Raw genomic sequence first — 204,082 nt, forward strand, 5'->3', positions numbered from 1 at the left:
CCCTCCTCCCCATTATAATCTCTATCCACCACTTCCAAGATAGGGCTTTCGTTGGGCCACACTGCGTCATACTTGACCTGCGACGATCTGTTGTTCCCGAAGAGGTCAGCTTCATGGCCTTGTTGACCCCTCAGGGAGTTGCCGGACGATCCTGAGTCTCAGGTCACTCTGATCTGCTTTTTTATCTCCCACATGGGGGGTGCCAGCTTGGCACGGGTGTAATGTATCCAAGGTTTAACTTCCTTCACTTTAATGGCAGTAGGGGTTGATATCAGCACAGTATAGGGCCCTCTCCACTTAGGTCCTAGTAGGTCAATCTTCCACTCTTTCACAAGCACCTCGTCACCTGGCGAGAAACAATGCAAAGGTGTGGTAGGATAGGGTGGATTTAACTCTGAAGTATATTGTGCAATTTGTTTTATCTATCCAGCCAGGGCTTGCACTTGTTGAATGGTTTGTTTATCTCCAATCACATGTTGGTCTCCCCCTTTGTCCAGTATCGACCTCAAATTTAATGGTGGTCTGCCATATAGTCTCTCATAGGGGGTCAGACCTGTTCTTTTGTGAGGGGTACACCTTACTCTCAATAGTACCATGGGCAGTATTACAGTCCAACCCAGCCCTGTCTCTTGACAAATTTTTGACATAGCAGTCTTTAGAGTCCGATTCATTCTCTCAACTTTTGCTGAGGACTGGGGCCTATAAGCGCAATGCAATTTCCATTTTGTGCCCAATATTTGACACAGTCCTTGAATCACCTTGTGTACATAAGCTGGACCGTTGTCAGACCCTATTTCTAATGGTATTCCAAATCTGGGGATTATGTCCTTCAAAAGTGCTCTTGAAACTTCTACTGCCTTTTCAGTTCGGGTTGGGTATGCCTCTACCCACCCGGTGTAGGTGTCCACAAAAACAAGCAAATATTTGTAGCCCTTTTGCGGGGGCATCTCAGTAAAATCAGTCAAAATTGCCTCGAATGGGACGTTGCCTATGTGTTGAATTTCTGGTGGCTTTAAGGGTCCTTCTCGAGGATTATTTTTGGCGCATGTCCAGCATCTGTGTGCTGCTGCTGCTGTCAGGCTATGGAGTCCATCAATGTACATTTGCCGTTCTAGCAGCTTAGCTAAGGCTGTCTTACCCAGGTGTGTGTTGGAGTGCATATGTCGGACTATGTGCCACGCCATATCCTTAGGGACATAAACGCGGTTATCTGGCATCACAATGACCTCTCCCTTCCATTCTCCTTTTTCCCCCAAAGCCCAATTCTCCTCTTCTTTTGTGTATGTAAACTTTTCTAACGGGGGATCTCTTATTACCGTCACAGCCAACAGGTGCTGCTTATTGTGGGGGTGCTTAGCTGCCTCTCTTGCGGCCAAATCAGCTAGTCTATTACCCTGTATCACTGGGTCTTCTCCCCTTTGGTGTCCTTTGCAATGCATTACAGCCACTTTGTCCGGGTCCCATACCGCCTCCAGGAGGGCCACAATCTCAGCTGCATTTTTAACGCCCTTTCCAGCCGACGTAAGGAGTCCCCGCTCCTTGTACAAAGCTCCATGGGCATGGAGCGTAGTAAAGGCGTACTTTGAGTCCGTGTAGACATTGACCCGTTTTCCCTTTGCCAACTGCAGTGCTCTGGTGAGGGCTATCAATTTAGCCCGTTGAGCGGAGGTTCCCGGGGGGAGCGACTCTGCTTCCAGAATCTCTCCCCCCCCCTGTACCACCGCATATCCTGCACGCCTCTCACCGTTCTCCATGAAGCTACTGCCATCCGTGAACAGGGTCATGTCTGCCTTGGACATTGGTACGTCCTTTAAGTCAGGTCGGCTGGAATATACCTGTTCCATCACCTGAATGCACTGGTGGACTGTTTCCTCTCCTGGGGCAGGCAACAAGGTGGCCGGATTTAAGGTGGCACAAGTTTCTAGGGTCACCATCGGGTTATCACACAACACCCCCTCATATTTTGTCAATCTCTCATTTGTGAGCCAGCGCGGTCCCTTGGTGTCTAACAGCGCCTTTACATGGTGTGGTACTTTGACGGCCAGTGGCTGTCCTATAGTCAATTTACTTGCTTCTTTTATCAAATCTACTGCTGCTGCCACTGCACGAAGACAGGGCGGCATTCCCTGTGCTACCGTGTCTAACTGTTTTGACAGATAAGCCACTGGTCTCTGCCATGATCCTAATGTCTGGGTAAGCACCCCTATAGCCACTCCTTCTTTTTCAGACACGAACAAGTCGAACGGTTTCTCCAAGTCTGGGAGCCCGATCCTCCATTCCTCTTCCATGGGTATTGTCAATTCTATTTGGCCATTGTCTAAAATTGGATTTGTGCTCTTAATTTTGACAAAATGTCTCTTCCTAATAATGACACTGGGCAATCAGGGTGATATAATAATTTATGACTCACATTATGGCCTGCCAGATTACATGTCCGTTCCTGTAGAAAAGGGCATTTCTGAATTTTTCCTGACAGCCCCACCACTTTGGTGACTTCTGCGCTGGTAGGACTAATAAGTTTGTTCACCACTGATCGTTCTGCCCCAGTGTCCACTAAAAAGTCAACTTGCTGGTCCCCTACTTCTATAGTGACCATCGGCTCCCCGGGGTCCAGCAAAACGAGAGCCTGGTCGGTTCATTCTTCTTCCTCCGCATCCTCCCATTCTTCTTCTGCTATTGCAGCCACTACCGCTTCCCTCTTCTGGTACGGGGTGTAGCCTCCACTGCCTCTTCCACATCCTCTATCTCTTTCTCTGCCTCTGTCTTGACCTCGTCCTTCGCCTCCTTCTTCTCCTGACACCTTCTCTGTACGTTCTCTCTTTTAGTGCCCATAGCCACTGTTAGCGGGGGCGCATTGGGAATTGCATCTCGCTGCCCCCGGTAACTATGTTCTTCCGCCGGCTCTTCTTCCTGGGCAAGGACCTTAACCTTGACTTTCCTTTCTTTCTTCCTTATCATCATACACTGCACTTTTTACACTTCCGGACCCAATCAGGATTTTGGGTCACCACGTTGTCCCAGGCATCAATATAAGTATATTGATCCAGATGATGGTTAGCACAAAATTTTTCTACCTGCCTAATCTTCTTTAGGTCCCACGACCCCTCTGCAGGCCACCCAAAAGGAAAGGTGGGCCATTCTCCTGTGCACAGATTCCTTAATCTGTGGTCCTTAAAATCCCCTGGATCTCCCTGACTCGATGCAGCTACAAACTTGTCAAAGTTGTCTAGCATACACTGAAGCGGAGACACTGTCTTTGAGTTCCTCCCACCCATGGCCTCTAGTGGGGAGCAAACCTTGACCTAGACGCCCGGACACTCGACGGCACGTTTTAGGAACTGCAAGGTTTGCCCCGTCCTCCCACTACCCCACGGGATACTTAGTGGTCCCCCTTCCCCCAGCGCTGGTGTGTGTTACCTAGTGTCTTACTTGACCACTTATACTTGCCGGGTCTCTGTAGACGTTGGAACAACCTTCGTCCCCCGGACTTTCCTCCTTTTGGATCCTTCTTATCACTCCTCCACTCCCAGTTGATTTCTTGAGAACCCGAAGAGTTGCGATTTACCTTGATCAGCAGCACCGACAGAAGAGGGGAGTGTCGCAGCCGGCTATTAGTAGTCGGGGGCCCCCTTTGTCTCGGCTAACGGCAATCGCCTCTCGCGCCCCTGATGCTGATCAAAAATCGTCTTGCCAACAAGATCCGTCTCCCCCGACTCCGGCCCGTCTGAATCAAATCTCGGTGGAACCTCCAAAAATGAAGCAGGCTTTTTCTTTCCCTGAGCAATTGCTCAAAGGCTCAGCCAAAATGCTCCGTTTCAGTTCAAATTGCGGGCGCAGATGAGTCAGGAAAGACGGCCAACAGGGTTCAACAAGAATATCAAAGTTTATTTATAGCAGCTGCTAGTGGCTTTTTGACACAACATGGCGTCTCTGGAAAAGCCCCCGAGCATCAAAGGTAGTGTTCCTTTTATACATCAAAAGGGGTTCGGCTTTAAGAGCCGCCCCGAAGATTAAATCATTGGTTAAAAAAAGCTGTCAATATTATAATTAATATTAAGCAATTAGCTCATATATTTTTAAGTTTCGCTTCGCAATAAGCAAGCCCCTTCTTGGAAACATCTCAAGATGCCGACATGCAAAATACAGCTGAAAACATCTGCTGATCTTGGCAAGTTCTAACTTTAGCCTTGGCTATTTCCTTTTTGCAAAGTTGGCAAGTCTCATGACCGATTTTTCACCCTTTCACAAAAAAAACTCATCTTTAGTCTGTCTTTGTCTCCCATATATGGTCAAGTCCATCCGTTCTCTTTCTACATGCAAACCCCGACAGCTTTAGTAAAACTACAGCTGTGCTTTTTACCTTTTCTATAGCTGTACCTTTCTGCCTTAACATGACCTTGGAGGTGTCTATGGACAACACCGACTCTTTGGCTTAGAAATGGAAATGAGCAACACCCCCAGAGTTGGACATGACTAGACTCAATGTCAAGGAAAAATCTTTACCTTTACCTTTAAAGTAAAGGTAAAGGTATACTTCCATTGGCATGTATGAGTTCATAGATCCTAGAATATTTCACAGATGAAAATCAGGACATATTGGCCAAGCAACATCAGAATATGGTCAAGATGTTAAACATTATTGATAAGGAAGAAGAGAAAAGCGCTTTCCTTTTCCTTGAGCCTACTAAGATGGACAAGACTGTGTTTTGTCCACTCCCTTCTGCTAAATAAACTGAGTGTAAACCATTCTTGCGTTTGAAATGAGCTGGAAGCAACAGAAGTTAGCTGAAGACAAAGGGGGAAGTAGAGAAGAAAGGAGGGAAACTGGGAAGTTTCAAAAGTAGCATGACAAAAGATTAATTGGGACTGTTCATTTCAAACTGGGACAGTTGGAGGGTGTGGCTTCAAAGCGCCACTACTGCAAAATACCAGTATTATTAGCATTCTTGCATTTTTCCCCCTCCCTTGAGGAATGTTAACCTTGAATGTTAGGTTAAATTTTGCTCCCATTTCACAGATGAGAACTGTAGCTAAGGCTGTATACTCCAATATAATGCAGTTCTTCTCACCTTCCCCCTTTGTCTTCGGCTAACTTCAGTTGCTTCCAGTTCAGTTCAAACACAAAAACGGTTTACACTCAGTTTGAACTGCATTATATTGTCAGTGTAGAGAAGACCTCATATAATGCAGTTCAAAGTGCATTATATGGTAGTGTAGTCCCAGCCTAAGTTACTTGCATTCAAGCGGACCTTGTGTGTGCTTCTCCAGACTTTGCTTCCTTTGCTTTCGCTTTAGCAATGAGAGGTGAGCCAGGAAGTCCCGAAAGGGTTGGAGATGTTCCATGTGAGGACTCTGCGTGCTGTGGTTTTGTCTGCAGAAGCAGTGGTAGTTTTGTTTACTTTACTTTGGTCTCAAGCCATGGCTTCCTATCTGGCTCTATGTATTTGTGTGTGAGTGTGTGCACGAGCATGCATGAGTGGGTGGGTGCGAGACATCCCATGACTAGCCATTTGTGTGAAGGGGATTGCTAAACATCTTGCTCTCCTTTCTACTCCCAGCCTGCACCCAGGGCTTAATGTAAGCCAGGGCTGCTTGCCAAAGCTTATCCCCTCAGCCAGAGAATGTTTTCATGAACTCTGGCAAGGACAAAACTTGGAAAGTTACCTTAAAGAAGTCATCAGTTGCAGTAAGCTTGTTCTTGGTGCTGTTGATGAAGAAGTCCAGAAATGCAGAACTTTATTTTTTCTTATTTTTCATATATATATTCTTTTTTCTTACACAGAACTTTGTTTTTTCTGATTTGTTTGATATATATATATATATATATATATATATATATATATATATATATATTCTTTTTTGTTATGCATTTATCTTTTTCTTTCTCCTTTATCTTTCTCTCTGTATTTTAAATATGCTTCCTATCTTTCTCTTTCTATTTTATTTGAAATATGCAAAACTTCAATAAACTCTATTTTAAAAATATCTTCACGTTTTTGAGAGTTTTTTTTTTAAAAAAATAGTGATCTTGGACACCGCCCTGAAATCACTGATTATAGGAAAAGGAAACAAACAAATGTTATTGCTATTGTTACCATCTTTTAAAGTTACTCAAACCCTTTTAGTTAATTTTTTTTCAACATTTGGCATGCCATAAACCCTATGCAGTTTTACAAAATAAGTGAATCTGTGGAAATCAAATCTGTGGATTAGGGGGCCATATTGTATCTCTGAATACAAGAATAAGGGCATTCGTCAGAATGGAGATCCTATACAAGATATTTTGGATTGCTATTAAAATGGGTAATTTTACTATTACCAGCATAACAGCATAATAAAAGTTGATGATATTGCTGCAATTTTCCCTTTCACTGCTTGCACACATACATGCACCTGTCTGGATTTATATGTGTCGTGCTATGTATCTCTCAAAAGCACCTTGGCTCTGCTTCTTAGCTGGGTCTGCTGCTATCCTCCTTTCACATCCTCTTAAATCCAGCTTCAACATTTCTGATCTTTGGAGTCTTATTCCACTAGATACTTTTGTGCCAAGAGTCCAGCATTTGTTACGGGAAACCCAACCCTTTGTCAATTGTGAACTAACAAGAGTCTGAATGTGATTCAGTCCCTGGTGTGAGATCATTGGAGGCCACGGGTGAGTCATTCAGAGTGAGTATCAAGTGTGCTATAATTATAGTTATGAACATATGTTGTAGAGGCTATTTTTAGATTCCTGCATCTCCCTGTGGCCATGTTGGCTAGGGGATTCTGTGAGCTGCAATTCAAAATGGTAAGATTTCCCACCACTGCTGATAAAGGTGCAATGTTAATAAATTAAAATTCTTTTTGGTCATGTAAATTACTAGATCTACACTGCCATACAATGCAGTGTAGATCCAGCCTAAGATGAACTGGACTCTCCACCAGCAAACTAACTACTTGTAGCCTCTACTCCTGATAGAGAAGGATCATAGGAAGGTACAGTAGAGTCTTGCTTATCCAACATAAACAGGCCGGTAGAACTTTGAATAAGCGAAAATGTTGGATAATAAAGAGGAATAAAGGAAATGCCTATTAAATGTCAAATTATGTTATGATTTTACAAGTTAAGCACCAAAACATCATGTTCTACAACAGATCAGCAGAAAAAGTAGTTCAATACATGATAACGTTATGTAGCCATTATTGTATTTACAAATTAGCATCAAAACATTGCAATGTATTGAAACAGCTGTGGATCCAGGTGGGAGGCAAACTGTGCTGGATAACACAGAACGTTGAATGAATGAAGGTTGGATAAGTGAGACTCTACTGTAGAAGGTATGGGCAGGGTGACACAGGGCCCTTCCATACAGCCCTATATCCCAGAATATCAAGGGCGAAAATCCCACGATATATGCCTTGGACTGGGTTATCTGAGTCCACACTCAGATAATGTGTTATTTTCTGCCTTGATATTCTAGGATATAGGCCTGTGTGGAAGGGCCCACAGACTCCAACCTGGTCTTTGCCACCTTGCCATCAAGGCCATGGGGATATGGATATGGTATGCTGACCCAACAAGGAAGCAAGTCTCTAATGCTCTGGTGATGGAGATGTGAACCCTAATATGATGCAAAGAAAATGCCTGGTGAGATGGGGGAAGCACACAGAGCATGCATGGGCTTTGAAATTCCAATTGTCTACCACAATGATCTCCCAAGACATATTTCCATGTGCTTCAGCCAATAGGCAGTTGAGATATTATTGAAACTTTACTGAAGTAGTACATAAGAAGCTACTTTATTCCAGGTCAGAATATTTGCCTGTCTACTATCTCTAGCCTAGAGCTTTTGAATACTAATTTCTAAGGCAAACTAATATCACAACATTGCTGCTGGATCATAAACTTTCTCTGTATATAAAGGTTGACAAGACTTTGATCCAAAAATATGGAGAAAGTAGGAACAATCAAGAATGCTTAAAAGTGGAAAGTGTTCCATCTAGTACAATCCCCACCAATGTAATTTTAAGTTAGAAATCTTGATTTTATGCAGATGTGCAATTTTGCAGATTTAATGAATTGAAAAAAAGTATTGTTTAATTAAGATTTCTTGAATTACCACCCAAAATTAATGATAAGAGTTTTATTACATACATAATGATTGCTTCCAACTGATGCATTTCACAATTAAAGAATGGGAGAAATAGTAATTAAGAAGCCACACCCACAAGGAACAGGAACCAACATCTTAAAGTGGAATTAAAGGAAAATATTAATAATTCATCAGTTTGTCCCAAGGCCATGCTGAACAGGAAGCAATTAGAGCCAGAAATATCCAATTAAAGCTACAGGGCTTGTTGCTGAATGGGATTTACTTCTGAACAAACCTGGTACAAGGATCGTCCCAGGGGAAGGGAAGGACTACAGCTCAGGACAAAGCTTATGCTTTGCATGCGGAAAACCCTGGGTTCAACCCTTGGCATCTCTAGGTAGGGCAAGGAAATAATCCTTTCCTGAACTCTGCAAAGTGATGCCAATCAATGTCAACAGTACCATAGATGGACCGATGGTTTAACTTGGTGTAAGGGTGTGTCTACACTATAGAATTAATGCAGTTTGGCACCATGGTTCAATTTTATGGAATCTTGGGAACTGTAACTTGGTGAGAGAAGGCTACAGCTCCCATGATTCCATAGCATTGAGCCATGCCAATTAAAATGGTGTCACAATGCATTAATTTGGCAGAGTAGTTGCACACTGAGACAGCTTCTTAGGTTCCCACTGGAGTGCTTTATCAAGTGGCCTAAGGAACAGTTATTTTGATGTTGATTTCAGATGTTTTTAGAGAAGTGGTACAGTGGTTTGATCACTGGACTATGTCTATGGGGAACAGGGTTTGATTCCTAGATCAGGCACTGGCTGACTTTGGGTAAGTCACATTGCCTAGAAAACCCCATGATAGGGTAGTCTTAATGTCAACATAGGTCAGCAACAACTTGAAGTCACACAATGAGAACAACAGAGCTCCAGCATGAAGGCAACCTATATTAACAGTGGCATTAGGGTAGATTAGGTAAGGGCCCCAAGAATAAAGCATTGCCAACCAACTAACAGAATAGGAATATCTCTCTGGCTCACTCCTGTGTTTTCAGTAGCAGGAAACAGATGAACAGAATTTAGAAGGTGACACACAGCAGAACATTGTCACCTGCTAATGGCTGCAGATAAAAAAGTGTCAGTGCAAAAGGTGGGACATTGACAAAACAGGGATGTGATGGGCAGATTAGAGGTTGAGAAGGAAGTTGCAAAAGTAAAAAGATCACACCGGAGAATTCAGGGAAGGTGAATAACAGGCTCATGTCCTAACAGACCAGAGTATATATGTGTGTGTGTGTGTGTATATATATATCTACCCTAGCTATAGATAAACAGCTCATATAAGACACACAGTAAATATGTATAGACATGTGGATATGGGGCGCTCTTGTTTTGACTACAAACATGTTTATGTTGTACCCCTTGGCTGGTCAGACGGTTGAGCGTATTCACTTGTTGGGCACATTACAGCTGGAGAAAGTTTAATCAAGTGTGCAAAGACCAAGGTGTGAGACAAAGGGGGGCGGCGGGGAGAGATGGTATCCATTTGACTAAAGCAACTTGTAAGACACACCAGGAAGCTTATAATATTTGTGCTATTACTGTGTTTTACTTCAGCTACAAACTGTGGCCTTCCTTCCTTCCAGCATTTCCTCAATATTCCTGCAAACATCGGGCCTTTTCATTCTACAAAGCTAGAGAATCATGATTCCACTTTAACTGTCATAGCAGCTCCTTATGGAAGTTTGTAGTTTTGGAATTACATCAGCTGTCTGGATTTTTTTTTCATGTCAAGAGTGACTTGAGAAACTTCAAGTCGTTTCTAGCGTGAGAGAATTGGCCGTCTACAAGGATGTTGCCCAGGGGATGCGGGGATGTTTTGATGTTTTACCATTCTTGTGGGAGGCTGCTTTTATGTCCCTGCATGGGGAGTTGGAACTGACAGAGGGAGCTCATCTGCACTCTCCCTGGATTTGAACTTCTGACCTGTCGATCTTCAATCCTGCCGGCACAAGGGTTTTAACCCATTGTACCACTAGAGGCCCCTAACTGTCTGGTCGAAAAGTGTAAAGTCTGCACATCCCATGATTCCATAAGGTGGAACCATGGCAATTAAAGTAGAATCATAGTGTTGTAACTAGGTAGTGTGACAGGAATCCTGCAAAACATTAAACATTTGTAGCAATTTGACACCAGTTTAAAACTGCCTCTACCCTATCTTTTGGAATCCTGGGATTTGTAGTTTCACAAGGACTTTGAGCACTTTGCTGTTGGATGAGGACTAGAGGTTGTAATCTTAATACATTATCAAATTACAGATCTTGGTATTGCATAGGATCTTGTAGTAGTTAAAGCAGTAACACTGTTATAAATGTGCAGTATCTATGTGTCCCTGGCTCTATTAATATTGGATGCCAATTGATATCATTGGATATTGATCTCAAAGATTTTACTCCTTGATACAAAATAGTATCAAGGGGTTAACAAAAGATCTATAGAGTCTCTCTGATATTCCCAAATAACAGCAACAAAATTATAGTTAACTAGATTCCTTTAACCAATCTGCAGACTGTCTGGCACATGAAATGGATGGCCTTAAAGTAATGTTAAACAGCAATCTGATCCCCCCCCCCCACCCACCCAGTGGAATAGGGGACCTTGTGAGTTTAGATGTGAGTAGATCAATAGGTACTACTTCAGTGGGAAGGTAATAAAGGTGCCCATACAACCATGGCGGCAACACAACTAGGAGATGTCTATGGACAACAGGCTCTTTAGCTTGGAAATGGAACAAGAGCACCTCTTCATGGCCAGAGTGAGCACTGCCTCCAGAAAGCTGGAGATGAAAAGGGAAGCCTTTACCTTTGCTCTGTGTATTTGTGTGCCATTGTTATTCCACTGTATTAAAGGCATTGAATGTTTGCCTGTCTGTGTATGTTGTAATTGACTTTGAGTCCTCTCGGGGAGATAGAGCAGAATATAAAGAAAGTGTTGTTGTTGTTGTTGTTTGTTGTTGTTGTTACAGTAGAGTTTTGCTTATCCAACCTTCGCTCATCCAAAGTTCTGTATTATCCAACGCAGTCTGCCCGGATCCAGAGCTGTTTCAATACATTGTGATGTTTTGGTGCTAAATTAATAAATACAGTAATTACTACATAACGTTACCGTGTATTGGACTGCTTTTTCTGTTGATTTGTTGTAAAACATGATGTTTTGGTGCTTAACGTAAAATCATAATGTAATTTGACGTTTAATAGGCTTTTCCTTAATCTTACTTATTATCCAACATTTCCATTTATCCAATGTTCTGCCAGCCCAATGATGTTGGATAAGTGAGACTCTACTGTATTATTGTTATATTATGTTCCTAGTCTTCAACTGACAACAGTCTTAAGCATCACAGCCAGTGGTAAGGAATGATGGAAGCGACAGTCCAACAACATACACAGATCTACACCTTTCTCTTTCTTACTATTCAAGGTGTCCTTGAGGAAGTCAGGTGCAGGCTTCTTTTCAGTGAGGCTTATTTGGCACAGCAAAGCTTGAAATATGTTTATTACAACATTTGATCTTTCAATGAGTAGGGTTATATTTATTTTGAAGTAGAAGGAACTGAAACATATTCAGCAATAACGATTATAAGGATCAGTGATTGTGGGAGAATGAAAGGGAAGCTGGTACCCTCCCTGGGGCACATCTCCAGACAACAACAATTTTTGCCCCTTTCTGCTACCCAGCTGGCAAAACAAAGCTTCCAAGTAGAAGTCGTGGTTCATAGCGACCTTCAGAGCATATCCTATAAAGCAGAAATAGCATATTTTATGTCAAAACCTTTAGGAGCATGCCTGCTATGTGGTTGCCCATTTCCCCCAATGGTCTTTGTAGCCTGTACCTTTAAAGTACTTGAAGAACAAACATTAGCAGGTGTTGTTTATCTCTTTGCTGTGAAAAGTCTCACCAGCTGGTTTGTGCCCATCAAGTTTCAGTTAAAAATGCAGCTAGAGCATCAGGATGGCATTCTACGGTCTTGCAGAGTTGTCTGCATGGAAACAACAACGAAAGCAATGAAGTCCTGCCCTCATTCTAGAAAAAAGATTAAGGTGTAACATGCCCTGGGCCAGGCATTTTAAAAAAATAATTTTTATTAAGGACACAAATGTATCTTTTATGTATTTTCCATATATAAAAGATAAAAGGAGAAGAAAGGGGGAGCAGAAAAAAAGCAAAAAATAACAGTAAATATAGTAGCAAAAAAAGAAAAGAGAAGAGATTGATAGAATACAAAAAGGTTACATTGGAATCAAACTACTTCCTTTTTGGGGATGTTAGAAATAGAAAAAGAATATATGTGTGTGTGTGTGTGTGTGTGTTTAATTTTATGGTTAGGGTGGTGAAGATAGTTTATGCCAGACATTGGAGAAGTAAGGAATTACAGGCGATTGATCAATGGATATTGAAAATAATGGAAATTATGAACATGGACAGGCTGACATATTTGTCATCAACAAATCAAGGAAGAGTAAAAATTCAAACAGATTGGCAGCTATTTAAAGACTATCTTTTTTTAAAAAGGAAAAGATGAAAATGCTAATCTAAAGTAGAAAGAAAGAAAACATAAGAAAAAACAGCCATACTTTAAGTACAACTAGAAAAAGAAAGGGGATGCAGGTGGAGACAAAGTCAGAACTGTTAGAATATTGTAAGCGACACCACGAAAAGTATGAAAGTCAATATGTATATAGTTTTGTGATTGGGCCAGGCATTTTTTCAAGGAATGGTTGTGGGTCCAAATGGACACCCAGTCTTCACTTGGGGTGCATCTGTACTGTAGTTGTACTGCAGTGACACAGTGGGTTAAACCGCAGAGCTGCTGAGCTTGTTGACCAAAAGGTTGCAGGTTCGAATCCAGGGAGCAGCGTGAGCTTCTGCTGTCGGCCCCAGCTTCTGCCAACCTAGAAGTTTGAAAACATGCAGCAGGAAGGTAACGGTGCTCCATGCAGTCATGCCAGCCACATTACCTTGGAGGTGTCTACAGACAACGCTGGCTCTTTGGCTTAGAAATGGAGATGAGCACCAACCCCCAGAGTCGGACACAACTGGACTTAATGTCAGGGGACAACCTTTATCTTAGTAGTAGTAGCAGTAGCAGTATTAGTAGCAGCAGTAGTAATAATAATAATAAAAAAACTTTGGTTGTATTCCGCCCTATCTTCCTGAGGTGACTCAGGGCGGATTCCAACACAAAAGTAGCAAACATTCAATGCTTACATAAAACACACGATTCTGACATAAAATCCCAGAAAAACCCTCACATATAAAAGTAGCATTAAAACCTAACATCAAATAAAAAACCTAGCCTCAGTAAATTAAACTTGACATCCATAAATTAAACTACACATACTCAATGCAGTTTGACACCATATGAACTGCCTTCACCCAATGCTATGGAATCCTGGGGTTTGTATTTGGATGAGACATCAGCACTTTTGGCCAGAGAAGATTAAAGATCTGCTACAACTACAACTTCCATGAATCTACCACCCTTGAGCTATGGCAGTTCAATTGCCGTCAAATGGCATTAATTCTACAATGTAGATGCAACCTCTCTTGTTGTAAATAATGGACATATACAATTTAATCGATGGTTTCAGAATACAGATTCAGAATGGAAGCTACACTGACAAATGTAGCGGTGTGTATATGTATTTGCAACTTTGTTATTTACTCCCTGACTGTTGTATTAAAACAACACATACACCTCAATTCCGATATTAGAATTCTATGTCACAGCGAAGCTTCCAGTTCATGAACTATTTGAATAGGAAAACTGACTCCCATTTCTTTTAGAATGATATGGTAATTTGGTCAGAAAACCAAATTCCCAGTCAGAGCTGCATAACTGCACTCCAATATAATTCTGTAGTTGTGTTGACTACGTACATGAAAGAAGATCTACTGGATCTAAATATATTGAAAATGGAAGATACAGAGCTCTTCATTTCTCAATGTACATTCACCTAGCTACAGTACTGTATTCCCACTCTCCTCTCCATTACTTTCTATGGCATAGAATCCATGCCACATGGCTAAGAATCATGTAGTTCTCTGACAGCCCTAGCTTGTAGTAAAAGTCGGTGGGAATTCAAGTCCGACAACATTTGGATGGCTGTATGCTTTCCATTTAAAACTACAATTTCCTCACATTAGTTATGCTCAATAGGGCTGCTTGAAGAGCTGCAATTTCCTTAGGAGTGCAGTAATTGTGTATTCCTGCATGATAGGGGTTAGACTAGATGGCCCTTGTGTTTCCTCCCAGTGTTAAGATTCTATGAAAACAACAGTCACATTCTTCAAGTCAGCTTTTTCTCACTAGGGCCTCTCCTACACAGCTGTATAAAATCCACATTGAACTGGATTATATAGCAGTGTGGACTCAGATAATCCCATTCAAAGCAAATATTATGGATGATCTGCCTTGATATTCTGCTTTATATGGCTGTGTGGAAGGGCCCTAAGAAAGCAGAGAAAAATAGTCAGGTTCTTGATTCATCCTTAACATGGTCAGGATTGCCTCACTATTATGACAAATGGAAGGTATCTAGATGCAAACAGTTTAACTAGTATGTTATTTTTGAGCAAAATTCTTTCCAGGAGAAGAAAGAGATAGACAAGGTCTGTCACCTTTAATGAGTCAAATGCCCTTTTTACTACTTCCTAGGGCATTTCCACACAACCATATAACCCAGAATATCAGGGCAGAAAATTCCACATAATCTGCTTTGAAATGGAATATATGGCAGTGTGGGCTCTGATAACCCAGTTCAAAGCAGATATTGTGGAATTTTCTGCCCTGATATTCTGGGTTATATGGTTGTGTGGAAAAGCCCTAAGGAATTCTCCTGACAAAATTTGCCCTTGCCTTGTCCTGAGGCTGAGGGCGCTTCCACATAGCCTTATATCCCAGAATATCAAGTCAGAAAATTCCATAATATATTTGAACAGGGTTCTCTGAGTCCACATTGCCATATAATCCAGTTCAAAGCAGAAAATGTGGAATTCTCTGAGTGTAACATACATAATAATTCAATCTATAAAAATAAGTGCGACTAACAACCATTTTCTAAAAACAATAGGTACAAACCTAACCCAACCAGTAATTGAAGACACAGAAAAAAATCTAACTAAGACACAGAAAAAATCTAACTAACCCAGGTTGTGATGTAGCTTTTAAAGGTAGACACAGTCACAATTCAATGAAGGATGGCAAACTTAAGTGTTTATAGGGTTATGATGCCATTTTTTCAAGTTACTTCTTTTTTATTTCTAAATGCTCATATTTATCAAAAAGAACAATAATAAAATTCTATACACATGTTTTGCTATTCATTCATTCATTCAGTAGCTTCCAACTCTTCGTGACCTCATGGACCAGCCCACTCTATAGCTCCCTGTCGGCCGTCACAACCCCCAGCTCCTTCAGAGCCAAGCCAGTCACTTCAAGGATACCATCCATCCATCTTGCCCTTGTTGGCCCCTCTTCCTTTTTCCTTCCATTTTCCCCAGCATAATTGTCTTCTCAAAGCTTTCCTGTTTTCTCATGATGTGGCCAAAGTACTTCATCTTTGCCTTTAATATCCTTCCTTCCAATGAGCAGTTGGGCTTTATTTTCAGTATTATGGACTGGTTTGATCTTCTTCTGGTCCAAATTTTCCTCCAGAGCCACAGTTCAAAAGTGTCTATCTTTCTTCACTCAGCCTTCCTTATGGTCCAAGTCTCCCATCAATAGGTTACTATGGAGAATACCATTGCTTTTACTATGCGGATCTTCATTGCCAGTGTGATGTCTCTACTCTTAACTATTTTATCGAGATTGGTCATTGCTCTCCTCCCAAGAAGTAAACATCTTCTGATTTCCTAGCTGCAGTCTGCATCTGCAGTAATCTTCGTGCCTAGAAATACAGTCTGTCACTGTCTGCACGTTTTCTCTCTTTATTTGCCAGTCATCAATCAGTCTGCTTGCCACTATCTTGGTTTTTTTTTAATGTTTAACCGCAACCCAGCTCTTGCACTTTCCTCTTTCACCTTAGACAGAATGCTCCTCAGCTCCTCCTCGCTTTTGGCCATCAAAGTGGTATCATCTGCATACCTAAGGTTGTTAATGTTTCTTCCAGGAATTTTAATTCCAGCCTTGGATTTGTCAGCCTCCACACATCACATGATGTGTTCTGCATATAGGTTGAATAAGTAGGGTGAGAATATACAGCCCTGCCATACTCCTTTCCCAATCTTGAACCAGTAAGTTGTTCTGTGGTTTGTTCTTCCTGTTGCTACTTGGTCGTTATACAGATTCCTCAGGAGAGAGACAAGGTGACTTGGTATCCCCATACTACCAAGAACTTGCCACAGTTTATTATGATCCACACAGTCAAAGGCTTTACATACCATATGTGTGTGTGTCTCTCTCTCTCTGTGTGTGTATCATGTATATTATTATTATTATTATTATTATTATTATTATTTTACTTCTTACCCACCTCTCCTCGTGGTTTGAGACATGATACAGCATAGTGAAAAATGCATAATCATCACATTCTATAAAATACACATATTAAAATTTCTACAAAATACATATCAAAAATACAGAACACAATACACAAATTTAACATTCATGATTAAAAATGACTAGGTAGGTCTCCTGGACGAGATAGGTCTTCAGATGTGTATTCAATTCCCAACAGCTCGTTTAGCTGTCGGATCTCTTCCAGCAGGTCATTTCACAGTCTCTGGTCCAATGCAATATTTCCTTCCATCTCGTATATCGTGATTGAACCTGACTGTGCCGTTCCCCCTTCCCACCCTTTGGATTAGAGACAGTTATGTACAGTTCTGTTCTTCCTTCCTAGTTCTTCCTTCCTATTACAATATTTTTCCCATTCTTCCTTCTCACAAGATAGTTATTATTATTTATCGATTCCATACAAAGATTCTGATACATTTGTGATGTCTATTTTGAATCTGTCTACTCTAAGAAAAGGATGCAAAACCTGTAAGACAATTGTGGAAGAAAATAAATAAATAAATAAATAAGAGCAGAGAGAAGGAAAAGCAAAGACAGATAATGTAGAAAATACTATTAAGTTCAAGTGTTTTTGTTGCCTCTCTAGTGCCATCTTATGGAAATTCGTTTTATTATTCTTTATGGACAAGTTAACCTGGTCAACTAAACTGTCCCCTCCAGTTTTTTTTAAGTTGTTAAAGATCTGTTTCCTTAATGTATGCTAAAACAAAGGGTAGGCATTATAAGATTTCCATTTCAGGCTTTGACAAATAATAACGAGTTGTCGAAGGCTTTCATGGCCGGAATCACTGGGTTGCTGTGAGTTTTCTGGGCTATATGGCCATGCTCCAGAAGCATTTTCTCCTGATGTTTCACCCATATCTGTAGCAGGTATCCTCTGAGGTTGTGGGGTCTGTTGGAAACTAGGCAAGTGAGAATGTGGAATGTCCAGAGTGTGAGAAAGAACTCTTGTCTGCTTGAGGCAAGTGTGAGTGTTGCAATTGGCCACATTCATTAGCATTGAATGGCCTAGCAGCTTCAAAGCCTGGCTGTTTACTGCCTAGAGGCATCCTTTGTTGGGAGGTGTTAGCTGCCCCTGATTGTTTCCTGTCTGGAAAATCACCTCCTTGCCTAAAAAAAACCCTATGAAATTAATGAGGTCACTATAATTTAATAAGCCGCTTGAAGGCAGAAACATGGAATTCTTCTTTGGATGTATGAGGAATTTTTTCATAGAAAGAAATGGCAAATTATCATTGATATGGATTGTTTATTCATTCATTCATCTGGTCTGGGAATTTATATGGTCAAGGATGCAATCATTCTTAACCGCAGTGGCAACTGGAAAGCTAAGTTTGTCTTTATTAAATTTACAGTTCTTGTTTATGCTTACAAGGGGTGGAAAAACTATTTTTTTAGACAAGACATCCACAAATTATCCAAGCAACATGGCATTGGCCTTCCTGGCTGAGGATTCTGAATACTGTACTCTCATTCCTCCAGTAACGTTCCCCAATCTCTGCTTCTTCCTGAATTTGGCCCCATCTACACTGCCATATAAAATCCAGATTATCTGCTTTGAACTGGATTATATCAGACTACACAGCCATATAATCCAGTTCAAAGCAGGTAATCTGGATTGTATATGGCAGTGTTGATGGGGCCTTCGAAAGCTGAAAGGAGTCTTATTCTGGGATTTTTTTTTTTTTATCAGGAGCACCTTGAGAAATTGCAAGTCACTTCTGGTGTGAGAGAATTGACCATCTGCAAGGATGTTGCCCAGGAGATGCATGGATAATTTACCATCCTGTGGGAGACTTCTCTCATGTCCCTGCATGGGAAGCTAGAGCCGATGGGAGCTCACCCCGCTCCCCAGATTTGAACCGTAGACCTTTCGGTGAGCAGTCCTGCCAGCACAAAGGTTTAACCCATTGCACCACCAGGGACTCCATTCTGGGAATGCTTGTATAGATTTGTCTGCACATGCAACCCAAAAGCCTGCCGGCACAAGGGGTGTAATCCATTGTGCCACTGGGGGCTCCATTTTGGGAATGTTTGTATAGGTACAATTGTTGTAGGTGTTGTTTTGTTATTATTTTCATTTATACCCTATGTTTCTCTCAATAATGGGACTCAAGGTGGGTTACAATATATTAAAAATAATACCCAATGGTAGGAGCAACTTCTGCAAGGAAAGCACTACATTGCACATAACACATTTATTTGCTTTTTTTGCTCTATCAATATTGTCGTTTTGTAATTCAAGGCATACCTGATGAATATGGCAAGGAATGAGAAATATGCCATTGCCAGGGATGCAAACAGAAAGCGACGGCAAATTCTTGCTCTCTGATTCATCATTATGGTGTGATTTTGCTACACTCATACTTTACCATAACATTTACAAATAAATGGGAACATCTGACAAGACAAAGATCCAAATGAGCCCGGTCAGGCTTTTGAATGAAGCTGATGATCAGCCTTGGAAATATCTACAGGAGGACAGAGCAAGAAGCTAGGCAGAAACTGTATGGCCTCTCCTCAATAAAATAACAAGAAGTTTTAAACTCTGTCTAATGACTGCCCCCTCGTGACTAGCAATATAACAACATACCATCTATTCTAAGCACCACAGAATTATAGCACTTTGATCCCACTAGTGCAGGCATGGGCAAACTTGGACCCAATTTTGCCCATGCCTGCACTAGTGTCATAGATCCATCCTATGGAATCCTTGGTTTAGCAGTTTAGGGAATGGTCTTTAATAGAGAGAGACTACTTGTCCTAGCAAAACACAAACCTCAGGATTCAGCCATGGCAGTTACAGTGGAATCTCAATGCTATAGTTGTGCAGTGTGAAAGTGCCTTACAATTATTGGAGGTAAAGCCAAGTTCTTTCAGACAGGAGTTCAGATTGAACATCACTCTCTAAAAATATCACCACAAAGAGAAAAACAATCAGCTGTATTAACAAAGAGAGAGCCCGAATCCTTGTCCCTTTAAACCAGTTGTTCCCTACCTTTGGCCCTCCTGGTATTTTAGACTTTAACTCCCAGAAATCCCAGCCAGTTTAGCAGTTGTTAGGAATTGTGGGAACTGAAGTCCAAAGCACCTGGAGGACCAAAGTTTGGGGACTACTGATTTAAATAATGATAAAACCAGAATGTTCAACTCAAATGCCCACATTTGATATTGATGGGAAATTCACTGATAAGAGGGTATCACCCTCTATAATCCACTATGGAGGTTAAGATCTTCTGGAGATGCCCTACTCTCAGTCCCACCTTCTTCGCAGGCTTGACTGCTGGGAACAAGAGACAGGGTCTTCTCAGTGGTGGCCCCTCATCTGTGGACTTCCCTCCTCAGCAAAATCAGAGCAGCTCCCTCCCTTTTGTCCTCCAGGAAAAAAGTAAAAATCAGGTTATGGGATCAAACCTTTGGCTAGCAAATTAGTGCAATATGAGTATATGGAATTGTGAAATGACTATGGAATGGCCTTGGATTTGACTCTGGATGACATGATTTTAATTATTGTTTTAATATTGCTGTCGGTTTTTGGTTTTAATGTATATGCTTATTTTTATTGTATGGCATCAAATTGCTGCCTTTTTGTAAGGCCGCTCTGAAACCTCCTTTTAGGGTGAGAAGGGCGGTATATAAATGTAGTAAATAAATAAATAAATAAATAAATAAATGGCAAAACCTACAGAGATTTTTGGCAGTAGGTGGTTGTCAAGATCTGATAGTATAGGTTGAGCACTCCTTGTTTGAAATGCTTGGAACCAGGACAGGAGTGTTTCGGGTTTATTTTTCCCCCCAGATTTTACAATTTTTGCATTGGTTTACATAATGGAATATCTTGAAGATGGAACCCAAGACTGAACATGAAATTCATCTATGTTTCATTTATGTTTTATACACTTAGCCTGAAGTTTGTGCAATCATTTAAATAATTGTTTTGCTTGAAACAAAGTTTTTGCACAGTGAACCATCAGATAGCAAAGGTGTCACTATCTCAATGATTCATGGGGACAATTTTGGATTTTGGAATATTTCAGATTTCTATGTAAGTGATGGTTAACCTGTATTAATGTGCATGCATGAGATTTTTTTAATTGTATAGGTTGTAAGGTATTTTCTGAACCCAGTGAGAATTTTAATGTCTTGAAAATGAGAATTGACCAACTCATCAGATGGGGTGATTTTAAAATACTAGGACTCTTTCACTCCATTTGGGGGATGAAGGCCAATGCCGGACATCACATGACACAATGAACTTCCATCATAGGCCATGCCCTCAACCAGGGTGAAAGCATCTCTGGACACTTTCCCTGGCAACACGAGAGGCTTTCCATGTTGTACTGGCTCCAATGGGGCCTCTGCATAATGGTAACGCTTTCCCCATTTGATGGAGAAAGTGTTGCCCAGAGTGAATTGCATATGGGGTGACAGATTCACCCTGCTGCTCCCTCTTTCCTCCCCAGAAGCCCGGCATAGTGAAGCATCAACGTTTTATGATGAGATTGTGAGTGAGCATTGTGGTTAGGGCTACAGTTTAACATACACTGTTAATACTGTCTGAACCCACTGCCAGTGTCCCTCCAAATGGGCCCAAACTACAGAAAATCAGAGTAAGCCATATCTTCTTCTTGATATCATTGTTCTTTGAGACATGTATGTGACATTTTTTGTCCAATGAGTTACACTTTCTAGTACAAAAAAGGCGAATGGCAAAAATAAAATAAAGCAACAGTTTTCCTCCTAGTCATATTTTGATGATTTGGCACTAACACTTTCCTTTTAGTAATGAAACTCTCATTTTAACTGCTATTGGTAGCCATTGCCTGCTGAAAAATGCATGGTTCCAGATGCCATGGTTTTCAACAATCATGAAATTAACCGAATGTAATGTTCTGGCCATGTTTGAAAGAACCTATTCCAAAAGGTAATGCAGTGTGTTTTGGCTTTGACTGCACCATAAAGTCCATAATCTACATAGCTGCCCATGCGATACCATTTACATCCTGGATATTCACTTTTTATGTCTTCACTGATGAGAATGTTATCAAAACATTCTTTTTTGGGGGTTTATTCATTTGTCATGTGTTTGGCACTCATGATAACGAAAGACATCTGTAAAGATAAAAGAAATAGGCTGCTATCCAGTGCTTGCACATTTTAGTTCTGTAAAACACTCTGGAAATTGTATTGCTCTTTGTTTTCCGGGCTGTATGGCCATGTTCCAGAAGCATTCTCTTCTGACGTTTCACATGGATCTATGGCAGGCATCCTCAGAGGCTGTGAGAGCTGCTGGAAACTAGGACAATGTGGAAATAATATTCAAATATATAGACATGTTAGTCTGAATAATCCTTTATCACTTTTGAGATTAACCGAGATGAAGTAGTTTGTAGCATAACCTTTCATAGACTTGGTCTACTGCCTCAGTTGGGGAAGATCCATAGGAGGTCATTCTTAATCAATATCTATATGGTAATTTTTGGCAGCACAATCTGAATTGATTGACATGTTTAAGAAAAACCCCATGGATTCTACAGCTTGATCAGTTCTTAGAAAAGAACTTGAATGTGAACAAACAGAGAAGAGGAACAAATCCACAGAGAAATCCATCTGTAATCTTAATGAGAAATGTAGAACGTGCAATTCAAATTAAATTACAGAATACATAGGGGAATCCCATGGTTTATATCATAATGGCAATATATTGGAGGCTGAATTACTGTGAATGGATGCTTTAATTCTGATAACATTAATTCATTATATGAATATAAGCACAATTTAAAAAACTGGGAAAGCAAACCCATTTTGAATAAGCCTGGCAGTGTTTTTCAGCCATTTTCTATAGTTAGCACAACAGAAAATCTTGCTGACCGGAAGGTTGGCAGTTCAAGCCACGGGTGAGGTGAGCTCTCGCCATCAGCCCTAGCTTCTCCTTTTCTAGCAGCTCAAAAAAAGCAATGTGAGTAGATAAATAGATACCACTGTGGCTGGGAAGTAAAAGACACCCTTGAAGACATGCCAGCAATTCAATCAGGAAGGCGTCCATGGACAACAGGCTCCTGAATTTGGAAAAATGGGACAACAGCCTCTAGATGCCAGAAATGAAAAAGAAGGATGCCTTGCCTCTGTCTATGTATTGCCTGTCTTTGTTAATTGTATGACGGCATTGAATGTTTACCATATATGTATTCTGTAATCCACTCTGAGTCCTCTCAGGGAGATAAAGCAGAATATAAATAAAGTATATTATACAAAAATAAAGTATATTAAGAAATTAACAAAGTATATGAAGAAAAAAAACCCTTTGATAGGTTCACCTTAGAGTTGCCATATATTGAAAACAACTTGAAAGTGCACAACAAAAACTGTATCAAATTGTTTGTTTTGTTTGAAGAAATTTCCACCAGTCTCTGCATTCCATGTGATATGTATTCCTTCAAAGAAGAAGCTGGCCATGTGAATGCAGCTGGTCACAGGCAATAGAGAAGATGAGCCAGTTGAGGGGGAAATAGAGAAGCTGATCATCTGTCAGATGTGCAGAGAGCTCTCCTGTGTTTGTTCCAACATGAATTTGAGTTTCCTGTCATTTTGCTGGCCGATCATGGGCAATGTCCTCCTCTACTGCTTTTCATATGGGGATGACAGAGGCAGAGATGTTGTGAGCAGATTGTAAAAAGCTCACTATATCAGAAGGCTATGGGATGGATATTATCCCTGCATGATGTTGATGCAGGCTTATCTGTGGCATGCAGGGGTAGTACTGCTAGGCAGTGTGTGTGTGTAAATTTTCTGGCTCCTGTGCAATATCACATTGTAATGCTGGAGCCCTTTCACAATACATAGTTACAGCACTATGATTCCAGTTTAATTGCCATGACTGCTTCCAATGAAATTCTGCAATCTTGTCATTTGGTGAATCATAGGAGCTTCCCTGACTGAGGATACTAAATACCCCTCTTTACTCTGGGCAGTATATGAGAGGAACCTTGGAGCTTGACCTTCCCTGATTTGCCTTCTAGGTTTTGGAAATGGGGCGCTTTGGACACACAGCTAGCTTTTTGTAACCCTTATGTTGCTTTTTGGATAGTCAGGGTCAAGTCTACGATGTGTAAAATGCACCCAGACACAGTTACTTTAGAAGATGGCCACAACATTTATGGATTACAGTTTTAATGTATGGATATGGCATTATATACCATTCTCTACCAGTCTGAGCAAAGTGCAACCTGTGTAAGGGCCAATCATAGAGTTGGAAGAGACCACATGAGCCATCTAGTCCATCCCCTTTCCATGCAGGAAAAGCATAATCAAAGCACCCCCCAGCAGATGGCTATCCTTACTCTGTTTAGAAGCCCCTAAAGAAGGAGCTTCCACCACACTTTGAGGCAGAGAATTCTACTGTTGAGCAGCTCTTACGGTCTGGAAGATAGAATCTCCTTTCCTGTAATTTGAACCCATTCCTCTGAGTCCTAGTTTCCAAGGCAGCAGAAAACAAGCCTACTCCCTCTTCCTTATGACATCCTTTCATATATTTAAACATGGCTATCATGTCTCCTTTCAACCTTCTCTTCTGCAGCTAAACATACACAGCTCTTTAAGCCAACCCTCATAGGCCATGCTTTTCAGATTTTAGATCATGTTAGTCACTTTTCTCTGGACACATTCCAGCTTGCCAATAACTCTCTGAATTGTGGTTTTCAGAGAGGCTTCACAGCCAAAGGGCCTAGCCCAGGTTTAAGCCTGTTTAAAACCTTAATGTCTCCTCCCAAGGCCTGGTGTCAGCTGAATGGGCTTCTGTGTGGAAGGAGCTAGTGATCTACCATACAGGCTGGATAGTCTCTGCTATGCTACCCATCCTAAATCACAAAGACGCTGTCATGGTAATCATATTGTCATGACTGTATTGATATCAATCTTGATATAGGCCAGCATTCCCCATTCGATTGGCTTAGTTGGCTTGGGCTAATGGAAGTTCCATTCTAACAACATCTGGAAACAATGTTTGTGAAACTACTCCAAGTCACCCCATATAAACACTCCAATGTGTAAAGCGTGTGGTTTGTATATACAGAAAGCCAGGGAAATGTATATAAGCCTAAAGAAGTGATCAAAAACCATTCTTATCTTCCCCTAGTTTTCATACCAACCAATTGGTAGAAGTGCAATACACATGCACCCTCTAGCCCTAGTAGACAATCAAATCTCCTTTCCAATAGTAGTCTTGTCCTCCCCTCTGTTTCTGTGTGAAAGCATCCACCTTCCAAACAGAATAAGGTTCTACATATAGCAGGAGAAGGAAAATAAATAAATCAGGAGACATTTTAATATTTCACTGAAGGTGTGCAGACAGATTGATGAGGAGAAAGTGGTGTGACCTTGCTAGAAAGCACATCTTTACTGCCACATTTATGGCTGATAGCCCATCAATGAGATCTTCTGAGAGCGCCACCACATGATACAAGAGATCACTGCTAAGGGGAGCTGGGAATCAGTACAGTCTCCATCGCCATTATGTTTATGCCACATGAGATGTGCTTGGGCCATATGATAATGTCCTCATTAATAATGGGAAGGCATAGCTACCACAACCTGCCCTGGTGTTGTGGTTCATAGCATTGAACATTTTTTAATAAAAATCTGAGATAACACCTAGAAACCTCTAGGTCAGTGATTCTCAACCTCCCTAATGCCGCTTAATACCCCTTAATATGGTTCTTCATGTTGTGGTGACCCTCAAAAACTATTTTCGTTGCTACTTCATAATTGTAATTTTGCTGCTGTTATGAATCGTAATGTAAATATCTGATATGCAGGGTGGATTTTAACTGGACCAAGTTGGGCACAAATACCCAATATGTCCAAATTTGAATACTGGTGGGGTTGGGGGGGGGGCTTGACTTTGTCATCTGGGAGTTGTAGTTGCTGGGATTTATAGTTCACCTACAATCAACGAGCATTCTGAATTCCACCAACAATTTAATTGAACCAAGCTTGGTACACAGAACTCCCATGAACAACAGAAAATACTGGAATGGTTTGGTAGGCATTGAACTTGAGTTTTTGAGTTGTAGTTCATCTACCTCCAGAGAGCACTGCGGATTCAAGCAATAATGGATCTGGACCAAACTTGGCACAAATACTCAATATGCCCAAATGTGAACACTGGTGGAGTTTAGTGAAAATAGACCATGACATTTGAGAGTTGTAGTTGCTGGGATTTGTAGTTTACCTACAATCAAAGAGCGTTCTGAACCCCACCAACAATAGAATTTGGCCAAACTTCCCACACACAACCTCCATGACCAACAGAAAATATTGTGTTTTCTGATGGTCTTTGTTGACCCATCTGACACCCCCTCATGACCCCACAAGGGGTCCCAACCCCCAGGTTGAGAAACACTGCTCTAGGTCCTCCAGCATGATTCTATTGTCAACTTCTGCCAAGGAACAATGAAATTGTAGGGCAGGTGTGTGGAAAAGATGCTAAAATAGAAAGAGAAAACCCAAAACTATTAAACACTTTTTTGCCTCGCTTTCCTCCCATGCAAGTACGCACTAGGCACAATTTTGCTCAGCTTTCAAAATCAGATGAGCAGGATTTGATCTGGTTATATTTGGATGAAAAATCACCAGAGAATAACAGGGAATGGGAGAAAATTGTACCTGAAATCAAAAGAGCTATTGCTGTTCAGACTGAAACTATTAAGCTAGATGAACCTATGATCTTTTTTTTTTGGGGGGGGGGGGGTAGATTTTAAACCGTTTTTAAAATTGTTGTAATTAGTTATTTTCAAGCTCTTTATCATTAAGTACAACTTTGTAATAATCCATTGGTGCCATCACATTCCCCCACCATCTGCTGTTTGATTTTTACAAGAACAAGCCCTGCAAATTTGGAAAGAGCATTTGAGGTTTTGGCCAGGGCCATTGCAAATGGAAAGAATCAAACTCTACTCCTCACCCTGCAGGATTAGCCGGTTGCTCAGGCTTCCCTGAGACTATGAACAAATAAAGAAAAGAACAAATGCAGGTTAATTACATGCATGCAATTAATGTGTCTTGTCTACTTTGCCTATGAAGTTGATGTGAAAAGTTCTGTCTCCTGTAAGTGCTGCATCATCAAAAGAGAGCGAGCGAGCGAGCGAGAGAGAGAGAGAGAGAGAGAGAGAGAGGAAGAAGACATACATTGCTGTTATATTTGCATGGATTTGATAGTTTTCTTAGGCAAGGGATACTCAAATGCAAATGTGAGTAGATCATTAGGTACTGCTCTGACTGGACTTAATGTCAGGGGACAACTTTTACCTTTACCTAAATTATGGCAGTTAAAGTGGTATCAAATTGTATTAATTCTACAGTGTGGGTGTATTCTAAGAAGCTCCAACCTACAGCATTTAGCATTCTTTAACAGCCTCTCATGCAATTACTAAGCAGGTCCTGACGTTTCTTAGTTTCTGAGATCTAGTGCCTTCAGGATATTTATAAGACCTTAATTTATATAAAGAGATGGAAAACCTGGTAATTATTAAGATAATTTAAATATAAGTTTACTTTATTTACACTTTTAAAAAGTTAACTAAAGTTCTGAACCTATTTGAAGGATAGGGATTATGACTTTGGAGGTCCTTACTTGGCCATGGAAACCCACTGGTCACATTCTCTCAGCCTGAGACAAAACAATTCTGCCAAGGATACCTGTGACAGGTTCACATTAAGTCAGAAATTTCCTGAAAGCACATGACAAAGATCACAACACATCAGGGACAGATATAGTGCAACGTTTGGGCAGCTGTCCTCCTTCCTTTTCAGCTCCGTGTTTCTTTTTAATGACATTGCAGTTCACCACTGATGTTGGATAAAGCCCACTAACATAGAAATATGTCTTTCCTGTTCTATGTTCCCTCTGAATTTTCTTCTTCTGCTGCTATTACTTAGAAAGGAAGCTGCCCTGCTTGTTTTAAAAGTGAGTCACTCTTAAAATGCAGATGTGAAATCGTTAGTCCTAACATGCTCTTGTGGCAAGATCCCACCCCCACCCCCTTTTTTTTAACCCAGCATCTGAACTAAAGGGTGGAGAACACTGAGTAGCACTCAGCCAGAAGAAGAAGCAAGCGCTAGTTTTAGTACAATTAAATACTTGGGTGTGGTGAGACAGTGTGGTGAGATGGAAACACTAAGTAGAAATGGGTGTGACCAGAAAGCATGCTTATAGTAAAGACACATTCAGCAAAATGTTCTCAGGTAGATCATCTGTGGACATTTCAGGAGATAGTCAGGGCTCAAATATGATAGTGTCTTAGACTCCATTCTAGTAAAGAGCAACACAGTGACCATTTTGTAAGTGCATAACAGTGTAGATGCTGTCCAGAAAGGTGAATCCATTGTGTACATTATGAAGACACCAGTTTCCAAGAGCCATTCCTTAAAATGGGCTAGTCAGAAGCACCACTGTGAAAACGGGCAATTGCTGGTGATAGTATGTATAGCCCAACATATCTGGGCACTAACTTGGATGTTGCAACTGCAGCATCATTTGCAATACACAACATTATAATTCTCCATGATGATGTACTAATCTTTTCAATGTTAACAACTATATATGTGTATGTGCATGTTTACACACACACACACACACACACACTTTCATTTGTCATCAAACCATTTGGCTAGCTATTTCCCATTTCCTTTATTACAAGGCCATGGAATATCAAGTTAGTGCTGCTGCTTTGGTGGATGTACAGCTGGTGGGAAGAACTGAGTATTTGTATGAATGTGCATGTACATGTGTGCATACATATAGTTATACACACACTCCAAAACATGTCCTTTTAACATATAATTTTGCTGCCATAGATGTGGAATGGAACATTTTCTTATGTTATACATGGTTTGAGCATTGGATTATGAGTCGAGAAACCTCTCAGCTATGGGGAACTTGAGCAGATCACCCTCTCTTTGCCCATGAAAGCTCTGTGAAGATTTGCCTTAGGATCACCTTAAGTGAGATACAATTTGAAGGCACACAATAACAATATTTCTTCATGGAAAAATCTCCTCCTCTCTTTTCTCTTTTCATCTCTCTCTGATGTGGGATATAAGTATCCTATTATCCTTAGTTGCATGGGCTGTTGTACTATAGTGTTCTTAGATGCAGTAACGTAGGAGATGAAGTTCTATATATTCTCCTAAGAAGATAAGCATATGTTCAGAGAACTAGACTAACAAATGAATGCACTGCTTTTTTTTCTGTCGCTTCTGGGGTGAGAGAATTGGCCATCTACAAGGATGTTGCCGAGTAATGCCCAGATGTTTTACCATCCTGTGGGAGGCTTCTCTCATGTCCACACATGAGAGGCTGGAGCTAACAGATGGGAGCTCATCCCAATCCCCAGATTCGAACCACTGACCTTTCGGTCAGTAGTCCTGCCAGCACAAGTGTTTAACTCAGTGGTTCCCAACCTTTGGGCCTCCAAGTGATTTGGACTTCAGCTTCTACAGTTCCTAACAGCTGACAAGATGGCTGGGATTTCTGGGAGTTGAAATCCAAAACACCTATAGGGCCAAAGGTTGGGAACCACTGGTTTAACCCATTGTGCCACCAGGTGCTCCTAATGCACTGCTAAGTTTGTTTCTGTTTATTAAATATATCTATCTATCTTGTTTCTGGATCAATCACAAGTACAAGAAGTCAATGCAAAATGTGATGTCACCTGTGCCCATTGACTTGCAGCCATTTTGGAGTGAAATAAAATATTTTGTTAATGGCACTGAATCAGAATTAAGGAACAGAACAAAAACAACAACAGCTAAAAGTTCTACAACTAAAACACAGCAAAAGAAAGCAAAAGAAATTGTGTGTTGATATAAGATGTATCATGTAAAGCTGTCTTTCTCCTAGCATCCTTTCAGCTAGGAGCCCGCAGTGGTGCAATGGGTTAAACCCTTGTGCTGGCAGGACTGAAGACCAAAAGGTTGGAGGTTCGAATCCAGAGAGAGCGCTGACCACCTGGCTTTTAATGTTAAAATCTCTTCTATGGTTGCAATTTTGAAGTAAGAGGATATATCAAATATAATCTGCGTATTGTTTAAATTATTTAAAAGGAACCTATGACTCTTAATTTCCTAAGAGTCAACACAAAGAAGCCTGGATATATGCTGAGGTTGCAGAGAAGAACAAAATGTTAATTTGTTTCAAGATTGTAACATTCAGTGCTGCAACTGAATATACCTACCTATACTGAATAAATGTGCTATTTATAAATAGATACATTAGTATAAATCATTAGAAAACAATTGTGCAACAATGTTAAGGCAAAAAAAAGGACAGACAGATAGACAATGGCAAGGAGTTGGAACATCCCATTTGTCAATTAAGGTTGATACAAAGATTCATCTACTGTTGCTTCTCAATGCAGAAACTTGACTTAGGTTACATCTGCAGAATCACATGAATAACATAGGAACGTACTGGTCTTTTATTTTCAGGAGCAACTTAAGAAACTGCAAGTCGCTTCTGGTGCAAGAGAATTGGCCATCTGCAAGGATATTACCCAGGGGACGCCCAGATATTTTACCATCCTGTGGAAGACTTCTCTCATGGGAAGCTGGAGCTAACAGACGGGAGCTCATCCCGCTCCTGGATTCAAATTGCTAACCTTTCGGGTGACATTTCAGGTTTAAACCATTGTGCCACTGGGGCCGCCAAAGTATCTGTGATTCCTTTGGTCCTCTAGTATCTTGCAGTACCTGTCGTGCAATACCTCACCAGATGGGAGTGATGGGCAAAAGTATTGGGACATTTGGGGTGGAGGGGCATTTACTCCCGATCCCAGCTCTATATGTGACAGTTTCATAACACCATAGATGTTGGTCTGGAACTCTGCAAAGTTAAAAGCCAAACTTCGCAGCTCTTCCTCTCACCTTCTTTGTCTTCTTCTTAGTATCCTATTTCTTAGCACTGCTGCTTCCGAAGCCCAGCCTGGCAGCAGCTGTTGGCCCTCTTTGAAAACAGCATGTCACAAAGAAGGCAGCTCCACTTTTGGTAAGGCGTGTGGGGGCAGCTCCTTAGGTGGGTTGTGCATGAGTCGGAGTGTGCCAACAAGTCATGCTATTTTCATTCTGATGCCATAAATAGCTCCAGCAGTCTTGCTTCCATAGCTTCTGGAAATGCTGGACATCCTCCAGGTCTAGTGACCAATAGAATAAACATATTTGGCAGAAACATGGTGGTTAAAAACTCATTGAATTTTTTATTAGCTCTAAAAATGGCTCCTTGGAGCTTGTGCCCACTTCTACTGTCCCAACTCATGTGATGCATTGAGTAATCAATTCCATTCTGTAAAAAAGGGTAATTGGGAACTAAAATAGAGTGGCAGTGTAATATGTGGTTTGAACTTGCTGGGAGACCAGGGTTCAAAGTTCCACTTGGCCATGGAAATGCACTTGGGCAAGTCACACACTCTTTGTCTCAGAGGAAAGCAAGAGCAAACCCCTTTGGAATAAATTATGCCAAGAAAACCCTGGGGTTCACTTTAGGAAGGAACTACCCAGCTGTCTTTCTCTACCTTTGGGGGGTATAGCAACTACCCAAGCCTTATTTTGGTCCTCCCTCTCCCACAGCTAGGGCTTCATCTCTTCCAAGAAGCAACTGTATTATGTCCAATGTATTATTTTGAGGGAGGTAATGGGAACATAATCTTGTTGGAAACATCAACCTTCCAAGCCTCCTTTAACTGTTTGTAAATGTGTATAATTGTTAATCTATATTGTATGTACATTTTGGGTTTGCCAGTTTGACTGTATCTCTGGTGTGGGAGGGGCTTCAGACACAAGACTTTGCTTTTAGACCTCAATGGAGGTGGATACAGTTTGTCTCCTTTCAGACTTATACAGTTTGGACTATATCTATATGCTTAAAGACATTGGACTATGGACTAGCATGCTAAATATGTACAAGAAGTTTGTTAGTAAAGGTGAGATGTTATTTTTAAAGAAGACTACTTTGTTTTCTCTCTTGAGTGCATGTTGTAAACAAGAGGTTTTTAAGGGATAGTAGATGGGCAACTTCAACTTCAAAGAAACAACCATCCTCTGCTAATTCAACATATTTTTGTAGTGGCACGTCTTTATCTTTGGCAGTTTAAAGACATGTTACTTCAGTTGAACAGCTGAGTTACCTGTGTGCCATTACATGAATGCTTATTAATATTACCTGTTCAAAGGGTTGGCTTGTAACAAGGTCATGTTTTTCTTGACTAGTGGTTTTCAAGAGATGGTCTCCAGATGTCCATGGAGATTCACATTTGCCAATCAGATGTGACATCATTTTTACCTTTTCAATAAGGTTATGGTTCAGTTATTTCCAATAAGTGATCGAATTTCCAATAATCTAACCCTAATCTGAAAGTCATGGGATTTCCATAAGTCAACAGGCAACCTGAAGGCATGCATACATGCACACAACTTCAGAGGGAGCATAACAACCTCAGAATGAAATACTTTTCAAAACTTTGAAGTTGTGCTGTTTCACCTCCAACCTAAAAAAAGGAATTGTGTGACAAATAAATAATCTCAGGCGCGAAGGATGAAATATCCATAATATGTTATTTTTATATTTTAAAATGTGCTTTAATGCTCTCAGTGAGTCATCCTAATGTTGAAATTTCACAGAAATGCTGACCTACAGTAATGATCCATGCAGAAAATGTAGAGGTGAACAGCTCGATGTTTCCAGGGATTTTCAGTTCCTGAATTTTCTTATAACTTGTTTTCAACATTGTTATTCTTGCTCTTGAAGTTGTCTTATAATGAACCATGCTGCAAGTCCATTCAAATTGCCTTTCTTCCAAGTAGCAATAATTTTTTGTGGTTTCAAACCAGGGGCTTTCCTTGCTGCCAGGCATTGAACCTGGGACAATGATCAGCTGCCACTTCTTAACTATTTTCATGTACCCATGTCTTTTAAACACATAACATGTGCTGCCCACCTTATGAGTGATATACTAAAAGATGTCGAGCCTGAAGGGAACCTTCCACTGAAACAACATCAGCTGAGTCAACTTTTGCCTTTGGGAAGGGAAAGGGCAATTATGTTACAAAAACAAGCAGGAGTCTTTCATGGTGAGTGTAAACACTGAGAACTATCATGAACATAAAAATGCAGGTCTATGAAAATATTGAACATTTTCCGTAAGAATTGAGAAATCATTGGTTTCTTCTGAATACAAGTAACTTAAACCTTGGTTGTGTTCACAGCATAGAGAACACTTGGCTATATCTGTCCTGCCATTCATGGATTAAAGACAAGGAACCTCTCAGAAAACAACAACAGCACCAGATGGCAACCCCAATTCAGCATTTATGTGATGATTCAAAATACTGAAATATTTTTTTCTCTTGCCACTACTTGTTGTGTTTGTTGCCACACGTAATAAATTCTTTTGTAATAGATTGACCCTCTCTATTGCGTATAACCAAAACAATGGACAATGGGTAGTGAGCAATTCCAACTCATTTGATCTTTGCCTTCTGCTTGATCAACTGCCAAAGTGTTGCACTGGCTGCAGTATTTATCTCCCAGCTTTCAAATGGCTTAATAGAGTGTAGGAAGAACAGAGGAGGGTCACAAGCTGAGATTGAACAGATCCTTATTGTTGCCTAAATGGAAATCGCTTACGTACACCACCGGGGACTACATACACCAGACCTTACGAAGTTGTCACTCCAAGGATGATTTATTATTATTATTATTATTATTATTATTATTATTATTATTAGAGACTATGGCATAACCATCCTTGGATTCCCTTGCTCCATCAAATTTACTGAAATCCATAGGGAATCTGGAGGGGAAATGGATTTCAACAGGATCATAGAATCATAGAGTTGGAAGAGATCTCATGGGCCATCCAGTCCAGCCCCTTGCCAAGAAGCAGGAAAATTGCATTCAAAGTACACCTGATAGATGGCCATCCAGCCTCTGTTTAAAAGCTTCCAAAGAAGGAGCCTCTACCAAACTCTGGGGCAGAGAGTTCCACTGCTGAACAGCTCTCACAGGCAGGAAGCTCTTCCTAATGTTCAGATGGAATCTCCTTTCTTGTAGTTTGAAGCCATTGTTCCATGTCCTAGTCTCCAGGGCAGCAGAAAACAAGCTTGCTCCCTCCTCCCTATGACTTCCCTTCACATATTTATACATGGCTATCATGTCTCCTCTCAGCCTTCTCTTCTGCAGGCTAAACATGCCCAGCTCTTTAAGCCGCTCCTCATAGGGCTTGTTCTCCAGACCCTTGATCATTTTAGTCACCTTCCTCTGGATACATTCCAGCTTGTCAACATCTCCCTTCAATTGCAGTGCCCAGAATTGGACACAATATTCCAGGTGTGGTCTAACCAAGGCAGAATAGAGGGGTAGCATGACTTCCCTGGATCTAGACACTATATTCCTATTTATACAGGCCAAAATCCCGTTGGCTTTTTTTTTTGCTGCTGCATCACATTGTTGGCTCGTGTTTAACTTGTTGTCTATGAGGACTCCAATATCTTTTTCACACATACTGCTCTCGAGCCACGTGTCCCCCATTCTGTATCTTTGCATTTCATTTTTTCTGCCTAAGTGGAGTAGCATATTGTTGTAATCCAAAGTGTTTGGGGGTGATTTGGGGTGCATTCTACAACTAAGCAGTTTGGCATCACTTTAACAGCCATGGTGCATGCTATAAGTCATGGGATTTGTAGTTTAATGAGGTACCAGCACTCTTTGACAGACTGCAACTCTTATTTTAGCAGGAATCTTGGTGGATGCGATTTTCCTGCTTGGTGGAACCCACTTCTTCAGTTGCACTACATCTTTTGGAGGATATGTATCTTCCTATATTTGAAAAGCTGTCCAGTTCAAATCTAGTTTAAAGATAAAGAACTATTAGATGGCAGAGCAAAGGCTGTGAGCATCTGAATAACAAACTCAACAGATCACAGTATCTCACTGTGGAAGAGATATTATATTCTGTTTAAATTAAAGAGAGGTTTCCAGCCCAGAAATTGTACTAGATAGCGTCAGTATCAGATCCATTTGTTTTCTAAGCAGAGCCCTCTCATTCTGGGAGAAAGGTTTCACAAGTACCTACAAGTGTGTATCTTTGAAAGAACAACATGATAGTTTACTCAGAGTTAGGTGTCCTCGTGGTTTAAACATTGAGTTGGAGTAGATCTTAAAACCCTGCTGTGTTGAAGAAGGGTTGTTATGATGAAGATTTCCTTGATGCACATTGACAATATTGGGATTACATAATACTTGGCCTTCTATCAGTTGCCAGGCATATGATTTGGGGACATTCTTTTTAGAAACTTGCAAGCTGATTTTAACATTTTTAAAAGTGTTATTTGGTACCTGTACAAGTCTATTTTGATTAATATGTATTTTTAAGATTGAGACAATTTCAGCAATTTGATACTCTCTCTATATCTATGTATGTATGTATTGTTGATAATCGGGTTGGTATAGTAGTTTGAGAGTTCAAGTAGGGCTCTGGCAACCAGGGTTTGAGTCCTTTCTTGTCAATGGAAACCCAGGGCAATCTCACACAAGGCTCATAATGCAAGTTGCAGCCTCCCAAATTACAATCTGTAACATAGATCAAGGATATCTGGGGCAGGGGGGAACAAAGAATCCCACTGCTGTCACCACTGTGAAATAATTAGCAGCTGACCATGGATTAAATATATCAATGACCGATGTTTTTGGTAGATATGACTGCCACCACCTCAGTTTTTATTGGTGTGAGGAACCAAAGGTGTGAATGTGTTGTAAGTAAGGTGTGTTTGCCCTTGGTTCTTCTATTGCTTCTTCACTGGCTGACTGGACTTTAAAGAGGTTTCTATTATTGACTTGACTTGGTTCTGAGGAGATTGACAGACTGAGGCATTCACCAGTTAAAAGTGAACTAGAAAAGGTTTATTAAACTTTAAACAAATATCTACTCATAGAATGAGTGGTACAGAAGCGTGATTCAGTTGTAGAGACTTAGTTGGGTTAAACAAATAGTTCTACAGACAATAAAGCTTTTAAAGCTGTGAGTTTCCTTAAACACACTGTTCTATTCTTAGAAACAGTATCTACTGGAGAACAGACCCCTATCTGTCTCACACCCAGGGCAATAAGCTCTCTTATACTTTCCCTTAGTATAAGAAGACAAGACTTTATTTTACTGGCCCTCTCAACACAGTAAAGCCCTAGCCCTTGTCTCAACCTTATTCCCTATCCTTAAGGCTCACTTTAAAGCTTTCTTTCCCTGTCAGAACTCTATCTAGCTTCCTCTCCTAAAAATCCCTTCCTTCTGTGTCTGATGTCAAGACACTCCTCTCCCTGTCAAAAGCTGACAGCCTCTTTCCCTCTCTCAACCGACTCCTCCCCTAATTGCTCTGACCAATCAGGAGTCGGCTTGACTCCTCCTCCTGCTTCTGCCTGTCTTTCAAGATGACAGCCACAGTTCTTCAGGCTTCGGCCTGGTCGGCTTAAAGGTAGATTTCACTACACAATCATTCACTACTTCACAACATTGTCATAGATGCATTCCAAACCAGTGTTTAATTCATCTGTAACTAATGTATGTGTGTGTGTGTGTGTGCGTGCGTGCGTGCGTGTAGCAGCTCTTGTTATTTGGACACCTGAAAGTGCTTTGAAGCTACATTAAAAATGTTTTCAGCTGTACAATAAATCCAAAAGTGCTTCAGCAATGCATTTAGGGGCTGTGACAGTGTCATTGTGGGGAACTAATTTTGAACTGCTTCACTTCCCCATGGCCGTAGTGTCATGCAACATGTTCCGCAGTTGGTGGTGGTTGGTGATAGCAGGCCTAGCAGTTGGTGATGGAAGGGGTTAATGTAAGTCTTAGTTCTAAAGGTAATCTGTAAGTAAGAGTTTAGAAGTAAAAGCAATTAAGGGTGGAGGCACATAAGAGATAGATTACAGTTGGATTTTACTGGATATAAGGAGCTAGCCTGGAGACTGATCTTCGGGGGGGGGGGGAGTATTTGTTGTGTTTTCATTGTGGATACTGCTGGTCCCCCCCTCCCCCCGCCAGGTTTGTGGATTTTCTGTATCCTGGCCTGTCCCTTGAACCCTAGAACCTTGAATCTCTGGACTGGCTATTGACTACAGTATAGACTCTGGATCCTTGGACTTTACTCATTGAACTCTTGGCATTTGACTACTGGACTGGACCTTTTTGACTATTGTGTTCTCTCGAACCTGCATCAGTGTTTGCTATCAGTCTTTGTTTTATATTCTGTGGCTAAGTGCTATATTTATGTTTTATATTTTGACCATGAAAACAGCCAGACAGTAAGTGCTGCTTTAATTAAACAGTATGACACAAGCTAGTTTTAGTTTTGGTTCAACTCTGCCTGCATACCAGCAGAGCCCTGGTAATGTGACACAAAATGCCAATCATTTTACTTACACCCATAAGAATGAGAGGAGGCCTGAATACAAAGCCAATCCACCCTCACTATCCTGTGACTACTCAGTAGGCCCAGATCTCATCTAAAGTTTCAGGATCAGTTTCAATTTTTTTTTCAAACTATTGGAAAAAAATGTTTTCCTGGTATAGATGATTACATAGGAAATCCTGGAACCGGTTTGAGGCCTGGATAATGGACCCTTCTACACTGACCATACGATTCACTTTGAAGCCGATGTAAATCCATGGTGAACACAAAATGCATGTTGGCAATGTGCTCTCCAGCAGGCATCTGAGGGCATACAATGCATTTTTAAAAGGCTTGAGAAAGTCCGAGTTCCCCCCAAAAATGCACTGCAGTGAATGCCAGTGTATTCCAGATCTAGGGGAAAATTGGCTTTGCAAATGCCGAGAACATTGCAGACATCTACCGCTACAGAAGCGGAGTAAATAATCCCAAACAGCAATTGCCAAAAATGCCCCAAGGGCATGTCTGGGCATCAGGGAGCTAACTGACCCTCTGGGAGGGGTAATTGATTACCTCCACACTTAATTATCACTTTCCCCTTTTTATCCTGTATGTCTCTGTAACACCAGCGTACATGCACTGGTTTTGAATCCCTTGGGAGTTTATATCTGAGATAATCTAGTTTCTTGCTGTGAAGGTTAGCTGAATATCACTTGGTTCAGAAATCCGATTGATCAACCTGCCTGGTGGGAAAAGTGTACAATTACCTTTTGACTAAGGCAGAGCTTCAATGATGTATTGGGGAGATTGCTCCAGGAGCAAAGGATCACATCATTACACTTAAAGGGGTTGAAAGTTCATCACCGGCAGAAATTTCTCAGGTTCCTGCCTGACCTACAAGCTTTGGCAATAGATTTTCTCTCAAGGGATGCAGCGGGAAAGGGGTTGCATTTAGTTGTAGGCTTGCAAAAAACTTCATTTGGAATACAGTGTGACTCTGTCAGCAAGAATCATTCAGGAAGTTTTGCACTGTCAACAGCCTACTCAGTTACCCTTGCACAAAACGATTTATGTTGAGAGAGACTAAACTGATAAACAATTAAAGCCTGCAGAATCAACAAACTCTTTCATTTTATATCATGGGCATTTTCTTTCCTGACAGAATCTTATTTTATTATGTTTAGTTAATCTTATGAGACTTTTCATTGCTTGTACCAAGAAAAAAGGTATGGTCCTCAGTCTTGATGTTTCTAAAAGCGGAGGGAGGGTAGTTCTCCTGGAGCAATCGGTCTGAATTCTGTCTCAACGATGGGGACTTGGGGTGGCTTACATGAGGCCAAGCCCGGACAACAATTACAATAAAGAAAAACCGAAAATGCAATCTGAAACGCTACTTGCTTATCTATTTTGTGTTGACTTTTCAAATACAAGTAGTTTTAATTACTGGAAAAAATGATTGTGGGGTTTTCTTCTTCATGCTAGCCAGTTATGTGTATAACTTCAGCACATCCATAATGTATATAGTGCTGCGCATGGAGATCAGGATGAAATATCACATGTACTCATGTATGAATTGGCTCTTTGAGTGACGAACACAAGCTGCAGAATGTCTGATATTTCCTGTTTCCTCTGCTTTTCCAATATTCTCTGTGCCACTTTCCAAATGCCAAGTCTTTGTTCTGAAGGCTGGAATTATAGCAAATTAGCCATAATTCAGGAATAATTTGTATAAGCACAACATGTTGAGAGTTTGGACTACACTGTAACACCGTACATATTTGCACCTAAGATTAACTAATTATGTGCTTACTCATCTCCTGTGCAAAGTCAACAGTTTTGCTGTCATAATGCAGGACATGCCACAAAGCAAACACACAAGTGACCACTTCAGAAAATCCACACCTGTATATCAGAAATGGCCAGTGTTGTTAGATCATGGAAGGAATCAGTGTGTGTCAACTATAAAACAGGATGCATGAAATTCATCGTTGGGCAATGCCCGGGGAGCAGGCTGAGCCTGGGACTTTTGGACACTGTTACTTTTTTTCAGGCTTGAGCTATGCAAGTGCTCAGAGAGAAGAGAGAAGCAGAGAGAGAGAGAGAGTTTGGAGTGTGCTCTTGCTTCATGAACTGCTGAAGGAGTTTATTTCCACATGGACAAATGAAAGATCATTTATATCTCTCATAAAAGGACATTATGTGAGTTGGTGCAACTGATCACATTGTGCATAGGATATTCTGGATTTATGAAGAGTAAACTACTTGTACTTTATTGATCATCTGTGTGGCATATTTTCTTTCCCTGGCAAGGTAGTGTGTGGGCTAATCAAATGTGAACTATACATGGCTTGTTTTACATTATGCTACAAATGTTTGACCTTTCAGAGATGGTAGGACTGCCCATCCAATAGCCTTAGCCAATGTAGGCTGTATTCACATTGCAGAATTATAGCAGTTTGGCACCATATTAACTGCTGTGACTCAATGTTATGGAATTCTGGGATTTATAGTTTTATTAGATATTTACCCTTCTTTGTTAGAGAGCTCCAGTGCCCCAACAATCTTCCAAAATATGATGTCATGGCAGTTAAAGTGGTGTCAGGCTACTATAATTCTGCAGTGTGGATGGTCTCATGGTCAAAGGATGGCAATACTTTGCCGGGAAACTAATTGTCAGCTAGTTGAGTGACTTTAGGATAGGTGTGATATATTCATGTTCCCGTAACCAATCTGGCTGCTGTATTTTGAACCAGCTGGAGTTTCCAAACTTGGAAAGGTAGCCCAATACAGAATATGTTACAGAAGTCCAACCTTGAGGTTACCAGTGCATGCACAGCCATTTTAAGATCCTCCAAATCTAGGAAGGGGCACAGTTGGCATATCAGATGAAGCTGATAGTAAGCACTCCTAACCAGCGTATCTATCTGAGAGACAGATCCAGAGGCACTCCCAAGCTGCAAACACAGTCTTTCGGGGGAAGGGGGGGTGTAATCCCATCCAGAACTGATTGTTTCCCCCTTTCTTAAGAAATATCTCACATTTGTTGTTTTACTTCATCTCAAATGTCAGCAATATAAAATGTCCAGACCACCTTCCAAATCCTAAGGTTTGTTATTAAATATACTGTATATAGAATCAGTGTTGAACTAAACTTGGCATTTTATTTAAAAAGCTGCCTCTTGCTTCCAGGCTCCTATCACTCAATTGCTATATTATTTGAAAAGTCATTTGAATTGCAAGGTTTGAGAAATAAAGCTGTATTTGCAGCTTTCAGGTTATATAATCGACTTGGGACATTACGCAGATTGTTTCATAAGGGAAGTTTATTCTTTCAGTAAGTCTTTACATCCCACACAAAACAGTGTCTCTTAATTTTTATTTTTTTCCAACAGTAGTCTTCTGGTTAATAGTATTTGCTCATCATAGTTGATATGAAGTGTTTCCAACAGTTCGACACTGTTGGCAATATGAACGTGAAAAAAATCCATTTTTATTTTGCATATTCAAATATGATGTAAAATATCCTACATGCAAAAAAGGTATCCATTTTAATTGTGACTGTGTATGGAAAGACCACACAAAACAAATCTACAGCTTTCCTGGAGTATTTGGTTCACCACTGAAATCATTTTCTGAAGACGTGTATGATCTAAAACCAGCTGTTTGTCTCCAATAAAGTAGACATTTTGTATCAAAGGAATTTACATAATTACAGGCAGTTATGAATATATATTATGTAGTTTGTTCTTAAGTTGAATACATATGTAAATCAGAATATATATCTATATCTCTTTGGATAGCATAGGGTAGGGTTACCACCCCTATGGTGTTTGTTTTGCTGTCTGTGCCCCTGTTCAGAAGAATTCACCTCACTTTCAGTCCCTGTGAGAATTAGATTTTGCAAATTTTGGCTTGTTGTGGAAACAAGGGCTGTTGAGAAAGCTTCTGCTGAGACACCTTCTGGAGTGAATTTCCCTTCCGAGGGGTAGATTTCTCTCACCCCCATTCTTATCTATGAGTCATTTGTAAGTCAGATGTTTGTAACTTGGGGACTACCTGCAATTACTTCTGATTTAGTTATTAATTCATTGAATCTGCTTCAGTTGAGACTAGCAATTGGATTTTAGCCTTTAATTATCACTGCATTTTCATACTGTATGTATAGACGATGTATGTCTATTGTTGTGCCTCAAGTTGCTTGTTGAATGCTCAGAGATGCTTTGCCAATTCCTTCCTCTGAAATATAGGTTGCATCACCCAGGATTTATTGGTGCTCTCCCATCCAATTACTAACCAGAGCAGCCTGCTTAGCTTCCAAGATCATATGGAAGCTGGTCCCTTTGGCATAGTTAGACCAGGACATTTTATTTATAGATGTGTCTAAAAACATTTTGAAACATCTATTACCTATTATCTATTCTCTATGGAGAATTATCTAATCTTGATTACCATTATTGTTTTCTTTGTCACTGCCATTGTTTTTATGGCACTAGCCATTAAAAAAATTAAATAAAGTTTTCAAAGTGGCCCCACATTACAATATTTCATTGTACATAATATTTCCCCCTGTTAAGTTATTTCCCCATATTCCATTATTACAACACATTGTGGGTTTTAAGAGAATAAATGGAAATAGCTCAAAATTCAATATTACACATATTGATTTCTTTCATGCTTGCCATGAGCCTAATTCCTTTGTTGAGCGGTTTTAAAACAGTCATTTAAAACTATTGCTTTTTGCTTCCAGGAACACAGATGGTTCTTTGCCCAATTTTTCCTGGTCATTAAAATTATAAGTATCTACATTCAATACAAGTAGGTTGTTTTTATTCTTTTCACTTCTCTCTAAATGTTTTATGTTACACATCTTCAAACTGCAAGACTGAGTCTCTGTGGGCAACAACAACAACAACAACAACAACAACAATACATTTATTTCTTATCCACCTCTGCTTTTGGCTCAAGGCAGGGCACAACATAGTCAAATACATCTACAAAATCATATATTGAAACATTGATAAAAAGCAACCATAAAGGCATGGTGGCAAGAGAACAACTGAATTATACATTTCTTTACTTTATTCCCCAATTTTTCAGATTATTTTTCTTTCTACAGATACAGGGGTATATTCCTGAATGTACTTGCAAAAAAGAAAACTGTGGATACTGACAAACCATATTGAAATAAACACCTTATGCCAAAAGTTATTTGTAGATCTACGTTGGAGGACCTAGAAAATTCCTAGAGAGGGATTTTCTCTAGGAATGTGCTAGGTCCTTCAATGCGACTTTGTTCATACCATAGAATTGCCTGGAGGTCCTAGAAAATTCTTTAAAAGGCCCCCGTATTTTATCAGATACAAGAGGAACCCCCAGTGGTGCTGTGGGTTAAACCCCTGTGCTGAGGACCGACAGGTCGCAGGTTCAAATCTGAGGAGAGCGCAGATGAGCTCCCTCTATCAGCTCCAGTTCCTCATGTGGGACATAAGAGAAGCCTCCCACAAGGATGATAAAACATCAAAACATCTGGATGTCCCCTGGACAACATCCTTGCAGACGGCCAATTCTCTCACACCAGAAGCGACTTGCAGTTTCTCAAGTTGCTCCTGACATGACCAAAAAAACTCCCCAAAAACAGATACAAGTTGGTAAACATGACTACTGGTCCCACGAGTGTAAGGGCCATACACCAATAATTATTTAAAATATATTGATTAGACAGGATATCTTAATCACTTCTACCTTCACCATCACAAGCTATGTTCCTGTTATTCCTTTGTTCTCCTTCCCATAGTTTTCAGAAGCTTTTGTTTCTTTCACTGAAATTTTTTTCTCCCTGAAACTTATGGTTATAAATAACCCCTATATGGATATGCTAGGGAGGTTGATTTATCCCATGATGAGAATGAAACAAAAGTCTAATTGTTAGCACATTCCATGCCAAAATGGACCAAATCCACCAATGTTCTTCTCATAATAATAATAATCACCGTCATCCCCACACCCAACACTAGTGCTTGCTAATTAACTCTGAACTTGTCCAGGAATGTTCAGTTGTCAACTGATGTCTCAATATCAAGTTTAGTCCAAATAGGTTCATGTGCATTTTTGAAGAAAATAAATACAGAAATCTCAAGTCCTTGTTCAGGAAGTACTTGAAGTATCAAAACTTTACTATGATCTTTATTTTGGCCCCATTATATAACATATCAAGTTTGGTGACCCAATGATCAAAAGTGTTCATTGGCATAGCAGACTGTCAAGATCCCTTATTTATAGTCTTGTTGATAACTGTCAGTCAACTTTGACCTATGGTGACCCCATGAATGAGAGTCATCCTGTCATCAATAGCCCTGTACAGGTCTTTCAAGCTCTGACTTCCCTGACTGAATCTATCCAACTGGAATATAGTCTTTCTATTTTTTTACCTTCTATCTTCCCAAGCACCCCGTCTTTTTTAGTGAGGCATGTCTTTTTGTTATGTGTTCAAATTACAACAGTCTCAGTTTATTCATCTTGGCTTCTAGGGTGAGTTCAGGCTTGCTTCGCTCCAGAATCTATTTATTTGTCTTTTTAGGAGTCCGTGGTGTGTGCTGAACTCTTATCCAGCAACCACATTTCTAACGGGTTAATTTTCTTCTTATCAGATGTCTCCACTGTCCAGGTTTTACTGCCATAAATCAAACTGGAAAATATGATAATATGGACAATCCTAACTTTATTATTCTATTATATATGTTGAGACTTCAGGATCTTGTCTAGTTCCTTCATAGCTGTTTTTCTAAGTCCTAGGACCTATCTACATGGGCCACAAACTCCAAATCGGGCCAGAAGTTGCTCCTGGGTGTCCAGACAACATCTAATCAAGGAGTAAACTTGGTTGAATGGATTTTACCCCATGTTAATAGAAGTCAGGGAATGCACCAGAGCTTCTAAATGGAATCAACCCAGCTATTCGCAGGGCTAGTGCCGCCATTCTGTTTCCCAAACACTCTGGTACTACCTCTTGTTTCATTAGAATTTTTGTGGAAAAACAAATTCAAAAAGCGTTCACTATGCCTCTTTCTTCACGGTATTAACAAATTTATGCTATGATGATCCTCCGCCAGTGTCACGCTTCAGTATTGCTGCTGTCCACTCCAGCAAATGTTTGGTCCATTTAGTCTGGCTCTTCAGCAAAAGTCCAATTGACATGGGAGACCCTACTTACAGCCCTGCTGCCATCAGCATACTCTCTTGCCTCACAAGAGCACACTATCCTACTAACTCAGAAACATAAGTGCTATTCATGGGCTTTGTAGTGTTGCTATTGGCAATTCAACAAATGTATTGTCGAAGGCTTTCATGGCTGGAATCACTGGGTTGTTGTACGTTTTTCATGCTGTATGGCCATGTTCTAGAAGCATCCTTTCCTGACATTTTGCCTGCATCTGTGGCAAGCATCATCAGATGTTGTGAGATCTATTAGAAACTAGGAAAATGTATATAAAAACCCAATTTTCCTAGTTTCCAACAGACCTCACAACCTCTGAGGATGCCTGCCATAGATGCAGGTGAAACGTCAGGAGAGAATGCCTCTAGAACATGGTCATACAGGCCGGAAAACCTACAGCAACTCAATTCAAGAAATGCTTTATGCATCTAATAAAGTGGGTTCGCAAAAGGCTCTGTCACAATATGTACATTGCCATTCCAGCTCAGAGCTATGCTGGGTGTAAGAACTGAGGCATAATCAGAAGCCTCTTCTACTGGCTGAACCACCCTTCTGCTGTTTGAACTGCATTTATGCTGACATGGCCGCTCTCTGCCATTTGATCTCAGGGATCAGCTAAGAGAAGGATATGTCAGCAAAGCTGCTCTGCTGCCTGTGATCACCACAAGAGTCCCAAAAGAGGGGAGGAAGAACAAAACTATGCCAGATCGAAATCATCTCAGTTCGGGGACATAGTCATAATGCTGGCAAAAAGATAAGCCCGGGTCAGAGTTGTCTATGTTTCAAGGCCAGGACTTCTTAAACTTTTTACACTTGTGCCCCCTTTCCATGCTTTTACTTGGCCCTACCATTGTTGTTCATTTGTTCAGTCGTTTCCAACTCTTTGCGACTTCACCATACAGGTATATAAAACAGGTATACAAATCAAACTGAGAAAAAAAACCCAGCATTTGCTAGGCTTGCTAAAAAGGCTGGTTTTCATTTTTTGTGGAATTTAGCTGAAGCATTTTTTCTGCAAGGTCCACTGCAAACACTGCATGTTGTTGCTAAAAGGTCTGCGTAAGTGGGTGACGTTCAGAAACCTTTGACTGTTCACAATTTCTTTGTGACCCCAACGCTGAGCTAAGGAACCCCAATTGGGATCAGAACCCACCGTTTAAGAAGCAGTGCTTTAGGCTAGGAAGGGTAAGAATTCAGCACAGTGTGAACCAACACAGAGATAAAAGAGCAGCACCATTCACAATTTAAGGGAGACGGGTTAGACATTGTAGCATTTTTAGTTCTGGCCTTTCACCAGTATCTGCACTCACCAACACTTGGGCTGATAGCATACTTTTCAAGGTTTTACAAATGGAAACCAGGCCAAGCAACATTAGAGTGCAGTTAATCTGGGAAATGCTACTAATGAGGGTGAAGACATAATGAGGAGAGGCTGTAGCACAGTGGTTCTCAACCTGTGGGTCCCCAGATGTTTTGGCTTTCAACTCCCAGAAATCCTAACAGCTAGTAAAGTGGCTGGGATTTCTGGGAGTTGTAGGCCAAAACACCTGGGGACCCACAGGTTGAGAACCACTGCGTAGCACTTTGCTTTTGCCTGATCCTGCTGGAAAGGACACAATTCCACTGCTTCTACTTCGTTGAATTTAAACTATTTTTGCACTTTGAATTCAGTTCCATTCACCAGTAGAAGGAAGCCTACGTAAAATGGAAAAGTAGGAGGCAAAGAGAGTAAGTGGGACCTTTTATAAGCAGATGACAAAGAATTAATTATGGCAGTTGTGAGCATGTGGCTGTTTATCTAATAGCAGATCAATTTTGCATCTTAATAAATTGGGTAAATCAGGAAGCAGGTTTCTGAGAAAGAGAAGGAATATGATCCGAGAGTAAAATGGATAGAAAAGCTACAGAGTTGAATCCAATATTCAGATCACTACACCAGCCTGGCTAGGAAAACTTCTACTTCATTAAGTGAGATATATCACTGTATATTAAATATTTCTTAAATTAAGGACTGCCACTGGAAGTAACGACTTGTAATTATCTACCTTTTACAACAATCAAGGCATAGCTAAGTTACATTGCAGTTTTAGCTGAACATTACATTACAATTATAATTGTTATCATCCTTCTCTATGTGATTTCTGTGCAAAACAATGTGCAATAACCAGGGTTTATGGTTATGAATAAGAAAACTGTAGCTGTGAAACCTAAACTATGCATTGGTCCACCCCAAATGTTCCCTTGGCCGCATCAGTGGAATATCCCTTATAACCATATCTTAGAGTTGAGTCTTATCCACCGCTTAGCAGGCGTCTGTTAATTGTAGCAACTTCACAAAAATCTGCACATGTGAACTGAAATGTCTCTTTTACTTATTCCTCAGACTATATGGTCAAACTTGTTCTTTTTCACATTTCATCATAATAATCCATTTCTTTGTCAAACAGACAATCAACATCTTCTGTAGTTAAAGTCGTAGGGTGCCTACGCTATAAAATTAATCCAGATTACTACCACATCACTACCATTGCTCAATGCTATGGAATTGAAAGAGTTGTACTTTTACAAAGTCTTCAGCCTTCTGTGTCAAAGAGTGCTGGTCTCTCATCTAACTATGAATTCCAGGGTTCCATTACATTGAGTTATTGCAGTTAAATTGCATTCGTTTTAGATGTATCCCACTAGTTACTGTAAAGTTGGGGTGTCTGTGTGGGCTAATGGATCACGCAATGCTTGAGCTGCTTGTACATTCTCCATCCTACATATTGGGTACTCGGCCCCACATCTGACGTTCAGCCTGGAGCCACTGCTGACAGAACTTGGTGCTTTGAACAGGATGGGAGCCAGGGAGGTTAAATCCTGACTTGGATTCCAGCTGTTTTCTTAAGGGGACAAGATCACTCTTTCCTCCAGCATCATTCTCTGTATTCCATACCTAAACTCTAGGAATTCTATAAACTGTTTCCTTAAGGGACAGAAGAAGGTGAATCAAGGTAAATGATCATTCAGAACAGTGTTTGATAAGCAAATAGAATCAGCCTTGGTAAGGGGTTGCATCTGCATTAAGGAAAGCAGGATCAAGAGACAATGAATCCATGTGCAAGATATCAAGCATAGTCTGAATGCTTACCTCAGCGACAAGAGGTTTTGCTTCAGGTATGGTCTCTTGGGATCGACCAGAAAACCCATTGTATGTTTCTATATTATGCCTATACTATGGCGATACTATGAAATTAAGGCAGAACCTAAGGATAGACTGCAACTTATCAAGGAAGATACATGATGTATGAGTGTCAGGATGAAGACTTATAGCTACTTGGATTTGAAAAGATTTGTAGGCAGGTACAAATGGTCCTTCAATGGTCCTGACAAATTGGGTTTATTGTATCTTCTTGGTCTGGAGGTATTTTGTTCCTCAACAAAATGTTTTGTGGACTGAACCTTGTATAAAATATATATGAGATGTGTTATTTTTGATGGAGAAGGACCACAAGATGGATGTAAATTGGCACTTGTCGAAGCCATAACACTTTGCCCATTATATTCCTTTTGTATACTGGGAATACATTATGCTTTCAATGTACAGTATTTGTAGCTATTAATAAATCTATCATATCTGATTTATGCCTTGTGTTCTACGTATTTCATGCTGGACTGAGCACTGGCTGGTATTTTGTGGATGTTGTATACTCAAATAGACAATTTTGTCAGTGTTGCTTAATCTTTGCTTATTTTACTTAAATTGTAGATTATCAAGGAGACAGGATGTAAAGTCTCTATTTAGATTTTCCCATGAATGTGGTCAGTTTTTCCCTCACTGTATCACTATAATTTCAATGTCATTTTAATGCACTCTTATGTTTTCTCTTATCTACTTGCCAGAAACAAATTTGATTTCATTTGGCCTTTCTGTATAACATATAATCAAAACAAACCAGTGCAAATGCTTGTAATTATAGCCAGCACTGTTTAACACAATCCACTTCCATCTGAAACAAGAGTGGGCAAAGTGTGACCTGGGACCTGCATGCAGCCCCCAGAGCATTTTTTAATCTCTAGGGTACCCACTGGGTCAAATATTTTGTATTTTCACCTCCAAATACACTCTCAGTATTTGATATGTGGAAGACAAACAGTGTCATTTTGGATGTCAGTTGGCCACCAAGAGATCAAAACCATTTTTTTAAAAAAACATAGATTTGAACTGAATTGCCCCCAAATGGCTTCTGGGGTGGCGTGGCACATTTCTATCACACTGTGTGCCCCACCTCTAGCAAACAGAGGACAAGGAGAAAATTTATTTTAAATGTATAAGAAGTAAATAGGCAATTACTTCTGCACACTTTCTGTTCTGAAGAATGGTTCTCGAGGACCTAAAATGCCTGAAAAAGGTCCCATAACATGGTGAAAGTGAACCCCCCCCCCCCGAGATGTGTTGTTCTCCAAGTTTTCCTAGTGAGCAAATGCATCTCCCTCACTTTCCATATTTTCTTGCCCTTGAGCTAAAAAGTTAAAACATGTATTGTATTCTAGCATCTGTGGCTCTCTTTGTTTAATACTTCAATTAATGAAAAAGCAAATAAGATACTATTTTTCAAAAGTATCCACAGCAAGGACAGTTTGCATTGATGCACATTACAGTCGGCTCTTGGCATTTGTGGGTTTGACTTTTGAGGATTTGACTAGTTAGATTTTATCTACCGTATATTCTGGTGTATAAGACTACTTTTTAACCCAAGAAAATCTTCTCAAAAGTCAGGGGTTGTCTTATACGTGGGAATCGTCTTATACTCAGGACTAGTCTTATACACGGGAGCCGTCTTATAGAGTGGGTGCTGAAACTTCCAATCTGGATTGGACAATCTATGGTTGCTGCATATTGTGGGGGGGGGGGGGCGCTCAAAAAAGGCAGTGGCTGCGTCCCTGCTGTATGCAGCGACTGTATGAAAGCACTAAGGGCAATGCTGTACAAGTATGGTAGAAGAAAATCCATTTATCAGGATTCGTGGACTTAATGCAATCTCGATGGTGAGGTAAAGGGGCGCCTCACCGGGAAGGTGTAAGTGAAGGGCGGAGCAAGCTGCAGGCGTCCGTGGCAAAAGAAAGAGAGAGAGTGGCTCTGGGCCCAGAAAAACACAACTCTTTTACCTGTCTGGCCTGCCCTTGTATCCTATTATCATACCTCCTCCTCTGCCTCTCAGATCTCGCTCCTGAAGATGGCAGTGAAGTGGTGCAGGTGCGCATGTGTGAGATCTGAGAGGCAGAGGAGGAGGTACAGTAATAGGAAATTACCATATTGAAATCAAATCTGATGCTTTTAAAAAATTTATTTGGTGTGTATTGAAGAGGGGTAGTCTTATACAGCAAGTATATCCATCATCATCATCATCATCATCATCATCTTTAATTATTTATTGATCGCCCTCCATCAAAGATGCTTCAGGCGATTTACAATGCAGAAATTATACAGAATAAAACACATACATACAAATATTAAAATTAACATGGGTCAAATGCTCTAGTAAAAAGCCAGGTCTTAAGTGCTAGGATAAAATGCCCTAAGTCATGCATGGCTCTCAAATAGGGAGGCAAGGAATTCCATAAGGCAGGGGCAGAAACAGAGAAGGCCCTGCATCTGGTGCTCTCCAAGTGCACTTCCCTAGGACCCGGCATATAGAGCAAATCGGGTTGGGATGGTCGTGGCGACCTCCAATGATGGTAGAAGGAGAGACGGTCTCTAAGATACAATGGACCCTGGCCAAATAAAGTTTTAAAGGTCAGGACCAGCATCTTATACAAACCACGATACTCAATTGGGAGCCAGTTTAGATGCCGCAGCACTGATGTTATATGGCATTTCATGGGCGTTTTTGTGAGTAACCTGGCTGCAGCATTCTGGACAATACAGAGCTTTCGGGTCGTAGAAATAGGAAGGCCAACATACAAGGCATTACAATAGTCCAGCCTAGATGTGACCGCGGCATGGATGACTGTTGCCAGAGCCTCATCCAACAGGTAAGGTGCCAGTTGCCTCACTTGTCGTAGATGGAAAAAGGCCTGTTTGCTGGCAGCAGCGACCTGAGCCTCCATCGTCAGCTGCGAATCCAAAACGACATCTAGGCTCTTAACGGTAGGCAATGGAGATAGAGCAGCGCCATCAAAGGTAGGTAATGGATGGGTCGGACCTATCGGGCGGCCATGCCACAGGATCTCAGTATTCCAAACTCTATATTTTAACTGGAAAAGTTGGGGGTCGTCTTATACGCCCAGTTGTCTTATATGCTGGAATATACGGTAAATGTTCCCTCTAGAAATCCCTAAGTCCTCCGTTGGGATTCTGTGGTCAATATCAGTTGAACATTGACCACAGAGTCATGCTGGAGGACCTAAATTTTCTCTCAGGTTAAAAATGTGTCCTTTTGACTCATGGTTTTTCACTTTCATTGGGGTCCTGTGCCACTAAACCCAGAAAATGTGGAGGGCTGACTCTAAATAAAAAATAAAGGTATTTGTCTAAACTAGAATAGCCAGATTTAAATAAATGGGAGCTTGGTAATTTCACACTAAAAGAAGTTCAATTGACTCCATGGGTCTGCTGTTTGGACTGGCAACGGAATTTAGTCCATAGACTTGATGCTTGAGAAATGTATGGAGGAATTGTGGCATCTGTTGGCTAGGCTGGATGGATGTGATGAGAGTTGTAGTCCAGGACACCTGAGGGGCTCTTGGTTTTTTTTTTTTGGTTTTTTTTTGAGGAAGGCTAAGCTCCAGGAATGCGGGAAGAAGGCCAGAGGAATCTAGATTTTTACAATGTGACTGTGTGGCCAAAGGGAACAGACATCAGACAAAGCCGAGAACCATGCATTTCCTGCCTTAATGAGCATCCTGTCCCCAGTTCCTTTCCTAACATTAGATTGAGATAAGTGCTTTTGACAGCCATTTTTCAGGAGAATCATGTGGCACCAAATGATCAGAACTAGCAGATTAACTCTCTAACTGGAACAGTCATGATACACACATCTTCTCCTGACACTTGGGTACTTACCATTCCCAGTTATCTATTGCACATGAAATCTTATAAAAGGGGAACAGTATTTAATCTGAAGCTCATACTGTAGACTAGAAACATTGTTTAATTTGGGTTATTGTAGGTTTTTCGGGCTGTATGGCCATGTTCTAGAAGCATTCTCTCCTGACATTTCACCTGCTTCTATGGCAGGCATCCTCAGAGGTTGTGAGGTCAATTTGCAGGACACAATAACCTCTGCTGGTAGTTGACCATAGAATCAGATAGATGGAAGGACCTAAAGATTCATAAATCAATGTTCTCTCTAGGGATGCATCTATATTGCAGACTTAAATGTACTTTGAGACCATTTTATCTGCCATGACTCAATGCTATGGAATTATGACAGGTGTAGTTCAAGACCCTTTGCTTTCTCTACCTCTGGTGCCTCACCAAACTACAAATCCCGATTCCATAGTATTGAGCCTTGGAAGTTGAGAGGGTGTCTGTATTCATTCTACAGTGTAGACACATCCTCCAGCATGACTATTTCAAGCAGAGATTGCCCTGAATGAGCTAGAGGTTGCTAGGGAGAATATATTAACTAAATCTCCAGCAATAAAATCCATGAATCTGGAGGGCTGCCTATAATTCCAGGTTACTTAATACAGAGCCCAAGTTTAATTGTATGATAATATATACTGAAACAAGGTAGAAGAGATTATGTTACTTTATTGCTTTCTAGTGCATCGCATGTTGAAGAATGAGAAAGGTATGGTTTAATTGAAATTCTATTAATATTGCTGTTTGTTGTGTGTTTTCAAGTCATGCCTAGGTTTTCTCAGCACAATTTGCTCAGGTTTTTTTTTTTACCTTTGCCTCCCTTTAAGTGAGTTTTCATGACTGAGCAGGGATGTCAACTTTGGTTTCCAGTCATAATTCAATGCTCAGACCATTAGATCAAGCTGAATCTTAGCAAAGAGCAAGATAGGAGCTTAATTAAGTGATCAGAAAAGCGGGCACTTTTACAGCTGTTGAAAAAGTATACCCAGGAATTTTGCACTATCCATATTACAGGTGTGTTGTGTGTAGACCAATTAAAAAACAAAAGCTGTCACTTTGAATTTTCACTTGATTTTTATTGCTGTTCTTAAAGAGCCTCCTTACTATTGATTGTTGAAGGAAATGCACAGTGCGTTAAATTGCTGACCTGCTAAACTTGTTGACCAGAAGGTCACAAGTTTGAATCCGGGGAGCGGCGTGAACTTGCGGTCAGCCCCAGCTTCTGCCAACCTAGCAGTTCAAAAATATGCAAATGTGAGAAGATCAATAGTTACCACTCTGGTGGGAAGGTAATGGTGCGCCATGCAATCATGTTGGCCACAGGACCTTGGAGGTGTGTATGGACAACGCCGGCTCTTCGGCTTAGAAATGGAGATGAGCACCAACCCCAGAGTCAGACAGACTGGACTAAATGTCAGGGGAAAACCTTTACCTTTATCTTAGCTTAAGCAAGAAGTATCAATGCTGGGAGTTTTAGTTGGGTGAGGCCCCAGCACTCTTGGGCAAGTAAGGCAAAGGACCTTGTAAAGTGGAGTCAAACTAGATTAATTCTATGGTGTAGGTGCACCCTCCAAAATGCGAAAGAGGTTATAGATCAGGCATGGGCAAACTTGGGCCCTCAGGTGTTTTGGACTTCAGCTCCCACAATTCCCAAGTGGCAGTTAAAATGGCGTGAAACTAGATTAATTCTATGGTGTAGCTGCACCCTCTAAGTTATGAAAGAGGTATGGGAAAATCTAGGCCATCCAGATCCTGAGGCTGTTAGGAATTGTGGGAGTTCAAGTCCAAAACACCTGGAGGGTCCAAGTTTGCCCATGCCTGGTATACCATACAAATGTACATATCATGTCAATTTGTCTTAAAAGATCTTGCCTCCAATAGATGCTTTGGCCTTGTGGGCTGGCTGAGAACAATAGCCCTTTGAGATATTATCTGAGTTCTATAACGACGCTCCTTGCAGTCATACTGGCCACATGACCTTGGAGGTGTCTATGGACAACGCCGACTCTTCACCTTAGAAATTGAGATGAGCACCAAACCCCAGAGTCGGACACGACTGGACTTAATGTGAGGGGAAAACCTTTACTCACAATTGTTGCTTCCAAGAATAAGAAATGTGCATAATAAAATATTATATGCATATAAAAATTATGACAGATCAAATTATTTAGACCAAAAAGCCTGGAAGAAGAATGACATTTTCTTCATGATGTTGAAATTATACCAAGTAGGGGCCCTTCCACACAGCCCAGAAGATCAAGGCAGAAAATCCCACAATATCTGCTTTGAACTGGGTTATCTGAGTCCACACTTACATATTCTGGGATATAGGGTTATGTGGAAAGGCCCTCTGTCCACACTCAGATAATGTGGGATGTCCTGCCTTGATATTCTAGGATATAGGGCTTTGTGGAAGGGCCCAAAGTTAATATTATCTGCGGGAGAAACGTCCTCTCTGCTTCCTGCCCAAAATAATAACAGCAAGCAGCAGCAGCGACCTCTTTTGTACCAGAAGCCCTCCCATTGGAAGGTCGCCCTCCCATGCCTCTCCCTGCTTGTTTCCTTGGGGCCGCGGTGCCTGCTGGGAATTGTAGTCGGGAGCGGGAGTACCCTCCTGGCAAGGAGACTCGGCGTCGGCCAGGCCCGGCCTCTGCTTCCCGTGATGCCCCGCGCGGCGCGGCGGTTTCCCGGATGTGGCCGGGGCCGGAAGAGAAGCGCGACTTTCTCGGGGGGCCGGCCATCTTGTGCGGGCAGCGAGGGTGGGCCGGGGCCTGGGCAGCATCCGAGGAGGATCCCGCCGAGAGGGGCCCATCATGCCCGGACACCTGCAGGAAGGCTTCGGGTGCGTCGTCACCAACCGCTTTGACCAGCTCTTGGACGACGAATCCGACCCCTTCGAGGTGATCCAGGCGGCCGAAAGCCGCAAGAAAGAGAGCGGAGGAGGAGGCGGAGGAGGCGGAGGCGGGGGGCACCAAGGAGGCCGAGGAGGAGGAGGAGGAGGCCAAGCGGCCCAAGGCAACGTTTCCTCAGGCGGAGGAGGAGGAGGAGGCCAAGCGGTCCAGTCTGGCGGCGGAGGGGGCAGCGGCAGCGCGGCCAAGCAGCTGCGCAGGGAGTCGCAGAAGGAGCGCAAGAACCCGCTGCCGCCCTTCGGCTCTTCCTCGTCGGGGCCTGGAGGTGCCTTGGAGCGGAGGGAGGACGGAGGAGGAGGAGGCGGAGGCGGGCAGCCAGGCTCGGCGCCCCTCAGGAAGGAAGGTAGGCCTCAAGCAGGGCCTCGCGCCTTTCCCCAGCTCCAGTATCAGGGAGGGGAAGGCAGGCCTGGGTTGGCGGGAAAAGAAGGGGCGCCCCGCGAGCAGGGCTTGTGAGGGGAGGAAGAAGACGCCTGCGCCTGAAAGAAGAGGGAAGAGTCTCCTTCAGTGCAAGCCTGGGCATTTGTTTGTGTCTTGTGTCCAGAACAACGCTACATAAGCCGCTTTACTTCGTTGCGTTTGCACTTGGAGGGGCCTGCTCATTGTATGTGTGTGTGTGTGTGTTGTGTCAGAATAGAACACTAAAGTAGGCGGCTTTGCTTCGTGACATTTTGACTTGGAGGGGCCTGGTAATGTGTGTTGTGTCAGAATAATACAAAACACACCTCTCTATCGCCTTTGGACTTGGAGAAACCTGGGAATCGTGCATCAGAATAACACAAAATGGGCTGCTTTATCTCATCGCCTGGATATTTGTGTGTGCATGTGTGTGTGTTGTGTTAGAATGTAACACAAAGTAGGTTGCTGTTCTCCATGGTCTTAGGACTTGAACAATTCTAGAAATTGTGTGTGTGTTTTGTGTCAGGCCATATTACTCCATTGCCTTTGGACTTGGTGAATCCTTGAAATTGTGTGGGTTGTGTCAGAATATACCACAAAATAGACCATTTTACTCCATTGCCTTTGGACTTGGAGAATCCCAGAAATTGTGTGTGTATGTATGTGTGTTATGTCAGAATATAACACAAAACAGACCATTTTACTCCACTGCCTTTGGTCTTGGAGAATCCTTGAAATTGTGTGTGTGTTGTGTCAGAACATAACACAAAATAGACAGCATTACATTTTGACTTGGATGGGCATGGTAATTGTGTGTGTGTGTGTGTGTGTTGTGTCAAAATAACACGAAATGGGCTGCCTTATCCCATCACCTTTGGGCTTGGAGGGGCCTGGATATTTGCGTGTGTGTTGTTTCAGAATGTAACACAAAATAGACTGCTGTTCTCCATGGTATTTGGATTCTGAGAATCCTATGAATAGTGTGTTTTGTCAGACTATAACACGGAATAGGCTGCTTTTCTCAATTGCCTTTGGACTTGGAGAAACCTAGAAATTGTGTGTGTGTGTTGTGTCAGAGTATAACACAAAATAGGAGCCTTGACTTCATTACATTTCGACTTGGAGGGGCCTGGTAATTGTGTGTGTGTTGTGTCAGAATGTAACACAAAATAGGAGCCTTGACTTCATTACATTTCGACTTGGAGGGGCCTGGTAATTGTGTGTGTGTTGTGTCAGAATGTAACACAAAATAGGAGCCTTGACTTCATTACATTTTGACTTGGAGGGGCCTGGTAATTGTGTGTGTGTGTGTTGTGTCAGAATATAACACAAAATAAGGTGACTTACTTCATTATATTTTGACTTAGAGGGGCCTGGGAATTGTGTGTGTTGGTTGTCAGTCCTGATCTGGTTCTTGCAGGGGAAGGCGGGAAAGAAGGGGCGTCCCCAAAGGCAGCGTTCATGGAGAGGATTGTGTGTTAAAAATAGAAGTGAAATTAAAAAATAGCTCCTTTCGTCCATTGGGCTTAGAGAGGCCTGCAAAACAGTGTGTTTGTGAAGAGGTTGTCAGTCATGAAATGGCTCTTAGAGGGATAAAAAGACCACTGAAGAGATGGAAGCTCCCACTCCTTTTAGTCCTCTAAGGTAAAAAGAGAGAGAAAACTATAGTCTTTGACCAACAGATGCATGCCATGGGTTTGATCATATGCCAAGATAACATAAAACAGGCTGTTTTACTCCATTGCTTATGGACTTGGACAGACCTGGAAATTGTTTGTGTCTGTTTGTTAGGTTTGACTGTGTGTCAGAATAACACAAAATAGACTGCTGTACTCCATTGCCTTTGAACTTAAAGAAGTCTGCAAAATAATGCATGTTGGTTTTTGTCCTTAGATGGTTCTTGCAGGGAGACAGAGCCCTTCGGAGAGGTGATTTGGGAGATTTCAGTCCTGTAGAAAAAGAGGCAAAATCCTTTGGCCACCAGATTCAGGCAGAGTGGGCACGTGGTGGTGTTAATGAAGTTTAGGCAATATGTACGCTGCTGCAGGCCACGTGCTTTTGTCCGCATGTTGCTTGACTCCTCCTGTCGCTCTTGCGAGAGCTGAGACAGAACACAAAATGGAGTTCTCGATGATTTGGATGAGCCTTTGCTTTCAGAAAGGAGTCTTCCCTGGAGTTTAAAGTTACAGGTGGACACGGTTCCCTTTGCACGCTTACTAGGAAACTGCATTTTATTGTTTTGTCTTAAATGATTGTAAATATGATGTGGGTTTATCTTAGTGCAATATTTGTGTTGCCTTTTTTACTTCAGTTTCAGATTAATTTTGCTTATTCAGGAGTGAAAGGGAATGAACAGTCCACCAAGGTTTGAACAGTTCCACCCCTCACCTTGCAATTACAGTCTAAGTTGAGTGTTCTGAAATGTTTGGACGAGAAGTGTTCTGTGTTTTCTATTTATTCTGATTTTGGAATACTTGCATATAAATAATGAGATCTTGAGTTGGGACCCAGGTCTAAACAGGATATTAATTTGTTTCATATACACCTTATACACATAACCTGGAGGTAATTTTACACACAGTGTTTTAAATAATTTTGTGCATGAGACAAAGCTTGAACCACCAGAACACAAAGGTGTCAGCCACTCACGCAATTTTGGAAAAGGGGCATTTCAGAATTCCAGATTAGCGAAACTCAATCTGTAATATGCAGAGATAAAACAAATGTACAAGAAAATGGGCTTTCTTGTCATTCTGAATTGCCTCATATTTGGAAAAAAATTGAGTTTTGAATCATTTGATTAATTTTACTCAGATAAGTGACACGTGGATTATTGTTTCTAAGCCAGCAAAAAAAACAAAAAAACAAACCAGTTAAATATTTTCATAATAGCATTGTTCCTAAATAGAGAGTGAGTATGGTTTGAGTGTTGGTTTGAGACACTGGGAAATGAGGGCTTGAATTCCCACTCAGCCATGGAAACCCATTGGGTGACCTTAAGCAAGTCATACTCCACCTCAGAGGGAGGTAAGGGCAAACTCTGAATGAATTCTGGCAAGAAAACCCAAGATAGGTTTGCAGAAGTCAGAAATGACCTGAAGGCACTCAACAAGTGTTCCCAGGTGCCTTTGGCATATATCTTGATGATGGATTTAAACACTACTAAACAAAAAGATATATATAATGTGTATACAATGTCTTTAAATATGTAAAGTGTTCTATCAAGTAAAAAAAGCAATTTCCGGAGCAATTAACAATAATGATACTTTTTATACTCCTAAGAAAGTAAGCCATAAGGCACAAAACAAAATTTAACATTTATACAGAATATATTATGGAGAGAGGAGAACAAAGAAATGTAAAAATCAAATTTAATATGCAAAACCTATTATGTTTGTACCACGACGGATAAACCTGGAAGTACCAAACCCCCTCCCCTCGTTGTCCCCCTTCCACTACCCCCAGCCCTGTCCCCCCACCCGAGAGCACTACCCACCCCTCCCTTACCCCCCCCTTCTCCCCACTGCATACTCCTTTTGTAAACTCCCTTTATACCCATTACCTGTTTTTAACAATGTATATGTACATGAAAATCAATAAAAACATATTAAAAAAAAAGCAATTTCCTTATTCAGTTTTTCACTTTTACAGGGGTCCTGTGTCCCTGATCCTAGGGAATGTGGAGTCAGTATTATTAGATAACAATCATGCTTAAGCTACTGCTTTTTAAAAATCACAAATAATTGTGGTTTTTTATACATACATACTTTATATATATAAAGAAAAAGCACTGGTGTGCCATTAAAATGCATTGGCTGGCATTCTGCTTACTTCAAATTAGAATAGACTCATTAAATTAATTGTGCAGTCAACACATATGTAAATATTGCTTTAATGGGGTTACTTTCTTTGTTAGTTATAGTAGGATTGAAGATGGTGTAATCCCCAGTTACTGAAATTCTAAGTAGTATCTTATTGCAGATATTAATTGCTAGAGCTGTTGTGTCATAATTGTTCAGATATTTTGAGTAGTTAAATTAAAGTTTACATTTTATATTGCCAGTCAAGCATTTCTTTTCTCAACTGCTAGCTTGTGTCATGTATGTAATTTTATTTTTGCTGGCATAGTAAAGAAAGCCCCCTCTATTGCTGCTTTTGTGTCCTTGTATTAGCTTAATTTTTTTAGAAAGTAGTGAAAAACTATGCAATTCTTTATTTTATAAATATTCTGCCTTTCTGCTGATATGGGACTCAAGATGATCATATAGTCTTTTACAGCTACATATATATGGGGGAAGGGGGGGCAGCTCTGAATATGGGAGCTTGGAGTCTACATAGGGTCATCCCTGCTTAATAATTTTCATAGGAGATGGCCTACAGGTGTTGTAGGCTATATTTTGGAGGAAGGAACTGACAAAACCTCCTCTGTGTATTCATTCCCTAAGAAAATCCTATGAAACTCATGGTGTTGTCATAATTCATCAGATGTCTTTGATAGCACATGCATTTATTAAATACCTCCCATGTTATGACTAGGAGCAATTTTAAAAGATACTCTTTCCACAAGAAACTGCAAACAGGTTCAGTTTCATTAGGCTATTTTAGCAGTAGAAGAAATAGGTTATTTAGGTTTACTCGTTTGTTGGGCTTCTGTTATTGCAGTGGTTCCCAGCCTTGTTTAGACTCTCTAACATTAGTACCAAAAGGGTTACAAATAATTTGGGGGGCAATATTAGATGCGGTTTGGTTATTTGGGGTGCTGGTTCAGAAAATTGCAATTAATAGACCACATCAGCTCTAGTTTCTGATACAGAACATTTGTTATCCAGTAGTTGCCATCTGCTCGCCCACAAAAAACATATTTAATAAGCCTCGGCACTATAAGAGAGTTTTGTGAGACTTAAGTTGCTCTTGTTGCAACAGTGTAGTTACAGTGAGGCCACAGACTATATTATAGTTCTTGCAGACCACTGGTGATCCATGGACAACAGATTTTTCAGAATTTTTCAGAATTTTCCAAAATGAAAGTATGTAATTAGAGTAGTACGGAATACCTGTGGATTTAATAAAACAGAAGGGTAGAAAATCATATTTGAATATGTTTCAACATTGGTTACTTCTTGTGTCTTAGTTTTTTGCTTTTCCACAAAAGAGTTAAAATAGTATAATAGCTGCAAAGCTTGTTTGGTCAGAAACAGGGGGGAAATGCCAAAATCATGGTGTGGCGAAGGCAGATTGATGATATACTTTGCTAGTCTTGGAAATATCTACAACCTCTCTATGGAGTCTGTTCTATGTCCTAAAGAATAGGAGTTTTGTGGAAATAGATAAATAGCTTACTCATGTGGATTGCCTTCTATTTTAGGAATAAGGCGAATTGGCAGAAGGCCCGATCAGCAGCAGCCTCAGGGTGAAGGCAAGCCTATTGAGAGGAGGCAGGAGAGGCGGCCTCCTCGTGAGCGACGATTTGACAAACCTGCTGAAGAAAAGGGTGAAGGAGGAGAATTTTCTGTTGATAAGTAAGAACTGCATGTTTTAACTTTTAAGGGAGGAGAACACAGTGTGTTTGGTGTGGTGTGATTATCCTGTTAATGGATTTAATGCTATGCACTTAGGCAGAACAGAATTTTTTGTCTTACCATAATCAGGGGAAGCTGAGTTGACCATACGGCGAAATACAGTAAAATCCATAAAAGAACAACACCTTTATTGGCTAACCAAAATGTAGGTAATGCAATCAGGCAAAAAAAAGTTAATTAGGCAAATAGTGATACATTTATGAGCTCAGCAAAATTCAGAAAATGCAAGCAAGCAACAATGTTAAAAATACAGGAGGAAAAAAAAAGATGAAGTTGTTAAAGAGTCACAGACCTGCATTCTGTCTCGGTTGTTACTCTGCTGTCGTATTGAGAGATTTCATTTTAAGTAGAGGCAATTTGGAGACTGTAGAGAAAGGCTAATAAAAGACAGGTAATAATTTCAACTCTTATTAGCAACACATTCGACTAAAGCTGCTCCTTTCTTAGGCAGGGAACATTGAATTTCTCAAGAAGTCTGTATTGTTACTGGAATTTTTTGTTGATGTGGTATGACGGGTGGATTTGAAGGTACACAGAGGTAACATTTGGCAACTGCAGTCCAATGAAAGAATGTAAACTTTGTTGGATATAAAACCCTAAAAGAATCAAGTCCTGGTCTATAATTCCCTTCGTTAAAGTTCCCCCTGTTGCACCAAAATTTGGTGTATCTTAATGTTGGCATACAGCAAAATCCAAAAAAATCCGTAAAGGAGCAATACCTTTATTGGCTTACCAAAATGCAGGAAATACAACAAACAAGTTTTCAAAGCATTATAGGTCTCTTCTTCAGGCAAAATGTCAAAAGTTTTACAGGGGAAAAAAGTGAAGATTTTAGGCTACCTTCTGTATTTTACGCTTGTCAGTTAAGAGAATATTGAGGGATTTCAATGAAAACAATATAGTTTTCACAGTATTTTTTTTTTGTTCATCAGTGTTAATCAACATATGAATATTTGCTTTGTGGGTAATAGTTTTAAAGAATGTTGGTAGCTCTAAAATAGTTGTGTAATTATTCAGTGTTTAATATTCTAGGGGGAAAAAACCTTTTCTAATGTTGGTAGGTTAAAATAATTGTGCTTAAGTGATAACACATCTCCAGATAATAAGTTCCAATTTTCATGTTGGGAGGCCTAATGTACTTGCAAATATAACACTGGCCAATACACATTTTGGTGCCTCAAATGTTACACTGTTCCTGAGTATATTTGGCCTGCTGATTCAAAAAAATGGCAGTAGTTTTCCCCAATCAGCTCTAGTTTTTGGGATATAGAAGGTATGCCGTATACCATCTGCTCGCTCATAAAAGAACGTGATAACCATACCTAAGAAACTAGAGCTGATGCAGTCTATCCAGTGGAATTTTCTGCATCAGGACCCCAAATAACCCAAGGAACAGGTCTGAAAACCAAGGCATCAAGACAACATTTTTTTTTTGTTGGGTTGTGTAATTCATAATTTCACTTCTTTTACAAAAGGCCAATTATTGATCGTCCTATGCGTGGCCGTGGTGGCCCAGGTGGAAGGGGCGGCCGCGGTGGCCGAGGGCGTGGAATGGGTAGAGGAGATGGCTTTGACTCCCGAGGCAAACGTGAATTTGATAGACATAGTGGAAGTGACAGATCGTAAGTATTAAACCAAGTCTCTGCACTTTTAAGATGTATTTATTCTCAATAGTATAAATATTTCAAAATATACCTTTGAATTTCTATATCCCAACACTATTATGTTAACTCAGTTTTGTTAGTTCTCTTTCACATTTCAGTGGTCTGAAGCATGAGGATAAGCGCGGTGGAAGTGGATCGCATAACTGGGGAACGGTCAAAGATGAGCTAACGTTAGTACCTTGTTTTGTTTTGAAATATATCTTAGAGTTAATTTATAAGCAGAGCTACATATTACAGTGTTTTCAATTACATTTAAAGTGCAATTATATTTAAGAGTAAGCATAAATGCAAAGCTGCATGATACAGTGTTACAAAAATGCAGAAATGCCTGTATTGGACATAACATTCAACATGTTCAGTGTCACAGAAGGCACATACAAGGAATGTGATTTTGTAACATAACAGCATAGAAAATTGCAACTAGGTTTTTAAAAAAATGGTGTCTTAATTTTAGTTTCTGACTACATCTACGTTAAATCTCAACTGCCATATGAGACCATCCATACACCTCAATTTTTAGCAGTCTTAAGGAAATACTATAAAGTTCCTTTATAATTAAGAAGTTAAGTTTGTGTTAAGAGAAACTGAAAATCTTATTTAATTATCCCATACGTTTTCACATAATTATTTTGTCAGTTTTGGAAGATGTATAACATGTACTTTTTTATGCACTGACATGTGATAATTTTCAATTAATCATTAAAATAAAACTTAATTTCAGTGACTTGGATCAATCTAACGCAACAGAGGAAACCCCAGAAGGAGAGGAACATCCACCTGCTGACTCAGAGAATAAGTAAGTGTTGAGTTGCCAGGAAATTACTTTGATTACTTATATAAAAAAAAGACAAACCTTTTATTTAAAAAGCTTATCCATAGCAGAAAGTATTATTTTGCAAGGTTAAAGACAGGAATGTGTGTGTTACCTTTGCTGTACAACAAACTGATTTAAGATTGGAATTTCAAATCAAAGTCAAGAGGGCTTGACTAGATGGCCCACGTGGTCTCTTCCAACTTTATTATTCTATGATTCTATAATACAACATTTAAATTTTGCATATATATGAGAAACTACATTTGAATGGTAGTTGATGAATCTTTGAAAAACAGTATTTGTACTGCACATAAAGGAGAGTGACATTGGATGTCAAAGATTTGTGTTTTAGATTTGATCTGATTAATGGGATGAAGTATTTGTTCATAACAGACATAGAATTAATTAATTGATTCACACAACATGACAAGCTGCTGGAACCCTGGCACTAACAGTATGGTCCTTCTTTTAGCAATTCATTACAATGCCCACAAAGCTTCACTTCATGGTTTACTAACTGTGAGCATGATTCTTATTTACAACAAACCATGATTCCTGTAAATTCCTGATTTTCATTTAAGCACACCCATTGTGTTGATACAAATCTCTGACAAGCATGTATCTTCTAGACATAGTGCTTGCAGACTTGCTGTGATGTATGTTAGTTCACAGCACTGTGTGCCATACTTAGATGTTACATGTATTAATTCGTGCATGTATTTTGGGTTGATTTTTTTCTTTTAAAACTTGTTGAAACCCATCTTAAAATAAGTAATACCAATTATTTAACTTGAATTGGAGGCTTGTGGTCCTACAGATGCTATTGGACTATTCCAATTAGCCCTCACCAATATAGTCAGTAATAATGGCTAATTGGATTGGCAGTCCAACAACATAGAATAATCTTGTTGTTTAGGGTGTTTTAGATCTGGTGTACATACAGTCTATGGAATTTTGATATTTTTTTTCTTGTGGTGACTGCCTATTTGTGTAGGTTGTCTAACATGCAGCAGTGTAGGGAGAAAGGATTGCAGTATCTGAAGAGAATTGTTAATGGAAATGCAATGCAGCTCACAGGAATGAAAGCAGTCAAAGGATTGGGAATAAAAAATGATATTTCACCACTGTTTTTTCTGTTAAGGATATACTGTTGCAACTTTATGACTTTCAGTCCTCTGCAGATTAAATAGTCAGATACAGTAATACATTGGATTGTAAAATAGATGATAATAAAGAATGTGTTCAGATTATTTCCACAATACCATTATTTTATTTTGACTGAATTAGAAATGCTTTGACATAAGTAGTTTTGTGTAAAGAGTAAATTCCACCAGTGTTCATTCTATTTAGGTGGTATTCCTATTTGCTTGTAGCATTTCTGGGTTCAGACTTCATGATTCTGAATGTGTAACATTCTCCAGAATGTGTGAAATGAGTACCATCACTGTAAACCTATTGCAGAGAGAACGAAGTAGAAGAAGTGAAGGAGGAAGGGCCCAAGGAAATGACTCTGGATGAATGGAAAGCTATTCAAAACAAGGATCGCGCAAAAGTTGAATTCAACATCCGCAAACCAAATGAAGGTGCTGATGGACAATGGAAAAAAGGTTTTGTTCTCCATAAGTCAAAGAGTGAGGAGGTAGGCTATTTCTGGGTTGTCTTGTCTTCATTATTTATAAAGTTATACTAATGGTGTTTATATTGTCTGCATCAGAATTTACAATGTAGGTACAGTAACTGATATACACTGCACATCCTCTAAAACTGTCAGCATTGATTTTGAAACACAATATCTGGGTCTTACACAATATTTGGGTCTTAAGAAACATTTGGACACACATGTGGCAAAGTCTCAGATAGGAATTCTAGGAATTGTGAAATTCAGGGTGTAGATTGGATTGGGTTGTTGTAGATTGGGTTGATTAACATGTGCTCCCTTGTCTTACAGTTATTGTTTGAATGAAACATTATATATTAATAATATAAAAATAATAAAAAACTTTATTTATATACCGCTCTATCTCCCCAAAGGGGCTCAGGGTGGTTTCCAAGTAACATCACCAAAGCATATAGAGTAAACACCATAAACATAAAATTAACAACAACATTAGCATAAAAACTATCACAATAACATATATATATTAAAAATAATCCTGCCTATTCAAAGCAATTAAACATTGTAGTCAGGCAAGCATTATTCTCCTTAAAATCAGAGTGCGAGGCACCCATGTGCTCAATTTTGGGGTTTGTTTTTTTTAATTAAAGTAAATTTCTAGGGAGTGAAAATTGCCCCCCCCCCCCCCAAAAAAAAAATATCCCAGAAATATCTTCCTCTGGGTGTTTAAGCTCAGCATAACATTTGCCAGTGTCTGTGTGTGAATTGCACTCATAACTCATTGAAAGCCTGAATCCTAAAGCAAGTTCAGATCTGTAGAAATAATGTGCCCTGTAGTAGTAGAGTTTTGTTTTGGGTACATAATTTAAATAAATACTGTTTCATTGAATTTGCAAAACGAGTTTACTTTTCTCTCTCAGATAGAAATGTTTAGGTAGATAGATTTGGGAAATAGATATGTGGGGATACTGAAATAGTTTGTGGGCTTAGGGGTAATCATTTTGCTTCAGTGTTCTGTGTTTTTGTGGTTTGCTTGCTTTTTGTACCTCTTAAGTGTTTTTTTTTTTTTTTGCCTGTTCTGCATTTTATGTTAAAATAGACCCCTCCCCAAATGATTGTGGACCTCATCAGAAAGGCCAGGCAAAGTGCCTCCCTTCTTCTGGCTTCAGGACAAATGTGTCACCCTGCGTGCAGCTCCCTCTCGGTGATGCTTTCACCCCCATTGGAGCCAGCATAACACGGGAAGCCTCCTTTTTGGGGTGAAAGCATTTGACAACGCTTTGACCCTGGTTTGGGGGGGGCAAGACCTTCACCGGTAGTCACATGACGTCGTGGACATCTGTCCTCCAGAATGGAGGAAAGCGTCTTAGGATGCTGAATTCACCCCGTCTTGTGTCCACTGCTGATGTTCTGCTAGTGGAATTTCATTGGGACAGTCCCCCTCCCATGCACCCTCAATACTTGTTCTGGAGAACTGGGAAACTTCTCTAGTGCTCTTTTCTAAATAAAGCCATGAGCATAAAGGACAAGAAGAGAAAAGCTTTGCTATAGTGTTTGCTCATTGTCTTGCATTGCATCAGAATTTGTTTGTATTTACCCATAAATACACCCTGTTGCTGGGTTTGGTTTATTCCTGGCTGTAAATGTGCTTCAGGTGAGAATGTAAATATATATTTCAGAATTCTGAACCTAATTACTAGGGCAGAAAATCCCACATTACCTGTATGTGAACTCAGATAACCCAGTTCAAAGCAGATATTGTGGGATTTTCTGCCTTGATATTCTGGGATATAGGGTTGTGTGGAAGGGCCCTATGATTGCACATTAATGGAAGTTAAGATTCTGATACAATCTTAGTCCTGTTTTTATTTGTGAAGGTAATCTTTCTCAACCTTCTTATTTGCCATTACTGTCAAACTAACATGAGCCTAAAAACCTTCAATCTGTATTGCATATTAATGTTTTATGCTCTTTGTTCGTGACTTTGTTCTTGATCTGTCCATCATCCTGGTTCATTTGGCTAGTCATAGAGCATCTTATTTCTGTAGTATAGAGTCTCATTTTCTTCTGTTTGTTTTTATCCCTTGCGTGTCAACACAACTTGAATCAGACAAAGGGGATGACAGAGATGCAAGGGAGTCAGCTGGAATCCAATGAGGTACTTACAGTTTATATATATTCATTGGGTAAGGAAAAAGATATGTTTGAAGTGAAATTTAAGGGATTTTAAGAAACTCATTGGTATATACTCCTGGTAGTGTAGTCATTCATTTTAACCAATATTGTTACTTTTCAGACAAATAAGTTTTGTCTGTCTTGATCTATCTGTGTTTGTTGTTTCACTTGGCCATATGCCTCTCTTATTAAGAATACACCATATGTAGTGAATAAATTAATTTAGTCACATGGTTGTCCTAATACAATTACTGTTTATACATACGTAAGAATAATTATTACTGTACTACTTAATTTTGTTTTATTGCAGCAACATGTTTGTGAATCTGGTCATGATATTCATACTTCTATATAGTTACAGCACCCAGCGCCTGAATTTTTCTTAAAAGAAGTGCTTCATAAATGGGAGAGTGAGGTCCCTTCCACAAAGCTGTATAAAATTCCACATTATCTGCTTTGAATTAGGTTATATGGCAGTGTGGACTCATAACCCGGTTCAAAGCAGATATTATAGATTATTTGCCTTGATATTCTGGGTTATATGGCTGTGTGGAAGGGTCTCAAGTCTTCCCTCTACTTTGCAAATCAGACTTTGGGCAACTGATTATGTGGCTTCAGCAGTGGTGTGCATACAAATAATGGAGATATGGACAGACTTTGGGGAATTATGGGATTTAAAGAAGAAAATCTTGGAGCACCCAGTGCCTCCTCTCAAGTTGCAGCATGACTATTAACCTAATAAAATGAATGTATTTCAGGTCCCTTTGTTTTTGAAGTCAGTTGTCCCACGTGACTTAGTTATGCATTTATGATTTCTAGGTGCTCACTTGAAATAAAACTGGAAAGTTCCAAAATTAGAATCATATTTATGTAAACTCCAGGGGTGTGATATGAAATAGGATTTCTTGGTGATAGCAGCTTCAGGAAAGTGTCCTGATTTCTTCTGAATCCCATAAACCCAGAAGCCAAGTCTGTGTGTTTGGCTTGATTTGTGTAAAAGATGATACTGCTCTTAGGATCAAGAATTACATAGAAGAAGTAGGCAGAATGCATTTATAGCTACAGGTTTTCTGCACATCTCAGCTACATTCATATAGCAATGTGATTTCTTAAAGTAGATTTATAGATGAGAGGGTGTCTACTAAATACTGTATAGTAATGTACTTTCAGTGTTCATTTAAATGAACAGTCTGCTTATAGTTGCATTATAATTGCTTGTGAATGTTCTGCATTTATTTTATCTTGCCTCAGTTTCAAAGCACCCTGGGTTGCTTGAGGGACAAAGTGTGGGCAAACATGCTCTTAGTTACGTTTTTATCCTACCTGTTGTATTTGCTGCAGTTAATAGGGCTGGGGTCAGTCATAGCAGATGTTGATTATTAAATAGCCTGTATTTGTGGTTGACTAGCACAGCGATCTTCCTGAATTCCTGAGATGATTTGATATACAGTAAAAATACATTTAAATTATGGTTTTTTATGTTGAATAAATGTCTTTAATTGTAGACTCATGCTGAAGATTCTGTAATGGATCATCATTTCCGTAAGCCGGCAAATGACATCACATCCCAGCTGGAGATCAATTTTGGGGATCTTGGCCGTCCTGGGCGTGGGGGCCGAGGCGGAAGAGGAGGCCGCGGGCGTGGGGGAAGGGCTAACCGTGGAAGCAGAACTGATAAGGTAAATAGTTGATTTGCTTCAAATTAAACACTGTCTATGCGTATTTACTGATTGAAGTACTGTATATATACTCAAATGTAAGCCAACCCGAATATAAGCCGAGTTACCTAATTTTACCACACAAAAAACTGGGAAAATGTATTGATTTGAATAATAGCCAAGGGTGGGAAATGCAGCAGCTACTGGTAAATTTCAAAATAAAAATAGATACCAATAAAATTACATTAATTGAGGCATCAGTAGTTTAAATGTTTTTGAATATTTACATAAAATTGTAATTTAAGATAAAACTGTTCAACTCTGATTAAACCATTATTCTAACTTTCTTCAATGTAAATGTGCTTATGTATTCATCCAATAATTATAAAGTAAAATAAATGTAATAAAATAATAGAGTAAAATAATGGAAATGTAATAATAACAGTAATAAGAGTAAAATAATAAATGTAATTGTAACAGAGTAAAATAATAAATGTAAATAACAATAATTAGTAGAGTAAAATAATAAATAACTTTGACTCAAGTATAAGCCAAGGGGGGCTTTTTCAGCCTAAAAAGGGGCTGTAAAACTCATCTTATACTCAAGTATATATGTTAAATCCACATCACACAAGACCTCTGGGGAAGTTGGCCGCTTGAAGCCATTGCATACATTCAAGGGTTTCCCCTTAGACCACCTTTCACACTTAATGCCCTACATACATCACCTTGCTGCCACAAGCTTGAAAATTTTTCCAAGTGGCTTGCCCCCAAATGTCTGTACCTGGAGTGAAACAGAAAGTACCTTTTCAATTAATTAAAACAATTGTGGATTTTTAAATACAAAAGATAAACATGCTGCTCAGTATTTGCATATACTTGTATCACAAGTTAGGTATGATTGAATCATACCTAACTTTTAAACAGATAGTTTCTAGTTCACGATGGCAGTTTATTTTTGTGCTTTTCCCGATTTCAGTTTGTAAATATAATCTGATATTCCAATCAGTTCTGTAGCCATTTGAATGGTGAATAGGGAATGTTAATCTACATTTTTGAATGGCAAACTCCAAGGAGTGATTCTGCTAATAGATATTTTCCTCAAATTGAACTGAGGGAGGCCCTTCTCAGCATTAATCTAGAAGGCTGTGAAGTCCTCCTGGTTTTTCCTGGATGTACAGAAATGCAGGAGAAGATGGGGAAAAGTCCCAGTGTACTTGCACTTGAGCACAGTGTAGCATCAGTTTGTGAGATTGCTTTCTGTAAGAATTCTCATAACTGAAACTGCTTCTCAAAGCATTTGTTGTCATAACCTGCTTCTTTTGTTTTTCCTTATTACAAATTCAGTACACTGATATTTGTGTTTCATTGTATTTCATTCCAGTTGGTTAAGGAGTTTGATGTCATCCACACACCTAGCCAGGTTAGTGATTTTATACAGTTTTTATTTCCTGGTTTGTGGAAGCTTTTAGATTTCTTCGTTGCATTCTTTCTGAACATATGTACAAAGATTTTTGAGTTAATATATGACTACCTTGGTTCTAATTATGCCTTTATCAGTAACAAAAGTTGGCATGCTACAATTTTTTTGGATTGTTGTGTAGCATTCTTCTCCACAGATAAGTCGTTCTGATACTGTTTGTTTCAAGATTTCTGTCTGTGTATTGATAATTTTCCAGTATCTGCGTGTTCTTGGTGACAAAGAGAGTGCTTAAAAAAATGGAAGCTATGTAGGGAGATATGTTTTCCAAATAGTCTGGACCCAATCTGCAAACCTGCGATTTCAGGGGGCAATTAACCCACCCAATACTTTTTAATTGACCAGGAGCACCTTCTGTGGATTATGTTTTAATTTGTTTGCCCTCATCAAATTACCTACTTGCAGACATTGGTTTAAAACAGAGACAGCTTTCTTGGAATTGAGTGAAAAAGAGAAACGAGTTGGGGGGCATGTAGGTATTAAATTACATGGGGGATAAAACTAAATTATGAGACATGGCATAGGCTGTAGGATTGAATAAGAATCCAGCACCGCCTTCTGTGTTTGCTCATCCAAGAAAGACTGTCACTCCTGCAGGACCGTGCACCCATTTTCCCACAAGAAGGAATTACGATTGGTGGGTCACCATCCAACATGGAAAATCTGGTTGGAGATGACTTGACAGGCTAATTACAATTATGGGATTGAATAAGGATTTGCAGTACAGGCAGTCCAGAAATTAGATATAAGATAGGTTCTATCGGTTTGTTCTTAAGTTGAATTGGAATGTAATTTGGAACAGGCCTGAGGCACACTTGGCTGGTGAATGAGTGGAGCAGCACAGCGGCAAAAAGTGCACTCTTTCTAATTTGGCCAAAAAGGTGCACATTGTAGTTACTGCATGTTTAGAAACAAGTTCTTGAACACCAAATCTTCCATTAATAGAAAGGAAAACCAGTTAAATAGTTTACCCTTCCCTCAGGAGGAGCAGCTTAAAGAGCTGGGCATGTTTAGCCTGCAGAAGAGAAGGCTGAGAGGAGACATGATAGCCATGTATAAATATGTGAGGGGAAGACAGGGAGGCGAGAGCGAGCTTGTTTTCTGCTGCCCCGGAGACTAGGACATGGAACCGTGGCTTCAAACTACATAGTGTGGTGGAGATTCCTTTGGAGACTTTTAAACAGAGGCTGGATGGTCATCTGTTGGGGGTCCTTTAAATGCGATCATCTTGCTTCTCAGCAAGGGTTTGTACTGGATGGCCCACGAGCTGCTCCTGTTTATCCCACCTCAGCTTCCTTGGGCTGCATTTATGCTGTAGAATGATTGGAGCTTGTCATTACCTTAACTGTCCTGGCTTAACTGTCCTGGGGGCTTTACAATATCATTAGCATTTTCTGTCAAAGAACACTGCTGTCTACAGGATTGTATAGCATTGAGCCACGGCAATTAAAGTGGTGTCATACATGGAGCAAATAAAGAGGTGGAGGAGATTCAGGAACTCTGGTTTAGTACTAAGATTTCATGGGAGGAAGGGGAGAGACCCATTCATATTTCCAAGTTGTACATTAGTCAGATGTTTGTAACTTGCGGGCTACCTGTATTGCCATTTGAGCTCACTCTTCCAGGAAGGAAAATATACGCTGTAATTTGTATTTCGATGCAGGACTGTTACCTTGGACAAGTCACATTCTCTTAGCCTCAGAGGGAGGTAAAGACAAACCTTCCTCTGGACAAATGTTGCCAAGAAAACCTTGTAATAAGTTTGCTTTAGGGTTGCCATAAAGCAGAAGCAGCTTTAATACAGATGGTCAATTGCCATATAGTAATGCTGCAAATAAAACGAACAGACATGATGACCTTTTGGCATAATATGTGCTTCCTGTTTCTCTTTCAGTCCAGTGCTTCTGCTCCTGACGTTGATGATCCGGAAGCTTTCCCAGCTCTGTCCTAAACTGGATGCCCTAAGCCAACCCTGCCCCTTGTTGGGCCCTTCTTTTCAAGGCTTGCATGCTTAAGGATCCTAAAAACAACTTAAGAAATTTAAAAGGGGACTCTCATTCATACCATTCACACCTGAAGACTGAATTTTACCTGTTTTGAAAATGAACTTCTCTTGCTACACAGAAGCAACAATATGGTAGTCAGTTTTGTATTTAGAAATGTAATGGTAGCAGGGATGTTTTCATAATTTTTTTTCCGGAAATTATGCATTCTTCATGGATACTTTTTTGTATTGCTGCTTGAAAATATGCGTTTCCAAACTTGAAATATAGGTGTGAACAGTGTGTACCAGTTAAAGCTTTCACTTCATTTGTTTTTATTTTTTAAGTTAGGATTTTAGATGTGTTTTCCCTAAATTACAGACAATTTTAATTCCTGCACACTATTTTTTCTTTTAATACTGCTTAGCAGGTTATTTTCAGTCCACGGTCAGCTGGGATATGTACAAAAACTGTTAGTACTGTGTGGAATACTAACATCTGGAATATTTTGAGTTTTTAATACTTAAATTCAAACTTGGAAAAGTCCATTTTCTTCTATCTTTGGTAGTTTGTGTATTCGAAAATCTTTATACAAAATTGATATCAGATACTTGAAAAAATACTCAAAGCACATTGGTTTATACTCTCAATACCTGCTTATGAATCTAGCAGCTCTGTTTGGATAATTGGTCTAAGTCGGGTTTTTTTTAAAAGATTGTGTTACGCCTCCCATATCCACCCTTTTAATCTTCCCCTCTTTTTCTTCCAAAAAAAAAAAAAAAGCTAGTTGTCTGTTGGTAAAACTTCATTTAACCTTGTTAATATTGTTGCTACCAAAAATATTCTGTAGACTGGAGCAACTTTTTTTTCAAGACATGGGAGGTTGAGAAGAGAGTGACATCTTATGTCTTAATACAGTTGGTTTAAAGTACATTTGATATTTGTCTGGCAGTGCGGTATATATACATATAAATGCACTTACATTGCGTGCATTCCAACACTGTTGTAATATCCTGCAACCATGATCCTAAAGAAGAAACCAAAGGGCACTGTGTACTGTTTGGGATGAGGAGGAGGAGGATCTGACTCATTCAAGGCAGATCCATCAAAGTCCATCAAAATGGGACAGCTGTGGTCTCCGTGGGACATAAACCAAAACCTCACCACTTAATTGAAATGTGGATTTTGCTGTGATGCTTCAGCTTCTGGTCTCTTCTGGATGACAAATGAATGTTTCGTTTTCAGAGGGTGATTGTAAAGCGTTCTCCTTTCCACTGTAGGATAGTTTAACTTAATCCTGTGAACAGGAATGTTACCACTTTCAAAACACAGAAGGACTTGGGAAGAGCAAACAATAAAAAGGACTACTTAGGGGATTTTTGTTTGTTTGCAACATTTGTTAGGAGGCTAGAACAGAAATATCCATGTATTTGAGGTGTTTACACATTGAGCAGCTTGTAGCATTTGTAGGTTTCTCAGTGGGGTATAAAACTAATGATGATACCCCCCTTTTTAAAGAGATGTACTGGGTGAACAAAAGTATTAGACAACTGAACAGTAACTGCTTGTTTGCGGTGCTTACCTGGATCATATTGTCAGAATTATATCTAATGAACATTTGTTTACATAAGCAAAGGTTATTGTATTGGATCGGACTCTTGAGGCATTAAGCTTTTCAGCATTGTAGTCAAGAGAAAAGAAGTAAATTTTAAGTGTATCATAGCTTTTGCCCTGGGGGTAGTTTAAAAGATGCTAAGCACTCTTTTTCAAAGTTTCTTGGTGCTTAGCCTTGAGGTCTCAACTTTTAAAGGTAATTTCCATAGGGCAACAGGTACATATATTCTCAGTAATACTTGGGTTCCTGCTCCTACACAACCAATGCCACAGGGATATGTTGGAAGAGAATTTGTTATCTGTACATAATATTTCACTTACAACAGCTGTGCAAAATACTCCAGTTCCCAAAGGCATACTAAATAGGGTTTTTAAAAAATCGTTCTTTGTATCTTTTCCTTACATGTCCCTTTCCTAGCTAATAATGGCTGTTTCTCCCCAAAACTAGCCCTTTCATGAAAGCCAAGCATCCCATGCCAATTTGATACTTGACACATTTCCCATCATCTTACAGCATTTGTGTAACGTAGAAAAGTTTAGGGTGGCCATTTAAAGAGGGCCCACTTGTTGTTCTTTTCTTACCTGTGTACATTGTGTCAAGCTGTGAAAAAAACTCTCAAATCTTGGCGTGTGTTAACAAAATAAAGGTTTATTTTCATGCTCTTTTATTTTAAAATGTCATTAAAAGTTGACATTATAAAAGTAAGTAAAGTCAGACATCTACTTTCTGGCTGACAAGCTCCTTAAAAATCCTTTTCCAGAGTGGTCTTGCTTTGGTTTGATAGTGGTGGACATAATTTTGGCAAAATTTCTATTTGCATAGTTAGCGTTAAGCTATTACATGAATCTGATTTTGTATCCCATTTTCTCTTGCTTATCCCTTTGTACCAGTGCATTCTAGGAGTGCAACTTCTCTTAGAATGGACCAATATTGAACATGAATTGGTTGACTTAATGAAATGTCTTGAGCATGAAAGTTCATCTTGTGTCAACTAACCCATAGAGATGTTACCAAATGAGTAAAAGAAAACAGCAGAAATCCCTTCTTAGTTTACCACAAGGGTCAAAACTGTCTATTGTGCATATAGGTCATCTTTCTGTTGGATGAATACTGAATCTAGTGGTTGATTAAGTCTTACCCTTTGAGATTCACTTGCATATCATACCTGTTGACTTAATAAAAGCAGGACTGATTCTTTGGCTGTCTTAAAGGTTAGATATTTATTTTCCTTAAGATGTTAGTATTATGTTGGCTAGTGTCCATTTACTGAATTGGGCACTTGCTGAAATGACTTAACAAGGCAACAACTAATCCACTGTGGTGCCTTATTGTAGCATGCACAGATCATAATTCTATAGCTTTTCTTGTTTTAACAAACAAACACGTACTGTAATCTACAGATGATTTAAAAGTGGGCTGAAGAGAATTGCAGATGTACCTGTTTGGTATAGCGTTTTTCTTTTACCATAATCCAAGTAAGGCATTAAAAAGGGGTGAGGAAGCTCAGGACCAATCCTGGCCCTTTCATTGGGGGATCCTAGATTTTTCAAACAAGGTACTCAAATGTTCTATTGGCAGCAAGAGCCTTTTGCCCCATCTAGTGAAATGCAGGAACTGATGAATTCTGGAATTGGCCTTCAAGATGACAGGCCTCACTCTGGCTTTCAAAAATCACTAGGGTGTGATGGTGACAATTTTGATGGCAAGAGAAAGGGAAGGCGGAGAACATTCTGAGAAAAGGTGGGTGTTCTACTTTGTTCTACTTTTCTCGCAAAGTCCTGTGTTTGCCAATGTTCTTTTTCCATCGGTTCAAGCTTACAGTTTCACTTGCTAACCCTTGGATCTGAATTTTAGCAACAAGGTAAGGTAGTAAAGCAGCAAGTATTAAGGACTGCAGTTGACTTCAGGGCTGTTTTCACAAACAACCCCTCCCAGTGTGTGTCACAAATGATTTCAGTTGAAATGTATGTATCATAAATTAGAGCTGATGTGGTCTATCCAATGCAGTTTTCTGAATCGGCGCCCCAAATAACCAAACCATATCTAAAGTTGACCAAAAACTGATTCGTAATCCCTTTGGTACTAATGTTGGAGAGTGGTCCCTGGTCAAGTAGTCCCTGACCAAAATAAGGTTGGAAACCACTGCATTGGAGTAATGATAGTGGAGTCTACCTGTTGGATTCCACAACATGGGATATGCTGTGATTTGGTGAGAAGAAAGATCAAATGCTGTATTTACTGGAGTATAAGGTGCCATCTAATATAATACGTCAATGGATTTGCCCTTGAATGTAGTGCGCCCAACAGTAGAGCTACAGCTTGTCAGTCAAGGCAGGCAGCATGAACGAGGTCATGTGGGAAGCCATGCCCCAAAGCTGGTAAACTCACCAGCTTTGTACGACTGGCTCATTCACAAGGCCTTCAGAACTCAGGGAAGTTTTGAAGGCTTCCTGAATGAGGCCAGTAGGGAACTGCATTGTACTGGGTAGGGGTGGGGGTGGAGAAGACCACCCAGGAGGCAGGATCCATGGCGAAGCAGCAGGAATGACTTGGTCCTCCTGAGGCTGCCGCCACCATCAGAACCCACTTCTGTCTCCCTGTCTGGCCTCTGGGGTTTCAGGCTCCTCTGGGCCTTTTCAAGCAGGTGGGTTCATGTGTGCGATTCTAACATGCCATCAAATCTAATATGCACCTCAATTTAGGCAATTTAATTTAGGCAAAAAAAAAAAGACTCCTAGGGATTTTGATCATGGATTTCAAATTAATAATACATTTTTTTCTTACCAGTGTATTAAGTGGGGATCTATCCCAATTTTAATTACTGTCAAATGTGAAGACAGTCTCCAAGCCCACAACCATGCCTTCCTTGATAAATCTTCTCGATAACAACCAATTAGGATTAATGTCCTACTGCCTTCCACTCAGCCAAGAATGATCTTTTTTATATCAGTTGTTTCATTGATTTTTTTTTCTTGTTCTGGAAGTTCAGACTTGATTTGTACTAGGACCCATTGATTTGGTCCATGGAATCTTATCAAATTCTTTGGCACCACATTGCAAGTGAGTTGATTTGTCAGCATTCTTTTACAACCAAACCTACTCTTCGGCAAAGTTTTCTACCCTAACGAAAGCATATTTCGCTTTTTGGAAAGAGGAAGTTAAAAAAAATTTTGAGTGCAGAAACGCACTGCATTTGGGGATTTGCAGGCTGAATCTAATTTTACTGCATTTGTTGCAATGGGGTGTTAACGCTTACAATGCAACATGATCAGTCCTTATGGGAGGAGCCAGCTGAGGAGGTTTGTAATGATTTAAAAGAACCTTTCATAGTAAAGGAACTAAATGCATATTTTAAAGCGTAGTTTCCTTAATTTGGATATTTGTGTGTGTGTGTGTGCACGTGCCTGTTGATTTATAGCAGCCCATGAATGCCATAAAGTTTTCTTAAGTAAGGAATACTCAGGAGGTGGTTTTGCTAGTTACTTCCTCTGGAATGCAGCCTAAAGCACCTGGTATTAGCTGATGATTGCCCATCCAGATACTAACCAGGTATGATCTTAATTAACTTCTGATATAAAATGGGGTCTGTTGCCTATAAAGTTGGAAGAGGCCACATCCTGTCCCAAGTCTCTGCCATGCATGAATACATAAAGCATTTTATTTTGTATAGTTCTTAGTACTTACTTCGTTAAGTCTGAACTTATCTCCCAATACTCTTATAACAAAGAAGTGTACTGAAACCTGTCAAGTATATGGGTTTGTGTACATACAGAAGAGGATATGCACATTGTAATCCACAGTTCCCAGTTTGTATCTGTCAGATAGGAGGTAATGATCTTTTGCACTTGTGGGTTAATCTGAAACTTGTAGCTACATGAATATTAATTTGCTTGTGTTTGGCATGAACCTCATTTTTCTGGAAGCTGTAACCATCCAATCCATTGTGATCTAGCAATTGAATTGCAATCTCCACCTGGAAAGCAGACATATGTAACTATCTGAAGATTTATCATATTAGCAGGCAGCTGGCAGGGGGTTGTTTTTGGAAGAATGGCATTTTTTCTAGATATATGAGTTATTTTAGTCCATCAGGCCAGAGCCTTCTTGGTTGTGGTTTCCCAACTGTGGTATACTTTCTCTAAGTTAGGTGTTCATAGCTCCAGCATTGCAATGAAAACTCCTCACCTGCCCACATTTTAATTAATTAAATCATGTATGCTTTCTCAAACCCAGGGTTTTCCTAATTTGGATTTTTATTACAGACACAAGAATGAAGCATCATTCAAACATGTTTTAATAAATATTAAATTCATCCTTTGTGCAAAACATGTGGAAATAAATCATGCTTTGCCTTTCCTAACTGGAGGTATTTGCATGAAGGAGCCCTTTAATAAATGTGTATAGAATTTTAAAATAACAACTACAATACAAACCCCATATTGGCAGGTGATATCGTCTTGGACTTACCATGGAAATGTGAAACCATTGATAATAGTGAATCCTACTGAAATGCATACCATGGAATCATGCTAGAGGGCTTAGGAAATGTCTAGAGAAAACACCTCCCTAGCATTTCTAGGTCCTCTAGTGGAACTCTAGGATCAACTTCTGGTAGAAGCATACCCAAACTTTTAATTGATATATAAACAATCAGAGGTCTAAACAAACTCATTTTCAGCACTGCAAAGGAACATGCAGATCAAAAATAGGTTTCTACAGTCGCCGACAGACCCACCGCCAAGACCCTACACTTGGAAGGCAATCATACTCAGCCATGTGAAATAGCCTATGATGATGATGAACTGAAAAGGGAAGTTATACAGAACATATTGCCGTGGATAAATCATATTCTTGCTACGCTACAAATCAAAAGGTATTTATGTATTTTAGTGTCTGAAACGGCTTTTGGTCTGCATGAGATGGGAAGTATATTATAGCAGTTTTAAAATACTAAAGGTAGTTGGGAGGCAATTATGTACGTTCCCCATTTAAGTGTTAATGGCCAGAGCTAGAATATCAGAGATGTGTTACTATATTGAGTTGTTGATTTTTTGGGCTATATGGCCATGTTCTAGAAGCATTCTCTCCTCACGTTTCACCTGCATCCATGGCAGGCATCCTCAGAGATCCTCATAACCTCAGAGGATGCTTGCCATAGATGCAGGCGAAACGCCAGGAGAGAATGCTTCTAGAACATGGCCATATAGCCTGAAAACCTACAACAACACAGTGATTCCAGCAATGAAAGCCTTCGACAATACATTGTTACTATATTATTAAGAACAGCTGGATGCAACAAGCTTTGGGTTTCTCTTTGCCTCTTTTAAGATGGGTTAGAAAGGCTTTACCTCTGCCCTTCCAACAGTGTAATCTCAAGGGAAAGGGAAGGGTTGCTTAAGATTTCTCATTCCTTGGGCAGATATCCTTGGCTGACCTGGCATTACCATATGGCCCTCGGGAATCAGAAAAGTTGCTTCTTCCTAGCTAACAGCATAATTCTAAACGCCTCCTTTGAGGTAAGTCCCGCAGTGAAACATCTTACTTCCAGATCAATTGGAATAAGATTGCAACCTTAGTCTGTGTAAGAATTACAGTCCATTCTTATAGCATCTAGAGTGAGCTTTCCACCGAGGGAAAATGACTGGGATAGAAACGTTCTCGGGAATACAGAAAATGAATTGAGTTCAAAATCAAAGCTGTCTTCATCATTGTTCGTATCATTGGCTGTAACAGTTGGCAAGTAGTCTACTGTGATATCCTCAAGTGGATTGCTAAGATAGTCAGAAAATATCGGGCCTTGATTTGGTTCTTTGGGTGCAACTTTTCTATACAAAGGTAGCAGCGGATGCTTGTTGGTGACACCTGGTGTATCAAGGATCAAAGGAGCGTAGTTCACATTTTTTACAGTGGGATCCTCTTCCTCCAAACTGACTGTCTTCTGACATTTTTGGCTTTCTCCTTTCTCACTGTTTTTGAAGTGGGATCGATCCCGAAAGGGTGGGCATTGCACTTTCATGAAGACTTCCTCTATTGGTAAAACTTCAGGGTCTTCAAAGCTACTTTGATTTTTCTGGAACTGTGTGAAATGTAAGCTTGATTCATCCTTAATTAGAAGAAGTGAAGAAACATCAGTTTAAATACAAAATCAATTGTACAGTAGACTCAAATCAAAGAAAAGCTTGATGAGGACCACCACTTCTCTTAATGTTTCCCCAGCAACAGGAAGAGTATCCCTTTGGGCAGCTAAACCAGGAAATCCCAAATGGATGGCCCCCACGAGGGTCTGCCTTCAGGGGCAAACCAAGAATGGGTGACTTGGAAGTCCCTGAACAGACTCAGAATTGGAGTGGGCAGATCAAAAGACAACCTGGCAAAATGGCACTACCTAGAAGAACCCACCACCTTGTGTGACTGTGGAGCCGAACAAACAACTCCACATCTATATGCTTGGCCACAATGCCCTGCCTCATGCACAGGAGAAGAATGTGGTTGCTGTTGCCCATTTTTGGTCAAAATAATTTAGTGTCCTTTTTATTTTTTATCAGTTTTATACTTATTTATGAAATGTTTTTGACATGCAATAAAGCAATTAATACTATTTCATAAAAGCATGTGAATAAGCGTCCGAGTTTTGTGACCGTTCTGTAAGACCTTACAAAGGTTTCCCCTCCCACAAAGCAAAAAAGTGCCCAATTAATAGAACTTCTAGAAAAAGTGAAAACAATCAATATTAATGAGAAGGTATGAAAAAATATATACAAAACCACTGTGAAGCAAATCTTCCAGAACAGAACACAAAAACCTTTTCAGCAAGAATTCCATAAATTATTTTCATCTAAAACAATGAGTGCAATGTATGCCTTATCTGAAATGCATGGGACCAGAAACATTCAGTATTTTGGGAAGTGGAATATTTGCTTGTGTGTGTGCGTGCACACATACACACATGAGACCTATTGGGAGATGGGGCCCTGCTCTGACAATATACACTTTGTACACATAAAAGGTAAAGGTTTCCCCTTGACATTAAGTCTAGTTGAGTCCAACCCTGAGGGCTGGTGATCATCTCAATTTCTAAGCCACAGAGCCGGTGTTGTCCGTAGATGCCTCCAAGGTCATGTGGCTGGCATGACTGCCTAGAGCATCATTACCTTCCTATTGGAGCAGTACCTATTGATCTACTTATATGTGCACGGTTTTGCACTGCTAGGTTGGCAGAAGCTGAGTTCACCCTGCTCCCCGGATTCAAACCACCAACCTTTTGGTCAGCAAGTTCAGCAGCTCAATGGTTTAACTCACTGCACCACCGGGGGCTCTTTGTACACAGAGCATATCTATATTATTTCTAAGAATTTTGTACATGAATAGTGTGCAAGCAAATATGTCATGATCGTAGGCACCCATATCAACAATTTTGATCTATTTTTTATTTCTGGATAAAGGATACTCAACCTGTACAGAATGCAAAACTAATAGAAGGTAGCTGGAAAGATCCTATTGTCTTTTGTATATAACTCCTAACTAATTATCTGATAAATCACCCTGAACTTCTTAGCCAGAAGAGCATTCCAACATAAACCTTATTGTTCACCAGGTAAAAATTATAAAACGTACCTATTTCCAAATGGAAGAAAAGTGATAGAGCTACTTTTCGAGTCCCAATTCACCTGCAACCCCAATTTGGCATTGAAATCATATGTTTCAGAAAGCTGGTTCTTCCCCAAAAGAGCAAAGTAAACTGGATGTTTTTTAAACAGTCCAAAAGCCACAAGACATCAAAAATATTCTCACTTATGAACAAAAGAATTGTGTTTTCCAAGAAGATTGGGAATGAGGTATGGATGCATGATTTGCCTATCGAGATTTGGGGATATTCAGAATGAATACTGATTCCTAATAGATATAAGCTTACCTGCAAAGATGTGAATTCTTTAATGCAAGAGGAGTTTGCTGGATCTGGAACAGCTTTACCATTACACTCAGAGAGCAAAATAGAAAGGCACGAGAAAAGCCTAGTAGGAAATAATAAAAAATAACATATTCTCAAACTTCAAAATTTAATATTTGTAAAGAATAATCCAATTACTCAATTTGCAAATACAATCTAAATGCAATGCTATAGTGAGGCTGTTAAAGGCTCCTCCCTAAACTACAAACCCCAGAATTCTGCAGGAGGCAGAAACCGGATTTTAGGTGGATTTTTTCTCTACTGTGATGAGGCCTCAATCAATCACACTCGCCTGAGTGAGGATTAGCAAGTTGTTTCAATCGGTCTACTGCAGCTAGGACTCTCCAGATCTTGCTAAACTACAGTTGTCAATATTGCTTCACTTTGGCTATGTTGTCGGGGGCTGTTGGAAATTATGGCTCAACATTGCCACCTGCATAATTCTGACCTCTGCTTTAGCCCATCATCTGTTTTTTGCTCACTGGTATAACTACAAAGAAAACCAGCATGCCCTAAGGTGGCAGATTTTGCAATGCCTTTGGAAAGCAAAACACTGTTTATTATAATTACCACCATGAAACTACCATCAGAATTTTTTAGCTTGGGTTCCAAAAATGAGGAAGAGAGGAAACTGGACTTATTTAGGTCATGTCTTTAGGGTCAGTGACTCTTCCTTAGGGGCCTTTTTGGGAAAGAAAGCATTCTTCTCTTGCATCTCCTTCTGCTTTGTTTCTGCATCAGCTTTCTCTCTCTTTTTCTTCCCTGTCTTCTGGACAGTGGCTGCATCTCTAGAGGACAGGATGGGGATCTCCTGGCTCACCGGATGTTGCTGAACTGCAACTGCCAGCAGGCACAGAAAGCATAGTCAATGATGAGGGATGATGGGAGTTGCAGTTGGACAACATCCACAGGATCACAGAAACCCTGCCTCTAATGTAGAGGCAACACTATACATTTATGAACTGAAGCATCCATATTTATTTTGCCAAAAGTAAAGAAGTTTATAAGGCACTGCACTGGTTTTCCAACAACACAAATGTAACATTTGTGGTATTTCACAAGCAAGGACTGATGTGTACTTCTGAAATGTATCTCTGTATGTTAATGGATGTGCAAAATGATTCATACTCAGCTTCCATAACTTGTGTGAAAATTATATTGAGTCAATGAAAGCTAGCACAATTAGGACCTGTGAAAACTTCGAAAGCTATACTAAAACAAATTCCTACTGTATGTCTATTAGGGAGGATCTGGGTGTTTTTTTTTATAGTATTTGACAAAAACTTTAGAAAGCCATGGTTTGAATTCCCATTCAGTGGATGACCTTGAGCAAGTCACACTCTCTCGCCATTAGAGGAAGGGAACAGCAAATCTTCTGTGATCAATTCTTGCCAATAAAACCTAATGATAGGGTAAGCCTGAGGATCTCCATAAGTTGAAAATGGCTTGAAGACTCCCATTGTACTCACAATGAATGGATCAATAGCTGTCCTCATGACACACTGTGTCATGACACTGTCCTCATGACACACAGTGGCTTCTTAGGGGATGATTTACACCTGGCTAACTGCCTGGTGTAGATGAGCCCTTCGCCTACTTCCTTAGATGAATGAAATGCTGAAGGATGTACAGTATCTTTATAGGCAGACTATATACAGTATATGAATACCTATAGCAATATGAAATGTGCAATTATTTTGATGAGATGACAAGTTCCATTTTAACTTTGGTTGCTTGGAGTCAAAGAAAGGAGAGAGGAAATTACTGGAATGTCGTTCTCTAGTTTCACATTAGATTTCACTTGCATGGTTTACACATCCAAAATCCACACAAAAAAGTAATTTGCTTACTTTTGTCTAGCAGGCGGCACACAGCAGGTGCAGGCAAAAAGACTGACAAGGCAGAGCGCTAGAACAGGAGCCCACTCAGGTACATCTTTTTGCGCATTTGAATCTGTCATGGCAACAAGACATGTTTTAAATGGATATGGTGACCATTATGATCAAAGAGTTCAGAAGGTCAATGTATTGTTTAAAGTCACACATACTTGCTTCTGATGCCCTTAACACAGAGGAATATCCCATTCTAGACTACAGAACTCTTTCTTTTTAAAGGTATAATATGACCCCGCATCTGTGGGGGATACATTCTACGACTTTGTGTAGATACACAATACTGGGTAATAGCTAAATTTGTTGAATGAATGACTTCCACCAGAAGCATGCTATGCAGCTGCACTGGAGGAAATGCCCAGAGAGGACACCTCTATAGGCATAGATAGATAGAGAACCATAGAACTGCCTGAAGAACCCAGAAAATGCCTAGGAAGGGGATATTTTGCCAGTTATGGGCAAACAAAACAGTGGTCTCATGAATATGGGGGCAATACTTTATGAATTTTCCACACTAGTAATTTTTCTGCAGCTAGTGGTTAAACTGCTAGCTGCAGAAAAACTTTCTGACGGAAGGTTGGCAGTTTGAAGCTGTGGGTTGGGGTGAGCTCCCACTGTTAGCCCTAGCTTCTGTCAACCTAGCATTTTGAAAACATGCAAAATACATATTTGTTGTATGTATTTTATTTTGATTTGTTGTAATTGTTGGGCTTAGCTTGGCCTCATGTCAGCTGCCCTGAGTCCCCGTTGGGGAGATGGTGGTGAGGTATAAATAACCTATTATTATTATTATTACTAATGTGAGTAAATCAATGATTTCTGCCTTACGATAAATATGGCTGTTCTGGGAAAGTAAGGTCATCACTTGCACCAAGGCCCTCTGGGTACAATTCAAACTAACCCGTGTCTGTTCATCCCCTTCGGCCCTGATAGGGATATACAGTTTTCTATACTATATTTACTGACTTGTTCCAGAGTTTTAACAGATTACCTAAGATTTGTCATCACTAAGTACTAAAATATATGGAATTTGCATTTGTGTAGGAAGCAGGAAAGTAAATGGAGCCCATGCAGCCATGCCAGCAACATGACCAGGATGGGTCTGCGGACAACAGGCTCCTTGGCATGGAAAATGGAACAAGAGCACCTTCCAATGGCAAAAGTTGAGCATTGCCTCCAGATGTCGGAGACAGAAGAAAACCAAGACCAAGAATTCTAACAATGTGAGATATTGTACAAAGTCTTGCAAAAGTTTTTAAATGCTACACTGCTTTCAGAAATAATGTAGGATAAATATAATTTAAACTTTGTCTGAAAACCATGGCAATTTAAATGGTATGGATATAATTGCACAATATTGTTCATGTGCTGTACTCTTGCTCCTTTATTTGCTTCTGATGCCATCTTTTACAGTTCCTTGCCTCTTAACCGAGTATTTATATAATGATTTACAAACTAATGTATTATTTATTTCATTTATATATTGTCTTTCTCCCAGGGGCAAGACCCAAGCCATGTCACAGAAATAGTTAATTAAACGGCATATTAAAAGCTTGCTTAAACAAAAAGGTGTTTTTGGGAGGGGGGGGGGGGGTCTGTTAGTGAAAGGAGAGAAGAGGACCAGCCTAGCCTCCCATGGAAGTGTGTTCCAGAGGATGGGATCAGACCCTAAAAAGGCCCGCTCTTGCATCCTCAACAAGTGAACCTGGTATGATCAAGAGAAATCCTTTCCCTGTGAATCTTACAACTCTGGGAGGTTCATATAGGCACATACGATCTTTCAGATCATCTAAACCAGTGGTTCTCAACCTGTAGGTCCCCAGATGTTTTGGCCTTCAACTCCCAGAAATCCTAACAGTTGGTAAACTGGCTGGGATTTCTGGGAGTTGTAGGCCAAAACACCTGGGGACCCACAGTTTGAGAACCACTGGTCTAGATCAATGGTTCCCGAATTCTGGTCCTCCAGGTGTTTTGGACTTCAGCTCCCATAATTTTTAACAGCTGGTAAACTGGCTGGGATTTCTGGGAGTTGAAGTTGAAAACAACTAGAGGATCAAAGGTTGGAAACCACTAGTCTAGAGCTAAGCTGTATTAGCTTTGTAGGTCATGACCAGCACTATGAATTGTGCCTGGAAATGAAATGGTTGCCAATGAAGCTGTTTGAACAAAGGAGTTAAATGCTCTCTGTAACCGACCCTGGTCAGCATTCAGGCTGCAGCATTTAAGACCTGTTCAAGTCTTCAAATGTGTTACAGGTGGTGGAAACAGGATGCAATCAAAGTCTGTGCCACCCACCATAGCCAGATCTGGCATTTCAAGGGATTGTGTGCAGCTGATGAACTAGTTGTAGCTGTGCCATTGCAGTCCTGCCCATTGCTGATACTTGGGCATCCAGGCTCAGAATTGAGGTCGGGTTAACAACTGAGCTGTCAGCCTGAGATCCCAAGGGCAGTGTAACCTACCCATCACTTCCCTGTTAGATTAGCCAGGACTTTGATAGGATCACCTGCTAAAATGACAGAAATCTTCCCAAGGCCAATTAGGAATCCATCTGGATCCACAAGTCTTCTGGGTTGGACCATCTTAATCACACCCCACCCCACCAAATAATGATCAGTGCCTGACATAAATTCCTCCAGATCCAGATCACTATCATCCTGCACAGAATAGAAAATCAGGTTCAAATTATGTCCTGCAGTATGATGGTATTAAATACTGCTTGGGACAGATCCATGGTTGTCATGGCAGATATGAAATCTTGAGCTGTTCCTGACAGTGTGGTCTCCCCATGGATGCTTAAGTCCTTCAGTACAAGAAGCCAAAGGGAGCCAATACTAAAACTGAGGCCATCTCAGTGCCCTCAAAATAGCCAAGGTAATACAACTATATCGTGAAGTCAGAAGAGGAGGAGGAAGAGGAGGAGGAGGAGGAAGAGGAAGACGAAGAGGAAGACGAAGAAGAAGAAGAAAAAGAAGAAGCAGCTTATATCAAATTAAAATGTTTGAGGTACCATACGTTTTTTGCTTGGGTTATGTTAGAGCAAGCGAAAGAATGAATATATGCATGAGCACCATTCAGTCCAATTAACTGGGTCATAGCCAGGATTAGTCGAGCAGGATTAAACCTTCCTGTGGTTCCTCTTTATCCAACTGGAAATCTGAAGCGGATGGGACTGTGGATGCTCACTAAGGAGATAATGTGGACCCCCTGAACCCGTTCTTCCCCTTTATAATTATTTGCGGTCTTAACTAAAATTGAAAACAGTATTCCTGATACACAGCACTTTCAGGCAATATCCTGTCAATTCTTCACACTTCAGCTTTTGAAGCAGATGATCATAATTACTTTTTATGTAAATGATTTCTTCATTCCCTTTAGGGCTCTCTCCAGCTTCAGTGGAGGCTGTCATCCATACAGCATGCGCAGCACCGACTTGCACGTTGCTTATCAGAAATGGCTGCGGGGTGGATTTAGAGATCTCTGAGGGTGGGAAATAGGAAAGATACAAAGAGGTTCTTGAGTCTTGCTGAATAAGGCAAATAGGGGCATGAACAGTATCACATCACAGATACATTTAATGATATTTTTTTTTAAAAAAAAGAAAACCAAGCATCTTTGATTCCTTAATTCATTCTAACACTCAGATGCTATCGTCTGCAACAAGTGCTCTTGAATTTTATTATCTTCCCTTGTTGACCACTTAAACTTAGTATTAAAGGGACAATTTATTTCTCTTAAAATGGCTTTCAACATGATTTTCAAAAGAGTCTCAAACAAAGAACAACATGGTGAAAACAGCCCCCCCCCCCCCCCACCTAGAACTGAGCACAATCGTGTTCTGCAGACACTAGTCCATCTGTTTGGCCAGTGAGGCAATGCAGTTTTCATTACAGGAAGATATGAAAGTATGTCTCTTCATGTTGCCATGGCAATAAAGCCATTTTCTCTTTTTTCCCTTTGCACTGTAAGTCGGCAGGCAACCTGAAAGCACATCCTTTACTTAGATAGGGGGTTATGCATCCATCCCCTAAAACAGGAAGACAGGGGATTTCCATCAGTTTCCATGGGCAAAAAGAACATGTTCCCTTTCCTTACACAATGGGCAAATATTTTTTGTGTTCTTTATGCTTTTCCAAAAATAGTGATGGTAGAGAGGGAAGTCTTTTTACCACAAAGGGCATGAAAAAGAAGACTCTGTTCCCAAAGCCGTGTCTCTATTTTTTCAATGCCAGGACTGATGTGCTGACATTTAGTTTTGGAAAATGGAAATCTCCATTACCTTTTGGAGATTTTACGATCTTTGGAAAGGCATGACCTTCTTAGAAGTCATAACCTTTAGAAAAATGATGCCATAACTTCATAGTAAACGCATGACCTGTTCAAGCAGTAGTTCTCAACTTGTGGGTCCCCAGATGTTTTGGCCTTCAACTTCCATAAATCCTAACAGCTGGTAAACTGGCTGGGATTTCTGGGAGTTGTAGGCCAAAACACCTGGGGACCCACAGGTTGAGAACCACTGTGTTGGAGTCGTAACCTTTTTGGAGAAATGGCATTTACCAGCATTCATGCAAGGCAATTAAGTTTCTCAGCTGTTAAACTGATATCCTAAATATCTCTTTGAACTGTCAAGGACAAAGATATGCCAATACACACACACACACATATTCAGCAGAGTTTCAGAAGTGTTCCTTTAGTTGTCCAAAAACATCTACTGTCCTTAAAATATATTTGCCTTTATATCATCCTCCCAAGAGACAAAAATAAGCAGATTTCTTTAAAAGTAACATAGTTGGTTTACTCACAAACTTCTTGTATTCAGCATACAGGTACTTTGCTTATCAATCTAGTTACAAGGATATTTAAAGTAGTTTATCTGTGTAAGTAACCCAGGGCATCTTTCTTAGAAAGTTGAATGCCTTCTGTATAGCATTCTGTTCCTACTGAAGTCTAAACTGAACTGTTTCTAAAATGGAGTCTGAGCCCTGAACAAGCCCAGTTCTGATCACATGGTCTGCAGCCTTTCCCACAACAAAAACTGCATACTAATACACACATAACATAATAATAATAATAATAATAATAATAATAATAATAATAATAACACTTTATTTGTATCCCGCTACCATCTCCCCAAGGGACTTGGTGCGGCTTACATGAGGCCAAGCCCACAACACATCAATAAACAAAGGCAAAACAAATAATCAATACAAACAGTTAACATAAAACTCAAAAACAAAAAATACACAATAAGCAATAAACAATAACAATAACATACACCATTTAAAAAACCTATGGCCGGGCCAAATGTAATAATTAAAATTTAAAATGCTAGGGCATGAACAAGGTAGGGTAAACTAGGATAGCGTTATCAAAGAAAGAAGAGGGCGCGCAGGCAATCCTAATCAATATTAAAGTGCATTTGAGGTGTATTACAGAAAACAAACTAAATTATATACATAATAAATAAATAATGGAGACTTGAGAAGGTTGCAGTTTTCCAACATTTAAAAGGTACCTACCATAGACCTTAGAGGTGTAGTTGGAGGGTCGTTTCTGCACATATATCCTGTAGTTAACAATGCAGCCCATCTGTTGATGGAATGGAATTTCCTCCCAAAAGACCAAAATTCTCCCTTCTTCTTTGGTTGCATTAATGTGAGGTCCTCTTAATGGGGCTGCAAAACACAGGATCTTTCTCTCTCTCTCTCTCTCTCTTTTAAAAAATGCTGTAGCTTATTATTTCAGATCTTGAACTGCACAAGGGTCATCACACTTACCTTTTGCTGACACATTCTCTGTAGTGGAAGCTGCTTTTCCTGCTTGGCTCTCATAGAGTGCAAACACATTGATGTGATAGCACACGTTAGGCTTTAGGTTCTCTAGGAGAGAGGAAGTGACAGAAACATGACTTAAATATTTCAATATTTCAATACTATGAGACCAGGCTTGTTCAAAAGGAGCCATATGACAGTTATATTTCATTTTCAAAGGTGGGAAATGGACAAACCATGACATTTAGGTAACCTAAAGATGGGGCATATGTGGCCCTCCAGGTGTTCATGGGTTATGCCCATCATATGCCAATGCCTATGCTGGCAACTGTTTATGGGAGCTGCTTTCTAACAACATCCAGAGGGGCTCATTTTTCATGCTGGTTCTGGCATAAATTGATTCTCCTTTTCCCCTTCCTATCAACCATCTCTCTCCCCCCCCCCCCCCCAATATTTTTTCTGGACCCAGTCCACAGATCAAACAGAAATATAAGGTTATGATTTAGTATTCTATATTAAAAAGTACTGAAAACCTGGAAGATACTCGGTTTTAAGACATTATTCCTATTTTAGCTGTATGTTAAATAAAAGAACATTGTAACACAAATGGTGTGTAGACAAGAAGGTGTAGGAGACTGAGAAATGGCCATGTTTTAACTTCCTGACATGTAGGGATCCTGACTTTTCCAAGATAATCATGAAGATGAATAAAATATACACTTTATTTATAATACCGAAGGCCAAGTGGGTGCTAATGATTGCTCAATATTCTGTTTACAAGCCATGAACACATGTCTTCCATTTATGTTTACAGTTATCCTTTACCTAGGAAAAGTCCCCTACATCCTAATTCTCACATGATTATGACATTATACAGAAGATCCAAAATATGTTTGGATTTCCCCTGCCATTTTTTTAAAAAACTAGTTTTCTGCATTAAGTTGGCTGTATCACAATGTGATATCAAAATGCACAGAGGAAGTATTATAGCAATTATGACATTATTTTCACTAGGTTACAGAATATCATTTCCACCTTATGATGGCTTCATCATGATAGTACAAACTGGCTTACATGACTTGACCTGGTGCCAATTTTTGACATTGTGTTGAAAAATTGAAAGAACTTTGACAAAAATGGCAGCCGGCACAGACTTTGGAAGCAATACAATGTTGGATAGGTTACTCCACGCATGGGCAAACTTCAGTCCTCCATGTGTTTTGGACTTCAACTCCCATGATTCCTAACAGCCCCGGGCCCCTTTCTTTCCCCCCTCAACAGCTTAAGTGGCTGAGGGGGGAAAGGAAGGGGCCCGAGGCTGTTAGGAATTATGGGAGTTGAAGTCCAAAACACCTGAATGGTCCACGTTTGCCCATGCCTGGGTTGCCCTGTTCAAGCCATTTGAAAAGAGAGAACATAGACCCAAGTGATTCAGTGATTTTGATGAGCTGCAGCTTAATACAGATAATTGAAGCCATCTGGAAAGAACCAGAAGACAGGATGAGCTATTGTGTGCAGTGCAGAATTGAAGCTTAATGTGTGGGCAAAAGCAAATGTCTATCCCATAAGAGCTGTAATTGCTCGTCTTTGGCCAGGAGCATAGTGCCAATATTTCACCGAATGAAGCAGTATGGGTTCCCTTCCTATGCTATGCACCTACCTATTTTGACTGTAAAGTTGGATGCAGGTACTTTCAGCCAGTTTGGGGTGCTTTTCAAGGGTTCGTCCTGATGGAACTCTGTCCACTGAATTACATATCCATTGATCAAAGGTGAAGGCACAAACGGGGCTTCCCATGTCACAACGATGCTCTCATTCGCCTCTGATGCAGCCAAGAGATGTCTAGGCAGTGGCAAGTCTTGGAAGAAACAAGAAGCAGTAGGAAATATATCAGCTCCTTCACTTGAAAACAAGAGTGTATAAGAAATGAAAAGATGTCCTCCAAGAGAAAAAGAAGACAAAAAGGCAGGTTAGCCATTCTTAATGGGATAACATCTGGAACTGGATAGTGAAACAACTAAGATATCTGTGCAGCAGTGGTAACTGAAACAACAACTATCACAGACTCGATCCATTCATGGAATAGGAGCCAGAAGACTTTTTGGCAATTTTCTTTCCCAACCAGTAGCATTCTGCACTAATTTGTCTTCTGTTCTTGAAGTCACAGGATGGCAGTGAGAAGGAGAGTGAGTTAAAACCATCTAAAAATGACCTCTCTCTTCCTCTTTCCAGCAGGAAACATCTGAAAACAAAACTCTGGTTCCTAGAAGTTTGCATCTTCACCAACCTCTATGAAGCACCTGGGTATCACAAACTTGAATTAAGTACAATTGTATTCTCAACAAGTTATGCACCAGCAGAAAAAAATCACACACAACCTTAGGGATATTCTTACAATCCTCAATCCAAAATGAAAGAACATGCAGATCTCAGAAAACATTGGAAGATGCTATCAGCTATAACTCAGCAAAGAGTTAAGATTAAACTGCTGAGAATTTTATGAAGTTGATTTGCTACTGAATGTGTTATAGTAAAACCCCCAAATCCATGCAAGATATGCTTCTGAATGTAACTGTGGAAACAGGAAACTGTGGATAATAGTAAATCCTATTGAAACAAGTAGTTCCTAGCAGAAGTCATTGCAGAACCACTGGCAATAATCTTTGAGAATTCTTAGAGAACAGGAGAAGTCCCAGCAGACTGGAGGAGGGCAAATGTTGTCTTTATCTTCAAGAAGGGGAAAAAGAGGACCCAAACAATTACCATCCAGTCAGCCTGACATCAGTACCAGGAAAGATCCTGGAGCAGATCATTAAGGAGGCAATCTGCAATCACTTACAAAGGAATGCTGTGAGTACTAAAAGTCAATATGGATTTCTCAAAAGTAAGTGTAGAGAAATGTTTATTATAAAGTGTTTATTATAATGTGTTTATATCTGTATTTGTGTTTTACATTGGTGTATAGCCTAGCTGTGAGAGATAGGTTGCCATGGAGACAAGGCAGAGGAGGAGGTGGGAGGAGCCTAGAGAGAAAAAGGTTTGAAAGTTAAGTTTCAGTTAAGTTTCAGTCAGGAGGAAGAGACCCTGAGAAGAGGAGCAGAGTCAGATAGGACTCTGGGAAAGTAGCAGAGTCAGATAGGGACTCTGAGAAGTGAAGCAGTGTAAAGTCAGTTAGTTTTTAGTGTTTGTGAATATTTCTTCAGCAAGGAAGCTGAAGGGAAAACCTCGTTAGATTACTTTGAGTGAAAAGAATCTAACAGAGAGGGGTTTTAGGATCGCCAGTAGTGGAAGACTAGAGATCAGGGGTTTGATCCGATATAGGTCAAACAGTGAGAATATTCACAACAGGGAACACTGAAATAATAAAGCGCTTCACTGTAGAAGGAGTTTATAAGATTGTAACATCAAAAGCCTGAATTGTATCTCAATCAAGCCATATTGTAACCATCAAGCATATGCCAAGCTCAACATCTTCATATTGCAACAATACGCTTTGTTTAACAATAAACTTGTTCTCTTTGTTATTTTAAAACTGCCTCATCTCCATTGATTTTACGTTCGGTGCATTCCACTCTACCAAAGTTACCTCACAACGCAAACAGAGACTAAACAGAGACTTTAAGACCAGCGTCTCTATACATATTGGTGGCAGGTTTAATTTAGCATTCTAGGAACTTCCTTACAATTATTGGTGGCATTAATACTTCTTCGCAGTAAGTCATATCAAGCTAATCTTTTTTCAATAGAGTTACAAGCTGGGTAGATGCAGGGAATGCTGTGGATGTAGCATATCTTGACATTTCACCTGCATTTGTGGAGGTATCCTCAGAGGTTGTGAAATGTGATAGTTCACATTCTGGTGTTCATAAAGTGAAATGTTCAGAAGTGCAGATAGGAAAACCTTACCTGTAATTCCTTGTTTAGTTATGATGTGGACAGGTGGAGACATTCCCCGCAAGTTGTAGGAATAAACTTTTATGTTATAGTCTGCCTTAGGCACAGTTTGTGAGAAAACTGTGTGTACTGTGAAATTTGTCTCTGCTCTTCTGTGAGGCTTCTGGCCGAGGGCCTGAAATGTTATTCTGTAATGATGGCTTCTTCTTTCTGATGCATCCATTGCCTAGGAAGAAATAGTATGTCATTTTCCCACCCTTGTTGTATCAATGCTCATTCCCATAAAAAAAAGATCTGGTCAGTTTTAAAAACCTAGCATGGAATAGCCCTGGATCCAAAAGTCATGAAGATAATTGAAATTTGTTGGGATGATGGCTTTTCCACCATCTTAACCTAACCTTCCCCACTTGGACAGTGGAAAGATTCATATATGACATTATAACAAACTTGGAGAAACACACAGGAGGGAATAAAAATCCAACAATAAAATATCCTTAAAAGATTGCCCAGTGCAAGCCATAACATTAAAATGGTTTCATAATTGTTGTGTTGTTTATTTTAACAAGTCTCTAAGAGGAGACTGGATGGAAGGTTGTGGTATGGCTGAAACCAGCTTGTTAACATTGTTGTCTGAGTAAAGATATGAACCTGGCCTCCCATGGCTAAACCATTCACTACTCCTCCATGTTGGCCCAGAATTTAAAATGCTGGCTTCATTCAATTTCCCTTATAGTGACCTTCTAATGTCATTCCAGCCTGACAGATGGAGAAAGAGAATGGATTTGGCTGCTGCACTGGACAGTCAGTCTTTTCTCAAATTCCCCTCATTAAATATATCAATTCAACCAGATGCTAACTTGAGGGAAGTGGCCAAATGTCTGGGTGGGATAAGAAAAGCCCCAACTTCTACAATGAATGGGATTTCAATGTTTTTATTAGGTGTTTTTAATGTTTATGTTTCATGTTTAAATGTCCTCTTATCTTATGGTGAACTGTCCTATTGAATTTACGCTTAGTTGTACATTGCTTGACTTATGATTTGGTTTATGTATGTAAGGAACTGAATTTTGACATTTTTTTTTGTAAACCACTTTGAGTCATCTCCTCCCCCCGGGATAAGAAAAGCAATATATAAATACAGTAAATAGATAAATAAATAAATAATGCTAAAGGAGTGGGGAGCTCTTGAGTGATCTAGTTGAGCTCACTAAACACCCCTGATTTGATGGTTTAGCACATAGTGTTTTCATTTGATGTGAGAAACTAGACAACAGTGCACCAAATGCAAATCCTCTCCATGCATTCTTTTCCACTTTATTGTACAAATTGAATTAAAATTAACTAGTCTGAAGTTGTGGAACACTCAGCATGAATACAGGGTATATCCTTCTAACATTCAGCAATTGTCAGTCTTGAGGATGGGGGAACCTGTTGTCATCAGATATCAGTGATCGTGGTGATGGGAGTCAATTCAGACCATGAAATTGAAGCTGGTCTCAACTCAGAGGTGAAGAAATGAAAGTGCCCTCTCAAATGGAGTGTACCTACTTTTTCCTTCCCTAGGAATCCAAAGCAGTGGTGACTTGTGCCCTTAATGTGCAGTTATATATGTGTAAGCCACTACTAGGACACCGGCCAATATTTGTATTTACTAAATTTTTCTATGAAGACAGACTGGGGTGGCAGCAGGGAGGAGTAATCCCTTGATGCATTGAATGACACATCTACAAAGTAGAATTGATGCAGTCTGACACCACTTTGACTGCCATGGCTCAATGCTATAGAACAGTGGTTCCCAACCTGTGGTCTGTGGACCAGTGGTCCGCAAGAATGAAAATATGGTCTGCGGCCTCACCATTACTCCACCATTGCCTCGAAACCATGCGGAAACAGGAGCAACTGGTCTCATGAAACCTCTTATGGTGCCGAGGCAACAGGGATGTCGGCAGGGGAGGGGCTGACTAGCCAGGAAAGATTAATACTACATCAGCTCTAGATTATTAAATATGGCTTTCTGTGGGTGAGCAGATGGCGACTAATGGATGGCACATGTTGTGTATCAAAAACTAGAGCTGATGTCTGTCCAATGCAAGTTTCTGAATCAGCACCCCAAGTAACCAAACCAAATCTAAAGTTGACCAAAAACCAATTTGTAACCTTTTTGGTACTAATGTTGGAGAGTGGTCCCTGTTCAAGTGGTCCCTGGTCAAAGTGGTTCCTGGTAAAATGGTCCCTGGTCAAGAAAAGGTTGGGAACCACTGCTATAGAATCATGGAAGTCGTAGTTTTACAAGGTAGTTTTAGCCTTCTCTGCCTACAAAAAAACTGCCCAAACCCCCTTGAGCCATAGCAGTTAAAATACTCAAAAGATTTGCCCTTTTAGTTCTAACTAACTACTTCATTTCTATACTACACACCGAAGATACAGGCAATGGTGCCTGAAGAGGATTTTTCAAAAATGTGGTTAAGGGTGCATCTTCTCTCTGCCGTCTATCTCTTCTAGTTAGGGTAAAGAAGTACCACACAGAATGTTTTTCATCCAGACACCAGTGTCTCCACATCTGATCAAGTGAACAGAATGTTTTACCTTCCAGAAAAGAGTTATGTTCTGCATTTGGGAAGACACGGCCTTCTTTAAATACCAGACATCACTGGGTTCAAATGGCACTGGGGAAAAATGAGAAAAGTTCTATAATGTAACAGGTATATCAGTAGGAGATTGGGTCTGCAAACTATTCAGACAGGAAACAAATGCAAACAGTTGAATTTGTCCACCTCCATTTTGGGAATGACACAGATGGCAAATCAGAACCCTCTTATCATCTTGGCAAGTCACTAAAGTCCTCTCTGCTCCACTCATGAAAACATTTAATCAGAACCTTCGCTAGAAATGTAAGAGTGGAGCCCTTAATAGATGTATTCTATGATTATGCTAACAAGATAATTGGTACCAGAGGTAGCAAATACAAAGAAGGACTAGGTATATGTTTCCACCCAATAAAAAAAGAGCAATTAACACACATCAGCAAACTTTTTGCTTAAAGGTAAAAATATACTCAGGAGGAATGAAAGAAGCAGCTTATTTATATAAGTAAATAAAATATTCTGACTCTCAAAACTGCTCAAAAGTATCCAAAATGCAACCTGGGATATAATTTTATTACCTGCTTCCGTTTGAAATGAAGCACTCCAGTTACTCCATAAGCCTTTGTTGGGCCGGAAACGACCAGAAACCTGGAATATGTATTCAGTATCTGGCTTTAAGCCATGTAGTTCATATCTTCTTGTTTGTATGTTTTCAACCTTGAAAGAGAAGAAATGAAAGCACCCTGGAGCAAAATAACAAGTGCTGGTATTCATGATTTGTATGTGAAAAGGAGGGTATTTGTTTTCTTTTTGTTTCGGTGGCTGAAGCTCAGAAGAACAAGGCAGTCGTCCTGTAAATATTTCTGTAGTTTCAATTCCTACAAATCTCCAACTAGTATGGCCATGACCATGCGAGTGGGAGGATCTTCCAGGCGTCAGGACTGAGTGATCTATGATATTGTAGCTAGGCCTACATAGAAGGGTAGTAGTGTGAGACTCTTGTGTTCTGAACAATAAAGAAGTATGATATCTACGGCCTATGTGCGTCTTGGCATGTTTTTTTCCAAGAGAAGACTAATCCACAGCAGTACAGTGGGAGCTGAGAAACCTTACATAGGTCAAGCAATTATGCTTTCCAAAGAGAAGGGCACTGGAAGCAACAGACGGATGGTACAAAAGTATCTCATCTTTTTCTCTCTTAATAGATATTCCACACAAAGAAGGGGAAAAAGTCCCTAGAGGGCAATCTGTCTTGAGAAAATACTCTTTGCATTCCCTCACTTGCCATCTATTAGAGACCACCTTTTGGCAGCAGGTTAAGCCATAGCCCAAAGTAGACATGTCACTTTTTTTCTCCTCTCTCCTCCGTCCACCCACTTCTCTTTTCTTCTCTGTTGCATATCCGCCTGTTCAGCCTGTGATTGTGTTTGATGTTCATGTTGATATTCATGATGAGAATGGTGATGATGTTCATGTTGATGTTCATGAAGGGAATGGGGATGTTGATCCGGTTCCTGGGCCAGGGTCTGTTGGATTTGGGGATGAGGGGTTACTTGGGCCTGAATTGAGTTTAAAAGAGAGGCCTGAGTTGCTGCAAGAGGATTCTCAAGGTCCCAGACTTGGGAAAGGCTTTTCGCCATGGTTCCCTGAGCAGTTTTCCGAGAATGAAGCTGGTTTTGGTGTACCAGGTGCAGGAGTTAATGATGAGAGTGAGACCTTGAACAGGAAGTTTTAGTAAACAGAGGCAGTTTGGGCAGCAATTAAGATGCTCAGCTCAGATTCAACAGAAATTAAGATAGAATGTGTTCCTAGTAGTTTTGGAGCCAGGGAAGAGTTTATAATGATTTGTGGAACATAATTGCTTCAGTTGAGGCAACGTTGGGATAATGACAAGTTTCATGTACCAAGATCTGCCTAGCTCGTGTTATTGCCTATGGGAGATGCTTTCTGTATTACTCATGGATACAAGTGCCTAGTTGCATGGATTTCCTTTGACTCTTTGTTCCTATCTTCCTTTGTATCTGATGAAATAAATTGGATTACTTTTACTGTGGATTACTTTTTACTGCTTTGGCTACATATATTCCTAAATAAACTGCTTGCTGATTTTACCCAGCTGGTGTGGTGTTTAAAGGAAGAGGTGATTCTGCACTGTAGTCCGACACACTCCCTCATCTTATTATAGATGAAGAATGGTACATTTAGAAAATATTACCATGGTCCAGGAAGTACTGTGAACGGGCTGGTATCTTAATCTAAAATGTGGTGTGTCTTCTTGATCTTGCCACAGAATTGTGCACTTTGTTGCATCGGAGCCATCAAATTTCACTGAGAGGTTCACTGGAGAATAAGGCTTCACTGGTCAATGGTGAACAAAAAAACAATTTCAACAGAAAGGAGGAAACTATGAAAATGAATAAAATCCAGCTACCAGTATTAAAAAAACTCTAAAATCAGGACAACAAATAAAGGGCAACAGTCAAAAAACAGAGGAATTCCAAACATGAAACAATCAGGGCCAGCTAATCACCTCCCAACAAAGGATTCACCCAGGCAGGAATCAGCCAGGCCTTGAAGCTGCAAGGCTTTGCAATGCTAATCAAGATGATTAATTGCAACATTCACATTTGCCTCTAACAGACAGGAGTTCTTCCTCCCACCCTGAACATTCCACAGACATATAAACCTAACTTGCCTAGTATCCAACAGACCTCACAACCACTGCCATAGATGTGGGTGAAACGTCAGGAGAGAATGCAAAGATACAGAATGGGGGATGCTTGGCTCAACAGCAGTGCGTATGAAAAAATTATTGGAGACTTCGTGGGCAACAAATTAAACATGAGCCAACAATGTCAAGCGGTGGCAAAAAAAGCTAATTGGATTTTGGCCTGCATAAATAGAAGTATACTGTCTAGTTCCAGGGAAGTCATGCTATCCCTCTGTTCTGCCATGGTCAGACCACATCTGGAACACTGTGTCCAATTCTGGGCACTGCAATTGAAGAGAGATGTTGACAATCTGGGATGTGTCCAGAGGAGGGTGACCAAAATGATCAAGGGTCTGGAGAACAGGCCCAATGAGGAACGGTTTAAAGAGCTGGGCATGTTTAGCCTGCAGAAGAGAAGGCTGAGGGGAGACATGGTGAGAGCCATGTATAAATATGTGAGGGGAAGTCATAGGGAGGAGGGAGCAAGTTTGTTTTCTGCTGCCCTGGAGACTAGGACGTAGAACAATGGCTTCAAACTACAGGAAAGGAGATTCCACCTAAACATTAGGAAGAACTTCCTGACTGTGGGAGCTGCTCAGCAGTTGGAACTCTTTGTGGTGGAGGCTCCTTCTTTTGAGGCTTTTAAGCAGGGACTGAATGGCCACCTGTCGGGGGTGCTTTGAATGCAACTTCCTGTTTCTTGGCAGGGGGCTGGATGGCCCACGAGGTTTCTTCCAACTCTATGATTCAATGCTTCTATGATGATGAATGCTTCTGGAACATGGCCATATAGCCCAGAAAACTCACAGCAACCCAGTGATTCCGGCCATGAAAGCCTTCGACAACACAAAAGTTAGTACTTGGAAAACGCCAGCAGAAATATACAGAAAATTCTATATTAGTATCAATGTAAGAGTTCTATAGATAGAACCATAATTAGTAGACAGCTTTCTTCGTGCCAAGTCCCTTGTGATGCCGCCTACAATGCAAATATCCCCTCCTCACATTGCACTTTCCAATGAACTTTTCCCAACCTAATGGCAAATAACAACAACAATAAACTTTATTTATTCCCCGCCCTGTCTCCCCGAAGGAACTTGAGGCAGCTTATGTTTACCTATGTCTGATTGAATTGGCTGAGAAGACACATTCCCCAGTAAGTTTGTGGCAGTAACCACCACTGTGTAAGTAGATCTGAAGTCCAGGGTTATGCTGAGCTCCACTTTGTTGTCTTTAGAATGAATCTCTTCCACAAATGTTCCATTGCTTAGCCTGCAATAGAAAGACAAATGTGGATGAAAATGCTGATAACCTCTTTTCTGCTAGGCAAAATGCTGTTGCTGAATTAAGGTAAGCCTACATCTGTTTGACCAAGTGCAACAGAACAGTGTTACAATTCTAGTATTGTATTTAATTATTCTAAGCTAAGTTGTGCATCAGATAGGGTTCTATTACCACTGCATCCACATGTATAAAGTGTGAGGGTCCTAGGCAAGTCAATGTCAGAAAACAGATCCTTTATTTTTGTTATTTCAGAATACTTCTTGATATTTCTCATCTCCTCCTGATGGCTAGATGGACAGAGGTCTATAGTCAACTGCATATATTCTTAACTGGATTAAACGCAGATGCTTCCTCCACAGAGAGACAGCAGAAGAAAGTAGTGCATGGCGGATGAGGTCCCTTAAGTAAACATGTTTTGGGAAGGTATCAACTGAAACTACACAAAAGGCTTTTCACAAGGTACCGGTGGGTGTAGAAAGAAAAAAGAAACAAAAAGCTGTGAATTTCCTTCTCTTCACTTGCCTCCGGATTCAAGCTGTCCTATGATAGGATCCCAACTGACATAAAATATGCTGAGCTAACAGTTGATGGGAAAAAGTGAGATGTCTATGCTACGCTCTTTGTAACGGATTTGCCTGCCTTGTGGGTAAAAGGCAGTACACACGTCTGGCTTGCAAAAGCTAAGGAGTAGGGGGTGGCGTGATCAGGCAGCCTCATAGCCAGAAGTGCAGTCTGATTGGCTGATGAAATTGGAGGGAAACGCTTAGCAACTGGAGATGGGCGGATATAGAGGGGAAAAGAAGGAGCTAAGGCAGTCATTTTATGTTCATTTGGGAGTTTGGAGTTGGAAGGGCTGGTTATTGAAGGGAACTGTTGTTAAAAGGTACCTCTTTGAGGAAAATAGTTAGGCCTCTATAGTGATTAGAGTGCTGAAGGATGGTTCAAAAGGTTCAAAAGATCCTGTTTGGATTCCTGTGTGTGGAACTTTGTTTAAGAAACTCAAGTTATAAGACTATTTCTCTTTCAAAAAGTAAAGCCTGTTAATCTATTGAAACTGCTAAACTTATTTACTGTTCCAGAACAAAATAAACAACATATTCCTGTTTCATTTCAACTGAAGAGTTGTGTGGCTTTTAAAACTTTCTAGTGAAGGAGGTGGTCTATGAAATAATAAATTGGTGGCAGCAAAAGAAACCCCAATAAATATTTGGTGGTATCAAAGGAATATTTAATACACAGTGGTAGCTTCCCACTGTCTGATCTTGCGTGTGTGAGGGTGTGTGTGTGCTCCGATCCCCTCACAACCTCGTCTTGGGTTAGACCTTGTCATTTGTTCTTCAGTCCTCCATCTTGGTTGTTTCACTCGTTAATAGAAAAGCCATTTTTATTGCTGTCCATCCAAGGTAGGACAGCAGGTATGAAGACATGGAAAAGCAGGATTTCTGAAGTCAAGTAAAGAGGAACTCAAACAGCAGAACTTGAGTGAGAGTGTATAGAAGTACAGAAAAAAGCTGAGATACAAGGAAAACTTACTTTACTGTGTAGTAATGAGAACAATAAGTATGACGTCCTTCATCCCAAGAGCAAGTGGGAGACCCGTTCTTTCCATACTGACGGCAGATAATATTTTTTGGCTGGTCCGGAGGAACTTCAAAAAGAAAGAACTAGTTAGGAGCTAAGCCAAGAGGTGGTTAATATAAATTACTTTTTATACAAGAGTTTAGGAGCAAATTAAGTCTAATTTGCAGGTTGCTTTTTTCCTAAGGTTTGATGCAGACAGTATTATAAAAAATGGCTTCCTTTTGCAAGAGTTTCCTTTACACAGGAATGAACAGAGAATGCTAAATGCCTGCATACTGCAGCAGGTAATACAGCATATAAGTACTAGAAATGTTTCCCTCTCCAAAGAATAACCTTCAACGTACCTAAGCATAATAGCAAAATCCATAACTTTGCCCCCCAAACCTGCCCTCAAATTATACATAAAGTTGAGTTATGTATATATGATAAATCTCTAAATGTAACTAAATAACTAAAAACAGCAATTATTATTGCTTGATTTTTCTTGGATGATGCTCAGGGATTTCATGGATGAATCTACTAAACTGAATACAAGGAGATATACCAAAATACAGGAGAACAGTTAACAGAAGATTCTTCCTGTAATAAACATTCAATTCCTTGGAATGGCTACTTTTGGGAATTCCAGCTCCTGAATTTTGTGAAAATAACCTTCCTAAACTTGGAGTTTTGTAGAAGCACACCCAGGTTGTCAATTTGTTGGTTAGTCCCAACTTGAATAGAGCCATTCTGCCAATTGCTGAGTCAACGTAGCACAATGATAAATCTCAGATTTGATGAGTCTTGTCAGGGCTCCATCTGACCACATAAGTAAACACGTACAAAGAAAAATTTCTTACGTCCAGTGGTAATCCTGATTTCACATATGAGCTTCGGTCTTTTCCCGGGTGAACACTCGCATTTAAATGTCTGCATTCCAAATCTGTTCAGGAAAACAAGGGCGCTGACTGAAGGACCTCCACTGCTGCTCACTTCACTGCCGTTTTCCAGAATTGAGACCTTCTTGAAGCCCTTAGGGAAAACAGTCCTGTTTGGCAAGCAGTACAGAGTCACCGCTGTTCCATGTGGCCGACAACTGCCAATTCCAGTAGCATTCATGTATCCCCTATAATAAAGAAAAACAGCATTATGCACGCTGCAACAACTTCATATATTGGAAAATCTTCTGGCTTTGGATGACACAAATCCCCCCTCTATTCCCAATTACAATAATGGTCAAAGCAGGAAATGGCTAGGAGTGAGGTAGTCCACCACCTCTGAAGGTTCTGTACTGGCTTCTTGGCTGCCTTGGTTGGTTGAAGATTTCCCATGTTGTGTACCTGCTTCTTGTCTGGCCTGAAGCTAATGCCATTTCCCTCTTTTCTGGTGTTCAGATATGTCTTTTGCTTTATTTATTTTTGTAGTCATTTTCAATGTGCAAAGGCATGGAAACCCCATCACCAGATTACCACAGGACTGTTTCACCTCCATGTTCAAATCATTCCCATGTGGCGTGCTTTGTGAAGGACCTTGTTTGTAGTATCACTCAGCCAGGTAGTATCACTCAGCCAGGAATGTGTGGCCCTCCAGGGGCTATTGCTCTATAACACCCATAGTTCCACAACACTGGCTGTGCAGGTTAAAAAAATATTTTCTTGATTTACCATTTTTCAGTTTTAAGGGGTTCTGTGTCCCTAACACCAGCAAATATGGAGGGCTGACTGTACAATTCAGCTGAGTTGCAAGGCTATGACTACCGTGAACCCCAGGACCGAAATGAGTGGTGACACAAAATGGAGCGGCAACAACTGTAAGGCCACATTTTCCCCATAAGACAATTAAACCAGGAACCTTACATATTTTTAAATATTCATTATTAAAGTATTAATATTTTATATCAATAATTGGAAAAAATGATCTGAAAGCAGCAATACTCAACTGAGGTTTATTGCACTCCTCCGGTCTCCCAAAATGTACCCCTAGAATTAAAAAAAGGAGTGCTTTCTGATAAGCAATTCAAAGATAAAAGAAGTCTTCCAACAAGCAACAACCCCAGGTAAGGTAAAGGTTTTTCCCTGACATTAAGTCCAGTCATGTCTGACTCTGAAGGTTGGTGCTCATCTCCATTTCTAAGCCGAAGAGCCGGCATTGTCCACAGACATCTCCAAGTTCATGTGGCCAGCATGACTGCATGGAGCACTGTTACCTTCCCATCTGAGTGGTAACTATTGATCTACTCACATTTGCATGTTTTTGAACCACTAGGTTGGCAGAAGCTGGGGCTAACAGCGGGAGCTCATGCTGCTCCCCGGATTCAAACCTGCGACCTTTTGGTTGGCAAGTTTAGCAGCTCAGCGGTTTAACCCACTGTGCCATCGGGGGCTCCACCCCAGATACATCAAAGTAAAACCAAACATGATTGCGAAAAGTGAATCAATATGCAATTTGAAATAGGCTGTACTCCCTAAACTACACATAGGCAAGATATGGCAAAGATTAACATATTTCACAAGATATCAGTGCCAGGAATCTCCTACGTCCCCCTGAGTAACAAAGGAAAGTCAACCATACTTCTGGAATATGGCCATACAGCCTGGAAAACTCACAGCAACCTAGACAGCCATACTATTAGCACTCCTAGGACACTATATTTAATTGTTCTTTCTTGCCATTACAACATCTGAGATGTTAGGATAAAAGGTGCATCTACACTATAGAATTAAGGCAGTTTGACACCATTTTCTGTCACGGCTCAATGTCATGGAATCATGTGAGGCTCCAGCACTCTTTGGCAGAAGAGTCTAAAGATCTTGTAAAATTGTAGTCCATGATTCTATTCCATTGAAACACGACAACCAAAGTGGTGTCAAACTGCATTAATTCTACAGTGTAGATGCACCCAGAAAGAAAGAATGTCTCTAAAACTTTGCCAGAACACAGAAGGAATACTACGGTGCCTGTTGGAACAATAGTCTCACATGGCGCAAAATATGTTGATACGGCACCAACTTTTTGCGCTCAAGGCTAGAAAGAGAATTCTCCATCTGCACTTGCTCCATATCCCCTTTGCAACTGAGGAATCCCCACAAGAACTGACACCTGGAAAGAGATACTCACGTAATCCCATGTGTACTAAAAGCACAAGTGTTAAAAACAAACTCCATTGGAAGGACATCTTGATAAAAGTTACAGTGGTTTGCCCTGTTTAGAAAAATAAAAGAAATATTCAGTGTTTGGGAGGAGAAGGAGGAGGAGTAGAATTATTTCAAGGCAGCATTGGTGCTTTCACCTTTCTGGGAAGCCACCCTCAAAAGCAAGCATGGGCAAACTCTGTCCCTCCAGGTGTTTTGGGCTTCAACTCCCACAATTCCTGGCCTCAGGCTCCTTCCTTTCCCCCCTCAGCCGCTTAAGCCTGAGGCCTGAGGCCAGGAATTGTGGGAGTTGAAGCCCAAAACACCTGGAGGGACAAAGTTTGCCCATGCCTGCTCAAAAGCCATAATTTTGGCCCCAAATCCTGCTCTTGATTTATACTTGAGGTTGACTTATACACAAGTTTATATGGTCGAAGTAAACCTTGGCCTGCACTTAAACACAATCGGCGCTGATAAAATTACCGTCTGCCAGCTGCAAAAGGCCACTTTACTGGGATTTGCACACATTTTTTGCCGATACATCACACAGTCCTAGACATTTGGGAAGTGTCTGATGTGTGATCCAATACCACAGCTAGCAGAGTGATCTTGTTTGTTGTGTACTAATCTTGTTGTGTTTCAAATAATAATAATAATAATAATAATAATAATAATAATAATAAAGTAAAATAATAAATAACCTTGACTCAAGTATGAGCCTAGGGGGACTTTTTCAGCCTAAAAAAGGGCAGAAAATTAGGCTTATACTTGAGTATATACAGTACTTTGGACTGGGATATATGGCAGTGTAGACTCAGATATTCCATTTCAAAGCAGATATTGTGGGTTATTCTGCCTTGATATTCTGGGCTATATGGCTGTGTGGAAGGGCCCAAAGAAACCTAGAGTTCCTCCTAGACTCAGGATATAACACTGAGACACTAATTGTGTCATTCAAAGGCTCCCCTTCTTTTCATATTCTCACCTTGCATGAGCAATGAGCCTCTGGTTTCTTTTCTGGTTCATGAGCAATATGTGTTAGTTTATTTTCCGATTCATGAGATATATTTCTGTAGTTTCATTTCTGGATGCATCAGTACTAAAACATAAAACAATGAACAAAATGAATCCAATGGTCCAGTTGGCTTCTTGTGGCATTTTAATCTTTTTTGGCTATAGTTTGCTGTTGTCACAATGAATGGTGGCAGAGTAAACTTCAAGGAATTGTGATGAGATGGAACAAATGGGGTTTATGCTACTTTGTGAACTCTCATGCAACAGCTAGCAGACGGTGCATCGCAAAAAAGCTCAGAAAGAGCGTGGGTATATATCTACTGTAGAATTAATGCAATCTGACACCACTTTAACTGCCCTGACTCAACGCTATGGAATCAAGGGAGTTGTCATTTTATCAAGTCTTTAACTTTCTTTTTGCTATCCCTAACAAAGACAGTCAACTACACTCCCACCCTGGACTTTCCACAGATATATAAACCCAATTTTCCTAGTTTCCAACAGACCTCACAACATCTGAGGATGCATTCCATAAATGCAGGCAAAACGTCAGGAGAGAATGCTTCTAGAACATGGCCATACATCCCAAAAAATCTACAACAACCCAGTGATTCCGGCCATGAAAGCCTTTGATAATACAGTCAACCACACTGTTTTTATCCCTAGATTCCTACATTTAATTCTTCTCTCCTTCCAATTACAACATCTGAGATGATGAGGCAGTGTGTACCTACACTATAAAATTAATGCAGTTTGACACCACTTTAACTGCCCTGATTCAATGCTATGGAATCAATGGAGTTGTCATTTTACCAAGTCTTTAACCTTCTCTTCGCCATCCCTAACAAAAGATAGTCAACACCACACTATTTGCATCCCTAGATTCCTACATTTAATTACAACATTTGAGATGATGAGACAAAGTGTGTATCTACACTATACAATTGATGCAGTTTGACATCACTTTAACCGCCATGGCTCACTGCTACGGAATCATAGGAGTTGTAGTTTTCAAGATCTTTAGCCTTCTCTGCCAAAGAGCAAAGGTGTCTCCAAACTACAAACTCCAAGATCCCACAAGATTGCTGTTGTCACAATGAATGGTGGCAGAGTAAACTTCAAGGAATTGTGATGAGATGGAACAAATGGGTTTTATGCTGCTTTGTGAACTCTCATGCAACAGCTAGCGGATGGTGCATTGAGCCATGGCAGTTATAGTACCATCAAACTGCATTAATTCTATGGTACAGATGCACCCTAAGTTGTACAACACAGCTATAGTGTATGGATCTAATGCATTTGGGTTCTCCAGCACCAAAATCTAAGTACCCTCCAAAACTAGAAATTCCCAGCTTCCATATGATGGAAGCATGGCAGTTACTGTGATATTAAATGTGCAATGCAGATACAATTGTATCTGAAGATCAAGTATCTATCAGGAACAATACAATTAGGACAACATTTCCTATCATACAAGTTGCACACTGTAAAGAAAGCTATATTTATTGAGTTGTGTATTACAGGGCAGTTACTTTCTCTCTTTTCCTCTTCTTGCTTCCCTGCTTTTGTTGCACTGGAATGTAACTAAGATTATTTCTGAATGTAAATACATTTTTTTTTAAAAATGTAAGATATGGTGGTTGGAGGCCAGACATCCATTCACTACAGCTGATATGCAGCAGGACTGCGGCTTTTGGAATAAACTGGAATATGTTTGCCTGGATAAATACTCTTTAATGACAATGCTCAGCCTTACCAGCTTCACTTCTGAAACATGACAACAGTTTTCCTAAATTTGAAATATTTAATGAATATTTAATCTCAAAATGTACAGGTCTGTATTCATTATGGAATAAATGTAACTTGACTGTAATGTGAGCTGAAATTGAACTAATTTATTTTGCATGCCTCTATATCAGTGGTTCCCAACCTGTGGTCCATGGACCACCAGTGGTCTACAAGAATTAAAATATGGTCCGCGGCATCACCATTACTACACTGTCACCTCTAAACCACATGGCAACGAGAGCAATTGGTTTCGTGAAACCCTCTTATAGTGCCAAGGCAACGGGGATGTCAGGGGGGAGAGGCTGACTATCCACAAAAGATTACTACTACCACATCAGCTATAGATTATTAAATATGGTTTTCTGTGGGCGAGCAGATGGCGACTACTGGGTTGCATATGTTCTGCATGAGCAACTAGAGCTGATGTGGTCTATCCAATGCAATTTTCTGAATCAGCGCCCCAAATAACCAAACTGAATCTAAAGTTGACCAAAAACTTATTTGTAACCATTTTGGTACTAATGTTGTAGAGTGGTCCCTGGTCAAAGTGGTTGCTGGTCGTGGTCTCTGGTCAAAGAAAGGTTGGGAATCACTGCTCTATATCCATCTAACCAGAGAAATAAAGGTTTTTGAACGTATTCTTTATTTCTCTGGTTACATGGTTATTGAGGAATGAAAAAGAAATTGGTTTAATTCCAGCTCACTTTTGTTTATTATTCTGCCCCAACTGGGTATCTTCCAGATGTGTTGTCTTACCAGTCTTATCATCCTCAGACAGAACTGGCATTGGCTGTGCTGGTTAAGAATGATGGGTGATGTAAAGTAAGACATCTAGAGAGAAGGCTGCCATATCCTTTGAAAAAAAGAAGTTAAGACATATCTGAAATCTTTCTAAAGGGCAAATTAGGTACAAAATATTAATAGCAACTTACCAGAAAGGAGGAACTGTCTTCGGAAAATGAACATAGGTATGTTCAGGTCCTTTGCCATCAACAATAACATAAAATTCAGTTTCGTGGAATGTTTCCAGTATGATATTATTTGTCACTGAGTGAAGAAGATTCAAATGTATGGAAATATTTGCCTCCTTCCTTTAGCTCAGGATTGAGAATCGACCAGAAAAAGTTGTAAGGCTGCAAGTAACAGCATATATGGCAGCCCAATGCTGAATAATGCTAGAAATTGTCTGAAGAGCCATTCTCACTCCTGCTTTTGTGCCTTTCTCATGGTATGTTTGTGGTTTCTGCAGTGGTGGAGATAAATGTATCCATTACACATTTTCCTGACATTCTTTTGAGGTCTCACACACACACACACACACAAACAATAAAATGTATTTTTCCAGGTTGGTCTGTCAGGTATGATGAAGCATTCTACACAAACTGCTTTTCTTTTCAGTTTCTTTATCTGTCAAAGGCACAAACTGGATGAGTGATCCATCCTGGCCATTTACAAGAAAGACGTCTGGTCCCATTTTACTAGAATTGTTTTCAAGATAGACGAAAAGTTCATCAAAAGGAATGGAAGGAAGAAAAGACACAGCATGGATTTATGTCACAAGATTTCAAGCACCTTTTCCACCCAACACTTTCTGGAATACTTTCTGATGAAGATGAAACTCATCAAATTCTGACTTTGGGGGGAAATAGGTTACTTGGCCAGAAGACCAAACATCCAGTTCCTTTATGTACCATATTATCTCCTGCACTAACCTTCAAATATACAAGCAACACTGTCCTTAAATATTCTCTAGGTGCATTATCATATGCATATGAAAAACATACCTGCAATAAAAGGAGTCATAATAAAATTGGGATTACAGAAGAAAGAATAGACAAACACAAAGAGTTTTTAAATCAGGAATGCCTTAGGGAACTGGAATGCTTAGAGAAGACTGAGAGATGATAGCCATAGAGGTATCATGATGAAGATGGAGCAAGTTTATTTTAGGCTGCTCTGGAAATTAGAAGACGAACCAATGGGTTCCAACTGCAAAAAAAAAATGCTGTTTAAACATTAGGAAGAACTGCCTGACAGTGAGAGATGTTCCAGAGTTGAACAGACTGCCTCAGAGGATGATGGAGTCTCCTTCTTTACAGGGCTTTAGAGAGAGATTGGGTGGCTATGGGTGCATCTACACTGTAGATTTAATGTAGTTTGATACTACTTTAACTGCTATGGCTCAATGCCATCAAATCATGGGAGCTGGAGTTTGCTATGGCACAGAACCAGTAATAAATGGATACAGATGAGACTCAAAGTTATATGCATTTAAGGGGAAGTTATGGCCCAAAATGACTGCATCTGGAAGACTGCAAGATTGTTGATGCTTAAAACATTTTAAACCAGTTTCCATTGTCATCTGTGACTACAGTACTTAGGCTCAAGTGACTTTGCATACCTGTGTATATAGTTGTTTGAACCTAGATGGTTCAATGCAATCATATGGACCTACTAGCCATCCTTTGCCACGCGTTGCTGTGGCCCAGTTTGTGTATATGTGTTTTGTGTGTATATATGTGTGTGTGTGCATATGTGTATATATGTGGTTTTGCACATGAATTGTATTTTTTTTTGGGCTTTTTAATTCTCTTCTGCTGTGTTTTTCAGCGTTTTTATGAGTTATGGTTATTTGTTGCCCTGGTAGGTGTTTTGTGTCCAAATTTGGTGTTAAATCGCCCAGTGGTTTTTGAGTTATATTAATCCCACAAACAAATATTACATTTTTATTTATATAAATTGAAGTTTAAGAGCCTCTCTTTCTTCCTTGCATCTTGGCTCCTGCCTAAGTTGTTCTACAGAGTATTTTGCCCAAGTGTTTCATCTTGTTGTTTGGAAAGATTACAAGAGTGTGTACCCTAGAATCCGATGATGGCTCTGGAAGACTGAAAATTTCAACGTCATCAGAAAAAGTAAACACAACAAAACCCTCATAGATTGTGATCTTCAAAGGTTCAGAAATCAGAGTTTTGCAGTCATGTGCAACTTTGTTTCATATTGGGATTTTGTTTTGTTCTGCAATGCTCTTTCATTCCTCCGTCCATGGGGTATGATTGAGTTATTCCATAAATACAATGCTTCCGTCCCTTGAGAAACTCCCATTTCTTTTCTTGTGCAAGTATCAAATCCAGTCCTCTTAGGCTCCTTCTATACCATCCTATAATCCAGATTATCAAAGCAGATAATCTGGATTTTATATGGCAGTGTAGAAGGGGCTTTACTCTTCTGCTTCACAAATTTCACATTATAGATTCATTTGGAGGCCCCCGGTGGTGAGCTGGTTAAACCGCTGAGTTGCTGACCGAAAGGTCACAGGTTTGAATCTGGGAAGTGGCATGAGCTCCCGTTGTTAGCCCCAGTTTCTGGCCAATCACAGTGGAGGAGGGGTTTCGGTTGGAGGATTTACCGTCTCAAGAATTACAACAGTAAAACAACAGAGAGGAAACAAACAGGCACATCAAATCACTCTTAACAAAAGATTCCCCCCAGGCACTTCCAAGCCATTGAATGCTAATCAATGTGATCAGCTGAAACATTCATATCTAGCCCCAGCAGACAAAAGTCCTTTGTCTCACCCTGGTCATTCCACAGATATATAAACCCATTTTTCCTACTTCCAACAGACCTCACTACCTCTGAGGATGCTTGTCATAGATGCAGGTGAAACGTCAGGAGAAAAATTGCCTCCAGAACATGGCCATATAGCCCGGAAAAACCTACAACAACCCAACGATTTACCGTCTGTTTCCAAAAAGGAAGAGAAGGAAAGACAGAGAGATCCTCAGCTTTCTCTGCCAAAGGGTTCTTAAGACCATCAGAAATATATGCATCCACTCACTTAATATCACTTCAACTGCCGTGGCTCAATGCTATGGAATCTCAGGAGTTGAAGCTGCAAGGCCATTAAATGCTAATCAAGGTGGCCCATCGCAACATTCACACTTGCCTCCCACAGACAAGAGTTCCTTCTCCCACCTTGGATGTTCCACTGATATATACCTCTCGCTTGCCTAGTTTCCAACAGACTTCACAACCTCTGAGGATGCCTGCCATAGATGTGGGTGAAACGTCAGGAGAGAATGCTTCTGGAACATAGCTATACAGCTCAGAAAACTCACAGCAACCCGGAATGAAGAGTGTTTAGATAGGGACTGTGCTATAATAATAATAATCATAATAACAATAACAATAATGATGATGATGTATTTGATAATGGGGTTCCCTTTTACATTGAGCTTTCTCATGTCCCACAGCATCTATTAACTCACTGCAAGTTTTGTTTAAGAACAAGGAGTGGTTTGACACCCACCCTCACTTTTGTCAAATGACAGACCACAAAATCTACACTTCTCAAGCGAGTGTCCTGTCAAAGGCGTGGTCTTTCAATTTTTTTAAAAGTTCTTCAAAAGCTGTTCTTTACAACGTATGCAGATTTTAAATCCATCTATTTTTGTAAGCTATGTACGTAATTACATTATTAATTCCTCCCAACAATACCTTTTCCATCTCCTCCTCCAGTTTCTTCTTAAGATGCTTGCAGAAGAGGCTTTTACTACGAAATCTCAACGCAGTAGTCTTACATTTTTAAGGACAGTCTAGATGAGAATGTGGTTTTCCGTCAACAGCCCTTCTGGATTTTCCCACCAGCGACTCAGTGTTTAATAATAATAATAATAATAATTTTATTACATTTATTATTTGAATCTTATTATTATTATTATTATTATTATTATATTTACATTATTTTACCCTATTATTATTACATTTATTATTTTACCCTATTACTATATGTATTATTTTACTCTATTTATTATTGTTACTATTGCATATCCATTATTTTACTCTATTTATTATTATTACATGTATGATTTTACTCTATCATTACTGTTATTACATTTCCATTATTTTACTCTATTATTATTTTGATTACATTTATTATTTTACTCTCTTTATTATTATTACATGTATGATTTTACTCTATTATTACTATTATTTTTACATTTCCATTATATTACTCTATTATTATTTTGATCACATTTATTATTTTACTCTCTTTATTATTATTGGAGGGATGCATAAGCACATTTACACTGAAGGTTAGAATAATGGTTTAATCAGAGTTGGACAGGCTTATTGTAAATGGCAGTTTTATGTAAATATTGAAAAACATTTAACCTACAGATGCCTCAATTAATATAATTTTATTGGTATCTATTTCTATTTTGGAATTTACCAGTAGCTGCTTCATTGCCCACTTTCCGCTTACACTCAAGTCAATACATTTTCCCAATTTTTGTGAAAATTAGGTGCCTCAGCTTATATTCAGGTCAGCTACTTGAATAAATAATGTAATTTAGGAAGGGACATTTGGCACTCTCAGCCATATAGGTCCCCAGACTACAAATCTCAGCATAACACTGTCTAACGAGGGCTGACCCTCCATGGCATCTGAGATCAAACACAATCTGGAGCCTTTAGAGTTAGACGAGACCACTCCTCTCCATTCCTCCCTCGTTTCCTGATAGCTTTTGGAGTGTCAAGGGTACACTCCTTGAACTGTATCACATGCCCAGGTTTCAAATCCTTGCTGCCCACTGCGGGCCCTTCCACACAGTCCTGTATCTCAGAATATCAAGGCAGAAAACCCCACAATATCTGCTTTGAACTGAGTTATAGAATCATAGAATCAAAGAATCAAAGAGTTGGAAGAGACCTCATGGGCCATCCAGTCCAACCCCCTGCCAAGAAGCAGGAATATTGCATTCAAATCACCCCTGACAGATGGCCATCCAGCCTCTGTTTAAAAGCTTCTAAAGAAGGAGCCTCCACCACACTCCGGGGCAGTGAGTTCCACTGCTGAACAGCTCTCACAGTCAGGAAGTTCTTCTTCGTGTTCAGATGGAATCTCCTCTCTTGTAGTTTGAAGCCATTGTTCCGCGTCCTAGTCTCCAAGGAAGCAGAAAACAAGCTTGCTCCCTCCTCCCTGTGGCTTCCTCTCACATATTTATAAATGGCTATCATATCTCCTCTCAGCCTTCTCTTCTCCCACACACAGATAATGTAGGATTTTCTGCCTTGATATTCTGGGTTATAGGTCTGTGTGGAAGGGCCCTGGGAAAGTCACACTTTCTCAGCCTCAAAAGAAGCCTCTCCAAAGAAAGGTTACTAAGAAAACTGCATGACAGATAGGTTTGGGTTGTCTGCCATATGCTTTCAAGTTGCCTGTCGACTGAAGGCAACTTCATAGGATTTTCTTCGGGCCCTTTTACACAGTCATATAACCCGGAATACCATGGCAGAAAATACCACAATATCTGCTTTGAACTGGGTTATCAGGAGCCCCCGGTGGTGCAGTGGGTTAAACCCCTGTGCTGGCAGGGCTGAAGACCAACCGGTCGCAGGTTCGAATCTGGGGAGAGTGCGGATGAGCTCCTTTTGTCAGCTCCCCATGCGGGGACATGAGAGAAGCTTCCCACAAAGATGGCAAAAACATCAAAACATCCAGGGATCTCTTGGACAATGTCCTTGCAGACTGCCAATTCTCTTACGCCAGAAGCAACTTGCAGTTTCCCAAGTCGCTCCTGACACGACAAAAAAAAAAAACCTGGGTTATCTGAGTCCACACTGCCACATATTCCAGTTCAAAGTAGATAATGTGGGCTTTTATTCAGATGTGTGAAAGTGGCCTAAGGGACCCCTTCTACACTATTTATTTATTTACTGTATTTATATACTGCTTTTCTCACCCCTGGGGGCACTAAAGCGGTTTACAACAAATATTGGCAAATTTCAATACCTTACATACATAAAACCAAACTATATATCTAAACAACATAGAACTACCATACAATCCAGATGATCAGAGTAGTCAATCCGCATTATCTGCTTTGAACTGGATTAAATGAGTCTATACTGCCATATAACCCAGTTCAAACAGATAATCTGGATTTTATATAGAAGTGTGGATGGGGTCTCATTCTGCCAGAAATCTCTAGTTTTGCCAGTTCCTTCTGAAATAGAGCCCACAGCACCTGGTGGTCTCCCATCCAGGGACCTGCCAGGACAGCATCCAAGAACAGACAGATATTTCCTCCATAGGGTCTCTATATCAGGCGTGGGAAAACTTCACACACCCACAAGTGTTTTGGACTTCAATTTCCACAATCCCTAACAGCCTACCGGTTGGGTTGCTGTGACTTTTCCGGGCTGTATGGCGATGTTCCAGACGCATTCTCTCCTGACGTTTTACCCACATCTATGAGAGGCATCCTCAGAGGTTGTGAGGTCTGTTGGAAACTACGCAAGTGGGGTTTATATATATGTGGAATAATGTCCAGGGTGGGAGAAAGAAGTCTTGTCTGTTTGAGGCAAGGGTGAATGTTGCAATTGGCCACCTTGATTAGCATTCAATGGTTTTGCAGCTTCAAAGCCTGGCTGGTTGCTGCCTGGGGGGGGGGGGAAGGCTTGTTGGAAGTCCAAAACACACGGAGGGGCCAAGTTTTCCATGCTTGCTCTATACACATGGGAAACTTGAAGGCATTCAACTCTTATAGGCAATCCTTCGTCTCCAATAGAAGCCACTTTGAAAAGCAGAGGAAAATACAGCCGGGCTTCCCCCGCCTCCAAGAAAAGACGAGTTTCCAAGCCAATGGACTCCCTTTCTTCCTTTCCCTCCCTGAAATAACTCACCCAGGCTTCGTTCAGCTCCCGGCTCTTCTTCTCTCCATGGGGACTTGGAGCCAGAAGGAGGGCCAAAGGGAAGGCAGGGCGAGCGCGTGTCAGGCAGGGCGTGCAGACGGGGAATCGTCCCGCCTCTGATGCGGAAAGCACGCACAGCTCTCTCGCTCTCTTTCTCCGCCCACCCACTTGCCACGGCTCAGTCTCTTCTTTGCCATGGAATCCCCGGGCATGTGGTTTAGAAGATCCTTTGCCTTTTTTATGTCCAACGCACAAAGGCTCAAGTATATCTATAACTCTCAGGATTGCACAGCATTGAGCCATGGAAGCTCCAAGTGAGCTCCAACTGCTTTAGGGCAACAATGGAGATGCTCTCCAAGCTCTCAAGCCAGCCTTCCCCATCCTTTCTCCTCTACCTAGAACAGGCCTGGGCAAACTTGGACGTCTGTAGACAGTCCACCTTTCACAGGCGTACAGCAAGGCTGGGAGGACAATGGCTTTACAAACAAGCACCTTGGTCTCCCTATGGATGTTCCTCAAACACTCTCTGCTTCATTCGGAAAAATGCTGCACTCGCAGAGCTTAGTCGGTGTTGTATTTCAGTGTCAATGTTGACTTTTGTGGAGAGGTGGCTGCCAAAGTTGCGGGAATGGTCAACATTTTCTTTTCTTTTTTTATAATATTTTGATTATTGTTATTTTCAAACACAGTGTTTTAACATAAACTCAATAGGGATGAGGGGTGGGTAAAAAAGAAAATAAAAAAATGTTACACCATTAAGTTGTATTTCTGGCATTGGAGAGGGATTAGCTGATGACTGTTGGAAGAGCACTTTGGTTTTCTTGATGTTCAATGAGAGCCTCATCATCAACCAAAGGACAGAAGTTTAGGATTCATAGTTAAAAACCGTCTGGGTAGGCCTGCCGGAAGAGACATGTCTTTAGGTGGTTTTTTAATTCTGACAGCTGATCTAGCTGATCTAGAGCTCTACCGGCAGGTCATTCCAAAGTTTTGGGGTGGCCAATAAAAAAGCCCTCTGGATGATGGTTGCCAGTTGGGTTCTGGGAGGCTGGAGCAGACACTCCCAGAGGACCACAGTGTTTGGGGAGGATTGTATGGGAGAAGACGATCCTGAAGGTAACTTGGGGAAGGGGGTTAAAGGTCAAAACCAACACCCTGTACTTTGACTGGAAACTAATTGGCAGCTAGTGGAGTGACGTTAGAATCACAGAATTATAGGATCATAGAGTTGGGGCCCATCCAGTCCAACTCCCTGGCAAGAAGCAGAAAAATCACATTCAAAGCTCCAAAGCTTTTTGTTCCTGTAGGATAGGCATAATGTGCTAGATGCTTCTGTAAGCAATCTAGCAGCCATATTTTGAACCACTTGCAGTTTCTGAACTTGATACAAAGGTATTCCAATGTAAAGCTCATTGCAGAAGTCCAGCCTTGAGGTTACCAGCACATGCACTACCATCTTTAGGTCTTCCAAATCTAGGAAGGGGCGTAACTGGTGTATCAGCCAAAGCTGGTAAGAAGCACTCCTGACCGTCACATCTACCTGGGCTGACATTTGAAGGGATGGATCTAGGAGCACTCCCAAGCTGCGAACACAGTCATTCAGTGGGAGTGTAACCCCATCCAGAACTGGTTGATACACCTCCACCCCCAGATTAGGATCCTTGATAGCAAGCACCTCTGTTTTGTCTGGATTCAGTTTCATTTTGTTTTTCCTCATGGCCATACAGCCCAGAAAACTCACAACAACCCAGTGATTCCGGCCATGAAAGCCTTCGACAATACTCTGGGGTCATATTTGTATTTGGTCCTTTTATTTTGTTTTCTGTTTTTGTATCTACAGTTTTTCCTCCCGTTTTTGGATATCAGGTACATTTTCTAAACTCTAATAAAATGCATTATTATTGCTACCACTGCAAGGGTTCCATGTTGGCTGGAAACTCTAATTTCACCCCAAAATCCCAAGATTTGGGAAAGGTTCAAGTCAGCTTGAGGGAAAGGCTTGAAACCCTTCCACTGCTGGAAGCACATAGGGAGAGAAAGAAATACGTGTAACACAGACATCTTGATCTTCCTGTGGAATCAAAAGAAGCAATTGGACTCCTTCCAGGTCAAGCATGGGCAAACTTGGGCCCTCCAGATGTCTGTTTTGTGTATTTTAATATGTGTTTTATAGAAATGCAGTTTTTATGTGGATCTTCTATAGAAATATGTATATTTGTTGATTTTTTTTTGCAATGGTAATGTTTTTTAATTGTGTTGTAACCTTCCTCGAGTTGCAGGGAGAGGTGGTTAAGAAATAATAATAATAATAATAATAATAATAATAATAATAATAATTTGAAACACAACAAGATGAGTCCACAGCAAATGAGATCACTTTGATGACTGTTGTATTGGATTACACATCATTATTATTATTATTATTATTATTATTATTATTATTATTATTATTATATAGTGGTAGTAGTAGTGGTAGTAGTAGAAAGTAGAAAGAACATTTTAACCAAATCCATGAATAACCAAATCCACAAATGTTAAAACTGCAGATATGGAGAGACAACTGTAGTGTATTTTCTAAGAGAGAAACACAAACAGAAAGAAAGAAAGAAAAGATGAAAAGAAGTAAACAAAGTTGGAAGTTGCTGTTTTATACTTAGATAGGCTGCCATTTTGGCATTCCGGGAAGAACATTTAAACTGACTTCACAAAAATGCAAGGTGATCCTCCCTGATCACACAGGAACTCATCAAGGGACGTTGGCAGATTGTTTCCTGCTCTGTGGTTTGCAATCGGGGGCCCATTCGCACTACAGAATTACACCTCTGTTATTCCTCTTGAGCCAACACGTTCCCGGCCTATGGACTCTTGGGATTAGCAGGTTTGGAAGGGACACTTAGTATTCTCAACCAGAGGACTCTAGGGGATCCCCAATCTACAATCTACAAGTCCCAAGATGCCATAGGATGGAACTTGCAGCTGCAGTGGAACAAGATTGCCTTTTGTAATCTTCATTGATGCTTTCTCTGTCCTGAAAGACAAGCCCTCCAGTTTCTCTTTGGCAGCCAATTAAAAATCATGCCTACATAATTGTTTTTCAGGTATCCTGGTTTTGGGAGGCTTTTATAGATATACCGATATTTACTTCTGTCTAATGCACCAACCAATCTAATGCATGCCTCAATTTCCAAACTCCGGAAACCTGAAAAAGTATTTGTTGCTGAATGTAATGTGCAGCAGCAAAAATCGACTTTTTGTCATTTAACCAATAAAAGTGTGCATTACAGTGGCTGCCTGCTTAGAATTCCTTCTTTAGAAAGAATTGTATTAGAACATCAACATTTCCAGCAATGAAGAAGAAAACCTTGGGGTGCATCTATGCTGGAATGAATGCACTTTAACTGTCCTGGCTCTGTGGTAGGAAACAAGGTCTTGAGTTTTCTCTGTCAAAGGATGCTGGTGCCTCACCAAGTTACAAATCCCAGGATGGCATAGCATTGAGCCATGGCCATTAAATTAGAGATTAAGTCCCTCAAATAGGAGCTCCTGGCACTCCTGAAGCAGCTTCCCCTTTGCCTTGGGCTCAGCACTAAGATTACAGTATTCCACAAACCTAATGCACATCCAATTTTGGCAAGGCCATTTAGCCAAAATAAGATTTGAGTAAATATGGTACTTTGTTTGGAATTGTACTATTCAAGGAGGTGGTCCAGAAACCAGAGCTTGTCTGCAACTATCAGTCACCAGTCCCTAGTGAGTTTGCAGGGGGGGGGGGGGGGGGGGAGAAACAGTTGTCACCAACAGGAACAAAATTTGGTGCAGGCATACTGGGGAAAATATTGCTGGCTCCTCACATCTGTTGTTTTGTTGTTGTTGTGTGATTTCAAGTTGTTTTTTACTTTCCTCAGTCTTAGGATGATCCTTTCATAGGTTTTCTGGGGCAAGTAGTGTGTGACTCACCCACGACCACCCAGTGGGGTCCCATAGCTAAGCACGGAATTGAATCCTGTTCTCCAGAGGCACACTCCAACATTCAAGCCATTACACCATACTGGCTTTTACATCATTTGGAAAGAACAGCTTTGTAAAATAATATAGTATTTATAGCATGTTAAAATCTGGTCTTTGCTGTTTTTAAAACAAGTCTTTATGAGAAGGTCAAGAAAGGTCCCCTGGTGGCGCAGCAGGTTAAATCACTGAGCTGCTGAACTTGCTGACTGAAAGGTTGGTGGTTCAAATCTGGGGAGCAGGATGAGCTCCCTCTGTTAGCCCCAGTTTCTGCCAACCCAGCAGTTTGAAGACATGCAAATGTGAGTAGATTAATAGGCACTGCTTCAACGGGAAGGTAATGCCACTCCATGCAGTCATGCTGGCCACATGACCTTGGAGATGTCTACGGACAATGCTGACTCTTTGGTTTAGAAATGGAGATGAGCACCATCCCCCAGAGTTGGACATGACTTGACATAATGTCAGGGGAATCTTTACCTTTACCTTATGAAAAGGTCATTTGAATTTTATGTTCATTCTAGATAAATTTACCTGCATAAATGAATTCAGAGAAAGAAACCACTGAGCACATTTTTGGCGGAATGAAAAACTCTGACCTTAATTTTAGTTAATTCCAGTTGTAACCACTGCTGTTGTGGAAAGTACAGGACAAGATAACATAAGAATTGCTTTACTGAAGCAAACCCACAAATCCATCTATCAAAGCCCTGGAAAGTCTTGAACATTGACGCCTAGACCCCGCAACCATTGTGGTCAGTGTCTTTTTCTCAGTTACCCATCACCTTGCACTTGCCCTCAACATATCAGATCATTACTTCAAGACCTTCCTCACAAAGGAAAAACTGTTTATAACAACCATCTTCTCAGACTTTCTCTCTGAAGACAGACACAGCTAGAAACTTCTCAGCTGAAATACAGAAAATAAAGCATTTCTGATAATGAAGAGGCAAGAGCTTCTCTGCCCCCGATGTATTTTGCCTCTAGGAAATGTTGGTTTGGAAAGAGCTGTGTATCCTGTGGAAAATAAAACTGTGAAAGAGTGTGTGATGTGCTGAAAACATTGCTTCTAAGAAGCTGCAAGAGAAAGGATGAACACATTTTTATTAGGAACACATTCACAATCTGGGGTGTCGGGGGATTTTTTTTCTTTTAAAGGCATTATTAAAACCAAGAGCGAAAAGCTTGTCTTTAACAAATGATACTCCTTACACAACCAGGAGGGTAATGTTTGCCCCTCTGTATTGTTTGCTATGGACAAAGAACTATTGTCTGAATATCAACTTATTGGCTCCTGCTGGTTATCTGCCCAAGGTTAAAGCAGTGCCAAACATTTTCAGTCTATGCTGGCAAAACGGATTGTGGGAATCTGATACTGCAACGATTTACAAGTTTCACTTTCTTTCTTTCTCACATCCCACCTCCAATTTCACACTTTTTTTGTTCACCAGTTTTCTGGCTAACTTTGCTTTGCAGTTTCATTTATCCGAGAACAGGGCTGTAGCCAGAAAAAAAAATGGGGTGGGTTGAAACTTTTTTTAGCAAATCATGAAGAGTAGTTCGATAACACAACAACATTTTTAATACAGTCCAAAGACCCTTATTGCTCTGTAAAAGGTATAAGATACAAGGTATGCAAGGTTAGTAAGGCCAAAAATAGCCAAAACTGACTAAAACACACATTGTGGGTGGAATTAACAGCAGATAAAACTGATAAAACAAGGATTAAAACTTATAACCAGCATTTAAGAGAGCAATGACCTAGGTAAAAGACTACAAAGGGTAACAGGCATGTTTCATCGTGCCATAACATAAAATACCGTATATTCCGGCATATAAGACGACTGGGCGTATAAGACGACCCCCAACTTTTCCAGTTAAAATATAGAGTTAAGATGACTCCCATGCATAAGACTACACCCGCATATAAGACGACCCCCGACTTTTGAGAAGATTTTCTTGGGTTAAAAAGTAGTCTTATACGCCAGAATATACTGTACTTTAAATTATATGATTACAAGTATATTTTATATAGATTTCATTAAATCAAATTTATATTTTAGTTAAAGCTTCAAGTCTTAAAATAACTGAAAATGATTGCTAATTGATAATTTATAGTTACAAAAGGATACCACAGCATTTGTTAGAAACACTTGAAAATTGTGTCACTACACTTTGACAGAAATCAGGCTCTATTGATAAACTTCGATAGACATTCAAGAGTGCAAGTCCAGTCCGTCTTCCTTGCCTCATTGTGCTTCTTGTGTATGTTTTCAAACGTTTAAGGGTTGAAAACAACCTTTCATTTGTAGCTGTTGACACTGGCAATGTTGCAGAAATCTGAACAAGTTTCTTCACATTTGGAAAAAAACTGTCCATCACAGTTTTTTCCAGTGCATTTAAAGTGAAATCACTTTAAAATCATCCAAATAAACCACTATATATTTTATGAATTTAACATGTGGCTTTTTATATACTACAGCATTTTATTAACAGCTGCATGTCATGACCCTTTTTGAAGTGGACTGTGGCATGACATTCTGCAATACTTGCTGAATTGAACACTATTTGTGTCTTAATATTTGCACTAAAGTGTGCGATGCAAGGCCAGAAAGTTATTTTTGTTCTTTACAATATGTTCTGTCTACTTGATCTTTATGAAACAAATTGCATTTCCAGTACTTCCAGTGCATTTGATGGTTTTTCTGCAGGTGCAATCTCATAGACTTAGCATGGGGATTTGGTTAACCAGTTAAAATTCATGAGTAAACCAGGTTTTTTTTAACCTGAAAAATTTTGGGTGGGGGGGGGGGGGGTTGAACCCCCAACCTCCCCCCCCCCCCCCCAGCTACAGGCCTGTCCGAGAACATGTCCTAACAGATCGACATCATGTCATTGTCCAGGTTCTTTATGCCATGCTTATCATTTACCATTTGTTTAGAACAGGAACCGAACCCTGGGGTTCACTAGGGTTTCTGCAAGATATCATTATTAGGATGTAGATATAATCATTTTATACAGGGGTCCCCTAAAAATTATTTCAGGAGTCTGGGAAAATGGTTAGGAAAAAAATTGAGAATACAGGCAGTCCCCAAGTTATGAACGAGATTGGTTCTGTAGGTTTGTTCTACTAGCTTTGGCTATCATAGCATACCGTATATATAGCTTTGGATAGGATAGGGAAGGCTTAACACCCTTGTAGAGTTTGTTTTACTGTCTGTGCCCCTGTTCAGAAGATTTCGCCTCACTTTCCTGCCCCTGTGATAATTGGATTTTTGTAAAATTGGCTTGTTCTGGAAACAAGGATTGGTGAGAAAGCTTCAGTGGAGTCCCTTTTTTCCCCATGAGAACTCTCGCAGGAGTGAATTTCCCTTCCTAGGGGTCTTCCCTCTTCATCTTGTTTCATTCTCATTCTTAACTATGAGTTGTTTCCAAGTCAGATGTTTGTAACTCGGGGTACACTCCTCTTAGGGTGAAAATGGGAACTCCTAATAACATTTTCTTTTGGACTTTCTTTGTGGAAAATTTATTGATTTTTAATTGAATTCCCACCTCAAAAATATTTAGTAATATGAGCTGTGCAACATTTTCCCTGAATATGAACTGTTAGTACAAGCAGGTTAAGTTGGATCCAGGTCTAACTCCAGTCATTAGTTCCAACTAAGACAAGTCCAGTGGATCAATAGGAAAGTGGTAAATCGACATCTACACAGCTGCCATTGATTCTTTATATTTAGCTTAGTTTGAACTAACACAATTAAGCCATAGAGTGTAGCTATGCTGCACAGCTTTAATTGTCACTTTTGTAGAAAATCTTTGGGTTTGAAGTCTGTTGATATAATTCTCTACAAGAGAGTTCTAATAGTGCTGCATGGTAGACTAATACAGCTTTCTCATATATATTTTTTCAGAACTGCAGATTTGAGGATTCCACAGGATTGTGTCCAGAGGAGGGCGATTAAAATGATCAAGGGTCTGGAGAACAAGCCCTATGAGGAGCGGCTTAAAGAGCTGGGCATGTTTAGCCTGAAGAAGGGAAGGCTGAGAGGAGACATGATAATCATAGGGAGGAGGGAGCAAGCTTATTTTCCGCTGCTCTGGAGATTAGGACGCGGAACAAAGGCTTCAAACTACAAGAAAGGAGATTCTATCTGAACATTAGGAAGAATTTTCTGACTGTGAGAGCTGTTCAGCTGTGGAACTCTCTGCCCCAGAGTGTGGTGGAGGTTTCTTCTTTGGAAGCTTTTAAACAAAGACTGGATGACCACCTGTCGAGGGGTCTTCAATGCAATTTTCCTGCTTCTTGGCAGGGGATTGGACTGGATGGCCCATGAGGTCTCTTCCAACTCTATAATTCTAGGAAATGGCCATAAAGATAAAGGAGTGATACATTTGACCCTCTATGCAACATCTCCTTAAAGTAGCATACATAAGGAGATAGGCCAACAAGCTAAGATGCCGAGAAGGCAGCCAGAGAGTTCTCCAATCCGTGAGAAGCATGGGATAGCTGTGTGAAGTGGCTTTAGAGCTGTACAGAACATTTGGGCAGGTATATGGCTCAGTGGAGAATAGATATGTATATTTATTGAATCATATTCTACTGAGCTCCCAAATTGAGAGTCAGCATGGCTCACACAAAACAAGTCCACACATTAATACATGTGTGGACTTGTAGCCCACTAAGCTCACCAACATAAAAGAAGCCATCAGTGCATTTACATTCAGAGCACAAGTGTATTATTCTTCTTTGAAGATTGGGATATCACCAATTGGCCCATTCACCATGTCACAATGCAGGTTATCTAGAAGTCTGTACAACTGAGAAAATTGCAGAAAAGCAGTTATGACCATCTCTTACAGTACTGCCATCATTTAGTTCAAGTGAATGAAACCGAACTGTCTAGCAAGGAATTCTAAGTTCCTCAAACTACAAATTCAGGATTCCATACAATGGAATTACGGCAGTTAAAGTGGCCTCAAATCACCATGTCTTGGCAGTGATACTCATGAAAACAAGTCTGTGAACCTAATGCATTTCATTAATTAATTTATAAATAACCTTGCATATATTGTATTCAGTGTTGCCAGGTTGAAAACTGCAGAGCACTCCTATAATTTTCATACATACTTTAAAAGTATATATAAAAATATAGAATTAAAGGAATACAGATTTTCTTGGCAATATTTGTTCAGAAGATCTTTGCCTTTGCCTTCTTCTGAAGTAAAGGGCATTATTGCTGTTAACAATTTCAACAGAAAGGAGGAAACCATGAAAATGAACAAAATCTGGTTAACAGTATTAAAAAAACACCAGAACCAAGATGGTAAATAAAGAACATAATTCAGAAGCAGGAGAATTCCAGACAGCAAACAATCGAGTGCCAGTTAACACCCCTCAAAGGATGCCCCCAGGCAGCAACAGCCAGGCTTTCAGCTACAAGGCGACTCAATACTAATCAAGCTGGCTAATTGCAACTTTCACACTTGCTTCAAACAGACAAGAGTTCTTTCTCCCATGCTGGACACTCCACAGATATATATACACCCCACTTGCCTCATCACCAACAAACCTTTGAACAAACCTCTGAGGATGCTTGCCATAAATGCAGGTGAAACATCAGGAGGGAATGCTACTGGAGCATAGCCATACAGCCTGAAAAACTCACAGCAACTCAGTGATTCTGGCCATGAAATCCTTCAATAACACAAAGAGCATGTAATTTATCCCAAGTCAACAGTTGTTTTCCATAGCTGAGTAAAGGAGTCAAGCCCTAACCCAACATTCAAACTATGCTGTTTTGTCAACTAAATTACCCCCACTCAATGATGAAGATTTGGAAAGTCAGCACTTAGGTCAGTTTCATTGATTCAATCTGCTTAATTTAGCTGATATAGATTTAGCCCTTGGATTGAAGTGAGAATTGAGTGGATCTTTAGATATTGTAGGGCTGCAGCTTCTAGCATTCTTCAGCGCTGGTTAGGACTGCTAGGACTTCCAGTCTGATATCCAGGAGGCAGCACAATTCCAGCTCCTGAATTAGGTTCTGAGAGTCAAAACACTGCCTTTTATTTCATTGTCACAACAGGCATATAGACTTTTTTCTGGTCCAAAGGATGGATGAATGTCCCCTTGTACAACTCCTAAATTGAATTGGCATTTGCAATACATGACTATGAAATTTGCAAGAACAGGAACAGAAACATTTCCAGTTTACAATAAAACTGTATGTGTTCCTAGTTCATGCAACAATGGCCCTTTATTGCTTTCCATATTGTGCTTTTTAAGTTGTCATGTGTGTGGCTTTTCTCTTACTACTTCCTTCCTGCAACAGCAGAAACCACTAATTTTAGCTCAGCTTGCGTTCTAGAAATGTATGTTCAGTGATACTTTTCTGTTTCTTGGAAGTCATTCATCTTTTTGACAGCCTTCAGACGCAACACTTTCTGAAGGTAGGTATATCCCCCTCACTGAAGCTGTAGTAGGCACATTTTGCTACTTCTTGAAAACAACTGCTTGAGAGACATATGATGGGCTTCTCTTGAATGGGACCATGCTAAGAACAGGAGGCCTGACTCCTGCGTTATTTCCACACCATGGTTGCCACCAGGAACACAAGAAGAATCCAGATGGATTGGCCCAAACAGCTACCCAGCCTAGCAGCTTGGTTTTCACCATGACCATGCTGGTCTGGGAATTTCTGAGACTTGTCACCCCAAAACTGCATGTCACCTCTTCCAGGAAGCATATAGAATTAATCAATTGTCCAAGTTGGTATCCTTCACCACACTTTGTGGAAGCCAATTCCACAGCTCAGGCATGTCCTTTTTCCTATCCTGAATCTGAGAACTGGTGTTTCATGCCCCTGTTCCATCATATTTCTGTCCTTCTTTCTTACAGCTCAGACAATCATTTTGCCATGCTTTGAGGAAAATAAGATATTACAGTTGTAGAATTGTTATCCGCTGTTTTTAAGCAAGTGAGCAGTTCATCGGGTATGAAAGTCTGTCCTTGAATATTGTCATCTGAAAGCAGGAAAGTCCACTGCATTGCTGTTGGTGTATTTGGTTCTTCATCTGCTGGGATGAACACGTTGCTTTGCCCACTTCTACCACTGTTCAAAACTGGGCTGATTTTCTGCAATAAAAGTGTATTTTCATCAGGCCATATGGTGGCCATAGGATTTACATAATCTTTGACAGGACTATTCATGGGCAAAGATGGAGAGTTCAAATTTGACCCTGGGTTTTGAGAATGTATTGCATTAGTATTGGTGAATATATTTCCAGACAGTTCCTTGCTGGAAACCTGAGGCTTGTACCCATTGGCTTCTATCACATCTGAATTGATCACAAATAAGGTCTCTCCGGGAACATCAGCTTTCTGAGGAATGGCTTCCTTGCTTTCCTTTCTGTCGTCCTGTGTCTTATATTCCTTTTGAACCAATATCTCCTCCACTTTAGTTATCACAGCATCCTCATAATCCGAGAACAGCTCTGCAGAAATGTGCGTTACTGAACCATTTTTCTTCTGAAAAACAATTAGGAAGATTTTATAAAGATTGCAGTTTTATAACCCAGCCAAACCAGGAAAAAAACCAACAATTTTCTTGGTTTCTTGTTTTAAAGCCTATTTTGGGGTTCTTTGGGGGCACTGATTCAGAAAATTGCATTGGATAGGCCACATCAGCTGTAGTTTCTTAAATATGTTTTTCATGGTTTTCTATGGGTGAGCAGATGGCAACTGGTAGATGTCATATATTTTGTATCTCAAAAACTAGAGATGATAGGGGAAAACTGGTGTATTTTTGGAATCAATGGGTCAAATATACACAGAAACAAGACTAACATTTCAGACACCAACATGTATGCTGGCCAGTGTAATAAATAAATGTGGGAATGGGAAGTCTCAGTCTCCAGTCTAGAACAACTGCATGTCACTTCATAACATGTGGGAATATAAAGGACTTAGGATGCATCTACAATGTAGAATTAATGAAGTTTGATACCACTGTTAACTGCCATGGCTCTATGCTATGGAATCCTGGGATTTGCAGACTCCAACGTTCTTTGGCTGAGAAGGCAAAACAACTTGTAAAATGACAAGGAGGCATACCTATACATAAATTACTGAGATGTTACTCAGCATCTCTGATGGGCATTGACTTTAATATTACTTAGATGGTGAACCAGCTTGAAGGTTTTACTCCAAACATCAAATGAACAGTTCAAAGGATTGTATATTACACTCATAATAGGTTCAGGACCTTGGATAGTTTCTGTAAAGCAGGGGTCAGGAACCTTCGGCCCTCCAGGTGTGGTGGACTTCAACTCCCACAATTCCTTGGGCCAATGTAAGCCTTTGGGGCAAATGCCGAGCCTCAAGGAATTGTGGGAGTTGAAGTCCACCACACCTGGAGGGCCGAAGGTTCCCCATGCCTGCTGTAAAGTTTGCTTCCCAACCTGTGGTCCATGGACCACCAGTGGTCCTCAAGAACTAAAATATGGTCCACGGACTCACCGTTACTACACAGTTGCAATGAGAGTGACTGGTCTCACGAAATCCACTTATAGTGCTGAGACAATGGGGATGTCGAGAGGGAAGGCTGACTACCCACAAAAGGTGCGACAACAAGCCTCCTGACTGGTACTTTTCCTCCTCCTCCATCCCCTTGAGCAGAGTTATTCCATATGGCACCTGCAAGCGCTTTGGTGTCTTCATTCTTAGGTCTGTTCCCGGGGTTATTTGGGGTGCTGATTCAGAAAATTGCATTGGATACAAGCCCGTAGCCAGGACTTTGATTCGGGTGGGAGGGGGGGGGGCTGAGTTTGATTGGGGGGGGGCTCAGGATCTATTCTAGCAAACTTTTTGTATCATTATCCCAATACCCCCATGCATATGGGATATACTGAGCATGGTGATCAGATCATGATATAAATAAACATAACAGTTTAAATAATGTACCAGTAAGGCCTTCTCGCGGACCACCCTGAGAATTTCGGGGGGGGGGGGTGAAGCCCCTCAAGCCCCCCTTGGCTAGGAGCCTGATTGGATAGATTACATCAGAACTAGATTATTAAATATGGTTTTCTAAGGGTGAGCAGATGGTGACTACTGGACGGCATATGTTCTGAATCAGAAACTAGAGCTGATGTGGTCTATCCAATTCAGTTTTCTGAAATCAGCATCCCAAATAACCAAACCAAATCTAAAGTTGACCAAAACTTATTCATAACCCTAAATGTTGGAGCGTGGGGCTTGGTCAAAGTGGTCCCTGGACAGAAAAGGGCTGGGAATCACTGCTTTAAAAACTGGAACTGATCTAGGAGCTACCAGCTGTCGCTACTGATGATTTAAATCTTGGTTTTTAAACCAGATCTCATTAGTGTTTCCAGGTTCTTAAAATAGCAATAAGACACAGTTGAAATTTGTGACATTCATGGCTGACAATCAGGAAACAGCTATTAAAAGGCTGAGTTCTACCTGAATATCAAATCAAATCAAAGTATTGATTTCAATCAATGTAGTACTGCACCATGTCGTTATGGCTGCTTCCCAGGGAAGGTTTATATGGCTGTTCAATGACCTTGGAACACTCTGTTTTACTCTCAGCACAGAGTTAAGACTGCTATTTTCTCCTTCTCCCTTCCCATGAAATCTCTGCACTGCTTTTCTTCCCTCGCTCTGTGATATTTTAAAGTTCTTACACATGCAATTAACAGAGTTGTATTTTTAATCACTGAAAGGTTTAATTTATGCACAGATGAAAATGAAGCAAGTGAGAATTCGTGCCTCGAAGGATTACCTTCTGTGAAATAAAATGTGGGTTGGACTCAGAGCTTCTTTGTCCTCATATAGTTTGGCTCCTACAGGCTTCCTCAGAGCAAAACAAGAGGTTTGCTTGGTGGCCAGCATGTAGCTCTGAATCACGTTTTCCTGTCATAAACTGTAGACTGGACTGAGGAGGTGTTACTTATAATGCAGCATATAGGGAGATCTTTCACTTCCCTCTCCTTGCACCTTTTCCTTGCATAAGTCAATGAAGAATCTCTATTTAGTGGTGACGCAATGCGTTAAACCCTTGTGCTGGCAGGACTGCTGACTCGCGGGTCAGTGGTTCAGGTTGAGCTCCCTCTGTTAGCTCCAGCTCCCCATGCAGGAACATGAGAGAAGCCTCCTACAAGGATGGTAAAACATCAAACATCCAGGCATCCCCTGGGCAATGTCCTTGCAGATGGCCAATTCTCTCACACCAGAAGTGACTTGCTGTTTCTCAAGTCACTCCTGACACAAAAAGATTTTCTAGAATTGTAGATGGTAGCTATGGGTGGCTCTCTCATTTGACACTGACTTTGCGGATATTGCAAGGGGAGGGTAAGTGAATTTGGAGTATTCTGTTTCAGAAGTTACATTGTATATGTGATGAAAAGGGAAGAGGAGGGGAAGATAATGAAGAAATGGAAAATCCCAATGTTACTATGCAAAGAGATGGAGTGCAGAAACAAACACAACTCCTTTGCTTGTGTTTGACCTCAGCACTTCTCTATTTTGCTGTTGGTTGTATTTGTGTTGATAGTATAGTGTCTATATTTATTTTTATCTTCCTTTTATATTGTGTAGTCTCCTGTTACTGGTCCAATATATGCACACACACACACACACAAATTATTATACACTGTTATTCTGCTCATTGATGGCCACATGCTCCAACAGAATAATCAATGGACCCAAAACTTTACTTAATTGTATCTCAGTGTGTATCTATATTATAGAAATAATTCATTTTGGCATCACTTTAACTGCCATGGTTCAATGTTATGGCATCCTGGGAGTTGGAGTTTAGTGAGGCACCACCATACTTTGGCAGAGAAGGCTAAAGACCTTATAAAACTACAACTCCTATGAATCCATAGCATTGAGCCATGAAGTTGTATCAAACTGCATTAATCTAAAGTAATGTATTATTGTTTTCATGTTGATGTATTTTATTTTATATATTATGTATTTTATGTATGGCATCTTTGTGTGCTATTTTGTATGCTGCCCCAAATCCCTATAGGAGATGGTGGCGGGGATAAATAAAGTTTTATTTCACTTTTTAAAATCTACAGTATCAATGCATCAATACAAAACATGGGCATCTATGCTCAGTTTTGAAACATAGCGAGACACAATTTAACATACACAAAGAGGCAAAGTAATTCCTTTCTCTTCTTTACAGTCATATAACACAAGGGAAAAGTAGAAAATTCACTTGGGAAATTACCTGAAGAGACTTTATTGCACTGCTGTTCTGTAGTTTAGGATAATCTTCAAAAAGCCATTTTGGTGTTATTGAACTCAACATCGTGGTAACCCTTTAAAAGAAAAATCAAAACAGGTCAATTGCATTTCTGAAAGATCATATTGTTAGGATTTGAAAAAGGACGCCATGATATGGTGGGTTAACTAGAGAGAGATGTGTCAGCAGCCAATTAGGTTCTGATTGGCTGCTGCCTCTGGCTGGCTGCTGAGACCAACGGTTCTAACTGTCATTCTGCCATTGTTCTCACTTTGGACAGTGAAGAGAAAGTGCTGGCTACCAACTATCTTAAGGACTGATCATTTTATGGCATGAGGCATATTTCAAAGACTATTTAAAATGGCTATTTTATTCCTCTGTTCCCTGCCTGAATTCAAAGAGACCAATGTATATATCGTTACCATGTTTAAACCTTTGAACTAAAGTAAAGATACTGTTATTTTATTTCACAAGCCTGAGTGACATTTTATTATACAGCAGGATATACCTTGGTTTAAATACCATGGTAAAGCTTCTACTTATTCTGCTTATTCACATTTACCAACTCTCACACATATTCCTATTTATTCTTGGAGAAAACTGCTTTCCAGATAAAGGTAGAGCAATTTTTTTCAAAGGCATATTACTACCAAACAGATGTGAAGCAGGTTTGAATCAACTGTAGGCAGTGGCCGTTCTGTCATTGGGGCAGTGATTCTGCTCTGGGTTCTTGTCAATTCTAAAGGAGTTATCCAAAGTGCTGCATCCATTTTGAAAGTAGTCTCAGCACTCTGGATAGCTTCTTTATATTGTAGACAGAAGCCTGATATTGATTCCCCCACTCCAGTGAAGAAAAATCGCTGGAGGTTATTCCCAAATGAGGCTTCTACTGTGAAACTACATTTCCAAAAGTTTGTGAAGATATATTTGGCATCATCTCCCCTTGGTGACCCTCCTGTGTGTCCAATTGCTTTTTCATAAAGTGTATACCACGGAGAGAAAAATGGAATAGCTGCCTAATGTCATTTGACTGGTATTTGAAAGGGCAGGCACTGGGATGAAGGGAAAAAGTGATGAGGGAGGAATAGTTCAGCATCACTCCTTTTTGTACAAAGTCATGTCACATTCTACTTGCTTGGCCTTTGGTGGTAACTGACACAAATTCTGAATTTCGACATCAGTTGCAACTTTAGCACTGAGATACTGTAGTTATGAATCAGTCTTTTGACAGGGCGAAATGTTACCGGTGAACCACATCCTATCAAAATCAAACTCATTTTTACTGCACAAATAGAGGGAAATTGTCTATACAGGTATTATTTGGAGACAAATCACTTCTCCTCTGCTTATTGACACACATTGTGCATGCATTACTCTGGGATGAAAATTTAGTTGACACTTTCTGAGATTCTGTGGCCCACATCACCTGTTTTAGATGAAATCAGGAGATCATTATTAGTTTAGAAAAAATATAGTCAGCCATCCACACCCCTGGATTGTGCAACCACAGATTCAACCATCCATATTTTGAAAATATCCCCGCCCCTTTAAAAAATTGTAAAGCAAAACTTGATTTTGCCATTGCATATAACGTCACTTGAGAATGCATAGATTTTGGTATACATAGGAACTCCTAGATCCAAACCCCAGCAGATACCAAGGGCCCAATGTACATTTTTTTAGATTGAACATCGTCATAGGTATATATCAGCGGTTCCCAACCTGTGATCCATGGACCATCAGTGGTCTGCAGGAACTAAAATATGGTATATGGCCTCACCATTACTACACCATTGCAATGAGAGCGACTGAGCTCATGAAACCCTCTTATAGTGCTGTGGCTTATTAAATATGGTTTTCTGTGGGTGAGCAGATGGCAACTACTGGATGGTATATGTTCTGTATCAGAAGCTAGAGGTGATGTGGCCTATCCAATGCAATTTTCTGAATCAGTACCCCAAATAACCAAACTGAATCTAAAGTTGACCAAAAACTGATTCGGAATCCTTTTGGTACTATTGTTAGAGAGTAGTCCCTGGTCAAAGTGGTCCCTGGTCAAAAAAAGGTTGGGAATCCCTGGTATATATCATGATCCCCCTTTAAAAAACCCATTAATTTCCAGTGAAGAAGTATGCCAACAGAAAAGTTTCTGGAGTGCTGATAATCAGGATGTTGTCAAATGACATATGTAGTTACGGGATTCACTGAGAAGAGACAGCTGAAGATACTCTCCTCCCAGTGTCCTGCTTCAAGTGTATCTCTCAGTGTTGTGCACAATTGATTGGGAGAGCACTGGAGTAGTCATTTCCTAGTACCCTGATATACAATAACTTGGAAACCTTTTGGTTGGAGGGCTGCCAGTCTGAAAATATTGGGTTTTGGAGTCATGTTCTGCTGCCAATTAAACTGGAAGCCTCAAAGTTATGGGATCACAATGTTGTATCTGCTGAACAAAATTCCAGCTGTTATTTTTTATGTGAACTTTAGGAAAAAAAGTTAAGGATATAGTAAGGGGTAGAACAGTCTGCACCTTGCTTTAGAGGAGACTGGTACTCTCCTGGAAGTGCAATTCTTTCATGGAGTGAGAGATTTTAAAAAGTGAAAAGCTTCAGGGAGGAGATTTTAGAAGATGCAAAACTGAAGTGGTAATGTGAAGTCTGCCATATGATCCCACACCTGGTCTGAAACATATGGAAGGAAATCCGAATAAAAACAATCCCAGCCATACCTTTTCCTATAGGATTTCTTAGCAATCAAAACCAAAATAAAGATGGATAGGAGTGCAGCTCCAAAGACAGTTCCCACCATAACTCCAACATCATAATCGTTTCCATCTGGAAAGTGTCAATGAGTGGAAGAAACCATGATTAGCATTTTGATTTTACACCATGTCCCCACATTCTATATTTCTGAATACATTTTTCAGAATTTATTCTGAATAACTGAATAATTCAATAGTATTATTTTTCCCAGTCACAATTGTACTCTAGAGGTTGCACTTGAAGTTAATTATGTAGCATAGCACAATTTCTTCATTTTTTAAAAAATATGAAGTTATATTGGAATCATTCATGTGTTACCAGGATGGAGGACCAAGCACTCACCAACCATTCTTCATCGTCATAGTTTCAGCCATTGAATGAGCAAACTGAGGCACTGAGAGATGGCTTTTCCAAATTAACAAATTATGTGGGATTGATATTCTCAAGGAAATCAAAATTATAATTGTTTACTGTTATGAAGAGAGACTCTATGCTCTTTGTATATAGGGGGTGCAGTAGCACAGCAGGTTAAACCGCTAACTGCAGGAAAGCTGCTGACTGGAAGGCTGACAGTTTGAAGCCGCAAGTTGGAGTGAGCTCCTGACTGACAGCCCCATTTTGCGCCTACCTACCAGTTTGAAAGCATGTAATGGATGTAGATGAATAGGTACTGCCTCAGGGGGAAGGTAAAAGGGTGCCACATGCAGATATGTAGAAATGCCTGCAACACAACTGGAGATGTCTATGGACAACAGGCTGCTCAGCATGGAAAAAAGGAACAAGAGCACCTCTGAAGTTGAGAATCACCTACAGATGCCGGAGATGGAAAAAGTGGAAGGCCTTTACCTTTGTCTGTGTTATATGTCATTGTTCACTGTGGCGTAAAAAAGCACTGAATGTTTGCCTCCTATGTGTATTGTAATCCGCTCTGAATCCCTCCGGGGAGATCGGAATATAAATAAAGTGTATTATTGTTAATATTATTGTACTATTCTCCCCTTGCCCATAAAGATAAATCTAGATCTATTTATTTTTTATTTATGTAAGGTATTTCTATACTGTCTCACAGTTCACGAGGGCTTCTGAGACCATGAACAATAACAACAAAAATTAAAATAGTACAGATACATATAGGTATACAGAGAAAGAGACTACATTAAAATACTCCTTAAAAACTCTGTTTTTAAAAGAGTTAAAACACAGCAATTCCAAATATTACATTCTCATACTAAATGGTAACTGTATGTCAGTGACTATGTATATCAGAATATAACACTTTTTAAAATTTGTTATGATTCAGAGGTCCTAATGGGCTGGTGTGTGTGTGTGGTATAGAAATACTTTAAATATTTTTGTGTGTGTGTCAGGAGTGACTTGAGAAACTATAAGTCACTTCTGGTGTGAGAGAATTGCCTGTCTGCAAGGATGTTTTGATGTTTTACCATCCTTGTGGGAGGCTTATCTCATGTCTCTGCGTGGGGAGGTGGAGCTGATAGAGGGAGCTCATCCACGTTCTCCCCAATTCAAACCTGCAACCTGTAGGTCTTTCAGTCCTGCCAGCACAAGGGTTTAACCCACTGCGCCACTGGGGGCTCCTTTTAAATAAATGAATGATTACATAATGGAGCGCAACACAATGTAACAAACACATAATGTAAGAACTGCTCCAGATGGGTACATTCTGATGCCAACATGTCAGGGATACTGTTTGACATGCACACACTAAGATGGAAATATAAAATGGTGACGTCTTTCTCATGATGATATGTTATTCCTGCCTTTTCACATATGATCATTTACAAAACAAATCTGGACATCGACTTTTGATCATTCAGATTGGTGAGTGGTGTTATTGCTCAAACATTCTGAATCTTCATGGACTTTTTGATGGTGTGTAAGTGTAGACTGGAAAGAGGAGTAGATTTAAAGACATTAGGCAATTAGCTTGGAGTGTAATACATGGAAGATATGTGGTTAGGGAGAGTTACTGTAATGTTTAAAGTCTTTATATAAGTTGCAAACAAGTGTGGGTGGGGATATATTTTAGTCTCTTAGGTGCTTTCCTGTGCTAAGCAGTTCTGTTTATCCAAGGCCAAAACACAGTAGCTGTAGACAGAAGTGAGCTGGTGACAGAGTGGCCCATTTTGACCCATGCTTTAGGCATGTGTCCAAATTCGTAATCATATTCAGCCTTGATGTGGCACTTCAAAGTGTCCAAGACACTTCACCTAGTTTATCTTGTTGGAAAGTATATGGGAGACTGCAGATAATATTGCTGAGGCTAAGTAAGTGTGCATTGCCTAAGGGCACTCCATTAGTTGATGCACAGAGGTGAGATTTAAATGGCCGCTTTTTGACACTTCAGGCATGTTGCCTACTACTTTAGATGCAGGTCATCCAATTGTTTTCTTTATCAGCATATATAGTGTTGCCTAAGGAATGGATGCATACCCGTGCAACCTGTTCTCCAGCTCCATTTCCTAATCTGGTTTTGATAATCTCAGAAGGGAGGGGATTTCCACAGCAGTGCTGCTCAGAGTGATTGATCTCTATGCTGGATTAACTGCCACTGAACTAAGGAGTGGGATTGGTTTATATTCTTTAAAATGAATTTCGTGCTTCTCTGCTTTTTTCAGCTTTGCTTTGCTTCATCTCATGTTAGCCTATACAAACTTTGTGGTAAAGAAGAGGGGAAGTGGTGCACACAGTGATGAAATTCAAGCAAGTGCTTGATCTAAAAATAATGTAAGAAAATTCCTACTAGAAAAAAACAAACAAAGAATGCATATAGGCCAGAATCCTTTTCTGAATTATCATACAGATGTCTCTAGGAAATCTGCTTATTTATTTATTTTGTGTCAAAAGCATTGCATAAATAAGTATAAAACTGATAAAAAAAGAAGAAGCACAAGCGACTAAATATTTTTTGACCGAAAATGGGCAATAGTGACCACCTTGTCTGTAGCTTCTTCCTCTGTGCATGAGGCAGGGCATTGTGGGCAAGCATACAGATGCGGAGTTGTTTGTTTTGCTCCACAGTTGCACAAGGTGGAGGTTCCTTCTAGTGCCATTTTGCCAGGTTGTCTTTTGATTTGCTCACTCAACTTCTGAGTCTGTTTAGGGACTTCCAAGTTGCCCATCTTGGTTTGCCCCTGGAGGCAGATCCTCATGGGGGGGGGGGGGCATACATTTGGAATTTCCTGGTTTAGCAGCTGAGAGGGATGCTCTTGCTGTTGCTGGGGGACCATTACAGGGAGTGGTGGTTCTCATGAAACTTTTCCTTGATTTGAGTCTACTGGGAGGAGGCTGATAGCCATGCAGTGGATGGCTTTCACAGTGTCCAACCTTATTTCTCTCACAGTTGACAGCAACTTTCCATCACACATCGGGGGGGGGGGGGGGGGCAATGCCACTAGGCTGTAGAGTTTATCAGCACGGAATAAACAGATAAAAGGGGGACACGGAAAGAGCCTCCTCAAAGACTGAGTAAATGCAGCTGGGCGTCCCCTGGGCAACATTTCTTGTAAACGGCTAATCTTTCCAAACCCAAAAGCGTTGCTTTTAAACATTTTAAATTGGAGGTCTGTTTTTTTCCTCCATAAATGGATGGACACCAAAGATCTTTATCAAGACCATTGCTAACAATTATGTCTATTAATAAAGAAGGGAAAGCTGCTATGGACTCTCCTCGTGAGAAGGTGCCTCATTTTCTACTCATTATATTGCCTTTCCTTCACCTCTGCCATCACTTTTAAAAGATTTTATTTATTTATTTATTTATATTTATATATTTACCATATTTCTATACCGCCCTTCTCAGCCCGGAGGCGATAGAGCACACAACAATAGTATTAACTTAAGTAGCTGATGTAGAAAACTGGTCCATGTAATTTTCTGCATATCAAGTCACTTCTATATGACTTTAGCCATTGCAGTAGTCATTTAAAAATGTAAACATTTTACATTGCATAATCAGCTCTGGATGCATCCAGGTTGCAAATGAACTTGAGGCTGGATCTACACTGCCATACAATCCAGTTTGTGAATGCAGATTATCTGCTTTAAACCAGATTATATGAGTCTCCATTGCAATATAATCCAGCTCAAAGCAGATAATTTGGATTCTATATGGCACTGTAGAAGGGGCCAGAGATATCATCAGTCTTTCATATAAAAGCTTTTCACAGTTGGTCAGACAGAGAACTTTGTTTTGCAAAATCCAACAGACATTTCATACCATTGGTAGCAGTAGAAAAGCTTCTTGGATCCTTATCAAAATGTCGGCCTTGAACATTTTCTCCCAGTACTAATTATGAGAGAAGAAACAAAAAAGAAAATTATCCCAACAGTGATATGATGGCACACACTGTATTATTTCAACTCAGTTCCCTTAAATTGTTACTGAAATCAGTTTATATATATATATATATATATATATATATATATATATATATATATACACATACACATACACACACACACACACACACACACACACACACACACACATTCTATAATACTTTGGAAACTAGGAGGTACTGTATTGGATAGAGACAGCCTCTGTTGCAAGGTATTAGGTATGGGCAATCCATGGTTCTAAAATACTTACAAAACTATAGAGTGCTGATGCTTTGGTTGTACAGTGTTGCTAAAGTTCTGGTGGTGAACATTTCAGAACTCTAACAAAACTTTTAAAATATCATTATTATTTTGTTATTGGCAATTTTTATGACAGAACCAATTAGGAACTGCCATTTATAACAAAATTTTGAAAGTTTTGTTAGTGTTCTGAAATTTTCACCACAAGAACTTTAGCAGCACTGTAGAAGCAAAGCACCAGCACCTTCTAGTTTTGTAAGTACTTTAGAACCATTTAGAACCATGGATTGCCCATGCCTACAAGGTATACTATGTTGCCAAAGCACAAGCCTCCAGAACAACACTGCTGAAGGGGCATTCCATTCCATTAAAATTAAACAGAATCCAGGATTTCCTTCCATTTTCACAATTCTGCATAAGTAAAAGCACCAAAACATTCCCCGTCTTGTAAATATTGAATAGACAGAGACAGTTAATATAACCACAACAGTCAAAAATTGAAATTACATTGAAACAATAGAAGTGTACAAAAAGCTAGAAATACATGGAAAAGTAAGGGTTATTTTTTAATGAAATGCTGCCACCTTTTGGCTTCAGATATCACAGCAGATTCTACACAAAACTATACCTGAGTTATGCATTTTTTAAAAAAACAACAACAACAACATATCATTGATATATCAATATTGTTTATTCTCTGATTCTAAACTTAATTAGACATATATATCAGGTCCCACGGGAAGCTAATAAAAGTGGAGATTTGTTATGATGCCCTCCATCAACTCTGTTTTTCCTGCATCTGAAAATGGAGAGAAGATGCAGAGAAGACTGCATCTTATAAAGTCCTTAGTCAGTGGTGTATGCTAGTGGTGGTTTTCCAGTCTTTCAGCCACAATGACATGCTGTGGAAAAGATCTCTAGGGCCAAGCATTTGACTTAGCATACTCTTTGTGAAGCAGCACTGGCTGCTTTTTGTGTGGCTGAGATTCTCCTTCCACCAAAGAAAGACAGAAAGGCAAGTGCTATAGACAATAATTGTGAGGGAGCATTCCTCCTTCCTCAAATGGTAAGCGTGGTCTGGTTGTCATTTCCAAGGAAATGAAATATAGGATGTATTAAAAACCAGCAATTTGGTTTGGTATGGTAAGAGCCCTTTATCCATAAAAGATGTGGTCTCGGCTGCACTGTGTTGCCTGAATCCATGGATATGACTGAATATCATTAAATTACATGACATCCAGCTCCAGTAGAGTTGCCCTGGAGGACCTAATAAATACCTACAGAGACTGTAGAGATATCCTTTCTAAGAATTTGCTATATCCTTCAAGGTGACTCTATGGTAACTTCTGAGGAAAGCATTACCATAGAATCACATGCAGGACCTAGCAAATTTCTAGAGAGATCATTTTCCCCTGGGCATGGGAAAGCAAAATATAATATATGGATCCCACAATTACAGGTATCTTACCATATAAAGGATTATTTAATTCTCCAAGAGAATCTTGGATAAATTTAAGGAGAAACAACAATTTACATTTGTAGACAGGCAGTCCCCAAGTTACTAACAAAATAGGTTTTGTAGGGACCTCATCACACAATGGAAATTCAGTGTCTTAGGATGCTTCTGCCCCAGTTGACCCACAGAGCCACACACCACCCATCACACAATGTAGCTTCACTCACCAGCAGGGACAACTGGGGCAGAAGCATCAACATGGGAGCTTTCCCGTGTTCCATTTGGAACAATCGGGCTAGCGTGGGGGGAAGCTGCATGGCAATGCTACCCCACGAGTAATGGGGAAGTATCAGCTGACGGTGAAGTGGGGTGCAGGGTGCCGGGATTGCCCTGTTGCCCCTCGATTTGCCAGAGGCTGGCAAATCAGAACACTGGACCTAATCAATATGATGAGGTCCTAGGTTCATTTTTAAGTTGAATTTGTATGTAAGTAGGAATGAGTACATTTTTAAAGTGTAATTCTCTCTCTCTCTCTCTCTCTCTCTCTCTCTATATATATATATCTTTGGATCACATAGGGAACAGCTAACATCGTTGTGGTATTTATTTTGCTTTCTGTGCCCCTGTTCAGAAGATTTCACCGCACTTTCTGTCCCCTTAATAATTGGGTTTTGAAAAAAAAAATGGCTTGTTGTAGAAACAAGGATTGGTGATATAGCCTCAGTTGAGACTGCTTTTCCCCATGATATCTCTTTTAGGAGTAAACTTCTCTTCCAAAGGGTAGATTTTTCTCACTTCCTGTTGTCTCATCCCTGTTCTTAACTATGAGTCGTTTGCAAGTTGGATGTCTGTAACTCAGGGACTTCCTGTATTGGCAAATTAATCTCCAGTACCCTAAGAAAGACTCCAGTCTGGCTCTTTATGACTGGAAATGAATCCATTATTTTCTATGCAGGCTTCGCCTTCCTGGGCCTCCAATTTACTCACCAAACTGCATTCTACAGCCAGGAAAAATGCAAAGTGTGGTATTATGATCTTGAAGTGGTATGGTAATATCAACCATAGAGAAATTCATCACTGCTTAATGCATGCCCACTAAGGACAGATGCAGTGAAGAACAGCAATCATCTATTCCTGGCTTTCCCCATATATATTGTTGTTGTGTGTCTTCAAATTGTTTCTGACTTACGGTGACCCAAAGGTGAACCTTTCATGGGGTTTTCTGAAGCTAAAGATATAGTCCTTGCCCAAGGTCATCTAGTAGCTTTTTAATGTATTATACCTTGATTACTGTACTTCACCAAACCTTGTTTAATCAAAACTGTACCTAAGACCTGGTATGTCAGGGTTGCTATTATTGAACATTTTTGGCAAATTTCCCTCTGTTTCTATCACTGTTGAAATGCTTTGTTGCTTCATGCCTAACGGCATAGCTGAAATGTCACAGTGCTAATTTTAACTTGTTGGAATAGTTAATACCAGAGTATTAAATCCAAGGAATCAGTAATATGAGCTAAGTCTGTATCAAGCATAATACATATGTTTCTACTGACATCTGAAAGTCCTGCTCATATTTCTTTTCCCCATGTCCATATATATAGGAAGGAGCCAGCATGGGATAGTGGTTCTGGAGGGTTTGAATACCTGTTTGGCCACAAAAAGCTATTAGGTGACCTTGGGCACTCTTAACATCAGAAAACCCCATGATAGGTACACTTTAGGCTCACCATAAGTCTGAAATGACTCGAAGGTACACAGCAACAATATATATGGGGAAGACCAGGAATAATTGGTTGCTGTTCCTCATCACATCTGTCCTCAGTGTACATGCATTCATAACCATGAATTTCTCTATGGTTGATACCAGCAGAACCACTTGCAGATCGTAATACTATACTTCCCAGTTTTCAGGCTGTAGAATGACATTTGGTGAGTACATTGGAGGCCCAGGAAGTTGCCCAACTGGAAATGGATACTGGTTAAGTGCCACACCATTTCATCTCTGGTCATTGGGTGAATATAGGAATGATCACATCAGGCAATGGTTCACACAACCCGAAAAACCTGCAAAAACCAAGTTATTCCAGCCATTGACAATTGGAAGTCTTTGACAATACAGAGAATGAGATGTTGAATGAAGGAAGAAAATGGTATTTTCTTCTGCAATGTAAAAGTGCATATACTGGCAGCACTAATGGTATAGGATTCTATTCATTGGGTACATATAGGAATGAGATATGCAACCATTCTTTCTGTAATATGTTATCTTTCATAGGCTTTGAGGAAGTGCTGAACCTAGTTAATGATGGCACCTTAGCATATACGCATGAACAAATGAAATGTGTTATTTTACTTTCATATAAATTTATATTGGCTGAACTATTGCAGCTATATGCATATAATTGTAGGATGTTTACTTCAGAAGAACACACTGAAACATTGTCAGTATCCTCACAATGCTCCCTTGTACTTACTCTGAACAGAGCAGGCTTTGCTGGTGCCATCTTGATACACTGCATATATTGAAATGTTGACATTCCTTTTTATCCTGGAGTCTTCTGTAAATAATTATGGTTTATTGAAAGGAAACATATTTTATGGTGAATTTGAACAAAAAAAAGTAAGTTGAAAACACACATGGACACGGACATAAAAGTAATTCTTAAATTTCACTGGTGTGTTCTGAGTGGTGGCCTCCTCCATGAACTTATATGGGAATTTCATCCTCAAGCTTTCTATAAAAAAGAACTGAACAACCCTCAATCATGGGTAAAAAGCTGCTCAACAGAAATGACTGAGTTGCTGTGAGTTTTCCAGGCTGTATGGCCATGTTCCAGAAGCATTTTCTCCTCAAGTTTCTCCCACATCTATGGCAGGCATCCTCGGAGGTTGTGAGGTATATTGGAAACTAGACAAGGGAGGTTTATATATCCGTTGAAGATCTATGGAACATTGCCATATAGTCTAGAAAATTCACAGCAACCCAGTAATTTCAGCCATGAAAGCCTCTGACAACACACAGAAATGACTGATTTTAGAGAAATGAGCTACCTAAAGAACCAAAGTAATGTGTATTCTTGTAAATACTATATAGACCCTTTTTGGATATGTCAGTTTGGTGGTGAACCACCCTCCTCAAGGCATGGAACACTTATATTGCTTAACCTTGAATCAATAGAGAAGAGAACCATGGAGAGGACATGAGAATGCAGGAAAGGCATTTTGTATAACCTAAGCAGAACTACAGAGTTTCTGCCCTGTGGTGGTTTGGTTTTAAGTAAATATGCTATACATTGGAGAACAAAAAAAGATGAACCATCCTCAGAGCCTTTTTAGGCTAAGGGCAGGGTATAAATAATGTAAATAAAACAAATAAATGCATAAATAAATGTTTCCTGTTGTAAAGATCTTTCAGCCAATGCATCAGAAGCCAAAAAACATTGGTAAAAATTTCAATTAAACCAGATGGTTGGGATAAACTGAAAAATTAATAAAAATTAAATGTTGGAACCATAAGAAAAATTGAAAGAAAATAAAATATTTAAGAAAAAAACATATAAAATTAAAATTAGAAGAGCAAGAAATTGTTCAGGGATACACACTCCTTAAGGGAAATGTATTACTTTTGTCATCCCAAATGTAGACTTTAAATTAGGTCTACAAATCTTTATTTATTTTCAGACTACAGATTTATTTTTATTTATTTATTTTGTGTCAGGAGCGACTTGAGAAACTGTAAGCCACTTCTGGTGTGAGAGAATTGGCCATCCGCAAGGACGTTGCCCAGGGGACACCCGGATGCTTTACCATCCTGTCGGATGCTTTGCTCGTGTCCCCACTGGAGCTGACAGACGTGTGCTCAGCCCACTCCCTAGATTTGAATCACCGACCTTTCAGTCAGCAGTTCAGCCAGAACAAGGGTTTAACCCATTGCACCACCAGGGATGTATGAAGATATATGTAGGGATGGGAGAATGGATTCTGTATCTTACCTTCAATAAAAGTTGTTTTGTTCTGTCTGGGAACTTTTCTCCACAAAACATTGTGATAGTGTTGACTGAGGAGGATTGAAGTCCACTCCACTATGTAACACACAACTGCATTTCCATAAGACTCAGGAGGTTCCCAGCTAACAAAAAATCCTTTGTTGTCATCATGAACTACCTGCAAATTGGTAGGGGGTGGAAAAACTATAGGGAAAAACAGATTGGATGACTTGGCTTCTGTTAGAGAATACTCTAGATCAGGCATGGGGAACCTTCGGCTCTCCAGGTGTGGTGGACTTCAACTCCCACAATTCCTTGAGGCCAAGGTAAGCCTTTGGGGTGAATGCCGAGCCTAAAGGAATTGTGGGAGTTGAAGTCCACCACACCTGGAGAGCCGAAGGTTCCTGACCCCTGCTCTAGATGTACAACATGTTTTCCCCCTATTGTTCTTAAAGGATGCTGTCACTGATATTCTACATCACTTACATAGCTATATGTTCAAAACTAAGCACAGTAATCTTCTACATTTGCTGAAGCTAGGGACACAGGACCCCATGAAAATGAAAAAGTTGTGAATAGAAAATGCTATTTTTATCCCCTGAGAAAACACCTCTCTGGGAATCTCAAGGTTTTTCAGTGCAATTCTGTGGTCAACATCTGTTGAAAGTTGACCATAAAGTTGTGTTGGAGCACCAAGAGATTCCTAAAGAGAGCATGATAATGGAATCTGTTAATAATTACATGCATGAAAGTCAAATCTCTCAATATGCAGGAACAATCGTAATGCCTCCTAGCTTATTCCACTAAACTTCCCTGGACAGATAGCAGCTGCACTGACTGATGGAAATCTGTTCAGCTGGGAATTGGGATGCAGGAAGAGGAATTTCTTGCCCTGTCACCAGCAATCAAAGCTGTGATGAGGAATTGTGTTGAGGGTTCTGTCGAAATCTTGATCACTGGTGGAAGAAGGCTGGAAATATTACCCTTCTGTGTTCCAACTGCCAGCTTAAAAGGACTTCCATTGCTTGATGCACTTGCTGGCTAGTAAAGAAGTTTTTTTTGGGGGGGGGGCATTTATAATTGTGGTAATAGAACCACAATTAATAACACTATGTAACACATTTTTTGTTCCTGGGTTATACATGACATTTCCTTATTGATTCTATCATAAAAACATGGAAAAGGTTTATTGAACCGCAAAAACTTTGTTTTTGTGGGACATCCTGCAGCAGATTTTGCTATAGTTTTTCAATGAATATCTTATTGAGTCTCAACAAATTCAACATTGTTCGTGGCAGCCATAAAAACAAAGTTTCTGGGGTATAACAACTACTTTCAGAGTAAGTACTACACAATTAAACGGGATTAACACTTTCAAAGCAGGAACAGATTTTTTTTTCCAAATTTCGTTACATGGTGTAATACATGCTCTGACTGAATTTTGACCATGTTGATGACTACCACTTAGAACCATAAGCTGGCACACTTCTATAATTTCTTAAGGCTTAAGGCTGCAATAAAAGAGAATTATTATCTGGGTGGGTAACTCTGAAGAGATAGCCTTGTTCTTCAGATTTAGAAGAGGGTTAGCTACAGAATAAGGAAGAGCCTGTTCTGAGTGTTGGGAACTCTCACATAAGAAAAGTATCATATCCAACACAATATGGGAAGGCAGGACCCATTTCTGAACTGTTTTACGCCTACTTGAATCCCATTTTCCTATAAATGAAAACAAGAGCAGCAACTGCATTCTTACCATGGTCCCCATGGTGCCATTCGTGCACTGTGATATTTGTAGGCCTGGAACTTCCTTTGGAATTGTGTGCTGTCACAGAGACAACCCTCGCTGCTGGGGGAACCAGGACTTTGCACATTGTTTCAGTTGTTTTACATAGATCCACAACTTCCCCTTCCTTTTCATAGTACACTCTGTAATGCAGAATTCTTCCTCTGCTCTCTTTGGGAAGAAATGGCTAGAGGAACAGGAAAAAAACCTGTCTTTAGTGAAATGTATTATGTCAGATTTCACTTTAAAAAATGTTTTAAATTGTTTATGTAGCTTCACATATTTGTGTCTAAGATAAAATATAAATGAACTGATGGGTCTTGTACATTTCCTTTGATCATTTAAATCAGTGGTTCCCAACCTTTTTTTTCTTTGACCAAGGACCACTTTGACCAGAGACCACTCTCCAACCAAAAGGGTTACGAAGCAGTTTTGGTCAGCTATAGATTTGGTTTGGTTATTTGAGGTGCTGATTCAGAAACTTGCATTGGATAGACCACATCAGCTCTAGTTTCTGATACAGAGCATACGCCACCCAGTGGTCAGCATCTGCTCACCCACAGAAAACCATATTTAATGAGCCTTGGTATTATAAGAGGATTTTGCAAGACCAGATGCTCTTGTTGCAATGGTGTAGTAACTGTGAGGCCGCTGACCACATTTTAGTTCTTGCAGACCACTGGTGGTCCATAGACCACAGGTTGGGAACCTCTGGTCTAAATACACGTTAAATGCCAATCACTGACCTAATAGTACATTCAGAGCTTAGAAAATTTGCTGTTTTTTGGAGTATAACTATCAGAATTGACTGGGGATTCTGGAGTAGTAGTCCAAAAAGTCATTTTTCCAAGCTCTGATCTTTCCATCTCACGTATCGTTCTGTTCCTTCATAGCACATTGTTGCTGCATCATACTACAGTTCCAAGGCACTGCCTCCAATTAAAAATGATTCTAAGTTTTAGATATATGAAAATAAGATTACTATTAAGAGCAGTCCTCTCCCTTAGTGAAGGGAGAGGATATGTGTGCAATCTGAAAAAAAAAAACAAAACCCAATTATCACCTTGATAAAGATGGTCACCTCTTGGCTACCATTCTGATAGGTTGCTCCTAGATATCTCCATACATCAAGTACTGAAGATGGCTCTGCATTTTTAAAAAAAATGAAAACAAATGAAAATAAAATTTGTGGGATTTTCTTTTTTCAAGCATTCACCCAGAGCTTGTGAATTTTTAGCTGGAAAACATTAAAACTGTAGACAAAAAAAATCTTACAGATTCTTTATCCCCTGTACTTGGCTTTCTGGGTTTCAGGTTGAATTATCTTGAACACATAGTCTTTAAATGAATGAAGCAATCAATCAATCAATCAATCAATCAATGCAATCTGATGTCTGGAGCAAAATCCCAAATGGACCTAACCTGAAATTCAGGAACCTATTCACACTATACAAGTATAGTACTATCACAGAATCATAGAGTTGGAAGAGACCTTGTGAGCCACCCAGTCCAACCCTCTGCCAAGAAGCAGAAAACTGCATTCAAAGCACCCCCAACAGATGGCCATTCAGCCTGTTTAAAAGCCTCCAAAGAAGGAGCATCGATCACACTCTGGGGCAGAGAGTTCTGCTGCTGAACAGCTCTCACAGTTAGGAAGTTCTTTTTCATTTTCAGGTGGAATCTCCTTTCCTGTAGTCATTCAAATCTATGGCATTCCTGGGATCTATAGTTTGGTGAGGCACTTAAGGAGTGCTTTAACTGAGAAGTCTAAGTACCCCTCCCTAAACTGCAAATCCTAGGATTTAATAGAATTGAACTATCACAGTTAAAGTAGAATCATAACACTATAACTCTGTAGTGTGAATGGGCCCCGGGTGAATTCTATATGAAGTGAGAAATATTGCTTTGACAACCAAGACAAAGAAATCTTTCATAAGCCATTCTCCTGTTCTATGTCAGTAAGAATAGAATATAATTTGTTGCTCTTTTGTGATCATACACATTACCTGCCTGAACTGGATATGTCACTCTTTCTAATGATAGGGATGTCAGATGCCTTTAACAGCTATCTAACATCAAAAAGTTGCAACATTTCAGAAATGGGGTGCAATCATGAGAGAGGTTTCATCTGAACACCAGGCAGCTATTGGAAGAGAATTACTCATTCTCCTTCTGATTACCATATAGTAAACAGTGACTCCCCCCCCCTTAAACGCAAGACATACTTCACAACAAATGAAACTTAATACCTTAGTTTCGTCAGCAGAGGTCACTAATACCTAGTATTATAATTTCCTGTAACTTTTGAGTTGGAGAAAGAAACTAGCACAAATACTTCTGCGTAATCCTTGCCTTAAAACCCTATAAAATTAATGGGATGGCCAAAAGTCAACAGGCAAAATGAAGGGACATTTGCTTTTTTTAAAAAAAAACAAAAACAAAACAGTTACCACATTTCACTCCCATAAATCTAATGGAAATAACATCAGGTTTTTTTTTAAAAAAAAGGTGAAAGCAAAACATACAGATCCATCTCACCAAGCAGAAGGCTGTGAGTACGATATAATTAAAGAGCAAGTTTTGTACCCCATCTGTTCATTCATATTTACTACGAATTCCTTCTTATTTGCTAAAAGGCTTCCCATTTGAATGAGTGTATGGCAAGCAGTTGCATTCTGTGTGGTTGGTGGTGTCTCAGAATGAAAAAAAGCGTAGCCTGCTCCTGCTCCAATGCTCATCCTAAGGTACTCTCAAATCCTCCCAAAGTTCATAGTTAACAAACAAATATGTTTTCTTTTTCTTTGATTGATATGATTAGTTGAATCAAATAATTTCCATAATCCATGTTATCTCTCTGCTTCTTTGGCTCTACTCTTATAGTTAAGCTTACCTACAGGACTGGCAGATACAAAATGAAGACGAGTGTCCCATTTCGTTTTGTTGATATGCTTCATGCCAGACATTATTACTGCATCTCCGAGCACTCCATACCATTGACTATGTTGCCTGAAGTTGGAGGGGGTTGCACTACAAAGATATCTGGAGGGTGGTGGGATTCCTCCCTGTGTATATATATTGTGTGTATATATATTGCCAAAGATGTGGTCCAATAGCTACCACTTCAGAAGTGGGTGATTTATGGTGCTCCAGATGTAGCATGCTTCACAATTGTTAATACTTGCTAGCATCTATGCAAGTTGCAATGTAACTGCATCTGGCGGACCTCCCTTATATTCATATTGACTTATATGAATTGATGGAACTTGGAAAAGTTACTTTTTGGGACTATAATTCCCCAAACCCTTCAGCAAACATGGCCAGAGGGTACAGAGAGCAGGGAGTTTTTGGAGCTGAAATCTTAAAAAAAGTAATGTCCAACTTCTCTTTTGGGTTGGTCTGTGTAAGGCTGTGATGTAAATCACATTTATTTGCATATTGAAGTTGAAAGAAGGGTAGCGGGAAATGTGCTATTGATTCCTCTCCAACAGTGACAAAACAAGCACAATTGGTTTGATTCCTAAGTGATGCATGAATTTCCAGGTCATGGTAAAACTGAAAGTGAGAGGGACTATTTACAGAGATATGTCATTCCACCTGGGGTTTTTTCTCCTCATATATTTCTGAAATTGAGAAGCTTGCAGCATGTTAGCATAATAACTACACTAATTAAGCTGCATAATAGATGTAAAAGCTGACAGCATAACTACACTACGCTATGATGCAATAATTATTCGGTTGTATTCTTTTGAAGAAAACACAGGAAATGAGGGCACAGGCAAAGATATAATCTAACATTCCAGTTCCTGAGTTGATATACGCTTCCTGAAGGTACTTTGAACATAAAACTGTGCTGAAAATGATCAGAAAGCTGTTTTGGACACAACAGCCATATATGCTTCCTCATATTGCTTCCAGGCAAGCGACAGAATGATTGTTCTGCTGAAAATATGACTTTTTATGAAGGTTCGGGATGTCATCTCCCACTTGTAACCCTCTTATTTCTTTTTTCCTTGTTTCAAAAATTTCCATGAGGCAGGGCAAAGTCTGTACAATGCTTTTAGGGCTTTATCGCATGAAGCCACTATTCCATGGCAGCTATGAGGTCACCAATAGGGATGCATTAGAACATGAGCACCCCTAGTATCTCACCATTTGTGAATCTGCAACAAGTTGTCAGTTTGTGGTTTTGCACTTTTACTTCTCCATAAGTTTGCAATGTTATCTTCCTGCACTCCCACCACTCCGTATAAAGCACCTTAAGGTGCTTTTCACCTTAAGAACAGACAAGCATCCCGAGCTCTGAGGATCACCTGGGAAGGAATCCCACTGGAGCATTGCAGCGCACCCAAATATCTGGGAGTCACTTTGGACCGTGCCCTGACCTACAAGAAGCACTGCCTGAATATCAAGCAAAAAGTGGGTGCTAGAAAAAATATCATACGAAAGCTGACTGGCACAACCTGGGGATCACAACCAGACACAGTGAAGACATCTGCCCTTGCGCTATGCTACTCTGCTGCTGAGTATGCATGCCCAGTGTGGAACACATCTCACTACGCTAAAACAGTGGATGTGGCTCTTAAAGAGACATGCCGCATTGTCTGCGCTCTACACCACTGAAGAAATTACACTGTCTATCCGCTGGGAAGTAGCAGCCAATAGTGAAAGGACCAAAACAGTGATATCTCCAGCTCATCCCTTGTTTGGGTATCAGCCAGCATGTCAATGACTTAAATCAAAAAATAGTTTTCTAAGATCCACAGAGACACTCGCTGGAATACCCCAAAAGTGGCAGGCCCAAACCCAGAACCTCAATCAATGGCTGATACCAAATGAGAGACTCCCCCCTGGGCACACAGAAGACTGGGCAACTTGGAAGGCGCTGAACAGACTGCGCTTTAGCATCACGAGATGCAGAGCCAATCTTAAGAAATGGGGCTACAAAGTGGAATCCACGACATGCAAGTGTGGAGAAGAGCAAACCACTGACCACCTGCTGTAATGCAACCTGAGCCCTTCTACATGCACAATGGAGGACCTCCTTGCGGCAACACCAGAGGCACTCCAAGTGGCCAGATAGTGGTCAAAGGACATTTAACCTCTATCTGTCATCTGTCCTGTCTGTTGAATGGTATTGAATGTTTGGAGTGTATGTGTTCTGTGATCTGCCATGAGTCCCCTTCAGGGTAAAAAGGCAGAATATAAATACTGAAAATAAATAAATAATTTAGGGCATTGAATGTTTGCCTTCTTTTGTGTGTAAACTGCCCTGGGTCCCTTCGAAGAGCGAGGGCGGTCTAGAAATAAAGTTTATTATTGTTGTTATAATTATACCCCTATGAGGCACCTAACAATCCACACTAGACAAGCTTAAAAAGTGTGATACAAAAGTTAAAAAGCAATTAAACAGTAACTGTATGGTAAAAGCAGGATTAAAATACGATAAATACATTTAAATGGCCTTTAAAACTCATATCAGCAACAGTAACCGTCTTGGTCCTGCTTCAATGCCACTTTGCCTCCTTTCGCTATCTCAACTCTAGAAACATCTATAACTAATGGTTTGAAAGCCAAGAAATTATGTCACTCACCTGCCTCCGGAGTCATATACACTAAGGACTCACTCCATCTGCTCCAGAAAGCCCTCTCATGAGTTAATTTGCATCTCACTTGAAACTCATACATTGTGTTTGCCTCCAGATTGTATTCACTGCAATGGTCTGTCTTAAAATCAGAATCCCATTCTCGAACCTAACACGGAGAAGCAATGGAATTCAGTTACAATATTGTTAAGTTTTTTCTGTTTACATGAAATGAAGATTTTTTTAAAGGGGGGGAATTATTGCAGAAACTGGGGTATTTTTTGGAAGTTGGTAAGTGGAACCATGGTTATCCAATTTATAGATATGGTGGGTCATACTGTACTTGCTGTCTATTATGCCTTGATTATTATTTTGTTTAGTATTTCAACATAATCCTTTATGTCATGTATTATAAAAGCTTCTGCAATTATGCTTTATGTTAGCCATGTGATCTTTGCTCAGTAGCTATGTCTTACTTATTAGTATAATTCATAACCAAGCTCCTGCATCAAAGACATAGCCATTATGTCATAGCTATATTTTAACTCCCAAATCCTGAACACCACCTTAAAATCTATCCAAAGAGATAGAAACGAGAAGGGCACTACAGGATACTGTTACCAACCCCTTCCTATAAGTTGGAGCAAACAGGATCAGGGTCTATCACCTTTTCTACCAATTGCCTCACCAATTACAAATCCCAGGATTTCATATCATTTAGCCATGGCAGTTAAAGTGGTGTCAAACTGTATAATGCTTACAGTGTAGATGCACCCTAAGTAAAAATGGTAAATCACTAAGATAAAGGAGATTTTGGGCTCAGATTAGTATCCTTGAAACATTATATTACATATTTTTAAAATGATGTATTTTATAAGGCCACATGATTTCAGTGGTTTTCATCTACTCCCAAATTATTAGGAACTGTGAGAAAAGCGGAGCAGTCCATATAAACTGAATAATTTGAGTGATTCCACTTAGATCAGACAAACTAATGATAGTGGGTTGTTGTGAGTTTTTCAGGCTGTATGGCCATGTTCCAGTTTACTGATGACAAAACTGATGATACATATCCTTGTTTAGGTAAGACAGATATGTACGTGATTCAAATATATATGAAAATATATGAACCAGCCTTAACCATTACACTAAGTGCAGAATAGGCCAAAGCCACAATTAAAGGGTTTGGTTTTTTTTTACTCATGGGCCAGCATGTCTACCTTTTAAATGACATTAATCTGGAGAAATCCCCTCAAACGTCCCTACAGGTACATGTTTAATATGCACTAGGGTTTTTTTAAAGATCTGCAATTGAACTATCTAGTGATTGATCATTCATCACATGAGTGACTCCTTTACATATACACCTACAGCTTTGTGAAGTCTTGACACTGCCTTTTCTTCTCATTTGCTTCAGTTCTCCCATTCATAGATTTTCCCAACAGTGTAGACACCTTCCTTTGTATTAGTTTTTAGGTGGAGCATAACATCTCAGAGAGGCTAGTCTTAGTTGGTCTATGCCATTTCCCTGTGTAGAGCTCTCTTGCTAGACTCCTCCCTTTTTTTTACAGCCACAAGAAGCTTAGGACATTGTCTGATAATCCTAGGCCAAGCAATCCAACAGCAAGCATTCTTAGCACCTGCTGCATTTAGCAGTATTATTATACCAACAGTCCAAAGGACAACAGAAGCTTTTGGCAGCCTAAGCTTCACAAGAGATAAGATTAAGGCAGTTTGTAAGCAACAACTTATAATCCATCGCTTTACACCAGAGGAAAAAGACTTTCAAAGATTCCAGAAACATGACTGCAACCAGCAAAATCACCTTTTGTAATGTATTGTTTTAAGTTACCTTATGATAGTCCCAGGTTGAGTTAACCCTTTATTCATCCTATTTTCAGTAAACTCATTTTGGTTATCAGTTCACCTTGCCTAAAATGCCTCTGTCTGCTCAGGGTCTTAATCTTAACAGAAGGTATACAGATAGTTCTCGAGTAAAGCCAGACAAGATAGTTTTCCCAAAGGCTCATGCGTGCCATCACAATCTTTAATTCACGATATGACTTGACAGAAATGCTTAATGTATATCTTCATAACTGATAGAAGATCCCATAGCCCCATAGCCAGAGACTTAAAAGTTAATTTTAAAATTGTTATTTGTTATTTGCTCCAGTGCAGAGCTGCTTCCCCCATCACATGGAGAAAGCATCACCCAAACTATTGCAGCCAGTACAATATGTTTGGAGGGAAGCATACAAGGATGCTTCCACTCTGGTTGGGGGTGGAAGTCATATGGCATTGTGTGATGGCAGGCATGGAGCTCCATCCCCGAAGCAAGCTGGAAGCATCCTATGATGCTCGGTTCAGTCAATGTGACGAGTTCCTTAGGCTACCTGGATAATAGAATGCTGGTCATTGTTGTTGCAATTTACTGCCATCAAATTGACTTGGGCTTATGAGATCTCCAAGTAACTGTCACCAGCAGCCCTTCTCAGACCTTGAAGACTCAGATCTATATCTTCCTTGATTAAGGCCCCTTCCACACAGAATATCAAGGCAGAAAATCTCATATTATATACTTTGAACTGGGTTATTTGAGTCCACAGTCAGATAATGTGGTACTTTCTGCCTTGATATTCTGGGGTCCTGAGTCTCTCCATCTGGAATGTGGTTTTCCTTTTCTCCTACTGCCTTTCTCTATATCAACTATTATTGTCCTTTCCAGTGAGTTATGTCTTCCCACAATATGCCTAAAGTATGACAGTCTCAGTTTGGTAAATTTGGCTTTTAAGGAGAGTTTAGGCTTGAATTGTTCTTTTTTCCCTGTTTAGCGTAATCAATGAACCACATATAAAAATGAAGAATGACTTTTATAGAAAATATATCACTGTGCATATTATGGATATGAGCCAGTGTGGTGTAGTGGTTTGAGCATTTGATGATGACTCTGGAGGCCAGGGTTTGATTCCCCCTTTCAGCCATACAAACCTACTGGGTAACCTTGGGTGAGTCATACACTCTCAGCTCATGAAAAACCCCATGATAGGGTCACCTTAGGACCACCGTAAGTCAGAAATAACTCAGAGGCACACAACAACAACAACAACAACAACAACAACAACATAGACAGAGTTCAGACTTACCAGAGCTACTTGCTAATTTTTAAAAATTATTGATTGGTTCATAGATCCAATCAGAGCTAAATGCAGAGGCTATGCTCTTAGAGTTAAATAAAAGAAAACCTCAGAATATTTTGAGCTTAGAAATTTGTTTTCAGTAAGAAAACTGAACTGGATTCACACTCCTTCACAGAATAGTCAACTCTGATTACAAACTTTCAGCAGCCTACAATAGCAGTCCTAAATATATATGCTTACATTCATTTAAAATGTCAATCTACTGCAAACAACACTATGTAACACCATTATTATTCCTGGGTTAAAAATGTCATTTCCGAATTGGTTCTATTATAAAAGATGGAAAAGGTTTATTAAACTGCAAAACCTTTGTTTTTGCACGATATACTGCAGCACATTTTGCTATAGTTTTTCAATGAATATCTCATAGAGTCCCAACTAATTCAACATAGTTTGTGGCAGCCACAAAAACAAAGTTTCTGGAGTGTAACGACTACTTTCAGGGTGAGTGCTACACAATTAAACAGGAAATAATATTTTCAACCTAGTAACGGGATTTTTATTTTCAAATTTTGTTACATAGTTTAGCCTACAAATGTATTTGTATAATAGAGCTTGGAAAATTTCAAAGTTTGGAAAGTAAATACTTGACTTCTTCAGCCAGCATGTCCAAAAGTGTAACATTTCCCAAAATTTGCAATAGATCTTGATTTCTCCTCTCCTCACCCTTCCTGTAAATGATGCACAAGGACATGAGGTTCTAAACACTGTGGCTTGGTGAAAGTAGTCATTACGTACAAGAGAAAAAATATTTATAAGGCCACGTAGTACATAAGCCTTCTAACTGCCCATCCATTCAAATTCATAAACTCATTTTTGAATGCTTCTTTGCTATAAGAAATTATAGCTAAAATCCATTCTACTGAACCAGTAGAAGGACAGAAACCCATCTTAGGAAATCTATACCTGTATAAAGGTTATGTAGGCGAGATTTGGCACTAACATGAGTAAAATGCAACAGTCAAGCTATTGCTGTCTATATATAAAATCATATATAAATCATAGAAAAACAAATTGCTTACATGCCACATTTCACTTGCCATCTCCTTATAACGTTCTTCACAGTAGGTTCCATTAATTGCAGTTTGTTTTTGCCACCATATTATAGTCTTAAACTCCGAAGAGTCTATAGTTGTATTTTGGATAACAATAGGTGTAGCTGGGATCACTGAAAAGATGCAAGAATATTACCGTAACTTCAGTATGTGCAGACAAACTGGCTAATATTTGGCCAAATTTAGAGGCTGATTTGGTCTAAGTTTGAACAGCTACAGGTGTATGATAACTTTGTATACGAGTTGCTGGAGTTCACAAGTAGGAAGGTCCTATTACTGTATACTCAAGACCTACTTTTGAGCATTGGTAGTTAGTTAATTCACTTTGGCTAATGATACTGTCTCAACGAAGCAGTGAATCCATTATGGGGTTTAGTCTGAACATTGAAGGGCCTAACCAAGATATTGAACCTAGGCCTCTTCCACACAGCTGAATAAAATTCCACATTATCTGCTTTGAACTGGAATATATGTTAGTGTGTTCTAAAGATAACCCAAATCAAAGCAGATATCGTGGAATTTTCTGCCTTGATATTCTGGGATATAGGGCTGTGTGGAAGGGCCCCTAATTTGAGGGACAGAGTTTAGCACCTTGGATAGTTAGTTAACTGAAAGCTGGAATGAATGTCCTTCTTTGACACAGAAGCCACCAGCTATCGGTCATGGATGGGGCATAGTCAACTGGCTAGCCATTATGGGGACAAAATGCTGGATTTGGCAGGCCTACATTGCACATTTTTCTATGTTCTTATAGAAATAGTTCTCTTGAACTGTGCATTTGCTTTCTATATATTTTAGTTGGATTCTAAAGTCTGCATCCCATTGGGAAACCCAATCAGAACTGTCTCATTGACTAATGAGTCAACACGTAAATCTCATGAATGTCTGACTGACATTTAGGACTACCAGCAAGATTTAGGCCTAATGGACATGGTTTGGTTCAATCCAATTGCACTCAAATAGGGACTTTATTTATTTATTTAGAGGTTTTCTATACCGGCCTTCTCAACCTCGACAAGGGACTCAGGTCAGTTTACAGCATATATAAAGTACAATCATATAAAAGAACAACAGGTACAAATCATTACATATTAAAATAGTACAACACAGTACAATAAAAACATCATCATTACATCATTACAGTTTCCTACGCCAAATCGTCAATCCAGTCAAAGTCATAGTCATGCTCGTAGTCACAGTTCATCATAATTCATCACAGGGAAAGGTTCTAGGTTCAGTCCTCGAATGCCACATTCCAGAGCCAGGTTTTTAGTGATTTCCTGAACGTCAGGAGGGAGGGGACAGATCTAACCTCTAATGGGAGGGAGTTCCAAAGCCAGGGAGCCACCACCGAGAGGGCCCTGTCTCTCGTCCCCACCAACCGTGATTGTGAGGGTGGTGGGACCGAGAGCAGCCCCCCCCCCCCCGGAAGATCTTAATAGCCTTGATGATTTATAGGGGAGAATCCGTTCGGACAGGTAAACTGGGCCAGAGCCGTTTAGATGTGCAACAAAAGTGAAATTTGGGTCTAATGTTGTTCACCGAAATATGTGCTCTCTTTTTGTAATTATATTGAATAAGCTATCCTGGTTGTTGAATCTACCTTCAAATTAGTAGATTCAATATCTTAGATAATCTCTTTAAAGCTCAGATTGAAACCAAGAGTGGATCTACTGCCTTGCTAACATGGAATCCACCAGCAGCCATGGACAAAGGATTCAAAAGGATCTTTGAATTAGGACTCTTTCCATTCAGAGAACAAAAACAGACCAAAACACAAACCTTTTTTCATATAATTAAAAGTATCACTTCTAAATAGTGGTCAGGTGGAGAGTGCTGATAGTATTTAGCCAAAACAGGGATAATGAAAAGCAAATGATGGGTACCTAATATTTGCAGGAGCCTAGAGGATAACTCCTCTTTCCCAGATCAGCTATTTGAGGACTGGGCATGCCCAGTAGCTACAAAACCCTGACTTTTATGTTAGGTCAATATGGGAAATGTTGGCCAATCAGAAATAGAATGACCTGCTGGATTCTGAACAGGAGACAGCCAATTAGGTTGCAAGAATACACTGAATCTTTTTGTTACAGGTCATCTGTGTAGAGTTCTGACATCATATTCTCAAACATCGATTAAATTCTCATTATTAACTTTTACTACTTAAACAGTAAGATTAAAAAAAACCCAACAATGTTAAAAGCAATTCTTAATGAAAAAATTACTATAAATTACTATAAATACTACCTATATCATTGAGGTCAAAATGCAGTGGATCTGAATATACTGTGCCGAGATCATTTTCAACATGGACCAAAACGGAAAATTGTTGTCTTTCTTGCAGTTGACTCAGGGGGATGATGACAAAGGTATTATTTGCAGAAAATGTTTTGTTCTCTTTTGGTGGTAAACTATAAGATAAAATAATCAAAATACATATTATTTTGCTATTGCTATAAAACATTAATCTGAGGTAGAGATTTCTGAAAACATTCAGAAGTTATTGATAGGTTATATTCTATGTGCTGTATAACCCTAATAAAAACATTCCGATATATTAAATATTAACCCAAATTTGTTAGCATTTCAGTTCTATACATATCTTAGTCAGCATTGAGGAGATCCATCTTACAGTATAACAAAAACACAGAGTTATGTTAACTTCCATATTTTATTTATTTATTTACTTACTATATTTATATCCCATCTTTCTCGACTCTGAGGGGGACTCAAGGTGGCTTATAGCATAGGCAATAATTTAATGTCTTAAAACAATATACATCCAGTATGCAATTAAATAAACACTTCAATTAAAAATGTAAACAAGATTAAGAGCATTAAAACATATATATGGAGTGTGAGCCAACCATCCGTAGGCATTTGAAAGTCCCATTGATATCAGTAGGAGAGTTCAGTGTCAAGCTGCAATTTTAGACCATCTGTGAAAGAAACTATCCAGGGTGTAATCTCTGTTGTGTTCAAAGATGGAGAAAGTTGTGTTTTTTTTAAAAAACTATAGCCCTCGGATTTCTTCAACCAGCATAATCCCTGTAACACAACTGAATCATGTTAATTATGCCTATTGTTTTCTGAAAATTTGCAGAATAACGTAATAGCAAACTGGGGCTTTTGATTTTCCTTCTTTGAGTTGGACCACTTTCCTCACACACACAAAAACAAAATCCCCAAATTTTAAAATGATTTTCTCCATTCTTGCTGCAACCAGATGTGTCTTTCTTGCTACAGTTGGCCTTTATCTCTTCATCTCTTTCTTTCTCTGAACTGTTTCACTTACGTCTCACTTCCCTCTCTATTTCCTTTTTCCTCTTTTGTAGTTAGTTCTTTGAAATAAACATGCACTCATTCATTCTCTTTCTATCTTTCTAACTTTGTAAAATCCATTGAATTTCTTGTATTTCATGGAATTTTACAGGGACTTCAAATGACAACAGTGACATGAAGGCAGTGGATCGACTCAGGGAAAAGAATAGTTGCAATTAGGTCAAGATATTCTACTCCTTTTCAGGTAGAAGAGAAAATGACCCCCTAATCTCCAAGTTAAGGTACATAGCATCTGAAATTGATTAAAGTTCTTTTCCCACCCAAGCGAGAAAAGTTTACAAGCACTTCTGTCTAGGAGTAACCATGCAATAAGAAATAAGTAACAATCGACTGTCCTTTCACGGCACTTCAGAGTGAGTTTCCTGAGGAATCAATCTCACTTTTTCCTCATGGCATGGTCAAGTCTTGGAGAGGCCCCATAAAGGACAATTTACATCCCAAACCAGGATTCAGGATTGTGATCATGCCTGCACAGTGTGTTTTGTTTTGTACACGGAATCTATAAAATATCAGTGCTACTTCTCATGCCCAATAACAGAAAATCTTCTGCTTGAACATTGAGAGCAAAGTGTTTTACTTAGAGGGAAAAGGCATTTCTTTTCTTAAGATCAGGTCTAGAGTTAAAGACAAGTCTGGTGACCTGTTTTTTCCCCAGAAAGTGTAAGTAGGACACTACCTTGTTTTCTAGCATTCAAGACCTACAGCACATGCATAATCCTACTTGGTTTGTGGTTGTTTAACCACAAGTTTAGTCCCCATAGTCAGACCACAACATCAGTTGCATCTCTGTCATTTCTTAATTCTTGCCTGAATTTGTAACTAACCTAGTTTTAAGACCAAACTTTATGTTCCAGGCAAATGCATATCACACAGCCAGAACAAGATTAGAAGTGACCTTTTCAAATGAAAAATATAGGTTTAGAAAAGCTTAGCAAAGTGACTCTTTAGATTATATCCCCAAAATAATATAACTTTATAAGTTCAGTGGCCATGTTGGTTGAGGGATTCCGATGACTGTAATCCTCAAAAGTATTTTTTTTCCAAGTTCCAGGCTAGATGTCCTACTATTTCTCCAGCAGAATCCAGTACAAGCAGTTCTTCTCCTTCCCTATGTTCCAGACAAATATGCATTTGTAATTCTACATGGGTAAATAAGTTGAGAAAGATGTTGTTTTGTAAAATAGTTAACATCTGAATGAACCTTCTTCAGCTCTTCCGTCCATTGCTCTTCTGGCCTTCAGAATGTCACAAGTTCAGAATTGCAGCCTCTTAAGATTACTCTGCATTTTAAAACAACTCCTGGGATGTATCATTCCATGAAATATTCTTCAAGTGTTTCATTGAGACTAAAGACATATACTTATGAATACAAAAATCACAACAGTAAAGCAGGTATAAAATGCCTCACACTACCTCACACTTTGCTATGCCACTCTGAACTACATGTCCCTCACCTTTATCAAAGTTCATCATTCCAGTTCAAGCCAAACCAAGCTCATGAATGTACCTTTCATTAATTGTGATAGTTTAGAACTACTCCTGTATTTAATTAGTATGAAACTAAATCAGGAGTTGACAGCTGCCAATATGTTGGTCACCTTGGGACTTATGGGATCTTGCAAACTATTCCCTCCCCCCAGCCCTGCTTTGCCATCTTTCAAAAAAGTTGGAAATATTTTCCACATTGTCTCCAAATACCACTCACACCCCTGGGAGGCACAAAATAATTTCATCACTTTCTACAACAGGAACTCAAAGCTGAACAGGTTTGGGAAGAAAGAAAGGGTTGCTAAGGAAATCTTAGGACCCCAAAAAGTCTTATGGCCCCATGTGGTTCACAGGCCACACTTTCCATATCTCTGCACTAGATGAGGTGTGGCATATGTATTTCCCCAGCACTTTTATTCTAAGAATCATTCAGGGCCCTTCCAGACAGGCCTTATATCCCAGGATCTGATTCCAGGTTTTCTGCTTGGATTATATGAGTCCACACTGCCAGATAATCTGGAATAAACAGAAAACCTAGGATCAGATCCTGGGATATAGGGCCTGCCTGGAAGGGCCCTCAGGTGACTACTGGCACAATACTGAACCAGAGAGATAGTAATTTCAGATGAATTCTGAAGCATCCTATTGTTCCGTATCATCACTAACCATATGAGATGATCACACTTCTCCTTTTCTCCATCCTTTTTGGCTTTCTAAAAGTCTATTTAGAGGTAAAAACAAGCCTATAGTTTCACAGTGCCTTCTAATTGCTGACATGATGACTTCTTCCCACTCCATCTCCAGTTAATACCTGGAGACAAATGGTTCACCCAAAGCTATAAATGGAGTACGAGGTAGAGCTGGATCTAAATGTCAATATAATTGGCCAGCCCATTCCAATATAATACCAGGAAATTAGTGGAGCTAAAAGATCAGTACTATTCCCAAGTTGGATGAGTACCAGACACATTTGAATTTTGGACTCTGAGCTGCAGCATCTCTAAATCTCCTTAAAAAGGACAATGAAGACGTAGGCCAAACGTTTGGAATCTCCCCAAATTTATTTCCATGCAGTCTCTCAAATTTCTTCAGTGAGTTTATCCTTAAACATTCAGTGTCACTGTTCGGAGACTGGACTGTTCTTTGCTGATTTATTGGATGTTGGCATGGACAGGACACTCATAATGTTTTATTCCAACTGCTATCAATGAGGGGAATACCATATAAATCAACACATTTCTCTTTTGATTGTAGATTTCTTTGTGGCTCTGAGATAGCAGAAGAACAGTCCGCCAGTTTTGAAGAAACCCAAGTGACCAAAAGAGACAGCATGGGAGAAAAATACTACTCTAGAATCAAAGAGAAGTGAGCCAGTGAAATGCATTGCCCATCAATTCACTTTTCATTTGCAACATGCTTCAATAACCCTCCAAGGCAGTGGTTCCCATCCTGTAGCCCACAGACCATCAGTGGTCCGCTAGAACTAAAATATGGTCAGCGGCCTCACCATTTCTACACCATTGCAACGAGAGCGACTGGTTTCACAAAACCCTCTTATAGTGCTGAGGCAACGTGGATGTTGAGAGGCTGACTACCTACAAAAGCCTCAAAAACAAGCCCCTTGACTTCTGCTTCTCCTCCTCCTCTATCCCCCTGAGTGGAGCCATTCTATGTGGTGCTTGGAAGTGGGGGCATCTTGGTGTCTTTGTTTTTAGGCCTGTTCCTGGTTTTTTTGGGGGGTGCTTATTCAGAAAATTTCATTGGCTAGATCACATCAACTCTAAATTATTAAATATGGTTTTCTGTGGGCAAGCAGATGGTGACTACTGGATGGCATACGTGCTGTATAAGAAACTAGAGCCGATGTGGTCTATCCAATGTAGTTTTCTGAATCATCACCCCAAATAACCAAACCAAATCTTAACTGATTTATAACCCTTTTGGTACTAATGTTAGAGAGTGGTCCCTGGTCAAAATGGTCCTTGATCAAGGGGTCCCTGGTCCAAAAAAGGTTGGAAAATACTACTGCTCCAAGGCATGGAATACAAGTAGTTTTGATTTCAGATACTTCAAATAACTTTCTTACCTGTTCAAATATAAGGTGTAGCTAGTGTCTAAATGAGTGTTCTTGCCTGGGTCCCAAGTGCACGTCATATTGTCCAAATATTCATGTATGAAACAAGTTAAATTAGCTGGTTTGTCTGGTAGATCTAAAAAATCACAAAGCATGTAAGATTATATTGAGTAAAAACAAACAAACAAACCATACATGTATCAAACTCCAGAAACTGGGATCATTAAAAAAACTGTCGGGGGGGGGGGGGGGGGATCTAAGATTTGTTGTCTGAAAAGTAAAGTATCTAAGCTCCACTAATTACTGTATTACAATTCTAAGTCACTCTATTTTCACCTAGGCATTTTTAATGACAAACTTCCATTCTATGTCTAATTTTTGTTTTGTGTATTTAATATATATTTTATGCAAATATGTTTTAATATGTGTATTCTACAGATTGTTTTTAAATTATTTGCTTTGGATTGTTGTAGGTTTTTCGGGCTGTATGGCCATGTTCTAGAAGCATTATCTCCTGATGTTTTGCCTACATCACTGGCACACATCCCCAGAGGTTGTGAGATTATGTGCTTTGATTATGTGTTTTAGCAATGTTGTAAGCTGTCTCAAGCCATGAGGAGAGACAGGTAAGAAATAATAATAATAATAATAATAATAATAATAATAATAATTCAAAATGTTTTAAAACACAGTAATATCATTTTCTTTAAGAAGATAGAGGGAGAGAAATACAAGCAGACAGCTTGAGCTCAACCATTCAAAAGACAATTCCATTGACCCAAAAATGATTTTCTACAGATACATAATTGAGAATGGGACATCCATAATGACTAATCTCCAAAATGTTGCTCTTATCAATAAACTGGTGGCTATTTCTACAAGTAATCGTAGAAATAGTAGTTGTAGCACAACCTACAAGTCAAAGAAAAAAATCACTGCATCATCATATATTACTCACAGCCCAAACAAAATTGTGTTCCACATATCATTTTTGTTTCTTTGGGACATTCAACATAACACTGGACCGTAGAAACTGGATGTTGATAATCATGAAGGTGAAGCTGGATTGTTGTCTTGTTTATAACTGTCAATGACCGATCCTTGACACGGACGTTATTTAGGATTAAATACAGTTTACCATTCTGACAGAAGTCTTTATCAGAATGGCAGTTGACAGAAACATTCTGGCCCATCTGAACGAGTGAAGCTGGTTCTGTCCACACACGTCCATAACAGATTATTAAACCTGGGTTGAAAAAAAGATAATGCCATCAATATCTTACCATAAATCTTTTGTAACTAGATATGTTCATAAACACAGTAGATAGAAACAAAAGGTGCATCTACACTATAGAATTGATGTATTTTGACACCGCTTTACCTGCCATGACTCAATGCTATGAAATCATGAGAGCTGTAGTTTTACAAGGTCTATAGCCTTCTCTACCAAAGGGTGCTGGTGCCTCACCAAACTGCAAATCCCAGGATTCCATAGCATTGAGCCATGGCAGTTAAAGTGCTGCCAAACTTTATTACTTTTACACCCTATATAAAAGTGGTAAATATATGATATAAGAGGTTTTGGGCTCAGATTAATATCACTGAAACATTATATTATGTATTCGAAAAAATTAATTTGATGCATTTTATAAGGCCACATGATTTTAGTGATTTTCATCTACTCCCAAATTATTAGGAACTGTGAGAAAAGCTGAGCCATCAGTATAAACTGAATCATTTGAGTACTTCCACTTAGATCAGACAAACGGATGATACATATCCTTGACTAGGTGAGACAGATGTGTATGTGATTCAAATATATGTGAAAGAATATGAGCCAGCCTTAACCATTACACTAAATGCAGAATAGGAGAACGCCACAATTATAGGGATTTTTTTTACTCATCGGCTAGCATGTCTGCCCTTTAAATGAGATGAATCTGGAGAAATCCCCTCAAAAGTCCCTAATACAGGTACATGTTTAATGTGCATCTTTAAAATTCTGCAATGGAAACATCTAGTGATTTGTCATTCATCACATGTTTGGCTCTTTCAGATACACACCTACATCTTTGATTCAGTATATGATTTGATGGAAATGTGTAATGTATATCTTTATACCTGATCTATATAAATGCTGACAGAAGAGATGTATGAAGCCCCATAACCAGAGACTAAAAAGTTACTTTTAAAATTCTTGTTTGTTCCCATTGTTCACCATGTCTAAAAAATCACATACTTTCATTATTTATTACACTGAGGAGCCCCTGGCGGCACACTGGGTTAAACCCTTCTTCCAGCAGGTCTGAAGACCAACAGATTGCAGGTTTGAATCCGGGGACAGCGTGGATGAGCTCCCTCTATCAGCTCCAGCTCCTCATGAGGGGACATGAGAGAAGCCTCCCACAAGGATGTTAACACACCAAAACATCCGGGTGTCTCCTGAGCAATGTCCTTGCAGACAGCCAATTCTCTCACACCAGAAGTTACTTGCAGTTTCTCAAGTCACTCCTGACACAACAAAAAATATTATTACACTGCTAGTTGTTGCCTTCTTATTGTTTACTGCTACGTAAAAATAGGATTTCCAAGAGAATGGGGCAAAACTTGGAAATAATCCTATAAAGGGATATCTCAAAATACTATTAAAATCAATTTTGAAAGAAACGAGGAAAAATTAGTAGCAGCTCGTACCTTTCATTTCAGTCAGATGCTGAACCTGGTCTGAGTTTTTTAAACTGTAAAGGCTAGCTAAAGGTTTCAAAGTTCTGGATCCAGTCCGCCAAATAAGAATAGTACCTTGCAATTTTTTTGAAATTGTAGTTGATTTTGCTCCCCGCCAAGCTCTGCTTGAATCATAAGCAATTTCTAGATTTACAGTCACCCTTAGAAGTTGCCCACTCCTGACTCTGATTTAACAGAAATGTTTTGGCATACCACTACTAATACCACCATTGCTCCTCCTCTCCTAATAATTTGGACTTTAAGGCAACATACAATGCATGTTTGTTCAAGCCATTATTAAATGTCTTATAAAAATCTGTTAATAAAGTAGTGAAATCTGGTGATTTAGTATTTTCTTAGGTTTAATACTTAACTTCCTTTGTGTTTGAACAATGGTCAGAAAGAAGGACTTGGTGGACCTTGCAGGAGAGCATGTAGAAGACCACCAGAACTTTAGATGCACCCACCATCATTCAAAAGGTACTGAACATCAGCCAAAATGCATGGCCTAAAAACAAAGAAAAGAGTATTAGATGTCATCTTTATTGAGCAACCATTCCTAAATAGTAAATGAAAGTAATGTTTTAAGATCCTAGATTCTTATTGTTGAGCATACAGCCCTGTTGCCTAACCCTTCAAAGCAGTGACCAAGTGTGTGCAGCAAAATATGATGCACAGACTGAACTTTTTTTCTCAGTTGGATGATGAATAGCCCTTTTCTGTGGGGAGAGAGACATGGAGCTCTGTGTTATTCTCCGCATGGAAAAAGAGATGAGAGCTTCAGATCGATTCTGCCAGATCAAACTCATTCCTTGTTCCCATCCCTTAGATAAGCAATGTGTGTGTGTGAATGCTCCTTATGGCAGGAGAGGAAGGAACCAACATCCAAACTGTACAGATTTATGGTTAATTCTCTCATTCTATGGTGACCACAATGACTCATCAATGATGTAACTATAAAATATGAAATTACAGTTTGTATTGTTACTGAAATGTAATTATGAGCAAATGAAGACATCAATTAATAATTTAGTGCAGAGGAACGCACCATGTTTCTGTCTCTGAGAACCTAGCATGTCCTGCCACAGAGCCACTGACCTTCTTCAAGCAGGTGAGCCAATCTCCTAGATCTCCAAATTTTATGATGCCTTGTAGTTTGGCAGGACCAGTTCTTCCACTCAAGCCTCTTAATTTTGTGTATCCTACCTTTCCCCTCTTCAAAATTCCACAACAAAAGGGCCAACACTTTACAAATATGACTATTATTGTGTGATTTAAGCCCATGGTTGTTCTCCCATGCAATGCACTTCCCTCATAAGCTACAAGGAGCACCGTTTTCTTAACAAAGCTCTATACAACTGACTGTATCAATAGCAAGTGGTGGTCAAAGCTGGGAGCTATACTGACTGGAAGAGCATGGGAGTTGCAGTACAAAAAGTAACACTGCCATACTGCAGTTATGAAAAGGTAAATATAGCACTACCACAGTATCCACAGGACTGGTGCCCATGCTTTCATTTAACCATATCTGACAAAATATGTCCTTTCTAGGCCTTCTCTAGTCCTTCAGATGATTGTATGATAAGCTTCCATAGAAGTTGACCACAGAGTGATACTGGATTACCTAGAGATGCCCAGAGAAATGTCCTCTCTAAACATTTTCAATATCCTCCAATGATTCTATTCTGTGCTCCTACAAGAAGTTATTAATTTAATAGGATTCAATATTTATTTATTTATTTCAGACATTTATATCCTGTCCTTCTCACTCCCAGAGGGGACTCAGGGCGACTTACAACCATCAACCATTAGATGCCAACAACAATAATAAAAAACACAGTTAAACATTAATTAAAACATCATCATAAGTTAAAAAGACAATTTAAAAGAGACAAGTCCAAGTCCAGAGTCATAATTCAAAATCCATCCATTGTCAATCACATGATTGTTACTGCTGCGACTGTTCCTCGAAAGCTTGGCCCCACAACCATGATTTCAATTTCTTCCTGAAGGTCAGGAGATTGGGGGCTGGCCTGATTTCATTAGGGAGTGTGTTCCCTAGTTGTGTGAATGAAAGCAATGTCCTGGAAGATATACCCCCCCCCCCCCGGATACAAGAGTGGTACTGTACCTACTAGGATAACTCTTTACTTTTCAATATAACCTAAACAAATCATTTATGCCTAGTTGTACTGCCAGTCATTGTAGTCATCCATATGTTAACATAAATTATGGGGACAATATGAAGAAATTTGAGGATGCTTCCAGATGTAGCTTTTGTGGGATCATAGCTCATCCAAAATAACTCTTTACCTATTAGGAAGAGATGGAGGAAGTCCTCAGCACTTCTCTCATCTATTTTTCTTACCTAAAAATAAATTCTTGGAAAGGAAAAGATGGGCTAGCTACCTTATACCTTTCTTATTACATTAGGATTACCCCGTCTGGAAGCATTCCTGAAATCAGATATAACAAGGCCCAAGATTATGGCTGTGATCCAAAAGAGCAAGTTGAATCCATTCAAGACTTTGTACTCCCATAGGTTTTCTGAATAGGTTTTTTTGAAGAAGCAAACCATACCATACCACACCATACTGAAAACTGGTTTTTGAAATTCTCAGTACAAAACATTGTGGAGCTGTACAGTTTGAAATGTTGCAGAAAGGTGCTGTTGAAGAAATATAAGACCACACATAACTGATTGTTATGTGCCTTCAAGCTGACTGTGAGTAAGGGTTACTCTGTCATAGGGCTTTCTTGACCAGTTTTATTCAGAGGATGTTTGCTGGTGCCTTCCTCGAAGGCTGAAAGAATGTAACTTGCCCAAGGTCACCCAGTGGGTTTCCAAAGCTGAGCAGGAATTTGAACCCTGGCCTCTCAGAGCTCTAGTCCAACACATCAAAGAGAGCACTATGCTATAATATGCAAACAATTGAGCATTCCTTTAATATCCAGTCCATGGGTGACAAGTTCCTAACAGAATAGTGTTTGACAAAAAGAACCTATAGGGTCATATTCAGAAGGATTGGAGAAGCTATAATCCTGTCCCTACTGATTTTGTTCAGACCAGTTGAGATTGGGGCTAAATGGACTACTAAAGGCAGCAGGACTGTCAATTTGCATGACATATTAGCACAATGGAGAAAATCATTTTTTGGTCTACAAATTCCAGGATCCCCCAGCCTAGGAATTGGAAAAAGATATATTCCAAGCCTTGCATACTAGTATTTTGCAATATTTAATTCAAGGTCCCGTTTGGACTATGAGTTATAAATTGTGCCCTGTCAATGGCCATAGTTGCTGGTGAATTATTGGGGCAACAGTCCCTTGCCACCCAAAAGCATACATTTTCTTACTTGCTAAGCAATTTTAAGGGAATGATGTGTGGCATTTGATGTCCATGTACATATACATTAGCATATATCATGGCTAGAGAATTAAAATTCCATAAACCATATTTAAAATGACCTTCTCGTTGCTCCTTGCAGGGAAAGGAGGCAACATAAAAGCATCATTTTTAAAAAGAGCATCAAAGAATAGGGGACACAATTAGGTAATGTGGCTGAAAAAGAAGGAGAATTAGAATACACAGGAAGGTGAAGGCTTATCTCATTGAGAAATCTTCAAAATAACTTGCATCTCTGTTCCTGACTTGTGCTGCAAATCATCAATGAATTCAGACAATGCTGCAAAATATATCCAGGCACACATCACAATTAATTGCCTGTAAAAATGAATGCATTTTTACCTTATTCTCCTTTGGGCTCTGGGTCTCTTATCTCTGCTGAACCTGCTTTCACTGCCAACAGTCACAGAATGAAACTCTCCTTCCTTTTTAACAAGTATTATCTAGAATTCACTTCTAGATATATTGGGGGAGGACAAAAACTGCTTGTGAGCAATGAATGACCTACATTAATGATTGCCTGCACACATCTTATATTTTTCTAGTTTAAGGAACTTTTCCTCTATGAGTCAGACTGTGGGAAAACCCACAGCTACCAGAAATCTGCCTCCTTTCACCTGACTTCTCTTCCCCGCTCTTTTGAAGCATCACCCTTTGATCTAAAGCCACTTGCAGTCTCATGCAAGAACATTTCTAACATACCTAGAGTGGTCTTTTTAATTTTTTAAATCGCAGATTTAATAAATCTTTTAGCAGAAAGTAGGAAAATACTTTGTTGCATGCATTTTTCAGAAACCCATGGCTGTGTTCTGATAGCTGCAGATCAACATTAGTCAATTTTGTCATCATAACATTCTCTAGGGCCCAAACTTATGTCCATTTATTTGTGAATAATCTCCATAGAACTTAATGAAACTTAGAGTGCATCTACTCAGTAGAATATATGCACCAACACAATTTTAACTGTGATGGCTAAATACTATGTTTGTGGTTTTGCATGGTCTTCAGTCGTCTTTGCTGAAGACTGGTGGCCTCTCATCAAGCCAAAACTTCCATGATTCCATACATTGAGCCATGGCATTTAAAGGGCACTACCAGGCTACACTTAAAACCACTTTGGAGTGGGTTAAAGAAACTTGCCCTGAAGTAGGTTTTAATCCCCCCCCCCCGTGCTTTCCCCATTGGCTGTCCCCATGCCCTCCCGGTAACTTCCACCAAAGCCCACCCCCAAAAGCCTTAAAAGAAAAGAAAAATGTATGGTGTAGCCATTAGGCCTCTGGAGAGTACCAATGATATGCCAGGAGGTGGGTGGGTGGGTGGGGGAAGGAGTGATTTGGCCCCCGTCCACCTTGTGGCGCATCATTGGTACGCTTCAGGAGGCCTCCAGAGAGGTCTAATAGTGGCACGGTAAGTTTTTCTTTTATTTTTGGAAACCCAAAAGGACTGAGGTGAGTTGTGGGGACTGACCCCAGGACTGCAGAAGCAGGCCCAGGTCTAATGGAGTATCAAAGTAATTTGGGTCAAAGCATGGTTGGATGCCTCAGGTAAAAGTTCAACAGGGCCCACATTTTGGGCCCTGTCTGGAAGGGACCAAAGTGTTGCCAAACTACAATCATTTTGCAGTGCGCCCTTATTTTTCACTAGGCATGTATAAGAGTATGTGCAAGCTGTCATCACATTGACTATGCTGCAGTTTATAGCAATGAAGCAGAGATAGATGATGTTTTTCAAGAGATTGTTGGAGAAGAGAAAACTGTTAAGAGGGAAGAAATATTTATGACATTAAAACTATGGAATATCAAGCACCACCCTTAAAGCCAGTTCTTGTTGACCCCAAAGGTCAATAGTTTCCACAACTGGCAGACGTTTCTTTCTGTTTATTTCTTCTTTCTTCTTCTTTCCTTTATCATGATGACGGGTTACATCAAGACATTTTGCACTGTGAATTAGCATGAAGTTTTCAGCCAAGCACAAATCGTTCTGATGGTACACTGTTTTTGAAGACTTGTACTGCATTTTTCCATTGCACAAATTATTTAGCAACCAATGACCTCCTTTACCTCCAACTTCTCCTCCAAACACCACACAGTACTTACAAAGTACAACTTGTATATGAAACGAGTAGACTAACTAGGGAAATCTGATGAACCATTTGGGTTGAAAACTTAGATGCCTCTTCATATCCACAGAAAAGACATATTCTGACAATGGAGCCCATGGATTTTGCACTTTCACTTGGTCATCAGAAATCCAAGGTCTAACAATGATGCAGCTTCTTGTCTTTGCTCCTGTTCCATGGTTTCTTTGGCAGGGCTTGGATTAGATGAACCAGTGGTAGACACTTCAGTTTCCACAGTTTCCACCTGCAATCCAGATCAAATCCTCCCGACTACCCCCCGCACCTTAGGGTTTGCCTGTCCATTGCGGGTGGGCCAACTTGGTCACTCCCACTATGTCAGCTATTGTTGCTATTGCAATGTAAATTGGCAGAAAGGAAGGTAATGATAGTGTGAATAAATTGTCAAAATATGGTTGAGATAGTGTTTGCAATTCTGGGGGGACTCTAGTTTTTGCTTCTCATATACTTAGCATGGGGATTTGGTTAACCAGTTAAAATTCATGAGTATATCAGGGGTTTTTTTAACCTGAAAAAAATTGGGGGTATTTTGAACCCCTAAATCACCCCCTTGGCTACAGGCTTGGAATCCGGTATCTTTCATATGGGTCAAAAATGCATTTTGAAAAAGATCACAGAACCAGCTACAATATAAAGCACATTCCTAGAATAGGAATGTAGAAAATATCACCATTAGCCATCTGGTTCTCTCATTAGAAGGTTCTCAACATTCAAGAGGAATTATGCTGAAATGAGGTTTTCAACTACTCAGAATTTTGAGTAATGCTTATAATTTGGCATCAATTGACTTATCTAGTGTGCCACTTGCATTTAAAGTCCTATCTTAGCCCGTGCCTCTACTATAACAACCACAGATGCTTGAAGATTTGAAGAAGACAACAAGCCCTTGGCCTACCCTCTGATGATACAGAATGACCAAGTGATTTGAAATAAACAGTTCTCACAAGACCAGTGCTAGGTGGGTCAGCATGACCAATTTTGTAGCATGATTGCTTTATAAATTAAAATATCATTGAGCTTTTAAAAAAAAACATTCACACAGTGATGTTTTAGCAATGGATTTCCTGTGCAAAACAGAAGAATTGACTTCATGAGTTCCTTGCAGTGTTATGGCTCAATGGTTCCAGTCAATGAAGATGAAGAAACAGCACTGTATAGACATCCCATCGAGTTGTTTACTGAGCTTACAGAAAACATCATGTAGATACAGAGAGAAAATACCAGCCCACCTGACCAGATTTTTAGGTTCCTTTCTGTCTCTTTATTATGCTGATTTTCTAAGATTCCCATTATCTTAATTCCCATTAAATAATTTGCCTAAAAATAATGCCTAAAAATCTCCCCAATTTTCCCCCAATTTGGCATGTTGGTTTCTAACCCTTCCTTCAACTGAAAATCAGAAGCCCCCAGTGGTGCAATTGTTTAAACCCTTGTGCCAGCCAGACTGAAGACCGACAGGTTGGAGGTTTGAATCCAGGGACAGAGTGATGAGCTCCCTCTGTCAGCTCCAGCTCCCTATGCAGGGAGATAAGAGAAGCCTACCACAATGCTGGTGAAACATCAGAACTTCCGAGTGTCCCCTGGGAAACATCCTTGCAGATGGTCAATTCTCTCACACCAGAAGCTACTTGCAGTTTCTCAAGTTGCTCCTGACACACACACACAAACAAAAACTCTGAAAATCAAGTAAGTTGAAAATGGAAAAAAAAGTCCTTTCTGGTTGGCTGAAAATGCATGCAGGGGCACTTCTTGGAGTGGGCAAGCAAAATAATCTGCTCCTTCTGATGTAGTTATTAACTCATTTGCACCACTTTTGGGACCACATATTAATGAACTGCAGTTTTGAGGCCAGTATAAGTGACTGGTTGCTAGCTTTAACAAAGCCCTCATATCAATATAATTGTATATAGACTAAACAATTGTCTATAACTCCGTTGGCCAGTTACTTAGGCTGGTATCTGGTAATAAAGACTGGAGATGTTAAGGCAAAACTGCAAAGACTGGTGAAAAAGCTCGCAGCCCTTCTCAAAGGTTACCTACAGTAGAATCATAGAATCATAGAGTTGGAAGAAACCCCGTGGGCCATCTAGTCCAACCCCCTTGCCAAGAAGCAGGAAAATTGCATTCAATTATATGTCTGAAAATCAAAGCATGGATTTACTTCCAACCATTTATGTACTAGCAGCAAAACAGGAAATATCCCATCATCATGAAAAGACAAAATGTATTTATTGCATTCAGATAATCAAAAGTATGGAAGTAACATTTGTTAAATGTTTACTGAACCTGGATAGCTCACCGTAGTTTTAGCCATTGATGATGACACAATGAGAGAGTAAAGTTCTACTGTCACCTTGAGAGAACACCTGTGTGTTAGGTCACAAAAGGAATGAGCTACTATGGGAAAATTGTCCAGTGTTGATTCTGTTGCACATTGATTTCTGGATTATATCTTATTTGTCCACCCTTCCAACATGTTAGCTATTGTACAAGGGCAAGACCACAGTATTGTATCTTAGCCTGGTCTCAAAACTGATTCTGGGGAATTTTAAGAAAGCATTTCTAATAAACATTTAGACAAGAACTGGGATTATATCACTGGAATTAACAGGTAAGTACCTTAACTAGAAAATAAAGACAGTACCAGGGCTCTTTTGTTTGGTTTAGTTGGGAAACATGTATTAAAACTGATATCATTGTAAATTATCTCACTTGATAAGCATTTTACTAGGCTACTAAAATGTACTTTAGTTTTAAACAGGCCACCTGAAATTAGAGACATCTTGTTACTGATTCAGCAGCTTCCTTGATCTATAGTGAGCCCTTGGTATCTGCTGGGTTTAGTTCCAGGACCCCCCCCTTCCCCCCCCCATGGATATCAAAACCTATGGAGCTCAAGTCCCATTACATAGGATGACATAATAAAATAGCATCCCTTATACAAAATAGGAAAATCAGGGTTTGATTTTTGGAATTTTTTGGAGGGAATAATTTCAAGCTGTGGACAGTTGAATCTATAAATATAGAATCCATGGATATGGAGGACTGATTGTACTATTGGAACCCCAATGTTTGTTGGAATGTGCATAATAGCATCTTAGCAGAACTTCAAAAATTACATTTGGGTTTTACCAAGTTACATTTTTTTCAGATTCTCTAACCACTGGTGGATTTATATGTTTAAAACATAGAATTTCCAAGTTTGGCATCTTGCATTAGCATTTTGCACCAAAAATAGGGGAGAGCAGCTAAGATTCCTAATATTTGAAAATACATTTTTTTAAAGAATTGGCATTTGAGATTACATTTTTTTATAATGAAGGCCACAATTTTCTCCCCATGAATATTTCATGGATGTCATACTAGGTACTGGCTTAATTTCATAATTCCATTGGAAGAAATCTGCAATGGCACTGGAGTGCTATAGTCTTAATATACTCTACTGTTTATAGTTAATCCTGTTTTAATGTTTGCATATTTATATATTTTAAATTGTATGCTGATGCTTTTATGTCAAGCTGCTTTGAATCTCCCGCAGGAGAGATAAAATTAATAATAATAATAATAATAATAATAATGATAATAATGATAATAATAATACCGCCTCTAAAACACGGGGATGGTCTTAAAAGAATAAACAGATCAAGGAAAGCAAATCAGAGCAGTAAGCAAGGTAAGTTTCCAGGCAACTGTGACCTCAAAATACAAAATTTTCCAGATTATTACTGTATTTTTTCAAAGCCCACTATGGCGCTATCTTTCTATGTGGGTGGAAGTGCATGCTCCTGTGAGACAAGAGGCTGCATTGATGTGGTAGCAAAGACTCTGAATGACTACTGTGCAAGTTAATTAATACAGTGCAAATGAAGGTTCACAACTCAGTATTAAGAAAACAAATAGCACAGTACAATCAAAAATAAATTCTTGGTACATTGTGGTCTTTAAGTCTGTTCCTGGGGTTATTTTGGGTGCTGTTTCAGAAAATTGCATTAAAGAGACTGCACCAGCTCCAGTGTTTTAGGGTGAGCAGATGGCAACTGATAGATGGCACGTTCCGTATCTCAAAAACTAGAGCTTATAAGAGGAAACCAGTGCCGTTTTTGGAATCAGCAGGTAAAATATACCCAAAAACAGGGCTAACATTTAAGGCACCAAAATGTATGTTGGCCAGTGTAGTGATCAAAGAAGATTTACCTTTTGTCCATGCCATAGTATTTCTCTGTGCCATAATATTTCCATTTTCCATATGTGACAGTGAAAACTGGACAGTGACAATCCTGAGAGGAACAAAATTAACTTAGCTGAAGTGTAGTGGTAGAAATAAGTTCTAATGATACCATGGATCATTAAAAAGCCAAAATAGGGGGATCTGAGAGCAAATCACCTAGAAATTTATCTAGAAACCAAGATGCCCATGATAAGGCTACTGTACTTCGGATATATCATGAGATGACATTACTCATTGGGAAATATTATAATGCTTGGTAAAGTTGAAGGCAGTAGAAAAAGAGAAAGAATATATTGGGTTGATTTAATCAAGAAAGTCATGGAGCTTTTGATGACTGGGGCTATTGTAGGCTTCTTATTGACACAGTCAGCATAATTTAAAGTCAGTTCAGTAGCAAACACCAACCACACAGTAAAGGCTGAACACTTCCTGCTCTAGTCTTCACATGTTGCTCTCTGGATAATCTTTTGATAATTAAGATTTCCTCTATAGTTCCATATCTGCTTCTTAACTCAGACACTTCCTGGCAAGAGAAAAAAAATGCTGTATAATGGAAGAAGTATTTAGTTGTATCAGATAAGCAGATATGTTGTAGAATCTTGCAAACTGCTATATGCCACATGGAACTCAGAAAAAGTTAAAAAACCATGAAACCATGGAGCCACAGTGGCATAATGGGTTAAATCCTTGTGCCGGCTGAACTGCTGACCTGAAGATTTGAAGGTCGGCGGTTCAAATCCACAAGACGGAGTGAACGGTCTGTCAGTCCCAGTTTCCCATGCGGGGGCATGAGAAAAGCCTCTCACAGGATGGTAACACATCAGAGCATCCCCTGGGCAACGTCTCTGTAGACAGCCAATTCTTTCACACCAGAAGCGACCAGTATATTAAGATGGTCCGCCCCAGGAGGCTGATGGATCCGAATGGATTCCTGACGGCTCTTGGGGATTTTCCCGCCACCTCGGTAGGTGACCATGTCAAAGCCTTGGTGGCTCTCTGGAATGGGGAGATGGCCAGGGCTATTGACATGATTGCTCCGGAACGTCCCCTCTCAAGTAGCCGAGCTAAACCAGCCCCTTGGTTTACTGAGGAGCTGGCAGTGATGAAGCGAAGGAAGAGGGAACTAGAGAGCGTGTGGCGTTCGGATCCGAGCGAGTCAAACCGAGCACGGTTTGTGTCCTTTCTTAGGGCATATGCCGCGGCAATAAAGGCCGCAAAGAAAACTTTCTTTGCGGCCACTATTGCGTCTGCAAAGAACCGTCCGGCGGAGTTGTTTCGGATTGTCAGAGGTCTTTTAACTCCCACCACTGCAGGTGGGAGCCCTGACAATTCGGTCGCGCGCTGTGAAGCATTTGCTCGGTTCTTTGCAGACAAAGTCGCCTTGATCCGTTCTGGGCTGGACGCCGCGTTAGATGCAGACTCCGAGAATGTAACAAGAGCACCTGCTTGTCCTATTTTGATGGATTCTTTTCAGTTTGTGAAACCCGAGGATGTGGACAAGATACTTGGAGGAATGAGGCCCACCACGTCCATCCTAGACCCCTGCCCATCCTGGCTTCTGAGGGAGGCCAGAGGGGGATTGGCTGAGTGGGTAACAGTGGTGGTGAATGCCTCCCTTCGGGAAGGCAAGATTCCAGCGAGCCTAAAACAGGCTATCATAAAGCCGCTGTTGAAGAAGCCATCACTGGACCCCACTAAATTAGACAACTTTCGTCCTGTTTCCAATCTCCCCTTCTTGGGCAAAGTCATGGAAAGCGTGGTGGCCTCACAATTCCAGGTATTCTTGAGAGACACGGATTATCTGGATCCGGCACAGTCTGGTTTCAGACCGGGGCATGGTACCGAGACGGTCTTGGTCGCCTTAGTGGATGATCTGCGCCGGGAGCTAGACAGGGGGAGTGTGTCCCTGTTGGTGCTCCTGGACCTCTCAGCGGCCTTCGATACCGTCGACCACGGTATCCTTCTGGGGCGCCTTGCGGAAATGGGTCTTGGGGGCACTGCTCTGCAGTGGCTCCAGTCATTTCTGGAGGGCCGCACCCAGAAGGTGTTATTGGGGGACTCCTGTTCCGCACCACATACTGTCCCCCATGCTGTTTAATATCTACATGAAGCCGCTGGGTGAGATCATCCGGAGTTTCGGGGTGCGGTGTCATCTGTACGCAGATGATGTCCAACTCTGTCACTCCTTCCCACCTGCTACTAAGGAGGCTGTCGAGGTCCTGAACCGGTGCCTGGCCGCTGTAACGGTCTGGATGAGGGCGAACAAACTGAAACTAAATCCAGACAAGACAGAGGTACTCCTGGTCAGTCGCAAGGCCGAACGGGGTATAGAGTTACAGCCTGTGCTGGACGGGGTCGCACTCCCCTTGAAGGCGCAGGTTCGCAGCTTGGGTGTGACCCTGGACTCATCGTTGAGCCTGGACCCCCAGGTTTCAGCGGTGACCAGGGGAGCATTTGCACAGCTCAGGCTCGTGCGCCAGCTGCGCCCGTATCTCGGGAAGTCTGACTTGGCCACTGTGGTACACGCTCTTGTCACATCCCGCCTGGACTACTGCAACGCTCTCTACGTGGGGCTGCCCTTGAAGACGGCCCGGAAGCTTCAGCTGGTTCAGCGCGCGGCAGCCATGTTACTAACTGGAGCGGGTGGCAGGGAGCACACAACGCCCTTGTTGTCCCAGCTCCACTGGCTGCCGATTTGCTACCGGACCCAATTCAAGGTGCTGGTTTTGGCCTACAAAGCCCTAAACGGTTCCGGCCCAAAATACCTTTCCGACCGCATCTTGGCCTATGAGCCCACGAGGACCTTGAGATCGTCTGGGGAGGCCCTTCTCTCGATCCCGCCTGCCTCACAGGCACAGCTGGCGGGGACGAGGGAGAGGGCCTTCTCGGTGGTGGCCCCCCGGCTGTGGAACACTCTCCCTGCACACATCAGACAGGCGCCTTCCCTCATGTCCTTTCGAAAAAGCCTTAAGACATGGCTGTTCGAGAGGGCATTTAATTAAGTGCTAAACAATACGGTAATGAGAACTGGAATGGAACAAGGAATATGAGACTGGCTATGATTCCACTAAGAGACGAAGCGGATTTTTAGTGTAGTCTGTAATTGTTGTATAGTTTATATGTTGTTGAAACTGGCTTTTTTGTAATTGTCTTTTATGTGTACTGTACACCGCCATGAGTCGCCCTTATGGGCTGAGAATGGCGGTTAATAAGTGCATCAAATAAATAAATAATAAATAAATATATTCTCAATTCGCTTCTGACACGATAAAAAACAAACAAACCCAGAATAATAGTGAACTCTATATGTCAACAATAATTGGGCCAGAAACATATGCTAGAGTTGTACTGGAGGACCTAGAGAGGCCCATAAATACTTCCAGGAGGGAATATTTTTTGGAGCATGTATAAGTGAAACCATCACTATTGAGCTCACAGATATGGAGGTTGTAATGCATGTTACATTCTTGTATAGCTGAATCATGTCTCGACTTCACATACCTAATTTTCTCTTGGAAATATCCAAGGAACTTTTATTGTATGCACTTTTTGATCAATTTATTTAGATATAGCAATCCTTCATCACACATGTGGGGGTTTTTTTCTGAGCAGGAGGGCCAAACAAATCTCTCAACTTCCAGAGATTTGAAGAAGCTTAATTTTGTGTTTATGTGGACCCCCCACTCCAGAATAGGAAAAAAATGAACTGGTCCTGTTTTCTGGAGAATTTTCAGAATGGAAACTGGAGAAAAGCTCTGGAACAATTTGAACAAGATTGATATTTTTACTATCAGTTTTATTTCTCATTACAATAAAAGCAGTGCATTGAAGTGTCTGTATATTTCAGTATTATAGTATTTGCATACTTCTTGGCATTGAAGAATACATATAATGTTAGACAGGTCAACTTGACTTTATACTGCATGGCTAAAATAAATATATCTGGAGAGGTGTGAACCAACTAGTATGCTGCAATTACTAAAAGTGAACACAGCTTTGTATTCCTGAACACATCAGATTTAATCTTGTTAGTAATTATTCCTTTCTTCCCAAATTTTACCTACTTACTTTTTAAAAAGCCATATCTGTTTTCTTAGGAAATGAACAGCAAACATGGCTCAGAGAGTAGTGAAAAAACTTGATGTTCTGAAGCAATATGAGAAAAAAAGGCTGAGAAAATATGACATGATTGAGGTAAATGTATAAACAATAGGAAGCATTACAAAATATTTCGGAAATTAATATTTCACCCTTGCAATACAAGAACTTCAACTAAGTCTCATTGAAAAGTTAACTATTAACCTGGTTCCTAAGTGTTAAATCAGGCATCCTCACTGGATAGACTAAATGCAGAGTGGATCTATAAAAGTAATGATCTCACTTGTGCATGGTCTCTTAGGATAATATCTTCATTTGTATGTGTGTGAGTGCATACCTGTTTCTGTAATATCCTTGCAACAAAATGTACGCAATAGATAACATATGTATGAGTTAGATGGTACATTGCGAAAATCAGTGTGGTGTAGTGGTTTGAGCCCTGGGCTATGACTCCAGAACAGGAGTGGGCAAACTTTGGCCCTCTGGATGTTTTGGACTTCAATTCCCACAATTCCTAACAGATGGTAGGCTGTTAGGAATTGTGGGAGTTGAAGTCCAAAACACCTGGATAGCTGAAGTTTTCCCATGCCTGCTCTAGAAGCAAGGCTTCAAGTTCTCACTTGAGCATGAAAATCCATCCCATGATTTTGGGCATGTCACACTCTTTCATCTGCAGCCTTCCTCCAAGGGAAAACCTCCCTCAACCAATCTTGCAAAGAAAACTCCATGAGAATGTCACCATAGGATTGCCATACTTTGGAAAAGCACACAACTACAGCAGCAGAGCTTATTGGGATTATAGATGGCTGGATGGATGAATACAGAAACTCTCCCATAAGGCAGGGGTGGGTAGAGATGAGCAACCGAAGTAGGCGGGTAGAGTCAGGCATGTAGCTGGGGGGAGGGGGGGGGCTTGAGCCCCCCCCCCCCGAAATTCTCATGGTGGTCTGCGAGAAGGCCTTAGTGGTACATTATTTAAACTGTTATGTTTATTCATAACATGATCTGATCACCATGCTCAATATATCTCATGTGCATTGGGGCATTGGGGTAACGATACAAAAGGTTTGCTAGGGTAGACCCTCTTTCACTCAGACTCAGCCCCCCCATACCAAACTCAGCCCCCCCCCCCCCGAAACAAAATCCTGGCTACGGGCCTGGGTAGAGTCAATTTTCATCCCATGCCCCTGTTTGGACTTCATCACCACAAGCTGTATCTGGTTTCATTGAATGTTGTTAATAAAACCACTCTGTAAGCCTAGAGAGAACACTTCTCTAGACATTGCTAGGTTCTTCTGCATTATTAATTGTATTACACTAAAGGTCCTGGAACCAATTCCTCATATAATATGCAGATTTACTGCATAAAACAATTTATTTCTCTGTAATTAATACTTGTAAGTAAACTATTATTCCATAAATCCATTTAGTTCTGAACTTTTTGAAAATGCATAGATTGTTGGGTTTTTTTAGCAAACTAAGTTTGTCTTTCCTATTAGCCCCAGGCAAAAAGCAACTGGTTGCAGCCCTTCCTGGCTTACTATTTCCTCCTTATTAATAACATTTCCCTTTTTGAGGACACTCTTCCATATGCTTGCTGCTTTCGTCAATGAAATGTTGTTGGGTACACCACTATTGCTTTTTAAAAAGTATCTGCTTTTTAAAAATAGTGTCGAAACCTTGGGAAAATACAGTTGAACCCCTATGTGAGAACACCATTGACATTTGACTTTAAAATGGACTATGAAACATCTAGGTCTGAACAATCAGCAATTTCAGCAACTCTGTTTAATCAACATGCCATACAACATAGTCAAAGCACGGTCCAACCGAGACAAAGGTAAGGCCTGTTCCCCTTCGTATGAGCTATTTATTTTTGTTATTTATAGTTCATTTTACAGGATGGGACAAGCAGCAGTTATCTTGGAATATAAGAAGCCATTTTACATTGCAAAACTGGCCGTGAATGGATCAAAAACTCATTTGTACTAAATAAGTTGAGCATTCCTTATCTGGAATTATGAAATCCAAAATACTCCAAAATGTCTACATGAGATGTTGAGACAGTGACACAAACTTTATTTTAGGCACTAAATGATCAAAATACTGTACAAAGTTACCTTCAGGCAATGTATATAATAAGGTGTATGCAAAACATAAATACATTTAATGCTTAGACCTGGGTCCCATCTCAAAGGTATCTCATAATGTACTTTCATGCAAATATAAGCATTCTAAAATCCCCTCCCCCAAATCTGAAATGCAAAACATGTACAGTCCCAAGCATTTTAAATAAGGCTGCCATATATACATTACTGAACAAACTACAAAGCAGATCCACAAAGAAATAATTATATTGGGACCTTAAAATTAAATATTTGCCATGAAATAGTCTAATAAATATCCTCAGATCAGTATATGCGATCTTTACTGATTTTAAAAAGGCATCTCCTGGAATTCCCCAGACAGCAGACAAAGAGAACAAAATGGCTCCCCATACTTTGGGTCATGGAGGAGCATACTGATATTCCTTACAGGTTTCAAAAGACTTTTGAGTGATATGTGGATCACATCAGTGGTCTACTTGTACTTCATCTTGTTGTCAGGTTAGCTCCAGGAGGAAAACTGTGTTACTTTAGTCCTTAGCGGATTTTGGAGCAGGATGAGGTACCGTACAGCTTTGTCAAGCTGGACAAATACCTGTCCTTGCTCACCTTACAGTCCCAAATTTCAGTCTCAGTCACCCATTGCCGAATGAGCTATTGCCTTGTATATCTTCCACATGTGCTTATTTGGCAAAGTCATCTGGATTAATCCTCTGTTGCTCCACTTTCTATTTATGAAATTTTCAGAGAACTACTACAGTCTGCAATTCCTATGAAAAGGGATTTGTGCTAAAAAAAAAAAAAAAACCACCCTCAGAGCTTATAAAACAATATGTATAAAATGTCTGTCACAATGGTCATTATATGTACTAGGCAAAATAAAAGGCAAACATTAGCTGATTTCAAGACCACTCTTTTCCAACATTATCAAACTGCATTCTTTAAGATTACTCTTAAAGCTGGCATACTATTTTAAAATCTTGTATATGGAAATATTTATTTATAGAGCTTTTTAATTTCAGGTTGATAAAATTAAACACGTGGCTTATTATTAGGAGAAAAACAACTTATGATTGAGACAAAAACAATTTAATATAGGGTATGAGAAAGCCTGATCCTCAAAATATTTTAGATTTGAGTATCTAAAAGCCATAGCAAGCATGACTAATACAATGGACCATGGAAAATGGAGTCCAAAAGATATGCATAGTCAAAAATTACTCATCTCTGTTTGAAGTCGTTATAATGCTCATATAAAACGCATAAAAGATGAGGAGCGACTATAAAATTTTAAAGGGGCAATAAATTTGGTCTTTAACCTTTGGTTCTGCAATGAAGCAATTCTCAAGGAACTGGGAAAGAGTATAGATTTACTGGTAGCTGGAACTGACAGAGAGATACCAGCTGACCTAAAACAGGAAGTAAGACAGAGAAACAAGCAAGTGTGATTATAATAACATGCATGAGTAGAAACGTGACTATGTTTCATTTTTTTAGACACTGGAGAGTTGTCTAGGATGTTGTGGCTGGTGGTTTTATTGACGATGTGGTGGGGAATCTACTTTTATTTATTTATTTACCCCGCCTTTCTCACCCAAGGGCACTCAAGGCGGCTTGCAGCTCCAGGAAGAATATTCAGTGTTGGGAAAAACCAACAATAAACAGTAAAAACATATCCCACCATTAAAATGATTATTAATCAATAAAACACGTAAAACAGTATGCAAATTAAAAACATAGAAGATGCCCAGGTCCATTCATGTTCAGGAAATGGGTGGATTTCAAAATAGGGGATGTGATTTTGTTAGTCTCTTTCTTGGGTGACAATACAGATCAAATTATAATTGATTCGACCGAGCAAACATTGTCTCTTCTGTGAGACTGTCCCATGAGCACATTTCTGCTAACATGATTTCAGGATTCAAGAGATAATTTTACATTTTGTGCCACTCAATTAAAATAAACAGAATGAGCTATTCCATCTAAATTGTATGTATACAATTGCTATTGCTCTTGGAGGGTGAAATTGTCATATCATTGTCTTACAATGCCTTCCTGTATATGTCCATTCAGGAATCAGGCTAGTAATTGCAATGGAACACATTCACAATAGAAATTTTAAAATATGAATTTAAAAAGTATTCTAAAACCAATTAAATGTTTTAACTTACATTTCCACTGAGTGAAGCAAAAATACTGTCAAAACCTCAAAGGGGGTTAAATATAACAATTTTCTACGTTCAATTTTATATTTGCACAAAATCCAGAATATACTAATGTGCAGAATAAAAGTTATAGAACTCTATAGTGCAGCTTAGATATTGCACTTTCCCCCCTTTTAAAGGTATAGCCTTTAAAGTATTTCAAGCATGATCTTTTTCTATACAAATAATCCATGTTAGCCTTCAGAATGGTATGTTCCTTGTCTCTATAGCAAACAAAGGCAGAAAAGAGCTATAATACAAAAAGTAGGCTGATGGACTGGTCCTTTTATTTTACTTTTATTTGATTTTACTTTTTATTTTAGTTTGAATTTTAAAGGAATGATCCAAAATGCTCAATTTTATCTCACAAATGAATTCAGCATCCGGTTTGGATAACAACTTTAAAGTTCGGACTAAAAGCCGAAGCAGATTCGTGTCTCCGCAGATATGGAAGTCATCATCCGCCATGGCTAGATCATGGAGAAGTAGAATGTCTCGCTGATCCACAGGACCATAAGCACAGAGACATGTGCTGCTATTTTTGGTGGATTGTTCTGTAGACACTAGGACAGTGATGGACAACCTTTTGAGCGTGGTGTGTCAAAATTCACCAAAAAACTGAGCATAATTCAGGTGGTGTGTCACTTCAAGAAAAAAACCATTTTGCAATATTTAGTTTAAATAACAAAATATATATAATTGTAATTCCCACTTTCTCTCTTATCATGTTGTTCTACCTCTCTTTATGTAAATAATATCCTTTTTGGAGTGTTTAATAAAAATATAATTTTAAAAACCCAACAAAATATTACGTATTTTGAATTTAATTTAAATCTATTTCTAGCATTTAATATGCTATTTAATGTATTTCTAATAATAATAATAATAATGCAATAACAATAAAGTAACATTGCAAAATAATATTTTGATATTTAATTTACCATTTCATTTAAGGCATTTATATATATATAGGCATATATTAAAATATTTAAAATGCAATTTAATGTCAAATTAAAATTCAATTTAGCATTTCATTTAAGTCATTCTGAAATATTTGAGTAATATAGCAAAGTATTATTTATCATTTAATTTAATTTAAATATGTAACTCCTTAATATTTAGGAAACAATGCAAAATAATATTCGTTTACTTAATAATTAAATAAACCAATATTATTTTGCAATGTTACCTAAATATTAATAATAATTAAATATTTTTAAATTTGACATTTAATTTAATGCATTTTAATATTTGAATAATATCATTCAGTTTAAATATGAAACTCCTTAATATTTAGGTAACATTGCAAAATAATAATTTCTTTCCTATTTATTTTTTAAAATGGCATAAAATAAATAAACAAATAATATCCGGCGGGTGCGTGTCAGTAGAAATGGCTACGCGTATCAGTACAGTGTCATAGGTTCGCCATCACGGCACTAGGAGAAAGCTGCCCACAGTGTTAGTTGAAGACATCTTGCAGTGGTTGGGTTTATAGTATGTGGAGTTGGGTTATACTCGCCTTCCTTCACCAAGTATCCTTTGGATGTGCTGCTTATAAGAAACACAGTAACTATATTAAGTAACAAGACAAACCTGGTGATTTGATTAAGCGACAGTTTATATAAAGCTGCTAATAAAGAGCTTGTATAAAGCATTGGGCAAGAGCTCATGCAAATAGAAAAGCTTGATGTTTTGGTCATTTTTTCTCTATTAGGCTAATTCTGGAATGAAAGACACAACTTCTCCATGACCAGAGAAGTCTTCTTCTAGTGAAAGAATACCCTTTACACCAGACATTCCAGATTATAAAATCATAGAATAACAGAATCACTGAGTTGGAGGAGACCGTGTGGGCCATCCAGTCCAACTCCCTGCAGGAAAATCACATTCAAAACATCCCCAACAGATGGCCAATACAGCCTGTTTAAAAGCTTCCAAAGAAGGAGATCACATTAATAAGCATTTTATTTGTTTTTTCAATGTGTGGACAGAACTAAATCCAATTGCTCCACCCAACCAGAGTAGACTTGTTAAATCAAGGAGATTTACAGTACAGTAGTAATTGTATTTAGGCCATGGTTTCTTCCTCCTGTTGTTTCCAGGCACTTTTTAAAATATATAATAATCTGTACAATAATTTATGCTTGTGGTCATCTTGGTACTCTTAGATCTGAGTCCACACTAACAATGAGTAAAAAATACTCTGGAAAACCTTCTGCGAGACCATTTAGTGCTCCAGCTTGCTTGAAACATAAACCAACTTACCAGAGAGGTAGGTATGTTTGTCTTTTATGGAATGAAATGATGATGTTTTTGTTAATGCTGGATTGTGGATCATTTTATATTGTGTCTTGAATTTTGAACCTTGTTCTTTCTATGTTGTACACCGCTGTGAGTCGCCCCCGGGCTGAGAACAGCGGTATATAAGCAAAGTAAATAAATAAATAAATAAATAAATTTTATGTATTTGGTTTTAAGACATCCCCTATTTTACTGGTGATTATGCTACAGATTGTAGAATATGGATCCACTAGCATACCCCCTTTTTTGTATACAAATCCAAAATTTTGGGACTGCAGATCAAACTTCAAAAGTCAATATCTGGTACCGGCAAAGTGTACCCTAAATTAAGCTAGCAGAATCATCAGTGGAAATACACTAATGTTTTGTAGTCCTTTTACATACCAAAAACATAAAATATGACTGAAACAAAGGTATCTTTGAAACATTTTGTATTTATTGGTGTCTGAAAACTCACATGTCTATGGAATCGTTCATTTCCAGGTTTTGGTCTGAAGTTTAAAAGACATATGCAAATTATTTAATCTATTTTGGGTTCAGCACCTTGCATAGCTCCTTAAAATTTTGGATTGAAACCAATAATAGATTGATCAAGGCTGCAGTGCAGAAGTTAGATTGCATTACCTTGGTTTATGAGCATGTCCCAGTTATTTCTGTCTCTCTCTGTTAGGAGTGGGAGAGATGGAGCCTGAACTTTCTATATGCTAAAAAAATTCTGAAAGAAGGCACAGATGTGTAACTTCGGCAATGTCTTTTTCCTTCCCCTGCACTGCTGGAAAGTTTTTGAAAATGATATTTTCTTGGTAAAGAAGCCAGTGAGCTTCAAAACCTAGCATGCTTTCCTCTGCTTTCTGGTTGGTTTGATAAAGGCATCTCCATCATGGACTTTGAAGGAGCCCCCGGTGGCGCAGTGGGTTAAAGCCTTGTGCTGGCAGGACTGAAAACCGACAGGTCGCAGGTTCGAATCCCGGGAGAGGCGGATGAGCTCCCTCTATCGGCTCCAGCTCCTCATGCGGGGACATAAGAGAAGCCTCCAACAAGGATGATAAAACATCAGAAATCATCCGGGCGTCCCCTGGGCAATGTCCTTGCAGACGGCCAATTCTCTCACAACAGGAGCGGTTGCTCCTGACACGACCAAAAAAAACAAAAACAAAAAAAACAAACAAAAAAAATGGACTTTGGACTTTGGATTTTATAAATGTGAAGGGTAACTCACACATTAGCATGCTAAGATGACTTTCACACTGACTGCCCCATGTTACAAGACATGTAAAGACATCAAAAGCACAATATTAATTATTAAAGCCATATTTTTCATCACTGCAACCTGAAGGCATAGATATGGTTGAAAGTCATTAAAAGAACTTACTGTCTGAGGAGGGCCTTCCCAGTCACAATCCAATACTCTGATTGATACAAAGCACCTGGCTACAGCTCCCTGCCAAGCACATAGTTCATGCAAAATATAATTTACATCATAATGATGACTCCATAATAAAATATTGCAGTGTGGAAGACTCTTCTTCAGACCTCCTGCCCATCACATGAGTCCTTTCCCCTGCTCTATCTCATTCCAAATATACTTGTTTGTATTGAGCATGCAGAAATTTTCCTTTTGAATATTTATCCATTAGACAAAATCCTATACCAGTGGTTCTCAACCTGTTGGTCCCCAGATGTTCTGGCCTCCAACTCCCAGAAATCCTAACAGCTGGTAAACTGGCTGGGATTTCTGGGAGTTGTAGGCCAAAACATCTGAGGACCCACAGTTGAGAACCACTGTCCAATACAGTGTCAATGAACATTATTTTATTTCATAGTATTTTATATATTTAAAAAGGTAACCTTCAGGCATTAGATGGATGCTTTATGATTCTGAAGCTACATCCAAAGCTCAAACCTGCTCGTTCCACTGCAGAAGTTCAGAAAAGAAGAGTCCCAGAGGTGAGTAATGTCACCAGCCATTTTTTAATTACATCCAAAAAGCAATAGCTTAATTCCAAAATCTCAACAAGACTAAACTCAATGAATACATGGAAACCTGATAACAGCTCATCCTACATACTTTATATTTGGATTGAACTGGAACTAACAACTAGACTTATGTCAATGTGACATAACTGCTATACTACATGTCCTTCCCACCATTATCTGTTGACAGAAACATTGATGTCTAATTCAGTTTTAAAACTTTTATCCCATACTTCACTTTGAGCAGACCCCATGAGTCACCTATAGAGGACCTCCCTTTTCATTGCCAATTTCCATTACAGGCACTATGATCCTAGATCCAAGGCCCATGCCATCCCCCCTCTGTCAAAGCTGTCATAAAAAATAAACTCAAACTGCAAGCTAATGTGCTGTGCATAGGTAGATTTTGATCCAACCCATGGATATGTCAAGGGTCACTTTGCCGACTTGGAAAGCAGCAAAGTCAGCTTTGGACCAGCGAACCTAGGCAACCACTGCCATTTCCCCGCCTCAGCATTTAAAAGACCAAAAGCCGTACCACAATGCAGAGAGTAGAGGGGAGCGAGTGCTTCCTTTAGGTTCACTCAGAATAGATCAGTCGCTTTTCATTTGCCACTCTACTCAAAGAAGAGGATGGGTCTTTTTTTGGTACAGTACTCCCATTGACCCATGGATACGTCAACCCAGGTTTTTTTTGGTTGATTTTATTAAAATTTCTAGACTTATACATGAGTATATAGTTATGTGCAATTGACACTTGGAATGGCCACAGATTACAGCTTTTAGATGTTATGTTATTTTAAAGTTTATGTTAATATGTTTTAATACAATATTTTAACGTCTAAATGTTGCTTATGTTTTATGGTTTAATATGGTTTTAAGAGTTTAATTCATAGTTTATGTTATTGTTGATATTATGTTTTGGTTTTTCACATGGATGTTTGGCATTACATTTTGCCGTAACTATGTTGGAAACCGCTTTGAGTCCCCCCCCCCCCCGGGATAAGAAAAGTGGTATATAAATACAGTAAATAAAAATAAATAAATATAAGCTAAATTTGTAAATGTATATCCAATATTTTATCTAAGGAGCTCAGTGCATCTAAATTTATATATGAACTGGAGATGAGGGAGATACAAAACTTCCCTAGATGTTTGGTGGTCCAGTGGTCCAGTGAGGGTCTGACTTTGGAATGCTTATCAAAAACATCACCTTATTTCCAGCAGGGGTGTTCAGGGCCTCCAAAAGCAAGGGTCCGTTCCCAAACTAAGGAGGGGAAATGAAGCTTTTATGCCTATTTAATTGACCATCTGAATGTTTTGCTTTTATTATGTTTTGTACTTTATTAGGTTTATATTGAATTACATGTTTTCTATAAAATCATTAAATGTGAAATTAATAATAACCTCTAATATGGGATTTGATAGTTAGTGTTTCCCATATCCTTAGTTAATAGGCAGAATGTTCATGAATGTAAGGGTAGGAATTTTGTTTCAATTCAAAGATGGGGCATCACTTTACTCTTTTTTCTGTAACACTCAGCAAGTGTGTCCTAAAATCAATGGGAAACAAATTCCTTGTAAATTTCTTCCTGTGCCCAAGTAGGTTTGCTGAACATCTTTGTATCATCGGATACCACCACCTGTAAAGATAGAGTCTCACTTATCCAACCTTCACTCACCCAACGTTCTGTATTATCCAATGCAGTCTGCCACCTGCCTGTATCCACAGCTATTTCAATAAATTGCAATGTTTTGGTGCTAAATTTGTAAATATAGTAATTACTACATAATATTACTGTGTATTGAACTGCTTTTTCTGTCAATTTGTTGTAAAACATCATGTTTTGGTGCTTAATTTGTATAATCATAAGGTAATTTGATGTTTAATAGGCTTTTCCTTAATCCTTCCTTATTATCCAACGTTTTCACTTATCCAACGTTCTGCCGGCCTGTTTATGTTGGATATGCGAAACTCTGCTATATATGAATCTGTTTTGTTATGTTTATTCCAGGAACACATAATTGCAGGAACTGGTAGTTGGGAACAACATCCAATGATCACAGTACAAAAAGGTGGGAGAAATAAAAATAATACAAATTTAAAAAATCAACACCAACAGTGAGTACATTAAAACAACACAATGGTTTGAAGTGCATCACACTAATCTCATTAATCCTGCACTGAGAGAACAATCGCAGTGAGAAACTAGTAATAGTTGAAGAAATTATAACTGTATTATATATCTTCAGTAGCACAGATTAACTAGCTACAATTTCTGTACAAACAGAACCTGGTTTATGAATCTATGTGTGAAATGAGAAAAGCAGCTTTCTAAAACTTTCTAGGTTATTAAGTATTCTCCTTAATAATGTTGAAGTCATTGATTTCCATTTTCCTAATATCTGCTTCAGACTTTATAGCTGCCTTTAAAAATGTTTTCTTAAAATGTCTGACCCACACTGTGTCTGCCACGTTTATAAACTGCTTATCATATAGATCAGCCTGAACATATGAAATTGGTCCCTATCCTCAGTAGTGGCTATCGTGCAGGTATAACAGCGTATAATAACATTTTTGGTGACTGATGTGATTTACAAGGAGCATGCCACTGACTATTGTTCCAGGCTACCCAGGTCATGTTACTATGTCAATCAGCTGTATGTCAATCAGCTGTCTAGCCAAGCACGTGCCTCTTAATGTGCTTTTATGAAACTACGTCTTCTCTGCTTTATTTAATGCCTAATTTCAGGTGATCAGTTATTAGCAAACCAATCCACTATTTCCAATGTGGAAAGAAATCAAAGTTCTCAAGAACTGGAAAGTGAGAGTGAGGTCAAATTGTCTCCAAATGGTAATTTATCGCCAGATGTACTGACTGGAAGGTAACTAACTTTTCATAACTTTAAGTCAAACTTTCTGTTATAAAGCATTAGCATATCTCTATGTTTCATAGTTAGCCACATGTTTATTGTATAATGCGTTACAAGTTGGACACCTCGTATCCAGAATTCTGAAATCCAAAATACTTCAAAATCTAAAATTGACTATATGGATGGCTAATATACTTCCACTTTTGCTTTCTAATGGTTATTGTGCAGAAATATTATTTCAAGCATGAAATTGTTCAAATTACTGTATTGTATAAAAGTATTTTCAGGTGATGTGCATAAGGTGTACAGGAGGCCAAAATTAATTTTGTGTTTAAACTTGGATTCTGTCACCCATCATGTATATGTGTGTGTGTGTGTGTGTGTGTTTGATACTCTGAAAAAAAAAATCCAAAACAGGACCCAAGTGTTTTGGATAAGGAATATTCTTAGTAACAGTATATGATAATATACTTTAAATGTGTATAGAATTCTGCTTTTATTTTTTCAAAAGTGGATGTGATCTCTGAACCTCTAAATTTTCATACCATAGCTTTTTGGGACCCCAAATTAACAAGAATTGCTAAGAATTCTGCCATGAGCAGTATGTTTTAGATAGACTATTGCCACCTTCCAATTACTTTTTGAATAGTGATTTGATAAGGATTCCTTTTTGTGGCTGTAGCAGCATGGATATTCTCTCTTCGCCTCAAATATGTAAGTATTGTAGAGGTCTATGTGAATACTAGATCACACAAGTAGTCCTTTCTTCATTATGCGTCATCAAGTGGACATGTCAACTTCAGGTATCAACAGTCTTGAATCATGTGGAGAATTCCAAGATGAGAAGTTTGTTATCTACTTATTTATTTAGACTTTTGCATGCCAGAAAGTAAATTAATACAGGTTTAGCATCCCTTATCTGAAGTACTTGAGATTAGGAATGTTTTGGACTTTTTCAAATTTTGGAATACCTATATTTACACAAAGCATACTGTATATAGGTTCTTGTGGGTTTTTTCGGGCTATAGAGCCATGTTCTAGAGGCATTTCTCCTGACGTTTCGCCTGCATCTATGGCAAGCATCCTCAGAGGTTGAGAAGGTCTGTTGGAAGTAGGAAGAATGGGTTTATATATCTGTGGAATGGCTGGGGTGGGGCAAGGAGCTCTTCCCTGCTGCAGTTAGGTGTGAATGTTTAGCTGATCACCTTCATTAGCATTTGAAGGCCTGCCTGAGTCTGGGAAAATCTGTTGCTGGGAGGTGTTAATCTGTGCCTGGTTTTTTCCTCTCTGTTGTTTAGCTGTTATAATTTTAGAGTTTTTTAATACTGGTAGCCAGATTTTGTTCATTTTCATGGTCTCTTCCTTTCTGTTGAAATTGTCCACATGCTTGTGGATTTCAATGGCTTCTCTGTGTAGTCTGACATGGTGGTTGTTGGTGTGGTCCAGCATTTCTGTGTTCTCAAATAATATGCTGTGTCCAGGCTGGTTCATCAGGTGCTCTGCTATGGCTGACTTCTCTGGTTGAAGTAGTCTGCAGTGCCTTTCATGTTCCTTGATGCGTGTCTGGGCGCTGCGTTTGGTGGTCCCTATGTAGACTTGTCCACAGCTGCATGGTATACGGTAGACTCCTGCAGAGGTGAGAGGATCCCTCTTGTCCTTTGCTGAACGTAGCATTTGTTGGATTTTCTTGGTGGGTTTGTAGATTGTTTGTATGTTGTGTTTCCTCATCAGCTTCCCTATGCGATCAGTGGTTCCCTTGATGTATGGCAGGAACACTTTTCCTCTGGGTGGATCTTCATCTTTACTCTCGTGGCTTGTTCTTGGTCTTGCAGCTCTTCTGATGTCTGAGGTGGAGTATCCATTGGCCTGGAGAGCCCAGTTGAGGTGGTTCAGTTCATCTTGGAGGAGGTGGGGTTCGCAGATTCTTTTTGCACGGTCTGCCAAGGCTTTAATGGTGCTTCTTTTTTGACTTGGGTGATGGTTGGAGTTTTTATGTAGATATCTATCTGTGTGTGTGGGTTTTCTGTAGACGGTGTGACCCAATTGTTGATCTGGTTTGCGGATGACTAGGACATCTAGAAAAGGCAGTCTTCCTTCATTTTCTTTTTCCATGGTGAACTGGATGTTTGGGTGGATGCTGTTAAGATGGTCCAGGAACCTGTTGAGTTCTTCTTCTCCATGGCTCCAAATGGTGAAGGTGTCATCCACATATCTGAACCATATCGTGGGCTTTTTGGTTGCTGTTTCCAGGGCTTGTTCTTCAAAGTGTTCCATGTAGAAGTTAGCTATGACCGGGCTGAGAGGGCTCCCCATAGCTACTCCATCTTTCTGTTCGTAGAATTCATTGTCCCACTGAAAGTAACTGGTGGTGAGGCAATGGTGAAACAGAGCCGTGATGTCTTCTGGGAACCTCTGGTTGATGAGTGCCATGGTGTCTGCTACCGGGACCATGGTAAATAGAGATACCACATTGAAGCTGATCAGTTTGTCGTTTGTATTTAGCTTGAGATTGCTGATTTTTTCTATGAAGTGGGCTGAGTCCTTGATGTACTATATATATCTGATGCTGCCCAGGTGTTGGCGGGGCAGCTGCTCACCTGCTTTCTCCTTTCTCCTTTCATAGCAACACTCAATTAGGCTCTCTTTGTGGCTGTTTCTTTTCTTCTTCCATTGGCCTCAGATGCGTTGTCCCCTTTTCTTCCCTTCTTCCACCTTCCCTTGCTTTTGCTCATAACCTCACCCCTCTTTTTTCTCTGTTTTCTCCTTTCCACTCCGCACCTTTTTTACCTTTTCCTTTCTCTCCTTTTCTTCATCCCCTCCTTTTTCTTTCTCCTCCTTTCTTCCTTCCCCTTCCCCTTTTTTTGTTTCCTTCCTTCCTCCCCCCCTCTTATGTCACCTTGTTATTGAAAATTAACCCACCCCCCCATTATGAATTATTATCTGAAGTTCCATTGAGGTATACAGCCAGCATGCATTGGATTTTTCCTTGCTTGCTACTAACCTTTCACAGATTTCCATTGGAAAGTTTTAGAATGTTTCCCACCACACCTTAGGACCTTGGGGAATGGCTTCGTAATTATCATAATTCTCTCACAACAGCCTGGAAAACTCCTAGGACTCATAATGGGTTTTCTCATGAAAAGACACCAAGCCCCCCCCCCCCATCTGATTTTATCTAAAACTTTATTCTGAGAATGTTGTCCATCGGCTGGCACCTTCTTTGTTTAGCTGGCATTGGACCATCAGGACCCTTCAGCCACCCATCAAACCACATCCCACCCAGATGCACCCACTTTCTGGGAAGGACTCACAAACAGACACAAGAGGGAGAAAGAGGACCCATGCCTCCTCCTGTGGGGCTGTGGATCCTGGCCAGCATTCTCTGGCAATTTCCAGTTATTCTGTACTGATCTCCCTTTATGTCAAATATACAATAAATAAACCCATGCTCATGCAGTTGTGGGTATGTAGTTAACTTGGGGGTGCCTTCTCCATTGACATGCTCTCTGGCCATTGAAACTAAACCTCTGATATTGCCTTCAACCTGTCTGTGTCTCATCTGGCCTTCTGGAAGCTTGACAATCAAGGCCTGAAACCACAATTTTAGAGGAACTGAAATCATACAATAACCTAGCAGCAGCCAATCTGCTTCACTTTTTTTCTTTACCAGTCATATGAAAGAGGATCACTTCACCTAGCCATAGTCAATCCGCTTTGTTTCTTTTCTGTCCCTCTACTCTGGGCCTGGAGGGGGTGGATTTTTTTTTAGATTCAACCCCACAATTATTTTAAGTTGGATAATGAAAGCTATCTGTCAAAAGTTTGGTCCAGATCCATTAGGTCATGTAGGGGCTTTTGTAGTACAAACCAATCTGAAATCTTATCCTACAAGCCCTATGCTTTGTTCAGGAAAGTTGAAAATACCAACTGGGCACATAGCAATCCAGTAGACAACCCCAGTATGTGTTTTTCGGATGAAATACTTGGACACTGCTGGAAGTAGAATTTACCAGATGGCATGAAGACCTTAAGAGTGCTCCTTCTATGTTTGTTTCCCATGAGCAATGGACTAACAGAGCAAAGCATGCCCCTTGTCTATGTTTTCAGACAAACACAGACTGACAGTGACGGTGTCAGTTTTAGTTTTGGGAAAGAATGACTGAGGTCCCATTTAAAACACATGGAATATAAAGATTTGCCAGTTCACATGGAGGTAGCCAATACAGTAATAGGGTTTGTGGGGTTGGCTGGTAGCTTTCTAGGTCACCTCACAGCATAGCTGGCCTTTTCCTTAATGTGTGGACAAGCTGTGTTTGAATGCTGACTAGCTTGTAAACTATCCACAGCACTGCAGACAAAAAGGAAATAGATTGCATTTCCTTAAGTTCTACCTGGAACTTCCTTACACAAGCCTATAAAAATGACAACCACTTGCACCAATCAGAGAGTTAGATCAACATAATGCTTCTAATAGTTTCTGGGCTTTTTTTCCTAAATGCATGAAAGACTAAAGAAACATTACATTATTGATGCTGTTTTTGTTGTTATTGTTGTTATTTACACTGTGGTAATTTCTCCTCTGGTTTCAGACTAACTTTAATTTTGGTGGATACTCTGTTGGTAATCAGTCTGGCAAAATCTGTTCCTTGAATGACTCACTTTTGAGTTAAGTGGCATAATGTTGTTGGAACTAACTATTGGCAATGCCATTTATTTAAATGGTGGGCGCCTGCTTAATTACAGACCTCTTTCTTTTTAAAAGCAGTCTTCTCAAAGATAATTTAACCACTGAGGGAGGAAGGACTGAGAAGGATTATATCTACTTCAAGGACACACTCCAGAAAAAGAAGAAGCCCACTGTCCCTTTGTGTATTGAGGATGAAATAGAAAAACCAAATGCCAAAATAATCAGAGCTGGCTGTCCAAGACCAAAATGCGAAAGCCCCATGGTAATATCTTTGTTGCTCTCTCCTCCAACTGATTAATAAGTTTTATAAAGATTATGTAGGATAGCACAAGTTATTGCCCATAGAGCATACCATTCCTTTTTTTTTTTTTGCATTAGTTACTGGAATAGTAGTGGCAATATAAAGAATCATCCCTATACCCATACAACAAACATCCATGGTGTCACCTGTTGACATCCAACAAAATATGTCATCTCTTGGAATTTTCTAGGTCCTCCAGGTGAGTCTATGGTATGCTTCCATTGGATGTTACCATAGTGTCACACTGGCAAATTCTTCCAGACGAAAAGTTAATCCATTCCAGATTTCAGTCCAAACAGTAAAGAACTGCTCTAAAGTGCTGGACATACCAGTACTATAGGCAACCCGCTTAAAGCCCTCGAACTTCTTTTTGGGAAAAGGACCAAGCCCTTGGAAAGTTCTTAATTCACACCAGATTCACGACTCTACTGAACATCAGAGTTGCAAACTGCTAATGATGTTAATATGACCTTTAGCATGGACTTGAATCAAAATGTTGTTCTAAATTTGGCATGATTTCATGTTGGTTTTGTTGTTCACCCTAAAATTATTTCCAATGCATGGTGACCCTAACATGCAGTTTTCATAGAATCATAGAATCACAGAGTTGGAAGAGGCCTTGTGGGCCATCCAGTCCAACCCCCTGCCAAAAAGCAGGAAGGTTGCATTCAAAGCACCCTCGACAGATGGCCATCCTCTGTTTGTTGTCAAGATTTGTTCAGAAGCCTTTTGCCATGCTTTTTTCTGAAGCTGAGAATACGATCTGCCCATGATCACCCAGTTCAAACCCTTTGGAGTGCTAGTCCAGCACTAGAACAATACACTATGCTGGCTCATGGAATTGGAGTAATTAAACTGAAACCAAAGTTATGTTTTACTGAAAAATATGAAATGGACACTAGACTTGTAGCCTGAATAGCCTGTTAGCATATTTATTGTTTTCTGATTTCTGACATTGCTATGTACTGCGCTGTAAGCAAATTACATGTGTCTTCTCATTTTGCATAGCCTAATTTATACAAAATTAGAAGAAACTGAAGATGCTTTGCTTCTATATTGGAAAAACAGGTTCAGTTAAATCCATGTGACATTAAATATGTGGCTTTGCAGAAATCACCATCTATCAGCTTTCCTCATTGGGTTGTTGAGGGGTTAAAATGCCAGTTTGTGTTTCTCGAAAACTAACATTTAAGCATTTAAAAGAAGTAGGTGATGAACACTATACATATTTATTTCAGTCTCAGTGGGTATTGATGACAATGTGATTTTTCCTGTTCGCATGAATTGTCTCCTCTTGCTTAGTATGAAAGATTTTAACATTCTCCTCTCTTCCTTTTTAGAAAATGAGTGAATCATTTCCCGTCTTTACTCGCAATGATGCGTACATGGAGAACTATATTCTGAATCGATGGCTTGCTTTATATGGAAATAAAGCATTATATTACATGGATCAAAGGAATGGTGCATGTAAATATTTAAATCCTGTTCTTCAAAATAACTACAATGAATCTATTGCAATAATTGGAGGTAAAGAATCTCCTCCTCCTCCTAGCGTAATTATAAAAAGGAAGAAAAAGCCTATGTTGTCTGGGAAACCAAAGCGCATTACGATTCAGATTTTATCAGTCGAGAAAGCACCCGACAATATCTATGTAAGTTCTAAGAAAAAGACACCATTTGTTCAGAAAACGCATGTGAGTGTGGCTAAAACTTTAAATATAAACACTATAATGGAGAGGAGGCTCACGCAGAGTATGCTTATGGGTAGCAAAGATACGCTTATGATACAAGGAGTGAACCTGAAAGGTACTGATCACCCTAGAAATCCAATTTCAGGAGTAAAATCCCAAGTTCCATTACGTTCCCGTAGGAAAGGAAGAATGATTTTTGTGGACTACATACCCATCTCAAAGCCAATTCCAATCCAGAGATCTGGCTGCGAACTCTCAGCACTATATAGTTCCACTAAAGTCAAACCAAGTGAACCCAACGAATCCTTAGTGTGCCACCATGATGAGTCTGACCAGAAACCCTATCAGGATGAAAACCAACCAGCTGACATGGAATACACAGTATTGTACAGCAGACCTCTCATCCAAAAAAGCAGCGACAGTTCAAGGAGGCTGGTGTCATCAATGTCATTAGAAGTCCTCCCAGAAGAAATAAATTATGGTTCTCAGAAATCAGGTATCATGGCTACACGTTCCGAACAGCTTCATATTGTGCCCACTCGTTCAGATGTTATAAGCATACCAACAGCACAGTTTGATGCTGCTGAATCGCGTAAGGATCAGAGCATGCAGGATTTTAATGATACTTTATAGACACAGATGCAATGAAGACAACTTTGCCTTTCAGCATGGCTAATAAAGCTATGCAATAACTGCTTTATCCAGGTGAATGGTTGTGCTGTAGTCAAGAATAATTGCAAACCATGAAGGAGATGTCTTGGATTTTTATTTTTAACAATATAGTAGTTTTTATGATATGCTGAGGGAGCTCATTCTTTCTACGATGTTGTGTGCCATCTGGTGTTCCACGAACACATGACAAAATGTGATGCTGCATTGGTAGGACTAATCGTATGTTTAAAAAAGTAACTAAGACTGTAAGACTACACTACTCAACCATTGTATTAAAATCATTTTAATGCTGCTTTTACTGTCACTAATCACTCTTGTGGATTCCTGGGATATATATGTTGTTGAGGTACGTATTTGCTGGAGAGCTCTAGCACGCAAGCAAACAAATACCTACAGAGCACTTTTAGAACATTCTAAGCATCTTCAAATCGACTAGAGAGTCGAAATTCCATAGAAAGGGAGTCATGGCAGATAAAATAGCAACAAGCTCAATAATTACACTATAAATACACTATTAGTACATGTAAATCAAAGATGCCACTATAAGTGCTCTCTTCATATTATGTCAGTACATTAAGCCCTCTCCATTCACTGGGGTTAAGGGTACAGGATGCCATAAAAGTGGAAAAACAGCAACAACAACAACAAAACCAAAGATTTTTTCCCATGAGATAAGTCATTTCTGGGAATTTCTAAGTCTTCCTTTATGATCAGCTTCTGATAAGTCGTGCATAGAATCATGCTGCGGGACCTACAAATGTCTAGACACATTGAACGCAAAGCTGTGCTGGAGGACTTAACGTTTTCTAGAGAAAATATATTAACCAAATCTGTGAATCATCAAATCCATAAAAGTTAAACCTGTAAACGTGGAGGCTGACTGTTCTGAGAAGCTTCCACTGATCAGCATGATTCACGAACTTGGCTTTTAAAATTTGAAGCTGACTGGCACCTTTGTATTTGATATACATAAATTTCCACTTCTACACTGTCTGAACATAGGCAACTGGATACTGATCAAAATACTTTCCCACTGACAGCACCAAATTATGGTATATTTCCACGAGGTTTTAATTATAATGGTCAGACTCTGCTACTTCTAATTACTTTTAGATTTTTAAAATTCCATTTTATAAAACTGAAACTATTCTGTTCACAATTATTTCTTAGCATATTTTCATTTTAGTTTGGTGCCTTCTTATTGTAAACTGCCATCAGACTTTTGTTTGAACATTGTTTCCACTAAAATATCACCAGCTTTTCCCAATAGAGATAAAAACCAGGGTCCCAAGCAAAACAGAACTCAGGAATGAGTGTCCTTCTAATAGGATAAAAAGAACTATATAGAAAAACTATATTTTAAAAAACTATTTTTGGATCACAATCCATAACTTAATTTGCCACTGAAAGAGATTCTTAGGACCAGCTCACATCTTCAGAGGTTGTTGGCTTTATGATGCAACCCCTTTACACATCATCTTCCTGCAATCTCAAAAACTGTTTCCATTTCTTGTTGTTTATTCGTTCAGTCGGATCCAACTCTTTGTGACCTCATGGATCAGCCGACGCCAGAGCTCCCTGTCAGCTGCCGCCACCCCCATCTCCTTCAAGGTCAAGCCAGTCACTTCAAGGATACCATCCATCTTGCCCTTGGTTGACCCCTCTTTCTTTTTCCTTCCATTTTCCCCAGCATCATTGCCTTCTCAAAGCTTTCCTGTCTTCTCATGATGTGGCCATAGTCATCTTTGCCTCTAATAGCCTTCCCACCAGTGAGCAGCCGGGCATTATTTCCTGGAGCATGGACTGGTTGGATCTTCTTGCGGTCCAAGGCACTCTCAGAATTTTCCTCCCTCACGACTTTTCAAAAGCATATATCTTCCTCCGCTCAGCCTTCCTTATGGTCCGGCTCTCACATCCACATCCGCAGTACTATGGAATTCTGAGAGCTGTAGTTTTATTACAAGGCATTCAGACTTCTCTGCCAAAAAGTGCTGCCTGGGAACCATTGCTATAGACTTAATGCAGTTTGACAGCACTTTTGATTGCTGTGGTTCAATGCAATGGGCTCATGTGTGTTGCGGTTATTACAAAGCCTTCTCTGCCCAATAGTGTTGGTGCCTTCCCAAACTACAACTCCCAGAACTCCATAGCACTATTATTAATATTCTATGTATATACAATATATTATATTATTAGCATAGCACAATATTAGTATAATTTAGTACTATATTGTACTATATTACTCTACTGCAATATTGCGGTTATTACAAAGCCTTCTCTGCCCAATAGTGTTGGTGCCTTCCCAAACTACAACTCCCAGAACTCCATAGCACTATTATTAATATTCTATGTATATACAATATATTATATTATTAGCATAGCACAATATTAGTATAATTTAGTACTATATTGTACTATATTACTCTACTGCAATATTGCGGTTATTACAAAGCCTTCTCTGCCCAATAGTGTTGGTGCCTTCCCAAACTACAACTCCCAGAACTCCATAGCACTATTATTAATATTCTATGTATATACAATATATTATATTATTAGCATAGCACAATATTAGTATAATTTAGTACTATATTGTACTATATTACTCTACTGCAATATTATCAGTAATATTACATGTAAGATATACTATTATATTATATATTATTTACATATTTGTTGTTAATATATAATTTATTTATTTTGCATATTTGTATCCCATCCTTCTCACCCCTGGAGGGGGACTCAGGGCGGCTTCACAACAGGCATTCATTCAATGCCAACAACAGTAATAAATGATAAAAGCAATTAAAACAATTTTAATGCTTTAAAATTACTAAAACATTGTTTAATTCATGTAGGTTTGCAATCATAGTCCAGGTCAGTCCACTGTCATTCACACAAACTGGGTCTCATTCTAAATTGCTGCCTCTACTGTTTGAAAGCTTGGTCCCATAGCCAGGCTTTGAGTTTCATTCTAAAGGATAAGAGGGAGTAGGCCAATGTCACTGGGGAGAGAGTTCCACAGGCAAGGGGCCACCACTGAGAAGGCTCTGTCTCTTGTCTCTACCAGTCGCATTTGTGAGGATGGTGGGACTGAGAGCAGGGTGTCTCTGTCGATCTTAGACTTCACGATGGTTCATAGCAGGAGATACATTTAGACAGGTAAGCTGGGCCAGAACTATTCAGGGCTTTTCAGGCTAAAGCCAGCACTTTGAATTGTGCTTTGTAGCAGATTGGCAACCAGTGGAGCTGGCATAGGAGAGGGGTTGTATGCTCTCTGTATGCTGCTCCAGTGAGCAACCTGGCTGCCGTCCCTTGGACTAGTTGGCGCTTCCAGAAAATCTTCAAAGGCAACCCCATGTAGAGTGTGTTGCAGTAATCTATTCTGGATGTAATAAGAGCATGGACCACCATGGCCAAGTCTGACTTCCCAAGGAAGGTATATAAGTGTAATACGCATGTATATTATATGTTGTTGGTTTTTTAGCATGAGCAATAAGAGGATGTACAGTTTATTTATTTTTCTTCCAAACTATGGCCTCATTTCCCCAACAATCTGTTTAAAACAGTGGTTTTCAATCTTCCTAATGCCGTGACAGCAAAGGATCACCGCCTTGTCGGGGCGCTGGAGCTTGAGCACCTCAATGATGTCATGAGCGAAACCGTGAAGGGACACCCAAGACGGGACGGTTGTGGCAGAGAGGTCAGACCAAGCGTGATCCCTGGGGAAGGCAATGGCAAACCACTCCAGTATCCTTGCCAAGAAAACTAAATGGACCAGTACAACCAGAGATATGTCGGTATGCCATTGGAAGATGGGACTCCCAGGTCGGAAGATGGCCAAAATGCTACTGGGGAGGAGCAGAGGATAAGTTCAACTAGCCCCAGATGTGATGACGCAGCTAGCTCAAAGCCGAAAGGAAGGCTAGCGGCCGACGGTACTGGAGGTGAACGACGAATCCAATGCTCTAAAGATCAACACACCATAGGAACCTGGAATGTAAGATCTATGAGCCAGGGCAAATTGAATGTTGTTATTGGTGAGATGTCAAGACTAAAGATAGACATTCTGGGGGTCAGCGAACTGAAATGGACTGGAATGGGCCACTTCACATCAGAAGACCACCAGATCTACTACTGCGGACAAGAGGAACATCGAAGAAATGGAGTAGCCTTCATAATTAATAAGAAATTTGCTAAAGCGGTGCTTGGATACAACCCAAAAAATGACAGAATGATCTCAATTCGAGTGCAAGGAAAGCCTTTTAACATTACAGTGATCCAAATATACGCCCCAACCACAACTGCTGAAGAAGCAGAAGTAGATCAGTTCTATGAGGATCTGCAGGACCTACTGGATAATACACCAAAAAGAGACATTATTTTCATTACAGGAGACTGGAATGCCAAGGTGGGAAGTCAAATGACAACAGGGATCACAGGCAAGCATGGTCTGGGAGAACAAAATGAAGCGGGACGCAGGCTGATAGAATTTTGCCAGGAAAACTCGCTGTGTATAACGAATACTCTCTTCCAACAACCTAAAAGGCGGCTTTACACATGGACCTCTCCAGACGGTCAACACCGAAATCAGATTGACTACATCCTTTGCAGCCAAAGGTGGCGGACATCCATCCAGTCGGTGAAAACAAGACCTGGGGCTGACTGTAGCTCAGATCACGAACTTCTTATTGCCCAATTTAGAATAAAACTAAAGAGATCAGGGAAAATACACAGACCAGTTAGATATGATCTCACTAACATTCCTAGCAAATATACAGTGGAAGTGAAGAACAGATTTGAAGGACTAGATTTAGTAAACAGAGTCCCAGAAGAACTATGGACAGAAGTCCGAGACATTGTTCAGGAGGCGGCAACAAAGTACGTCCCAAAGAAAAAGAAAACCAAGAAGGCAAAATGGTTGTCTGCTGAGACACTGGAAGTAGCCCAAGAAAGGAGGAAAGCAAAAGGAAACAGGGATAAGGGGAGATATGCCCAGTTAAATGCGCAATTCCAGAGGTTAGCCAGAAGAGATAAGGAACTATTTTTAAATAAGCAATGCATGGAAGTGGAAGAAGACAACAGAATAGGAAGGACAAGAGACCTCTTCCAGAAAATTAGAAACATTGGAGGTAAATTTCAGGCAAAAATTGGTATGATAAGAAACAAAGATGGCAGGGACCTAACAGAAACTGAAGAGATCAAGAGAAGGTGGCGAGACTATACAGAAGATCTATATAGGAAGGATAATAATATCGAGGATCGTTTTGACGGTGTGGTGAATGAATTAGAACCAGACATCCTGAGGAGTGAGGTTGAATGGGCCTTAAGAAGCATTGCTAACAACAAGGCAGCAGGAGACGACGGGATCCCAGCTGAACTGTTTAAAATCTTAAAAGATGATGCTGTCAAGGTGATGCATGCCATTTGCCAGCAAATATGGAAAACACAAGAATGGCCATCAGACTGGAAAAAATCAACTTACATCCCCATACCAAAAAAGGGAAATGCGAAAGACTGCTCCAACTTCCGTACAGTGGCCCTTATTTCTCATGCCAGTAAGGTAATGCTCAAGATCCTGCAAGGAAGACTCCAGCAATACATGGAGCGAGAGTTGCCAGATGTTCAAGCTGGGTTTAGAAAAGGTAGAGGAACAAGAGACCAAATTGCCAATATCCGCTGGATAATGGAGAAAGGCAGGGAGTTTCAGAAAAACATCTACTTCTGCTTCATTGACTATTCTAAAGCCTTTGACTGTGTGGATCATAATAAATTGTGGCAAGTTCTTAGTGGGATGGGCATCCCAAGCCACCTTGTCTCTCTCCTGAGGAATCTGTACAAGGACCAAGTAGCAACAGTAAGAACTGACCACGGAACAACAGACTGGTTCAAGATTGGGAAAGGCGTACGGCAAGGCTGCATCCTCTCACCCAACCTTTTTAACTTGTATGCAGAACACATCATGCGATGTGCGGGGCTGGATGAATGCAAAGCTGGGGTGAAAATTGCTGGAAGAAACATTAACAACCTCAGATATGCAGATGACACCACTCTGATGGCCGAAAGCGAGGAGGAGTTGAGGAGCCTTTTAATCAAGGTGAAAGAAGAAAGCGCAAAAGCCGGGTTGCAGCTAAACGTCAAAAAAACCAAGATTATGGCAACAAGAATGATTGACAACTGGAAAATAGAGGGAGAAACCGTGGAGGCCGTGACAGACTTTGTATTTCTAGGTGCAAAGATTACTGCAGATGCAGACTGTGGCCAGGAAATCAGAAGACGCTTACTTCTTGGGAGGAGAGCAATGTCCAGTCTCGATAAAATAGTAAAGAGTAGAGACATCAGACTGGCAACAAAGATCCGCCTAGTCAAAGCCATGGTCTTCCCTGTAGTAACCTACGGATGTGAGAGCTGGACCTTAGGGAAGGCTGAGCGAAGGAAGATCGATGCTTTTGAGCTGTGGTGTTGGAGGAAAGTTCTGAGAGTGCCTTGGACTGCGAGAAGATCCAACCAGTCCATCCTCCAGGAAATAAAGCCTGACTGCTCACTGGAGGGAAAGATACTAGAGACAAAGTTGAAGTACTTTGGCCACATCATGAGGAGACAGGAAAGCCTAGAGAAGACAATTATGCTGGGGAAAGTGGAAGGCAAAAGGAAGAGGGGCCGACCAAGGGCAAGATGGATGGATGGCATCCTTGAAGTGACTGGAATGACCTTGAGGGAGCTGGGGGTGGTAACGGCCGACAGGGAGCTCTGGCGTGGGCTGGTCCATGAGGTCACGAAGAGTCGGAGACGACTGAACGAATGAACAACAACAATGCCGTGACCCCTTAATACAGTTCCTTATGTTGTGGTGACCCCCAACCATAAAATTATTTTTGTTGCTACTTCATAACTACAATTTTGCTATTGTTAAGAAGGTAAAGGTTTTTCCCCTGACATTAAGTCCAGTCGTGTCTGACTCTGGAGGTTGATGCTCATCTCCATTTCTAAGCTGAAGAGACAGCGTTGTCCACTTCCAAGGTCATGTGGCTAGCATGACTGCATGGAGTGCTATTACCTTCCCACTGGAGCGGTATCTATTGTTCTACTCACATGTGCATGTTTTTGAACTGCTAGATTGGCAGTAGCTGGACCTAACAGCAGGAACTCATGCCGCTCTCCAGATTCAAACCTGTGACCTTTTGATCAGCAGCTCAGCACTTTAACCAGGGGCTCCCATTATGAATTGTAATGCAAATATCTGATATGCAGGATGTATTTTCAATCACTGGACCAAATTTGGCACAAACACCCAATATGCCCACATTTAAAACTGGTGGAGTTGGGGTAGGGGGTGGATATTGATTGTCATTTGGGAGTTGTAGTTGCAGCATTTCTCAACCTGGGGTCGGGACCCCTGGGGGGTTCTCGAGGAGGGTGTCAGAAGGGTTGCCAAAGACCACCAGAAAATACAGTATTTGCCGTTGGTCATGGAAGTTCTGTGTGGGAAGTTTGGCCAAGTCTCTCATTGGTGGGGCTCAGAATGCTCTTAGGTGAACTATAA

The 204,082-nt window shown here is 39.9% G+C and overlaps 3 protein-coding genes across 4 annotated transcripts; 1 reads left to right on the top strand and 2 right to left on the bottom strand.

Moving 5' to 3' along the window:
• The first annotated feature begins 54,061 nt into the window (after positions 1-54,061).
• On the top strand, positions 54,062-73,012 carry SERBP1 (SERPINE1 mRNA binding protein 1). 2 transcript variants are annotated; one of them, XM_060773703.2, is made up of 10 exons: positions 54,062-54,616; positions 60,035-60,188; positions 61,724-61,870; positions 61,993-62,082; positions 62,634-62,708; positions 64,188-64,365; positions 66,452-66,499; positions 68,022-68,195; positions 69,559-69,597; positions 71,549-73,012. In XM_060773703.2, exons 1-10 carry the CDS (start codon positions 54,178-54,180, stop codon positions 71,603-71,605), a joined length of 1,401 nt encoding a protein of 466 aa, XP_060629686.2. In that variant the 5' UTR covers positions 54,062-54,177; the 3' UTR covers positions 71,606-73,012. The 2 variants fall into 2 exon arrangements, with proteins under 2 accessions (XP_060629686.2, XP_060629688.2); XM_060773705.2 differs by having other exon boundaries at positions 62,011-62,082.
• A 5,334-nt stretch (positions 73,013-78,346) lies between these two features.
• Positions 78,347-114,623, bottom strand: IL12RB2 (interleukin 12 receptor subunit beta 2). The gene is made up of 19 exons (XM_060772654.2): positions 114,518-114,623; positions 107,761-108,071; positions 105,012-105,125; positions 104,013-104,096; positions 102,835-102,874; positions 101,756-102,021; positions 100,869-100,983; positions 99,169-99,323; positions 97,557-97,699; positions 95,920-96,058; positions 95,343-95,422; positions 92,769-92,982; positions 90,523-90,720; positions 88,869-88,970; positions 88,611-88,766; positions 86,437-86,571; positions 83,050-83,152; positions 81,164-81,263; positions 78,347-79,354 (listed from the first exon to the last, which is right to left on the bottom strand). Exons 3-19 carry the CDS (start codon positions 105,016-105,018, stop codon positions 78,824-78,826), a joined length of 2,568 nt encoding a protein of 855 aa, XP_060628637.2. The 5' UTR covers positions 105,019-105,125; positions 107,761-108,071; positions 114,518-114,623; the 3' UTR covers positions 78,347-78,823.
• An 8,600-nt stretch (positions 114,624-123,223) lies between these two features.
• On the bottom strand, positions 123,224-164,338 carry IL23R (interleukin 23 receptor). Its single transcript, XM_060773701.2, has 14 exons — positions 164,243-164,338; positions 162,096-162,391; positions 161,150-161,273; positions 156,481-156,644; positions 154,201-154,346; positions 149,991-150,150; positions 145,463-145,545; positions 144,370-144,586; positions 142,620-142,817; positions 141,102-141,185; positions 136,801-136,878; positions 132,539-132,644; positions 129,796-129,886; positions 123,224-126,059 (listed from the first exon to the last, which is right to left on the bottom strand). The coding sequence occupies exons 1-14, from the start codon at positions 164,332-164,334 to the stop codon at positions 125,439-125,441; spliced, it is 2,460 nt and encodes an 819-aa protein (XP_060629684.2). The 5' UTR covers positions 164,335-164,338; the 3' UTR covers positions 123,224-125,438.
• Positions 164,339-204,082: the final 39,744 nt, after the last annotated feature.

This window comes from Anolis sagrei, chromosome 4 (genome assembly GCF_037176765.1).
Source record: "Anolis sagrei isolate rAnoSag1 chromosome 4, rAnoSag1.mat, whole genome shotgun sequence".
Lineage (NCBI taxonomy): Eukaryota > Metazoa > Chordata > Lepidosauria > Squamata > Dactyloidae > Anolis > Anolis sagrei.

Excerpts from the sequence above, each read along its gene's own strand:
- IL23R (XM_060773701.2), bottom strand. The coding sequence starts at position 164,334 with ATGATGGTGGGTGCATCTAAAGTTCTGGTGGTCTTCTACATGCTCTCC. Across the intron at positions 161,274-162,095 it reads AACACAATTTTGTTTGGGCT|ATCTACCAGACAAACCAGCT; the intron begins GTGAGTAATATA and ends GTGATTTTTTAG. Across the intron at positions 154,347-156,480 it reads TTTTGACCTCAATGATATAG|TGATCCCAGCTACACCTATT; the intron begins GTAGTATTTATA and ends GCATCTTTTCAG.
- IL12RB2 (XM_060772654.2), bottom strand. Across the intron at positions 97,700-99,168 it reads GCCAATTCAATCAGACATAG|TGAAGCCTTATTCTCCAGTG; the intron begins GTAAACATAAGC and ends ACCATTGACCAG. Across the intron at positions 95,423-95,919 it reads TTCATTTCAAACGGAAGCAG|TGCCATTTGAACCCAGTGAT; the intron begins GTAATAAAATTA and ends ATTTTTCCCCAG.
- SERBP1 (XM_060773703.2), top strand. The coding sequence starts at position 54,178 with ATGCCCGGACACCTGCAGGAAGGCTTCGGGTGCGTCGTCACCAACCGC. Across the intron at positions 60,189-61,723 it reads GGAGAATTTTCTGTTGATAA|GCCAATTATTGATCGTCCTA; the intron begins GTAAGAACTGCA and ends CTTTTACAAAAG. Across the intron at positions 61,871-61,992 it reads CATAGTGGAAGTGACAGATC|TTCTCTTTCACATTTCAGTG; the intron begins GTAAGTATTAAA and ends CAGTTTTGTTAG.